At 48.6% G+C, this 281,357-nt stretch overlaps 10 protein-coding genes and 1 long non-coding RNA gene across 34 annotated transcripts; 4 read left to right on the forward strand and 7 right to left on the reverse strand.

The window, feature by feature from the left end:
* Nucleotides 1-268: 268 nt before the first annotated feature.
* On the reverse strand, nucleotides 269-44,426 carry AP3D1 (adaptor related protein complex 3 subunit delta 1). Of its 6 annotated transcripts, XM_030509207.1 has the most exons (32): nucleotides 44,109-44,421; nucleotides 29,148-29,243; nucleotides 28,382-28,462; nucleotides 27,565-27,645; nucleotides 25,686-25,793; nucleotides 25,197-25,326; nucleotides 23,713-23,852; nucleotides 23,367-23,440; nucleotides 21,516-21,565; nucleotides 19,843-19,892; nucleotides 19,376-19,424; nucleotides 18,448-18,593; nucleotides 17,902-18,050; nucleotides 17,578-17,808; nucleotides 16,435-16,666; nucleotides 15,772-15,917; nucleotides 15,493-15,634; nucleotides 14,477-14,548; nucleotides 13,463-13,538; nucleotides 12,450-12,649; nucleotides 11,552-11,625; nucleotides 9,220-9,424; nucleotides 8,425-8,487; nucleotides 7,732-7,830; nucleotides 7,092-7,241; nucleotides 6,909-6,956; nucleotides 6,364-6,553; nucleotides 5,182-5,270; nucleotides 4,083-4,168; nucleotides 3,526-3,647; nucleotides 2,700-2,779; nucleotides 269-2,333 (listed from the first exon to the last, which is right to left on the reverse strand). In XM_030509207.1, exons 1-32 carry the CDS (start codon nucleotides 44,202-44,204, stop codon nucleotides 2,238-2,240), a joined length of 3,651 nt encoding a protein of 1,216 aa, XP_030365067.1. In that variant the 5' UTR covers nucleotides 44,205-44,421; the 3' UTR covers nucleotides 269-2,237. The 6 variants fall into 6 exon arrangements, with proteins under 6 accessions (XP_030365067.1, XP_030365069.1, XP_030365071.1 ...); XM_030509209.1 differs by lacking the exons at nucleotides 269-2,333; nucleotides 2,700-2,779; nucleotides 3,526-3,647 and adding an exon at nucleotides 4,993-5,083 and having other exon boundaries at nucleotides 4,092-4,168; nucleotides 44,109-44,426; XM_030509211.1 differs by lacking the exons at nucleotides 269-2,333; nucleotides 2,700-2,779; nucleotides 3,526-3,647 and adding an exon at nucleotides 4,993-5,097 and having other exon boundaries at nucleotides 4,092-4,168; nucleotides 44,109-44,426.
* On the reverse strand, nucleotides 23,859-25,190 carry LOC115618066. Its single transcript, XR_003994717.1, has 3 exons — nucleotides 24,867-25,190; nucleotides 24,530-24,537; nucleotides 23,859-23,977 (listed from the first exon to the last, which is right to left on the reverse strand). It is a non-coding gene; the product is annotated as an uncharacterized LOC115618066 (long non-coding RNA).
* Nucleotides 44,427-55,729: 11,303 nt separating the features above from the next.
* Nucleotides 55,730-133,368, forward strand: DOT1L (DOT1 like histone lysine methyltransferase). 11 transcript variants are annotated; one of them, XR_003994719.2, is made up of 29 exons: nucleotides 55,730-55,901; nucleotides 72,697-72,740; nucleotides 75,229-75,303; nucleotides 77,402-77,465; nucleotides 79,334-79,562; nucleotides 82,691-82,785; nucleotides 85,623-85,685; nucleotides 94,501-94,556; nucleotides 97,704-97,783; nucleotides 99,456-99,524; nucleotides 102,264-102,370; nucleotides 103,327-103,368; nucleotides 104,822-104,905; nucleotides 105,627-105,861; nucleotides 106,306-106,419; nucleotides 107,842-107,933; nucleotides 111,072-111,173; nucleotides 111,767-111,904; nucleotides 112,533-112,658; nucleotides 113,365-113,846; nucleotides 114,099-114,222; nucleotides 115,005-115,151; nucleotides 116,478-116,604; nucleotides 117,985-118,598; nucleotides 119,296-119,501; nucleotides 120,278-120,342; nucleotides 121,117-123,005; nucleotides 123,213-123,828; nucleotides 126,080-133,366. XR_003994719.2 is itself a non-coding variant. In XM_030509215.1 (28 exons), exons 1-28 carry the CDS (start codon nucleotides 55,821-55,823, stop codon nucleotides 126,085-126,087), a joined length of 4,557 nt encoding a protein of 1,518 aa, XP_030365075.1. In that variant the 5' UTR covers nucleotides 55,730-55,820; the 3' UTR covers nucleotides 126,088-133,368. The 11 variants fall into 11 exon arrangements, 2 of the variants coding, with proteins under 2 accessions (XP_030365075.1, XP_030365074.1); XR_003994718.1 differs by lacking the exon at nucleotides 123,213-123,828; XR_003994721.1 differs by lacking the exon at nucleotides 123,213-123,828 and having other exon boundaries at nucleotides 119,380-119,501.
* Nucleotides 133,369-134,196: 828 nt separating this feature from the next.
* Nucleotides 134,197-142,227, reverse strand: PLEKHJ1 (pleckstrin homology domain containing J1). The gene is made up of 6 exons (XM_030509224.1): nucleotides 142,077-142,227; nucleotides 141,153-141,220; nucleotides 139,155-139,221; nucleotides 137,590-137,680; nucleotides 137,332-137,395; nucleotides 134,197-136,728 (listed from the first exon to the last, which is right to left on the reverse strand). The coding sequence occupies exons 1-6, from the start codon at nucleotides 142,168-142,170 to the stop codon at nucleotides 136,663-136,665; spliced, it is 450 nt and encodes a 149-aa protein (XP_030365084.1). The 5' UTR covers nucleotides 142,171-142,227; the 3' UTR covers nucleotides 134,197-136,662.
* A 5-nt stretch (nucleotides 142,228-142,232) lies between these two features.
* On the forward strand, nucleotides 142,233-148,957 carry SF3A2 (splicing factor 3a subunit 2). The gene is made up of 9 exons (XM_030509223.1): nucleotides 142,233-142,305; nucleotides 143,738-143,902; nucleotides 144,386-144,457; nucleotides 144,780-144,826; nucleotides 145,487-145,596; nucleotides 146,701-146,750; nucleotides 147,054-147,194; nucleotides 147,702-147,770; nucleotides 148,478-148,957. Exons 2-9 carry the CDS (start codon nucleotides 143,777-143,779, stop codon nucleotides 148,808-148,810), a joined length of 948 nt encoding a protein of 315 aa, XP_030365083.1. The 5' UTR covers nucleotides 142,233-142,305; nucleotides 143,738-143,776; the 3' UTR covers nucleotides 148,811-148,957.
* A 2,083-nt stretch (nucleotides 148,958-151,040) lies between these two features.
* AMH (anti-Mullerian hormone) lies at nucleotides 151,041-156,522 on the forward strand. Its single transcript, XM_030509225.1, has 5 exons — nucleotides 151,041-151,732; nucleotides 152,792-152,964; nucleotides 153,664-153,787; nucleotides 153,947-154,139; nucleotides 154,262-156,522. Exons 1-5 carry the CDS (start codon nucleotides 151,138-151,140, stop codon nucleotides 155,175-155,177), a joined length of 2,001 nt encoding a protein of 666 aa, XP_030365085.1. The 5' UTR covers nucleotides 151,041-151,137; the 3' UTR covers nucleotides 155,178-156,522.
* LOC115618068 (nucleolin-like) lies at nucleotides 155,488-188,306 on the reverse strand. 6 transcript variants are annotated; one of them, XM_030509221.1, is made up of 8 exons: nucleotides 188,194-188,290; nucleotides 186,733-186,786; nucleotides 159,660-159,706; nucleotides 159,132-159,279; nucleotides 158,035-158,187; nucleotides 157,889-157,951; nucleotides 157,598-157,731; nucleotides 155,488-157,452 (listed from the first exon to the last, which is right to left on the reverse strand). In XM_030509221.1, exons 4-8 carry the CDS (start codon nucleotides 159,211-159,213, stop codon nucleotides 156,919-156,921), a joined length of 966 nt encoding a protein of 321 aa, XP_030365081.1. In that variant the 5' UTR covers nucleotides 159,214-159,279; nucleotides 159,660-159,706; nucleotides 186,733-186,786; nucleotides 188,194-188,290; the 3' UTR covers nucleotides 155,488-156,918. The 6 variants fall into 6 exon arrangements, with proteins under 6 accessions (XP_030365081.1, XP_030365078.1, XP_030365077.1 ...); XM_030509218.1 differs by having other exon boundaries at nucleotides 159,132-159,237; nucleotides 186,733-186,932; XM_030509217.1 differs by having other exon boundaries at nucleotides 186,733-186,932.
* Nucleotides 188,307-188,575: 269 nt separating this feature from the next.
* OAZ1 (ornithine decarboxylase antizyme 1) lies at nucleotides 188,576-193,292 on the forward strand. Its single transcript, XM_030509232.1, is given in 6 exon segments — nucleotides 188,576-188,772; nucleotides 191,127-191,184; nucleotides 191,186-191,272; nucleotides 191,399-191,571; nucleotides 192,656-192,741; nucleotides 192,861-193,292. Coding segments are annotated over 6 exon segments (651 nt in total). The 5' UTR covers nucleotides 188,576-188,656; the 3' UTR covers nucleotides 192,992-193,292.
* Nucleotides 193,293-203,754: 10,462 nt separating this feature from the next.
* On the reverse strand, nucleotides 203,755-207,779 carry PEAK3 (PEAK family member 3). Its single transcript, XM_030509226.1, has 4 exons — nucleotides 207,641-207,779; nucleotides 206,763-206,893; nucleotides 205,840-206,498; nucleotides 203,755-205,336 (listed from the first exon to the last, which is right to left on the reverse strand). The coding sequence occupies exons 1-4, from the start codon at nucleotides 207,739-207,741 to the stop codon at nucleotides 204,335-204,337; spliced, it is 1,893 nt and encodes a 630-aa protein (XP_030365086.1). The 5' UTR covers nucleotides 207,742-207,779; the 3' UTR covers nucleotides 203,755-204,334.
* A 3,302-nt stretch (nucleotides 207,780-211,081) lies between these two features.
* Nucleotides 211,082-250,127, reverse strand: LINGO3 (leucine rich repeat and Ig domain containing 3). 4 transcript variants are annotated; one of them, XM_030509230.1, is made up of 4 exons: nucleotides 249,907-250,127; nucleotides 234,784-235,469; nucleotides 223,992-224,095; nucleotides 211,082-214,853 (listed from the first exon to the last, which is right to left on the reverse strand). In XM_030509230.1, the coding sequence occupies exon 4, from the start codon at nucleotides 214,817-214,819 to the stop codon at nucleotides 213,002-213,004; it is 1,818 nt and encodes a 605-aa protein (XP_030365090.1). In that variant the 5' UTR covers nucleotides 214,820-214,853; nucleotides 223,992-224,095; nucleotides 234,784-235,469; nucleotides 249,907-250,127; the 3' UTR covers nucleotides 211,082-213,001. The 4 variants fall into 4 exon arrangements, with proteins under 4 accessions (XP_030365090.1, XP_030365091.1, XP_030365089.1 ...); XM_030509231.1 differs by lacking the exon at nucleotides 234,784-235,469; XM_030509229.1 differs by lacking the exon at nucleotides 249,907-250,127 and having other exon boundaries at nucleotides 234,784-235,871.
* Nucleotides 250,128-250,837: 710 nt separating this feature from the next.
* On the reverse strand, nucleotides 250,838-254,965 carry LOC115618319. Its single transcript, XM_030509758.1, has 7 exons — nucleotides 254,954-254,965; nucleotides 254,745-254,831; nucleotides 254,105-254,324; nucleotides 253,780-253,922; nucleotides 253,304-253,420; nucleotides 252,891-253,121; nucleotides 250,838-250,921 (listed from the first exon to the last, which is right to left on the reverse strand). The coding sequence occupies exons 1-7, from the start codon at nucleotides 254,963-254,965 to the stop codon at nucleotides 250,838-250,840; spliced, it is 894 nt and encodes a 297-aa protein (XP_030365618.1).
* Nucleotides 254,966-281,357: the final 26,392 nt, after the last annotated feature.

Below are 281,357 nucleotides of genomic sequence, written 5' to 3' on the forward strand. Positions count from 1 at the left end.
CCCAGCTCTCTCAGCCTGGCTCCAGAGCAGAGCTGCTCCAGCCCTCGCAGCAGCTCCGGGGCCTCCTCTGCACTTAATTCAAGAGCTCCACATCCTTCTTACGTTGGAGACAGAACAGGGTTCTTACCCTCTCATGAGCTACTGGAGTGAGATTCCTCTGCCCTCCCTCCAGACAGGAGCATTCAGAGCTGGGATAAACTCATGTCGTGGTTTTGGGTCCATACGAATTGTGAGGTTCTTACAAAAGGACTAGTTAGCAAAAAAAAAATTGAACTTTGTTTTGAAAGTTTATTGGATCATCTCGACACAAAATCATTACAGCAGCTTGTGGTATGTTGGTTTCTTTTTCTTTTTTTTGTTGTTTTTAAGGGAATGTTGATAGCAAATCAATTTGTGAATGTAACACATCATACAGCTTCAAAAGTCTAGAATCACTGCACAGGATTCTGTAAGAGAAGACTCTACATGCTAAAGTGACAGTTTTCATCCATGAATTAAAAAAAACCCCAAACACTAATTGAGGAACATTATCCTTGAAGACAATTTTAATATGTTCAGTTTCTAATACACCAACGGGCTCACTAGGGGAGGTTGACCAACACTAAACCACCTCGCCAGCAGGGAAAACAAGCTCCTGCAGCATGGTCAGAACGTGAAGCTGGCCCTAGAAATAAACCAGAGCAGAGCCTTTGAACACCCTCATGTGGGAAGAGGGTGAAGAGCACAAGTACAGGACAATGACCCAGAGGAGATTATCAACACTTCATCCTGTGTCCTGCATGGGGTTTAGTTCGTGGTGGTGGTGCTGGAGAGGCACAGACCAACACAACCCTCTTTGGGGACCCTCCTGGTGACAGCAACCCACAGCTCTCGGCCCCGGGGCTCAAAGCAAAACGGTTCAAGTGTGTTCTCAGTTTGCTGGGTGTGGGGCAGCAAAAGTCAAAAAGTGGAGATGGGGAAGATAAAATGCAAAGCAAGATATTCTGGAGAAGGACATCACTTAAGCATCGCTGTAAAGGACACAGCGACATCCCCTTCCCGTCAGTGATTCCATAAGATTCCAAGAGTGCAGAATGGGCTTCGCTTTGTGGACCCTCCCTTTCTTCCCTCTGAAGGAACCTGCTACAGAGACAGGCCTGCAGCTCCTCACCAACACCTCCTCCTGCCCCCAGCAGGGACCCAGGTACACTTGTGCTGCTCAATCCACAGGCACTGCAAGGGCAGGGCTGTGGAATGCTGCAGGGATGAGGGGGGGAGCAGGGCTGTACCTCCAAACTGTTCAGAGCACGGAGGACTACACATGTGGGCACGTTTCTCCAAGCTGGCAGTGGTCAACCTCAGCTGGTGAGTGAAGTGATATAAAAGCAGGAACAGACCCCCTTGATTTCCAGTTTCTTGCTACACCCTAGGAATGTGAAATTGAAGTGGACTCATGAAACACATCAGCAGAGACTGCTCAAAGGGCAGAGGCATGAGAGACTCCATTTGCAGGGGTGGCCTACGGGAGCAGAGGACCAAACAGTGACACTTCCAGCCTCTCCATGCAGTCACCCTCTACTCTTTCAGCTGTCACTAAAAGAAGGTTAAGGCTCAAGGCAACTACTATAAACAGAAACTTAAACATCCCAGTTCTCACAGGGCTCATTTGGATTAGCTCAAGGAGATGGAGGATGTTTATATGCTGATCACAACAGATCTTGAGATAATAATAATAATAATAATAAATCATATATATATAAAAAAACAAAAGAGGCCTTCAGGTCCAGCACCAGCCTCTGCTAGAAATATACATCAACTACAGCAGCCCTGAAGACACATTCCATGGCGAAGTATCAAGTCAACCTCCCCTGGCAATAAGCACAAGCAACACTGTGCTACTGTTGATGAAATTCTGCTTAGCCCACTGTCCCACGCAGATGGCAAAGTTTATGGGATGGATCATCATGAGCTGCTGAATAAATAGCGCCCTTCCCTCCCTCCCTCCCTCCCTCCTCCAGTCATGTCACCAGGGTCTCTTTGGGCTAGAAAGGGTTAACACCACAGTTTGTAAAAAGTTTTGAAATAAAAAGGTAACATACAGCCTTAAAATGTCTAAACTGCAAACAATGGTGGAGTTAACTGAAAAGCACGTGCCCCAGGATAGTACATGCGTACGAGGGAGAAACTTAACGCTTGGGTCTGCTCATCTTTACACGTTAGGTGTGTTTCTTGCAGTTGGAGTATTTTGTAAGGAATATTCAGCACTTGGACAATGTCTCTTTCATCTCATCCAACAAGTTGCTAAGCAGGGTGGAATCACTACATTTCCCATCTACGGATACAGAGTTCTCTCCCTTGGAAACAAAAAAGAAAAAAGAAATCCATTAGTTCCTCTTTGAAGAGGGGATAATTTTATTTGCAGCCAAGCTCAGGGACTGGGATCACCCAGCGCAGCCTGCACAGGATCAGAGCAGGCTCAGCTCAGAGGACAGCTTGGGGACAGCTCGGGGAAGCCACCAGCGCTGCTACTGCCCACCAGGTACGTGCTGGGCAACAGAAAGACCGCAGGGAGCTACGAGCACGGTAGCAGCTCTGCACAAACTGCTCCATGGGCCACATGAATTCACCTGCCCGTGGTGTCCCCAGGGGGTTCAGACATGAGGATTTCCCTCTCTCTAAGCCAAGGAAGGCTGCAGCTTCTCTCAGGTCTTGTCTCTCACCTTTTTTACCAGTAGGCAGACGTGATGGCCTTGGATAGAACGACTGTACATGGATGCACACGAATCAACGCGTTCCACAACTATAAAGAGAAAAGGAATTTTCATTTAGTGGGACAACTTTTAATACAGGGTTTGCTTCCCACGGAGAGGAACTACTGCTTTGCCTGGCCTCAAGGAACAGCAGCTTCTACTGAGGGAGGGGAGGAGGAAGTCAGGGTTAAGGTGATGTATGTGCCTGGCTCCTCCTGGCTCCTATCTGGGGTATTTCACAATCATGAGGTTAGTCATTTAAGTAAGCTACAACTGTTTTGTGGCAAAAATGCTGATCAGAATGTAGATCTCTTCCCCAAAAATACTTTCAGCAAGGCAACATCTAAAGAGTTCACCAGAGCATGATGAAATAGCCATTTGTTTTGCTTCATCCAGTACTTGTGTTTTAATTATTAAGTCCAAAATGGAATAGTTTAAGCTCCCCTTTACTGAAACAAAGCACTGGGGAAGAGGCAGGCTGAAGCACTGGAGATGAAACACACCCTCCAGAGAACAGTTACAGCCCTGACTATAAGCAAGCTGCTCCCGTGGTACCTGGCACATGCCTTGCTGGGCTGGAGGAAAGCCACAGGGACAGAAGGAGTGTTCATTCTGAAGAACATTGCATGCTTTGATGTATTATAGAACTGGAAAAAAACTCCTCTCCCAAATTTCTTTAATCTGGCCATCACCTCCTCCTGTCACTGTTGAGGCCACAGAGTCTTGCACTGACCAAGCAAAGCAGAAATCTTAGAATATGGAATTTTGCAGAAGGTTTGTATCAAAAAAGACTCACCTGAAAAATGGTGATGAAAACAGATCTTTGCCAGTAGATGCTGGAAAGAAATGCTAATTCCATCTACTTTAATAGAGTTCATGTGCAGATCTCCAGACTCTAGGAGCTTGGCAAAAGCATCACTGCAAAACAGGAGGAAAAATAAACACTTCAACTAGAAGTTCAAGTGAAATCTGCCACATTAACCCCATGCAGACCTTGAGACATCTCAGGATGCAGAAGTCTAAGTACTACCAAGCTCTAGGAAAATGGGTTTACAGGAAATGTGGGAACCATACTCCAGATAGGAGTGACCTCAACTGAAACTACTTCCACAGGACCTCTGCCAGCCCTCAGGGCACATAGCTCCTTCTTCAGAATGAATAAGTTCATGAAGTAAGTTGCCAGACGTATTTTGACAGTCAAACATTACACAAGATAACCAAACTGTGACCAAAGCAATCACAAGCAGCCAAAGCCAAAAGCATGCTGTGTATCTTGCAGATGGCCTGCAGCCAAAGCTCAGCTTCACATGGGTGGCAAAAGCACCAGTGTTGTGCTCCCTAAGTGGCACTTACCTATAGCAAGGCGTCGTGATCAAGTATGAAGCGCAACTGAAGTGCAATTTGAAATCTAGTTTTTCATGGGTTGAACCTTCATCATTCTGCAACAGGTCAAAGGAAAGGAGATGAATGGGAGCCCTGAGGCAGCACGAGGAGGCACCACCCCCACCTACCAAACAGGCACCAAGGAAGACTTTAGGGCTCGATTCCCTTTGATAGACCCTGGCTGGGCCTGAAGGATCAGCCTGAGAACAAGCATCACCACTCAGAGCAAAGATTTGGGCAGCTGGGTTGATACATACACCTACAGCAGGTAAAGGACACAACTGGAGGGAGTGGGCTGCATTCTTGATTGCACTCTGCTGAAATATATTGAGCAGACTGAGTTTAACACTTGGAGATGTGGCTTTACAGCTCACCGTTTCTCAAGCAAAATAATAAATTAATCTCTCCCAGGTTCTCAGGTACTGAAAATAGGACTCAGATACTATTGTTAAGAAACCCTTAAAACAGAGAACATGGCTGACACAGAAGTAGCCACAACTGTCTCCATTCACTCCCTTCAAGCTGTTCATGCAGCTCCTTCATTAATAAATTTTACTGAAACCCACATAGTCTTGTACAGGTCAATACTCATTAAACACTGCCTTCAGCTAACCTCACTCTCGGGCTGGGTTTCCATCCTTATTAACTCTATCTAATTCTTACTATTTTTCCAGCCTTGTACCAGGTAGCAGTGTCCAACTGATCTTTGGACAGCTGAGATCAGAAGAAACAGACCCTGGGTTGTCTCTCTCACGAGCTGGTTGACCTCCTCTCCCCGGCAGATGCACCACTGCGGTGATTTTCTAGCTGACAATGTGGCATATGTTTCAGGCTGCATTGCTCACACGCTGCCAGGAATGACAATTTAGGACATGCTTACGCAGTATTCAGGACACTCTTTGCACGAGATGTCATGTAAAAATACTTCTCACATCACAGAATGGGCTGGTGCAGCAGAGATGAAATGATGCCTAAAAAAGAAGCTCTAAAGCAGTGCTTTCCACCCAAGTCAAGCTCCCTTATGCAGTTCCAAAGGAAGCAGAAGCACAGAGTTTAAAGCTGCACTTACTTTGACTATAAAGGACAGTGTTCCTTTTAACTTCTGAGCCATAACAATACTCTGAAGTGTAAACACAAACTGGGCTTCATTAGAGATTCCTAGCATGAAGAGAGGAGAAGGAGAAGTCAGGTCAGAAAATAGTTTCCATCTCTAAGTAATGGTTAGAATAAACCAATCAGTAGCAGCTAAGCTTTATGGACTGACTATTTTTGAACCAAAGTTTAAAGTTTTCCATGTAGCTGGAAGAGTTAGATGCACAAATCCTGTTGTGACTTAACTGTGTTTCAGCACTTAGCTCTTGGGTGTTGGAAAGCAGCAGTGATAGCTGGCATTTGGTAGAGGTTATTGAGTGCATGTCTGGGTAAAGTATGTCACAGCGGCAATAGATTTCAACTGTCTGTGGAAAAACATACAGCTTTCCAAGTATCTGTCAGAACTAAATTGAATTCTAATGTTTCTATGTTTTTCTATTAGTATATGTAGTCTGTATCAAGAACTGCCTTATATAGAATAAAAAAAGAATACCCCCCTGCTTTTCATGGGGGATCAAAATACACCCTGAAGCCACTAAATCCCAGATGACCTCTGTGAGCTGGGTTGGAATTCAAATTAACTCTTTGGTAAAGGAAGTGAAGTTCAAAGCAGTTCAGCGATTAGACTGTACTATGTACAAAGCCATTATCCTTCATCTATGCCTAATATTTCCTAAGGGCTCAGCTCCCCATCCAAATAAGCACAAAATTATCACAAACTTTCACTGCATATGGCCTCTGCCATTAAAACAGCAGAACAATAGCTTGAGAATAAATCCAGAGCAGGTTCTAATGGCTCATGAACCTATAAACTTCATTTCCTTTTAAATCTCATAGCAAACTCCTTCCAAATTTCAGATTCCTGGTGATGCTGGCATGTTCAAAAGGTGTGCCAGCCTGCAGACACCTGAAAAATAACTGAAGACATTCTGAGTCCCAGCCCTACCTTAGGCTTTGCTCTTGCTGTACAGAACCACCTGCATTTACAGCCATACTGTAAGGAGGTGTATCCTGTCCAGGGAACTGTGGGAAAGCCCGGGAACAGCCAGGCAGAGGGACATGGCTTTCTGGAAAACAGCAAGTGGCAGGAATAATTCTTTCCACAGGAGGGCAGTGCAGGACTAGACACACTCCAAGAACCCTGTGCAAAGCTGCATACCAGGGGGTAGCTGGAAGGGCACGGGTATCCCATCATGTACGGATGATCCTTCTGGTCGGAGCATTTTAGTGTTGAGAGAGTCCAGGACATTTAGTTCCATGCTCTTAAGGAAGCTAGTGCTTTTGTTCTCAAAGATAACAGAGACAGTAACTTGACTATCGTTCTGGAGGTTTCCTTGAATATCGTAAGTCTGCAAATGAAAAAAGTCACAGGAAAGATTCAGCAACGTCAAACAGAGCACAGCACCAAAGAAAACAAGCTTCATAAAGGTCATTTGGTACAGCTATAGGGTAATGGAAAGCACACTGGTGATGAGCTCCCCAGTGCTGCTAAGTAGTGAGAAAGTAACAACTTAAAAACTTGTTAAGTGGGACGTCCAGAGGAAGGGAAATGGAGCTTTGTTATACTTCTACCCCCTGGGATTTTAACAGTTCTTCAGTTAAATGTTGTCTACATAAAGCCCTATACTATCCCCAGGGCATCCTCTCTTTTCTTAGAGAGCACAAAAAGAGAAGACGTCTGGAAATGAACACCAAAACACTCACCATTTTAATGTATGGATTTTCAGCAAGAAGGCGGTAACTGGACATAGGCTGAAAAACAAGAAAGAAATAACAGCTGCAATGTAACTATTTGTTCTGAAAAGAACTGTCATTCCTCTTCCTCCCAAAGCAGTTTAGCTCCTGCCTTTTCCCCAAGGCAAGGGCTGCCAGTGCACAGGAACTCACCGGTAGTGGTTCATCATCTAGTGTTCCATTCTGCACTGACTCGGTTGTCTCCTCCTCGCTGTGATGACTCTTCTTTTTGGATTTCTTTTTATCCTTTGATTTCTCTTCTTTCTCCTTCTTGTGCTTTTTCTTCTTATGTTTGGAGGATTTCTATCAAGGAGAACAAGAAACTACAAGAAACCCTTGAAGAAACCCTGTATTTCTAGTGATTACATCATGACCTCTCTTACCAACCTTTCAACTCCAGACTCTCGCTCTTTGCAGCCTTCTACTACTGAAGAAACCCAAAAGAGAGTTTCCATTCCTTAAACCCCAACCGCCATTCTTTGTTGGCTCCCAGTGAACTTGCTCCCTTCTCAGATGACCATACCTTAACCCAAAGCAGCCTGCGATCAGCAGGCAGCCAAATCTCTTCAATTGTTTGGAAGCTCAGCTTTAAAACTGCGACCTGACCCTCAGCTCAAGGAACAGCCAAACCTCTTCCTATGAAGCATTTAAAGCTCCTCAAGGATGTAACATTCCACTGCTGCCCATCTGCAGGTGGTCATTATAATGAACATGATGCTGTTGGTAATTCGTGTGTGCTTCTTTTAACACTAGGAGAACATGGCTAAGGGTGTCAGCAACTTAAACCACTTACCTTTCCTTCATCATCCTCCTCTTCATCTTGCTCTTCCCTTTCTTCCTTTTTTATCTCTTGAGGTTCAGCCACAAGGGCAGCACCCACTTCAGGCTCACTCTGAGTAGATTAGCAGAAGGATTATGACACTAACGGAACAACTGAATCCTACACCAAAAGAACAGTGACACTCCCCCACATTGTTATTTCAAAAATTACATTAGACTAACATGGTATCAAGCCTTCATTTCATACCTCTGAAACCCAGCTAATATGATCACCTGAGGAGAAGATTAAAGAGACTTCCTCCAAGGAATCCATCCCCTTATATTCCCTGTCTCTAAAACATCACATCAAAATTCATGAAGCTTTTGCTTTCAGACTGTGTCTCTCCTGTCTATTAATATTGTGTCTAGCTCACACAAGGAAAACCATACAGTAATCTAACATTAAACCCCACCAATAATATTAAAATCCACCAAGCCTGTAACTGCATCTGCATTTTTATCCACTGATCTGCACAGCAGACGGAGCCTGAAACCTCCCATTATAGTGTCTGCAAATGAGGAAGTTAAAATGTCATTGCTTTGCAGCAGTAAGTTGAGGAGATGAAGCCCAGCTTTCCCTTCTCTCCCCTGGCATGACAGAGCACTCATATCCCAGCTAAGATGCAATCATAAGGAAAGGCTTCCTGTGATGTGGCAACATGTCTACCTGTGGCTGGGTACTGGAAGCAGGTGGTGGAGCAGTGGAAAGCCAGAAATCCAAGTCTTCCCCCTGAATTTCAAGAGAAAACAAACCCATTATGGTCATTTTGGTATCGTTCCTAAAAACAAAAAAAATCCAATTAAATTAAAGCCTTAAGTTTTCTTGGAAATGCATCACTCCAGAATGCTCACGTACAGATCTGCAATACATTCAGGAGCAAACAGTTCAAGAAGCTCAACTTCAGCTTTTGAGGACACTTCCAAACCTGGACATAGCTGAGAGTAACTGCAAATCACCTACAGGTCACAGTATCTACAGGCAATCAAAGCACGTTGGCTGCATCCTAGGGAAGTGCATCTCTGCAGAGCAGTTAACAAGAAGGACACTTCAAGTCTTCAGAGTAACTGACAACCATCAAGTTTTTATAACTGAAAGATTCTGGAGTATATGGGGGATAGGATGTAGAACAAAAGGGAGTTCCTGATATTTTGCTAAAGAGTTCCCCATTTTAAGACCAGACCAAATATCAGGAAACTCAGCTTCCAAATTAGATCTGGCAGATCTGCTGCGTAGGCTGCAGTAAGCTGAATTCTGCTAACTTATAAGGCTAAATAAATGTTATTTTTATTAACAGAAATCTTTAAATACCTGCTTTTACAGTTGTAAAAAATTAAGGAAAGGTTGAAAACATTCAGCTGTTTGAATTGTCAAATGTGACTGTTCCTAAGCAACAAAGAGAACACAGCAGTAAATATGGTCCATAACAGCACTTTTAAGACAATGCAAGTCTTGGCAAATTACCTTTTTTTCCTCTTCCTCCTCTACTACCTTTTTCTCTTTCTCTTTCTTCTTTCCTTTCTCTCTTTCCTTTTCTTTGTGTTTCTTTTCCTTCTTTTTGGGTTTCTTGCTTTTCTTCTCTACTAGGAGAGCTTCTGAATCTGGTGACTTCAGGGTCTCAACGTTCCTGTGTCTCTGCACTGGCAGCTTCTCACTGTCTGCTAAGGGTCTTAAAAATAAAGAGACCATTATCCTTTTGCAAACAGTCTCCCTTAGCTCAGATTATCTGCTGGGTGTCCAAGACAAGGCATGCTTTGTTTTTAGAGAGTTAGGCCCCAAAATCTTAAATGGGCACACAATTCTGTACCTGAAGTTTATTTATGTAACTACAGACACTGCCCTTATGGATTAGAAGTTCATAGAAACAATCTGAAGGTGACAGAGACAAGCTCTTGCTGACACCCTATCACTCCTAGAAGTTCTAACTACAGACTTGCAGGCTGAGTAACACCTACATACACATAGTGTTATGCTGTATTTCTGTGGGACCACTCTCAAAGAAAGAGTGAAGATGTGAAACAGTAGGAAACGTTTGCAACAGTGAGGAAATTCAAGCAGTGGAATGACAGTATGGCTCAAACAGGACACGTTGTTTGTTGCTATTGTTTTAAGTAAGAAATTGTTTGATTTTGGAAGCTAATGCTACGAATCTCTACCATTACAGTTTAAAAGTTGGGTTTAATTTCAGATACCCATTTCCATGAGCAGGAATTCAGATTTACACTGTGTCCCAAACCTGTTGCATGGGGGGAAAAACCACCACAGGAATTTCTCCATTCTTGTCAAACACTGTCCAGAAATCAATGAGAAGTTCACTCATTGCCTCTTCTTCTATTTCTACAGCTTTTACTTCACATTAATTTTCATGTTTGAGCAGCAAAAGCAGTTCAGGAATATTTCTAATGGCCTCATCTGCATTAATCTTTTGCTTATATTTCAAGAACCACCAGACCAAATGCATTTTTTACTTTGAAACAGACATTATAAGGACAAGATGAGCCCTGCCTGAACAGTAAACTGATCTCATCTTTAAGCTACCTCCCATACACCTGTACAGGAACAGGGATTGGTGCTGAAAGTCAATGATCTCACACAAATTTGAGGGCGATTTCAATAGTTTCACCTCCCTTCAAGTATTTCTGCTGTCCACTGAAATCAGCCAACCTGACAAAGAAGGTCAACCACTTATAGTGATGTGTTCTTACCTGGAAGGCTTCCCTGAAACCAGACTGCATGTGAGCGTGACACAGACATAGCAGTGCAAGCACAGAAAGAAAGAGAGAGGACAGAGACATGAGAAAACATGGCAGGAGAGCACACTGACTCTTACAAGGTGGAAGGAGAATGGATGGAAACAATACAAAAGTCCAAAGATGCCTCCTGGAGCCTAGTGTTCAGAAACTGCTCTGCTCAGTGTTTTCTACGCTGTTGAGGAGTAGAATTTGATTTGAGAACTGCAGAGAATGGTACAGACTTTAAAGTTAGCAGAGAGAGAGGTACTACACATGCACACACAGGCCTGCACAGGCCTCAGAACTTCACAGGAGGCATCCATGGACCATAAATCAGCAATTATTTTTAGCGTGGTGATTTTGTACAACAGCAACTAAAACCCCTCTATGTGCAATACTTAACAGCCCACTGCTAATCATCACATGGCACGCAGGGACCCAGAGTGTGCTGCACTGCAGCCTGGTGTGCTCATATGTGAACAACTGCCGCAGCTGAATGGGGACCAGACTCTGGTCAAAGTTATGATGGGCAGTTTATTCAATCAATCATATTAGAACAACATTTTCCAACAGTGGAACCACCCATTGTCCACAGGGCAATGGGGATGCTATGAACTGGCTGTTACTGGTCAAATGATCACAACGCAGAGCACACAGGCTTGCTGTGTGCACAGTGGATCGGAGATGAACAGAGATGAAAGCAGGTCACACCTAGTGCCAGTGAGGGCTAGATCAGAGATACCACGACCCCCAAAGCTCAGACTAACTCACATTTGATCCCAGCCACACTGCCTGGGCTTTCCAGCTCTATTCCAGTACACAAAATTATTCTCCTGCCCTTCCCAAGTCCCCTGCTACTGCAGCAGATTAGTTTTTAGCAGCTATGCTGCAGTGGGAACCCACACCTGGATGATCATCTGAGGTTACATCTAAGACATGGCAACATTAGTCTTCTCACCTAGTGGACTGTAGATACATAGTGCCTTTGCCTGTTGAGCCCCAGACCTGCCCTCATGCATTTTGGTTAGCAATTAAGTAAATTCACATACAAGACTGTCACTTACTTATCCAGATCTATATCAAGTGCCTTATACGGATCATTGGGATCTTTGTCATCTTCATCACTGGGCAAAGCATTCTGCAGGAGAGATAAAGAGATTATCCACTGCAGCAGCAAACCACAGGCAACTTCAGTACTAAAGCTTTACATCACAGAATGGTTTGGGTTGGAAGGGACCTTAAAGCTCATCCAGTTCCAACCCCCTGCCACGGGCAGGGACACCTTCCACTAGAGCAGGTTGCTCCAAGCCCCTGTGTCCAACCTGGGCTTGAACACTGCCAGGGATGGGGCATCACCCAAAGCAGTTTAAGATTAACCCTGGAACAGGCCAGCTTGCAGTCAGGCACAGTAAGTTATAGGAACAATGCACTGTAATGCAGCATCTGGTTACAAGATTAATTTAGAACAGAAAACTATTCTTCATAAACTGCAAGATTTGAATTGCTGCTGTTGGGTTTTGATTAAAGGAAATTTTAGGAACAAATACAGATGACATCATTAGCATGCACAATTAATTACAATCAGCTGCAAACCTGCTGACTAGACAGCAAGTTAATGTCAAAGTGAAGCAGCAGAGCATAACAAATGAAGTCACTATTTGGCCAGTGTTACTTTTATAGCAGAGATGCACATTGTTTTGTTGGGTTTGGAGTTTTTTGGTTGGTTTTTAAATAGCTTCAGTGGCAATTTTTGTCTTTTTGTGCACAAAGAGACAATCACTTCTGCTGCTGCAAAGGACAGCAGAGGACCATCTCAATCAGTCACTTCCTAAACAGCTTACAAGAAATCAGAGCTCTTGAACCGCAACAATACAGACTGGCTGGCAGCTCTGGGGGGAAGATCTCTCCAGAAGAGCACAGAGATAAACCCCACAGCTCTGCCCACCAACCAAAGCAACTGACCTCTGGCATCTCCTCCGTGATGATATCGACGTGGTGAGCTGGAGCAATGTCCTCCTCACTCTCCGTGTGCAGGGAGTTATGGCGATGATGTTTACCCCTCTTCTCCTTTTTCTGTTTTTTCTTTTTCTTGTCTTTCTCCAGTTTCTGTTTATGTCTTCGCTCTTCTTCCAGTTTCACATACTGGTCAGACATAGGCATTCCTGCAGAGGAAGCCAAACTGCTTTCAGGCTACAGTCCACATGGACACTGATCACTGAAACAATATGTCAGGAGTGAACCTCACTTATAGCTTCTCAGAATTAGAAGGATCATGCTCCCATATCATGCTTCCCTCTCATCTCACAGCCTCTCTAGCACCAGCTGTACTACCACACTCCATCTCTCCAGAAACAGGACAGAGCTCTACCCTGCTCCCTGACTCTTGCCCACATTAACTGGATTACAAATTGCATCTAAACAATGATCTTTTAAGTAGAATTGCTACCATTTCTGTACTAATACTGACAAGTTTCCACACTTTATTACATAAACCTTAAACAGTTGCACTTAGAACTCATTACTTGCGATGTACTGCACTTTATCAACAGCTTTTCAGTGCTATATCAAACTCATTATATACACAACTATCTTTTGACACTTGAAACAAGATATTAAAATAGTATCTCTACCATTAGACTCCACTTAATGTCTCCTGATCACCTTCATTAGCCCTTTAAGACATTCCAAAGGTGACTGTTATCTACACAGAACAGTGGTTGGTTCAGATATTACAGACTTGGCTGCGTAATATATTTAATCACAGAATTACTGCTAATACCGTTTTGAGAGGAACTGCACTTGGGCTGCAAAGTACTATTTTCAACACAGGTGAGTTTGGAGGACACGTTTAAGAGTTTAATGAAAGTATGCTTGCTCCTTGCCTTGAAACACCTAGGGAAGAATTCCTAAGAAGGAATTATCGCTTCTGCTTAACTGAATTTCAGTGATTAATTTTAAAGATTAGCTGCATTTACCTGGAACTTTTAAGGGGACAGAAAGGTCGATCTGGACCACAGGAATATGTTCCACACCTGGAGTGTCTTGGTATCGCTGGGAAAAGGAAAACCTGTTACATTCTGAGCACTGGCAGATACAAACCTATATAACAGATGCATTTCAAAACAGCAAGCAGTTTAATCCTTTAAGTGAACATTTTAAAAGATAGGAGTGAAATAGCTCAGTACTAAATCCTGTGTGGTAGCAGAGCGTATTTTAAAGCCAGCTGATAACCATCATAGAAGACCCCACTTTTACCTACAGTTTTTTAACCTGCTACTGCCCTGAAGTTGTAACTCTCTGAAGAGTTTTTGGTTTGTGTTTTATTTCTAACAACTTTGAAAAGGTAAATTTTCAAATTTGAGTTGAGGAAAATGGGCCAATCCATAGCATATACAGGGAATAAAGCAGGTTCTTTCCCCAAAAAAGATGTTAAGAAGAGACCACTGATCTATAACAACCTTCTGATCTATAAAACACACTGCATGTTCAAGAGGAGCATGTTTAAGGTTCAGTCTCTCTGCACTGCTCTTAATGAAGTGCCCAGCAACCTGAACCCAGTGTTGGGACAAATTACCTGCACAGGAATTTGTGACACAAGGGCACAGAGAAGTGGTTCTCTACAGCTTTTAGAGAGCCCTTGCTGAAATCTAAACTCCGTGCTTTCCATAACAAGTTAATTCAGACTGTTCAAACTACTGTATAATGGGAACTGGGACAATTACTACTTCCTTGTTCCTAAGCTGGAGGTCTCCCAGAGATTCCCAGAAAGCTGGCTGCTCTTGTGACATTAGGTCATTTGTGAGTTTCTTAACACAAACTCATTTATGAAAATAGTAGGAAGCCACTGCAGTGAGCACACTATTAAAAGTGATCAGAACTGTAGTGGGAATAATCAGACTGTCCCAGAGGGAAGCTGCAGCTCCAACATTCAATAAGCCTTCACACAATTCTATCAGGCCAGCAAGATACTTTAATTCAGACTCACGGACCTTCTGTGGGGAAGGGGAGCTTTTAATGTAAAACGGGTTGTTTGCCTGTTCTTGTTTCCGGGCTTCTCGACGCTGAAACAACAGAGGATTTGTAGTTAGAATGTCTGTTTGTAAGCAAGGAGAGAGAAAAGGCGTCAAAGTGCAAAATGCAATCTCCCTGAATTTTTGGAACAATACATAGCTACCTGCAGAAAGACTCCAGCATAGTGGCTTGTGTATGATAAACCAGTTTTGAGTTACAAGACATACTAGGATACAACTACAGGTACTTTTACTACTATAACTAACATTCTTTAGAACACCCTTTCTTTGCTTTTTAATAGTCGACTAGAGATAGTAGTTGCAAGATAGAGATAGTAACGCCCAAAGACCGGATTTTGATGGCAATTCAGATGTCTCCATTTTCATTTTTGCAAAGAGAGGAAGAAGTGAACCTCTTTATCAATAAAAAAAAAGTTTTCTCTATGAAAAGAAAAAGGTCAGAAGCGGGAAAGGTGGTATCACCACTGAACAGTCCCATTACAGGAATACATAGAAGCTGCTGAAGTTCACAAGCAAAGATGCTGCTGCTTCTGCTGCTGCTACAGAGCACACAGAACAGAAGTACACCAACGAAGGCAGGTAAAAAGCCATGTAGCTGCAGAGCCCAGCACAAGTGTCCATCCTCAAGGCCTTGTGCTTCAAATGAGCTGCACTAGACACCACAGTTCACAGGTCACATTTTTACAAGAGCTCAGAACTCCTCACAAGAGCCAAGCTTCTTTTAATATCTTGTTTCCATCCGGACAAGCTAGGCAAGCTGGACTGACAAGAGAACTCCATATCGGCTGTATTTCACAGTGCCTAAAAAAATACCTATATTCAAATACACGTATTTTGTTCACATCAGATCATCAGATTCCCTGAGCTGTAGAAAGCAGAATGGCTCTGTGTACACAGAGAATCTACGACAGCTCCAACTGCTTACAACATCACTACTGAATTATGTAGGGAAAAGCATTTTAACATTCACTCACTCTGGCCAGTTCCTCTTCATCTATTTCTGGCTGTCTGTGTCTGGAATGTCTTTGTTCCTCATCATGAAAAATTGTTTTGGGCTTTTCATCTTCAGACTCACTGTCTGATGGAGGTTCATTGATCCAGGCATCAAGGTCCAACCTGGTTAAGAATTGCAATAAACAAACAGCTTGACTCAGTACCCCTGAGTATTTCAGTGCTTCTCATTATATATTTAGCTTCATTATTTAAGAGTTTAAAGGTTTACATAAGGCTTTGGGAGAGAAAAGGAACCCTACCCCTCTGGAACTGGTACTTTCTTCTGTGCTTTAGGAGCCACAGGGTTCAGCTCACCAGCAAACAGCGCTATTACTTCCTCAGCTACTGGTACTTCTTTTACTTGTAGCTTCTGAATGTATTTTATTAGTTGCAAGATGCAAGAAGCCTAAAACCAAATGCAAAGTAATTTGAGAATTAACATCAACAAGCTGAACAAAAAACTAAAAAAAAAAACCAAACAAAAAAATTCAGCTGCAATGCAAGTCAGCAGAAGATAAACTGCTCTATTCCATTAAGGCAATTAAGAGCAGCAGCATAAACTGCAGGTTTAGGGCAAATGCAAAATATTCCATGTTAACCCCCTCATCTGGTTGGGCCCTTCCTGTGGCCTTAGGTGCTTGCATCATTTTAAATTTAAATTGCTTTGAGTGAAATGCTTGCAAGCAGTCTTCAGAGGTGGTATTGAACTGGAACAGAACCTGGGCTCTGACATGAAATGTCACCACCCTTCTCACTGCAGCTCTAGAGCTTCTCTTCACGCAGTTATGCAAGCACAGAATTAACGTGCCACGTCATCAATAACAGCTTATCTAGAACGTGCATGGCCACAGAACATTACACATCTGCTTCAGAGACATGAGAGACCTGGTATGATCAATTCCAAAGCCCTTTTGGTCTCTTACCCTCTCCTGAACTTCTAGATCTGCACTCTGTACAAACTGAGGCAACTTCTCAATCATCAGCTGCGTGATTTCCTGAGCTGCTTCCTTTTCCCCAGCTTGCTCTTTCTGCTGCAGGATGGATGCATAAAGCTTCACCATGTTCTGCACATAAACTGCCTGGATGTGGCCTGGGAGAGTTGTCACTTTAGGCCTCAACATTGCTTCTAAAGTTTGGTTTGCTTCCTCGAGGTGCCTATAAAGACAGAACGGACAGATGCAAGACAGCAACTGAGAAATTTCAACCTTTCAGTCTTCAGAAGACTGAAACATTTGAGAAGGTTTTTTCCATTTTGAAAATGTGATCAAACTGAAAACAGAGAGTATGTTCTCTTGCTTCTTAATCTACACTTTTCTTTGCAGGACTTCTTTAATTAGATCAAGATTTGAGCTGCATCAGTGTTCCCTAAAAAATACCACACTTACTATGTGAACTTAAACTGGAACCAGTGTTCAGAGTGGCAATTACAAGAAGAGACACCAAGCCAGATGATAAAGGGAGACTACAGTATATGCTCTGGCCAACTTACCAAAATGAGCATGTGTATCTGCACACACATCCAAGAGACAAAACCCATCTATTTAAGCTAAAAGACAATGTTGATATAAGAACAAGGAAAATTGTGCTACTGTGGGAACAGAGAAGTTTTGAGCAAAAAAAAAAAATGACTTCTAAATCTCAGGAAGATTAGGTTCTGCAAAAACCTTTCAGTAAGGGCAAAACAGGGAGGAGAGTAAAAACTGATTCAGTCAGAACATGATGACTGGACATCCTCCTTATGACACAAGCAGGATTAGACCTTAATGATTAAGGAGTTCCTTCAAAGTCTTAAGCCCTTGCAGCTTATACTCACAACTATGCCTTCCTGCATGAGTGGGCAGGACTACAGAGACAAGAAAAAAGACCAGATATTCACAGTGAAGTATCTGTCTTGGCTAGAAACAGCTGAGTGGTCTGTGGGCTAAAGGAGCAGGAAAGAAGCAATCATTTTGTTAGCTTCAGGGTGCATATTCTGAACTATCCTTCCCAAAAACACATTTCAGTGACCAGAATCTTTGCCTGAAAGAAGCCACTCAAAGCGTGTCAGGTTTTGTGTTTGCACTTACTCAGAGAACTCCCCACATATCCAAGCAGCAGCATAAAGCACCTCACAGATCCCATTTCTCTGGGTGTTGCTGGCTATGAGATGAGCATTGTCCAGAAGCATGGCCATTTGAGAAACTGCAAATTTACGAATAGCTTTAACTCTGATGGCTACATCTAACATCTGAGCTGCTATAAGGTGCCCATGCCGTGTGCCTTCCAGTCGGGTCAGCTCCACCAAGATGCTGATGTACCTACAAAAAGTGAAAGGGATGCAATTTGATCAGCAGACAATCAAGTGTTACCATTGCTGATGATCTCAAAAAATGACACATAAAACCACTGACCATTCAAAATTTGTGATATACTGATAATTGGACTGACTACAAATATCTATGATTTTGGTCAGCAGCTCATCCCGGTACGTCGTCCCTTCCGCTTTATCCACATGAATCATCAGTTTCTTCACTATCTCCATCAAGTTCTTCTTTGATACCTGTTAAAGAGTTGTTGAAGGGTTGAACTACAACAGCCATTTCCCATACTGTCAAGTCCTTCTAATTCCATTAAAGCACCTGCCAACTATTTGATGGGCCTGTGTCATGTGTTAACAAGGAATCAGAACCACCCCTCTACGCCCCAGCTTCAGTCACTCCAAAAAGGAACCTGTTAATCTCTTTTCGATGTTGTTATTAAAGAAGAGCCAGTACAAGCATGCAAAACCATGCTGTGTCAGATGTTTGACTTATCATAAGTGCCAGAAACAATCAGGGAGTTGTTATCACAAGACTACTGGGGAGAAGGGAAGAGGAAGTTGCATGGGTTTTTGTAAGCGTCAGCCTCCTAAAAGGTCATAGGGGTAGAGAGGAAAGGAAATACATGCAGCAACATACCATGCCATACAGGAGATCTAAAGCTCTAAGTCGGATAGACTCATCTTTGTCATCCAAACACTGGAGAATGAGATCCTTGTGAGACTGAACTGACTTCGGATGTGTTTTCAGGATTTTGGACATAGCTAACAGTCCCAGGTATTTCACTGTGAAAGACAAAATAAAACTTCTTTCCAAATATAGAAACACTGTTTTGTGTTGAGCATGAAATCTTGATACCACGTGCTTCTACTGAAAGCAACTTCAATACACTTGAATAAAAATCTATGATGAGAAAAAGCATTTTTGAGAAACAGTGCATCACAGAATACGGTCTTTAATTTCATAATCCCACATAAAGGCGCATAATTACATATATAATCTTATTCACAGTCATCTTGCATCTCAAGTTTTATCAGTGATTTAAAAATATGTATTTGATAGAAACTATAGGGCTTGAGTACAGGCATCCCAGAATGAACACAGCTTTAAAAGCACTGAAGATTGGTGTTTTAAGTAGGAGCCCTATTCTCAATGGAAAAAATTCAGACATCAGGAAGAAGGTTTGTACGAAAAAGGGTTTCACAGTGCTCTTTGTAGTCACTAAAATAAGTAAGCACTCACTTTTGCATTTTACTAGTATGCTTACACTGCCAAATACCCCTCGCTACTTTCCAAGCAGCAAGTTTACACAAAGGGAAAACCCCAAGCAGGGACAGAGAACTGGTTTACATTTACAAGACCACAAAGAGCAGTAACAATTAAATTTGTTTTTTAAAAAGCTCATTATAAAGAAGTGCTCACTATCAAAAATTATCTCCATGACATACCGGGCAGAACAACACTGAACAAGCTGTTTGGAGGAACAGCTCCTGCCTCTCCGACCACTGCAATTTCTCCCCAGTGGTTGGTTGCTAAAAGCTTCCATGAAGACATGCAACATACTTACAGTTCTGGTCAGAATCTTCTATCAATATCCTTAACTTCTGAACACAAAGCTGAAAAAAAAAAGACCACATCATGGTTATTCCAAGCCTTAAAAGTCTTAATTAAAAGACATTAATGTGTACTCAATACAGCAGGAAGCATTCTGACCAAGACCCAGGCCTCTAGGTAAGAGGGTCCTGTACATGAACAGATTTCGAAACAAAAGGAACCTCTGCATGATTGTATTGACAGCAGCAGCTGAATAAGGGTTAGGAAAACTAAACGAGAAGAATCTTTATTCTAGAGCAAAGGAAATTAGAGAATTTATATAGGAAATGCTTCAGTCTGTAGGACTCCACCTGAGCAAGAGTGCTTCAGGGAGCTACTGCTTTAACTTCTGGCAGAGGAACATAATCCAGCTTCCTCACGGCACTTGGTGTTACACAGTAGAGCAGAACAAACAGCCCCCACCAAACCCCAGTGCTGTACCTGGATGCTAGCACTGTGATTAGGCATCCCAGAGGACAGAGAGATCAAAACTGAAACACAAGCACACATTTCAGTTAGTATTCCTGTGTTCTGAATGAATGCAACACTATAAGTCAACAGCCAGCTCAGCTCACAAGGAAAGATGCCAGTTTATTTTGTGGTTTCTCTGTTTGCTTAGATTTTTGGGGGGAGAAAGTTGCGACACAAACTAGAGTTTCATATTCTTCAAGAGTAATAACAGTAGTGCAGAGAATAGCAGCGTGAAGGTACGAACTGCTGCAACAGCCAGGTCAAAGCTGCTTTTCATTACGTTTTGCTCTCATTAAGGTTTGGTTTACTGCTATCACGTAGCAGCCAAGACTCTAAACGTGTCATCAGCTACTGTATAGCTGAATTTTTTTACACATGCACCTTCCTAATGTAATGAGATGCACCAATGGATCCTGGAGTTTAATGTAATTAGATTTAATCAAGCCAGCAAGAGACTGGAGGCACAAATCAGGTCCCCTTGTTGATTCCATTGGATGTCTGTAAAGCTCTGGCAGCACATGGCCCTGCAGAAGAGGTGCTGTTACCCTGATAACTGCTGCTGTTAAACAGCACAGCCAAGCCAACACCAATGCTGAGCAAGCCACACAGGCTGACCTTGCTGACTAGTAAGTACAGTGGCATTTTGCTCTCTATAATGAGGGCTCCATTTCAGAGAAGGCAGGTTGGATGCCCTTGTTTCGGGTCATGAAGAGAGCTGGTAGGTGCAAGGTGCTGCTCTAATGCAGGCACACACAGCTTCTCATCTCATCTTCTGAATCTGAGCTTTGCATTACAGCCCCTGAGGTGTCCTGGGGGTGTGAATTTCCCTTTAATCCACAGAATCACCCTGCTCTATCTCAGGGAAGCACACACTGATCCACAACAGAATGAACCTCTATGGTAATTTTTCCCCCATTATAATGTCATCTCACATTTCCCTCCAGGAACGAACGATTGAGAAGTGAGTGACAGATCACCCTTTCCTCTTTGAACCGACCCAGTACAGCAAGTTCCTGCATCATTATCCAAACTACACACAAGAGACAGGCTTATGGCCCAACTGTGGATGTCAATAACCTTCCACTTCCACACTAAGACAGCAAAAGTGCCAAGTCTGAGCAGCAATACTGTGTTATCCCTTTCTGCCTTTGTTTCTGTCTCACTCCCTATTATGGAGTTTGCATCCCTTCTCCAGAAACTGAAACTGTTAATCAATGATTCCAATGACCTCCTTTAAGGAATTACATCAGGATTTTAAGCTGTGAAATCAGAAAATTAAAAAAAATAAGTCTGCTCCTTCATCACGTAAGAAAACTTGGTCAAAATCTCCATGAGGCATCAGTCTTTTTTAAACTCTGCTGCTGGTTTACTTCATAGTTCTAACAACATTTAGGATCTTGCACATAAATAATCACTCATTGTTCATATTTTCAGCCTTTAGTAAATACAATGTGGCTGTAGTAACTTAGCCTTCACTGATAACAGAGGATTTCAGTGACAGTTATGCAGTAACACATACCAACATTTGCCAGGTGACTTATTTCAGTTATAAAATACATTAAGTTAAAAAAGGTTTACAGATGGTGTTAATTGATGACAAAGTTCATCATGTTTTTTTCTAAGTTACAAATTTCAGTTCTCACCTGCTATTACTGTGTTCACACATTCATATAAGAGAGACATGGCTGAAGTGCTGAAACAGAAATCAAGTATTTTAAATAAGGAATAAAACTGGCACATTTTGAAGAGTTGTCAGCAGTATCTTGGAGCTAGTTAACACCTTTAGTTACACAAGAAGTTGGCAGTATTCTGCTCCATGTACCTTCAAACTAGATGAAATGATTCTCACTTAAAAACTGTTGAGGGAAGGAACAAACATTCATTTTAAACTGAATGTTTAGAAAACAATCTTGGAGAAGCAGCAAGTACCAGCACTGTAACACAAGGAACAGGGAAGGAAGTGGTTACTCCAAACCTCAGCACCAGCTACAGAGCACTGAAGCAATCTTGTCCAAGGATCAAATTAAATTCTCTGTCCAAGGTCAAAAATAAGGCAGCAGACGGAGAACTTCAAGTCTCCCTCCCAAAGGGAACAAGTCACACATAAGCAGCAGACTCCTCTGGTGTGCAGGTACACACTTGCTCCTCCCTATAAGTGAGCAACCCATTTTCAACATACGATTTGCCCCAAAAATTAAATTCAAGACAACTTTTGCCAGCTGAACACACACGCAGTGCAATTCTGAGGATTTCAGAGCCACTTACAAATCCTGATCTACACAAGAGGGAAACACAGTGAACCACACAAGTAACAAAGGAGCAGACTGCAGAAGCAATGAGCAAACAGCTCTGGAGGCAGACGTCAGCAGCGATACCGTGAAGGTCACTCAGCACACTGCATATCTGACTCCAGCACGTTCAAAGACCAACAGTTTTGTTCCCTGTGCACTTCATGAGGGTCAGGGGTGGCCTGGCTTGTGTTGAAGTGATACGAGATCCCCACTGACTGAATGGAGACCAAACTAAAAAGAGTTAAGTCCTCACAAACAATAAAATTAATGACTACTGTGGGAATTGGGGAGAGAAAGTAGAGGCAGGATTGGAGACATACAGTCCATCTTCCTGCTGTTTCTGGTGAATTTGTATCTACTTGTCACTGCTGAAAAACCCCTGTTTAGGTATTTGCATTCAAGGCTGCTGGATGGTCTGCTCTGAATCAGCCTTAAAGGTAAACGAGGAGGATAGACAGAAACTGTTTGGCTTGAGCTGCTCTCATGGCTACACAGATATCCATTTAAAATTCATTCATTCCCATCCATCTTCTTGCTCTGCGATGTGAAGAGAAATGAACCTTTTAACTAACTCCTCAAAAGGTCACACTTTGTTCTCATAACTGCAAAAATAGATGTATTCCCTCCAAGACATCTACTTTCTGGTTTCAGTTCAGAATTAAACCCTAAACAACACTACGAACCAGCTTTAACAAGGGACAAAGAAATAGCTTCAAATTTATCCAATCCGTATTTAGGACATATATTAAAAGGAACCTCTTCCAAAACATGTCTGTCAAAGGCATAAGCAAGAACTTCAATATACTCCTTGTCATGCTGCTTTGGTGGGTAAGGCACTCCCAAAAAAGTCAAGAACCAAATGTGTGGAGGTAAACAGAAGAGGCAAACATGCAGCTGAGCCTCTTTTAAGCCAGTGTTTTTATATAACTCCCATAGTCATCTCTGGCTTAAAATGAAGTGAAAGGAAAGCAAATTGCTCCAACTTTCATGTGTGCTTTGGAGAAAGTCATGCTGACACTCAAGACACCCAAAGACTTTCCTTTAGGGAGTTTTATCTCACTTGGGTTTTTCAGAAATAGTCCTGATGTGATTAACTTTTGATACTTGAAGCCAATATATTGACACTCAACAAGTGTTTGACAGACCTACCTAACAGGCACTTCACCAATCCTGAGTGAAGGAAGTGACATCTCTCATACATACCTATGGATGAGGTTGGTCAGAGGCTCAATCAACTTCTTCCCCAGCCTAGGTTCTAATGGAGTAAGAGCACCAAACTATTAAAAAAAGTGCAGACAAGAAAGTAATTTAATAGCTGTTTTCAAACAGTATAAAAACATTATTTCAATTGCAGCTCATTATATCTAAACCAAGCTATGTTGAAATCTTTTTCTCTCTTGGGTTATGTTCACAAACATTAGAAGATATCCCTGGTTTCTTTTTATTGGGATTTCATGGTAACTATACCTCCAAGCAAGAAATCTATTTTTGCACCCAAGGTGTTTCAACGAGAGCCCCAATCCTGCAAACACACATCCAGAATACTTGCCAGTTTTATAATTTTAATGAGAACCCAATTATTGGTAGAGGACGTCATCAGCTTGAAGAAGAGGGGAGCAAGGGAAAGGTAGTTCTTGGGATTGCGTCGAGCCAGCTCACAAATAACATTTACTGCAGCAGACTGCACACCTGGGAAAGAGAGGTGGGAAAAGCAGAAATCTCATCAACACCTTCATTGTAATTGAAGTTTCTAGTGCAGAACCCCCAGAATGAGAGCAGCTAAAGATCCAAAAGGAATGGATCAGCCTCATTAGCTCCCCCCGCCCCCCCAGGTGAGGCAGTGAGCTAAACACAAGAATGCAAAAACAAACTGAGAAAGTATTTTATTTATTTGGGCTATTTTCTAATACATCAGCAAACGGGGCATCTGCTTTGGGTCCAGTATTAGAAAGAACAGGACACTGCCAACCTCCTCTCCCCTTTACTGTGGATAGCTTGTTTGTGGGCACAGCCAACATTATAATCCTAGCCACCATGATGTTTCCCAAACACCCCTTCTTTCAAATATGCTATTCAGACATAAATACAACACACACAAAAAAGAATCTTTAAACAATCTGACTGGCCAAGTTCATTCCCTTCTAACTGCTCAGCCTCTAAATTGACTGTTCTCAATTTGGAATCTTTTCATGTAGATAGTCTGGGTTTTCTAGCAGAGAGCAGTCCTTTCTCCACAAAGCATCACAGGTATTTCCTTCCTCTTTGCAGGTAGAGGGGGTGTGTGCTTTGCTTTCTTTAAAAACATTGACCCCGGAAGATAACCCTCACATGCCCACACCAAATCAGTCCAGTACATGCAAGGAAACTTCTCCCTCTAAACACAAATGCAAATCAACTGGAGATCACTGAACTGCATCACACACCAAATTCTTGAACCAAGCGTGCAGTGTTTTGGTGCAGGGAGGGAAGACCAGCACCTTCAGGAAGGCGGAGAAGTGTGAGCATGATACGGAACAATTGCAAGTTCCCTGTGCTGGAGTGGAATTGCACCGACACAGTGCACTGAAGGGCCTAAAGAACAGTCTGGACTCAAAGTTCAAATCTGAAGTATGAGGAATAAACTCCAACTAAGTGACCTGAAGTAATTCTCAATGCATCCACTGCAAGCCAATAGCTGCAGCTTTGTAAAAGAGAACAGAAAACAACAAAACCCCAAACCCTGAAGTATTTTCAATAGCCAAGGTAAGTAACAAACAAACCATTAAGTAGCTTAGCCCCATGAAAAGTTAATCCACTGATACAGCTTCAACAGCTTCATGTTTGAAGTAATAATTTTAATGGCATTTTAAAGAATGGATTTTTAATATGGCAGCATCTGTCAAAACTCTTATGTGCTCATCTACCTACTAAACAGGCCAACCAGCACCCAAAAGATGATTACAGCATTTCCCATGTATTCTCCTCTCCACAAGTTCTAAAAGCAGATATACCTACATGCTTTGGAGCAGAAGTAATTCCCTAAAATCCACTCACCAGGATCTGGATCTTCAAGTTTCTCTTTAAGGCGAGGAAATGCGGGACGGAGGGACTCTGGGTATTTCAGAAACACTTTGTACATGATTAACACTGCCTTCTTCCTGATGTAAGGCTTTGTATGAGACATCTGTTCATGAAACAATTGCAGTCAGGCTCTTAGCAAATCTGTGTTTCCAGAGTTCTTCTCAAGGTCCTTATGTCCACTCTACTCTCTCAAAATTTCTTTCTGGGAGACTCAACTACTTTCTGAACACTCAGCTTTGAGGGGAGAGCAAAATAGTGTCAGTTATCACCAGAAATAACAGCAATAGTTGAGGTAATCCTCTTGAGCTAACTAAGGTCTGTAAAGGTTCCCCGAAAACCGCACAAGAACAAAGCATCAGTTTTCACATGGAATAGTTCTAAATTTAACAGCTATTTACCAGATTTGAACTATTTCACATTCTTTAATGACAGGAAAAAGTGATTTCAATCTCATCAACTCACCAGTGTCATGATGTCATTTGCCAAGTCCCTGGCAAGATCTGGAGTAACAAAACAGGACAAGCCAGTCAGTGCAACTCCAGTATCATACTGGTTAGGGCTACTGAGATCCTAGAAAAGGAAAAATGGGCTCAAAAATTTAAGATCACACAGGATGTTGAGCAACAATATTCTCAGACCAATGTTGTTCACTCAATACACATGAAGCAGAGCTCTACTTCACGGGAGGATTTGTCACCTCTTAACAGGAATGGCCTCCAACACCTGTAAAATGTAGCCAGCCTGGGCTTAATAATGGGCATAATTAATCCTAATTAAACAATAGCTGCACACTGCAGCATTAGAGCAATTAGAGACACCGTCCCCTGGTGGTATTTCAGGATGGGAAATAAGATTTTAAAACTCTTGACATAATCATGAACATCTCTAAAGTCCTAAAAACCTGGTATTAAATACTAGCCCTGCCAGGTCAAAGCCCAACTGTCATCAGCTTGTTGAATGCTTAACAGTGAGTGAATAGCTTCATCTATCAGAGAAATGAGATTACTTCCCTTCCAAGCTGTTGGCAGCACCATCCATAAAGATATAACACAAGCTGGGTGGGACATACATTTCATTGGTCAAGTCTCCTTGGGCTTATTTGTATCCTGCATAGTCCTACATTGTGTTTCAGGTATTTCTAAGCTTCAGACTCTTAACAATATTAATGTTCATATCTGACTGTGTTCAAGTATCCGCCCAGGTTCACGTGTACATGGAGGCTGCTTTAGGGGAGTTAAGCAGAGTCAGGCCTTCAGGGTTCTCTGCCATTTGCACCCTATTTTAAAACGTTTTGCAGGTGGTAGGAAATCAGATCCTACTTTGAGAATAATGAAATCGACTTCTTCAGGAGCAACAAAACTGCAGTTCATTCCAGCTTTAACAGATTTTTAGAACTGATAAACCCTTAAAATACAAAGTTGCTAGACCAATGAAACTTGAAAAGGCATAAAGATGCTTTAAGGTAAAAACCTCAAGGCACAATAGGAAGGGGTAGCCCAGTAAGTGACTGAAATTTAGTATAATAGTCTCCATAATAAAGAAAATGGTTGGACATTATTAAAGATATGCACTTTTCAGAGCAGAATAGTTTAAAAGATGAAGGGAAAAGCACCAGTTATTTAGGAAAGACACAGGATGACATCCCACTGATCTTTTTTAAGCAAGTATAAAATATTCTAACTACTTAGATGGTAAAAATACAGGCACACCTTTTATTGGATCAGTCAAGTTTTAAAGGGGTGATAATTTAAAAAATGAAACTTAAGAGCTTTGAAAATAGATCTGTAATCTGAAGAGTAGGAAAAAAGAATGCTGCAACCCAATAACTCAGGAAAAATTCAAGTCACAAAGCCCTATGAGAATGAATACAACACACTTTGGTACATGAATACAGAACACAACTTTACATACACTCTTCACCACTTCTACACACAATTACACCAAAAATGTAAAAAGCTTATTACCAGAAGAAAACGGACCCTCACAGACAGAAAATCTGTGGAGCCAGGTGACTGCTCATTTTACTTCAGGAATTGGGACATTTTTCTGATCCACTACATTATTTTAAGGGCTGCCTAAGAGCCTGGTAATAGTACCAAAGGTTCTCATTGTCACTGTGTTGAATGAACAGAGAGCTGGTGTGAGACAGCACAAGGAAAGTCTATGGACAGCTCTGAAGTGTTTCATTAATCCTTCAGCTTTTGGAATGAGAGCAGATTGTAAACCAAGTGAACAGAATCCTACTCAAACACCTTTATATTCCTAGAAATTACTTGATACAGGTCTGAAAATACAACCAGGGAGACAATGCAAGACAAAAAATAAGGACTGAAGAGTTCACCTTTCGGATCTGATTTGTAGTCAACATGATGACATCAGTCCCTTCATGAAAGCACTGAGAGGCCGCGAGGTAACCGATGCGCTGCAAAAGGCAAAGAGGAAAAGCAACATTTGTAAAGTCATTTTAGACAATGTTTAGATGAACAACAAATGGCAGCTTCAAAACCAGTATTAAAAAGATGAACAATTAACAGGAGGTTTGTATAACAGAAGAGGCATGACAAGGCTCTCTAGAAAAGAGGGTTTATATCAGGAAAGAATAATCTCAGAGAAGCAACATCTCTAGGGATAATACATCTTAAGGATAATAAAACTAGCTTCACCTTCTCTACTTTGTTAGAAGATAGAGATTCAGTGACCCCAAAGATGTAGAAATAAGGTAGGATTGTCAGTAGAAGGAATGGAGAACATTAGATTTATTTTGTCTGTGTTGACTCCTGACCTTCAGGTACTAAAGCCCAATTTGGAAAGTATTCCTTAAACAACAACATCCCACCCTGTTCAGTGAAAAAGGTCGGCAACACAAAGCATGAACAAAACTCTTAAAGAAACATCATAAAACTCTTCCAAAATACGCCTGCTACAAGGAATCTTAGGGGGCCTTCACATAAAAATACCCCGATTCTTCATGAAAGATACATAGGTATTGCCAAACATCTGGTAGAAAAAGGCTAGCTGAGCAGGCAAAGTATTACCCGTGTCTGAAACAATGACTAGTTGCTTCCCTTCTGTATTGAAGAAAGCAAACCAAAAGATGATGTCGCAATGCACTCAAACACAGCTTGGCTGGTACAGCTGTAGCTACACAGAGAACTCACTTTGAATGTAAACTTTGATGCACTCATGACTTCGATGATGTTGAAAGCAGCCCAACTGATGTCGTAGCCCAGCATCTGTAACTGTGAGCAGAGAAGCCAAGATAACAACCTTCTGAAACAAGAGACTCCAGAAAATAGGTCAAGGCTCCTCACAAAAGTGAAGATGTAACAAGAGGCCAAAAATAATACTACAAGATTTCTCAAGCGCATGAGGAATGTTACATTCTACACCACTCACAGTAAGGGAAACAAGCCTTGATGTTCCACCAGAAGCAAGATTTAAACAGTCTGCATTAATTGCAGGTAACACACAGTGATATGAACACTGGGGAAGGGGTGAGGTTCCTGGGGGTTTTTTGGGGGGGTTTTTTTTTGGTTTTTTTAATAAAACCCAGAACAGAAGCACTAAAGTAATTCTTTAACAGTATTCCCCTCCTCAACAAAGGACAGCATAAAGAGAAACAACCAGTTCCAAGGGCTCAGGCAACTATTTGATAAGAAACAACCCAGCTGAAAACAACTTTTTAAAATCGGGTTCATTTTAAATCAGAGCAGCATCTTGAGCTAACTCAACAAAATACAATTGCACCAATCCTAGTGCCAGCACAATGAACAGGATGGGAACGTGCAGCCTCTGCTCTCAGGCACACGTGGGAGCATCTTCACCTGCACCAGTCTGAGAAGAGCAAGCACCCAGATCAGAGATTGGCTCCCAGTCAGCAGTACAAACCCAAAGATGGGATTGCAGAGTAACCCAGGCACTTACGTATGTAAGTTTGCAGACTGCATTTGCCTTCACTGCAATGTTATCCTGCTTGAGCTCCTGCTTGATTTCATCAATGCACTGGGAGATGTATTTTGCCTGAGGAAAAAACAGACACAAATTAGTGCTCATTTACCAGTTCTGGAGATTTGCAGCATGTTAGTGGGGAGAAGCAGCAGAACTCATCACATGCAAGCACCGAATCTCACACACGCTATTTAGGTAAGCACTTGATTGATGAAACTACTCATTACCAAGAAACATCACAATTCTATTACAAACACAAAAGCACTCTGAGATATTTCTTCAGTGGTTTCCCTTCTCCCTCACAATTACACTCCTGAGTCCACAACTCGAGTTCCAAAGATTTGTTCCATCACGTACTATGGGGTCTGAACAAAACCCTGAGTTCCACCATCCCTGGAACACACACTGGTCACTCACCTCAATGGGAAGTCAGAGATGATTGCAAGTCTAGAAAAAACTATGTCAAACACTATTAATAGCCCACAAATTTAAAGTGACTGATGAAAACGCACTCTATGAGTTACTCTTTTTTTTTTGGGCACGCTGTATTTGGATGGCACTGCAAACAACACAACAGTCAAGACTCATAATGTGGTTTAGGTTGGAGAGGGCTTTAAAGCTCATCCAGTTCCAACCCCCTGCCATGGGCAGGGACACCTTCCACTAGAGCAGGTTGCTCCAAGCCCCTGTGTCCAACCTGGCCTTGAACACTGCCAGGGATGGGGCAGCCACAGCTTCTCTGGGCACCCTGTGCCAGCGCCTCAGCACCCTCACAGGGAAGAACTACTGTCTAAGAGCTCATCTCAGTCTCCCCTCTGGCAGGTTAAAGCCATTCCCCTTGTCCTGTCCCTGCAGGCCCTTGTCCAAAGCCCCTCTCCAGGTTTCCTGGAGCCCCTTTAGGCACTGGAGCTGCTCTAAGGTCTCCCCTTCAGGAGCCTTCTCTTCTCCAGGCTGCCCCAGCCCAGCTCTCTCAGCCTGGCTCCAGAGCAGAGCTGCTCCAGCCCTCACAGCACCTCCGTGGCCTCCTCTGGACTCGCTCTAACAGGTCCACATCCTCACACCTCAAGGGACACAGCACAGATCTCATGCAGAACATACAAACACCCAGCTATAACCCTTGGCATCTATCCCACCCAAGACAAGGACAACCCCCTCCCTGGTTCAGGACTGGGATGACTGATTGTGCCATTTACACATTTTGATAAGCAACAGTTATTTGTACGAATTCCCTGCGATTCAGAGAGCCAGATGTCACAGTATTTCCATTGAAATATTGGTCCTTCATTTCTTTCCAAACAATCACATGTGCTTGTGGGAGGGATGTGGCAAATGCATGATTTATAGAGTAAAATCTGTACAGGTATCTTCAAGTAGGGTTAGCTCAGGCAGAGATCCTTTCAGTTCACAGTTAGTTATGGTTTAAGTACTGAAGGTATCCACTACAGAAATCGTTAAATGCAGATAAATAATCTCTCTTTAGAAAGCCACACATGCACCAGGGCATTTCACATTCCATAGAACGCAATCAACTGCCAAAGGAACCAGGTCAGAAACAGATGACCTGGTTTCAAAATAAAAACCTGCCTGAATATCCTTACCTTCCACCAAAAGGATATTTTCAACACAGAAATCCACTGGCCTGTCTTTAATTAACATTTACACTCAACTTTGTGTATTATCCCAACCATTCTTTTGGGCTTTTACAAATGCCCTAGGGTGCTCCTCATGCTTCAAGCCCTAAAAGCTTGCTGCTAGAAGCAGAGAAAGTTCTTTTTACTGTCACCTGCTATTTATTAAAAAGAAATTGGACAAGGTCTGTAGTGCAGAGAGACACTGCAGTGAGTCAGGTGAGGAGAGGCAGCAACTGAATTTTAATGCAGGGACTTCATACTGCAAGCAGCAGTCATGTAATGACAATTTACGCTGCTATCATTCAGAGTTTAGTAAGCCCAGAGTTAAAATCCACCATGGGGGTGCATGGTGAACACAGAACTCAAAGGAGCAGCAGTTCCACTGGTTTAACAGCTTCTATAGAAGCAGAATAATGTACCTGCTTTTGTCTCATACCTTGACTTGCAGAGGGATAGGGCTGATGTAAGTGTGTAACCACGGCACAGGTCAGTGCCTCCATGGCACTGGTAAGCTCAAGTGGAACCACATTTGTCATCTTGAGATTTCTACTAATAGTCTTTTTTGCCCTTCACAGAGCTCCTGTGTGACCCATTTCCCTGCTCTCCAGTGTAACCCAACTCAGAAGGTCTGACAGAAGAAAGCAGGAAACGAATTTACTTGAAGAAATTTAAGATATTCCTAAATGCCTGTATTTGGGATAGAAATACTGTATTTGGAAAGGGAATTTTCATGTCAGGAGAGTGTGCTAAACACCAAACAAACCCTTCCTCTAAGGAGGTACCCACCTGTCCTCCTGGATATGGGCAAGTGAGTCATATCTGCCAAAACCAGAGATGGCCTTGCCCCAAAATGCTTAACAGCATAGAGTCCAGGTGACACCTCCCCGGAAGCAGATGATTTGGGATTCTAAACCCTTCACCTGAGTGTGATTCAGGTCCAGACAGCTCCCATGGGAAGTTTAAACTAAAAAACAACATCTGAGAGTAGAAGATCAAGACTTGATCCAAGACACTGAACAAACAATGTCTACAACATGCATCTGATCTACAAATACATTGTACCTCGCCTTGAATATTTTATGCCCAGAGGAGCACGCTGGAACAGTGTCACCAAATCCTTCCCCTGTGTATCTCATTGCCACATCTTGGTCAGCAAGGTCAGCACTGGTTCGCAGTGCCGAACACTAACACACAGGTTCTTTATGTCCATAACCAGAAAGCATTATCATCATTTCCCACAGTATCTATCCACAAACTATTTAAACATTAGCTTAAGTTCCCTGGCGACCCCTTGGAAGTTGAATGCAAACCACTGTGGACCAGGAAGGGAAAAAAAACCCCAAAACATAAAACCCCCAGAAAACAGAGAAGTTCAGTAACATCCAGTCCAGCACAGCCAAACACAGGCTCCGAGTCAGCAGCCACACTCGATGGCCCCAGCAGCCTGCAGGCAAACCCTTCCCTACCAGTGAGCCTGACACAGAATCCCAGCCTGGTTTGTGCTGGAAGGGACCTTAAAGCTCATCCAGTCCCAACCCCCTGCCATGGACAGGGACACCTTCCACTAGAGCAGGTTGCTCCAAGCCCCTGTGTCCAACCTGGCCTTGAACACTGCCAGGGATGGGGCAGCCACAGCTTCTCTGGGCACCCTGTGCCAGTGCCTCAGCACCCTCACAGGGAAGAACTTCTGCCTTATATCTAACCTGAACTTCCCCTGTTTCAGTTTAAACCGTCACTCCTTGTCCTGTCACTTCAGCCCCTGATGAAGAGTCCTTCTCCAGCATCCTTCAGATACTGGAAGCTGCACTGAGGTCTCCACGCAGCTTCTCTTCTCCAGGCTCAACAGCCCCAATGTTCTCAGCCTGGCTCCATACGGGAGGTGCTCCAGCCCCTGACCATCCTCATGGCCTCCTCTGGACTTGCTCCAACAGCTCCATCTCCTTCTTATGCTGAGGACATCAGAACCGCACACAGTGCTGCAAGTGGGGTCTCATGAGAGCAGAGCAGAGGGGCCGGATCACACCAAGACCTGCTGCTCACACTCTGGGGGTGCAGCACAGCACACGGGGGGTTTCTGGGCTGTGAGCGCACACTGAAGCCGGTTCATGTTCAGTTTCTCATCGACCAACACCCCCAAGTCTTTCTCCGCAGGGCTGCTCTGAATCACTTAATGAGCAACTGCTGGAAAAGTTTATCACAGAACTGAGAATCAGATCGGAAACTAAAATCATAGAATCACAGAATGGTTTGGGTTGAAAAGGACCTTAAGATCATGTAGTTCTGACCCCCCCGCCTTGGGCAGGGACACCATCCTCTAAACCAGGTTGCTCCAATCCCCATTCAACCTGGCCTTGAACACTGCCAGGGATGAAGCATTTACCACTTCTTTGGGCAACCTGTTCCAGGGATTTTGAAGAGCAGAAAGAAGTCCTTCCAAAACAGCTGTACTTCAAATCCTAAAAGGCTACAAGGAATGAAAGACTCTATATATAGAAAGCTTTAAAGGATCAGCAGGTATTAACTTTTTGTTAATCTCTCTGGAGTAGCACTGCCATGAATGAGCAATATGAAGAAAACTGATCTATTTAGTCTAACTCTGAAATCTGAAACCCAACCACCCCAACCAGATTCACTGCCACATTTACCATCTACATAAATACAAAGGAAACAAGTAGGTGTGTGTGGATCTTTGGTGAACTTTTCCCTGGGCTCTGGCCCGTGGCATCACTGACCTCTGCACAGCCCTGGACATGGGCTGCACTGAAGCATTTTCACCCCACGCTGCAGCCTGCAAGTTGCTCACCAGGGCCAGAGTGGACACGAAACGGAAGAACAACCACTTCACGTGATGAACAAGAAATGGCAGTCACTCAGCAAGGCCTCAGTATTTGGAGAAAAACCAAAACCATTTACATACTGAAAGCAAACAAAATGTGGGTATCTTGCCATTTCCCAGCATTGATTTACTAATAGTTTTTGCATAAATCCTCCAAATACAGCTATTTCTTAGTGTGGTAATTAAAAATAAATATTTCCTAGGATACAACTGGCTCAGTTTTTCCTTAAATGCTTTTGAGATCCCATGAAGAAAGGAATGCAAAAGGAAAATGCTTCACAGTTCATTTATGCTCACAGTATTCATTATAGAATCATAGAATTAACTGTGCTGCAAAAGACCATCAATATATTTCTTAACTACCAATTCCTCGCTAATTCTGTGCCAGTGTTATTTGAAGTCCTGCCAGGAGGCTACTCCATCGCTCCTACATTTTGGCCGGTCAGCTGAGGAGCACTTTTAAGTTACAATATTCACAGACCTCTGGACATCCCGGAGGCAAGCAAGGCCATCCTAAGGCAGCCTTTCACTCTTGGAGCAGCCAGAAGAAGCCGAGCCATTAAGGGGATGAACACCCTCCTCTGAACGACGGCAGCGGAGGCAAAGCTGTGAGACTGCAGTCAGAAGCTGAAGGGCAATACGATAACATGGGAAAAGAGCTGAGAGGAGCTCTTTTATTCCTGCGAGGCTGCCAAGTGGGAAAGGAGCCGTTCCCAACGCAGTGGAAAAGGCTCCTTAATGAAACACTACAGCAAGGACTCGGGTGGTTGTTTTCTCTTGCATATCCTGCAGAAGGAGGAAGGTGACAGGAACACACTCAGAGCAGTGCAGCTAAACCCATGCAGAGGTGAGCAGTGATTACCCAACAAACTGGGAATACAGCACAAAGTCAGAACTGTCATTTCTTAATGGTTCCACCAAGCAGATGAAGTAAGCATGTTATACCCATTAACAAAATACACAAATAAACCCAAATTCCTCAAGAATTCCAAGACCTCATCTAGAAACTATGTGCATTCAAGTGAGTGTGAGTAGCTGAAATAAGAATGAAGGTATCACAAACCAAAGCCGCAATCCTTTTGAAAGAGAGGAAGGGAAAAGTGGGTCACGGTGAGAAGTCAAGATGTCAGTTCATAGGATTTTTCATTTCCCAAGCCATGTTTTTTGAATTAACTTTGAAAAAGACTACAACTTTATTCCAAGCTCTGGCCAAGACAGAATTTGGGATTTGCTGATTTCAGAGATGTTCACAAAAAGCCCCAAGCAATACGTGAATGAAATCCAGCAAGCCAAACGCAGCAGAATCCTCCACCAAAGTCCTTGTCAGGACCCAGCCTCAATTTATGGGATGGGCTGCTGCTGATTTGAGAGTCAAACCTGTCACTTACTGCAACTGCAAAGAACTTTCCACCCAGATGAGACAGCAAAGTGCCAGTGAACATTAGTCCCTGTTTCTCTTGCACTTTCAGGGTTAAATATAGTGTATTAAGGAAAGGATGATCAACAGTGAACACCACAAGGAGCAAGATATGATCTGACATAAATGTGTAACTACCCCATTCTAAACCAGAAAAAGTTTGGAATAAGTAGAACATAAAAATAAATAACTGAAATAAACACAAAATATGACGTGTGTTTTAAGCAATGTAGGATTTATCATTTTTTGTAGGACTGAGACAAGCTCCATGAAATCATGTTGAGTGCAAGCACATGATGATCTCACATGGGTAAGATGTCACTGCTCCGAGTGAACAGTGCTCCAACAACTGCCCTTCCCTCTCTTCTTTTCCTTCTCTCTCTCCCCCCGCACCCCGCCAAAGAATCTCAAGAAATCCTCCCTATGGGACAGAAGCCATGGGACATGACCACGATGCTGAACACAAAAGGCAGTTACACCACAGACACCCTGTGGGGGTGAAGCAACTTTTGAGTTTGGGCTTCAAGCAGAAGATCCTGTTACAAGCGCAGCACAGATGAGCTGCCAGCTCCTACGCGGATGGAAAGAAATCCGTCTCTCTTGCAAGGCTTGTATCAACCCCCCCAAAAGCAGTACTTCTCATCAACAAATGCCACTGAAATAGTCCAATAGAATTTATACACCTACAGTACCTGGAGGACCAGCATCATGCCATGACAGCACATTGTAAATCAACTGAAGTAACAGCTAAGAGCATAAATGCACAAAACGTGCTGCTTTCCACTCCCTTGGACACAGCATCAGAGAAAAGCATAGTAGATGGTAACTTCTGTCATACATATCTAAAAATATTATTTAAATACCATAGAAAAGGCTATTTGAGGTAACAGGATCCTTTGTTAAGGGTACCCGATGGCTGGATAGAAAAAGAATTGCACAGCACACACTCCCACTCAGTAGCAATCTCCCAACCACCTTAACTAAAACTATAAAGCAAGTGAAGCAGGTAAGCACATAACAAAGTATAAGTAGTAACTGAGAAATTGCACAGCATTCATTTCAGCAGGTTTACAGCAGCCAAAATAAAATGGTGCAAAGGGTAGTCAGATACAATAAAGAACCCAGAAAACATGTTACAACTTGAAAAGCATTATGAAAAAGCCAACTCTATCTTTCACTCAGCTGTTGAGAAACAGCATTGCTATAGATGTTTCAACATGTCTTAGCTTGCCTTTGGTACCCAGCTTTCCAGGGATTTATTCATTCATCTTGTAAGTAGCCTTAAGATCTCAGACCAATGTATTGTTCTCATCAGTGATAAACACTGGAGGCATGAAGGTGAACCATTGCCACTTCATTTGCAGCTATATATATCTAAATATATATATAAATAATACAGTCTTCACCTGTATTATTTATCGGAACCATGATGCATGACCCACTGCCCCCTGTCCATTAGAACTGAAGTGAGGTAACAAGAATCCTTTGGCCAAATGACACTGCTGGAACAATGTGAAAAATCAATTTACACTTTTTTCTTTTCTGAATGTTTCCTGAAGTTACACATACCCACAGGAACTTAGTGTGATGAAGCCTATAAACCTATGAACCTCATTTTAACAATTCACAGAGATGCTGTGCAAGCAGTGTGCACCTTCCAGTTTCAGAGCAGACACTAAACAGCCCCAAACCAACCACCACAGCACCATAAGGCACTGTAGGAAACCCCACAGGACCCTGAACAGCTGAAATATTCACACAAAGAGCACCTACGCTGGAAGCCAGAGCACAGCTACGCAGCAACAAAGTGGGTATTAGATAGCAAAGCCCAAAGAGTCCAGCAGAAATCAGTAAGCAAGTATCATCAGCAAGGCTCTAAAGAAGGCCTTGAATATCTCCAGTCTGATCAGGCCCTGAATAGAAATACTCCAGTCTGATCACAGTATTTGTTAATTTAATTGCACAGCAATTAAACACTCCTCAGGGGCCTGTGCTACCTAAATCATCTCTGAGCAGACAACTTTTAAGACCAGAGAGATGCGTCAGATCCCTGCAAACACAAGATGTGCTCAAATTTATTTTACATTACTATGCAAAAAGCTTTGCAAGTACTTTTACAGTAGATTTAGGGTGATTTAGATTAGATCTTAGGCAGAAGCTCTTCCCTGTGAGGGTGCTGAGGCGCTGGCACAGGGTGCCCAGAGAAGCTGTGGCTGCCCCATCCCTGGCAGTGTTCAAGGCCAGGTTGGACACAGGGGCTTGGAGCAACCTGCTCTAGTGGAAGGTGTCCCTGCCCGTGGCAGGGGTTGGGGCTGGATGAGCTTTAAGGTCCCTTCAAACCCAAACCAGTCTGGGATTCTATGATTTTTCAATTTCTTAGTTCCAGGCATATTTCTGTGCACAGCCCCAGGCTTTGATAAAGGCAGACTCTGTTACAAGCACGCGGTTTGTTGTATGTGCAAGGAAATAGTCACGTTCTTCTAAGGAACTCAAGTAGCTGTTGTTTCCAAGACTCAGCTGACTGGAATCATAGTTCAGAGGGAAATATCCTAAAAGAAGATGCTTGACAATCTATTAATACCATATCAAAACATAACACTGAAAACATTTCAAAGATGTAACACTGATTTACACAAAGCTATGAGCTCTTTTCAGTTACGGAAAGGTAGGAAGGCCAATAAAGAGATGTTGTTCCATGGCCATCACGGACTTCTTAAATTCGGTACCAAATATTTGTGTAATTAAGATAAATTTGTTCACCTACTCCCTGCTGTACTGCCCACTAAACAAAGGTACATTTCTCAAGGCTGAAGCTTAGTCACACTGTGATAGCTGGAGGTGACCGAGCTTATGAATCCTGGATTTGCCACGAGGAATTGAGCCCACCAAAAGAAATCTTCAACATATCCACCATGATGCCTACTTCCCTTTATACACCTTCAACACACACATCTCTCAGCAAAAGCTGACAGGTTTGAACATCTACCTCATAAAAGAAATAATAATAAAAAAGAAACAGGTAATACGAGACCCAGCACTCAACTATGAGGTCTCAGACTCCATTTGATCAGCCCACGGCCAGTGACTGGGAAGGTACCTGGTATGAACCAAACATGTTTTCACACCCAGTTACATGCCAGGATTCCACAGGACTCAGAGGTATTTTGGGTGTTTTGAATGTCTGCTGCTTATTTCAGAGCACTCAACCACCTTTATGAGCTTCCAACACTACCACTAACCATGTTGTTTTCTGCGTCTTTTACTCAAGTATCTTCATATCTCCTGCCACCTGGATTTAAGCAGACTCCCTTTTAGGTAATGAAGCATTTTATTTTTCAGCATGAACGATCAGGCTTTCTAATAACCTAAGGAACACAAATGCTTCTTTGTAACTTGTCCTATGACTCGGTCTTTCTGATCTATGTCCTTCAATGCTTCCCTTGCTGCTCTTCACATTGCACCAGAAACGGGACACGCTACCAAAGAACACTTCTAAGTGAGAAACCTAAAGGTACTCTTTGTACACCAGACAATATTCACTAACCTACATTATAGAAGAAGAGGTTTTTCAGTCACTTTTGTGGACACTGACAACATTAGACGAAATCACACAAAACTCCATTTTATGTGCTTTGCACTGGGACAAAGATCTGCATCAAAAAGCATCAAACAACTCTCTGAAGATGGCCACAGTACAGAAATGTCCTTAGTATTTCTGTTCTACTTTGATTTTTCTGGCTGTTCTTCCACTAGCCTCACAAAAGGTGCAGTGAATGGGCACTCCATTTCTTAGGAGGAGGTACCAGAAAGCTCTTCCTCTCCCCTGGAGAAAGCAATCTGTCTGGAGCCCTTCAAAGCCTCAGAAGAGGCAGCTACAAAACAATCCAGACTGGGACCAAAGCATTAGCCCCACTTGTGACACAGCCAATTAAGTAATGTTTAACACAGGAGAAAGCAAGAAGCTAATGAAAGGCAGCACTAATGCAAAGCCGCAGCTGCAATCTGCTTGTAATCATACAAGAAAATGCCCACATCTTGGCTCTTGTTCATGGCTCCAGGGCCTTCATTTTCCATGACACAGCAGGTAAGGCAGGGACACTGTCACCCTGGGCCCTGCTACCTTGGAGGCCAGTACTATTCTGCTTTTCTACCCATTGGTGTGAGGTCCTTATCCAACCCTCCTTTGTGTATTGTTTCTATATCCGACTTTGTCTTTTACAGTGATTCACACGCTCAAAGAATTAACAATAGCAACTCCAGAGCCACTTGAAAGTGGGTGGAATAATGAGCTCCCTTCAAAGATATTAACACACATATGACAAGCAGTAACTGATCAAGCAGCAGCGCCTGAAGGAGCTGTCTGTCATCAACGAACTGCATGCTGCTTATCAGTTGGGCTGGATTTTCACTCTTGGGCACCAACAAGCTTTTTAGCATCCCTCAAAATTCCCTTATTACGTTCCATTCCATATCCTTTACCATTAGATACCAATACTGCAACAGTGACTAGAGGCCAAACCGTCGGAAGACCATGGCATTAGATGGTCTTTAGCCTCATTTCACAACAGGCTGTGACCAAAAGACTTTTGTGACCTTAAAAGATTTCTCAAAACTCCTTATGCCACCATTTCGTCTGAAAACAGCTCAGAGAAGCAGCTGGAATGTGCCGTGGAGCACAGCAGCCTTTTCTTTAGGGGAAAAGGGTTTTCAGCAATATGAGTGCACTGTCCTTACCTAACAGTTGCTAAGAAGTGAGGACAAGCTGCCAGTTTGGTAAGGCCAGGCTCTGGGCAGTGAAACACCTATGTCACAGCACGGACACACAACATGCCTCTCATTTAGCATGGTATTAGTACCTGAAAGTAATTCTTAGTTTTTCCAAATCAGAAACACCGATTGCTCCTTTCGTTATTCTAACTTGCTTCTGCATAAAGCAACTTCTTAAACGCAAAGCAGCTATGAGATACTTCTCACCAAACACTCCACACAAGAAGATGTGAACTTTTTAATACCCTTTTTCTTGAAAGTATTGATTAGCAAAAGCGTGAAGGGCTAACCCTGTGGCACACACCACCACATTCTCTGGCAGAAGAGGGAGGCAATTTTCTCAAGTTATGAGAGAAGTGCAGAGACATCTTGTACAGGATGTTATTTAACCCCTTCTCCCCCCTTAAGTGTCCTCCAGCAAATCAAAAACACTTGAAACACAGAGGATCTGAACAGGACAAAGCACCACTCATTTAACATCTCTGTTTCTGTATTTTATCATTTCAGTTTTCTGAAGGAACCTCTCACCACAGCAGCTGACAGTAGCTTCCTTGTTGGAAACAACAAACTTCTTAACTGCAAATGAAAGAGCCAAATAACATCAAAGGATTATCCCTTCCTTAACTTCACATTCAGGAGACCATCTCTGAACAGAAATCATTTCTCAGTTTGGAATATCTTGGAAAAAATCCATTATACTTCTAAGAGCCTATGGTACAAGCCATTCCCCTCCTGAGCGTGCCGTGTAGCACATCCATAAAAAGTAGCTCCAAAGTGGGAAAAGTTATGCCATAGAGTACAAACCCACCTCATAACAGGTGAAAGGCTTACCAGTTTCATTAGCAAAAGGATTCATGTTCTAATGAGAGAGAATGAGATATTAGAAGTGAAGGTCAGGGGAGAACCCAATAGGATCAAGTCTTCCTTGCAGGTTTGGCTTTCCCTTAAACTTCAAATTGGCACTGGGAAGCACCACAGGGATTAAAGCATTTGTACAGAGTGTTGGAAAGTAAACACAACACGTCAAAACAGGAAAAGATCTAATGCTGTTGTGCTACCTCATTCCTTCCACACTAGCATTTACTTCGCAGAAGGATGCAGCAGCTCCAATTTTCCCCAGAAGACTGGAAAATGGACGGAGTATGTCTGCACTGACAAGTGACTGTGTTAACCAACTCCTGTCCTTACCTCCCATCTTACAGAAGGCCTTCAGTTTCAGTATTTTAAACTCAAGTAAATGGGTCAGCTTCGGATACAGACCAGAAACTAAAATCCAAGTGGTCTCCAACAGGTAATTAAGCACTCTGCAAGAAGAATGTGAACTAAAGTGCCAGGCAGCCTCCCATAGCCCCTCAGTTCTCAGTGAGCTGAAGAGGACACTTAGAGGTGTGGTGCCCCAGTTACTTCACAACCAGCCATGGGGTGTGCACGTAAGAGTCCCAGCAATATGGGGTGAACACATACCCAGCAAGGGAGAATGCAGCAGGTCTGTCAAAAAGCTGTATTGAGAAACCCAGTGGTGACAACCATTTGGTGCATCCAGCACTACACACACATCCTTGATGTGTCAGTGAAATAGCAGCTACATTGGCTTGTGATGGTACCTGAGCAGGAACTGGGAAAGGAATAAATCTTACTATCTCCTATCTACCAGGAGAGACTGCCCAGAAAGATGAGGGAAAAAGTGATGGCAGAACATCCACATGATTAAATTCCAAATGAGAACCAACATATACAACAGAAATTAATCTCCTGTATAACTAAATCAGAAGTCAAAGCAATGATCATGCCTTCATTTCTTTCCATGTCATTTTAATAGCCTCCTTTCCAGAGACATCTCTTTCATACAGTGCCTCTGTTGAGCTGAGACCAACAGCCACAGCATGCTGCTGATTGCTTTAAACAAACTTGCTCTTCTGAACAGTACAGAGTGTCTGTCTTAAGCTTAAACGCTTACCCTGAGACCCACAAATGTTGAGCTACAGTATTGGAACAACATGTAATAGATACAACGAACAACTGAAGCACGGTAGGAAAAGAAGGAAGAATTTTTGCAGCTACTTCCTCTAGAACACCATTCTGATTTTATAAAGTCACTTGAAAAATCACTAAATGTCCATGACTGCTGACTGGGAAGCACTGAATCAACAGCCAGCATCTTAACAGCACAGGTTTAGAGCCCTCTTCAGCTAGCTGAGCTAGAAAAAGGAGCAGTCCTACGTTGTTTGCAGCCACTCTATGTGATTTAGCAAAATCTTTGAAGGATTCTAAAACAGACCATGCTACAAAAGACACACATTTCATCACTACAACATCTACGGATGAGCCTGAACGCATCCTGAAGTTCAGGTTTTAATTTTTGCTGAGCACACAAGGATATAAAAAGGAACTATCCCTACAGTTATCTGCTTTAAAATCTCACAGCTTCCATTTCAAACTAAAGAGCTTTAAAATACTGTCATGCTACAGTCCAACTACTGTAATTTACATCAGCCTCTTACAACAAGAGATAACACATTTGCTTTGCCCTCACTGAGTCCTAGGGAGGGTGCCTACCGGTATAACAACTTCCTTCAAATACACAGAGCTCTACTAAACAGTCTGAGAAGTATTTTTTCCTATCTCCAAAGGAGATCAAAGCCAGCACATTTGAACTATTTCTTGTCAGAAACTGAGAACAAACTTGGCATGGCTTATGCTGCACAGGAACTTGTTCATCCTGACTGGGTAACAGCACTTGTGCTCTTTCTGAAGTCCTGGAAAAGGAGCTATATGGAACAAAATTACATTAGAAAGGAGAACAGTACATTCAACTTTCCTCAAAGAGAAGCAGTGCCACAAAGGCCTGGACCTTCATCGGGGGGATGCTCAGAGGGCTCACAGCTGACAAAACATTTCCTGTCTTATGCACAAAAGAATAAAGCATATTTACTACAGCAGCATGACATATAAACTGGGCCTAAGCATGCTATGGGGAAGTGCTCCATAGAAATCCTGTTCACCTGGTCCAGCTTTGAGTCTAACACATTAAATGTCCACATGAACACGCAACTTCCACTTCCCCATGTAGTTTCCCACATTTTGCAGGGCACTTCATGTTTCACAGCAGCACTATCTTCCTCTGTCACCAAATCAATACCCAGGAATTTAAAGTAAGTTGAATATAATAAAATGTTTCCTACACACAGGACAAGGTGTTACTTATTAAAGAGGCCTAAAAACCACTTGAACATTCAAGTGGTTTTGGAAGTTGTGTTTTGTATTTCAGTCCAGTAGCATCAGTGACAGAGATCACAGTTTTCCAAATTAAGTATTTAATTTAGTTACATGTTTATAACTATTCTAGATACTTTTAACAGCTGATACCATTTGGGTATTGTACTTATATGAAGAGACATCATAGTCTACAAATGCTTTCAGGTTTTTAGCCTGTCACTACCTCCACAGCAACTCACTGATACTCCAGCAAAGCGTAACTGTTAGACCACTCGCAAGAAAGCTTCTAAGGCCATAAAGATGAACATAAATGATATCCTTAGTGCCCGTTACTTCCCAATTAACATGTGACACTTCAGTGTGGAAAGCCTCACATAACATGTTCTTAATGACTAATTATTTCACCTATACTAATTTCCTGGTCACACGCCTCTAATACAAGAGACAATAACAGACCAACACATCCAGTTGCTTTCTGCCTACAAAAGCTTTCAAAAAAGGAGAACACATTTTAGACACAAGGTATATAAGATGAATAATCTGAAAGCTGAATTATGACTGAACTCAGCTTTCCTGAATGAAGAATACAGTTGACTACAGTACCTGACTGTAGCGATATAGGAGCCCTCTGATATACATAGGTGTATCTCAGGGATCTTAATACCACAGTAACACACTAAATGGGAAAGGAGGTGCCAAGTGTGACCCTCCCTCACCGTCATTTTCAACTCCCTGCTTCCCTAACACTTTCTTTTCTACCACAGGCTCTCCCTCTTGGCCCACATCCCAGCGTCCTCTTCCTCCTTTTGATTCTTGCTTCCAGTTTCCCCAGAACATCCTCCCCTTTCCGGGGTGGCCGAGACACCGGCTGCTGCTGGGCCTGGCGCAGCCTCTTCTGCGGGGAGACCGGCTCCCACAAGGCCTAAAGCCCCCGAAGGGGCAGGACCCCACCGCCAGCGGCGGGCCAGCCCGGGCGGGAGGCCCAGGCCGGAGCTGAGGGGAGCCGGCCACGCCGGGACTCGCCGAGAGAAGGCGGCAGCCCCTCCGCGGCGGGAGTCGGGGCCGCTCACCTCGTCCTCCTTGTGATTGCGGATTCCTCGGACCAGGTCCTGCAGGTTCTTGTCAAACATGCGGTCGATGCTGCCCTTCACCATCTTCAGCGCCATGGCGGCGGCGGGGCCGGGCCGCGGGGCCTGCGCTCGGGAGCTGAGGGGCCGAGCCCAGCCGGGGATGGGAGCGAGGAGCCGCCGCGGCTCCTACTACAACGAGAGCCGGGTGAGACCAGCGGGCCCGGCCGTTCACATGCCGGGCGGGCAGGCGGGGGGCACGGACGGTGCTCGCCCCCGGCGCGGCGCTCCGCTCAGCCTCACAGCGCCTGACAAAATGGCGGCCGGTCAGCTGAGGGCTCGGCCACGCCCCCGGCGGCCGAGCCACGCCCCCCGCGCCCTCTCCAGCGAGCCCCCTCTCCGGCCACGCCCATTGCGTGTAGGCCCCGCCCATCCCGCGCCCGCCAATGACATTACGCCACTGTCACTAATCCCGCCCTCCCCCGGCGCCTGGCTCCTCCCTCTCCGGGCGCGCCCGCGGGTCCCACGTGGCGGGGGACGGAGCGGCCGGTCCCTCCCCCTGGCCCCGGTCTGGCGGCGGCTGCACAAGCGGGAGCGGCACGTTCCGGCCGTGTCCCCTTCGGCAACCACCCTGCGGGGAGCGAGCACTGAGCGCCGGGGCTGTGCGGGCACTGACACGTGTAGGGACTCGGGCAGCAGGTCGAGGGAGGGGATTCTCTTCTACTGCGCTTTGGGGAGACTCCCCCTGCGTCCAGCTCTGAGGCAACAGCACAAGAGGGACGTGGAGCTGCTGGAGCGAGTCCAGAGGCCACGGAGATGCTGCCACGGAGGGCTGGAGCAGCTCTGCTCTGGAGCCAGGCTGAAGGAGCTGGGCTGGGGCAGCCTGGAGAAGAGAAGGCTCCTGAAGGGGAGATCTTAGAGCTCCAGTGCCTAAAGGGGCTCCAGGAAACCTGGAGAGGGGCTTTGGACAAGGCCCTGTAGGGACAGGACAAGGGGAATGGCTTTAACCTGCCAGAGGGGAGATTGAGATGAGCTCTGAGGCAGAAGCTCTTCCCTGTGAGGGTGCTGAGGCGCTGGCACAGGGTGCCCAGAGAAGCTGTGGCTGCCCCATCCCTGGCAGTGTTCAAGGCCAGGTCGGACACAGGGGCTTGGAGCAACCTGCTCTAGTGGAAGGTGTCCCTGCCCGTGGCAGGGGGTTGGAACTGGATGAGCTTTAAGGTCTCTTCCAACCCAAATCAGTCTGGGATTCTGCAATGTTATCTGTGCCGTGAGGACCCCTATGAACATAATTGTAACTCTTTGACATTTTCCCTTAAAAAGGGAAACGCAATGCGTAGAGACTGATGTGTGTAGCTATTCCTGAACAAAACAAAAACAAACCCATGGGCTCCGTTCTTCTGCCAGGGTCCAACAAAAACAAACTGAAAGTCAGAATCTGAAGATGAGAACAAAGGGGAAAACCAACGGAAGCAAACAGAAATCCTTTTCCTTCCACCTGCTGTGCAGCGGCTCAAAGATCCCAAGGAGATCTTGGCAATGTCACGTCTCCTTTTTGTTTGCGAGCTCCTCTCCGTTTATTCGTCTGCTTTCCCAGATGCTGGAATCCAGCTCTGGAGACGAAGGTGGGGTGGGAAAGCAGCTCCTTGACATTTTCTTGTCTCCTTCCTGTTCCATGGAACCACCGACCTGCAGTGGGACACATCACCCCCTGGGCAGACACTGATCAGGCATCATGAGGGTGTTGGGTGCATGGGGAGAGGACGAGCCGCGGCTACCAGAAACCTTGTGAAAAGCCCTGGTTTAACCCAAACCACTTCAGCAGGTCCATTAGAGCCCAGGCCCACACACAGTGGCACCGTGACACCATCACACCATCACACTGTCACACCATTGCAGGACATCACACCAGCAGGGCCACATGTGGAAGCCCAGGCTGGGAGATGCAACACCACAATGAACTTACCACCACCAGCAGTAATAAGCCCCACACTGGTGCAGAGGGTGTAGAGGAGTGCAGCAGCACCCAGCACATGGGGAGAGTCTCCTACAGATGAATTTGGATCCAGACTTGATCCCTCCACACTGAGCATCCAAGGATTTCTCCTTCTGTGATGGCCTGACTTGCATCAGCCTTGGAAATCTGGGCCAGTAACAACTTTTTCACTCTTCAGTGTCTTAAATTCCCTTATGACCACCCTTAGTAAAGAGCATGGCTCTCAACGTAATCGTTGCCATGGGTAATATCTAAAGCCTTTCAAATTCCCAAGCTCTGCCTCTTCTGGCTGTTGCAGCTCAGATGTATTTGAATAACTAACGCCACCTCCTGGTTTTGCTGTTGTAAGTTTGCAGTTGGTTTTCCCGGGAAGGAAGTTTCCCACTCTCAGCTGCATCCCTAAGGGATGCTGTGCCATGGGATTGCTCATGATGGGCTGCTGATCCTCAGTGTTTGTCGGTGGGAGAACACAAGCCTGGTCATCATATCCCTGATGGGGCTGAGCTGCTCCTCCAGGGTTTGATCCTGGTTTTCCCCCACAGGCAGCACATCTATGAGTTTTCTTGCTGTCTTGCAGAGCTCTCCTGTCCCAGCACTTGGAGCGCTCCATGGGTTCTGCTGCCCACACTCCATCCCTATGAGGTTCAATGAGCTTTGGCTCTCATTACGTTAATAGCTATTTTGGGGTAAACTGAGCTGGGGGAAAGAAACGTGGAATTGGTGATATTCAGCCTCCAAAAGGGCAAAAGTAGGATTTTCGGCTGGGCTCAGCAACTGCTGCAGCATGGGGTGACCACAGGACCATGGTGCTGGACCAGTCCCAGGGCCATGTAGCTCCACATCCCCAAACCCAACCAAGAGGGGCAGACACAGGCAGGATTTGCTGGGTGCCCAGTCAAGGCTAGGGGCTACCCTGTAGCACATCCCTGCCCCTTGCTGCTGGTCCAGGTACAAGCAGGGCGATGGGTGCCTGAGCTGGGGTGATGGGTGCCCTTGGGGTGCTCGTGGTAGCGTGCTGTGCTAGTGTGACCATGCTGGGGTACCCTTATAGGGGTTGGGGTTGCCCATGATGAGATGGTCAGGACAGGATGCCTGTGTCAGTGTGTCTGTGTTCAGGCGAATTTACTGGGGTGCCCCATGTTAGGGTGCCCATATTGAGGTGCCCCATGTAGGGGTGTCCTTGGTGGGATGCCCATGATGGGGTGACTGTGCCAGCATGCCTATGTATCAGGGTGCCCTGTCCCCACGTGACCATTCTGGCGTGCCCATGTTGGGGTGCCCAGTGTTGAGGGCCCCCATGATAGGATGCCTGTGGCAGAGTGCCCATTTTGTGGTGCAGGGGTGCCCCATGTTGGGGTGTCCTTGACAGGATGCCCATGATGGGGTGACTGTGCCAGGGTGCTTATGTCGGGGTGCCCTGTCCCCAGATGACCATTCTGGGATGCCCCTGTCGGGGTGCCCGTCTTGCTCCGCCGGCTCCTTCCACCGGCCGGCGGCCACTGCCAGTCCCTGCCCGTCACTGCCCGCTCCTGCCCGTCCCTGCCCGCGAGATGGCGCCGGTGGCCAGGCAGAGCCGGCGGGATGCGGCGGGACCTGCGGGGGGGGACACGGACCCGCGTGAGGTGCCCCGTGTGGGGGACAGGGAGTGACCCGCGTTTGAGTGATGGGTGCCCCATGTTGGGGTGATGAGGTCCCCATATTTGGGCGAGGGGTGATGGGTGCCCCATGTTGAGGTGATGGGCACCCACGTTTGGGTGATGGGGGCCCCATATTTGGGTGAGGGGTGATGGGGGCCCCTTGTTGGGGTGAGGGGCGCCCCATGTCGCGGTGGGGGTGATGGGTGCCCACGTTTGGGTGATGGGTGCCCTGTGTTGGTGCCGGCTGAGCTGTGGCGCAGGGGCAGCCGGTGTCGCCGGGGGCCAGGCACGGAGCAGGCACGGGGCCAGCCAGTGCTGCGGGGACAAGGGACCATTCAGGCGCTGCGGGGGCCGCGGCTGCTTTCGGCTGCTCCGGCCCCGCGGTGGGTGACACGGGTCTGGCATCACGCTGGACATGCAGCTGGCATGGTCCCCTTGCCCCCAACCCTCCAGCGCCTTTGTCTCCCCACGGTCCCCTCTGAAATAGGGCTGCAGAGCTGGACACAGCGGGGATGGAGCCTGAGGATTAAACACTGCGGCCTCGTGCTCAGAAATGCCACATCTAATTCCTTGCTTGAAACTGGTGGCAAACGATGCCAGGCTGGCGCAGGCATGGCAGAGGTTCCCCTGTGGATCCCGGCAGCCTGGCATTTCCTAACAGACATCTGGGCCGTGGCACTGGGCGATCCAAGCTCCAGCAGAACCAAAAAGGTCAAATTTAGTGTTGTTTTCCTGTGGCAAAGCAGAGCTCTGACAGAAACCCCCTCAGGCTCAGTGGGAGTGAACCGGGATGGCATTCCCCAGCCCCAGCCTGCGCTGGAGTTCTGCAGCTCAGCAGCCCCTGAGGAAACCCTGGTCCTGCTCAGTGATGCCCGGTCGGCCTCGGCTGGGTTTTCCAGCAACAACTGAGTGAGCGTGGAGATGCCACTCCCCATATTCCAGGGGCTGCGTGTACCAGGGAGCCCCCATTCTGTGCCTGCAGTGATGGGAACCCCTTTGGGGTTTAACTCGAGCCCAGACAGGTTTGGGCTTTCCCAGGACACGTGGCTGTGCCGCTGCTGGGTTGATCCCCACCCATGCAGGGCCCCGGGGCCACAACCTGAGGACTGTGACCCTGCTGCCTGCTCAGCCCCACTGAGCCAGACCCAAACCCCACCAAAGTTAACAGGATGTTTCCACTGGAACAAGCCCAAACTGATCCCACCTCCAGCACGGCCAGTGCGCAGTGCCCTGCAGAGCTCTTCCCCTCATGCGATGGCTGCGTGTCCCTTGCAGGTTCCAGCACTTGTTCCTGGTGTCCCCACTGGTGGGCCATGGGGCACTCCTGCTGTGCCCATGGGTGCTGTGGCTGCCTTGGCACAGGGGTGCTCGGGGGGTGCAGGGAGTTGCAACCACAACCTGGCTCCTGGCCCGTCCCCGGTGCCACCGCACAGGGACTCACCGGCACACGGGCAGGCCCACACGGCCAGCAGCACATGGTTCGGAGGCATTTTCCTTGGGGAAGCATGGAGCCTGGAGGACATTCATGGGAGCAGGGGAAGTTTCCCTCTTCTGTGATCCCCCCTAAGGCAATGGAAAGGGGAATGCTTGGGGGGGCTCCTGCAGCCAAGGGGATGGGGACTGGGGGGATGGCTGGGGCATGGGGTTACCTTGCAACCAGGGTGGTGCATTGGGAAGGGCAGCAGGAGGGGACCGGCTCAGTGATGACCCGGTGCATGCACAGGACTGGCATAGGGGGGTCATGTCCAGTCAGCCCCAGTTCTTCCTCCAGCCTGTGCTGGCTCCCAGTGTGGGGCCTCCTCACTGGCCATGCAACCCTCTGCACCCCCCGAGCACCCCTTTGCCAAGGCAGCCGCAACACCCATGGGCACAGCAGTGGGTGCCCCATGGCCCAGCAGTGGGGACACCAGGAACAAGTGCTGGACCCTGCAAGGCACACGCAGCCACCGCATGAGGGGAAGAGCTCTGCAGGGCACTGCGCACCAGCCGTGCTGGAGGTGGGGTCAGTTTGGGCTTGTTCCAGTGGAAACATCCTGTTAGCTTAGGTGGGGTTTGGGTCTGGCTCAGTGGGGCTGAGCAGGCAGCAGGGTCACAGTCCCCCTGGCTTATTCCATCTTGTTCACTGGGGAATTTGGGTCTCTAGCTTCTCATGTACAGAGACAGTGCTCCCATCCCTGGGTGATGGTGGCTCCAGCAGTGGCAGCCATGTCTTGATGTGGGGAAAAGCCCCCAAACTGGGCCCAAACAGACCAGTTTCCAGGACCAGACTGGGGTCATTCACACCCACAAAGGGCTTTATCCTGCACCTCTTACCTGCCCCTGGTCCCTGGTGTTGATGTCAATGCTGCTTCTGAATCCTGAGAGGAAACTGTTGCAGCATTTTGTTGTTGTGGCAACTGCAGCCGGAGCATCCCTGGAGAGATTTGGCCCAAGGAGCTGCTGGGACAGATGGAAAGGACAGATGCTGCTCCATCATGTGGAAGGGAACTCCTGGGTGCGATGCAGGATTGACCCTGGGAAATTAAAATAGGGCTTGGAAAATTGCATGTGGGCCATTGTTCAAGGAGGGGAAGGGGAGCTCTGCAAGGCCAGGCTTGAGTTTGTGGTGCTCAATGTCTGCCTTGTTTCATCGGGGGGCTGAAGGACTGAGACCTGCAATTCCAGCTGGGGTTAAACGGTAACTGCTCCATGAAATGAGCTGTGCAATGGGAGCCATTTGCAGAGCCCGAGTTTTATTGGTCCTACCACGAAACAGTGAACAGAGCTTGGCCACGCTCCAGGCTTCAGGGGGAGAGAAGGAAAAACCACGTCCCACCAAGGGCACCAGCAACCCTGTCCCAGGAGAGCCCAAATGAGAAATAGACAGAAAGATGTAGGCACACAGAATGACAGGAGGCTTCTGCAGGGCTGCGGTGTCAGAGCAGAGAGCTGACCCCATCTCCTGGGGCTATGGACCACCAGCATCCTGCCCCACTGCTGTGGGGGCAAACGCACAGGGCTCCAGCTGGAGTATCTAATGTGAAGGGAACAGACTTGCATTAACCCATCGTGTGATCTGATCTGTTCTTGTCAACTCCATTGGGTCAATACTTGGGATGAGATGTCGCTGAAAAAGCAAGTTTCTGGAGCAGCCAATGTGCACCTTGACACTGGCCCCCATCCCATCAAGTACTCGCACTGTCGATCGCCCTCAAGCTTGTCAATGTACCACTGCAGGGATCCAATCCTACAGCTCCAAATGGAATAACAACAACATGGGAATGAGCTCAGGAGGTGCCTTTGCATGTGACTTGTGCAGGGCGAGCTCGGAGCATTGCTTGTGTAAGATGCCCTTGGTGCATCATTGCCTTCCCTGTGTCCCCCATACCCACAGGAGCCAGGATCCCCGTTCCACTTGCTGCCTGCCCCGGGGTCCCCAGGCTCTGTGGGAGCAGTGGTGGGATGCAGGAGGGGCTCTGAATTCAGCTCTGAATTGCTCCGACATGGAGCAGGAAGCTGCAGGCAGCGGGGATGCAGCAGGACCAGCAATTCTGGGAGGAAACAGACACCTCTCCCCCACCATCCTCCACACCAGCAAAACCCAAGAGCTGCTGATTCCAAAGCTGGTGTCGTGACTCTGGAGCAGGTGATGCTGCAGGTCACTGCTGCCCTGGAAAATCTCTAGCCCAGGAGCACCCAGTGCTGAGCTGAGAGCGTGCACGGGGTGAGCAGGCAGAGATGACCCCAAAAATGAGAACTTGAGAGCTGGGGGCAGAGCAGCCTCTGCCTCTCAGAGGGCTGCTCCCATCTCCTGGGGGCCACTTGAGCTCACTGAACCGGCAGGAAACAAGCCCTTGCCCTGCTCACTTCCCTCTCTTCTCCCAGATGGAAAACTCAAGAGAAATGAGTGAAAAAAGGATCTCCTGGCAAGGGCAGGACTTCCAAACCCGACCTGCTCTCCACTGCCTGCCAGAGGACATCAGTGCTGGCACCGATGCACACACTGCAGCCACATGGCCAGGCACGGGCTGGATCCATCCGGGAAACTCTTGCAGCTTCAATTGCTCGTTATTAGCAGCCCAGGATCCTGCTTGGGCCACACAAGGACTTTGACGACAAACTGATTAAAGACCAACCTAACGAACTCAAAGAGAATTCTTTAAACGGAGCCTGCTGTGCCTCGGAGAACTCCTGCCATGTCTATTTATTTAAATTTAATGGAATTTTTGTGGTAAGCTAATTAAAGATGAATTGATTATTTAAGAGGCCGTCAGAGCAGTTTAAGCGCTGCTGACTTGATGATTTTAGTGTTTTCTTTAGAAAAGCATTCCTAGTTATGGAGCTTTCTGCACGTATGGACATTAAAGGGGAGGAAAAAGGATACAAAGAGGAGAGTGGCTGAGTTTGGACCCAGACTTGGAAGCATTCTGCATGAGGGAGCCATGTGCCGTGGGGACAGGAGCAGGACATGTTGCAGGGCTCCAGCGAATGGCCCCGTGCCTCAGCTGGAGGCAGCGACCTGTCAGTCAATAGAGGTGTTAAATAATGCAGCAAACTCGCCTGGAAACCTTCCGCTCTGGCATGTGGCGGCGCCAGGATGCATTTCGGGCATGGTGCATCCCCCTGCCCTCCTGTCAGTTCTCAGCCCAAATATCGGTGTCTCTGTGTGCCACCGAGGTGGAGGGGGCAGGATCCCAAAGGACTTTGCAGATGCCTGGTCCTGGAGCCGCAGCCCAGTGCAGGAGGAGAGTGGATGCGGTCGCACCGAGGTATGGGCTGAAGCCCAGCTCTGGGGCAGGCAGCCCCCCAACCTCCCCAGTGTTTGCAGCTGACCCATGACCCCTCCAGCAGGATAACTGGAAGATGAAATTAATAAGCTGGGAGGCAACAGCCACAGGAGACAGATGGCAAAAGCATCCTGCCACCAGCCTTGTTTACCCATCTTTGGCTAAGAAAGTAAGAAACCAAGTGAGGTGTTAACAGCCCCTCACCTGCATCACAGGGCAGCAGCTCCTGGCACAACCTCTGCTCTGAGTTCCATCCTGGTTTTCATTCCAGGAGCCGTCGGGCTCCACTGCACCCAGCTGCAGGTCAGGCTGCACCACGGCCCTGGGATGACTAATGCCCTCAAACGGGAACCAGCCCCTGGCACAGTGTGGCCGTATCTTGGCCCCATCCGGGAGTGGGGTATGAACGGAGGGTGTGGATGCTGCGGAGGCACCGGCTGCTCTTCTCTCAGCCATCTGCTGCCAAGGTGGGGCCTGAGAGCCCCATGTGCTGGGTGTTGCAGCCTGATGGCATGCTGAAAGCCACTGCAGCCTCACATGCTTTGGAGGGTGACAGAGGAGCGAGTGGCTGCAGGGCTCCCAACCTGCAGGGATGCTGGTGCTTCACCTGTGAGAGCTCTGAGTGCTCCGACACCACCCAGCTGGTAACACTCCTGCCCTGGATCGAGGACCACGTCTGGCAGCTGAGACTGGCTGAACAGGTCTAGAGGAGGCCACGAGGATGATCAGGGCCTGGAGCACCTCCCGTATGGAGACAGGCTGAGGACACTGGGGCTGTTCAGCCTGGAAAAGAGAAGCTGCATGGAGACCTCAGAGCAGCTTCCAGTGTCTGAAGGGGGCTACAAGGATGCTGCAAAGGGACTCTTCATCAGGGGCTGTAGCGATAGGACACGGGGTGATGGGTTCAAACTGAAACAGGGGAAGTTCAGGTTAGATATAAGACCACCCTCTGTGAGGGTGCTGAGGCGCTGGCACAGGGTGCCCAGAGAAGCTGTGGCTGCCCCATCCCTGGCAGTGTTCAAGGCCAGGTTGGACACAGGGGCTTGGAGCAACCTGCTCTAGTGGAAGGTGTCCCTGCCCATGGCAGGGGGTTGGAACTGGATGAGCTTTAAGGTCCCTTCCAACCCAAACCATTCCATGATTCTATGATGCGGTGACCTCCAGTCCTTGGGTCCTGCTCCCGCCTTTGTCATAGCCCGGCCTTTTGGGGACGTGTATTTCTCAGGAGGGATCACACATGTGCACCCTACAGGAGCCCCCGGTGCTCTGTGGGCACATGCCGAGCCATCGCTGGGTGTTGGGGTGCACTCACTGTCCCTTTGCCAAGGTGACCCCTGTGTCACCAGTGGGCAGGACTCCCACATTGCCCACCATGGCTGCCCTGCAGGGCTTTGCAAGCCATAGCTTGTTTTGGGGACCCCCTGTGGGGCTGGGTCCCCACCATGCATGGGGACATGGGGATGGTGCTCCAGGGCTCCTCAAGCAGCAGGAGGGTGGCAGGGCCCGCATTCCAGGGCGGGGTGGCAGAGCCCTGAGGTCCCCAGATAAGGGAAATTAGCACAAAAAAAGCTTCAAGGGGACAAGCTCTGGCCTAATTTTATCACTGGGCTCCCATCTAGGCACCTAAAGACATGCAAAACAGAATCGCTTGCCCCAGGCCACTGCTTGGGCACCTATAGAGATGCAAAGTGATGGCATTCAGGACAGTGCAGAGATGCAAGATGTTGTCGCAGCTCCTGGCCACTGCACCCACCCCACCACCAAACCCATGCTGAGGTGCAGCATGTAGTGCTACTACCAGGTCACATCATATGGTAAGGTGTAGCTGCCACACAACAACTCCCTGCCCACCGCTGCTCCTCTTGCACCAGGGGAGTACTTGTACTGGTGCTTGCAGCTGATGGATGGTGCATGGGTGCACATGCAGGGTACACACGCAAGGGTGCTCCTCGGTGCAAGGCCATGGACTCACCATGCCCCATCCCAGTAAAGCTCCTCCTCGGGGTCGTGCAGAGCCCCTCACGCAGCCGGGCACGCTCACCCATGTGTAATGGGAAGCCCCTGGCCACATCACCCATGTGCAATACACATGCCTTGCCCTGTGACCTGGTGGCACGGTGCAAAGCTCACACTGTCACTTGTGTGCACACTTTGTACCAGCAGCCACGTGGCACGTGGGCTCGTTCCATTGTGTTAGTGAACTGTGCATATGCTGCGTTGTCACACAGAGGCTCCAGCCTCACACAGGCACATGAGCGCTGTGCACCAGCCTTGTGCTGTCACACAGGGCCTTGCATGGCCACACGAGTGAACCTTGCACGGACACACGAGTGCTGCATGCCAGCCTTGTACTGTCACATGGGACCTTGCATGGACACACGAGTGCTGATGCCAGCCTTGTACTGTCACATAGGGCCTTGCACAGACACACGAGTGCTGTGTGCTGTCACAGGGGGCCTTGCACGGACACACGAGCGCTGCGTGTCAGCCTTGTACTGTCACACGGGGCCTTGCATGAACACATGAGCGCTGCGTGTCAGCCTCGTGCTGTCACACGGGGCCTTGCATGGACACACTAGTGCTGTGCGCTGTCACACGGGGCCTTGCACGGACACACTAGTGCTGCGTGCTGTCACACAGGACCTTGCACGGACACACGAGCGCTGTGCGCTGTCACACGGGGCCTTGCACGGACACACGAGCGCTGTGCGCTGTCACACGGGACCTTGCACGAACACGCGAGTGCTGCGTGCTGTCACACGGGGCCTTGCACGGACACACGAGCGCTGTGCGCTGTCACACGGGGCCTTGCACGGACACACGAGTGCTGTGCGCTGTCACACGGGGCCTTGCACGGCCGCACGCGCGCTGTTCACCACCGTGTGTGTGTCACGCGCGGTCCCGCATCCCCCCCCCCCCGCCGTTTCCCCGCACACGGCGCGCGCGGGGAGGGCAGCTGAGGACAGGGGGAGGGAGCGCGAGGCCGCGCCCCCCGCCCCCCCCCCCCTCCGCGTCTGTCGCGTCCGTCGGGCCCGGCCCGGCCCCGGCGCCTTCATTGTGCTTCGCCTCACGCCGGCCCAAGATGGCGGCGGCGCCGGGGAGCCCCGCGAGCCGCCAACGACAATAGAGGGAGGCGAGGGCAGCGCGCGCCCCCGCCCGCACCGGCACCGGCCCTGCCCCCCCCACCCCCCCTCCCCTCACCACCGCCGCTCCCCGCACACGCCCCCGGCCGGGCCCGGCCGCCACACCCCACCCCGGCCGGCCCCTCTAGCATGGTGCGGGGCCGTCGCCGCCTCCTCCTTCTCCTCCGGCTGCCGACATGGGCGAGAGGCTGGAGCTCCGGCTGAAGTCGCCCGTGGGAGCCGAGCCCGCCGTCTACCCCTGGCCGTTGCCCGTCTACGTGAGTATGGCCCCGGCACCTGCCCCGCGCCCCTGTCAGCGCCGCGCTCCCCCGGGCCCGGACACCCGCGGCGGCCCCGCTGAGCCCCCGGGGCCCGGCCCCGGCCCCTTCTCCTTCCCCGCCGGCCCGCCGCGGCTGCCCGAGCGCTCCCTGTCACTCGCAGATCCATGCGTTAATCCTTCCTGCGAGCGGGAGGGATCCGCGTTATTTATCCGGTAGCGCTTCCCTGGCGGGAGCAGCCGCGGGCCGGAGGGTGAGGGGCTGCCGGGCTCCCGGCCCGGGGAGCTGCCGCTCGCCTGCAAGTCAAATCCCCAATTTCTTTTTATAATTGGTTGACTAAACTTAAGGGCGGGGAGGAGGAGGACTGGTTAATGAAAAGTTTTCGTGTTTTCCTGAGCTCGGCTCGTGTAACTGGTTAATAACCAGAGCTGCTGGAAATCGGAGGGCTCTCTGGCTGGCGAACAGAATTACCGGTGCCTTGGGGTGCTCGGGGGACCCCCCAGACCCAGTCCCCGGCGTGGCAGCGGGCAGAGGAGGAGCGTTAATTGTGGGTAGGGGAGCAGGGCTCTGCCGTTGGTGCGTTAGAGCGGTCGGTGCTGCTGCTTAACGCCTCCCTCCAGCGAGTGCCCTTGCAGCTCCTCTTGTATTCATGCTGAACAGAATTCCAGTCAGCCGTAATCCTCATGCTTCCAAATAAAATGTCACTTGTCCCTCTTCAGCTACGGAGCGGTGGTTTTTTCCTAACTTGCCTGACTTTTCCCTGCCTCTCCTGAGCCCCGGGTGGGAGATGCGTGACCTTGATAACAATGTCCGTGTTCAAATTAGTGAACATCTCACAGAGGTGAAAGGCTTGAGAGGTTGGGTTTTTTTGGTGTGTGTGTGTGTGTGTGTGTAGGGGTCGTGCCAATCCTTGAACAATTTTTTCACCCCGGCTGTTTGTAGCACCTCTGAGAGAACAGTTTGTGAAAGGAAAAATCTCTCAGTGTATATATTGCACTTGGCCTGCGTGCTGCTGATTGTTGTGTTCCAGGCTTTGCTCTCGTACGTGTGCTGCTTCACGGGGAGAACGTGCTGGGACACAGAGGCTGGGGCAGCCGATACTGCTGATCTTGGTGCTCGCTTGGCAATCGGAACGCGCTTGTGTGCCACTGATTACAAATATATGGCTTGTGGCAGGAGAGATGGCTGCGCGTTTGTATCTGCTGCCTGCCTCTTGGTGCTGTTGCTGTATCTGTGGTTTCCAAAACATCCTCCATGGACGCTGGTGTGCTATTTTCATCGGCTGCTCCCGATGGAGCCTCCAACACCACTGGTTAACGCAGCCTTTCCTGTTTGGGCAGCTCTGTCATTCGTGTGTGTGAGTTCGCGGGCGCGCGCTCTGCTTAAATTGACAGAAACTGAAAGTATAACGATGGCCAGTTCAGTTTTGCTTCATGTCGCCAAATATTAACTTGGTGTCTCCGAGCAGGTTGTGTGAGGTATAGGTTAAAGATGACATAGGTTAGGGATTGGTCTGGAAGGAATGGGTTTATGTATATTCATAAAACTTCCTACGGGCTTAAAAAAATAACCTAAACGAAACCAACCTCCACCCCTCCTTCAAATGTGCATTTTAATGCTGTTTGCAGCATGGGAAATAAGGATTTAGTTAATTCTGGGGAAACTTGAGCAGCCGGTTCTGAAGATGGCAGACTACATAGATTTCCTTTCACGAGAAATGCAGCGGGCAGGGGTGCTTTATCCACACGTGCTGCGTGCGTGTGTGAAGAAATACCACACACAACCCGAACATCCTGCCATGAAACCGGCCTCTCCGTGCTGTGAATTTTTCCACAGTAACACAGGAGGGGATGGTTCATCTGGAGCCGATCAATATTCCGTCCTGGCATTTTTGGGGAGAAGATCACGCTGCGCGTTAGAGAAGCGTGCGCTTGCGTGCATGGGCATGCATACAGACACACACACACACGTGTGCTGCTTGCAGCTCCGGCCTTTGGAGCAGCAGATGAACTCTGGAGTGTTAGGCACAGATCCTCCTCTTGGTGCACGGCAGCATTTGGCCTCCTGACATTGTGCTCCATTAACTGGAGACTTTCTTTCCCTCCTTGGCTCAGCTTTGAGCTGGCAGCAGGCGCTATGTACCGTTGTGGTTTGAGAGCTCAGCTCTGTTTGACGTAAGCAGAACATTTCTTAGTTTCACCACTCTGTCTGCTTCTGGCTTCCTAAGAAGCAAGGTGGGATACCTGGTGGGGGAAATCCACTTCAAGTAGTTTTATTTAGCATTTATTTATTTATTCTTGCTGCTTCCTGTTGTTTGCTACGAGGTACATTTTCCAGAGAGAGCTGGAGAGCAAGGGGAGGGGAAGCTCAGAGTCCTGGCTAATTATTTTTGGTGTGGGTGCCAGGAATGGCTGTGAATTATCTTTCCCAACATCAGAGGCTGAGTGGGGTTGTAGGCTGCTGCCTGATGAGCACCTCTGTGTGATGTAACCCTGCATTGAGTAACTTGGCTATTTTTATGCTCTTACTACATCTTAAATTAGCAGCGTTTGTATTGCTGCATAAAAGGCTGTGGGTCTGATCTCTTGTATTAATGGGTGCCTGGATTAATAACGTGTCTATTGCAGGACTGCTGCTTATTTCATGTATAATAGGAAAAGTGGGGTCTCTTCAGACTGCTGAGTTCGCATAATAGCTCTGCTGGCAAACTGGTGCTTGTTGGGATGCTAAAAGAGCCTGGGAGGCTGATGTGAAACATGTATTTCCCTACGAGTCTAATTAGGGCTGTGGGAGGAGAGAGCATTGGTGTTGCAGATCCAGCCTCCCACTGGCTTACATACAAAACTGAAAGTATGACTCTTTCCCCCGCCTTCTGCCTGTCTCAAAGGAAAGGCCACGGTTTCCTAATGAATACATGGTGAGCAGTTCTGTCCGTAGCACACTGTGATGAGTAAGTTGAATAGTGCATGGTGAGTAATCTCTCCTCATGACTCACAAAATATTTTCTGATGTTGACCTCTGTTTTTATGAGTGCCCTGCTTAATCAGAGCCGAAGTGAGTTTATTCCTTTGTGTGCTGTTTAACGCCTTGACTCCCACATACCTGCCCTGTCTTTTGCTTGTGTTGGGTTGTCAGAGACCACTGATACTGCGTTAAAAAATTGAATTTTGATATTTGGTGAGCTACCGGCCTGGATAAAGGAAGTATGTTATGTCCTCACATGGGTGAGCAAGCAGAGTTAATGGGTCTAGGTGGTCATAAATAAGCTAATGCCAATAGGGGATGGCATTTGTAGTCATGCTTCAAGTATTGATAGGCACGACTTGGTACTTACTCCTTAGATCTGATGGAAGTAGTTCTAAGCCTTGCAGATGTTTAGGTTTATTCCAGTGAATTGTCCTTAAGTGGTTCATTGTCTTGTCTCTGACTTTTTACTATAGTTAAACCTGAATATTTACTAGGTTTAAACATGGAGATTTTTCACACCATAAGTTCTGCCTAATCTGTGAGGAGTCTGAGGGTGTACTTTGAACTCGTGACAACAGTTCCTGCTGAAGGAGTCCCAGCCTACTGTGTGTGTGGGGAAACCACACACCTCTAGTGGAAGGTGTCCCTGCCCTTGGCAGGGGGTTGGAACTGAATGAGCCTTAAGGTCCCTTCCAACCCAAACTAGGCTGTGATTCTATGAAAAAGGTGTGTGTGTGGAGGTGGTTGTTTAGTGGTTTTGTTTGGGGTTTTTTGGGGTTCTTTTGTTTTTTAATCTGGATGAGTCCCAGTCTGGTGTGGCACAGTTCTGCTGCTAGACCCCTGGCACCAGTGAGGGCCTGCATGCACACAGACCTGAGCAACAGGAGGCTTCAGAGCTGTTGAGGCTGATGGTTGTCACCCAAATCGGTGTTTGCTAAACTGCGCCCTGTTGCGATGAGGAGTTTGTGAATGTGGAAAAGCCTGTTTTCTGGTAGCACGTGCATCGGTCAGAGGACACCGTGGTTCATGTACCACCTCCCCTTAGGGCTAGCACTGAAGGGGTGTGCAGAGTGATCAAAGGAAGTGTCAGCCCTGACTGACGGGGGACAAAGGGGAGGCACAGCCAGGTGATGAGAGGAGGGTGGCACTGGTGTTGGCTTTGAGTGGCCTATGCTGTTGTGGCACTGTGTCCTTCACCCCATGGATGGCTGTGCATGACTCGCTGCCTGTGATGTTAAATAGTGTGCAAGTCCTTTCAAGTTTCAGAATTAAACATCTGCCTGTCTTGCCTTGCTCTTTTTGCCTGGTAGGCATTCCCGTTGCTCGCCTGCTGAATAGCATTCCCCCCACAGATAACTGCAAACCTCTGTCTGTTGGGGTTTTGTGTGTGTGTTTCCCCCTCCCTGTTTGACTTGTAAGGGCTCAGTGTCTGCACTGTGATAATGACCAGGAGCTCCTCCTGTGCCTGGGCTGGTGATGGGCAAACCCCAGTGCATCCCTGTAGGGTTACACTGAGATGCCAGTTTTGTTCCCATCTTCCAGTCTGGACATCTGAGCATCTTGACTGTCCCAGGAGGGGACAGTCCTGGCTGTGCTGTTGTGCAGGTACCTCTGCTGTGAGCTGCTGAAGCTTAAGCCTCCAAATTAGCAACTGTGACAATAAGTCTGGCTTGAATAATTCATTGATTTGTCTGTGTTCCTCCTCTTGGCTGCTGACTCCCAACTCAGCTGTAATGGCAAAAAAATCCTCATTGGCTTATTGAGTGTTGTCAGAGCATTGCCCTCAGCTGTGGGAGAGGTGTACGTGTGCCTGCTGCTGAGTGATGGGCCACAGCCTGGGTAGTGCTGGACTTTGTACAGGTGGAAGGGTGCAGAGTGTGTGTGGTGTGGGGTTTTTCCTATCTCCGCGGTTGGTGATAGAGCTGATACCATTCTGTCACCAGAGGAATGTGCTGTGCACGAAGAGCTCAAGGGCAGGCAGTGATAATGAAAATCACAGCCCAGCAGGGAGTGTCACCTCTGAAATTAAAGATCAACGGTAGAGATGAATAACAAACCTTGTTTAAGAGTTTAATGCTTTTTGTGTGTTTGTCACTCAGCTTTACTGGGGATAGTTTTTTCTGCCAATGAGCTTTGACTTCTCAGACAGCGAGGTAGGTGTGGGAGCAGCTGCTGGAGTTAAGTGCCATAGCATGGTATGGTAAGATCAATTTAGGAAGGTCCTAAATTGGTCCCTTCAGTGTTGTACCAACCTGCTGGAGCCACAGGCTGCTGCTGGGGGTGGTCCTGTGCTGCCTTGCCCCAACCACTTGCTCTCCCTGTTTTCCCTGCGCAAATCCAGCCCTTCCTTACTACATACACCATTACACTCCGGTGGGATGAGCTGATGGAAAACAGTTTCACGTTTTGCACGTGCGTGTGGTTCTTCCCTCTGCTCAGTTTGTGCCGGAGGGAGAAGCTGGGGTGCCTGCAGCTCCTCAGTGTGGTGGCAGCCCCTCTGCTGAGAAGCTGTGTGTGGGGTGGCTCTGGGAACTGGATCGCTGGAAATATCTGGATTGGAAAGAAATGTTCCAGTGTTTTCAGAGCCGGCCCCCCCCCTCCGCCCTGCTCTGTAATCTGACTCATGCTGCCTTCCCAGGGCAGCGGTGCCGGTACAAAGAAGGGGGTGGTGAGCGGAGGAAACTGTTTGAGCTGACTTTGCCAGGCAAAACCTCCTCACACCCTGAGTAATTGCTCAGAAATTCTTCAGTGGTAGCAGAGGTTAGGGGATTTTCTCTGGTTTAATAGATGCTGTCAATGCAGCTTGTTGGGAAATGTTTGTGGGGATGACTAAGTACTTGTAGAAACTTCTCTAGTGACGAAAAAGGTTTGAGAACTTGAGGGGACTTCCGATTTCTCAACGCCCAGTTCTGAAAACCCAGGGAGTAGGAAGAGTGAATAGTGTAAAAGTGGGAAATAATTGACTCAGTCATTTCAGAAGTACTTGGGTTTTGCTGCTGCCCAACAAATAAACAGAAGCAAATGACAGAGCTGGCACAGTTGCATCATTTTTTCTATCCTTTTCTGCTCTCCTGCATGCCAAAGGGAACCCAGCAATGTGCTGCTGGGAGGTGAGGTGGCCTCGCAAGGTGAGGAAGACTGTAACCATACAGCATTTAATTGTGCAGCACGTGATAGTACAGAAGAGCAGTTTTCTTCTGGGCTTTACCCTTTGAAGTATAACTTGCCATGGTACTTGTGCAGTTTTCAGACTGGCTTTTGTTCAAAAGCCAGTCTGAAAACTGCACAAGTACCATGGCAAGTACTTTTGAACAAAGCTCTGGCCCATTGGATACAATATAGATCAGGAGTTCAGTTAACCTTTTTTTCCTGGTATTTCTGTACGAAAAGAAAAAGTTGTTCTCCTGTATTGCATCTTGGCACTCCAGTAGGCCTTATTTCTTCATATAACTGAATTACCTGAAAGGTAACTGCTGAAGGACAGAGGAGCTGTTCAAGATTGCTTTTTTGTTCTTCTTTTTTCTATCAGCAGATGAGTGAGGATTAATGTTTCTGTCCTGGCCAAAGTTCCAGCTCAGGCAATTCAAATTTATCTACCTAAAATTCACCCATCAGTTACAGGCAGACACAGTATTGAAAGCTTTTAGTGTGCCAAGGGAAATCCATGCCACCACATGCAACTCCAACTCTTGTCCTTCATGGCAGCCTTAATATATATGGAGATGATTATCCTTTCAAGTCTCAGATATGTGACTGAATTGTGTTTCTCCTGGGAATTTAGGCAAAATATCTTACCTCTTGGTATGTGAGATTTATGGGAAATTTAATCACCCTTTTCCCCAGACATCCATATGTCTACTTTTGTACTCTTCCTTCTTTCTTCTTCCCCTTTCATACTGCCTTGCTTTTTTTCTTCCTGCTTTGAGTTAACCTTTGGCTGCCTGATTAAAGCTTTTTACTGTAGTGATCAAGACAAGGAGCAGAGGTGGGGTGCTTTTCAGTCCCTTACAATGTATTTATCACATTGATGATCTTGAAGTTTCTCAAGATATTTAAGGTATTTTCACTTCATTTATTTTCTCCTTCCTAACAGAAGGATCCACAGAAGCAGAAGAAGTTCATATAAGGAATTGTGAACATAATATATTTACTTCTGTAGTAATTTTTAGAGAGAAGACAAAATGAACTCTGAAGAGAAACAAGAAATAAAGCGATATATGATGATATTGGCCACATGCTGCTATAGATATCGAATTGACTAGGTTGCTATTTTTAGAGCATAGGAAGAGGGTTGAGTATATTTTACAGCAGGAAACGATGGCTTCATAGATAGGAACAGATCTATGAATAACAGAAAAGTTCCTGTTCTGAGTATTTGGTTTTGTTTCATTTCATGAATGAACGAGAGTTTCCTAAAAGTCCACACTGACAGAACTGTTTAGTGTTAGATGGAAAATCTAAGGAATTATTGAAGACAGCTAAATGAAGCATTGGAAACTTCAAAAAGCCAAAGCACTACAGAAGGTTCTAAATAAATTTTAGTAAAAATTAGTGGATTTTAACATAGTTTTTGTGACTGAGAAACTTTCTGATATTTTCTGTGGAGTGTGAAGGGCAGTTTCCTGAGGCTTTGGCATTAATTTGTCATTTGCTTCTTAGAGCTCTGCAATATTATTAGTGTTTGACAATATATATTTCTGAAATTCTGAAAAGCTTGAGCTTTTAAGCCTGCTTTTTCATTCCTCACCTGGATCTCCATGGGGTTGCAGGTGATTCCCTCTCGTTGGCATATCTGTTGGGTGTTGGGAGATGAGGTGCTGGGCAGGGTGGCCCCTGACCCTCTGGAGCTGGGGCTGGGCTCCTGCATTGATCCCACCTTGGCTTCCCTCCCTGCTTATTAGAACCAACCGTCATTTGTAACATATGAGGAATACATTGTAATATTGCAGGGCAGTTTACAAACCTTTAAAATGGAAGCTTTTAGAAATGGTTGGCACTTGGAAGGTCATGTACGCTGCTCAGAATCTGCGCTGGATGTAGCTTGCATCAGTGCTCTGCAATGCAAGTTAAAGCTTATGGGGGGAAGGTTGTAACAATTCATATTTTTCTTTTGTACCTCACAAAACATCTTTAGGAGCTCAGTGAGCTTCAGAAAGAGTGCAGGGACTTCTGTTATGTAGAATATTTGTGTGTTAAGCAGGAGCTGCATTTCTGGGCTGGCCAAGACTGACTTATCTTTACAGGATGTAAAGTGGATGCTTAAGATGATATTGTCTTGCCAGTGGCCTGCGGGATGCTTCCCTTTGACCGGCCAGTTGTCCTTGCAGGAGGTGGGGATCAGCCATTCACAGAGCAAACGCTGACAGAAGAGTTTCATCCCAGCACTCACCAAGGAGTGGGAAGACTCCGGGCTCGGGAGAGATGGGAGCTGCTTTCGGCAGCAGCAGTTCTGGGACAGGGTATTAATTTCTACCAGCATCAACCCTTTGCTTAGGTTTCACATAAAAGTTTGTTTCTGGCATGTGTGTGGCTGTTTTCTGCTCCCCCATGTCTCCAATTATTGCTGCACGAGAGGGTTATTTCTTTATTAAGGTAGGTGGTGGTTCATGTTAGGTGAAACTCTGAAACTGGTACTTCTGTGAGTAGCAATGACTCTTACCATCTCTGTCCACTTCTGTTGAGTCTAAGCTGCCCTCAGCCTATAGTAGTGTATTTGTACCCTGGTGTGGGGTGAACTGAAAGGTAGCTAAGCCAAAACTCCAAAAAGGCTTAGTTTTAGCTTAAGCCTTTCCTGACTTTGCTGTGTGTGTGCACAGGCACTGCTGGCCCAGAGCAGGAGGTGGCTTTTAGGGGAGCAGGCGGCTGTGTTGGCTTGAACTGTGTGTGAAATGCTGGTTGAGTGAAGTGAAAGCCCAGCAGTCCGCCCTGTCCCAGAGCAAGCACACGCTGGAGTCCTTCATTTGGCACTTTTTGTGACTAGTCTGTCTTTTTGCGTAACAGAACTACTTCTTATGTCTGGGCTATGTCTGGTTTACACAGAGTGAAGCCAGTGGGTCATCCTGCTGTAACTGGCCCACGTGGATGTTGCCTTAGACACTCCTGCAGAGTGATTGCATGTTAATATGTTTACACAGCCCCTCCTACGCGCTATCATGGGAACTGTTCCCTCTTGCATTTGTGCAGTGTCCGTAGCAACAGTTGGAATTGCTGTGTGGAGAGGCAAAACGGTTTTATTGTGGTTTAGATATCCCAGTGAAAGTGTGAGTTTCTGTTGCAACCAAATCCGCAACTGTCTTGTCTACAAATGCTGTAGAAGGGTTTCTTGGAGCTGTTTAGATCTTCTTTTCTAATTCCTATTTCCTTTGTTAACACTTGCGGTATATTTTGGTTCTCAGGCCAAACCTGTTTTTCCTTTAAAAACCTGTATGTAGCCAGTAAGGAGGCCATAGGGCCCTCTGTGTTTTCCATCTAGATTTATGTGACAGTAAACTTGGGAAATACTGAAACTACATCCAACTTGTCAGCTCTTTTGGCTGTGCAGGAGGTGGGTTTCAAAATGCAGTTTGGTGGCTCTTGCTTCCCTTGCCACTTCAGAGGTTGGGAGGAAAAGAATGGACACAAGCTGTTCTCTGCAGAAGATCTCTTTTTATACATGCTAATATATATGTATACTTGTAAATGTCCTTGTACTTTCCTGATTAGGGAACAACAGTAATTGGGTGCTTCAAAGGAGACTTTTGGTCCTTGTCTCACTTGATAAGATAACTTGTGCTTCGGTTGTTGCTGTGCAAGCTGAATGACACAAGCTTGATTTGGGATAAAGTCTGATGATACTAAATGAAGTCTAGCTATGCAGTATGAAATATTGCACAGAGCACTTTCCCTTTTCCTTACTCAAAGTGTAACTAGCATTTGAGCACGAGGCAAAGACCCTAAAACGTAAAGTGACTTAAGGCAGGACTGCAGGGCTTGAGATCTCTCTCTTTGTTCAGCTGACCTGAAGGCAGCTCTTTGCTGCTATAGCAGCTGGAAGTACTTTGGTTTTGGCTTTCCATAGGCTTTTGTCAACCACTGTTTGCAAGTGTGTTGAATATGGGCACGCTCTGGATGTAGAAGCTGGTAGTGGGGAATCTTCCTAGACAAGGTGTAAATGAAGTGAAACCCTGGGGTAGGAGGAATGCAAACTTCTGACAGGCTGAAGGCAGCGGTTGTGAGAGGGCATCCGTGTGCCATGCAGGATGCTGCATGCTTCCCTGATTCCTGTGGGGAAGCTGCAGCAGCTCATGTTGCCTTTCTGGGTATCTAGAGAAATGCTTATCATCCTCCACAGATGGAGGAAACCGAGGGGACATTAAAGAGGCACTTGTCCCACTAGCCTTCTGCAAGATTGATTGGCTTTTCCTAATCCATCTTTTTGATCTCTGCTAACCATCTTGTCTCCAGCTGTAACATCCTCTCCTTTGGATTTATGGACCACTGCCTGGGGAGAGAGCTGCCATGACAGGCAACCAAGCTGTTCTTTAAAACCAGGGGCTAGTGTGTCTGACCTCTTTTGTTTTGTGAGTTAAATAGATTGGCAAATCAAAATGACTTCTGTTAATACTTGAGTGGATCTGTGCTTATACTTGGGAGCCAGTGCTACATGGTTGAAGTGTTGGAAGTAGAATAGTATCTAAAGGCAATCATTAAAAGGTACATGAATGTTGCCATTGATTTATTTGTAACTAGCTTCTTGTAGGTTTTGTTTTCTCGGAGTTGCTTGGATTCAGCTGGTGGCTGGTGGGAGATCTCTTCATCCTGCTTTGCAAACCCTTGGCCGCAGCTTGTCTGCACATTTCTGCTTCGGTCACCTGGCCTGATTTAGGGGAGGAAGTGTGGTCAAACACTCAACTGACCCTGCAAAGGGAAGAATTACTTTTGCTGTGGGACAGTTTAGTTGTGGGCAGTCAAAGCTACACACAAAAATGTTCCTATGTATGAAGAGTGGGTAAAGGGGTCTTAAAATTCTCTGTATGGTGCTGAGAGCTACTCACTGAAGGGGCATGAGCTGCATTTCTGTTTTACAAGATCTCATTCAGATTTTTAAACCCTTTGTTCTCCTCTCAGGTATGGGCTTTTTGCTGCCTGTATTCTGTAGATGGATCGGCTCTCACAAGGATTCCACTTTGCATGTAGGGAAATGAAGTTTAGAAAAATGCAGTGATCACCCCACAAGCTCCAAATGAAGCTTATCCCCAAGGATAAGCATGGTTTCATGAGAAAGACCTAAGTATAAAAAGATGTAAATGTGGAAGGGGCACTAGGGTGTTCTTCCTTGCTTCAGGCAATGACGGCTGCCCGGTTTAATTGAACATGTTCTTTGTGTTTGAGGAAGAAACACAATGTTTAAATCTGTTGCTTTAGGTTAGATTTGAATTGTTGCATTGTGGGATATCTAGTCCTGTACAAATACACCCGAGAGTCTAGGATACAGTACTGGAATACAAAATGATACCAAAATAACGATAACGATTGCATGAAAATACATATTTGGAAAGAGCTTTTGGTCACTGTCTTATTTGGCCTTTAAAACCACGTGTAGGATTTCTGATAGCTGCAAGATACAAAATGCCTCTAGTACAGAGAGCATGGGCTGACTCGAACATTGAAGCATGCAGAGAAGTTAATTACCCAGTTTTTGCTTCTCCCCCTTATCCCCCTGTAATCAGAGAGCTGAGAGTAAATTGCAGGAAAATGTCCTTACTGAGAACAGTCGGGATGGGAAACTTCTTCAGAAGAGGTGAAGGGAAAGACCAAACTCCTAAAAATTGGTCTCTGGCCTAATTTCCATGTCCTAAAGGGCCAAACTGCTAATGCAGCTCGTTGATCTCTGCAGGAGGACTCGCTCTGCTTGGCACGACGTGTACCAGGAGTCGTGCATGCTGGTAGGGCTTCTGGGCACTAGTGTACTGAAAGTAATAGCAGTGGGTGTGTTTCTGGCTTCAAACTCCTAACTCCTGTGATTAGAGTTGTAGTAACATGTGAACGGAGAAATCCGGTGTAAGAATCGGAACTGTGAAGCTGTTCAGTTGTTCTGGTTGACTCTTCTCCACTGTTTTCCATAGAAAATTGGATTCCCTTGTAAGTGACTTTTGGAAAAATATCTGCTTTCTTTCCATTATTTTCCCAAGGAGATGTCTTGGCAAAAACTATTGAACTTTCTCTGGGAGCTCACGTTTCAATTTTAAATTGAACTTTTAGGTTGAAAATAAAAGCTCCTTATTATAAAGTTCAGCTGGAGAGAACTGACTGCAAGAACTGGCTTTTAATGTGTGTTTAGCTTTTTCCTTTTTTTTTTTTCTTTAATAAATAAACTTGTTAGGAATAGCTTTGGGCATTCTCAATAATTACTATGGATTGCAACTTTTTACTTTAAATACTTAGCGCATAGATCACATTAAAGAGATATGGTCTTGTCTCATGAAATAGATTCCATTTATGTGGCCTAAAAGATTCCGAGGGCCTCTCAGACTACATAAATACAAGAACATTGTAGAAGTACAGCCAGGCCAGCAAGCAGCACGTAGTGTGCTTCACATCAGTGTGTAGGGGAGGAGGGAGAGAGAACAGCTTGGAGCAGAGTCGGAGGATGAATGGAGCTCCTCTTCCTGACACAGAGTACTGTGGCATCATCTCGTGACTGCAGACAGACTAGATATGCTCCTTGAGACTCATCCAAAAGGCTTCTGCACAGTTTTTCATGATTGATAGCCAGGCTGTTTGTAGGAGGCTCTTTACCAGGATATTTTACTGACAAAGCACTGTGAGTGCAGATGCAGTGTAAAGCTGCGCTCTCATGGGTCCCTGTTTGCCAAAGTATAACACAATGGGCTTGTATAACCTGCCCGCATTAGAGGTTGTAGCTGGCATGCTGGTGTTGGTCATGGGTCCCTGCAGCCTGAAAAAGGGAAAAAATCCCAACCCCCAAGCCCTCTAAACCCCAAAAGTGTGTCTGAATTTGAGAAGCTTCAGGCCAGCTTTATTAGATCTGAGGCAGAAGCTCTTCCCTGTGAGGGTGCTGAGGCGCTGGCACAGGGTGCCCAGAGAAGCTGTGGCTGCCCCATCCCTGGCAGTGTTGAAGGCCAGGTTGGACACAGGGGCTTGGAGCAACCTGCTCTAGTGGAAGGTGTCCCTGCCCATGGCAGGGGTTGGAGCTGGATGAGCTTTAAGGTCTATTCCAGCTCGTTGATTCTGCGGTCTCTGAGTGTGCTGGGCTGGCTGAGCCTGGCGTAGGTTTGTCAGACTGCTGTGGTTGCAGCAGAGCCATCAGGAATTGCCGCCAGTCCCTCCCAACCTGCTGGTTTCAGTGTTCACCCACGCGGCTGTGAAAGGCTCCGGGTTAAAGCTGCTGCACTGAGCTCAGTTGCGTGTCGGGCCAAACGCAGCGCATCTGCTTGAAAGGATGATGGGCAAAGGCTGATGCTGGTGGGAGCAGAGTCTGTGGTTTTGGTGAGGTTTCTATTCAGCTTGTGTTTTGAGTTGCTGAAGACTCTGTATCAGTGTCATAAACAATTACATGAATACAGATGTGATGACTGGTGCTGTTTAATGTCTTTTCTTATTAAATCTTACAACCATAATGTTGAAATGGGACTAAAAGTTTCTCTGAAGAAACTGCTCTGTGTTTCCTTTAGATCTCTTTCCCCCTCCATTTTCCATGGTTGCATCTGCTTTGAAGAAATGTTAGATCATCTCTGACTTGCATGAGATCTTGGGAGCCTGTCTACTAGGACAAAGTATGTTAGTTATAGAGTATTGTAAACTTGGTAAGTGTTTCAACATGAGAAGTTCAGCAGCAGTAAATGTGGAACTGTTTTCAACTTCATTATTCCTAGATAATGACACAAACTGAACTCAGAAAGGCCCCTTCTGGCTCGAATTTCCGCATGAGCTTGTGTTAGTAAATCCACTTGCTTAAATGGGATGATCTGTAGATGTGCATTGGGATTTATTCTTATTTTTAAAAATTTCCTTTTCACTTTTTACCCAAGACAAAGGAATCTGCTGATTAAGCAGCTTTGGACATTTATGGGGCGTTTTCATGAAGACCTATAGGACAAGGGATTTCTCCGTGTGTTCTGCTAGCACTGAAACTGTCCAATACCATCATTGAAGAATGTAACTTCTTCAGAGAAAACGGTTATGCCAGAATAAGCATGAATTCACTTTTCCGGTATAATGTGCTTATGTTGATAAAGCAAATTCTTACTATACAGGAACACAGTTTACTGGGAGAGCTGGATCAGCCCAAGGGGCTTCCACTGTGATAATTCTGTGTGTAGCGAAATGTGAAGATTTCTAGGGGATGTTTATGGATGAGCCACTGTCTTGGGGTATTTTTATACTTCACAGATAAGAAATGAAAAGAAAGAGAAGTCCTCTCTTGTCTGCTTTTTCTTCTAGATGTGCGCTGAGTCAGGAGCGGAGTTTAGCTCAGTTGCTCCCCTCTTTTCTAGGCCAAGATTTCTTGTTAGAATTACTTGCCTGACATTCTGAACTTCAGTTGGGTGAGTTTATTGGTGCTGTTGGTCTCTGTTGGCTTTGGGCTGTCCCAGCCTATGTCCTGAGTGAACACCAGAGGCTGGAGCAAGCACAGCCCCAGATGCGTTCTGCGTGGCTTGCGATGGGTGGCATCAGCATGTTGGTATGAAACAGGACCAAGGTAACAGCCAGCTTCTTGCATTCAATCCCAAGTGTCCTGACTACTTTTATGTTGGCTGTTTTCTCCTTTTGGATATAGTAACTGCAATGTTTTGGTTTTCTGGTCTAGTGGAAGGTGTTGGACCCCCTGTGGCAGGGCGTTGGAACCGGATGAGCTTTAAGGTCCTTTCCAACCCAAACTAGGCTGGGATTCTTTGATTCTTTGATTAGTCTCTCGTGTGACTCCTCGATACAGGGATTTTGCATTCTGAAAATAAAAGCTGTTCCTAATAGATTCCTTCCCACCTTTAATATGGCAGGCTTCAGAAATGTTTGCTTTTCTATCCCTCTCAGTCATGAGATTTTTAATCAGTTATCTAAAGGGCTGTGTTTCTCAGATTGAGAACTTCTAGAAGACTGGCTGATCCCAAGTATATAAACTGATTATACAAGGAGAAATCTGTTGCAAATATGAAAGCTGTGATACTGATGGAAAAGGCTTCAATTTGACTTTTATCATGTCCTCGTATGTCTTGAGGAGACAGATACTCCCAGCTGTTTTCTGTCACCAGCTCTGGAGTCCTCAGTACAGGAAGAACATGGACCTGTTGGAGCGGGTCCAGAGAAGGGCCACAAAAATGATATGATGGATGGAGCACCTCTCCTGTGAGGAAAGGCTGGAGAATTGGGGTTGCTCAGCCTGGAGAAGAGAAGACTCCAGGGACACTTTATTGCAGCCTTTCAGTTCTTAAAAGGAACCTGTGAGAAAGATGGGGAGAGACTTTCTAGCAGGCCTGTTGTGATAGGATGAGGGGTGATGGTTTTAAACTGAAAGAGGGAGATTCAGGCTGGATGTGAGGAAGAAATTCTTTACAATGAGGGTGGTAAAACACTGGCACAGGTTGCCCAGAGAGGTGGTGGATGCACCATCCCTGGAGACATTCAAGGCCAGGCTGGATGTGGTTCTGGGCAAACTGATCTAATTGAAGATGTCCCTGCTCATTGCAGGGGGGTTGGACTAGATGAGCTTTGAAGGTTCCTTCCAACCCAAACTATTGTATGATTCTATCTATCCATTAGTGTTTCTCTTTTCCATTCCTTTTCTTCCCCTGCTTTCTGTTGCCTGTTTCACCCTTTCCTATAGAATTCTCCCCAGTAACTCTGTAGAAATGACATTTCTGCAGCAGAAAACAAGGGAAGTTATTTGAGAATGATTGAGCCTTTACACTTCTAGCTCTGGAAGGTCCTTAGATACTGGATTCTAATTAGAAGGTCAAAGCCACTACAAGAAACAAGTGTCTTAAGTACAACCTCAGCTTTGTGCAGATGGACTCTGGTAACTGAGGCTTCACAGGCTGGATACAAGAATACATACAAGAACTCCTGTAACTTCCATTTTTTTTGTGGTATGGTGCATATCTTACATGCAGCTCCCAGGGCTTCATTAGCATGAGTTGGGAATGGCTTGTGCTAAACTTATTGTGCTTCTGTTGCTGCTGAGTAAACTCCCAAATGAAGGTCAACAAACATCTGTGCCTCACAGTCTAGTGTATACTTGTAATGCACAAGTTTGAATGTGACTTGTGCACGTGTGTTTTGGGTTTTAGGTCATGAAAAGGGCTGCATTATTCTGCATATTCGGGCCTCCTTTGTGTGTGTTAATGTGTGCTGTGAGGGTGTTTCTTCCTACACTGATATCCACTCCTACTATTCATTTGATGCTTTATTTTAGAAAGCCATTTGCTGTGCTAGAATCTTAGTGCCCATATGGAGATGGGAGCACGTACCAGATGCTAGGGCCATGAAATCAGCTGTTCTTTGTGGAACTTGCAGTCAAGTACCTATTGCATACTAAGGGTATCATCTACACGATTTGTGATTTCAGAAAGTGACAAAGAAATACGTAGAATGACAGTTCCTTCATGTAAATCTTCTGCTAGTCCATAGGAACTTGAGGAATGTATTTCATTAGGCCTTACATTTTTGTGAGAGGGTTTGTTTGATGGGTTTAATGGCCTGGGTGGCAATCAGAGCCTCCTTTGCTAGTATGCTCACCACCTGTATTCTTAAAAGGATTGTGATTCCTGTAATGTTGGGATAAACAGCACACCTGACGTCTCTTTGAAAACATCTTTTCTTTCTATTTCAGGACAAACACCATGATGCTGCTCACGAAATTATTGAGACAATTCGGTAAGTGTTCAAGGCAGATGTGGCTACAACCCTTCCCTCTGTCTCACTGCATCCCAGTGACTGCGTGTCTTGAGACAAGATATAAAGGAAGGCAGCAGTTATAATTGTAAATTAGCAGCTCCAAATTACTTTCTGAGCTGAATTAATATTGTTGCAATGCAAATCTCCCTGTCAAGTGGACTTTGTTTTAACTTGCCATATTCTATTCTCTTTTGAACAGGATTAAAAATGAGTAGTGATATTCAGCTTTGGTGCTTGTGGCAGTCTGTACTTGATCTTGAGAAAAGCAAGGTTAAGAAAACATCATTGGCATGATGTGTTAAGTTCTGGTCTTGCATATCCTCCTCCCAAGCCTCTCCCTCTCCCCTTGTTGCTGTGATGTCTCAGCATTGAGGAATTTGCATTATTTGGGAATGATGTCCTCTTCATTCTGCTGGTAGAGTTGGACCAGTGTGGGGAAAATGGGAGGATAAAGGTGAAAGACTAATATGAAGAGTAGGAAGTCTGAGCATTTCCCAGCACAGGCAGTGGTTCTGCCATGGCTTGCTGTTACTTCAGCAGGATAAGGAGGTGACTTGCTGTAGAAGACCTTTTATTAAATGCTAACACAAATCCCTCAAACACCTGAGAGATGTTGTCCACATTAGATTGTTTAAAAGCTGTTCTTGTTAACTGTTTTAGATCTTTACCATACAGGCTTCCCTTGTCTGAGGCTGTATCTACAGCAGGTTTTAGTGGCTGGATGGTGCAGGTACAGATAAGGTACAAAGAATGGTATTTTATCTGCAGAGCCACCAAGTTTGAAGTTTGGTCAGTCACATATGGCCTAGGGAAAGGTAGTGAGCCTTGTTTGCTCCTAGCACGAGTGTGAGAGCAAAGTGCTTGTGTGGTAGTGTTGATAATGTCACTTATACACACAAAATCAGTGTTTTTCCATGATCTGTGGTGGGAGAGGATGCGTAATGGGACTAGAGCTGAGAATTTTTCTTCTAAAGGAATTTGTTTTTCTAACTACAAAACCTTGACACAAGATGCATTGCCACTGCTACTTCCCGTTCCCTCGTACTGGTGTTGATCAGATTCTGTGCCTTGGGAACTTGTGGCATCATTTATCAGGGTGGTTATTGAGAAGACCCTTTCTGAAGGGATTTAAGACAAGATTCTGTTTGTGATTCTTCCTCCATTCTAAGAGTGAAGATCATTTCTGCAAGGTGCCATTGTCAGTGGTGCTGAAAGTGATTGCTGGAGTCATCGGTGGTTGTGCTTCCTGTGCTACAGTAGCTGGAGGCGAGGGGAACACGGTGTGTTAGAAAGCAGTTGGGCCAAAGGAACGTTTCACAACCGTGTTTTAAGCCTGATTGCAGTGCACGCTGTGTTAGAGGGCTTTCGTGCTGCCTTTGCCTGCCTTGTGCAAAGTAACTGCCATGTGGTTATGAAAGCGGTGGGTAAAAGAATGCAAAGAGGTATTTGCATTTATCTCTTCAAGCCAGTGGTAGGTGATGGGCTGTTGACTGCCCATTCCTGTAATTCAAGAGAAAAAAAACTTGCGGAGATCAAAGCCCTAACGTTTTTTTAGGAAGATCATAGAATCCTAGAGTACCAGGTTTGAAGGGACCTCAAGGATCCTCTGGTCCAACCTTTCTTGGCCAAACATGACCTGGGCTAGATGTCCCAGCACCTTGTCCAGCTGAATCTTAAATGCGTCCAACACTGGGGCATCCGCCACTTCCCTGGGAGATTATTCCAGTGGCTGGTTGTTCTCACTGGAGGTGGGAGATGTTAGTCAGAAGCCAGCCACAGATGTAAAGTTCTGGTTTTTACTCACCTATATGTTTATTTGATAATGTCAGTCAGCCAGTCTTCTGTGAGATGCCATTGTCAGATGCATTGCAAGTGGATGTGCACTATCCATTTCTAATGGCAACTCCGTACAGGGCTTTACACACTTGGTGTGTCAAAGGGATTTTTTAATCAAATTAACGTCTGAAAATCTGTTTTGGGTTGGGTTATTTAGGGTGTAAAAGTGGTTTAGAGCACTACACGGAGGAGAATAGCCTTACAATGACTGTTGGCATTCTTTTGGGGTGCTGCAGGGAGCATCTTCTCCAAATTCAGCTTTGTAAAAGCTTGTTCCAGCATCAGCATTCTTCTGCATTATGTTTTATGTTAGATTAGCATCAGCCATGCCTTTCAGTATTTTGACATGCATTTACTACATTTATCACCTTGTTTTGGAGTTGTGCCATTTCAAGAGCTTTATACTGGTGCCAATGTCTATGGGCACGTTACTGTTTATTCAACACAAATGCAAACTCCTGCAGCTTTCTGATCAGCAGGCTGTGATGTCTGCCTTACTCCTGACAATAGTGTGGTCTTTCAGCTCTGCTGCAATATTCTGTCTTAACATATAGCAATGCCAGTCTGGAATTGAGGCAGACTGCCTGGCTATACTTCATTGGAGATGTTGTTATTTCTTTTCTCATTTCAGGTGGGTCTGTGAAGAAATCCCAGATCTCAAGCTTGCTATGGAAAACTATGTTTTAATTGACTATGATACAAAAAGGTGAGAGGAATATTTTTTTTTTCCCACCAGGAGGACAGGTCAGCATGGTTTATAATGCATCATTTTGTAACTGGTTATTCTTAGACACTATGAACTGCAGTTTTCTTTCAGAACTGGCTTCAGACTCTGCAGAGTTATTTTGGTAGGAAATGTGTAACAGCAATATTGGCAAAGGCTGTTGGATTAAGGACATAATTGGAAACTCCACACAGTAGAGAGTTGAGCTCTGGTGTACGTTGGAATTACTCACTCAGAAACAATGATCGGTATCTGCGCTGTTGGACTGTGTCCAGTGTTAGGAATCTGAATGGCACTGAGGTTTCTACTTTTGTAGTAACTCAGAATTCCTGTTTAGAAAATGGCACTGTCAGTCAGCGTCGTGCCTGTGGGAGGATAACCTTCCCCATCCCTCCTCTGGACTCAGTGCAGCGGGATGCTGTTTGGGTGAGGGGCTAAATTAAAAAGCAAACTATTCATACTGGTCTTCGGACATTGAGAAGTGATTTTAAGATGCTTGTAGTTACACTTCAATACCTACTTCACAAACAGCTGAAAATGAATGTAAAGTATGTGGCATTTGCCTTGAGGCTGGAAGGGGCAGAGTCTGACCTGAGGTATATCTGTGGAGAGGTCTGAGATTCTGTGTGTTGACTTGGCTGTACTGAGACTGCAGAAAGAGATGACCCTCAAGCTGCAGCTTACAAAAACCTCCTTCATGTTTTCATGGGAAAGACTGAATTTCTTCAAGTCCACAGCATGACTGAACTTACAGAATGAGGTTTACAGATGAAACTGCATCGCTGTCATTAATCACTGGCTCTTGCTCTGAGCACCAGACTTGTATCATGACCTGTTTAATGTATTGCTTCCTCCTCTCTTAATTATATTTTAATTGTTTCATTGTAAGACTTGTTAGTCCCTCTCTTCCTCCTGAAAAATTCAAAAGGAGAAATCGGGGTCAAGCATCCCTTGTCATCAAATCCATTGATTGGGATTTGTGGATTACTCACAGTGACTGCAATGCTGTAACTTCTGTAGTTCTGGCGTCCTCACTGGGCATGTTTAATTAGGTAGCACCAGTGTAGTTGGCAACAGTGGAAGAGAAACCCATCTGTTCCCAGAAGTCACACCCTGCTCACCTTTCTGCAGCTTTTCAAGGAAGTCATAAACCTGTAACTTGGTAAATGGCTTTAGTCTTTTTACTTCCTTTGAAAAAAATCATCAGAAAAATTACTCGTAGCAGATAAACTGCCACATGGATGCGAATGAAATGCACGTGCTGTGCAGACAAAAACCCATTTCAGCCTCTTGCTTTGTCTTAACATGGAAATAAGCAGGGGCAGTTGAAAGCTTGAAGTGGAAGTCAGCAGTTCTCCTCGTAGAGGAGTGTAACAGTAATGAGGATCACAAGAGACTGAAGAGCCACTTCCTTGAGATGTCCCCTGGCCCCCTGCCCCTTTCTGGATTTGGGGATGGCCATGATTTAATTATCTTCCTCCTGTAACTCCTTGTATTGTTTTTTTGCTGCCGCTTTGTGGGTCTGATTACTTAACAGATGATGTTCCTAGTAATATCTTTTCTTCCCTGGCCTGAGATGAATTTATTTAATCCTCTCAGCTTCTGTCATTAAGGCATCTGCCTGAATTGACTGTAATCCCAAGCAGCCTGTGAAGCAATCAGCATGCTTTCCTGATGGGTGACATTTTAGATTGTGCCCTGGGTCTGTCTGCAGCTTCAGTTCCAGAGTTAATTTCTAGGACTGGTTATCCCGGAGAGACGATGGAACAAAGGAGAAGAATTTACAGGTGTCTTAAGATTCTGTGCAGCTGAGAGTATGGAAAAGAAATAATGGTCTGTGAGGATACAAAACTTTCTAATTAATCATACTCGGAGTTCAGTTTTTTTCCCATTAATTAAGGAAACTAATATGAATTTATCCTGTTCTCCTGGACTACTGGGGAATTTTTTTTAAAGGAAACTGTATACAAAGTCCTAAAGCTGTGTATGTAATTGCACCTTCTGCAAGAGACAAACCCTAAATAACCACCTGCTTACAGCTCTGTTTTTAACTGACCCTATGTTCTTTCTCCCCCGGTAGCTTTGAGAGCATGCAGAGGCTTTGTGACAAGTACAACCGAGCCATCGATAGTATTCACCAGTTGGTATGTATTTACTTTTGTTACACACCATCACGTTTATCCAGCTGGTTGGAATTCACATGCAGTGAATAATACCCAGAAAGCAGTGACTTAGCGCTGGATTGTGTGTGTTAGTCAGTTGCAACATCAGTATTCAGCACTTCCATTCTTTTGGGGGCTTAGTAAGTCTGGTATTAAACCTTATTTTCTTGATCACACCTGGGCATTTGAGCAGTTAGTGCTGGAGGGGTATTCTTATAGGAAGAAAAGAAAAAAATAACAATTTTCCCCCCCAGAGTGCAGATTTTAAGCTATTGCTCCTTAGTGCTTGCTTCCAGCACCATTATTTTGAACTTTGAAGTAGCAGTTACCTTCAGGGGGAACAAAAGCTTTCTCTGCATTTGATGTCTAGATGTTTCACAGGAATTTATCATATAGATTTTCTTTTACACGGGGAAATCAGTGCCTTATAGGTACTTCAATTAGCCATGTGAACTCTCTTGTGTACTGTGGATGTGGTCAATGGCTTAGGAATTTCCTTGCTTGCCACTCAGTTCAGCTACTCTGTTCTATGGGATCACTGGCCAAACTAGAATGTACTCTCTTTTCAGACCAATTTAATAAGCTTTTAGGTTTTCTTACTCCTATAAAAGGTTGAACTGGAGGAAGCAAAACACGAGCAGTGAATGAATGTTACTATTCTGTTTGATTTTTGGAAACATATGTGGCTTTATTTCTCTGCTGTGCTTGTGGGAATTATTTGAAGTGTGCAGTATTATGGGTACAAGACTTTTTTAGCCAGGCTTTCCTTTGCTTTGTGGGCCTACAACTACCTAAAATTTCTGCTTGTTTGGATTCAGCGCCTTCATGTGTATAATGCTTAGTAGCTAAAAATTGGAAGCTATTCAGCATTTGCAATTGCTGACTGAAATCACAAACCCGATGGGTTTCATTTTGGCTTTGCCATCTGAATGTCAAGCAGGGGAGTGTTTAGGTGGGATCCTGGAGTTGTCCCTTTTTTGTTTGTTTTTCCTTAGCAAAGGGATAATTTTAAAAACAACTTTTATGGTTAGGACAGGGGTTTTTCTGGCAAAGAAAGGAAGCTTGATTTCCATCTCTTTCCTGCCACTCCCTGTTTGAGTACATAGATCCCTCCCATCCTACAGTTCCTGAAAGAAGCAGAAACTGTTCTTACGTGGACAGTGCAGTCAACATCAGTTCAGTGGTGGTCAGTACATAAAGAGATGAGTGAACAAACTTTTACACCTACTCTAGCTATAGTCGGTATTAAGCTTTACATTACACTGCCTATTGATTTTTATATCTCTTTAATTTCTCCTTTCCCACCAATTTCCAGCAGGTATATTTAAAATCACCTACTATTTGAGGTGAGCCAAAGTACAGAGCAGTCTGCATTGTGTGATTTCTTTAGTGGTGTTCACTGGTTTTGTCTTTGCAGAGCACCTGCAGACCAGCTTGTGAGGGAGGGAATGGGAGGGAATTGTAGAATCATAGAATGGTTTGGGTGGAACCGTCAAAGCTCATCTAGTCCAAACCCCTGCAATGAGCAGGGACATCTCCAAGTAGATCAGGTTGCCCAAAACCACATCCAGCCTGGCCTTGGATGTCTCCAGGGATGGTGCATCCACCACCTCTCTGGGCAACCTGTGCCAGTGTTTTACCACCCTCATTGTAAAGAATTTCTTCCTCACACCCAGCCTGAATCTCCCTCTTTCAGTTTAAAACCATCACCCCTTGTCCTGTCGCGACAGGCCCTGCTAAAAAGTCTTTCCTCAGCCTCTATTCTGCATTATGCCAGTGCAGCCTTGTTGTGGTGATGTTTCCTTGTCCTCACCTTGTGTTCATATCTTCTTCCTGCTCTTTCCCTTTAGTGGAAGGGAACCACCCAACCGATGAAACTGAACACTCGTCCCTCCAACGGGCTCCTCCGGCACATCCTGCAGCAGGTTTATAACCACTCGGTGACTGATCCTGAGAAACTGAACAATTATGAGCCTTTTTCCCCAGAGGTTTACGGAGAAACTTCCTTTGACTTAGTGGCCCAAATGATAGATGAAATAAAAATGACAGAGGATGATTTGTTTGTTGACTTGGGCAGTGGTAAGTGACCAACAACTGAAGTGGTTTTTCTTTTTCTCTTTTGCTTACTGTTTTTTCCTTTTTTTTTTTTTAAAGAAAAAAAAGATGAAATTCATCTTTGGAAAGTAAACCAGGACTAAGGATTGTGTTACAGGATAAGCACCTTTTCTAGATAATCCCCAATGATGCTCCTGCTTTTTATGACAGGATTAAGTAGACCAAATAGACATCCCAGGCACTCTTCCCTGTAGCGATAGGGAAATGTGGGCCTGCCAATGCAAGAAACCCTTGTTACAGAAAACTCTTGGTTTCTGCTGCTATTGGCAGATACACAATATTAAAAATGATGCTTGAAAGATAATAGCAGTTCCATTTCTAAGGATCCATCTCTTTTCACGTTATGCCTTTCATATCTGAAAATGGGACTTCTTGACCCTTCCCATGCCAGTGTGAAACTCTTGGTGTAGAATCTGAAAATGAGGTGGTTTTTTTCCCTCTGATGTACTTTTCAGTGTGTGAAAAGCCTTTATAGTTGGCTTTAACAGCTGCCTTGTGAGACCCCACAAGATCTAGCTTACTGTCTCCAACTGCATCTTGTGAGCAGGTTAGTGTTTTAAAAGGAAATAGATACTTCAGTTGGTAGAGAAACCAGATATGACTCAAACACATGTGGAAGAGTTATACTGAGTAATATGATGATGTTGTTCGTTGCTAAAATCTGGTTCAGAGCAGGAAAGGAGTAATAAGAATTTCCCCTTTCACTGGATGGGTTGTAAAGTTTTAAATGAAGTATGTTTTGGTTTTGTTGCTGGTATGATACAGGGCTTTGGGGAAAAATATTTTAAAATACATCCAGTTGTTTAAAACCAAATATATTTTACATACAGCAGGACTGCCATTCCCCCCTAAAACTGAATACATCTCCAGTCAGAGATCTTCAGTAACTTTTCTCATTTTATTTTTTTTTTACCCTCTACTTCCTCCCTCAGTGGGACTTAGGTCTGAAATTTCCTGTTTCAGTGACTTATGTCCAGATGAGACATTTAGAAAGGCATCAGGCCTGACAAATTATTTTCCATCTGGAAGAAAATGTAGATGCTCACAATTGTTTGTTCAGGAAGGTTAAAGAAGATCGTATCTGAAGTCCTGTAGTGCTGTTGATTAACAAGCTCAAATGTTAGATGCTTTTACCTGCTATCATCAGAAATAAAATCAAGTATTTATTGCAAACCTCCCTACTGTCATCTTGGAGGTTGAGCAACCGTATAAAAATTCACAGTCTAAAAAGCCTGTATGAAAGGAATGGTTTAAATTCAGAAGCCTTGGGCTTACAATGTTTGGGTTAAATTAAAGCCCAGAGAAATAGTTGTTGAGTTTGTACTGAAGGAGTGAACTTCCTGTAAATTGTGATCTATGCAGCACTGAGTGCAGTGTAAATGAAAACACTGTCATAGCATATTATTTCTATCAGTAAATTTAATGCCATTCCAATAACTCCATGTGTGCAGCAGTGGCTGAACCGCAGGGCTAAACCCTGCCAGGATGCTGTGGCTGTGCTTGTTAGTGTTGTGGGTGATGCCAGGAGGAACTCCTGGAGGTATGGATCATCATTAGGCAAACTGAAATAACAATCGAGTTGAGCTCTTGTAAAAAGAGAAGCCAAAGAAAGAGAAGATTAATAACTTCTTGACCAAAACCAGGGCACTTCTCATGCTGTATCATGTGATGTCTAAAGATGCAGCATGTTCTTGATCCTCCCTTTAGTCTTTGTCCTCCTTGCTCTTTGTAAATAAGAAACAGTGAAACAGTTCTGCCTCAGATCTTTTGATTGCTCATGTTCTCCCCCCTGCAGAAATGTGCACATCTATATTTGCATGTGAATCAAATCTGCATGCATATGCAAAATGGGAATTGGCAAAAAAAACCAACCCAAAAACCACCAGAAACCCCCATCATCAAACCTCCCTGTCAGCACTACAGTTCTCATTGTGCCAGACAACATTATAGTGGTAATGGTTTACATGCAGGAGTTCCACCCATTCCATTACCAGTGCCACTTCCTGCCTGGATGGACACCAGCAGTCTGTTTCCACGCAACTGGGCCATCCTCTTCGGCTCACTCTCCTTTCCCATGTGGTCATCTGCAGAATGATGGAGTGTACTGGTGAGACAAGAACAGGGGTTGTGTGTTAGTCAGAGACAAAAAGGGATGCATCAGCCTACTATTGATGAATACTGGATGGTTTAAGAATGAAAATCTTAAGTGACTGCTTTAACAGATGTGGAGTGACATTGCTCTAGTGTGTGCAAAATGTGGGTCACTTGTACAAGTCATACTTAGTCTTGCCAGTGTAGTGGTTGCTCCTGAAATTTTGAGTGTGGAACCCTATAATATTTTCTAAAGTAGTATTCTACAGTAGCTCAGACATAAAAATGCTTTACATGTAGCAGACTTTGAGCTGCATTTCATGGTGAAACTGAGTATAAATATTGCTAGACTTGACAAACCCTTTTAACCAATCTTTAGTGGCATAGGTACATGAGCAACAAGTATTTGCTTTGGGTTTATCCAGCTGCTTGTTCAATTACTTAATTAAATGGTGAATTACAGTGTAAAACCTGTAGATTTGGTAAAATGCGTATCAAATTTGTGGACAAAACCTATGTGAATTTGTAAAACTGAGCCTGTAATAGTTAATAAAACTAGTCATTCATAATTATGCAGACAGTGCTGTAAATGCTGTAGCCTGATGCTGTTATCACAAGAAGTACTCAATATATTGAAAAACGTAAACCTCAGAGCTACAATACTAGAAATTCCTTTCTGTAAGAGCAGTGTAATTGCTCTGATTGCTTTCTAGTTAGAATTTAAACCCTTTTTACTGAAAACCAGCTTCTTAGTATTTCACATCTTGTAGGGAAGTAGGACTGGCTTTTATAATGGATGGTGCCTCGAATCTGCTTTTCACTTGAGAGTTCAGTTCATGTGGGAACTGAGACACAACTGGGATCTGAAATCGCACCCTGAAGTCCAGTCCCACATAACCTGCTTTTTTTCCTGTTGCCTTTTCCAGTAAAAGCTCTCCCTCCCCTTGCAGTGGTTTTCTACTGAAACTTGTTCTCAGGTTTGGTGTGGTTTTTCCCTGCAGGTGTGGGTCAGGTGGTGCTTCAAGTGGCTGCAGCCACCAACTGCAAACATCACTACGGTGTGGAGAAAGCTGATATTCCAGCCAAATATGCTGAGGTGAGGTTGTTTTTGAAGTGAGTTGTGTGTATATGTCTCATTTGAAGGCTCACTCAGTGGTTCTGGATTACTTTTAAGTGCTGTGCAGGAAGAAAAGCAGAGTTTCATTCCTAGTTTATTTTGCTTCTTGGATCCAGGAGCTGTTCAAAAGGAAGTGCAGTGTAAGCTTAATATAAACCTGCACTCATTTTGTGTCTGAAGTGACTCTAACAGAGGGCTTCCAGAGACCACAGCATTAAGCAAATCTAGGAATGAATTCACCCAACAAATAGTTCTTAAAGGTTTTAAAGGCTGTGTTTCTGCTTACAACAGTGATGCCCCTTTTTTCTTTGGTGTCCTAAAGCCAAAGCTCAGCTTAGTTATTAAACTGTTGTAGGCAATTGCTGAGACCTCTGGTTACAGGATATCTGGTTAATAACTGCTCAGTAGGCCCCAAAATAAAGTCTTACTATAAGAAAACCAGAATGTTTAGTCAGACAAACAGTTTTCTTCACACTTCTTCTAATTCTGTGCCAATGGGGGGGACACCAAGATAATCAGTTCCAAGGCAAACCTGGAAGACAAATGAGCTACAAGCAAACAGTAAAGGTTAGTCATGCCTTACCATAAGAAGTTTACTTTCTTCAGTAGACTGAACAGAAACATATGCCTCCGTATTGTTAAAACAAGCTGACTCAGTCTGTACAGGCTAGAAAATTATACCTTCTGAAGGGAGGGGAAAAGAAAGAAATCCTTGATCCCCTTTTTCAGTGGTGTAGGCAAAAATGCATGAACACAGTGGTAAAGAGGATCAGACAAGGATCTAAAACTCCATTTTGTTTGCCCTGCAACGATCCAGTGGAAATTTCCAACTGGAGCACTGCATAAGCGTCCTGGTTTCATTAGGGAGTCACTTGCAAGGCCTGGACTCCTGTCCGTGTTTAATAGTAAATGTAAAGATTAGTGTTAAAGAGGGAAAGTTAAATCCTCACTTGCACTAATACCCCTTTATGTCATTGTGCAAAAAAGGCTTTAAGTGAAAATGGGTAGCGAGCAAAAAAACTGCCCACAAATTGAGTGTTAAGAGTGTTAACTCCTGGAGTACCTTCAGCTTCAGAAGTATACCAGGATTTCATAAGATTATGGGATGAACAAAATACTCTGCGTTATTCTGGTTACAGACACTGTCCTGTCAGATTTAACAACTGCACAGCTGCTGCAGTGTCAGAACGTGTGAAGCTGCCTGTGTTCAGCTCATCTGCCTTGTGCTGTGTGTCACGCACCAGTTTTCCTCCCCACCTCTGACAAACATTTGTGGAGGGGATTGGATTAAGTTTCTAGTTAAGATTGGCTGAGAGGCCGCACATCTCTGGTTACAATGCTAATGAATGCAGATGACTTTGAAAAGCTTCAGCTACAGAGAAAGTGTGTTATGGATTTGTTTTAGTGAAGTTGTCTTAAATAACCCAGTAAAATGTAAGCTCATACAGCATATGAAAATATGGAAGATTTCTCTGATTCATCCTGCTAAGCTTTGGAGTGTTTTTGAAACATAAAGAATCTTAAAACACAGCTGTCAACACTGGTTTATTGGCCTGCTGATGGAGGTCTCCACCATCTCCAAGGTGCAAAGCCAGAATTCCTGCTCTGCTTCTCTCCCTTACCTCCTTTCCCTGCTATCTCCAGATTTGGGCCCTTCTATCTGTGGAGTCAAATCCTAAAAATCCAGAGGTTTTTCAGTCTTCCAGGATACTTGAGTTTCATTTTCAAATGTGTTGTATAGGTGGAGCTGGACCCTCAGTGCCACTCTAAAGCAAAGACTGTGTAGTGTCACTTTATAGGGAATGGGACGACATTTTGTAAATGTGAAGATGCACTGAGCTATCTTGATGTCTGGGGTTTTTGGTTCCTTTCTCCTGTATTTGGGCAATGGAAAACTGGTGCCAGCTACCTGGCTGGGTAGTAGCAGTCTTCCATCCTCTGCAGCCTTTCTCTGTTTAGATGTAGTTTCATAGAGAATCCCAGGCTGGTTTGGGTTGGAAGGGCCCTTAAAGCTCATCTAGTTCCAGCCCCCTGCCACAGGGACACCTTCCACTAGAGCAGGTTGCTCCAAGCCCCTGTGTCCAACCTGGCCTTGAACACTGCCAGGGATGGGGCAGCCACAGCTTCTCTGGGCACCCTGTGCCAGCGCCTCAGCACCCTCACAGGGAAGAACTTCTGCCTCAGAGCTCATCTCAATCTCCCCTCTGTCAGGTTAAAGCCATTCCCCCTTGTCCAAAGCCCCTCTCTGGGTTTCTTGTAGCCCCTTTAGGCACCGTAAGCTGCTTGTAGTTTGAAGCATTCTTCCTGGTTGCTCCAGCAAGTGTAGTGCTCCTTCCGTTTGCTGTTGCAATGCTTTGCATGCTGGTTTCTGCTTTCTCATTCACCCCAACAAACCTGTCTTTATCCTGTTTGTTCCTTCGCTATCTGGACTTAGGCTGGGCTGCATTCAGTGCCTCCTACTCGCTGTGGATTATGTACCACAACATGGGAGCTACTTAAGGTTGGGCCATTTTTAATGCTGAGCAGTGTTAACTCAGTTTGCCTTGTTTTTAACGTGTAACTTTGATGAAAAGGGGGGAGAGAAGATGCCAGCTTTGACTTGGCCCTGATGAAGCAAAGGTTTTGAGGAAAATATACTACAGTAGTTGTCTGACTGCCTATCCTTTGAGTGTTAATGGCAAAAAAACCCCAAACCAACCAAAGTAAAAGTCTTGAGGGTTTATGAACACTGTCAGAGCTGCATCTCCTTTTACTGTGATGTGAATGGTAACACGAGATGTCCTAATAGGTGGTTTTGTTTTTCCTTCCTCTTCTAGACGATGGACAGAGAGTTCAGAAAGTGGATGAAATGGTATGGGAAAAAACATGCAGAATACACAGTGAGTGAAATTCAGCTGAAAAACTTTGTGATCCATGCTGATGTACAGAATTTGTAAAGTCCTCTTCAGCCTTTCACCAGCCAGGCAGCAGTATGAGTCAGATCTGCTTCCTGGCTTTTATCTTGACCCTCAGGCTGGTGTTCTGCAAGACACCCTCCCAGGCCCCTCTCTTTGTCTTGCCTGACATGTGGTATGGTGTGATTGGGAACACATTCAGGTCTTCTCAGAAGCTCTTGGAAGATTTATTATTCTAAAACGTTATCGTTTTAACTGGGGCTGCCATGTGTCTTTGGTTTGTATTAAATATCCTTTCACTTCCCCTCCCTGCTCTCCCCATGGTGTGGAGGTTCTGCTGGGCAGACTATTGAAAGTGGCAGCTCCTCCTTGGCTTTCTGAGATCTCCTGCTAGAAACAAAAGGGGAAGATGTGGTCACCTGGTGGTGGAGGGGATGGGGAGGGCAGCGTTTTCAGTCTTGGGGAGCATGGGGTTGAGTTCTGGATGAATCCCAGCACCCTGAGATTAGAGCAGAGAACTCCAGGACCAGTTACAGATAGATGGTTTGCAAATGGGGATAAGGGATGGGTTGTGGGATCTGGAGGGATGAAGGGTGGTTGATTCTGATCTGGAAAGGGTGGGAGTTGGGTGCTCTGAAGGTGGGGCTAGAGCAGGGAGGAGTAAATGGTTCATCACAGGGCATCTCTCTAGTTGGGGCTGGGGACACATGCTGAAATAGCTTTCCTCTTCCTCCAAATGTTACTTAATCTCTGTGGATGTGTTTTCTACACCGTAATGATAGTGTGAAGCATGTGCAGAGCTTTGTGTCATTCCTTCCCCTTTTCCTTTTCTCCCCCTTCTTAAATGTCATTAAGAAAATCTGCTCCCTAGTTAATCATTTCCCAATGAGGAAATTGTACGTAGTCATAGTACAATAGGAACCCACTTCCCAGTAGTCAAGGAAGAGGCTGGATGGATCAGGGTTGTTCCTTAATTGCCCGGAGAAGTTGGGTCACTCTTTCCTGCTCTGAGTTGCAGCTAGCAATGAGTACTGCAGCTCAAGTGTGAGCAAGTGCTTGGGGAACTGCTGCTTCATTTTCCTTTTATACAGAGCCATTACTGCTCTGTTACCGGGATGGTTTGAACCACATGGCGTTTCAGCAGTGTGGGATCAAATGGCCAGCCTTTATTTCCCAGTTTTCTGTGTCTGCTGGGATCCCTGGTGCTCTTTAGAGGGCTTATCTTGTAAGGAAGGTTGCTACGACTCTCCCATCAGGAAGCAGGCTGGAGAAGGTGATGGTGCCACCTGCCTCTCTGCACTTTCTTCCTGAAATGCCTTTACTGGAGAGCGTGATTCTCTTCAGAGGGATGCTGGGCCTGCTGTGGGACTAGTTTGTAGCAGGATTGATATTGGGCTGCTAACTCTTTCCTGCTGTGGAAACACTGTGAGTGCTTTACTTTTCATGAAGTGGCCATATGGCATTTTTCCATTGTGTCACCCAGCTGGCATTACATGAAAGGAATTATTCCTGAAGATACTCAGCTTATGAGCTGTGTAATTTAAAGAGTAGGATAGGAACTTGGACTAAAATATTGAAAGCATATTGATTGCCGTAGGCAGCGAGCATTTCCATATTGTGCATTCCAAGTGACAGAGTCTGGTACTATAGTGAAACAAAGCTATTTATTTTTTGCTAGGTTCTTTGGCTTTTATAATTCTGTTTTCTGAAAAGGGTTTAGACTAAAATTTCTGTTTTCTGCTTTTCTGGGAAGAGTTGAACCCTTGGAGCACTTCTTGTTTTAAGGAAAGTTGTTTCCAGCACCATGTTGTAGTGATGCTTGAAATAGGTCTTGGTTTCTCACATGTAGACACACAGGGCAGATTTTACTTAGTTTTTATTGATTCATCAAACATCCAAGGCTTTTGCCAAGCAGTTTATTTTCTTCAGTAACTCTTCAGACAACATCTTCTATGTGTGACTATGGTTAAACAGAGAGCAAACATCTCATAATGCAGCTAGGAGACACTGGAAGGCACGGAATTGAAAACTTGATGTCTTCATCTTTCTGGAAAACAACTTTGTTCCTTCATAATGCTTAGTGAGGTCCCAAAATTCCAAATGTTGAAGACCAAATAAGCACAAATTGAGATAGTCTGTCACCAGAAGAGCTTAACTTGTGAATTCCACTCCAATGTTTTAGGCAGCCAAAGAATCATAGAATGATTTGGGTTGGAAGGGATCTTACGATCATCTAGTTCCAACCCCCTGCCATGGGCAGGGACACCACACACTAAACCATGTCACCCAAGACTCCGTCCAACCTGGCCTTGAACACTGCCACGAATGGAGCATTTATCACTTCTTTGGGCAATCCGAATGAAGTGTTGGAGGAGGAAAGCTTGGCAGATGTTCTGTGGCAAGAAGTCTTAGAACCCACCTGCAGCTTTGACTGAGTAATGAGGATGGTGGTTTTGACTTCAGCATGTAACAGCTGCCTTGCTGGAAAAGTTGTGGTATGTAAGGCAGCAATAAATCCTGCTTTGGGTTGGGTTTTTTTTTAACAGCCAAGAGCCTTGTACAGTTACAGGTTTCCAATACAAACGGATTTTTGACTTCTCACAGAAAAGGGACCAGCTGCTTGTCTAAAGTCTTGTCTTTCAGCTGGCACTGTTTTGGTGAGGCAGCAGTTGGTTGCCCTTACCAGCTCTGCAACCATCAGATTCACTTCCTTGCCTTCCCTACCAGAATATGCTGGAAGTTCTGAGCTTGGACATGTGAATTCTGATGAGCAAGGTCCAGTGACAACATTTAAAATAAACCCTCCAGGTGCATTTCCATTCTACTTTGTCCACAGTCATAAAAAAACACTCTCTTTTGGGAAGTGGTTCCATACAAAATATGCACTGTCACATACATGCAGATGTCTTCAGTAAAACAAATCATCACTGAGAGTCACTTTCAAATGATAACTGCACGTTAAACTTCTCCAGTAGCTTCTAGCAGAGTGTCCCTACGCAGCTTGGATTCCTGAGGCTTCTGCAGAGCTACAGCTGCTGGTGAGGGGTCATCATGGCAGCTTTGGAGTGAGAAGATCTATTTGGGGCATGACAGGAGTGTGAGGAAGGTTGCTCATCATACGTTGGCCTGTGAGTCTCCTGACCTCCAGCTATTGGAGGTAACCGTATCTCATAATCCTGTTAAATGAACTGAGTTTCATTTTAAACGATGAGCTGTTGAGTCTCATGATTCTAATTGGAAAAAACCCCAAACCAGGAGAGTAATGCTCTCTGATAAGAATCTTTCTCAGGTTTTATATTCAATGATAATGTTTCAACTTGCTGTAAATATTTACATCCCTGTGCTATGGTCATGTGGTTGTTGATGTCTAATTCCTGATGGGTTAGGGATAATCATATTCTTTGCTAGTCTTCTGCATTCAGAGGGAATGCAGTATACTTCTAGGGCTTTTTCCATCATCATCATCATCATCTGCTTCAGCTTTTTGGACTAGAATGTTCCACTTCCAGCACACGTCACTTTATTTCAACTCCTTTTACCTTTTTGTCTCTCTTCCCATGGAACTGAGAAGTTTCCAAGATTAGCCTTACCCCATACTTTTCAAGAAAACTGTTGTCTGAAGGAAACAGGAGACTTCTCAAAGGTTATTAGACCTACATGATTAGAGAGGCTTTCTTGGGGAATTGCTGCACATGTGTAGTCATCCAATTATAAAGCGGTATCACAATTAAGAGGCAGATGGATTTTCATGGTTTCTAACTGTAAATATCCTCATGTGGCCTCAAAATCAGAGCCATCTCCAGGTATCTAGGGCACAGTGCTGATTGCCGTGGAGCAGAAAGTGCTTAAGTGTTCTTCTGGGGGTACCCTTGATGAAAGTTCTCAGTGTGCCCTCAGTGCCTATGGCCTGTTATGTTCTTCTGCTGGGATTCTTCCAGTTGTAGGTTAGAGTAGGTCTCTACAAGTGGTGGTAGCTGCAGTCACATGTTGGACTGCTGAAGACAAGGGTTTGCTTTGGTTTTGTTTACTCAGGTTATAACAGAATACCTTCCCCTGTTCCATAAAAGCTTGTTTGAGCAGTAGGTGGAAATCATCTGCACATCTACAGGTCTTCAAAAGAAGTGCAGGAAACCCCAGGTCAGCGTTGCTAAAGGCTGGGATTCCTGCTGGCTGGACACCTCTGACACACATGCTGCCTGCTCAGAGGAAACCCCAGTAGCTTCTAATGGCTGCAGATGTTCCATGGGTCAGCCCCATGGATTAGGGGTGGGTTTTTTTGTGCATCAATCAGCAGAAGCCTGGCATCTGTAAGCTTGCAGCCTTGTCTCTGACTGAGTTTGGGGTGCCCTGTCTGCCTTGTTTTCCTGGAAACCAACATTCTGAGCAAAAGCAGTGATTTGGGCAGAAGTTCTCTCTTGTTGCCTGGTGCCAGCTGCTGCTTTGTGGGGAATACTGGCATTACCTGTACTTAAAAACTACCATTGCTCACCACTGCACTGCAGCTGAGGAAAGGGCAGGAGAACTGTTTGTCCCAGATAGTTTTGAATGCCCTATTTCAGCGGGAAAGTCGATGTTTTGGTATTTGAAAAGCCCTCCAAATGTCCCCTGTGGCTTTGAAATGATGCCACATTTTGGAGGTTTGGATTCATGCCTCCAGTTATTTTTGAAAAGAACAGGAACCTAAAAATAACCCTGTGTACTTTTCCAGGCAGAAATGAGTGGGTTTTGTGAGCCAAGTGTTTGCATGGAGGCTGCTGGAATGAGACATTCTGCGTGTGAATTTATGGCTTTGTGTAGCTGGTCAGACAGAGCCGTTACCAGAGAGATCCCAGTGCAGTGCTGGGCTGGGAGTGGAGCTCTCCTCCATGCCACTGGGGCTTGACCTTCAGGAACCGTTGCTCTGCTACGTGCTGAATGCACACACGCTGGAGTGTACCTCTTGTTGCTTCCCCCGGGCTCTGACCTGCCAGTTTTCTTCGAGTTACAGGAAGAGCCACAGATGCCGCTGAGCGTATTTCTGCACTCTCTGTAGAGCACATTTATCTGTTAGAAGAACCTGAAGAAAAACCTGTTTTGGTTTCTAAGTTTAGAACTAATGCAGGCTGGCAGCTCTGTGGAGCGGATTGCACTGAGCTAATTATCCTTTTAGATAAAGCACGACTCCTGCATTGTCTAATCAGATGAAAATATCTGCATTACAGATGGTCCCTTCCATTCATTATTCACTAAGGAGATTAAGTTTCACAGCAAGAGGAGGAACAGGATGGGGGTGGGAACACTGGTGGGAAGAGATTGAGTGTGTCCCTGTGACTGTCACCTCTGCTTTGCACTGGCATGCCACCTTCTCCATCCATGACCATAAGGGACCATGTTCTTCTACTGATTTAGCTGCTGCAGCCCTTGGCCTTGGAGGTTCCTTACCGGTTTTTGTTTTGCTCTCATAATTACTGTAAAGCACACAGTTGACTGGGATTTGGGGCGAATTTTGTTGGATTCCCATTGTCAGTTGATGGGGAAGGTCCTATTTTCCTCCTTTTACTCCGTCATCTATTGATCACTGCTCCCTAAGTACAATAAGTGAAGAAACTGGTCGTCAGGAGTAGTCAATCAGGTAGCTCTTGTGCTCTGGTTTGAGTGTAGCAAAGCACTGATCCAGGAATCGCTGTCTTGCTTCCAGAGGGGAGAAAATAACCAATTTTCTCTCAACCACAGTTGACCATCTGGTTATTTCTGTACTCCAGTATTTTTCCTGGTGAGATTTTCCCTTCAACTATTGGCTAAGTATGAGCTAGGGTAGTGTTCCAATACAAAAATAGATGGGTTGAAACAGGGCTGTGGTTCATTTAAATTGCAAAATGCTGTATCTTGCAAAAGGAGACAGAGGAAAAAGTGTTCAGCTTCCATGTGTTTTATTGGGTTAAAGCACAGAGATTTTGGTTATAACCATGCTCTTAACCACATTGGCAGGGCAAACATATAGTGTGACTGGATCCAAATAAAGCATAACAGCCATTTAGGTTAGATTTCAAGACCTTTATATGAAGCTTATTATTTCCAAACAGTTTCAGGTTACGCTGGTTCTTTGTTCTCTTGCTGAACTATGGCTTTATAATCACACTTCCTTCTTATTTTTCAATTTCTTTTCTTTCTTCTGTTGGTGTTTGAAAGCCTTGTGTAGACATTAGAAACCAGTGGTGGGGAGGACTGCAGTATAGCAGCTGACTTGGCAAAAATGGTTATAAAATAAATGTAGTTGCCTTACATGTGGGTTTTCTTCTACTGTCTTGATTACTCAGCCATGAAACTATTTACTACAAGAGCAGATAAGACTTTGAGACAAAGTTATCTCATAAATGATCTCGAGATGGTATTCATTCACAAGTAGGGCATCTAGAGCTCCAGAAAAAATGTTTCTCTATATAAGGTGAGAAAAACTCAGTATTCTTTAGAACCGTTCTGATGTTGCATTGAGTTTCCCCTTTAGATTTTGAAAATACCTAGTAGGACGTTGTTAGGTTGGATCTCTGTGAGTTCAGTCTCCGACATATGCTTTGGTTTTACTGTAACAGGGATATCAAAGCATGCATCCCCTGCCAGCAGGTGAGAGAACACAGGTAGTAATTCTGGTTTAAAATCTTATTTCAGCCTACCTGTTTGGCAGAACAGATAATTCTGAGTAACTTTAGTTATTCTGGCCTGCTGTTTTCAGCATGCTTAGTTTCTAACACTTAAGGCTCTTTGCAGAGTTCTTGATCTCTTGCCCGAGAACCCTCGATACTTTCCTTAATCATAAAGTCATGAAATGGTTTGGTCTGGAAGGGACCTTCAAGCTCATCCAGCTCCAACCCCCTGCCATGGGCAGGGACACCTTCCACTAGAGCAGGTTGCTCCAAGCCCCTGTGTCCAACCTGGCCTTGAACACTGCCAGGGATGGGGCAGCCACAGCTTCTCTGGGCACCCTGTGCCAGCGCCTCAGCACCCTCACAGGGAAGAGCTTCTGCCTCAGAGCTCATCTCAGTCTCCCCTCTGGCAGGTTAAAGCCACTTCCCTTGTCCTGTCCCTACAGGCCCTTGTCCAAAGCCCCTCTCCAGGTTTCCTGTAGCCCCTTTAGGCACTGGAGCTGCTCTAAGGTCTCCCCTTCAGGAGCCTTCTCTTCTCCAGGCTGCCCCAGCCCAGCTCTCTCAGCCTGGCTCCAGAGCAGAGCTGCTCCAGCCCTCGCAGCAGCTCCGTGGCCTCCTCTGGCCTCGCTCCAGCAGCTCCATGTCCCTCTTGTGCTGTTGCCCCAGCGCTGGATCAGGACTGCAGGGGGGGTCTCCCCAGAGCGCAGCAGAGGGGCAGGATCCCCTCCCTGACCTGCTGCTCACGCTCTGGGGGTGCAGCCCAGTACACCGGGGGTTCTGGCCTGGGTCATGGGGACGTCATCACCCAGCACCCCAGAGTCCTTTCTTCCTCAGCCCTCTTGTGCAGTGTGTAGCAGCAGGGCATTTCGACTTCTCTTTTGGTTTTTTTCCCTCCTTTCTTCTGAGAAGCAGACCGGCTCCTGTTGGCATCTGTGGCTTTGTCCTTCACAAGGACTCAGACACGTTTATCTCCGTTTGTCCTTCCTTCTGTGGCTCTGAGTGGCATCAGGCTGCTCTGCTGGGAAGAGGAGGCTACAATGGAAGAAACCAGGCTCTTATGCTTCTCTGGGACAGGTATCCTGGCTCACCCAGCAGGGTTTAGAAGTTATTGGAGCATGTCTGCATTGCAGTTCTGTTTGAGTTGTCACTGAACAAGACTAAGTGCTGGCATGTGAAATGCTCCCTTCTTTCCATACTAAGCAATATATGCAGAAAAGCGATACTAAAGCAGTCACTATGTTGTCATTTTGATGTTCCTGAGGTTCTGATATAAGCCATCATCTTACCTGCCCCTTCAAAATGTGTCATCATCATTAATTATACAGTTGCATATTGTTTTTTCTCTTCTCCTCTTATCTTCCTCCTCCAACCTTTCTCCTACTTTACTTGTGGCACAACAAAACAGCCCATAGATTCCTCTGTCATTTCAAAAGCATGACTGAATGGTGGAAAGGCTATGGAGTTGTGGGTATTAACCTGGGACTTGATGGGGTTTCATCAGAAAGGTACTGAAGTCATAACTAGAATTATTTTTAAATAAGGCCTTTATGTTACTTGATTTCCAGCTTGAAAGCATGCGAGATTTAGATTTAGTACCACAGAAAAATCAGATGTTGCCTGAGTGTTGCAACAAGAGCCTGAATTATGAGCCAGGGTTTGCAGCAGGCACCATGCCATGGCTCTGTGCTCTGGTTCCCACTCTGAGGGGTCTGCCTGAACCACAGGGCTCAGCAGGGACTTGAGGAGGTTCTGGTTTCTGCTATGGGTGCTGTATGGTGTTGCTGGTTTCTGCTATGGGTGCTGTATGGTGTTGCTGGTTTCTGCTGTGGGTGCTGTATGGTATTGCTGGTTTCTGCTATGGGTGCTGTATGGTATTGCTGGCTTCTTCATGGAGCACAGTCCTTGTAGGGCATCGGTGATACCTGAAGACCTTTCCCTGTTCATCCCACGGCAGGAGAGCAGATGAGGGTGGGAGCGGAATGGGAGGCACCTCCAAGACCTGAGGAATGGGCAGAGCCAATGGCTGAGCTCTGGGTGCTTCATCTCCGGGGTATTTCCTAAAGCCTTCGTTTGGCCTTACTTCAGTAGTACCCCTGAGTTAGTACAACATGTTTGGCTATGGAGCAGAAAGGAACAATGTTAACTCGTGTGTGTGTGGTTTTGTGTTGTCTTTTTTTAAGCTGGAAAGAGGTGACTTCCTCTCAGAAGAATGGAGAGAGAGAATTGCAAACACAAGGTACGGTACAGCAGTTGAATGCTGCTTTATGAACTGAATGTCTGGGAGTTTGTATAATGGAAATTGGGAGGCTGGCCAGCTTTTTATATAGAATTTCCATAGCAAATACTAGAAGTGTATCTGCCAACTTTTATACGGGCCTCTTTAGATCCTGTTTTCTGACTAGAAGAATGGGTTTAAATGTCTGTCCCATGATATTACATACAAGGGTGTATCCAAGATAAATTCTGGTTCTACAGAGAAGTATCAGCCTCTTGTTTGTTTTGCATATCCTTGTAGTTCATGTCAGTGATTCTGGCAAAACACTGGTTATTTTGGCTATTGGTGCATACAGTGAGGCTCACTTTCCATTAACAAAAGGCAAAACACCCAAGTGAGCATGTTCTAACTTAAATTGGGAATTCATTTGAGCTGATAGTATTGAAGATTTGTTTCTGCGAAGATCTGTACAGAGGATTTGACTCCTTTTTGATGGTAGCAAAAAGGGAGTAAATTGGTTAAAGCAATAACATACTCTGCATTTTTTAAAGGCTTTGCATTTTCAGCCTTATGGACAGGAGAAAAAAAAGTCTCTGTATGATCTTCTTGGCCACCCTGTTATGTGGGGGAATGAAGACTGTTGTCCAAGAGGGCTCTCTTGAAGTCCTCAGCATTGTGGCAATTTATGGTTTGCTTCCAAGACCCTGCTTTAGGAGTACCACATCACGCAGGCGTCTGCCTGGCTGATGAGTTCTGCATTACTCTGTACCTCAGTTAAACTTCTGGAGGTGCCTTTTAATTTGTGGACAGGCTTGGCCCAGCTTTGTGGCATAGTGGGGTTTTGCTTTGTTGCTTGTGATTCCAAATCCACACTCCTCTGCTGTCTGCGCAGCTTTCCTTGGAGCAAATGGAATTTGTTTTATTTATTTTTAGTTGAAGTACTAACTAACTGCATGCAGAAATGCTGGTAGATGTTGATTTTGTATGGTGCGTAGCTAATGGCGTGCCTGCTGATCCACACTCACTTTGCTCTGTGATGTAGAAGTTTAAAAAGCAGATTATTGCTCACAACTGTTAGGTGTTGGTGTTTGTTACGAGTGTGCCAACTGCTCAGCATCTGCTCCATCTGATGAGATGCAGGTTGTCTGATGAGTTCACCCTGGAGCCACCCAATCATAGAATCCCAGTCTGGTTTGGGTTGGAAGGACCTTAAAGCTCATCCAGTTCCAACCCCTGCCACGGGCAGGGACACCTTCCACTAGAGCAGGTTGCTCCAAGCCCCTGTGTCCAACCTGGCCTTGAACACTGCCAGGGATGGGGCAGCCACAGCTTCTCTGGGCACCCTGTGCCAGCGCCTCAGCACCCTCACAGGGAAGAGCTTCTGCCTCAGAGCTCATCTCAGTCTCAGTAAGGCAAGAGCCACCCTTCCCGTCAGTGTGCACCGGTGGCCAGGCTCGAAGGACAGGCTGGGATTGTACCAGGACAGGGCTGTACGTGCTTGAACGCTGCCATGGAAGCTGTGCAGCGTGCAGGATTCCTGCAGGAACTGTGCCTGTGGCTTAGCAATACGTGCAGAAACAAGGGCTGAAGGCGAGGTGGACGGGGGTCCCCTGTACTTCTGTCCTGTGCATACAAGTGTTGTGCCAGAATTAACACTAAAAAAATGGATCTGGCAAGCTGTATCTTTTTCCCTTCCTTCCCTGGATGTTTTCTAGTCCCATTAATATGCTTGGCTCTTTTGCAAGGCCTCGTTTTTGGCACAGGGTGGGAAGGAGGAGGAAGAAACCCCTGCTAGCCTTACTTGCCAGGCAGGGTTTCCCAAATTTCAAGAGCAAGGCAGAGCAAGAATAACATTTTCTTTTTTTCCCTTAGTGTAGAAACATACTCTTTATTTTTTTTTTTATCTGTGGTTTTTAATAGCTTTGGCTGCCACTCTTAAACTCAGTGTCCTTGTTGAACATGTTTCATGCATGGAGGCACAAGGAGGGGAGTTTTCAGACAGACCTCTTGCAAAGAAATCAGTTCTTCATGTTGAAACAATATGCCAGAATGGCTTTGGTGCTTTGCACATGCACGATGCTCCACAGCTTCCAAGAGATGTGGAGGGCTCTTGTTGCAAGCTGGTGGCGGTAGGACAAGGGGTAATGGGTTTAAGCTTAAACAGGGGAAGTTCAGGTTAGTTATAAGGCAGAAGCTCTTCCCTGTGAGGGTGCTGAGGCGCTGGCACAGGGTGCCCAGAGAAGCTGTGGCTGCCCCATCCCTGGCAGTGTTCAAGGCCAGGTTGGACAGAACCTTGGGCGACATGGTCTAGTGTGAGGTGTTTCTGCCCATGGCAGAAGGGGTGGGAACCAATGATCTTAAGGTCCTTTCCAACCCTAACTGTTCTATGATTCTATGGCAGCAAATGGGCACCAGGGACAATTAGAGTAGGCCCAGGCTGTTAAAAATAAAAGGATATTTCTTTTTTAATATGCGATGCATTCTGTTTCTTCACCAACCATTTTATCATTTGTGTGATTTGCCTGTGGGCACGTTTCTTTGTTGCCAGATGACTTTTTTTTCAGGAACAAATCCCCTTCACTGACTTTCCTAACCCAAAAAGATGCAACTCCTCCATTGTGGGTTAGGGTGAAGTGCTGAGTTTAGGATAGGGAAAATGATGCTGAGAGATGTCTTTTTCCATTATGGGTAAATTTATAGCTAGAAGAGAAAATATATTTTGATATTTTGCTGTAATAGTTTAAATGCACGTGAAGAGGCAATAGGATGAAACGTGTCTGTTGTGTTGCAGCATTGCTTTTCATGTGTGAATTAACTACCGTAAGAGTGTGGTGTTTGATCTCACCATGACAGAGGGGTGAAAACATTTTGCACGTTGTTTTTATGCTGAAACTTCTGGTGCAAAACTCAGCTGTGTGCTGAGAGGAACACAGAGCAGGATGCCTTTAACATCTTTTCCAAGTGAATGCTAAAGGTCAGGTACTATATGCAAGAAGAAAGCATTTTATTAGATGGAAGTGGCGGTATAGAGGGACAAGCAGCACTTTTCAGTTCCAGAAGAGGCTGTAAAGGCTTTAAGTGACTGTAACCTGTGGTTGTGGGGGCAGGTAAGGGTATACTTGTGCCATTTGCCTGTCCCTCTTCATTAATTGTACCATTATCTTGCAGTGTTATTTTTGTGAATAATTTTGCCTTTGGTCCTGAGGTGGATCACCAACTGAAGGAGCGGTTTGCGAACATGAAGGAAGGTAACAAAGAACCTCAAACCTTTTTCCATTGCTTTCCTGCTTGCTATGGGAGCTGGTGGTGGTGAGGGCTTAGTTAGAGAAGCCAGGTTGGTGGGTGGTGGTCTGTGCCTTGCAGCAAGCATCTCCACCCCAGGGTTATTTCTTGGGTTTTTTACTTCCCGTTTTAATATCTACTCTAACGTCCCTAATTGCTTGGAGGAAGCTCTGTGTGTGAAGGCTCTGCAGAGCTCTGTGGGGTGGGAGGAACTGCTGGTCCTATCTTACCTGTTACAGGAGCTGACAAAACATGCAGCGGCCAAGACTGCAAAGCCCTTGTGCTATTGCTACAGTCTCTGATGGAGAGTCCCTCTTCAGCATCCTTGTAGCCCCCTTCAGACACTGGAAGCTTCTCTGAGGTCTCCACGCAGCTTCTCTTCTCCAGGCTGAACAGCCCCAATGTTCTCAGCCTGTCTCCATACGGGAGGTGCTCCAGCCCCTGATCATCCTCGTGGCCTCCTCTGGACTTGCTCCAACAGCTCCATGTCCTTCTTATGTTGAGGACACCAGAACTGCACACAGTGCTGCAAGTGGGGTCTCACCAGAGCAGAGCAGAGGGGCAGGATCACCTCCTTTGGCCTGCTGCTCACGCTTCTTTTGATGCAGGCCAGGATACAGTTGGCTTTCTGTATCTAATACAATATAATATTTCTGTATATCCAGTTTCTGTGGCTGCGTACTGAATGCAGTTCTTGGGTTATCCTATTTAAAGTTGTCACATTGAGTACTGGATATTCACTCATCAGTATTAAAATGGGAGCACCATCACTGGATGTCTTGTGTGTCTTTTGAGAAGTCTCATTGCAGACACTAGTGACCCGGGATGCCCAGTAACCCCACTGTGACCCTTAGATTGCCTGAGGTGTCTTTTTTTTCTTTCCTCTTAACCACTTGGATAAGTAACAATTTTATTTGGTTATGGCAGAAATAACAAAAATTAGTATTTCTGAGAAGAAAACTGTGGCATGAACAAAGAAGCTGTGGCTTCCCCTGGTACAGCTTTGTGCTGAAGTGAAGAATGTGACTTTTGGGCTCTGTTGCAAACTGTAAAACCCCCAAACTTGAGCTATCTTCTATAATTTTAGTGGGTGATCTTTGTTTTATTTTATCTGCTGTTTAGTGGTGGCTGAGGGAAGTGGCAAGGTGGGGAAGGCTTTTTACCCAGTGAAGAAACCTCAGTTCTCTTCCCAGAAGGTGCTGGGGCTCTGTGCTCTGGGCTGAGTGACCCCAGATAGCTGTGAAATGGAGATGAGCAGCCTTTTGAGTAAGAGGACTTTGGGGACTTGTGTATAAAAGACACTAACTAGGAATGAGATCGTGGTGTTCCTAATTGAAATTTCCATAGATTGCCACTGAGAATTAACGTGCTCTTTTTTTGGAAGTGTTTTAGGATGTGTCATTTTATAGTGATCCTTGAAGTGTCACCTCCCAGCTACCCAGCAGGACTAAGAGATTGACTTTCTTGCATGCTATCAGAATGAGCATTAAGTAATTTTCTTTTGGTGATGATATACAAGTGGTAGTTTGATTAGGGCTGCTCTTTAGGGCTCTGTGCTGGGCTGGATTTAATAAGTAGTTATTTCTAGAAGAAACAGTAGCTAACTTTGCTCTCTTTTTTTTATCTCCTTTTTTCCAGGTGGAAGAATTGTGTCCTCAAAACCTTTTGCACCTCTGAATTTTAGAATTAACAGTCGAAACTTGAGTGGTATGATTGCCCTTTTTGTTGTTACATTACAATTATGGTGTATTCGTTATCTGAACATGTCTGTAGTGGGGTTGTGTTGTGTTTTAAAGAGTTGTGTAAGTAGAAAAATGCTGTCGTGTTGTGATAGCACACATACCAAAGTGACGTGTATTTAAAATCAAACAAACTCTCCACCCAACAGTGGAACAAACCACCACTCTTCTATGGGGTTCCTCCTGCTGTCTTTAGATGTGTGTAATGACAGTGTTTCCCTGGCTGGGCATCTTTTACAGTTGAAGAGGTTGAAAATAAGTGTTGAAATAAGGATTTTCAGGAACGTGATTAATGTCTTTAACTACAAAGAGCTGCAGTGACGAACTTGCATGTGAGTTCTTTATACTGTAGCTGTCTGAATTTGGACAGGTAAATCCCACCAGTCATAATTTGTGAGGCTTAGAAGCTGAAATGTTCAAAGTTGAATGCCTTGTCTTCTGTGCTGTAAATCCATCAGACCTAGCCCGTAAACGCCCTTTTGCTGTGTCTGGTTTATTGCCAGCAAAAGTTTTTCTTCCCTTCTGAATCTAGTAGACTTGATATTTGCCAGCGTTGTCCTTTGCAAGCATGGGAACTGCAGTTCAATGAGGTTTGGGATTACCAGCACTCTGTGATGGTGGTTTTGCTTCTGACCTTTTTCAGTTTTTATTGTTGAATTTTGCCAAGGAAAACAATGATCCAAGCTGGGTTTTACACATTTACTGTGTCCAGTGCAAAACATTCCCTAAATTCAAAACCAGCCTTACTCCCCTCCTTATGAAAACATGGCAAGTAACACACTGAGTTACAAATCTCAAGCTGTGTTTTCTGTGCTTGGCCTAACACTCAAGGTAAACTGCTTTTCAAGAACAGTAATTTGAAGACTGTCATTAAGGCATTTCACTGAAGTAGCCCCATTGTGAGTTATTTTTATGAAGCTTGAGTTGCTGTGAATGTCCTGTGCATCAGACGCCCAAACCTGCCCTTTTCCTTCCTGTTTGATACTTTTCTCTCTGGCGTTTGATTGTTTGGAACCTCATTAACCATTGGGTCCTGCCTTGGCAATCCTTTGTAGGCATGGACTTGAAAATAAAACGAGTTAAAAAGGCGGAATGGTAATCCTGGAAACCCTCAAACCTCCAGGGAGCTGAGATCAACCTGTCAGTTTGCTAACAAGACAAAGAGCGCTTAAGTAAAGCTTCCTACCTCTTGTACAGCACGCTAGAACTAGATGAAATTCAAGAAGGCACTTCTGAGGTTTCATTTAGGAGACCTGCCTATGTAAATAAGGGGTTTTGGCCTCTCAAGCCTTTTCTTCCCTGGCTCGTGACCATTTTGCTATCTCTCTCTGCTAGGTGGGGAGGCAAAGGGGCCAATGTGTGCTACTTCTCACCTAACAAAAGCCCTGATTATGATGATCAGTTGAGCCAGTTCTTTATCCTATTTGAGATTTCACCCCGGTGTCGATTGACTGGGAATGTTTTCTAGAATGCTGAGGTTTTATGTATCAATGTATTACATGTTATTTAATGCTTAATGGAAATGTTGATGTTAAAATTATATAGAGATAGCTAATAAAGATCTGAGTGAAGGAGGTTGCTTAGCATAAGAGTAGATAATAGCTTCCGCTAACAGGAAACTCTTCCAGGGATTCAGATAAGAGGTCCTGAAAAGAAATTACCTTTCTATGCTACAAGTAATGAGAGGATGTTATTGGAATAAATTTTAGGTCTTAATCCCATTCTGTGACCATGCTGTATTTGGGATGTGCCAATATCAAATGAACATGCATGGGATGTGTTAGGCCTGGGAGCTGTTCTGGTCTTAGTGGCCTCTTCTAAGTGACACTTCAGGGAATGTCATCCACTTAGAGCTGTGGATCCAGTATCTTCACATGCAGAGAAGTGATTTCACTCTCCTGTGCCAGCTTTATGCTGCTGCCCTATGAGGGTTTTAAGAATAGTTTTATTCAGTGGGGGGAGTTTTGTGCCCAAGTATGATTTGAGTCTCGTGGTTTGCCTGTCTATCTAATGTTTGATCTTAAGTCTGAACAGTTAAATCATTTCTAAAATGTAGTGGAAAATAGAAAACTTTAAGAAGCAGACAACCTTTTTTCTGAATACCATTTTTGTCCTTAGTTAGTCCCATCTGGAAGAAGAAATGGAAATGTAGAAAGAGCTGGGACAAACCAAAACAAGTATTAAAATGTGGTTAAAATAGTGGTGGAAGTTGCTGAATCCTAAACCTTGTGTTTTGACTCTTCTGGGTAATTTTCTATTTAGTTAGAAGTGTGCCGTGACTTCTTCTACAGCCATGCCACTCAGTGTTCAGTGGTTATGGAAATGCTTAGGCACATCCCATACATATTAATTCTAGGGAACAAAACAAATAGAGGCAAGAAAACAAATATAAACCATATTTGTCCCCAGTCCAAATATAGTACAGTTACAGTTTACACGGGTTGGATCTAATGATGTTCTGTTGCTGGTTCTATCCAATTAAATCCTGTCTGTTAGCACAGATGTCTTGTTGCTGGGTTCCTCGTAAAAGTTGTCTCTGAGACACAGGGAAGTTCTGTTTGTTAAAAGCTTGCAGAATTTTACTCTAGCATGGCTGGTGGTCTCTGAAGAAACATACCTTACTGGTGCATGGCATAGCTTCAGCTGGGTAGAACTGTGTGGCAAACTGAGCGAGCTTTGCTTCCCTAACGTGACTTTCTTCCTGCAGATATTGGCACTATAATGAGAGTTGTGGAGCTATCACCACTGAAAGGGTCTGTGTCATGGACCGGGAAACCAGTTTCTTACTACCTGCATACTATTGACCGAACCATAGTGAGTATAAATACAGGCTGGTGAGACTCTGGCTGCTTTACCTGCTCTGGAGTCAACATGCCAACTTCAGTTCCTTGTTCCTGGGAATTGTTTTCATAGTTTTTTGCATATTTAGACCTTTAGCACACCTCATTAAGAGCCTTTGGCTGCTTCAGTGCAGCATTTTGCACAAGCAGTGTAGTGATGGCCAGCGCTTTGGCAGTCTGGTAATTTGTTGAAGGTATACTTGGAGATTTACAAGTATAATTCCTTCTCATGCTCCAGAATACACAACTATGCAGAATCATGGTCTTGTGCTATAGCTTCCACCCTGAGTAAAGACTCTGTGGGTCTTTAATTCCTCAGTTTGCTTTGTGGTGTACAGAGCATTTCATTTGATCATATTCAAGCAGTAAATCTCAATTTTAGTTAAACTGTCAGTTGCTGTAGAACCAGCCAAAGCTCCGTAATAATACTGATGCATTCACTGGGTTTTGGGTTGGTTTTTTCCTTTTCAGTTAAAGAAAACAGAAACAACTCTATAGAAATGCCAGCTTTTGTGGGGAAATAATTTATTCCCACACTGAGTTTTTTGCAATGTTTTTCTAAGTCTGCTGTAGTCTAATAATGCTTTTGTTAAAAGAATATCCTAAAGTGCAGATGAATATTTTGGTGAAGTATAAGAGTGAAGTAGCTTCATTGAAAATAACCTTCTGCTGAGTGGACATACATGACACAAAGCTTTAAAACAAGAATAGGCAGCCGTGAAGATGGTAAAACCTTGTCAAGGCATGGATTATGTCCTGCCACACAACGTGTCAGGGTCATTTAAAAGAATGAATGTAAATGGCTTCTTGCTGTAGCTTATCAGAAGAAAACCAGTTAGAATTTCTGCAGTTCTGCATTTGTTTTATGCTAATAGTTTGTATTTATCTCTTGTGACTTTGAAAATTACTATCTTATCTTTTTATTTCCAGCTTGAAAACTATTTTTCTAGTCTCAAAAATCCAAAACTCAGGGTAAGTTTCAGTTATTTTTTTGGTAGAAAACTCAGAACAAGCAGAGCAGCCACTATGGGGAATTTAGTCGCTTGTTAAAGGTGTACAGGATTGATAGAAAATCAGATTTTCTTGACAAGCAAGCAACATGGGCATGGATATAATTGAAGTGGAGCATCATATGCCATCAAGCACTAACTGAATCATGTTCAAGAACTTTCTAATAAAGAATTAATGGGACAACCACAGGTTTTCTTACCTTGCATTGGAGGTCTATAAAGAGCTGTTTGTTCATTAAAGAACTGAAGTTAAAGAAAGGATAGTTTCAATCTGTCCCGGTGTTCAGCTGCATGAAAGTGAAGCTGAAGAGTGCGCCGAGATGTTACTTTTGGGGCACACTATTTGAGGCATGAAATGTATTGTCAGTTGCTGCAGTCTGTGCTGTTAAGTGTGGAATTAAAATGCCAGAGGATTTTTGAGACTGTGCTGGGCTTTATTAGTCTGAACTAACTGATGGGGCTGGTATTCCCAGTTAGAGAATTAAGTGAAGCCACTTAATTTAAAACTTGAGGTGAACGTTTGTCTTCCAACTGACTTGGTCAGGAAGTGTTGAAAACAGGTTAATGGGAGCTTTGAGATGGGGTTAGTTCAGGCTGCTGAATTCAAAGTTCGGAGAAAAAAGACTTCTCGGGTGGCATCCATGTACTTTGGAACTTCCCTGCTTTTAATGGAGAAGCTATTTAAATCTGCCATTTCTACCTCTTCACCTGAAGAGGTGATGGAATTACCAGAATTGTTACGCAAATGAAACCTCACCTGCAAGGTATGAAAAGGCTTTAAATGAGCTCTTTGAAATATCCTGTCCCTACTGGTAACCGAAAATTAAGCTTAAAAGTTGCTGCTTTAGTTTTTTTTAGTCTCCTCTACAGACTTGGCTAAAGTTGAATTAGATGATGTTTAATGGCTTTGCCGTTTCAAGTCATGTTAGATTTTTAAAGTGATGTAGCAACACATGGAATGCTGGGGATGTAGGTAAAGCTATTGAAATATTTAATAATGTAAAAAAACCCCAAACCCAACAAAACACCACCCCCCCTCCCCTCCGAACCAAACCCTCTAACACCAGTGTGTGATCTGGGGAATGGGATTGGGAGGAGAAGAGGTTTGGGCTTAATCTCCTCTGTCCTGTGGCTGCATGTTTGAAACCCATTATAGAGGGTAATGCAGTACAAAGGAGTGACTTGCTCTTATCTTCCCTTTCCCACTGAGTGTTGCCTGAGGCAGGGTAAGTTTTTTTTGTCTTGCTGGTAAGAAAAGTTTGGGGTGTTTTTAATTGGGATTGTGTGCCAAGAGCATTTACACCTGGCTTTTGGGGAAGGCTAAGCTGGGAAACACAGTGGTCTGTGTTAAAAAGGGAGAAACATAGGAGCAAATGATTATTCTTTTAATACTTCATTTGAAAACTTCTCTCCAGGAGGAACAAGAGGCAGCTAGACGTCGTCAACAAAGAGAAAACAAGAGCAACACAACTACTCCAACGAAGGTTCAAGAAAATAAGGTGAACATCCTGCATTTTCATAGAGGAGAATGTGTTTTCTCCTAAGCTGTGCATGAATTCATAACTGTGTCAGGAAAAAACCTGATTCTGTGGGAAGACCGACAGTGCGTGTTCTGAATGTGTAAACTGGTATAGCTGTTGCTGTGGACAGAAATATGATGGAGTGACTTAATAAAAGCTGCACTTGGGTATTGTACCAGTAATTCTGGAGAAAAGGTGTTGCAGGATGAATAGAACAGTTGGTGTCCACCCGCTTACCTTCAGCAGCAGCTTGCAGAGCTCTCCCTGAGTCATACCCGTTGAATGGACTTCAAAGTGTGCTGAGTCTCTCCTGCAAAGACTCATTTCCTTTCTCATTCCATTGCATAATACTGCAATGTTAGAAATGCACTGACTGTTCATGCACAAAAATATATTGAGATTTTAATGAAATTTACTTGAAGAATATGATCAATACAGGGGGGATATCAGCTTTTCTTAAACAACAGTTACAGATTTCCTTTTTTGTTATGAGTAAGTCCAGAAGAGAATGAGTACAACTCCTTGGGTGTTAAGGACAGCTCTTATGCCAACCAAATCTACTTCACTGGCCAGTTATTTAACTACAGTGCATCAGTTTCCTTTCATAAAATTATTAAAGTTATCAATGCTTGCTTAAAAGGAGTGCTGCATATGTAGGTAGAAATGGCTCACAAGCTTTTGGCTTTCAAATATCTTTTAGGATTCTGGTGCTGAAGAAGAAAAGGCTGCAGCAAATTCTGTTAAAAAGCCATCTCCCTCCAAAGCCCGGAAGAAAAAGCTGAGTAAAAAAGGAAGGAAAATGGCAGGCAGGAAACGGGGACGTCCCAAGAAAATGAACACTGCAAACACAGAGCGCAAGACCAAGAAGAACCAAACTGCACTAGAACTTCTGCACGCTCAAACTGTTTCACAGACATCTTCATCCTCTCCTCAGGGTGAGTTCAAGCTTGGCAGTGGAAGAAGCCAACCTTCTGCCACATGAGCCTAGAGAAGGATCTGAGGCTCTGAATGCAGGCTTGGAGGTTATTCTTCCTTTATTGCTAGGTGTAGTTTGATTTTGTGTCGTAACTTCTCTCTTGCCACCAAAACAAAGCTCCCTGTGAGATGGTGGTATGCTTCTGGGAGAAGATGATGATTGAATCTGTCTGTAGGTACTTGGCCAGAAGCTGTTGCTGGGCTGTGACTGATGGCTTGTCTCTGCTGCTAATGTTCTAAGGATAAATTGTAGATGTGCTTCTAAACAATCTGTTGCAGTATGGTGATCTAGCTAAGTTACTGCATCTTGCATTGTAAATGAGGGGCTCTCCAGTGCTAAAGCTACAGTACTTGCCACACTTGACTTTCATAATCTGAAAGGTTATCTTTGTTTCTCTCTTTAGATGCATACAAGTCACCTCATAGTCCATATTACCAACTACCTCCTAAAGTGCAACGGCATTCGTCTAACCAGCTACTGGTGACACCTACCCCACCTGCACTACAGAAGCTGCTAGGTGAGACTGCAATGTTGTTACTTGTTTGGCATGGGAACCTCTACTTTGAGGTTTCTAAACATGAACATCAAAGGGCTTCTAATAGACAGCCACTGTGGAAAGCTGTATATTGAACAGGAGAGCGGGTTAGCTTCTTCCCCTTTTTGACATCACCACAGGGCCTCTTCTCTTGCTTGCTGCTGAAGCTGGTGTCTTGGTCTGTATTTGTTTTTTGGCATTGTTTCAACTCTCATTTGGCACAAAAGGAAATAAGCTTGGGTTTAGCAAGAATTAAAAATAACTTTAAATGGAAATGTCTAGTCAGAAGTAACTATTTTAAATGAAACCATTCTCTTATTCTTAAATCTTGGGGAACACCACGCCATTTTCTCTGCACAACTTGGAGCAAAGTATATGAGATACTGCCTGAGTTTGAGGTCAGAAAGGTGGTGTGGTTGGAAAATACATTCCATGTGCGAGAGCTGATTTGAGGAAAAACTTGGAGGGTGGTTTTTTGGGACTCCTGGTGTTGTATGTTCCTCTCCATTTCTGAGCATTGAGCATTATCCAGTCTAGGATCACTTCAGAACCTGATGTAATGTTCCTGTCTATGTAGAGACCAAGGACATCAGTGATGTCCTAAACTCCTCTCTTGCTGTGGTGTGTTACAGTTATGACTGAGTTCTTGCTGTAGAGAAAAAGAGTGGTTTAGGGGGACATTTTATGTTGGTGTGTCTGTGGGGGAGCAGGGAGATGGACACTTGCCTGAGTAAACCTTGCTGCAAAGGTCTCTCTACTATCCATTACCTGTTTTGTCTGCCTGTGATTGCAGCAGCTTGGACTTAATCATGTGGTTGGCTTTATGATGAAAAGGGCCCTAATGGTGAGGGCTGGGGAGAAGGGGGGTTCGTTGTTTAATAGGAGACTGGAGATAGGATAGTGATAAGCAAATGCTCCTTGGAGGGTAGAGTGAATGTGGGTGTAGAGCTTGTTGTCTGTGTGTATGGAGGTAGGAGGAGTACAGCAAGCCCTGTCCTTATGAAGCTGGGAGAATGAGCCCTCTGAGCTGTGGGCTGGTTTCCGCTCTTCCAGCTAATCTCTTTTAATGCACTGTAAGTAGAAATAATGAAAGCTGTTCAGCTTCTCTTTCATCATGCAAACACACCATTAGCACCCATCATCTTCCTCTGGTTTCTGAACGTATTGTCATGACTTCTATTGGGATACCTATTAGAAGGAGCTAATGGATCCCAGAGTTCAGCTGGCATGAGAGGATGGATTTTCAGCGTGCTCTAAATTGATCTTTAATGGCTTGGTCAGACTTACAGACCAGATAAAAGGCAAGAGAGGGCAAAATGGGGAGAGGTGTCAAGGGAGCAAATGGGTAAATAGGAGCATTGCACTTACTCTTGCTTGTAATGTATCATCTTATTTATTTTGCAGACTCTTTTAAGATCCAGTACATGCAGTTCATGGCATATATGAAAACTCCTCAGTATAAAGCAAGTCTGCAACAGTTACTGGAGCAGGAAAAGGTCAGTCTCATTTTTAACATTTCTAAACAAAATTGCCAGATTACCAGATGCCTTAAATGGGGATGGAAAGTGCTGGGGATTGGAATTGTGTGCAAGTAACACCAGTTCTAAGGACTCTACCAGAGTAATGCTTAGACTGAACCTGGGGAGTTTATTGCTAACTCAGCCAGTCTTTGTGTGCTTAAATTTCCCATCTGCAAAGTGGGAGAGATGTACCTCCCCTCTTCCCTCTGCCCCTCTACCTAATAAAACTTACTTCAGTATTTCTGGTTTTTCCTCTTATTTTGACATGAAGCATGTGTTCCTGTGCAGGAAGCTGGTGTCTTCAACCCTGTCCTTTTGTCCCACTTGGGTTTGGCATCTGCTTTTCTTCTCTAAATGTTTCAGGGGAGCAAGAGCAAATGTCTCTCACCTCCCCAGCACTATGTGCTGCCTGAACTGGTCCCTGCCCTCCACTTTGAGGGGCTTCCCTGCATGCTGCACCCTGCGAGTCAAACTGCTCTTAGATAATTAAATTGGGCTTAATCTAGCTAAAATTGTGGCAACTTTGAATGAGGACTGTCTTGAAAAACACATAGATACCAATTCCTTGGAGCTGAATTTTCTGCTTTTTGACATCTATTCTTTTCCCACTGTAGAAAAGCCTAAATGAGTTGAGTACTGCAGCATCAGGATGGCTCATTAAACTTGTAACAAATTGAATTATGGGATTAAAAAAGCCCCAAACTGTCATCACTGACTTAAGAGATTTAATGAAGCATCCTTAGTATTGAGAATCTTAATGTGTTAAGATTGCAGCGGTGGGCAAAGTGTAAATTTACCAAGTCGTGGGCTGAAATACATGGAGAGGCAAAGAAACTCCTGCAGCTGTGAAGTGTGTTTGGCTCTGCTATGGAGCCATCTCCCCAGCAGAGGGAGAAGATTTCCAGCCAAACCCCTTTTCTTCTTGTGTTGCTTTACCTCAGTTCTGAATAATTTAATCGCTTTATAAATTAGCCCTGATGAGAGAGACTCGGCTGCTACTTCTGTGGAGGAACCTTTCCCTGTAAAACTCAACAATGTTTGATGGAGTTTTCCATAAGGGGAACTCTTTTTTTTCCAGATGAGATAAGCTAATTTGTGCCACCCTGTTCATTACTGACAGTTGGTTGATGCTGATGTGGTGTTTATGTAGACTTTTTCTATGGTGGTTTCCATTTGTTTTCACTGTCTAACAGCACTTTGAATTTTCAACTTTTTCCTTAAGCAGTTTATTTTTCTTCTGCTTCGTTACTGGTCAGGAAAGTCAGCATGAAGTTAACTTATCTCCTTGCCCAGAAAATAGCCTGAGAAATGATAGTGTGCTAGTACTGTGCCATACACTGAAAGTGTAAATTGAGTGTGGAAAAGTAATCACTTCACGTTGGTGTCTGCGAGTTGTTGCATACTTGAAGACATTAAAATGAGGAATTAAGCATGGGAATTATGGCAAGTTAAACTTCACAAAGGCAAAAGCAGAACTTTGCTGGATGAGATGCTCTTCTATAGCCTGTTTAATGACTCTCTATTACATAAAGGTTTTTCAAGTACAAGAAAAATATTTCTGTAATACACAATAAAATACACAAGATGGATCATAGAATCATAGAATGGTTTGGGTTGGAAAGGACCTTAAGATCATCTAGTTCCAACCCTCCTGCCATGGGCAGGGACACCTTGCACTAAACCATGTCACCCAAGACTCCATCCAACCTGGCCTTGAACACTGCCAGGGTTGGAGCATTCACAACTTCCTTGGGCAACCCATTCCAGTGCCTCACCACCCTCACAATAAAGAACTTCTTCCTTATATATAACCTGAACTTCCCCTGTTTAAGTTTGAACCCATTACCCTTGTCCAGTGTTCAAGGCCAGGTTGGACACAGGGGCTTGGAGCAACCTGCTCTAGTGGAAGGTGTCTCTGCCCATGGCTGGAGGTTGGGACTGGATGAGCTTTAAGGCCCCTTCCAACCCAAATCAGTCAGTGATTTGAACATGCTGTGAGATGCTAGTTCACCAGATTACCCTTAGATGGAGCTGTCAGCTCCTGCTGCTTATAAAGGCTGGATGAGATAACTGCTGTTGAAAGTCTAAAGGCTTTTTTCAGCATCACCTATGGCAGGCTGTTTAGCATTGCAGTGACTCAGCTGCCTTCCCAAATCCTTGGAGTGAGAGGCAACAAGAGCTGTATGCCAGGTCCTGTGTTTCCTCACACAGGTGGAACTTGCCAGCACTGCTCCTTCCCTGCTTGGAAGATCCAGGTGCTTTTTGCCCTGGTCCTCCATGTTTTCTGCAGTGATGGCTCAGTTTCTGCACGATTCTTGTTTAGCCTCAGCAGCAGAAGTTGGAGAAAAGTGTCAGTCTTCAGAGCTTGCTGCTCTTGCTGCATTGATCTTTCAACTGGGAATGGAATAAATGAGACTCTTTAGAAAAGTCCTGTCCTTGCCCTTTGCTGCTCACATACTGCACGGCCATGAAATGAGTAAGGAAGTATCTAGTTAAGGGATGTTATAGGCAGGAAACATTCTGTGAGTGGAAGGGTCATGTGGCCCACTGGAGTAATTCTGGCATTGGAAATACAACTGGTTTGGCTTATTTATGACTTTCTTCCTATCTCCCCCCACAGTGTATTTTAATTTACTGCATGTCTTCCATGTGCATTGTGTAGGAAAACCCTGAACTGGGACTCTGGATATTTAGATTTTGTTCCCAGTTTAGTGACAGGTTTCATACAGATAATATTTTCCAGTTCCATTCCTGCTTGGTAGGATGTGATTATTACTACTGCTACACAATGTACTTGGAGGATAAAAATGATTTTTAACACTGTCCTGATTATATTTTACCATATTGCAGAAAAAACTACTTAATCATAGAATCATAGAATGATCAGGGTTGGAGAGGACCTTAAGATCATCTTGCTTAACTTCAAGTGTTGAACACTAACCAGTACAGGCTCATAGATACCTGAGGCAGAGCTGGATTAGTTCGTACACTTCCCCTCTGAGCTGAGCTTCACTCCCAACTTGCTACAGAAACTAGATGTTTCTAGTTTTATTAAGAGGGACTGTGCTGCAGCTGGTGCTACAAAGTGTATTTTCTCACTCTTCTCTCTTCCAGGAAAAGAATGCTCAGTTGCTGGGGACAGCACAGCAGTTATTCACCCACTGCCAGGCACAGAAAGAGGAAATCAAACGTCTTTTTCAGCAGAAACTTGATGAGGTAGCCCTAATCTGGTGGAAGTGGATGCTTGTTAGTCATCTCCATGCAAAAAAGTTTGATTAAAATTAAACCAGAGTAGTCTCCGGTCTTCAGCCCCTGTTTTGCAGCAGATCATGCTAAATAATGTGAAATCTGTATCACTCTTTGGTTGTGTTTTATCTTCATTGTTGAAATTGTGGTGTTGCCACTCTATGTTCAAGGGCAGGGGGTGACAGACCATGGGCACTGTGGTGTTTTAGCGAAGGATGTATTCCCTGCTGGTGGAACAAACTCTGTGTTGCCAACGCAAGTTCAGAAGCAGAGAAGGAAATGTGGTGGCTCTCTGCAAAACCAGTGTTCTTTTGGCTGGCAAGAAACTAAAGGCCAGTTTTCAAGTTGAATTACTGAAACAGCAGCTCCAAGCGAGTTACTTTTGTCCTTCCTTGTTATCTCCTAGCAATGACAAAGTGCCTTGGAGAATGCTGGGGGAGTTCCTGTAAGCCACATAAGTTCTGCAGGTCTCCTCCATGTCACTTTTGAATGTGACAGTCATCTGGAATAAGTCAAGACCTTACTGAATGATATCTTTCTCCTTCTCACTCTTCGTTTTGTAGTTGGGAGTTAAAGCTCTAACATACAATGACCTGATTCAGGCTCAGAAGGAGATCTCTGCTCACAATCAGCAACTGAAAGAACAGACGAAACAGCTGGAGAAGGATAACAGTGAACTCAGGAACCAGAGCTTACAGCTGGTGTGTACAACACGTGTGTCTGAGTAGCAGGGTGATGCTGCCATTTATATAAGGAGGACAGGTCAGGAGCCCAGGGCTGTCCCTGTCTTCAAGGGATCTTAAAATTGATAAATAATCCAGCTGCCATAGCCCCTCTGTTAGAGGGAAGAATGATGGGGGAAAGAATGTAGATGGTCCTTTTTTGATTCCCCTCTGACCAAATGCTGAGGTAACGGTTGGCTCTGGCCTCAGCTCTGTCCTGTAAACAGCTTTGCCCCTTTATATGTTCTTGCCACTGAATCTGGATCTCTCTGGTCAAGAGGTTTGTCCAGTGCTTGCTTTGTGGCAGCTGTAACTCTTGTACTGTTCATCCTGGTAACTCAAACTGTTCAGGTAGGTGAGGGGGAAATCTGGATGTGGAACTGCTTAGGCAGGGTGGGTGGTAACACTGTTTTTAGAAGTAACCAGGCCACATCCTGCCACATTATCTGGGGAGCACAGGTGGTGTCTGGCTTAAGCTGAGAGGAGTTTTCAGTGGGCTAAGAAGCTTCTTGCTTACATCCAGTTGGAAGGTGCATGGCTTTCAGCTTGTGCCTTGGGTGGTGTGGAGAAAGTTGTCTTTTGATCTGTTTATCCTGTGTCTTTGCAGCTTAAGGCACGGTGTGAAGAACTGAAGCTGGATTGGTCAACCTTGTCACTGGAGAACTTGCTGAAAGAGAAGCAGGCATTGAAGAATCAGATTTCTGAGAAACAAAAGCACTGTTTGGAATTGCAGGTAGAGAGGAAGAAACAAATCTAGAGCCACCAACTTGGGGTAGCTCTTGAGCAATGGGCCAGTTAAGGGATGTGACTAAATATGATGTTAAAGGAGAAGATAGGTGGTTTCCTCCCTCCCCAGATTAATCTTTCTATTAGAGTATTTTAGTCAACTTGAAAAATAAGGATGTGGATAACTTTTAAAGGAAGTAGATGCTATGACCTGATTCCTTGGTAATGCTGTGGAAGAAGGAATCATGGTTTACCATGAGATATAATTTAAAAGCAGGTCCTGCTTGTTTGCGTGTGTGCTCTGATGTCTGGATGCAGCAATCAGTTCCCACAGAATGTCAGTTCCCATAGTGAAAAGAAATTACATGCCTCTGTCTAAGAACTTTTCTTTTGCTGTGAGGTACCTTGACATGGAGTGACTGTTTCCTTCAATGACTGGCAATACTGAGTTACTCCATACTCTGTCTATAGTTGGAGATATGTTTGCTTTTAAGATCTGAAAAGTGTTTTCTAAGAAGCTCTGAGCCCTTCCTTACCTGTGCCTTTTGGTCACAAGCTCAGAGCAGCATCTTGAAATCTGTTTCTCAAATTTTTGGTCTGTTGTTCTCAGAAATGGGGCTGCTTTTCCTGAGAAGCATATGGAGGCAAAAGTCCATAATGTGCTAGAATTGTTAAGTGTGGTCTTTAATCATTGTTTTGTTCTTCATTTAAAGATCAGCATTGTGGAACTTGAGAAGAGTCAAAGACAGCAGGAGCTTATGCAGCTGAAATCATACACGCCGTCTGACGAGTCCCTGTCAGTACAGCTACACAACAAAACCCATTTGAGCCGTGATCCTGAGGCTGATCACGGCAGGTTCCAACTGGAGCTGGAATGCTCCAAGTTTCCTATGCCCCACATCAATGGCATGAGCCCTGAACTGTCCATGAACGGCCATGCTACTCCCTATGAAATTCACAACGCCTTTAGCAGGCCCTCTTCCAAGCAGAACACCCCTCAGTACACAACCTCTCACCTGGACCAAGAAATAGTTCCATGTACCCCAAACCACAGCAGCAGACAGAAGGCAGACAAGATGACAAGCTTGTCCTTACCTGACTATACCAGGTTTTCCCCAGCTAAAATAGCACTAAGGAGACACTTGAATCAAGACCATGGAGTCAATGGAAAAGCAACAGCTAATGAGATACAGAGGTGAGAGTGATCACTTCCCAGGTTGGGAAAGAAGGGGTAGTTGCTTGTTTTAATTACAGTGATTTACTGGGATTGTGGAAAAATATGTTTAAAAGTGAAGATTTATAAGCTATTAAAAGTTTTGTTTCCTGAAACCCAGCTGATGGGGGAAATAAGGTGGTACTGACAGTGCCTGGAGTTTGGTACAGGAATTCCTTACAAAAGAGAAGTCATTCACTTTTGTAGTCTAATGTTCCTACGTCTGTGTTCCAGAGCTGATCATGTCAAAGAGAATGGCCTTACATACCCAAGCCCTGGTATTTCAAATGGCATAAAGCTGAGTCCTCAGGAAACTCGGCCCTCTTCCCCAGCGGCCTTACCAGTTGCAGGCGAGAAGGTAAGACAGCTGCCTGTGCTCAAGTGCAGAGATGTTACACCTGGTTCAACAAGGAAGAAGTTGGCCAAATTAGGGAATGCAGGCACCCTCCTTTCTGTGCTCTGCTTGGCATGGAAAATAATGCAAAATACAGTAGGTGTGATACACCAAAAAATTGCTGGCTAGAGGAAGAGAATAGTGTCCTCATGAAAGATGTGCTTACTTCTGAGCTCCTGGTTTGTAGATGAACTGCACCAGTAATGCAGTGGGACCTCTTTTTAATCTTTTGTATCTCTACTTGAACTTGAAAAGTAGTTTCTTTCATAGTTAAAAAAACCAGAAAAACCAAAAAATTGTCCACGTAATTGCTCCAGCCATGAATCATATTGGTGCTTACTTCAGAGCAAGCAGGTACCCTCTAATAGGAGGATACCATGGAAATATTTTTGGCTACTACATTTTCTGTGTACGGAGGGCCTCAAGATATGAATTCTGCTTTTCACAGAGCTCTAACAACAACGAGAAACGAGCTTGCCTAAGGCATCCTTTTCCTTATGTTTGGGGCCAGCAGTAGCTTGAATTTACATACTTCTGTGCTGTTGGATATTGGTGTCTCGGTAGACTGGTGTTGGTAACAAAGCTGCTCCATGCATGCCCTGTCTTTGCTATATAGTCATTGCTCTTCATCCTGTAATTCTTTAAAAAGGAGGAGGGATATAAATGAGCAGGTTACAGGTAGTTTAAAAAGTCTTTTTAGTAATAGCATGTAGTTAGGAATGTTACTTTCTCTTTTGCATTTACAGGTTTTGAGAGAGAGAACCTCTGTGAGTAATGGAGAAACTATCACCAGCCTACCTATCAGTATTCCTCTCAGCACAGTGCAGCCCAATAAACTCCCTGTTAGTATCCCTCTGGCCAGCGTAGTCCTACCTAGCCGTGTTGAGAAGGTGGTGAGTAAGGGATTGTCAACACTTTCCATCCCTAACTAAAATCACAGTGGGGAGTAATGGGGTGCTGTGCACCAGAATCCTTAGTGGGCTGCTAATCTTGACTGTCTGATGCTTTGGGGGAGGCTGCTGTTGGGATGCATCCTCCTGGCTCTTGGTCATTCTGTAGGTTTTTCCTCTCATATGTCTGTGGGGTGGTGGTGTTTGTGCCAGGAAGGAAAGTAAAGTACCTGCCACAAGTGATCCTAGTCTTAAATGTCCAGCTGGGTGGAAGAGGCACAGAATCTGGGAGTTTGTGGCAGTGAAAGCAGAGAATCACACATGTCAGTTTGTTCTTAGCCCCTGCCTTCTTGCATGGCCCTGGGAGACAAATTCTTCTGCCTCAGTTTGGTCATCTCAAAGCTGTCTATAGCAGGATGAACTCAAATAGCACCTTGACGGTGCAATACCTAATGTGTGAGTGACAGCTCTGTAGCAGCAGAGAAGCAGTTAGAGAACTTCTGGGGCATCTCTTTTTGAAATCCTGCTAAGTCTGTATCACTCAGTGGCAGAGGAGTTTAAAAAAGCCTGGTCCAGTTTCTTCCAGATGTTTGTCACTAAAGTGTTACAGCAGAGAACTGAGAAGTGTCTGCTGCTTTCACGTGAGAGCTGTGGAGCTAGAATCCATCCACAGACGCTTGCCGTATAATCCCATGTTTGGAAAGCTGGAGTTGCTTCATAGTGTTGAATCCATTATCTCTTTCCAGCTGAAGGCTTCTAGTTGGAGCAGAACTAGAGTCTGCCTGGCTGTGAACAGAAGTTGTGTGTCCTCAGAGACAATGTTAGCTCTGGGTGGCATCTTTCACTTCAGCACATTGTTTATTCAGGCAACCATGTCACAGTTGTTTTGCCTGCTTTAGGAAAACACTGCTTGTGTACCAGAGAACACAGCCTGATGCATTCCATGTTCACTTTGGGGTTGTTTTGGGGAACTTTGTGTGCACTGGCGTGAAGACATGGTACAACCGTTTGTTTCCTTTTTGGCTGCCTGTGAAGCAGTGGACTCTGATTGCAGTGCTGTCCTGAGTCTAAACTTCCTGGGATGATGAGCCTGTGCTCCCTGTATCTGCATGGTATCTGCTGTGTGCTAGATACTATTGCAGTATAACTAACCCCAGTATTTGTTTTTGTCCCATAATATGCTGACTGATGCTTTTCTCAAAATAAGCAAAATCTGGGACATTTAGGAAGTAGAAGCACTTGGTCAACCTACTAATGCATGTGAATTTGGTTTAAACTGTTGACTTTTGAGTATACTTCCTGTACTAAAACGCCTGTTTCTCTCCCCAGAGAAGCACACCTAGCCCAGTTCATCAGAGTAGAGACTCATCGACACTTGAAAAGCAGATTGGTGCTAGTTCTCATAATGGCGTAAGCAATGCTGCTGGAAACAAGCCACTGGCTTTGGCTACCTCAGGTAACAGCCTCATCTACACGCAGGTGCCCTGTCTGTGGGGACAGCACCCCCAAGCGTTTCTTGTCAGGTCACTCTGTGCTAGAGAAATGTGGGTTTTGTAATGAGACCAATGAGTCATGGGTGATGATGTTTTGAGACAGCATGTGCCTACAGCTTAGATGCATTCTGGCATAAAGGATTGGTCTGACGTGCCTTTATCTGAGCTGCGGCATCTTGCAGTGTACATAAATAATTGCTTTTGGCAAATTTTTCTATGTGGATTAAGAGATTCCTACCTTTACGATGTGGCAAACCAGTAAAGTGTTATGTAGCTCTGCTATGAGCTGATGATCTGGCTTTAGAAGTTTTATTTTACAGAGTGAGGTTTTAATATCAAAATTAATTTCTTGATGCAGGTCACACTGGTGCGTCATGAGCAGTTGTAAAGGCACAAGTATCTGGGTAGGAAGAAAGGTTGAATGGGGGAGGATAGAGATACCTTAAGTGCAGACACTGCTTGTGAACTTGCTCCTCTGATGAAATTGTGACCTTTAGCTATTCAGGATATGGAAATGTCGTGGACCAGGATAAGTAAGCTCTCGCATCCAGAAGTTATTGTACAGCTGATCCCTCGTCAGAAAGTGCATGTGTTACTGATGTTTACCACCTCAAGAGGCTCGTGTTGTTTCTAGCATCTGTTTTGCAAAGGGGGGCTTGGCTGCAGTTTTCTGTACAACCAGTGAAATACTTAAAAACCCCTTTGTTGTAAACCAACACCATGTTCCCTTCTGCCCCTTCCATTTGATCAGCCCAGAGACAAGGCCTTAGTAGAGCACTGAACCCATTTATGATACACCACGACAAATACTTCGTTCCCTTTCCAACCTTCCTCTCATGTGGCATTCTTCTGCCACAGTGTCTCTGAAGATCCCCTGTCACTTCCTAAGCCACAGCCTTTTGTTTAATTTTGAGAAGGAGGCGAGCTGTATGGATGACCAAGTCCCTTCTTTTTTGGGGAAGGGAACAGGCTGAATTTGGCCATCTATTTCCTTGACGACAGGAAGGAGTTGAGAGTAGAGGAGCCCTGATTTCAAGAGGTGTAATAGTTCACCTTACACTTGAATTGCCTTTTAAAAACCAGGTAGAGCATAGGATATCTTTATATATCACATGAATTTTCCTGAACTGGCCAAAGAGTAGAGCAAATCATTAATCCCTAACTGAAGCCACCAGCCCACAGAGCCACGTTCTCAACTGCGCTGTGTAAAAAGCAGCTTTGAGTTTCCTGTATCTGCTGATCTCCTGGAGGTAGAGCTGAAACCACTCCCAGTCATCCCAGAAATCTAGCACTGTGAACTGTCGCTCAGCAGAAGCAATGATGTATACTTTCCCTTCCAACAGGTTTTTCTTACTCTTCTGGCTCCGTGGCAGTCAATGGAAATCTTACAAACAGCCCAGCCCATCTTAACCATAGTGTTGATCAGGCAGCTCTGGACGACTCTGGGAGTCTGTTTAACTCAGTAGGGTCTCGGAGTTCCACTCCACAACATCCTTTGCTAATGATGCAGTCAAGGAACTCTGGGCAAAACTCCCCTGCTCACCAGCACTCAACAAGCCCCAGGTTAAATGGCACATCCCAGAGCCTGGTAGGGGTATTGCAATATGCAGATGCTCAGAAGATGTTTGCCGAAGGAACAAAGGGGGATCTTCAGTCTGATGCAGCGTTTTCAGATCCTGAGAACGAGGCCAAGAGAAGAATCATCTTTACAATCTCTCCTAATACAGGACATGTAAAACAATCCCCTTCCAACAAGCACAGTCCTCTGCCCATGAGCGCTCGGCTGGACTGTGGCCAAGCACACGCGCAGGATGGGAAGAAGCGAGGCCGGCGGAAGAGATCCTCCACTGGGAATCTCAGCGGGAACTCCGGGGTCTCCCCTAAACGCAAATCCTTACCTACTGTGTCTGGACTCTTTACGCAACCGTCGGGTTCACCGCTCAATATCAACTCCATGGTAAGGGCAGAAAGGAAGAGCAAGAGAGAAGGGCTTGGGAAAGCTCTTGGAATTGGAAATAAGCTTCAGCTATTCTCTGGTGTACTCCTAGGCTGTCACAGTAGCTAGACCTGGTGTGAAGGTCCTGTGTGAAAATGGCCCCTCTGAGAGACCAGGAAATTGCTGAAGAGTTGGGGAGCTATTTCTGTATAAGTAGAACATCTTCAAGGAGTTCTTTGCTGTCAGAGCATTGAAAATTAAAAGTAATATCTTCCCTTATGACACAGACCTTGTTTCTGCAGTGAAGTTGATTTTTAGGCTCTAGGTTAAATATTTTGAAAATAGTTTAAACTAAACTGACTAAATAGCTTACGAGTGCCAGAAGCATATGGCATTCTTGCATAATTAAGCTAGCTATACAACTTGTGTTCATCTGGTCCTGCAGTGGTAGTTTGAGAAGAAATGTGATTATCCCGTGTTTTCATTTCTGTGTTAAAACACAAAAACCAAAGAATGAAAATCAGCTGGTTTTCTGCTATATTTAAGCTTTCATCCCAGGTTCTAATACAGGATGGTGAACAGCAGCAGTGCTGAACAAGCAGCTGTTGCCATATCCTAAAGCTGGCCAAGTTAAGCCTGGTTTTAATACCCTTAGTAAGATGCTTTGTTTTTAAAGGGATACTCTCGTCTGTAACTGCTTTCTTTCCTTCTTGCCCAGGTCAATAACATTAACCAGCCTTTAGAAATAACAGCCATTTCCTCTCCTGAAAACTCCCTGAAGAACTCTCCTGTTCCTTACCAGGACAACGACCAGCCCCCGGTACTGAAAAAGGAAAAGCCCCTGCTTCAGACCAACGGTGTTCATTACTCCCCTCTAACGTCAGATGAAGAGCAGGGATCTGAAGATGAGCACAACAGCAGCAGGTGAATACCCAGGGGAAGGTTTCAGGATGAGATTTCTCTGGGAGCTGATAATGGTGCTCTAAACGGAGAGGTGTGCTAAGCCCCCTTTGTTCCCCTTGCTTGGAGGCTGATTGCGTTATGCCAAGCCTCTTATGTGGCTGAAATTGTGAATAGGGAAGGTATTTAGGAAGTAGTGCTTGAATGTGGGAACTGTTGCTGTGTTTGCAAGGCTGGCAGCCTGGCCTCTGAAAGAATTAGAAAAGTAGAAATGCTTTTTTACTACACTACTTTGTGGCAGTACTGAGGCTGTGTGTGTAATCTTTAACTATGAGTCTGTATCCTGCTTAGTCACAGTTTCAGCTTGATTCCAAATTCTTCACTTCCTGCCCCAAACGGTTGGTTGATACATTGCTCTGCAAATTGATTATTCACCACCTTTTGCCTGCCTGTGGGGTGCAATTTTTTCCTTGTTTAAGGTACTGGAAAAGTAACCACTTTTATAGAAAAAGGAGCAACAGTCTGCTTTTGTTGTGAAAGAAAAGCAACAATGAAGTGCTCTGAACGTGCACTCATCTTGGCAAAGAGCAATAATTCTATAATAGCTTCTACTTAAAGTTTGTGATGGATTTTTTTTAATGCTTTTAAGCTCCTTTAGTAACACGGAGCTATCTGTCTGACTTGGCTTTTTATACTCTAATCGACTGTTAAGTCATGAACATGAGGAAGACACGTTATTAGGGTAGATGTGCAACAAAAGGTCTGCAGTGAGTGCTATAATCTTTTTCTTTTCCCACTAGAATTGAGAGGAAAATTGCAACAATCTCATTGGAAAGCAAATCTCCACAGAAGACTGTTGAAAATGGTAGGTGTGAGGAATATTAGTTGTTGTAGTGGATGGGCTTGGGCATGGGTGTCTGCCTCTGACTGAAGTTGTCAGTAGCAGGAGTTTCTCTGCTCTGTGCTGCAGAGCAGAGTGCAGTTCTGCCAGGGCAGACAAGTGGCTGCTAATTACAGATTTGGGGTTAGTTCTTCCTGTAATCCCAAGTTCCCAAAGCTCTGACCAGTGTTTTTCACTGACTGAGGGTTTGGGTGGGGATCTGTAGTACAAAGATGGAGGAAGAAGTAGCTCAGCATCCCATGTGGAATCAAGTTTGGTGAGTAGACATGGGTACAGATTTGGGACATGATTTCCCTTGGCTGGGGCCAATCAAAGATTTAATGGCTTTAACCTGCCAGAGGGGAGATTGAGATGAGCTCTGAGGGAGAAGTTCTTCCCTGTGAGGGTGCTGAGGCGCTGGCACAGCGTGCCCAGAGAAGCTGTGGCTGCCCCATCCCTGGCAGTGTTCAAGGCCAGGTTGGACACAGGGGCTTGGAGCAACTTGCTCTAGTGGAAGGTGTCCCTGCCCATGGCAGGGGGTTGGAACTGGATGAGCTTTAAGGTCTGTGATTCTCAAACCTCTTCAGAGCATTAAGGTAAATTTTAACAACTTTGAGGTGACTTCACAAATATTTCTGCCTTTGGATCACAAGTAGAATTACAGACTGATAGAATGTGTGTTTGAAAAATTAAAACCCTGTTCTTAATGAGCAGATTCAATGAATGCTGTTCTTTGACACAACTTTTCTAACAAACTAGGTGGCAGCTTAGCTGGGAGGAAACAAGCACAAAGCAACGAGAACATGAATAGCAGTAAATGGAAATCTACTTTTTCACCAATATCTGACATCAACCTGACCAAAACTACAGATAGTCCATTGCAGTCGGTTTCATCTCTGAGCCAGAATTCGCTGTTTGCCTTCAGGCCCTCCACTGAGGATAGCTTTGCCATGGATGCCAAGATCACGGCACACCCCAGGAAAAACATTGCCATGCCCTCCTCCGGGGCGGACGGGCTCAGCCCCAGTACAAACTCCACTAATGGATTTCCGTACAATGGTGGACTGTCAAGTGATATGGGTTTACACAGCTTTATCGATGGTGCTTCTCTTCCACATAAGGCTTCAGACGTGACGACTTCCAACTGCTCCCTGGGTTTCCAGTCGCAGCGAAGCAAAGATGTGGGGGTATCGGAAACGAATCCTTTCTTGAACAAGAGGCAACTCGAAGGCCTCAACGGCACGAAAGGAGAAGACTTAAATCGGGCAGGGGTCAAAGGCAAAGAGATCAGCGAGATCAGCATCCGCACTGGGGGTTCTTCAGACAAAAACTCTTTGCAGCATAACGGAAAGGTTGGCAAAGGACGGGACCGAGATGTGGAGTTTAAAAACGGCCACAACCTTTTCATTTCTGCTGCTGTTTCCTCTGGTGGCCTTCTGAATGGTAAAAGCCTTTCTACTGCTGTTTCTTCAGCAGGCAACCCAGCATCTTCTGTTCAGACACACCATCCTTTCCTAAACACTTTGACCACTGGATCGCAGTTCCCCCTCGGCCCCATGGCCTTGCAAGCAAACCTCAACTCGGTGACAAATTCCTCAGTATTGCAGTCCTTATTTAATTCAATGCCAGCTGCTGCCAGTCTGGTCCACGTGTCATCAGCTGCAACCAGACTGACTAATTCTCACACTATGGGGAACTTCTCTCCTGGGGTTACAGGTGGAACAGTTGGAGGTAGGCAGAACTCTTTCTCTGGTATAAGACAGGGCCTAAAGGAAAGTCTGACACTGCCTCTCCAGGGGTGAAACCCTTTCATTTCTGCAGGATGTGAAGCAGATCTGTCCCACATAACCAGTCTCCTCTATCTCTCGGAAATGCTAGGATGAGTTCAGTTCCCCACAGTGAAATCTCATGAGCTTTGTCTACTAGATGAGCTTGTTGTATCACCTTTAATGAAACAATACACCCAGACTTTGTGATTTCATAATGTGTGCTTGTTCAGATGTTGCTGTGTTGGAACCAGCTTGGGTCCGCCTGCAGGTAAAAGATTTAACTTGTCCTGGTACCAAGTTGAGGATCTCTAACTTTGACAACTTGAGTAAAGGTTGAGATTAGGCCTTGAATGGAATTAGCATGATCCAGGAAGAGCAAAACATCAGTGCCTCTTCAGAGGAGATGGTGTTGGGGAATTGCGTAGCATTCTGGCTCTTGAATGGACATGAAGAGCATTTCTTTGCCAGGAAGGGCAATGCCATATGCACCTTGCACTTCTGGGATTCTGCACAGGCTTGGCTTCTGTGGCCCAAACCGGAGACAAGCTGGCAGGACTAGAAGATAGTCTGAACCTGCCGTTACTAAGTGTCCAAGGCAGTTTTTCTTACCTGTCCATAATCATTCAGGCACCATGTCGGGAAATCCTAACTCTTACATCTCTCAGCACATAGATTTGCTGGAAATACAATCTCCCCTCTGCTGCCCTGTAAGTGGGAAAGCAGGAGGGTGGGGAGGGAAGAGCAGCAATTTGAGTCTCCAGCTAAACAACTCTAAAGACCACGTAATCTCATCAAAAGTCTACCCGTGTGGTATAGAACTGACAGTTCTTGGGTCTGACCATTTTTCCTCGTGGCATTTAGAGGTTGGCAGTAGGAAAGGTAAGTGAAATCTTTTGTACCTCCTGGCCTGCACCATTATCTCTCATTGCTTGCTACCTTCTCATGCTGCATATTTTTGTATGGGGCTGTAACTATTTTAATTTTGCTTTTTTTCTTTTTATTTTTCCTTTTGGTTTTGTTTCTCTTGTCACTTGAGACTGTACAAAGCCCATCTGTTGAAGCTGAGTTTTTCTCTCCTGTTTGCAGGTATTTTTAACCATGCGGTGCCTTCTGCCTCCTCTCCTCATCAATTTGGAGCCAGTTTCAGCAGCAGTGCTGTCTCTAGCAGCACAGTGCTAAGCTTAAACCCTCTGCAGGCTGTTGCCAGCACCTCATCCTCATCCTTCCCACCCCCTTCCTCTAATTTAGTAACATCTAGTGAGACTAGATCTGCTCAGCACCTCAACAGAGCGCCAGTGCAATCTGTTTTCCATCCCCCTCCTAACGTTTCATTGCCCCCACCTCCTCCATTGCTCGCTTCTAACTCCGAGCCTGCGCTTCTGCAGAACCTGCCATCCATCCCACCTGGTGAAGCCTTTTTGCCACCCTCTTCTGCTGCTTCTGTCCAACCTGCTAACGCTTCTTTGTCTATTAAGCTAGCTTCTCTCCAGCACAAAACCTCCCGCCCCTCCTTTACAGTCCATCACCCGCCTCTGCCCCGTTTGGCGCTGGCACAGTCCGCGCCCATGATCACGCAGTCCAACGCTGCTGGCACGGCCGCTCTGTGGGTCACACTTGGCATGCAGCCTCCTTATGCTTCGCACCTTTCTGGGGTTAAGCCACGATAAAGAGCTTGCTTAGCTAACAGTTCTTATTTTGTAAGGTAAGGCTAGATCAAAGAAAAGAGGAGTTTTGTACAAGATGCTGAATGATGCTTCTTCCTTTTCAGAGAGAGTTGGGGATGGGCTCTGGGAAAGAAAAACCTCTCAAATGTGGGAAGCAAACGATCTGATGGCAGAGGATGGAGAGTCTTAATGCTCTCTGTTCTGGGAGTCAGGATTTCTCGACAAGGGCTGCTCACAATAGTAACTCTGGTCTGTCTCGTCTGACATGAGGATTATGTTCAGGTTGAGATCACTTCATGAAAATGTTTATTTTGAAGATCAGGAATCAAGAGGAAATGTCTATTTTTAAGTACGGTTTTATACAGTTTTTGGAAGTGGTTGTTGCCTATTCCCCCCTCCCCTCTTCTTGCCTTCTGACACAGACTGTTGCATCTCCCCGAGTCCACGTCCGCATAGCGTTAGGCTGCCTGGTGGTGCTGCTTTGTGACTCTCTGTGGCAATGTGGTGGACTTGGTTTTACTGCCACTCAATAACAGCTGCTCTAAATAATCACAGAGCTAAAAATCTCTAGTTTACGAGCTGCAGCTTTGTCTTGGAGAGCAAATGCACTGGTCTCGCATCGCACTTAATGTGCCTCCTGCATCAATGGCAAACACAACCACAGGTAGCAAAGGGTTGTGATTTATCTGTGTGCTACTGCTTCATTGGACTTGCCTGCAAGGGCTGAGAGTCACCAACTCACCAGATGCTCTATTTATCCTCATTTGGCAATCACTGGCTTACTGAGTAGACTGTGAATGAGAACACAGGGAATGTGCAGGGTTAACTGTGCTCCGTGCTTCATAAAGGCTGGGGCCGCAGAAGAGAGGAGGGGTTCTGGAGACTCTGTGCATTTTTACTGAAGCAGGTATTTAAATGTCTTTAGAGCAACTCCAGAATAAAGTGCACCACTACAGAGTTGGGTACTGTTGTTAATGGAAATACTCTGTGGCATCCTGATGTAACAACTTGTGCTTGCAAAGTGAAATCAGTCTGTTAGGCCCCAGAGCTTGCTCCGTGCTTTTCTTCTAGGTCTTTTTATGTTGTTGCTGTTCTCTGATACCAAAGCTACATAAAATTTATGGTTGAATACTCTTTGCCACTTATAAAGCATATGACTCAATTACAATATATACCTGAGAGATTCTTTTGACTGTGCCTTGTGTATAGTGTCTTCATCATCAAATTGCTCCACAGACACAAACAAATCCTCATTAGGCTTTTGTAAGACATGTAAGTATTAACTCCTCCTTCCATACAAGGAAGTGAGGCTGAGGAAGAGTTTTGAGTAACGTGGTCCCTGCGTGCCAGCAGAGACCAACAGTGTGATGTGGAAGGGGCTTGAAAGACCCTGAATAGAAAAGAGATGGGGGAGAAGGGGCAAGGAGGGGTTTGTATATGTAAGACTCACGTGAGAACAGCGTGAAAGCCTTGTGCTGAAGCGGTCGCCTTACCTGGAACTGAGGTTATACTGGGCTAGACTCTGCCATCTGTGTCATGGGCCCTGTCACAAAATGGTTCTGAGCAAAATAAGCAAGGCACAAAAGTGACGTACGGAGCAAAGTAGCTGGATGACAAAGCTGGCCTGTGGAGCGAAACAACAGAAATAATGCTACCAGGAGATGCTGTATGACAGACATACCGTAGTTGTGGTCCTGCTCTGTGTGACTCTTGAACATAGGTCAAATACTTGAGCAGTTCATTGACTTTGGTGTGATCGCTGTGCTCAGAGTCCTTGATGAACCAAGGTTGAACTCTGGAATTGGGGGCTAAACTGCTTTGCTTCTCAAAATGTTTCTCTCCCAGGGTAATAAAAAATGAAAAGCAGATTAGTGTGTGCTAGGAAAAGGTGAAGTACAGAGGGGGAGAACACTTATTTTCCCCGCCTTGAGGTCAGTCATGGGAGGACAGAGTTCAATGTGCTTACACTGTTCAAGGCCAGGTTGGATGGGGCTTGGAGCAACCTGCTCTAGTGGAAGGTGTCCCTGCCCATGGCAGGGGGTTGGAACTGGGTGAGCTTTAAGGTCCCTTCCAACCCAAACCATTCTGTGAAAGCTTTAAAATCTGCCATGGGCTGTGTATTGCTCCTGGAGGCATCCTTTCTGTCTAACTGCAGTTGGGACAAGAGCTGCTCCTCCTTTGCTGGCTAGCAAGGTCTTGGAGCAATGTAAAAATGATTGACACATCTAACACATGATAGAGTTTTGTCTTTTATTTAGATGAGTCTCTTCCTCTCCTCCTGTTGTGCAGGTAACTAGGATTTCTACCTCAACCCATTGTGACCTATGCAAGGACAACGTGGACCAACTTCACTCGGCTTCCACTGAAAGGTGCTCACCTGGCCTGTGCAGGGGTTTCTACTCTCTTACTACTGGACAAAATAAAAACATAAAAAGACCTAAACGACAGAGAAAAGATTTACTGTGAATCTGAGTTAAAACAAAAAAAAAAAAAAAAGGGAAAAAAAGGAAAAAAAAAAAAAAAGAGCAAAAGAAATGCTTAAAGCTCCAGTTTGTATTGTTGATAGTTTAGATAAAGTATTTATCTTTTTTTTAAAGTGAAAACGATTTTGACTTATTTTATTCCACCTAGAATCATAAACACAACTTATTATTAAATTTTCTGATTAATAAAGGACTGGCACACCAGCAGAGATGTAAAGAGCCTCCTCTCGGTGCTATTTCATCCGTCAGAACTGTGCCTCTAGTTTGAATCCTTGGTGCTGAACTTGGAGGGTTGAGCAATGCCAAACCCAGTTCTCAGAAGGGTCTGCAGTTTATTTATTCACCTTGCTCTGTTCATATACCAAAAGCCATTTGGTTTGCAGCAGTAGGAGCTACAGAGAAAGGCAGGCTTCTAATTAAAGCTTTGTTTTAATTGGAACTCTTTTAACTGAGGGGATTTAACTGTGTTCATTGCCAACCAGAACTCGGATTCCCCTCTGGGGTGGCAGCTAAGAGTCCCTGGGGTGGCCCAGGCGAGCTCCACCAGCGCAGGCACCTTTGAAAGAAGAAATTCCAAGTCCTGCCCCATTCAAACTACTTCACTGGGCCATTTGCCGTTGCTGGTGGCACTCAAGTCACTGTGAATTTTGGTAGTTAGTCTGGTACCTTGTTTTGGGATATCATTGGCATATGAACAGGGTGTGTGATCACTGGTATTGGTCAGGCCCTTGCTACAACGTTGGGAAGACTGAACACAGGGCTTCTGTCCTGGTGCAGGTAGCAGATTTTCTCAGCTTGCTGGTTTTTGTTCCAAGTATAATGTATTTTGTTAATAGGGTTTTGATACTTGAGTCAGAAATGGATTAACTGTGTACATTGATGGACAAAGTGCATTTTGCTTTTGTATTTCCTTGCTTTAAGTAGGTCTAAATGGTAGTTCACAAAAACACCCTGATCTCGCCTACGTGCTGCCACACAATCCGACTGGTGCAGTTCTTGTTTTGTGACTTGGTGTTCTGTGTACAGAAAGGGCTGCTCCGAGCAGCAGCTGTATTTTATAGAGATGTGATGAGAAAAATATAAATTTCATATACTTTTATTTCATTTATTTTTAGATTGTACAATGCACAGTAAACTTGTAAAAACTTATTTATTCGAGTGCACAAAGGGAGGAGGAGGATGACCCATTAAGTAGAGATCACGCTGGGCTGTGCTTCAGACTGGCCCAGATACCAGTAAAGGAAACTACAATCAAAGAAGGGGAATTGCAACAGCAAAATGATGTTTAAGCTTTGGGGAACATCTGCTTGCCAGCCCTGTGCTCCAAGGGGCAGCACTGACTGCTCTGCATTGGAGTGCTTGCTGTCCTGGAATCCCATCCAGGTTGGTAGTGCTCCCCGTGGAGTCTCCCACCTCCAGCAGTCGGGCATTCCCCTCGGCCTTGAGCACCCCATGGTCACAAAGAGCTGGGCTGAACACGTGCATTAGCTGCTTAACTTCTGCCTCAGGGTTTGAAGTCAGCATGAGACCTCTGCCCAGTGCGCTCCCTCGTGCGCTCACTCCTGCTCCCTGGCTCCAGGAGGAATGGCTGTGAGCGCTGTGCTGGTGTGTTCAAGAGTGGTCCTTGAACTCTACCGGCTCCTACAGATTTCAGTGAGGCCCTTTTCTCTGTACCTCATCCCTGGCAATCTTAGTAGAGATCTAGGACAAAGTGCAGTTATTCTCTTCATTCCCAAGCGTGTCTTCCATAGGCAGCCTTTGTGCGTGGAAACTGTTGATCTGAGTGTGCCGCCTTACTCGCTGGAAAGGGAAGGGGTTGATAGCCCTGGAAATTAGGGACATTTTGGAATCGTTTTCTGCTTTGCGTGTGGGAGAGGATTTGACAGCGGTGCGCCCTGCTGAGTTACTAACAGCAAGATGGAAACCTGGAAAAGGGCAAATATGCTCAGAGGGTGAGAGCTGAGAAACATCCAGTAGCTTCTAGTAGAAGCCATACACAGTTTATGTCCTGGAATCCAGGAAGACAATGTAACCCAGATGTTTTGCAGCTGGGAGTTGGGCAGTTCCAGCTTCTTCCAGCTCCTTGGGTGACTGGAAGTTGCAGAGCTGCCTTAGCATCCTTCCCAGCAGGCGGCAGAGTGCTCAGTCTCTGAAGGCTTTAACTTGTAGGCTGTACCAGAGCAATTGCTGGAGGGCGGAATTGCAGCGGCCTTAATTCTGTCTCCCCCCTATCATTTGTATCCCTGATGAGAAAGATGAGGACATCCAAGTAGAAGCTTTTAATCACTGCTTTTATCAGGTCCTTTTCTGAAAAGGGACCAAGATTCGGTGTTCGTTGGACCTTTCACGTTCCCCTTCATCCCAAACCACAAAAGACATCCAGGAAGAGAACTCATCCATTGTCACTTGTTCTGTATGGGGAGGGTTCACTTGTGCTCATAGCCAAGGTGTGCGCAGGACAGCAGCAGATGCCTGTTTGGAGAAGGACCTGACGCAAGGGCTCCGTTGAACCCGCTGTGCTCTCCAACGCCTGCTCAATGCCTGTATCAGCCAGCGCTCCTCAGCTGGAGAGGAGGGCCAGCTCCTTGTGATGGGAATCACTTGCTTTGCCCTGAGCTTCACAGCAATTCAGCAATCAGTGTCTGGGGAGCAAGATGGAACTGTCAGTCATAGTTTGGTGGTGGACTTGGCATCTGCCTCGTCATCACCTCAGTGCTGCCATTCCCATGACATAAGGGGTAGATTGAGATGAGCTCTGAGGCAGAAGCTCTTCCCTGTGAGGGTGCTGAGGCGCTGGCACAGGGTGCCCAGAGAAGCTGTGGCTGCCCCATCCCTGGCAGTGTTCAAAGCCAGGCTGGACACAGGGGCTTGGAGCAACCTGCTCTAGTGGAAGGTGTCCCTGCCTGTGGCAGGGGGTTGGAGCTGGATGAGCTTTAAAGTCTATTCCAACCCAAACCAGTCTGGGATTTCATGACCTGATGTTTCCGTCTTGGCAGCCCACACTGCAGGAGTCTGGAGCTGCTCTGGCCATGCCGGTGTCTTCCACCCATGCCTGGCACTGTTGATACCTTCCCCTTGTGATGCACTGTGTAATTGCATTGTGTGGCAGCTACAATCTAAATCCTTGTAGTAATTCCTCACTGGGGTGTGCTTCCAGGAAGGTGCCTGATGAGGTAACGCTTGTGGGGAGCAGGGCTGAGATGGGAACCAGGAGAGTGCAGGTTCTGGGACTGGTGTCTTAGTGTTGTATTATCTGAGAGATGTTGCCAAGAGATTTGCATTGTCGTCTTCCCCACTCCCTGATCTTCTCTCGCTTTGCCATAATCTTGGCCAAATTCAACTTGTTTCTTCTCTGTTTGCAAAAGGGGAGAGCATTTACCTTGCTGTGGGGCTGCTGAAGGAATAGCTTTGAGCTGTTAAGATCTCATCCAGATGGCTACAAGAATAAGACCCTCATGACCCTGCTGTAGGAGTGCTGTGCCAGAGGTCTGGAACCTGTTTTCAGTAACTGGAGATGCTTGTGAGTAGTCAAAGCCAAACAGCCAGTTCCAAAAAGGAATTCATTCTGTGTTACCACATCCTGCTGGGTCCAGTCGTTCCATGGCTGTCACACATGTTCCTTCTCCTCTGTGCTGCTGCTGCTGCCAGGGACTTGTCAGGAAGCTCAAATACATCTTGGAGCACTTGCATTGCCAAAAGGAAAGAAGGAACTTCCTGAGTGTTGTGGTGAGCAAAACCTGTGCCCGCTGCTGACTGTCAGGAACCAGCCCTGCTCTCATCTGGGGATTTGCTGCCTCTGGCTTGTACTCACCCGGCTCAGTCCACCAAGACCCACCAGGCTCGGAGGCTCCAGATCTCAACGTGTTCTTTGCTGTGGATTCATCACTCAGCAGCGATTCCTCCATTAGCCAGGGGATGAGGGGCACCAGCAGTCTCATTGCTCTGCTTTTCATGTAGATGAAGGAGAAGGTGGGAAGATGTTGCTGGAGGACTTAGAGGCTGGGGCTGTTGAGACCGCGGTGGTGTGCAGGAGGATGGTGACATCGAGCTGTCTCTGCATCGTCTCTTGGTTTGGTGCAAGTGAGGCTGTTTCCTTTAGGAAGGTGTGGATCAGTCTAGACAACCATATTGATCGGAAGCATCTTCACCTCTTAGTTCAGATTGAGGATGCAATGGGAAAGGTGAAGGGGAAAGTGCCAACATCAGGGAATGCAGCACATCCTGGATGTACATGGCACCATCCCCAACTAGTTTCTCCCAATAGCAGGGACTCATGTCTCCTTGACCAGAGAAACAGAGAAATACTTTCTTGTGCTTCCACCTCATTTCCTTCCTTCCTAATGGCAACAGCCACTTTACCTTCTAGTGCCTGGTTTGTGCTCACCCTGCCGCTGGCTGGGGTTGGGGTGAAGCTGAATTCCCCTGTCCCAGGACTGGCTGGTGGGGTGTGCATGTGGGGATGAAGGTCAGCTTGTAGGGACTGAACTTGTGGTTGCACCTACAGTCGCTGAAGCACCCAGGCAGGGAGGTTGCATCACTTGAACGTGAAGGGAGCCAGCGGTCACTGGTTTTGTGAGTCAAGAGCTTTCAAATCCCCAGGGCTTGACACTCCTCAGTCTGAAGCTCACCCAGCCCAGTTACTTAATCTCGGTGTTGAGTAGCTTTCTTCTTTCTTTAGTCCAGCTTAATACTTGAGCAAGTAACTTCTCTATTTGAAATCTGCTGAGCAAAGAGGTTTCAGGCTTGGTGAGCTCTTCCCTTGCATCTGAATCACATTTCAAAATGCTTCAGTATCACTTGGCCGTCGGGGCCGCTGTGTGTAGGTGCCTTCGCCCCGCTGTGGGCAAGAGGTTCCTTCTGAGAGGTTTGGTGACACTTCTTCATCCTCCTTCTTCAGGGGTTGGGTGAGGTGACCTTTAAAGGTCCCTTCCAACCCAAACTACTCTCTGATTCTCTGTAGAGATGTATGTGGAATGCTCGATGGAGTCTGAGGGCTATGGACAGGCAGCTCAGGCTCACCTCCAGGGACCTGTGTGGTTTGATTCTGCGAGGATTGTGGATTTAGAAAGCAGCATCTGCTCCCCTGACCTGTTATGTTTTCTACTTGGAAGAGTGTCCCAGCAGAGGAGAGCCTGCAGGGCTGCATGGCAGGGGGAGCATCCGTGGGTGCGGAGGTGGCATCTGCCGTGGGGTAGGTGATGGTTTTGGTGGGACACCGTGGCTGTGCAGTTCATCTCCTCCGAGGCTCTCCAGAGCGCCCACTCTTTGTGACCCTGTGGGGATATTGGCACGAGGCCCTGCAGGACCTGCGCCCTCACTCAGCCGGCGGCTCCCTGCCCCGCTCCAGGAGCTGCTGGAAGAGGAGACTCCAGCGCCAGGAGCTTGTTCTTGGGCTGCTGATTGTGACTCCCCTCCAGACTCAGCCCCCTCCATGGTCCTTCCTTCCTCGGCCGGTCTGGAGCTGGTGCTGATCACCTTCAGGCACAGTAACAAAGATGCTTCCCCAGCCCAGGGTCCCTTTCCCTTGCTGCGGCAGAAGATGCTCCTTAGGACTGATGTGATGTGATGTGAGGAGGCTTTGGTGGATCGAGTCCTAGGTACAGCCCCTTTCTGTATTGAATTCAGTCTTTCAATACAGGGTATGGAAACCTGAACATTATGGTTGTGTTTATTTCTTGGAGAGAGTTATCCCAACTCACCCAGCTCTTGACAAATTCTGCTTTCCTTGTTTTGCCTGAGCCAAAAGCATAAAGAGGATTAAGCGGTGGGAGCTCCAAATAATGATTCCTTTGGGTAAGGTGTGGATGTTGTGCAGTGGACTGCAAACCAGCAAGAATGTGTTTTAAAATCAATCACAGTTTGGGGAGAAGAAAAACTGTTCAGTGTTTTAGTGTTTTTGTGAACTATCCTTGCAGCACTGAGGAGACATCACAGGAATGGGTTGGGAAGCTCAGCTCTGCGCTCCCTGTGTGAGTTTTTCACCTTTTACGGCTGTTACAGAGGTTTTTCCTCCTTTTTTTTTGCTCCAACATTTCCATAGCTTGCATGTCAGGTTTTCACTGGAAGATGGATTACCAGTTTTAAAGGTGGTGTTGTGCCATGTTTTATTTATCCTTATGCATTATAAATATATAAATATCTATTTAGACTGAGTATTGCAAGAAAAGATGCCGTTACTGGGAACTTCAGGGTTTAAACCCAGGACAAAAGAAAGGGAAACACTTCTCCAGTGTATTTGCTGTTTGTGACCCTGTTTCTGAAGAGGTTTCTGAAGTTTTTCTTGTTCAAAAACAAAATCACATCTTAAAATGCTGAGTTTTTGTGATGTGAATCCTGAAGTTCTCATGTTTGCGACCCCTTGGTTTGCTCAAGGTACACCCGGTCACGTTTCTGGTGCCGTCACATCACTTTGGAAGGTTTTGTTTCTGGAGCTGAGGAGGAGGAGGCGGAAGGGGCTGATCCATCCTGCTTGGCTTTTGTAACCTGTTAATGTTTTGCAGCGATCAGTCTCAAATGAAATCCCAACTTTTTAGGTCTCTGTTCTACTTCGAGGTTTCAGGAGGGAGAGCCTGCCCCCGCCGAGTGGGCCCTGGATAGAGAAAGCAGTAGATGAGGAGGTTGCTGTTGCTCAGGAATTGATTAGTAAACTTTTAACTACTAATAAAAATCCATTTTTCAGTGGATTTTTTAAAAAACCCCATTTTCTTAGGGCAGTGATATGGGATGTTTCCTAGTGAATAGGAATTAGTTTATATAATTTTAGCCTATTAAATTGAATTATTTAAAATTCAAACTTCCCCTAATTTATCTTTTTTTTTTTTGGTTGTTGTTGTTGGATTTTTGTTTTATACTGGTAAGTTGTCCTGTCATTCCTTTCATTCTTCCATAGAAGTAGAGTGAATTCTTCTGCTGTGTATATATGTATGTATAATATATATATTTCCACCCTGCCTTTCTAATTCTCCCCAATGTAAGAGTTAGGGGTTTTTCTTTTCTCCCCTCCCTCCACTTAATTTCTTGTGTCTTTACCTTGATTTGTAATTGAAACAATGCTTTGAAGTTTGGTCTTTATATTAAAGTGTCTGTATTTTAATACACCGTATTGTTGTGGCGTTTCACTGCTTCAGCAGGGCCGGTGCCAGCATCCAGCGAGGAAATGAAATGGGGGCTCTGGACATGGCTTTATCTGGTGGCAGCAGCCATGTCCTCCCCCACATCCCCCCCCATCCTGAATTAGTGCCTTTAGCTCTGCGGAAAACAAGGACAGCCCATCTCGTGGGGTTTAACGTGCTGGTGACACAACAGACCCACCTGGGTGCCCTTTTCCTGGGAACCCTTTTAGCCACTGATTTCACCAGTGTAAGGAAATGGATGTGTTTAAATGCTTTTGAAGGGAAATGGCTGGAGGAGCCTTAAAACGAGCTGCAGGGCCTGTGTCACCCAGTGCTCACACAGCTCCTGGCCCCAGATGGGGTTTTAGGTGCTGTGAACAGGCGGCAGCAGCCGGACCCAGCCCCGTCTGCCTGAGCCTGTTTGTCACCTCAGCTACAGCTGAGCGCTGGGCTCTGGTACAAAAACCTCCAACCATCACAGGCTGGAGCATCTGCAGCTGGGTCCTGAGCAGGGCCCCTGCCTCCAGCTACCACCATGCTCCTCCTCGAGGGGCTGAGGGCATCGTCTCTCCATAGAATCAAGTTGTGTTGGAAAAGACCATCAAGTTCACCCATTCCCCAGCACTGCCAAGGCCACCACTAACCCGTGTCACCAAGGGACTTGTCTACACGGTGTGTGAACACTTGCAGGGACGGTGACTCCAGCCCTGCCCTGGGCAGCCTGCTCCGATGCCCCGAGGTGCAGTGCTGAGGCCAGAGCTCGCTCCAGCCACCCCTCCCCAGGGAAGGTTTTGGTTTCTCAGACAACCACCAAGATTAAAACGAGTGTTTATTGGAAATGTCGCTGTACAACAGATAAATGGCTTCAGGACACCATAGGGAGCCTGTACACAGCACTGAAATACAAAAAGCATAGTGACCAGAGTAGGAAAAATGACCAATTGTCTATAAATCACCAGCAGTTGATTTGGATCTCAAAGTGTCTGGCAGTACCATCCTCCCAAAAGCTCACCCAGTGTCCTACACTAGTCTAGAAGTTGATTTAAGTTACTTACTGGGCCGGCCATTGGCCCATGTAAGGCTTCACAGCATTTGTCTTACATTCAGGTCAGAAATGTCATTAACCTCTTAAATAGGGGTTGCGATTATCTCCTGCTCACCTGTTTCCCATAACATAAAATGCCCATTTTTAGGTACAGTGAAGGTCGTGGGTGGCAGCTTTGCCAGGAGCTGAAAGGCACATGCTTGAGAAGGGGCTGCTCCTGAGGGCGGCAGGACACGAGCTGCTGCTGCGCCGGCAGCTTGTTGGCAGGAAATGATTGAATGTGACAGAATTCCTGGGGTTTATGTATGGATTGACTTTGTGTATTGATGAATTCACGGATGCTGAACCCCAGGGAGCTGAGTTTGGATGTTCTGCCCCTAAAGCGGCGCTGCAGCAGCATTCCTGGCTGGCAAACCAACGCTGAAGCTGGAGCTGCATCTGTCTGTCTGTCCTCACAAGCAACCAGACAGACCAGTCTCTGTCACAGTAACTAAAACCGCTGCGCACCCACCAGCATGTCAGGAACATGCCCCTGCTCTGAGGTAAAGCAGAAGTGGCTTGTGAGGATTAAACTGCACTTTAAAAGTCAGCTGAGGACACTAATTCCCTAAAGCACAAGCTTTGTGTTCCTGCCTTTAATCCCTCACTGCTGCTTCCACTAGAGCTGCCATCTGTCTTCAAAACCGCCCTGGGTTCTGCTTCCACCCCATCATGCCCTCAGCTTATTGTGCAGGCCAGCTGCCCCGCGGCTTATTTTGGCAATTTCTGGAGCGAGCACCTGGAATGATTGAAGGGAAAGGGAGTATCTGGGGAGGGGAAGGAGAAACCTTGGCTTTGAGATTGAAACTAAAGCATCAGCGACATCTGCCACTCTCCCGGTGCCCAGCAGCATGAGATGAGGGCAGGCCAGGTCACTGAGGCTTGCAATACAGGCTCTTGTTTCAGCATCAATTCCCAGCCAGAGGAAGAGACTCAGAACTTCCCTTCAAGCCCAGCTCACAGCACAGGCTGCCCCTCGCTTACCATGTGCTGTTTGCTGCAGCAGCGTTCCTGCTACCCAGCTGAACCTCCAAAGCTCATCTTGTGCTGCATCTGCCTAACCAGTATGCAGATGTCGAGTCCCTTCTGTCATCAAGTGCCTGATCGTACCTGGGACCTTCTCAGGGGCTTCCCGGAGGTTTTCCTGGTCTAGTTCCAGGGCAGATGCTGCCGCCGGCTGCATCCTCTGCTGCTGTGGGCATCAGGAATCCGGGCCTCCTGCAGCCCCGGGTGCGGGTCCTTCCTTCCCTCATCCCTGGGCAGTTTTCCTTTGTGCAGCCAGAGCCTGGCTGAAGGCGCAGAGCCTCGAGGAGGGATGTTCCAACACTTACCCCTCACTGCAGGAGCCCCAGGGATGGCAGCCCTTGTTCCCTGGCAGCTCATCATGACTGTGGCACAGTGTCCTGGTCTTCCAGTGTCCCAGTCTCTCTTCAGATGCTCACAAAGGGGAGGAATGCTGCAGCAACTCAGGGAATGAAGGGTTACTGCCCAGCTCGCACATGCTCCCCAACATTAACTTCTGCAGGGCCTGATGCTACAACCTCCAGCCAAAGTGGAGCAGTTCCCATCTTTCCAAACCTCCACATGGCTTCCTGCTCTGGGAAGCCCAGGCAGGATCTCCCCACGGGTCTCAGCCCGCTCTCTGCTCATTGTGCTTTCAGCTTTGCTTTCAAATGCATTTGTGGAGTGTTCTAGTAGGCTGCAGCGTGGGCTCCACCAGCCTCTAGGAACTGGAACAACCTGCCCAGAGGAGGCAGAAAGAAGAAAACCACCGCAGAGACAGGCTGCCTTGCTGAACAACCCTTGGAGACTGCAAGAAGATCCTGAGCCAGAAAAGCTGAGTAGCTCCCTGCAGGAGAAGGAGGGGAGGAAGAGGAAGGGTGAAACTGGCTCAGGGCCTGCCCCAGCAGCAGAGGACAGCGGGTGCTGCAGCTCTGTTCGGATCCTGCTGCCTCTGCTCTCATCCCACTGGTGCAGCAGTTAAGCCTGGCTGCCTCCAGAGCTGGGGCAAGTGGGAATGTGCAACGAATTCCCCTTTTAAAAAAATCATACAAAATTATTTGACTAATAAATTAAAAAGTCCCTTGGTCACTGCTGCAGGGAACTGCTGCTGCTGTTCCTGGGGAGGGGAGCTGGGGGTGACCCTCCAGGGTGAGCCTGGCGCCAGGCACCAGTTCAGCTCCAGAGAGGGGATTACTGCCTGCGTGTTCCCAGCTGGAAGCGGGCTTCCTCCGAGATCCCATACTGCTCCAGGGGGTCCTGCAGCAAAAGCAGAGGGAAGGCACCAGTGAGACACAGACAAGGGGGAGGCCAGGACTGTCCCTCAGCCATTCCGCAGGGCTGGATGTACCCCAGCCCAGCCCTGGCTGCTGTTTCTGGTGCAGAAAGCCAAGCAGCCCTCAGGGAGGACACAGGGAACAATCACACATGGTTCAAGGCCACGCTGGTGCAGGAGCACACAGGTGAGCTGCAGCCACCTCCATCACCTCGAGCAGGGATGCTCTGAGGAGCCTGGCACGGGTGTCAGAGCATCTTGACCCACACAGGCTGGGACTCCCACCAGCTCTTTGGAAGAGTTCACAGGCCAGACCTGGTCAGCTACAAACCTCAGGCCACTCCACCACTGGAAGAGTCAGAGGGTCAGAGCTGAGACCAACGCAGGCTGCTCAGGGGAGGAAGACTCAGGTCTGGCTGTTGAGACCATGGCTTCAGGCTCTGGCTTACTCCAGGATCTCTTTCATACCCGTGGCAGCAAAGAGCACTGTGCAGGACAGCTGCCAGCAACACCAGAGACTGCCGGCCCTCCTCCGGTCCAAACCCACCATCACCACCTGACAAGCCAACTTCAAGGGACTCACTCACCTTCCCTGTCATTTTCTGGATCTCATTCCGGTAGAAGATCAAGCTCCTCCTCATGAACTCATAGCTGTAAGACAGGAACAGACCATGGGCAGGCTGAGCACGACAGGATGTGAAGTTTCAGCTGCTATTTAGAGCCAGAGGGAAGCTGGCTTGAGAGGAGACAACCACTTTTCCTCCTTGGGTTCACCACAAACCCATCCCAGCAAACAAACAGCACAGAGCACACAAGGCAGCCCTGGCACTGGTGGCTCTGCCTACCTGGCTCGCTTGAGTGCCTCAATCCACTCCTGACACTGCTCCTCACTGTCACATTCGAAGCAGTATTTCCTCTCGGGCTCCTCAATGAAACCTGCCAGGGACAAGGAAAAGGCTTCAGGGAGGTCCTGGCAGCACTGCCTGTGCTCCACTGCCTCCCTCACAGCAACAGCCAGGCTGCAGTTCATGTCTCTGTTCAACCAAGATGATCTGTGACCGAGCTGGTAGCACAGGCCTCTGGCCCCTCTCCCTTACCCTGAGTGGCTCCCGACTGGCCTCGAGCCTCTGCCACAGCCTGTCAGCAGCCAAAAACTTGGGAGACAAAAGAGCAGCTTCTCACAGTGAGAGCAACAGCTCAGAACTGAACCAGACCAACATGGCCAGAGCTGACTGCAGCTCCCTGAGCCTCCTTGCAAACAGTCCCCACTGATTTAGTAATCCAAGCGGAAAATGGCCCCGAGGAAGCAATTTTGATCTATGCAGAGGGCAGCCATCTGAAGAGTTAAATGCACTCAGAGAAGGCACTGACCTCTCTTTGCTCGAGGCTTTTGGGAATTTGGTACTAAGCACAGCAGAAAGCAAGTCCCTGTGCAACTCCTCTTCTTTACCAAGACAGAATCAGGACATCTAATTAATTACGTTGTCCTCAGAGCTCTGCTCTTTAGTACAGAGTCCACAGAGATCCAGGCTGCTGCTGAGAAATGACTGGGTCAGACTGCACCAGACCCCTCAGGGCTGCCGTGCAGGGACACAACCCAACCCCGACTGCATTCGGTTCTAACACTTTTCCAGGACCCCTCATTCACCAGCTGCCAACAAACCTAAGGGAATTCAGAGCTGGTGTTTAGAGCACGTTCACGCTGTTGGAGGATGCTTTGCAGACAGCAAGAACATCACCTCTCCCAGCGGAAAGGGGAGACAAGGCTCTGCACAGAGAAGCAGCTGTGCCTGACAACCAGGCCAAAAGATATGGGGATGGCCTTGGAGAAACATCCTGTTATTTCTGCCACATACCTCTCACACAATGATTAGTTGTTGGATGAAAGACTGCTTACAAAGGACGACACACCACGGGCCAGCTGGAGCCATGGCTATCAACACAAGGACAAACAGCGTGGCGGGAGGACTGGTGCTAGATTAGCCCAGCAGATGGTTTATCTGAGGCTGGCTTTTGTTTTGATAAATGCAGTAGCACAGAAGCAGCAATCTGTCAGGACCAAACCCTCCTAGAGAGGGATTTCCACAAGCACTAAGCCATGGTCTGTCTGTTTTGTTACTGCTTCTCTCCTCACAAGCAGCTGTGCAAGTCACACAAACACTCACTGTTTCAGCCAGCACCAAAATACTAATGGGGGATGGCAATGCCAGAGTAGTAACTGGCAGCTGAGGAGGAGGAGGGCTGAGGGGCACTGACCCCACTGAGGACGAGGAAAAGGCTGAGGAGCGCTGGCCCTGCTGTCACCACAGAAAGAGAGGGAAAAGCAGGAACTAAGCAGCAAAACCTTTCCTTTTACGTAGCATTATTTGCCATAAATGAAACACAAAGGAGCTGCATAGACAGAACTCACTGATAGAGAAGACGTTCTCCTCCTCTTTGGTGATCCTGCAGTGCTCCAGCAGCAGAGCTCCAATGGGCTGGAAAAGACCCGGAGAGAGGGATTAAGCCACGCTGTCCACCAGCACAACAGTGGTCTGAACCCAGAGAGTTTGCCAAGTGCCATTTAAGTGTGTTTCATAACCTGATGCTACTTTTAAAGTAATTCACTCCAATTACATGGACGTTCCATGTTTTTTAATCAACCTTTTGGTGTTTGCAGACATGCTTCGCTGTGCTAGTCCTACCTGGAACACTTTGTGGACATTAATGAGGTATTAAACATTTCTACTTGCTCAGATTCAACCCGGGCTTTAGCATTGTTTCTGTGATGTGAAGAGAGTGAAGATTTACTTCCTTGCTCAGTAAATCAAACAAAGATGAAATATTTAACATGACACACAGAACAACTCATACTGTACTTGGTAAGGGCAGTCCTGGAGCCTTGCAGGGGGTTGAGAACAGCGTGGTGATGAACTAGAACAGCTCAGGATAAACAGACAAAGGGGAGGTGCTATTTGCTCGCTAGTGCACAGAGCAAGGACATGGGAACCAAAGGGTGATACAAGCCACAAAGCCAACCCACAAAAAGCAAATTCTTTTGTCCAAGCTAAACAAACTGTGAGAGGCAAACAAGGCAGCAGGAAAGATACTGAAAAACCTGGTTTATTCTCTATCTCTGGCACATTGGTTTTACATTAGCACCCTCCACCTATCTGCTGAGCTCTTTTTGATCCATTCAAGAACATCCTCTCCCCTCCACCAGAGCACACACGTGCCTACAAATCGCCACCAGGAAGGAGAGCAGAGCAGCACTGGTGGCAGTGGAGGAGATGGGCCCTGTCCTCACAGCCTCATCCTGCACCAGTGCAGGAGCCAGACCTGAGCCTGCACAGGAACATGTGCCAGAGGCTGCTCAGCTGCAGCGCCAGTGAAGCAGTGGTTGTGCTTGGGCAGAGAGGAGGAAAGGGTAGTGCTGGAAACAGGAGCTCAGCCCTTATCAGGCTGAAAGAGTCCTAACGGACTAAGTCTAAAAACACCACTAAAAGCTTTCCAGTTCCTGTCTGCAGCACCAGCATGCACACAGCACTTTTCTTCACGCACATCATTACACCACTTTTATATTCATTTTCCAACAAAAGAATCTTTAGCAACAGTTATCAAAGGATTCACTAAAAATCACCAGATCTCAGAAGTGGCAAAGCTGGAAACAGAACCCAAAGGTCACATCCCTCAGTTCTATTTTTTTCTAGACCCAAGCGAGGCTTCTGCATGCCCAGAAGACCGGTATTGACAGGGTATGGCCACCAGAGTATCCCAGTAACAGTAACCACTGCGTGCATGTAAAATTCCTGCATAAAAAAGGAAAAAACAATGCTAATGCTTTTCCCAGGAGAGCAAAATATGAGCTTTCCCCACAGTTTCGCACGACAGGGCAAAGTCCTACAAACAAACATAACAAACTCCACTTTTTGCAGTTTTGGGGCAACAGTTATGTTTAAAAGATTCATTTCAAACTCAAAGGAGAAGCACCTGGGTGTGCTGAGATAGCAGTTCTGCTCCTCACCCCTATGAGTTTTCACTGAGTTGATGGAAGAGGAAATGTGGGTGCTCTGTCCTGGTTCTGGCAGCTCCTTATTGTACCATTGTACAAAGTTCATGCAATCAATTCACGGAGACAGAGGGAGGAGCCTTTATAGGGTAGATTAAGATTACTTATAAGGCAGAAGCTCTTCCCTGTGAGGGTGCTGAGGCGCTGGCACAGGGTGCCCAGAGAAGCTGTGGCTGCCCCATCCCTGGCAGTGTTCAAGGCCAGGTTGGACACAGGGGCTTGGAGCAACCTGCTCTAGTGGAAGGTGCCCCTGCCCGTGGCAGGGGGTTTTGGAACTGGATGAGCTTGAAGGTCCCTTCCAACCCAAACCAGGCTGGGATTCTGTGAAAACAAACAAGAACAACACAGCAGATTCCATACCTCTGCTTCGTCTGTCCGGAAGTAGAAGAGAAAGTTGACAACAAGCTTCACGAGGCGTTTCTTTAACACTGCAAAGAAAAAGTGTTGCGGTGGGCAGAAGGGGCGAGTGGTCAGCACGGAGGGCAGAGAGAAGCCCCTTCCACTCCTGCCAGTGCCCAGCACGGTGCCGATCCCACCAAACCCCTGGGGAAGCTCCGGTACAGTCCGGACTTTTGCTCCTAGAGGAGCTCACAACACCCAACCGGCAGGGAAAGGGTCCCTCTGCACCCACCCCCCGAGGCTGAACTGCAGCCGCAGGGTGACGGAGTCACTCTGCAGCTTCTCAAGTGGTTTCTGTGCAAGCAGAGCGCACAGCATCGTGTCACTGACAGACACAGGATGCAGCTGGCAGCACCTCAGCCCCAAATCCAGCGGGAGCCCCTGCCTGGGGCTGTCAGCACTGATGTCACCTCAGGGACAAAGTCCACCAGAACGCTGCAGGTCCCCAGGGGGAGGACAACCCGCGACAATGGAGCGAGTCTCCTTAACGCTCCAGTGCTGGTTTGCAAGGAAATTTGCTGGGAGATTCCAGGGAAGAGCCTCTTCCTCCCATCCCCTTGCCGCTCATAGTCCCTACCAGCCGTGATGTCCCGAAGCCCCCCAACCCAGCGCACCCTGTACAGGATGGCACCACTCGTGCTCCCCAGTCCCACACACCAGTCCTACCCCCAAATACCCCCAGTCCTACCCCCAAATACCCCCAGCCCCAGTCTTACCCCGTCAATACACCCGCACCCCCCCCGCTCCCAGTGCTCCCAGTCCTACCCTGGTCCTACCCACAGCTTCCCGGTCCTGCCCCCCCCGGGAGCCCAGTCCCCTCTATCCCTGTCCCCAGCAATTCCGGCCCCCCCCCCTTACACCGCCTCCCCTCAGCCGGCTTCTCACCGCTCCCCTTCTTGGGCACCCGCATCAAGATCTCGGCCGCCTTCTCCGCGGGCTGCCGGGCCAGGGACAGCAGCTCCCGCTCGTTGTACCTCATGGCGAGCCCCTTCCCCGCTCACCGCGGCCCCATCGCCGCCCCGGATCCGCTCCCGCCCGCCCCGGAACCGTTCGCGCCGGAAGCCGGAGCGGGCATCGCTCATGCGCGGAGCGGGAGCGGGAGCGGAGGGAGCCGGTACGGGCCGGGGGGGGGACACGACACGAAGGGAATGGGGGGGCTTTGGGCGTCAGTGGGGGGCGTTGGGGGGGTTTGGCTCCTTGTTGAGGTGTGGGGAGGCGCTGGGGGGGGGGCTTTGGCCTGGGGATGGTTGGGGGGGGCTGGTCCTCGCTGAGGGTCTGGGGCTGTTTGGGGGGCTTTGACCCCTTGCTGTGGTGTGGGGGGGGATTTGGTTTGGAGCTGGGGAGGTTTGGGGGTGACTGTGATCTTTGCTGAAGGGCTGGGGAGTGTTTGGGGCGCTTAGACCTTTGCTGAGGGGCTGGGGGTAATCGGGGGGGGGGGAGGAGACACGGGACTCTGACCCTTGTCAAGGGGTTGGAGGGTATTTGTGGGGGGCTTTGACACTCACTGGGGAGCGTTTGAGAGGAGCTTTAACCCTTGCTGAGGGCTTGGGGGGAGTTTGAGAGGGGTTGACCCTTGCTGGGGGGTGTTTAGGGGTGACTTTTACTCCTGCTGAGGGGCTGGGGGGTCTCTATGGCCTTCCTGCAAAGGTCTTACCAGTGTCGGGGGATTAATCTGTGAGGGCAGTGACATGACAGGGGGGGCTCTGGGACCCCATGTGGGCATTTGGGATAGCATGCTGAGGCCCTGGCCTTGCTGGGGGGGTTTGGAGGCCTTGGGGCTGCATAAGAGTGGCTCTGGGGCCTTGGGGGGTGGTGGGGCAGGTTCTGGGGCTGTTCCCTGTCAAAGTAGGGGGTTGGAGGTTCCCGTTTTGGGGGGCTGGAGAGAGTTGCTGGTGGGGCTGCAGAGCCTCGTTGGGCCCAGCTGAGCTTGGGGACGAGTATGTCTGTGTAGAAGCAGTGGCTGAGAAGATACAACAGTCTCTGGAGGCTTGTTCGTAGAGTCCTAGAATGGTTTGGGTTGGAAGGGAGCTTAAAGCTCACCCAGTTCCAACCCCCTGCCATGGACAGGGACACCTTCCAACACTAGAGCAGGTTGCTCCAAGCCCCTGTGTCCAACCTGGCCTTGAACACTGCCAGGGATGGGGCAGCCACAGCTTCTCTGGGCACCCTGTGCCAGCGCCTCAGCACCCTCACAGGGAAGAACTTCTGCCTCAGAGCTCATCTCAATCTCTCCTGTCAGATTAAAGTCATTCCCCATTGTCCTGTTGCTATTTACCCTTGTCCAAAGCCCCTCTCCAGCTTTCTTGTAGGCCCCCTTTAATATTTAACCAGTATTATATTGTTATTCTGGATCATTTTACTTCCCCACTTACTGAGCCAGTGGTACAAGACCTCCTGGCGTTGACACAGTGTCAGGTGGCAAGTGTCCAGGGCACAGTTTGTTGTGCTCATCTTCCATCCTTGCTGACAGGTCTAAATAGTGGGGGGACCTCCAGGTTGGGAAAAGCATTAGTTGTCACTCACGTTGCTTTTCCTCATCTTTCCAGCCTTTTTCCATAAGTAGCTGAAGCACAAAAGTCCCCATCATGGATTTTCAGCATCGTCCTGGAGGCAAAACGGGCAGTGGAGGCGTAGCCTCTGCCTCAGAAAGTAACCGAGACCGCAGGGAAAGGCTCCGGCAGTTGGCTTTGGAAACCATCGACATCAACAAGGTGAGCCTTGGCCTTTGTGTGTGTAGGAAAGAAAAGACACGGGGCTCCTGTCCTGCAGACTGCTGTGGGGAAACATTTAGGGCTTTGCCTGAGTGAAACAGCTTGGAGGGTTTGAGGTTTAGTGGAGGGTTATGGATTGGAATGAAGTACTTCTGTTTCTGGTAATACGGGAGTTGAATGAGAAACACTTGTGATGGGGCTGATCACAGAGGTGCCAGCATGTGTGTGTTCAAGCTGCTGCTGTTATATTATGTTCAATCTTCTCAGGACTGGTTGGTATTCTGCCGTTTCCTTCCTGCAGTTAGGTATGCTGTCACCAGTTAACAACTCTTTCTGTTTTCATAGTCCTAAAGCAGTATTGTGGTGCTAATTTAAACCTATGAACCCAGTTCTTCCAGTGCAGGAAAAGTTTGTCAATATTTTGGTTATGCTGTTGTTTTGCCATGTATTTTGCTTGTAACTTTTGAACAATTCTCTTCTTAGGACCCTTATTTTATGAAAAATCACTTGGGCTCTTATGAATGCAAGCTCTGCCTAACGCTGCACAACAATGAGGTGAGCTGAGAGGCTGTCTGTCTGCGTCTTGGCAGCAGGGATTTTAGAATAATATAGCTTCAAGTGCAAGAACCTGGGACGTGCCTGATGACTGAATGCTGAGGAGATGCTGGGGGGTGGTGGCTTGTGTGTGCTAAGCCTGACTGTTCATGACAGTTCAGCAATTGAGAGCAATCTAATTTTCGAGTAAGATTCCTTTCTGCTAAGGATTAAAATACCCTTGTCAACGTGTGATGCTGTCTCTCCTCTGTGACAAGTATCTCTCAGTGCAGGAACAGTCCTGCTTTCGTTTAGCTTTCTTATGCCTTGTTTTTTATTGCAGGGAAGTTACTTAGCCCATACCCAGGGGAAGAAGCATCAGACCAATCTGTAAGTCGTTCTCCACTGTAGCTTTATTCTCCATTACTGAAGCACTTTAAAACTTAAGTGGTGCACATCTAGAAATCTTCAACTCCATTATACAGTAGCACACTGTGCCTGAATGTTCTTTCACTGTGTTTGTTTCCTAGGGAACAGCCTGGCATTAGCCAGGGGGGACAGCCTAGATCTGTTCTAAAGAATGACAAGCTCCATTTTGAGCTCAATTTCAAAGCCAGTTGTGGGATTTCTGAAGGAAGGGGGAGAAAGAGTTTTAAAAGCAAATTGAGTCTAGTTAGAAGGATATAGTTTTGTGAATACAGGCTGGGAGAAGTTTGTAAGCTTTATTTGAAGAAATCAGGTTTGCTTTGGTTTGGATGAGTAGCTTGTGTGGTTTTCTTCTTTTTCGTTTCAAGAAGTAAGTCTTCTCAAATCCAAGGTCAGCTTGGGGGAGCATAAGATAAATGAGGTGACAGCCTTTAGGCAGGGGAGGGCATGGATACAACTGGCCTGTAGTGGTGCATGTGGAAGAGAAATAGCAGGTTTTCCTGGCCTGTTTTCTGTGAAGCACTGAATCTTCCATGGGAAGGAGTTCAAGCTGCTCCTAGTGCATCCTTTAGAAACAAGTGGGGCTAACCTTTTCAATTTGGCTCATGTCACATCACTCTGCAGGGCCCGTCGAGCTGCCAAGGAGGCCAAGGAGGCCCCTGCCCAGCCCGCACCGGAAAAGGTCAAAGTGGAAGTGAAGAAATTTGTGAAAATTGGAAGACCAGGTTATAAAGGTTTGTCAGGGGGGTCTGTTGTTGGAGGTACCCAATGTCTGTCCAAGCTGGGGATGAAGTGCAGTGCTGGGGATGTGAATTATTCATTAGTTTTTTGAGCAGATCTGGCTATGAATAAGATACGGGCTTATCTCCTGATGTCCGTTGTTGTTGAAATTGCCATGGAACATCTCTTTATTGCTGATGGTCAAGTGAGAACCATTTTAATATTAGATTGATATGTCTCAGTCAGCTCTTAGTAGAAATCATGCAGGAGATAATGATGTTTCAGTCTCTCTTCTCATTTTCCTGTGCTGTACTATCATTCACTAATGCTCATAAATCACTCATTACATGTTGCTCAAGTGTTTTCTCTGAACTCCTCATTGTTTTGGTTTGGCCTTCAGTACGAAACTTGGCTTTACCTCCCAGCTTTGTTCTGCAGTGCACAGTGTTTGCCCTACAGCAGCTGAATTTCAGTAGAGATCCTTAGTAGAATCACAGAATCATTAAGGTTGGAAAAGACCGTTAACCTAACACTGCCAGGGCCACCACTAAACCATGTCCCTAAGTGCCACATCTACACGTCTTTTAAACAGCTCCAGGGACAGTGACTCCACCACTTCCCTGGGCAGCCTGTTCCAGTGCTTGACAGCCCTTTCAGTGAAGAAATTGCTCCTAATACCCAGTCTAAACCTCCCCTGGCACAGCTTGAGGCCATTTCTTCTTGTCCTATCACTTGTCACTTGGGAGAAAAGACTGACTCCACCTCACTATAACCTCCTTTCATGTAGTTGTAGAGAGCGAGAAGGTCTCGCCTGAGCCTCCTTTTCTCCAGGATGAACAAACCCAGTTCCTTGGCTGTTCCTCATCAGACTTGTGCTCCAGACACTTCAGCTTTGTTGGACCTGCTCCAGCAGCTCAGTGTCTTTTTCTTGTGATGAGAGGCCTAAAACTGAACACAGTAGTAACTTTCATTAAAGACAATGTGGCATTCTGTTTGATAAATGGGAGGAAAATGTTGTAATCTTTTGTTGCTGAAAGCTTTGCATGTTTCCTAGGGCAGAAATAATGTTGCTCTAACCCTGCTTTGTAATGCACTGAGCTTTCTTCTTCTCTTCACAGTGACCAAACAGAGAGATCCAGAAACAGGCCAGCAGAGCCTTCTCTTCCAGGTAAGGGCACTGTTAAATTCTTGGTGTCAGGGTTATCTGTGTAAAAGTGCTGCTGAACAAGCAGTTCTTTGCAAGATTCATAAAATTAATAATAATTAAAAAAAAGGCCTTATCTGCCTGATCCTCTGCTGCTGATTGTGTCAGGGAAATCCACGTTGTAGCTGTTAGGCTGTTTCCTTTGCTGGCATCTGATCTCTCAATATGCTTCATAGTTGAGGGATTTGTTTTGTACAAAGGCGGGGTGCAAAGGGGGTCTTCTCCTGTCCTGGATGTCTCCTCAATGCTGCAACAACACCCCAACAGATTGATTATCCAGAGATTGCAGAAAGTATCATGCCTCGTCACCGCTTCATGTCAGCCTATGAGCAGAGGATTGAGCCCCCTGATAGACGCTGGCAATACCTTTTGATGGCAGCAGAGCCCTATGAAACCATAGCCTTCAAGGTAAGATTTGGGATAACTGATTGTTGGGGAGGTTCCCTTCCCATCTTTTTCAAGGCATTAATTCCTAGTGACCATGATTGTAGACTTCTGTTCTAGCCCCCAGGGGGTTAATGGAATGGAGAGGGGGGTCAAGAAGACATGACTGGAAGTCATTAAACCCTACTGAGAATTGGTGGAGGACTCTGGCATGAAAACTAGACTGTGTGCTGAGCTCTTGGGAGCTGTTGGATTCTCAATGTCTGGCACAGAAGGGAACCGCCTGGGCTTTGCTCCTCAGTCTTTGTGCAGATGTTGAGAGAGGGGTTTTTGCCAACACACTTGTCCTTGACCGATAGGGAAGTAACTTAATTCTTTCCTGCCTCCATCTCTATCTAATAACATCCGAGACTAGCACATCTCACAAAGGCCTGGAATAACAGTGCTTATCTTGCAGGCTCTGGGGCTAAAAAGGGCCATTGAGCTAATCTGGTGGTGCTAATAATAGCTGCTTGTTCTTTTTTGCTGCAGGTGCCAAGCAGAGAAATTGACAAAGCAGAAGGAAAGTTTTGGACTCACTGGAACAGAGAAACCAAACAGGTAGCTGGAGCACTGCAAAAAGGTTGATGAGAGAAGGCAGAGCAGCTTTGGGGGAAAGGTGATGCAGGAAGAGTGTGCATCAATTATATCTGGGCTGGCTTTGATGCTTAAATTGTCATTCCTTCTAGGCCAGGTTGGACAGGGCTTGCAGCAGCCTGGTCTAGTGGAAGGTGTCCCTGCCTGTGGCAGGGGGTTGGAACTGGATGAGCTATAAGGTCCTTTCCAACCCAAACCATTCTCTGATTGTATGAATGCAGCTGTGCAGTGACTTCTCCTGACAGAAAGATCTTCCTGTGTGAGATCTTTGTGAGAATTGAACCAGGGAGGCAGATCCTTGGTTGCTGCCAGCAGCAGCAAAGGGTGCATAAACATGCAACACTGTGCAACACAGTGTGGCTCCTGGCTGCACGTCTGTGGTGAGCCTGTGGTGTGGCTGTACTCACAGGGACCAGATGCAGAGTGGGGGATCTGACCCATCACAGAGAGCTTAGTGCTGAGAACATGTTTCAGAGGAGTAAAGTACTAGACAAGACCAGTGCTTGTCAGGAACGCTGCCAGGGTAGAACAGTGACTGTGGTCTGTGCAGCTACCGGGCCAGGAGACACCCGAGCTGTGTTCCTGGAGACTGAGAGCAGCTGTCTTGTGTGATGGCACAAAGCTTTCCTGAGGATTAATTGTTCCCTTCTCTGCTTTTCTCCCCTCCCCAGTTCTTCCTTCAATTCCACTTCAAGATGGAGAAGCCCCCGGCTCCACCAAACCTCCCTCCAGGGCCTCCGACTGTGAAGCGGCCTCCTCCACCTCCACTGATGAACGGCTTGCCCCCACGGCCACCGCTGCCCGACTCCATGCCACCACCTCCTCCAGGAGGCATGACCCTGCCTCCTATGCCTCCCTCTGGACCGGTGCCACCGCCTCCAGTGCCACCACAGTTGCCACCAGCCCCCGGTGTACCCCCTCCTGCTCCTCTGCCACCCATGATGAGGCCACCGCTCCCCACGGAGGGGCCGGGCACTATCCCCCCTCCGCCTCCCTCCAACTAAAGCCCCTCCTGGACTCAGTCCCGCTGGACTCCTCCAGCTCCTCTCTTTTTATACGCAGATCATGACTGATTGAGAGAACTATTTCGGGTTTGTACGCCTGCAAATTTGACTAAATCCTGTAGGTTCATTAAAAGGTTTTCAATTTTCCTTTCTGTTTTCCCGTGTTTTGGTTAAAATATTGCCGTGTGTTCACTTCCTTTAGCGCTTAGGTAGGTCAGACATTCCCAGTCTGGTTACATGTTGGAAATTCTCCAAAGAGGAGATAAAGGATTGGAAATCTCGAGGCGCTTTGCCTCCTAACTGAATAGCTACATCAACCTCAGCTCAGCTGCGGCTGGATGTGTATCCCAGAAATTCCCAGCCAGTGAATCAGTTGAAATCCTTTATTGAGCTGCTTCTTCAGTGATGGGGAGACTTGTTACAGGCAGATGGGCAGGATTCTGTTACTGGGTCACCACTGATCACAGTGGTGGGCTGAGTGGCAGAATTTTCTACATCTAGTTCTGTTTTCCTGTGGGATTCTGGTTCCAGTTGGAAGAGCACTGCTCCTGCTGCCTTTGGAAATGGCCTTTCTCCTGCTGGTGCCAGAGTGCTCAGGTGCTGCCAGCTAAAAGCTGGAAACCTCTCCACCGAGGCAGTCAGTTTGGATTGCTTCTCGGGAGTCCTTGAAAAGCACCGGACAAGATTTCAATTGAAGCCAGATTCCTCCCTTCCGGAATGCAGCTGTCCCGCTCCCACCTGCAGCTTGCTGGAGGGGTCACACCAAACATGGCTTCACAAAGTGTCATTGCTCTGGTTTGTGGTGATGGTGGTGATCTCTGGGAATGTTTAGTCAAAGAAATGCAGTGATATTAAATCTTAGTTTATGATTGTAATTCATTAAGTGTACTGCTATGAAGCACCTGCTGCCACGTGTGGTTTTTACTGTACATGTAAAATCTCCCACTGGCAGACTGGTTTCGACAAGTTTTTTGCTCTCTGGTTTTATTTATTCTTGATATTTCCTTCAAACAACCATTTAGTTGCCATTTGAAAGTGGAAGTTCTGAGGTTTTTCCTCTCTGTCTCTTCTAGGATCCACTTCACTCAAGTGGGGTGTCACACCGCTGGACCTGGGTGCTCAGTGGGGAGCAGCAGCGCTGGGGACTGGGCTGCTTGGCCTGGCTGTGCCCTTGGCCAGTGCCTGGCTCGAGTCACAGGCCATGAGGGGCCTGAGCTTGCCAAAGCCCTACTACCATACGCCCCTTTGATGGGAAATCAAAGTCTTCACCTCTTCTGCTGGCCTGACACAGGTTCTGCTCAGTCCCACCAAGTGTGCCCAGCCCTTGCTGGCTTCACCACTGTGCTGGAAGCTCTTTGGAGCAGAGCTGGCCTGATGTTTGAATGGGCTTGTGCAGGTCCCCTTTTGCCAGGCATGTGTCCCCTGTCACAGGTCCTGTAGAGGAGAGGGCTGCTGTCTCCAGCCTTGTGGTGGGTGCCCTTTGTCCCTCTCTGGTTCAGCTGTGTGGTCTGCTTATGATGTGCTGAGCTTTGAACTGCGAAGTCTTGGGAAGGGTCTGAATGTGTGTTGGAACTTTCTGGCAGGTACATTTCCTCCTGCTCTCAGCTGACAAAAAAGCAGGTACCTTGGGGGGATGTGTTTCACTGGGGTGGGTTAGGTAGGTGGTGTGGGTAACCCCGACTGTTAAGGTGAGCATTGGCATCTCACAGAGGGAAAAGTCCTTATAAGAGGTGTGTTGTGAGACATTCTAAGTCAACTCTTAAGTGTTCAAAGTCATCAGGGTGCTGCTGCACCCTGTGAGATTCTCCTTCAGAGGCTGAAGCAGCCTGGGCAAGCCTCTAACCTGCAGCATGTGAGGTACCAGTGAAGAGAGGAGAACACTTTCCATGCATGCACTTAGTTTCTGCCTGTTCTCTGCCTCTACCTCCCTCCTCCTGGTTAATTCTTCCCTTCTGGTGTTTCACTGCTAATGGGAATAGTGTGTGCCAGTCCCCATGAAGATCCAGGCCTAGACATCCATCCTCCTAGAAAACATCTGAAGTCAAGGACGTGCATCCCTACAAGTAAGAGAAACAGCTTTACTTTTTTTTTCCTTACATTTCCAATACTGGATGCAAACCCAAAAATAGAACAAAAAAGTTTCTTTGAAGCATCCCTCCCTCCTCTCCAGCACAACAGCCTTTGAGTTTCTCAAGGGAGGTGTGTTGTGTATTGTCAACTCAAGGCCACTGGTTTTTAAAAGGGAGACGCTGTCCTCCCCTCCTGCCCCAGTGTCCTGGATGCGTGTGAGCGGCTCCGACTGTGCTGGGAGTAGCTAAAGCAGGACCATGAAGGCTGCTCTGAGAGTGCTTTGGCTGTGCCTGGTGCTGTTGCTTCCCTCTGCAGCACTTCCAAGAAAGGGGAGCACGGGAGAAAGGATTTCCCCAGTTGACCAAATGGAGCTGAGTCTGCCGGAGGAGCTGGGACTCGGAGCAGAGGAGAGAAAGAGAGAAAATGCAAGTTTCCAGGAAAGAGTGAGACCCAGCTCGCTGGGGAGACCAAGGCTGGCTGCTGCTGCTCGCCCCTTTTCAAAGCCTGACCCAGGAACAAAATGCCTCCAGGGGGTGGCTGAGGACGGGGGCACCAGCTCCAGCCTGCACCCATGGCCACTTGGGGGACTGGAGGGGCCTGTGTGCAGGGTGACAATGGACCAGGACGGGCTGACCCCGGGACACCTGGAAGTGGTGGGGGTTCTCACCCACTATGAAAGCAGCTTCATCAAGCTCCTGAGACAACGCACCAGCTGGGACCAAAGCTCTCTGGAGACCTTTGGGCTGTGCCCCGGAGGGGAGGCGGGTGCTGCTCTCCATCCCCTGAAGCACATCCATGCGCACTTGCTGGAGCCGGGGCAGGACCGCTTCCTCGTGCTGCATCTGGAGGAAGGTTGGTGGGAGATCCCTGCACTGAGGCTGAGCACGGGGCTCGGGGAGGCTGATGCTGTTTTCTCGCCCAAAATCAGGGATTTAAACACCAAATTAAATGTGCAGGGTTGGGTTCCTTTTAAAAGTAGTGAATACAGTAATATGTCTAGTGGAAGCTATCCCTGCTTGTGATGGGGGGTGTGGTGGAACTAGATGATCCTTAAGGTCCTTTCTAACCCAAACCATTCTGTGATTCTATGTCTTCCTGGGTCCCTTTTTAAGAAGCTGTAGTAGTGATGATGGCTTCTGTCCCTGCCTGTCACTAATGACCAGGGGCCATAGTCTTGGTGACTTCTATGCTTTCAGGATGACAGGCGTTTCTCATGTGGGTTAGGACCCCATGCTGACTCTGTCTGATTGGGAAAAGAGAGGAGAGATTTGGACACATGGCCCTGGCTGCTCCTGCTGTGGTGTGTCCCCAGCTGATCTCTCATGCTGGGTGTTGCAGAGGGGCCTTGGGCTGGCTCGTGTAGCTTCAGCCTTATGCCAAAACCAGGCACATTCCTCTGTCCTGCCTCAGAGGTAAGTGCTGTGCTGAGGGAAAGCACAGCCTCGGGTTTAATCCAGCCTCCTGTGTAGCGAAAGTATCACACTGGTTTCTCTCTTCTTGAAATCTCCTCCTCCCCTCCCCGATTTTGGATTTTTGGCTGAACTTGCCAGTGCCTGGCAACTGGGAAGTGGCTCTTCCCCAGGCAGTGCTGCTGGCCACCAATGGCCACAATGTCCCCAAGCAACCAGGGATGTCACAGGAGAAGAGATTTCCATGGGGATCTGCCCATGAAAATCTGCCAGAGCCACTCTGGGAGCGAGGCAGCCCTTGCTGACATGTCCTGAAACTGGGAACCGCGGTTTCATAGAAACATAGAGTCACAGAACGGATTGCTATGTCCCGCCATCCCATCAGCTCCTGTCTCAGATGCTACGGCCACCACAAGGGCTGGCTCTTGGTCCCAAAGCCCCTTCCCCACCCCTCAGCCCCGGAGCCGCACAGGGGTTTCACCCCGCTGATTCTCCCTTGCAGTGCAGTGGGAAGCCCCGGCGCAGCTCTGGTTCAAGCTGGTTTTCCAGGCGGAGGTGGGCCGGTCGCTGGGAACGCTGCGCTTCGCCGTCCTGCTCTTCTACCTGGGCCCCCGGCCGCGCCCGGGGCACCGCCAGCAGCTGCTGGCCACGGGCACCGGGCTGGCGCGGGAGCAGGTGGGTGCCGGGGGCTCCGGCTGGGAGAAGGGAAGGGAAGGGAGAGGGGACTCGGCTCTGCTGGGCCAGCACTTTCACCATCCCCTCCCACTCCCTTTGCCATTCCCTCACCGTCCCTTTGCCATTCCCTCACCGTCCCTTTGCCACCTCTTCCCAGTCCCTTTGCCATTCTGTCCCAGTCGCTTTGCCACCCCCTTCCACTTCTTTTCCATTCCCTCCTCCTGCCTCCCTTTGCCATTCCACTCCAGTCCCTTTTCCATCCCCTCCCAGTCTGTTTGTCATCCCCTCCCGGTTACTTTTCCCAGTTCTTTTGCCATCCCCTCACTGTCCCTTTTCCATCCTCCCCCCCTCCTTCCCCCCCCCCCCGCCCCTTTTCCACCCTCTCCCAGCCTCTTTGCTATCCCCTCCGAGTCCCTTTTCCACCTCTCCCCATTTTGCCACCCCTCCCAGCATCGCTCTCTCCCTCTGGGACCGAGCCGTGCCTGCAGATGGAGCTGTTCCCCCGGCGTGTCCCGCGTCTCAGCCCGTCCCGTCCCTGGTCTCCGCAGCCCGGCCGGGGCAGCAGCTCTCCCCGGGGCTCCATCCTGGGGGTCCCGACCGACCCCTTCCGCCGCTCCCGGGGCCACCAGCGGGGAGGCGGGGAAGCTCCTCGGGTGCCCCCCGCGATGTCTCACCTCTGCGCCTTCCGCCGCCGCGCAGAGCCTCTGCCTCGGCGGGGACACCCGGTACCTGGCCCTGGGAGCCGCCGTGGCATCGGTCACCCGCACCAGCGAGCAGCTCCGCTTCAAGGCTTCCCTGGCCCTCCGGCAGCACGGAGCGGGAGGTAGGGACACGGGACCCCCATAGTGGGGGGGACAGCGGGGCCCGTGCCCTCTGTGTCCTGACCTGGGCATCTGGGATGTGCCCACGCCTGTCTAACGAGGGGCTGTGGGACATGTGGGGGATCCTGGACCACCGTCCTCACCGCTTCTCTCCCCACCAGGTGCCCCCCTGCCTCCCACAGAGGCCCAGCAGCTCCTTTTCGGCTCTGATGACAAGTGCTTCACCAGGATGACCCCTGTGCTGCTCCTGCTCGCCAAGTCACGGCAGGAGGAGGAGGAGGAGGTGGCTTTGGCTCCTTCTTCCTACCTCTCTGCAGATGGGGTAGTGGATGTGGCTCCATACCCGCAGCTCAGGTCCGTGACCCTCACTGCAGCCATGGGATTGGGAGCCGGGGGGGAGTGGGGCAGCGCCAGCCCCTCTGCCATGGGGCAGGGCCTGGCAGGACGCTGTGACCCTCTCTGTGTTCTCCTCACAGCCCACCCCAGGCCGGGACCGAGGAGCTGCCATCCCCCACCGCACTGAGCCAAGCCAACACTTCATCCTCGGCGCCCGGAGGCAGCAGTCAGTTCCTGGGAATTCTGACCCGGTTCATCCACCAGGTCCTGAGCCTGTCCAGCGAGCCGCCTGCCCAGCCCAGCTCCCACCACTGGCTGGACTTCCAAGTGATGGAGACCCTCCCTCACCAGCTGCTCAACCTGTCAGAGGAGGCAGCGCTGGAGCGCCTGGTGCAGTCGGAGGAGCCCTCGGTGCTGCTTTTCCCCCAGGACAGTGGAGCTGTGCTGGAGCAGCACTTGGGGGACTGGCAGCCGGAGGGGACCGTGCTGCAGCTGCTGATGGGCAAGCTGGAAGCGCTGATCCAGGAGCTGAAGGACATCCCAGCTTTCCAAGCTAACATGGGCCTTTTCCAGCACCTCCTGAGCTTCTGCTACTACCCACCGGGGCCGGGTGAGGGTCCAGGCAAGGAGCAGCTGCCCGGCTCGGGGAAGCTGCATGCGCTGCTGCTGCTGAAGGCGCTGCAGACGGTGCGGGTGCGCTGGCAGGAGCGCAGGCGGGTGCTGCGGCAGAACCGCAGCGCACGGCACCAGGCCCACTGCCGCCTGCAGGAGCTGACCATCGACCTTCACGACCGCAAGTTCATCGTCATGCCCACCGTCTATGCGGCCAACAACTGCGAGGGTCCCTGCAGGCTGCCCCTCTCCACCCGCGTCCCCAGCTACTACTCGCACACGGTGCTGCTGCTGGGCATGCAGGAGCGGGGCTCGCCCCTCCAGCGCCCTCCCTGCTGTGTGCCCGTCCGCTACTCGGACCAGCTCATCATCAGCCTCTCTGCGGAGGGGCTGGAGGTCCGCAAGTTCCCCAACATGGTGGCAGAGGAGTGTGGCTGTCGGTAGAGGCACCCACCCCCTCAGCCCGTTCCCCCCTCCCCATTTGCCCTCGCAGCTCAGGAGCTGGTGCTTCTCAACAAGACGGGAGCTCCCCGTGTGTCCTTTCCCCATGGTTTGTCTCTTTAGTGTTGCTCTGGTTGTGGGTTTCAGCTGTGGCTGTGCTGGTCCCTGGGGGCTGCTCTGCAGCCTGGCATGTCGTGTGCCTGATCCTGATGCCAGGGATGCCCCAGGTGCTGTGCTGCAGTGTGGTTCTGACTCCATAGTGGGGTTTGGGCTGAATACAGGTCATCAGGGGAGGGCAAAGCTTGGCAGAGCCAGCCAGGATTATGCTTATTTATCCGCTGCCTTGTGTTCCTGTAGCAGCTGGGAAGGGCAGTTGTTGCTTCCTCGAAGCCCCCATCACCTTGCAGCATCCTCTGGCCCATCACTAAGCCCCTGCTGGCACACAGCTCCACCTGCGAAAGCAGAACAAGAGGCAAAATCCCCTCACAGGGACCAGCCTTTACCTGGGATCCGTCCCCATGTGCGATGGGGCCATGGAGAGGCGCTGGCAGAGGCTCAGGGCTCCTGGCTGGGTCCCGTCTGCGTCACCCTGCACTGACCCCACTCTGGGGCAAGGGAGGGAGCGATCCCGTTACTCCTCCTGCCTGCTCACACCATTAATGGGAGCGGGCACAAGCGGCTGCCAAAGCACCTGCTCCACGTCCCCGCCAGCGTCAGCACCGAGAGCCCGGCTGCTCCCAGATCATCTTCCCAGCTCAGCCCGGCCAGGGCTGTCCAAGGGTCCAAACCCCCCGAAAGCAGCTCCTGGGTTCACCCTGGCTGCAGCCCCTCCAGTGCTGTCACTGGCCCCATCCCACAGCCCATGCAGGGACCCGAGTTAGCCCTGTGCCCCTGTACATCGGGGATGGGGGTCACAGAAATCACACAAACATAACCAGGGACAAGAGCTTTTCTTGTTTGTTTTTTTCTTTTTTTTTCTAAACACCATACCTTATTAAAAATGAAAATAGTTTATTTTAATCTGCATTGATTTAGCACATACTTAAACCTGCCGTGGGTTGGGGCTGTGAACGTCTCCTGTAGTTGCTACAGCGCTGCGTGATATTGCACTTGTGTTTCGTTCCTAAAAGTGACTCTGTGAAGGCAAAGCCCAAAGGGATCCCCGGTGATGGGCTCTCCAGCCCTGGTTTTTACCAGCAAAGCTTCATGCCACCCTGCAGCAACAGCACCGGGGCCCAGCAAGGTCAGGGTGGTTGTTCCTCTGACACCTCTCTGAGGATGGCTTCCTTCACCCAGAATGTACTTTCTCTCTCAATTTGCTTTGAATAAAACCATTAACTAAGAGCTACACAGTCTGGAGACAATCTCTGTTCACTGGGATCCCTGTGCCCACTGTGCTGTCCCGATGCCTCAGGACCACAAGGGAAAATGGGCTGCAAGAGAGATTCTGGGTGGGGATGGAGAAACTGCACCAAGGCCGGGTGGAGAGAATCTCCGTCCCCTGGTCCTTTTGGGTTGCCTTTGTGCATCTAATCCAGGGGGGCCCAAAGTCCCCAGGAGGGTGGTGCCAGGCTCCCAGGCTGCTCTGCTGCTGCTGGGTGATCCTGGAGCTGCTGCCGGTGCTGCTGGCCTGGGGGTGTCTCTGGAGAGCAGGCAGGGATCAGCAGAGTGCCCTTGTTGGGGGCACTGCCGGGGTTGGATCCCACTGGGTTCAGCATCACCGAGCCCCTTGGTTGCCCCGGCCTCAGTCGCGCCTCTTGCCCTCCTTGGGCCGGGCTGGGCCGTCTTCCCAGGACTTCCTGCCCTTCTGCTGCCGCCAGTCCCGCTTTGGGCTCTCCCGGCCATCATCAGCCCTGCCGGGACGTCCCTTCCACCCCTCCCTCCTGGGCTCGTCCCGCTGCCGCCGGCTCTCCTTTCCCTCCCGGCCCCGCTTCTTCTGGGGCTGCTGCTCCGGCTCCCGGGGGGCCCTGGGGGCTCTGCTGGGCTTGTCCCCTTGTGCCCTGTCTTTGGCTCGTGCCTCCCTCCAGCTGCTCCGCTCCGCCCGGGCAGCACGTGCCTCCCGGGCCTTCTCCTCCTTCTTCTCCAGCTTCTTCTCCCGTCTCTTCTTCACCTCTGTCACAGCTGGTGTCACCTCAGGGACATCTGTGGGTTCTTCTGTGGGCTCTTCATCCTCATCCTCATTCTCATCCTTATTCTCATCCTCATCCTCATTCTCATCCTCATCCTCATCCTCTGGTACTGAGCGGCCAAACCACTTCTTGAAGATCCAGGGCTCTGCCTGGGGTGGAACAGAGAGGGCCAGGCACTGGTGAAGCAGCCCAAGGGACATGGACCCCTCTCCATGGCTCCCCATGGGGATGAGATGCTCCCTCCCCTCCCTGGGAGGTGTTTGAAGATGCTCACCCCCCAACCCAGACCCGTACCAGGTTGCTGTCGGCATCACTGTCATCATCACCGTCATCGTCACCATCATCATCCTCAAACATGCTGCTCTCTGGCTGGATAGGTTGGGCAGTCACCACTTCCTGGACCTCCTCCTCCTTGGTGCTGACCACCTCTGCAAGTGGAGGGGGACAGACCACCGTCAGCAGGGGATGGGGCTGTTTGGGTGTCATGTCCCAGACACGTGGTCCCAGGGCCACCCCACCCTGGGACATGGCCCCATCTCAGGCTGGATCCAGGGGACCAGGGCAGCACAGAGCATCTGGACCCACCGTGAAGGGGAGGTGGTGGCGGGTCCTGCCTGCCGCGGCTGACTCCCTCCCTGGAGCATGGAGCTGGAAAACAGGAAGGGAGAGGAGGCAGAAGGTGGCAGCAGGGTCTGACCCCTCCGTCCCCCTCCATCCAACTCCTGGCTCACCTTGGAGCACCTGGAAGGTGACGCTGAGCAGGGCAACGATGGAGGCCACGAGGATGCACTTGTTGAGGGTGAGCCCTTCCCAGAGGAGCGGCTCCTCCGCGGGGTCCAGGCTGGGGGGCTCCACCTTCCTCTGCACGGGGAGGCTCTTGGGGACTGGGGACCACAAGGAAAACAGCGTTACTGGGGGAGCTGGGAAGCAGCAAAGGGCTCTAAGGTGCGTGGTGGTAAGGGCTCTTAACATGCTCCTGCACAGCCCATCCAGGGCAGGCACAGGAGCAGGAGCTGCAGAGACCAGCAGAGAAAGGTGTTTACACTGCAGAGGTGGGCAAAAAAGGGCCATGGGGGCTGAATTCACAGTGTTTGGGTCCTGACAGTGTTACAGCATCCTGGGGCTCAAGCGGGAATACCTCTGCCCATGCTCCTGGCTCTGCTGCTCCCCCCACCAGCAGCAGATTTGGGCAGGGCAGAGAGGAGGAGGAAGAGCAGGATTTGGCAGGTGGATAAGAAGCTCCACTCTGTATCACTGAGTTCCCAAGGGACTGTGGGGAGCAGAGCTCAGCCCATCACTGCTCTGTGGGCAGAGAGTGCTCCCGGGCTCTCCAGGGGTGCAGGACAGGGTCATAGAATCACAGAATCATAGAATCATAGAGTCTGGTTTGTGTTGGAACTGGTTTGTGTTGGAAAGGACCTTAAAACTCACCCAGTTCCAACCCTCCGCCACGGGCAGGGACACCTTCCACTAGAGCAGGTTGCTCCAAGCCCCTGTGTCCAACCTGGCCTTGAACACTGCCAGGGATGGGGCAGCCACAGCTTCTCTGGGCACCCTCTGCCAGCGACTCAGCACCCTCACAGGGAAGAACTTCTGCCTCAGACTTAAGCTGAACTTCCGTGTTTCAGTTTGAACCCATCACCCCTTGTCCTATCACTACAGTCCCTGATGAAGAGTCCCTCTCCAGCATCCTTGTAGCCTCCTTCATACACCGAAAGGCTGCTCTGAGGTCTCTGTGCAGCTTCTCTTCTCCAGGGTTGATACCTCTGTGGCCACGGGGGCCAGGCTGACCATTTTGGGGCAGAGAAGGGCTTTCCTGCACACCTACCTGGAGGGCTGGTAGCACTGCCTTTGGCTCCCACCTTCTCCGCCCGCTTCTTGTCCACGCCGAGCGGCGCTGGCTCGGGCATGCTCAGCTCAGGCTCGTCCAGATCCTGCTCAGAGACACCAAGCCGGGTCCTTGCCTCCTCTAGCCCCTGCGGGGAGGGGTGTGAGCGTGGCTGGCAGTGTCAGAGCACCACAGGGCCCCATGGGGAAAGCAAGCAGCATGGCTGGGCGGGATGGGGGACACGGTGCACGTCTTTGCCAGGAGAACAGGGAGCACATGATGAGCTGGGGTCTGGACTTGGTGCTGCTTGGGGACCGGGGCTTTGGTGGCCAGGCTGGCTGCTGGCTGGTGTCATCGGTGCCATAAGGGAGAGCTGGCACCAGCATGGATCAGTGCAAGTGACAACTGAAGGATGCAGCCTTCGGAGACACCGGGATGGCTGCGCTGCCACATGGCTGCAGAGCCCTCCTGGATGGTGCTGTGGGACAGTCCCCCCCAGCCGCCAGCCCCGGGACAGTGTGCACTTACATGGGCTTTGCTGCTCTCCCCGTCACTGCTCACCAGCACGTCAGCATCTGTGAACGACAAGCACAGTGTGGTTCATTAGGTAGTGGGTTAGGGGAGGTGGGAATGGCCAGGGGCTGGGGGTGTGTGGTCTTCCTGCTGCGACCCACTGGCCCACAGAGCGGGGGCATCATGGCCATGATTAGACAGGTCACCCATAGAGAGAGGTTTCAGAAGACAGGCAAAAAGCCCCTCGGCCATCATGGCAGCAGCTGGCACGGTTGGGGTGTAAGAGGAGCACTGGCCAGGTCTGTGGCTGCTGAGCCCAAAACGTCACCGTCCTGGATATCCCAGGGGAGCTGCAGCCAAAGGGGGTGGTGACATCCCTGCCAAGGCACACAGTGGGAACAAACATCCCAGGGTGTGCACAGACACCCTGAAAACACGTGGCTGGAGGCTGGAGGCAGCTCAGGCCATAGCCTAGAGAGCAGGAAAAGCTCCAGGTACCATGGAGTAACCAGACCTCAAAGAAGACCTCAAGTCACCCAAGAGGACCACAGAGCTCAGGGATGACTCTTGGGGCTTTTCCTAGATGTGAAGTGGGAGAGAAAACCAGAGTATCCCCAGGACTCTGCAGTGGTTCGACGCAATGAAGAGTTGGGAACGTGCTGGGATCCTCGGGCTCCCCGTGGGCTTCTCTGCCCCTGGATCTGGGCTGAGCTACGGGGTGAGGATGAACCAACAAGGTCCCAGCACCAAGTGGCCTCACTCCTTGGCATTTCCGAGAGCAGCCCTCTCTCTGCTGGGATCTGGCTGCTATACCCTTGCAAGTCCTCACCAGAAGGAGGAAGTTTTTGTCCCCCTTTGAGCCAGATTCAGTTTATTTTCTCCCAGTGGAAGAATGAACATGGAGAAAAGATACCAGTTCCCAAGATGAAATCTCAGACACAATATTGGAAGCAAAACAAAGGAATAAGAGGAAACTTTTTGGCTGGGGAATCATGGTCTGAAAGGTCTTTGCTGGTCCTTTCTCTGCTGGGAAGCAAAGGAGCTGCCCCAGCACTCCTGTGTTGGCTCGGAGGGTTCCCAGCCCCAAGGAAAGCACAAAGACAGAGAATTTTTCCTTAAAGAGTTTTTTCACCCAAGTGCTTGATGTGTTTTTGACCTACTCAGCAATTCACAAAGATGAATGCAAGGAAGATGAAGGAGGGCACGAGCCTCTGTGCTCTTCACCCTGGCTACTGCTGATGTCCCTGCAGGGTCAGCACCATGCAGGTGCCGCTCGATGCCCAACATTGCCCCAAGAGTTGATGGTGCCACAAAGAGCCACCTCTGCCAGGCTGAGCCCCCCAGAAGGCACCTCCTGGTCACTGGCCTGCAGTGAGGACAAGGTACCTTTGCTCCTGTCCTTCCTCTGAGTGCTCCCCGCCTGCCCGGGCAGCTCGTCAGTGGCCTCAGGGCATTCCAAGTCTTTCTCCTCACCGGGACCTGCTGCCATGTCACTAAACCAAGAGGGATAAAACAAACACCGGGTGGTCAGTGGGCAGGAGCCCTGGCGCTGGGCGGCAGCGTCCCAGAGCACACAGCATCCTGCCACATCCTTGCTGTGGTCCCCAATCCTCAGCGGAGCTCAGCTCCCATCGTGGGGTGCTGGGCAGTTTCCACGCCTCCATCCCTTGGGCATCACCTGAGTGGAGGAGCCCAAACCACCTCCAGCCCCAGGGCACATTCACAGGCTCTGCTGCGATGGCTGCAGGGCTCTGTGACAGCGACAGCCACGCTGTGCCTGGGCAGGCAGCCATCCACCCCCTGCCAAGCACCCCACAGACATTAACTCAGTCCCAGAGCTGACCAGCTCCATGTCTGGGTCTGTCCCGCTCCTGATGGGAGATGGGGGTCCATGCCCTGGCAGGAGATGGATGCATTTTGGGGGTCTACAGCCCACATGGGATCCTCATACCCAGCCAGCATGTCACTTGCAGGAACAGGCTTCCTATCGGACCAGCCCCAGCACCAGTGTTCCCAGCACACTGCCACTGCCTATGCCAAGCAGGGCAGGGAATGCCTCCGATGCCAGGGACATTTTGCCCATGGCAGGGCTGGTCACCCACAGCCCCAGAGCCCAGCTCCAGCCCTTGGCTCACACTGACATCCCATACAACAGCTCAACCCACCCATCCCTTTCCTGGCTCTGCCTGTGCTCCCGCTTCCCCGGACACATGCTCCACATGCTAAATCCTCTCTTAAATGTACAAAATTGCAGATACTCAATGAATAATCAGCTCTGCTCCGCTGTCACTGGGACTTTTCTTGTACAAGCTCCTAAGGTTGCTTCAAGCGCTGACTCACATCAAAGAAACTTCCAAAAATAGTCCCCTCACCCGCCCTGCTCTCCCTGTGCACGCTGGAATGGCAGCACCAGGACAAGCTGAGGGGCCCTGGATCCACTGGGCTGAGCGCTGCTTCACGGGCTGTGCCCATGGGCTGCCCCACGTCCCACCAAAAGGGTTAAAAGCCACCAAAAGTCCTACCTGGGGCTTGACACCACCGCTGCTCTGCCTCCAACCCCGGCTGGCCCCGGCTCTCTGGGGTAATATACAGCAACAGCTGCCCAACGGTGCCGGAGCAAAATAGCACCCAATCACCGGGAGCCCGAGCACCCACCCTGCTGCAGCCCCACAAAAGGCAGTTTAGCCCCAGGCACCGAGAGCAGGGGCTGCCTAGCGAGGCTGGAGGGGGATGCAGCTCTCAAAGGCATTTGGGACATGGCTTGTCCCTCTGTGAGCCCCCCCTGGAGAGCACAAAGAGGGGAGAAGGGGCTGTTTGCTCCACAACCTGGGTTAGAGCCAGCTGGGGATGGACATGGGTGCTGCGGACGCAGAGGCTGAGCAGAAACCTGCCTGGCACGGTTAAGAAGGTGCAGCAGAGGAGGAGCAATCCCCTGGGACCAGCAGTGTTGGTGAAAACTGCCTTTTGACAGTGGGTTTTTGCTCTCCGATTCCTCTGATTTCCCTGGGCTACCTGTTCCTACAGCCAAGGCCCAGGAGCCCTGTCAAAGCCATAGGCACCTCCTGGGGAGGCAGGGAGGGATGTGGTCCTCACTGCAGCTTCCCTCTCATGGGAGGTAGTGAGGAGGTGAAGCACCTCTCTTTTGGGGAGCTGAAAATGACCATTGGGTGCAAGATTACCCAACTGGTCCTTAGCTCAGCATGGGCAGGTACAGCCTTGGGCAGAAGCATCTGTCCCTGGGGATGTGGTGCAGCCATGGCCAGTACCAGCCTGGCGCATCTTGGAGGCATCCTGCTTTGAGGACATCTCTCCTATGGAGAGCCACTTCTGAAAGGCTTCAGGTTTAAAAAAACCCCTGAAATTGTGACACTTCATGCCTGCAGTATTGCCATTTTAATTCAGCAGAGGTGTGAAAGGTCTTTGATTGTAAGATCTAAAGGAGCAATAAACTGGGCACTGGCATTCCTGAGGGGATGCAGCCTTTTTCCGGGGCTCTAGACAGCCGGTGGGACTGTGCCGTGGTCCTGCTTTAAGACCATGCAGCAAATGAACTTGGGAGCAATTGTCTGATTTCCAGGGCAGGGATTTCCCCCCTTTGGCAGAGGCAGGACCCGGCATGCCATGAACCCTGCTGCAGTATAAATAAAGTGCTGCAGAAGCTGAGTGCAGATGGAGGGAGAGATGGAGCTGTAACCATGGCCCCCCTGCCCCGCAATGCCAGGGCTGTGGACATACATGCCAAGGGGAGTTTTCCCAGGTTTATTCCCACTCCAGTAAGGCCAGGGCTGCTAACTGGCAAGGCATGCTTGCTTTATAGGGATGCAATGAAAGCAGAAAATCATTAACAGGCCAAATAAAAATCCCTTCTTCTCCCAGTTAATCATGTTTCCCATGAGCTTGCAGGCTCATAAGCCTTCTCCTGCCTCCTGTGGGTGAGCTGATCCTCCCAGGAGAGAACCTGGGTTTGAATGGAAAACGTCTGCATGCACAGGGCTCAGGGAAAATGTCCTCTCACTTGGTCCCTTCATGGGGCCATAGGACAGGGAGCACTCCTCACCCTTTCCAGGACCTTTCACCATGCAGTTCCTGCAGCGGGGAAGGGCCAGAGGGCTTTTTGCCTGCAAATGTTTAACTCTGAGCAGCTCCCCACCAAGCTGCAAAGCCTCCGTCGGCCAATTTATCCCAGGCAGATGGAGGAAAGAGATTCCCAGAGGCAAATTCTTTCCTAATTCCTTCAACCCCCTCCCAGATCCCGGCTTCTCCCTTGCCCTGAGACTGATAAAAGTGTCTCTGGGATGGGGTTGGCTCAGAGAGGGGGAAACACGATCCGCTGTGAGACCAGGAGGGCAGAAAGCTGCTGGTGACGGATGGAGGCCCGGCTGCACATGGGCTGTGCTCTGTGTCCAGGCTAAATATTGACTCTCTGGCTTTGGCTTGATAACACAAATCTCTCTTTCCTGACTTTCCAGGCTGACAGCTCGCCTTGGATTCACAGGGATGTGTCTGTCCACAGCGCACCGGCCATCCCTGAGGCTCTGCCATGGCTTTGTGGTTTGTGGTCCACACAGATCGAACTGTGCTGCAGCATCCCCTCATCCCCTCGCTTCTATGGCAACGCTCATTTATCCTCCCACCACGACATAATCTTCTTTCTCCCTGTCTTTAATAACTTGCAGTTAAAAGGCAATCATAAAGACATAAAATTAGTCACTGATTATTTTTGGCACAGGTTAGTTCTGGGGATGAATTTCCCTTTTCCCTGTGCAATTCCCAATCTCCCCAGAGCCCTTACTGCTATGGCAGCCCCAGCTTGACTCTGTCTCCTCCTGCCCCAGGTACAGGGGGAGGCAGAAGCTTAAGCTGGTTGCGCAGGTGTGTTTCCCACTGTCCTGGCTCTCAGCTCAAACCCACTGGCTCCCTGGGCTGGCTGTGGGTCTGCCCCCTGGATTTCATCCCTGGCTCCACCAGACCCACCCACCCAGATTCCCAAAGCCTGGTAATCAAAACCATGCTTCCAGGCCTTGAAGCTTTCATCCTCCAACCCCTCATGTGGGCAGGGTTGGGCTCTAGACCTGATTTTAAAGATGAGAATTTGGATGTTGTTTGCAAAGCGCAGGTTCTCTGGGCAAAGCACCAATCTGTAGGTTGATCCCTGCTCCAGCAAGAGCCCCATCACCTCCACGCTGGCATCGTCCCTTCACACTGCTGCTGATGGCAGCGGGCACCAGCTCATCCAGGTCTACACAGGTGAGTTCCCCCCTTTTCCTGCTGCCACAACGTGCTGCCTGGCAATGTTGGCACCAAACGAATACTGGAGATGCCCGTGGCGCTCAGGCCAGGCATTGCACAGGCTTGTTGTAGGTGCTTCATGTCTTGGAGCACTCCACCCTTCTCTTAGATGTGGTTGGAGGTTGCCACTGGGCTGAGATGCGATTGGAGCGGGGAGCAGGGCTGGCGGCTGGAAGAGAGGATCACAGAAACACCATTTTTCAGGGAAATGGGGTGAAAGAGCATCCAGACTCCTTGCAGGATCAAAACCTGAAAGGCACAAGTGTCCCCATAGCAACCTGGCCATGTCCCAGCACTGACAACAATAATCTGCTGACCCAAATTTCCTCTTTCAATTGGATCCAGCATACATCAGCTCTTCCCATCCTGAATGGTTGTGCAATGGTTGTGTGCTGAAACACAGCTGCTGCCTCCTTACCTCGAGGTAGCAGCACATCAGCGTCAGCCAGAGAGATCATTTCTCCATGTGATTGCAAGAAACCACAGAGCTTTATGGGCACGGGCACTATTAAGAAGTGATTGGGAAGTTACAGGAAGCGATGTCTTCTCTCTGCCAGCTGTGCTTCTCCTGTCAAATTATGATCTATCATCACAGGAAATGTTAGATACGTTGAGCTGAGCAATCTCCTTGTGGAGGTGCAGCTAATTGAAAGCCTGGAGCATTTTGGAAGCTGGATGTTCCTGTAGCTTCACACCACCAGGCTTTGCAGTGGGGTTGGGTAGTGCTGCCTGTGCCAGAGGGAGAGATGGAGCACCCTCTGCACAAGCTGATGCCCACAGCTGTTACCTGGATGGGCTCCACTGCCTTGGTACAATGCCCTGGCTGGCTGCTGGCAGGTCACAGCCCTGCTCTGTTCAGCTAATGGGAAGCATCTGACAGCAGAGAACTGCTGCAAGAATTCAGACCTGCGCCCTTCCTAGCAGCTTCAGTGGTTTGGTTAGCCAGGAAAATGTAGCTGAGGGTGTCTTCTGCCTCCTCTCCTAGGGTGAGAGTTTGACATGGTGTGGAACTGGAGCTCTGCAGGACAGGTACCATCTCAGATCAGACCCTGGTTTAATGAATCACAGTTTGTAGCATCTTTGAAGACCTTCTTCTTTCTCTTACCCCAAGCTTTTAGCTGTGGGTGAGCCTAGCGGGGCAGCAAGCCAGAAACATGTTGGGTCTTTGTGGACATCCTGCCTATGGACCAGGCTGGGAGGACACACCACCATGGGGTCTTCAGGAGCATGATGCCGCAGACCAAGCACCAGCTTAACACTTGGCCAGCCGAGGACAGCAAAGGCGATCTCATGTGTGAGAGAAACACTCTCCCTGGCACCTCTGGCTTTCCAGCCCTGAGCTAAAGCTGGCCAGCCGTCCATCCAGGTACAGAGCAGTGGCAACAGTGTCCTGATCATGCGCAGGGTCTGGGTTGTCCCATCATTGCTCCGAGTGATGGAGGAATTGTGCTGGGGAGAGGCCTCAGCTTGGCAGAGCTGAGCAGGACAAGGAGCGGCCGTGGTCCTGCCCTCAGATCCTGGTCCCTGAAGGCCACCATAGTCCAGTTACAGACCTCAGCCCCAAGACTGGCTGGAGCTTGGGTCACTCAGCACTGTGACATGAGATCAGGCTGGCAGAGGCAGAAAACACCACACAGAACACATCTGTAACTGGTCGAGAGCTGTGCAGATGTGCTCTTAAATGAAACGAAAGGTTGGACGGGTGTTGGGTGACATGGTCTAGTGTGAGGTGTTGTTGCTCATGGCAGAGGGATTGGAACTGGATGATCTTAAGGTCCTTTCCAACCCAAACAATCTGTGATTCTATGAAATAAGCTTCACAAAGAGCAGAAGAGGAAACAAATGGTGTGGGAAGCCTCTTCTCCCCCATACCTCCTCCCTTGCTGTGACATCCATGTGTGAGCTGGGATGAGCACAGCACAGGGATGTGCTCCAGGCAGTCATCCCCCCGTGGGGAAGGCTCCAGCCCATGGCTCTCAGTGCAGCAGCTGGGACCACACATGGGTGAGTAACACCCACAACCCACCACAGAACCCCAGCACCTTGCTGAGTCGTTCGAAGCACTGATCCCTCTGTGATCTGTAGGTATTCACAGCAGCTCTACATTAAAGCCAATCTGATCACACTTTAATCCACGTGTGACCTAAATACTTGGAGTTACAAATCTCGGAGGTTTTCGCTCCCTTTGCCTGGCAGAAGGAGCAGCATTCAGGTCAGTGGGAACAGAAGATGCTGGATCCCATTAAATGCTACTTTTAGTCTCGGCTGCTTTCAGTAATTGTTCCATGATCCATTTTCTCACAGCCCAGCACTGCTTGGGGCTAATCATTATTCTCTTTGAAGTTTTACAGCTGTTGGTACCTCCGAGGAGAATACAAGTACTTGACTGTGTTTGAACGTGACATTTCAAGTGAACTGTCCTTGGAAGTGCTATTTGGGAATGGTGAAATGTTTGTCCCTCAAAGGGCCACTGTTGGGGGTTGTTGCTCTATGAGTCCTAAACAGCCACATGAGGGGAAACTGAGGCAAAAGGAGCTTAAGGGGGAAGCAAAGCTTTGGGTAAGGAAGGTGTTGGAACAGCCTGGGAATAATATCACAATGGTCACAATCTTTCCCTTTCTGGTTTTCCTGCAGGAGGGCAGTGGCTGGTTCATTAGTGCCTTTATCCATCTTGTCTGAGATGTTTTGTTGCAGGCCAGGAGGAGTGTTGCTGGTGTAAATCCAAGGCAGCTTCTCTGAACCCATGGGGTTATGCTAGATTGATGAGGAAATTACGGAGCTGTGGCTCTTTGACATCAAAAAGGCCTGTCTTTAGGACTGATGCTCATTCACAGCTCCCTACCATTGCCAGAAGAAAGCAAATGTCCTGGAAAAGCCAGGCTGCAATCACCAACTTGCCAGGATTAATACAAGCTTAAGCAGAATTTCTGAATGAATGACAGCGCAGAAGATTCAAGAAGGAGCCTTGAATGAAGATGGGCTCCTGCCCACTTGGCTGGGGAAAGGTCTTTGAAGGGACTTGGACAAGTACCTTCACCCGGGTGGCTCCCGAGTTAAGCAATCATTCAGCCTGCAGCACTGCCCTGGTTTTTATGCTGTTTTCTCAGCAATACCACATGGTGATGTGAGTACTGAGGCTTGTCCCAACTCTTTTTCCTCCCGAAGAAACCAAACCACCTCATTCTCCCTCCGGTTTCAGCAGCCCGTGCCATATTTTGGGCCGGGACGTAGCCCTCCATAATCATGCCTTGGATCACAGCAGCGGAGTTTGGCACAGGCTGAATTAGTTCCCATGATCGTCTACGCCACCAGTCTGGTATTTCTTGGCAAAAAGGCACAAAGGAATGAAATGGGGCAGGTAGGTGCAGAGACACGCACGGGAAATGGCAGCGTGCCGATGTTTGCTTGCGTGCGCAGCCAGCGAGGACTGAGGCAGGAGCCTGCAGGCTCTGGTAGTAACAGCTATTTAAAGTGATGATGGAATTCTTAAAGAATGGCAACACTGGTGCTTGAGTGGGCAGAAGCGCAGGAGATGAGCTGCTCCACAGCCTTCTCCCAGCAGCAAGGTGCTCAGTGTCCCCGCCAGCCGAGCTGTGCCCTTGCACCTCTTGTTTAGGGGCTCCTCCAGCGACCGCTGAAGATGGTGTGACTTTGGTTGTACATCTCAACTAAAGGACCAGGGACTCGGATCCAGATGTAGGCTCCATCCTGGGAAGAAACCCCAGGCATAGCAGCTGGCAGGGTGCTGGGCAGGAATTGCCTTGTCCTTTCCCAGATCTGGGGCAGGGATTTGACTTTGAAGCGCGGCTGCCCTCGAGTGGTGTCTCAGGGGCAGGAGTGAAGCTCATTAAAGGGATGCAAACACTTGGGAGACAGCTCCAAGACAAATGTTTAAACACGACTACCCACAGTTTCACCAGTTCTCCTCCCTCCTCGCCCCACATGTGCCCAGCCTGACTCTCGTTGGGAGGTAGGAAAGCAAAGCCAGCTGAATCCTTCTGCTCTGGGGGTTTTTTGTTCCAGTGAAATGCAAACAACAGCCTGAAAGAATTTCCTCCTCAAGCCCCAAGTCAGGCCCCAAATTAGCCATTCAAAACCACGAGGGTTTTCTTTCCATAGGAAATGCTGCAGGAGTCTCAGGCACCAGCAGCCCCTATCTCCAAACACAACATTTGCTATGCTCAGGCCTCTGCATCTCAGGAAGGAGCCAGGTCTCATCACAACAGAGCACGATGTTCAGGTCAGCCTCAGCACTCTGCAGTGATGCAGCTGATTCCATGTTCTGGACATGCAGGGATTTTACCAGCAAAAGCAAGGAGAGCACAAGACACCTTCCCTTCAGCTACCTCTGCCCCTCCACAGATGTGGGGTAGAAGAGCCATCTCCATCCCCACTGGCCTCTTGCAGTGTTGGATGGACCCCACACACCACTGGAAACTAGGTAGCATACACACCTCGAACAACCCACTGATATTTTCCAACCCTACACATTGCCAGGGGGGTGCTACAGAAATGCTGGTGGGGGGAAAGAGGGTATTCCATGCCTACAGAAGCTACCCCCAGCTGGGGGACCAACCACCCCCAAAGTGCTCTACAGTCACCACTGGGCTCTTCTCTCCTACAGTGACCAGGACCAGAGACAGAAGCAGGTGATGAGCAAGAGAATGATGAAGAACCTGGAGAAACCAATCAGCCTGCGCCAGAGTCCCATTTGGAGCATTTTGCTCCTGTACTTGGAGGTGAATGATCTCATTGGAGAAGCATCAAAGACAGCAAACCATCTCTGCAGGTGAATGAACAACAGAGCCAGGCTGAGAACTGCGGGACAAGCCGAGGCAGGTCGCGGCACAAGGCAGAGCCGGGGTTTGGTTTGAAGCTCTGGGCTGCCTCGTGGGAATTTCTTTTAAAGTCAGGCTGGGGAGGAGCTTTGGTGAGTAATTGCTCTATGGCAGGTCCAAGAAGTGAATAATTTTCCAAGAATAAAGGTTAAAAGCCTAGAGACTCCAATGAAAGGTGCTCTATAAATAGGACTAAGTAGGCAGAGCAGTGGGAATAACAGGCAAAAAAAAAAAAGATGTGGAAAAGGGATGGAAATGATCTGACACCCACGTTGGGATTGGACGTGTGTGGTTGTCCCTGCCAAGCAGATGCTTTACATAAGCTAACACTGCAAAGAGCTTTGGTTTGGTTTTGTTTTTTAAAACAACTTTTAGACACCCCCCTGAGAGCATGTCTGAAACCCTCCCACCCCAGTGATACACACTTGACTTGTCCCTGGACCACAGCATCGTGCTGGTGCATGGCACAAGGCACCAGGAGAGCAGCTGAAATTTGGTGTTGCCCAAACCATCCGATGGGATGACATCTGCTGTGCCCAAGGAACTGGAGGAGCTTTCCTAGCAATTTCTGTCCTTTATTCCCCATCCCACTACCCCTCACGTTTTCGTTGGGGACAAGCAGGGTGCCCTGGGCAGGGTACAGTCAGGAGAGATGGAGCCTCGCTGCTGACATGGGCATTGCATGGTGGAGTTCCGCCTGCCTGTGCAGGTGTGTGGACCTGCATCTCCCTCTTCCACTCAAACACTGAAAACATCCATCCCAGGGACATTGATCCTTCCTTCCAGTTTACCTGTTGCTGGTCAGTGCTCTCTGTGGTTGTTAGTAAGAGGGGTGGGGTGCCAGACAGCATGATCATGTACACACTGGTTCTTTAAAAAGCAAAAACCCATTGCAATAAGAGGCAGTAAATGAATCATAGAATCCCAGACTGGTTTCGGTTGTAAAGGATCTTAAAATTCATCCAGTTCCAACCCCCTGCCATGGACAGGGACACCTTCCAACACTACAGCAGGTTGCTCCAAGCCCCTGTGTCCAACCTGGCCTTGAACACTGCCAGGGATGGGGCAGCCACAGCTTCTCTGGGCACCCTGTGACAGCCCCTCAGCACCCTCACAGGGAAGAGCTTCTGCCTCAGAGCTCATCTCAGTCTCCCCTCTGGCAGGTTAAAGCCATTCCCCTTGGCCTGTCCCTACAGGCCCTTGCCCAAAGCCCCTCTCCAGGTTTCCTGGAGCCCCTTTAGGCACTGGAGCTGCTCTAAGGTCTCCCCTTCAGGAGCCTTCTCTTCTCCAGGCTGCCCCGGCCCAGCTCTCTCAGCCTGGCTCCAGAGCAGAGCTGCTCCAACCCTCGCAGCATCTCTGTGGCCTCCTCTGGCCTTGCTCTAATGAGCTAACACTGCTCTTTTAGAGTCTCTTAGAGTCTCTGTGGATATAACTGTGCAAATGTCAGCTCAGGGTTTACAACAGCAAAAAGGCATCTTAGGGAGCTGCTGTGACTGGTGCAGAGGTGATGCTAGAAAAACCCATCCTGTGCACCAGCATCCTGACCGCTGACAGCAGCTCAGGTCACCTCTGAAAAGACATAGGTATGTGAGACAAAGGGCTGGGTGTGGAGGCAAACAGTGCAAATGGCAGAGCTTCCACATGAGGAAAGATGGAAGAGAGGAAAATGTCAGCTTGGAAGAGAGAAAGAAACCTGAGAGAGCTCCAGAGAGAGAGAGCAGTTACTCTCCAATTTACACAGCACAAAAACTGGGGTCCCAGATGTAACTAGCAAGTGACAGGTTGAAACCAGCAAAGGTCTTTTGCCAAGACACATAAGGGAGTCGTGGATCTCACTGCCATGGGATACAGTAGGAGACAAGTGACGTACTTTGGGAAAGGGTTTAAAACCTGCCTGGAGGAAGGGTCCATGCTGTTAGACTCAGGAGCAGTGGTGCTGCCTGCTCAGCCTGGCTGCACTCGCTGACTTGCAGTTGCAGGGAAGATGCAAATCCAGTAAAGTCAGATGATTTACAGGAGCTCTGCAATTGCGTCCAAGGTTAGAAGCGGGGCCCAGATCTGCACATCAAAACAGATTTGCCATTAATTACTATGGTAAGGCTTTTCATAAAAGCATGAGGATTCATGAGGAACCTGCAATGTTTAATTAAAGGGGAGAAACTGATCCTGCTGGGAAAAACTTCCAGATCTCATGCCAAGCTCATCATTGACTTAATTTACGGGACAGAAGCAGGCCAGAAAAAGGCATAAGCAGTAAAGTCATGGAACTTCTGCCAATTTGGGATACAATGGCTGTGCAAAGGGTGATTTACAAACGAAATGAGATGAAGGCAGAGGTGTAGCAAGGAAACAGTGACAGAACTCCCAGCAGCGCAGGACGGGAGAATCTAACCTATACTCTGCTCCAGCTGCTCTTCTTGCTACTGCCCTGGTTCCTGCCTCCTGGCATGAAGGTCACTGGTCTCATACAGCCATGAAATTTCCCATTAGCTTAAATTACAAGCGTCCTTCGGGCTCCTAACCCAGGATGTCAAACTGTCAAGGCTGCCATGTCAGTGACATGGACAAAACTTCTGGTCTAACTCCAGCAAAACTGATAGAATTACTTTGGATTGATACCAGTGGCACCCCCCTGCTCCCACCCACTGCCAGGGAATGTTTCTCCAGTTTCCCTGGGGCTCCAGCTTTCTTGCCCTGTGCAAGCCTCTCGGTGTAACCATGCCCGTGGCGAGATGCAATGTGTGCCCAAAAAGGGATTCTTGGTATTATTCATATGGAAAAAATGCTGTGGGATTGCTTCCCTTCATGTAACTAACTGGTCCCATGACCTCAGTTTCATGACTCTTGATTTCTGAGTGAAATCATTTCCAATGCCAAGAAGGGAGAGGCTGCCGGCTTTGTGGGGAAGGCAGCGGGGAGGCGAGTGAGCAATTGCTTGCAAAAGAGACTGGCTTGGGAGCCACACCTAAGACGAGCTTGGCTCCAGCCCTGCCTCCCCACACCAGCTTTCTGGTGCCTTCTTAGCAACCATGAGCAAACCAGTGAGTTGGGACCCTGAGCAATATTTACGAGCCACAGAAACCAGTTGCTGGAGACGCCTTTGATGGGGTGTCCATCAATTCCCAAATATTGCAGCTCTCCACTTATGTGGAAAAGAGGGAGGGGAGGAATTCAGAGCTAAGAAGGGAGAGGAGGTCACTGCAGAGCTACTTGAGTTCAGCTGCAGTTTCACAAATGCTTTAAATGTTGTTCCTTGCTGTCCTGTCCAGCCCTGAGAACTGTAGAGAAAGCTGAAAGCTCAAAGTATTGGGGGAAAAAAGGGAACAAATAGAGGGGAATGACAGGAGCAGCTCCCTGATTGTACAAGGAGATGCATCCCTCCCTTCCTTCTCTCAGTCACTGGAAGAACCAGGATTTTGCAACAAACCTGAATTTGAGTACTAGAGAGTGAAAGGAACTGCAATGGCATCAGGTGGCTCATGTCACATCCCTGAAGCATCTCACAGGCAGCCCCAGGCTGCAGTGCCACAGCTAAGTACCTGGGATGAAGCTTCTCCTATGGAGACAGGTTGAGAGCTGGGCTGGTTCAGCCTGGAGAAGAGAAGCTCCTGAAGGGGAGACCTTAGAGCAGCTCCAGTGCCTAAAGGGGCTCCAGGAAACCTGGAGAGGGGCTTTGGACAAGGGATGTAGGGACAGGACAAGGGGAATGGCTTTAACCTGCCAGAGGGGAGACTGAGATGAGCTCTGAGGCAGAAGTTCTTCCCTGTGAGGGTGCTGAGGCGCTGGCACAGGGTGCCCAGAGAAGCTGTGGCTGCCCCATCCCTGGCAGTGTTCAAGGCCAGGTTGGACACAGGGGCTTGGAGCAACCTGCTCTAGTGCAAGGTGTCCCTGCCAGTGGCAGGGGGTTGGAATTGGATGAACTTCAAGATTCCTTCCAACCCAAACCATTCCATGATTCTGTGAAAACCAGCCTGCCTCCTGTTCCTCCCCCCTTGGGAAAAAGGCTCTCACCATGTTTCAGTAAGACACCAGGTGCACAAGAGGGATTTCAAAGCAGAAGAAAACAAATTGAAAAGGCAAAAACATATGCAAAAAAGCCCAGCCCAAGACTCTTGGGTGCAAAAAGTGTTGCCGATGCCAGGAATACCTATGCAAGGGGGATGTTTGAAGATAAGCACCAGCTCACACTACAGATGAGAGAAGATCAGCCTGTCAGGGCAGCCCTTTGCATTCCTGCAAGAGGATGAGGCTGAAGTGTACAGGCTGGAGAAAATCGTGCAGGGGGATCTGGTGCTGAGCCACAGGCTGAGCGAGGCCGAGAACCGAGCCTGGACATGCTGTGGGCTCTGACCACAGGGGCAATCCTGTTGCCTCGCAGTGTTGCAGCTTCCCTTTCTGTCAACAGAGGGAATAATATTTGCAGTGCACATAAAAAGAAATGTAATTAATTCAATAAGCCAGGTTGTAGAAGGTCCTAGGTGAGTTTTCTGGAGAACTTTACATTTTTGTCACAAGGTTTAACCCTAAATCCACCATCTGCAACCATACAACAGTATCTTCCAGAACTGTGTTCAGTTCAGCTTCCAAACAACAGGTTTTTCTGTTCCTTCTCTCAAGATATGATCCACTGTTTGCTACATCCCTCAACCAGAAATCCTCCCCGACACCCAGCCTAGAATTTTCATTTATTTAGCTTAATCCCCTTCAGAATACATCATCCATGCTGCTGCCTTCCTCCTTTGGGCGCTCACCACTTGCAACTGGCTAAAACAGCAATTTCTCAGTTGACCTACAGCATCTGCTCCCATCTTCCCTGATTTTTGGGGTCAAATCCAGCGCAGAGCCAGGTCCTGTGAAGGTTTCTTCCCTTAGCTTTCCCATCTCTGTCCCCACAGTGTAGAGAACTGGAGGCAGCTGGTGGGGCTGGTGCATGTCTCACAGCACAGGGATCAGCTGGAGAAGGGAGCACAGAGGTAATGCAGAGCAGTGAGGGAAGGCAGGGTTTGCACAGGGAATTAAAACAGTCAGCCCAGGCAGTCCTGACTGCCAGTGAAAGCCTTTTCTTACACCTGAGAACATTGTTACCTCAAAGAAAACACAATGAGAATGAGAGCAGGAGCTAACGAGAGAACCTGGGCAGCACTGGGAGTGGAGGGAGGAGGGAAATATAAAAAGGAAAAGGAAATGAATCAAGGATATAAGTGAGCAAACGAGCCAGAAATTCGAGTTAAAAAAAGGCAGGATCTAAAAAAGGCAAAGAAAGAAAGAAAAATGGAGCACTATGGCAAAGCAAATCCACGGGGAAAAGGCAGGAGGAGAGCACCCGGTCAGCCCCGGCAGACAAGAGCTGTGGAGGGGATGGATGGATGGATGGATGGATGGATGGATGGATGGATGGATGGATGGATGGACCCACAGAGCTCCTGGGGCAGGTTCACGGGATGATGACTGGCACCAAAGTGGTGCCCATGGCCAGTGTGTCACCCTGTGCCTGAGCATGTGCCCCATGTCCCTGCCCATGTCCCTGCCCAGGGAAATGCCCCTGCTGCAGCGGAGCTCACACCCAACGGGTGCTCAGGGCTGGACCACAGCCCTCATGGGCAGTGGGACCAGCACCCTCTGCCACGGCCAACTCTCCCATCTGCTTTTGCTTGTGCCAGATGGGAAGGGGAGGGAGGGAGGGATGGGGGATGGGGCTGCATCGCTGGGATGTCGGGGATTCATTTCTGTTCTTTTCCCAGTGACATCTAAATGGCTGGCCCCAAAACGCTTGCTGATTGCTGTGTGTTTTTCCCAATGACACAAAGGCGAGAGGCTTTTGGAATAAATCATGTAGAGGCAGGGGAAAAAAATATGTATGTAAAGCAGCAGATCTGACCCCAAAGGCACATTCACCTCCCTCTTCCTCTCCCTCCCCTATAAGCGTGTTTTAGAGCTGCTCAAGTAAAAGAGGAGAGTGAGCACGAGTAATTTTCCACGGATGCAGGGAACAATTGAGCCCCGCATGGTTTTCATCGTTAAAATGCTTCCCTCCAGCAGTTTATGTTCATCCCCACCAGACAAAGGCGATGTGCATGCAGAGACCAGTTTAGTCTTGCTCCACCCGCTGGTAGTGAGGAGCCGAGGTGCGGGGTGACAGGGAGGAGGAGTGGGGGATGAGATGCTAACACCACGAGGTGGGACCCACTCCAGCTCCTCTCCCTGCGCGGGCAGGGGATGGCTGAACTCGGCTCTGAGTCACCCTTACTCAGCCCCGGCGCAGCCTCACCCCTGCCCAGGTACATGGGCTGGTTTGGGGAGGTAAGAGGGGCACAGAGAAAACAAGCACGAGGGTTTAGGGGGAAGCACCCAATGCTGCTGGTGTGGCACCATCATCTCTGCATGTGGACAGGAGGATGGGGGAGAAAGGAGGCCACGCTGCTTTGCAGCAGTGCTTCCTTCAGCCTTGTGCTGCCAGCCTGGCTTCTTCTGGGATCCAGCCCCTCCACTCACACAGCAGCTCCAACCACCCTACAGACATGGGAGATCACCTTCTCCATCCATCCATCCTATCCATCCATCCATCCATCCATCCATCCATCTATCCATCCCTCCCTCCCTCCATCCTCTGTGCAAACACCAGTCAGGAGTGGGACTGCACCCTGCAAGAGAGCCGAGGATGAATGCTGGTACCACGTTCATGCTGAGAGGCTTCAGAGGAAAGCAAGGGGACGTGGGCATCCTCAGCACTGTCTCCCCGACAGCACAGCTGAACATGTCTGAACATGCCTGAACATGTCTGGAGGCATGAGACTGGGGAGTGGAGTCCGAGCCCTGAAGCACAGCAAGGTGATCCCCAAGTCAAGCAAAGCCTCACCATGATCCTTCTTCCTCTTTGTCCTCAATTCCTTTCCCATCCCCACTCCTTTCAGATGGAAGAACATCCTTCAGTCACTGGCAAGGAGCTCCCTGGCTCTGAGCATCACCTGCAGCCCCCCTGGGAGGAAGGAGGACAGGGTGTGAGCCCCAGATGTCCTGTACCCCAGTGTCAAACTTACTCACAGCTATGAAAAGAAGAACTTGATTTTTATAGCACCGATCTGCCCAAAATAAGAGCTCCAGGCTTTTGCAGCTACAAGAGCTTTTAAACGTCCACCTCTGGGACCTGCAGGACAGCAGGGTGCAAGTTTGTGTCTGGCAGCTTTGCTGCTCTTGCACCTCAAGTCACAGCATCATGTCTGAGCCCCTTTGGCACCTCTTCCCTGTGGGGTGCTTACCAAACCCACCATCCTCACAAACCTGCTGCTTACTGGGTGATGCAGGGCTGAAGGGGCAATACCACCAGTTTCATGGCAACCATGTCAAGAGGACTCTAGCTCTGAGTGTGAAGAAAGACTTAAAGTGACCAGTTTTCACCCCTCCAAAAAAATTTCTTAGTTCCTCACCACAGATCAGCACATAGAAGCTAAACTCGGGCCCAGACTCCTGGTGGGAGATCTCTTAAGCAACATTTTTGTGGTGCAGAGTAAGGTTTTGCCAAACTCCTTCCACCTACATACTACTGAGCGAGTGGTTCAGACCAGTGCTGGTTTGCAGCGCTTTGCCAGACCACTGAAGGCGGCTTTCAACAGAACACCAAAACACAGACCCAAATGAATCACAGGATCCAGTGGTGATGCTCCAACAGCCCTTTTGTGAAGGCCTAAGCCCAAACCTTCCACATCAAATTACAACCCCCCAGGTAGATGTGCCAAGCTTTTTGCTCCCTGTTCTCCTTGGATGCATGTGCTTTTTAAGCTCCTTTCCAACATCCAGCAAATGCATTTATAAATAGATGGGTTTTACCTAAGAGGTGATGGCACTTACGTGGTCATGGAGAGATGCTTTACACATATAGCTTGTGTGGGAAAGATTTTGGATGGCTCCTTGACAAGAAGCATAACAAGGAGAAAGGCAGCTTCTACAGAAGATGATCACAGTGAGCTTAGCCAAACAAAACAAAGGCCAGAAGGGGAAGGATTGCTACACATAAAAACACCCAAGAGAGAGCTGAGATGCCTATTTAAGCAGTAAGGACAATGCTGGCATGAAACCAATTGGGAAAAAATTGGCTATGAGTAAATATAACTGGGATTAAAAAGGAGCTTCATAACTCTTAGAGCACTCAGCATGGGGGATGGCCTTGCAAGGGACACACTGGAGGCTGTGAGGGTAGAGCGCTGTACCTTTACAAACAGGATCCTAGGACCACGTGTGGACAGCAGGTCTGGATTTGACTCAGAAGGTCTCTCCTGGCCCTATGCCTCCATCCGTAAAGACATCCTACAAGTCTCTGAAATTGGGAAGCTAAACCTTGCAACCTGGAGAAGTCCCAGCACTCCATGTGCCCACAAAGCTGCGTCAAGGGCTCTTGCAATCTTCCCAGATGAAAAGTCAATCCAAGAAGATATGTGAGCTGACTTCTCTTGGATTGTGTGTGCCTTGAGATTGGTACTTTTCAAAGAGCTATAATGAGCATGGATCTTGGAGAGCTACAACAATAGCTTATTTTCAAGGAAAATTAAGAACAGCTTGTTTTTTCTAATCTTACAGTTTCCTCCAAACAAATGCGTCACAGCTGTTATACCTGGAGGTCATGGAAAAAAGGTCTCATTGGAACTGCTGTGAGAAATGTTTTGGCTGAAAAGTTTGAATGTGTCCTGTATTAATACAATGAGAGACTGAAGAGAAACTGTTGTCTTGCCCATGGAGACAGAATGATGAATAGCAGTCATAAATTTAAGGGGAAAAAGCACAAATACTTTGTAGTAGCAATGACAGAAGAGTATTGGAAGAGACTGTCCAGGGAAATGTTGGCCTCCCTGCCACTGAAGGGTTAGGGTTTTATGAATGGCTTAAACACATCTGTCAGGAATGATTCCTGAAAAGCTGATCCTTTTCTGGGGCAGCAACATGGGTTATATGGTTCTGCAATGGTAATTAATATTAGCTGTAATACAAAGCTCAGCACCAAGATGAAGATGACAGAGACTTCTTGACGGCTTATGTTCAAGGCTGGACACAGAACTGCTGCTAGCTGCCAGCAGGAGCCCAGCAGGCCCCCCACATCTCCACATGGAGACACCAGTCCTAAAGCAGTCCTGAACGCCCCAGGCCTGGCCTGTGATGTCACAGCCTGAACTGGAACAGTAAAGGCATAATCAAGCCTTATATATTATTAAACTTTATTTGCATTGCTTTACATGTGAGGCTCAGGAAAGGCCTGTCCTTAAAATGTAGAGTTTTAGAAGTCCCAGGGACACAGAGTGGTGATGCAGATGATCAGAGTTTCCATGCCATCACATTGGTGTTGCTGGACAAAGACCCAAGCTGCAGTGATGATGGTCAGAGCTGCGCAGAGGCCCAGGGTGGGGTCATGTCAGTCGATGTCATCATGAGAATGATGAAATTAAAAAAAATACAGCTTTGTATAAATTCATATCTTGTGGCCACCTCCAAAACAGTTCATGGGGAAAAGTATCCAGTTACCACAAGCAAGCGTTTTTCTGAACCCATTTAAAATCTTAAAACCACAATACATAAACCTAACAATAGCAAATGGCAAGACATCAGAAACCCATTGAAAGAAAAGCCCAGTATAATAGAAAAGAGAATTAAACATGACTATCGCTGCCAAAGGATAATATCCCATAAATATTTTTAAAGGCAAACAAGAGGATTATCAATGAGAGTTAAGACAGGATAAGGGCAGACAATTTAGGCTCAAAAGAACATATTTGGTATTTCAAAGGTACATTGAGGAGACTTTTAAAAGTGACCTAACCCCCCCAATCTATTTTCCATAGGACTCGAGGTCAGAGAAGGCACCTGAAGGGAGCAGAGGCGAGAGACCTCTTCAGCTCCCATCCCACCTCTGCCTCTGTACAGCCTGAGGCCGGTCCTTTCTCCCGCCTCAGCTTCCCAATCCACAAGTGACACAAGCGCAGTAAGTTACAGCCTCCAAAGGGAGCATGAGGGCTGCAAGGACTGAGAGGTGGCATTGGAAGCTTAAACATGTGAAACACAGCTCCTATTTTCCCTGTCTAGCAAATACAGGTGGTCACAGGGATGGTGCAGGATCTGCAGGCGCGCTCTGGTCTCCGCAGGGACCAGTTTCAATGTAGCCCATTAAGCTTGTGAGTTGATTTAGCAGAACTCCAGAGCTGCCGTACTGTGCACATTGTTCTGACAGCTGTTAAGGACTGACCTGCTGACTCTCACTGCTTCCTGCCACATCCTGTTCCTTGAAGGACAGCTGATTACCTTTTCCTCCCTAATGAGTTCAATGAGTCTAAAGACAGGCTGAGGCTGCCCACTTGCATAGTACATGATCTTTGGCTTCCTCCGCTGCCTGATCTCTGCCGGCAGTCAGAGATTGAGGATATGACTGTGTGTGAAGCCAAACATGGAAACGTCACAGGGAACGAGGAACTGTGATCTAAGAAATTAATGTGCTGTAGGACAAAAGTTCAGGGAAGCACCAGGAAGGCAGAGCACCACTAGAATCTGTACCGCAATTTGAAAGGACATACCCACTAGACAATCTGAACTGGGAACTCTCTGACCCAAGGAAGGGCAAACATTTATATGGGGAGCAGATGTCTGGAGGAACAAAATAGTAGCTAAAATACTCAATGTCCTCCTCTCCCCCCCCAGTATTTCAGAACTAGTTCTTAACTCCTGCCCAGCCAGTTTATTTCCTGTAATCACAACTGCTCCCTTTCTTTGCGCACACCTCTGAAGCAGGTTTCCAGATCGTCACCTGAAGTACTTGGTAGAAGTCATTGTAAGCAGGAAATCAAACTAACTAGGTCATCAGTCCAATCCTCAACCGTAATTTCAAGGTTTCTTGCCCTCTTTACACCACCTCTTTATCTTCTAGCATCTCAGAAAATCTACTGGTCTTATTAAGAGTTATGAACACACACTCAGCTCTGCGTGGAAGCGTGCCCTTGTACTCCCCAAAGATTAGGCTACCCTGCCTCTGCAGTGGGAAGCTCTGTGGGTCGAGTTTGGGTAGCTGTGTGGGATTGCTGGGCTTACACACAGCAGGACATGCGGGAATCGACAGCTCTCCTAAAGCCTGGTTACTTTGGTGACATTGGGACAGGCATTGAGATGTCCTCGGGAGCACGGCTGTAGAAGTGGTGCTGCTTTGCACTGGCTCACACCTTTCCAGCAGGGTAAGCAATGAACCCTTCAAATCTCAGCTTCTTCTGGAGTTAATAACAAACAGGAGACAGGGTAAGTTAATATGTACCCAAAGCAGCTGTAGGAAAACTGGAAAATTCTAGTAATGAAATAGAGCTGCCTTCATTTTAAAGCCTCCACTCCTAACTGTGTTGGCAGCTTGGTGGCTTATTTGACAGCAGTTTGCTGTCAATCCCTTCTAGACATCACGATAGCACTGGTTGTCTTTGGGGAGATGCCAAAGCCTGCACAGCTCACAGGTCCTCTCCCCATCCCAGGGCTCCTTCTGGCTGAAGAGGTGCAGTGGGTGAGCAGGTCAGAGTGGATGTGCTGCAGGAGAAGCTTCTGCTGCCATTGCTCTACCTGCTCTGTGGGTAAAGGCTCCCCAGAGCTGTCAAGCTGCCACCTTTCACCAGCCTGAAATTAAAGAGTATTATTTAAGTAAACAACCCGAGCTGCTAAGCTCGGTCTCATGGCCAGGACCAGCTCCACTCTCACTTGGAGGGATTGCTGATTATCTCAGCACACAGAGCCATGAGTAAATATTGGTTCAAACACAGATAACTCGTGGGCAAAAGCACAAGGCTGCATGCAGCTCAAATAAACAACCTGCAAAAGCAATGGCTGCCAGGCCTGGACCTCCCCTGTCCCTCTTGCACACCCCGAGGGCTGCCCTGGCTGTTAGCACAGCTCCGCGTGAGCTCTGCCAGGGACTGTGCTAAGCACTGAATCCATAGGGATTATACCCAAAATAAAGCAGTGTGCAGCACAAACATACAGCTGGAAGAAACCCCACTTTGCCCATTCTGCTGGTCAGAGGCCATTCTCGGGCTTGTTCTCAGCTACAGCAAAGGGGTGAACTGGTTCCCTTATTCCCTGAAGGACGAGTGTGGGATTTAAGTTATTGCAGGCTAAATAACCTTCCCTGCCCTCAAGGCTTGTTCATTTTATTTATGGGAAAATATGCTTGTTAATGCTTTTATCACAGGAATGATCTAATCTGGGGCGGGGGGGGAGTCTCCTTTGAATATATCCATTTTAATGAGCTGCTGGGCGAAATGTTTAGGCAGGCAAAACTGACTCTGAATTCGTTTCTGACAGAGCAGATTCTGCACAGGTCTTAAGGTTCGTCCTGCTGACATCTGTTTGTTTTGATAACATTTCCAAACGAAATGAGGAGTTACAAAAGCTGAGCTGTACTGTGCACTTCCTCGTCCCTAAGGTTGACTGATCCAAGCACAATAGGAACTGGGGGAAAATAAGCCACGCCATCCAGCTGCCTTCCTGACACGGAGGCTGTGAAAGTGGCCCATCCTGCAAAGAAACATCAGATTGTGCTGAACGATTCTGTAGGAAAAAAGGGAAGCTAAGCAAAAAATATATAAATCTACCACACAAAGGCTCCAGCAAGCAAGGGAAAGGGGTCAGCAGAGAAAGAAAATGTTCATGAAAGAACTCCAGAAAGTTGCTGCACACCAAAATGCCGACCATAAGGTGACCACAGAGGGGCTTGCTTTCTCAGGACCTGGCTCTGTGAGGTGCTGTGCACCCCACTGCTCCCACCCAGTGCTCAATCTCCTCTTGATGGCACTGAACCCTTTGCAATAGCCTCCATCACCTCTTGTCAACTTGGGGAGGGAAGCGGAGGGAGAGAAGGGGATGGAGATGTGAGCTGCATCAGGCCCAACATAAACGAAACAGAAAATGGTCTGTGGAACGGAGGATGTTGCAATGTCTCCCACTATTGTTTTGTAACAACTACTGGTTTCCTCGTGACGATTTGTTCGTAACCCAGAGAAAAATCAATACAAAACCTAAGCTTGTGGAACATTATTCTTAAGCTACAGAACCGTAACAACAAACTGCTCAAGCACACTTCTTTCCCCAGAACTCTCAAAGTGCCATCCTCTGACCACATCTTGGGCCTCCTGCTGTTGGCTAACCCACTGCCTACCTGACTATATTTCCTGTTCTGACTTTTGCCTTCTCCCCCGCATTATTTCTATATGGAAAGTGAACAGCAAAAACTGATGAGTTTGATCCTCCAAATGTAAAGAAAACAACTCAGCACTTATCGGGTGATGAGCATGATGTTGGATTACACCCTTGAATCAGATAACGAGACTTTAAATCATTTTAAGCATCTGTTATCTCATCTACATTCAATATATAGTCCTCTTCATGACAGCTGGTTTTAAGTAAGAGAGCAGAGATCCAAAGTTTCTTTGGTAAGAAGTACAGACATTTGTTGGCCTGATGAACTAGTGACTGCTTTCTTCTAGCTCAGTATCTCACAGAGATCTTGGAAAAGAAATTCTTCCCTGTGCTGGTAAACATCTAAGAATTCTGGCTTAACTTGGCAGTGGCACACAGGATCTCCTTCTAGCACAAGTGGGTCTGCAGAAAACCTGACCTTCAAATCAGATCATTCTCACTTGGGTGACAATGGAAACGAGGAGAGTTTTCCAGCTAGAAAAAGTGTTCTAATTACATGTCCCACAAAGATCAGAATAGATTCTAACACACCAAATAGCATTTTTTTTGGAGGGGGAGTATTTAAAATTAGATAACCGGTAGTTAACTGTTACCTGCAAGGAAAGGAACCAGAAGCTCTATGGAGATGAATTCACATAAGAGCCCCGCTTTGCAATGCTTGTGAACTACAGGTCTTACAAAGTTTAGAAGTAACATTGCCCAGTGTTTTGATAAAGACCTCACAAGCTTTTCCTGTACTTCATCTCCACACAGAGCTGACAAAGATGAACATTTAAATTATTCCAGGACTAAAAGTAGCTGAATTACAGGATGGGGAAGTCATCATACACAGTGATTTCTGTGGAAACACATCACAACGGACATCTCTGCCTCGGTTTCTGTCTGGTTTTGGTGCATGGCTGCATCTCTAGATAACTCTTAAAACTGCAAGAACAAGTAGAGTCTTTCTGGAGTGGAAATAGAGAGAAGGGCCATGAGGATGATCAGGGGCTGGAGCACCTCCCATATGAAGACAGGTTAAGAAAGTTGGGGCTGTTCAGCCTGGAGAAGACAAGCTCCATGGAGACCTCAGAGCAGCCTTCCAGTATCTGAAGTATCTGAAGGGGGACTACAAAGATGCTGTAGAGGGACTCTTCATCAGGGACTGTGTAGTGAGTGATAGGACAAGAGGTAATGGGTTCAAACTTAAACAGCTGAAGTTCAGGTTAGATATAAGAAAGAAGTTCTTTACTGTGAGGGTGGTGAGGCACTGACACAGGTTGCCCAAAGAAGTGGTAAATGCTCCATCCCTGGCAGTGTTCAACGCCAGGCTGGACAGAGCCTTGGGCGACATGGTTTAGTGCGAGGTGTCCCTGCCCATGGCAGGGGCTTGGAACTGGATGATCTTAAGGTCCTTTCCAACCCTAACTATTCTATGATTCTATAAAAGGCAATCGGAACAACTCGATTGTCTGGCTCAATTGATTTTTTATTATTATTTTTTACCATTTTTGGGGAGTTACTCAGTGTGTAATGGTATGTAAGGACTGTACATACTTTAAAAGAGAGCTCATGTTTTTCTTTCTGTTGTACTTCCCTCGTCAGCACCTCAGAGACAGATTAATTCCCATGATACTGCTAAATGCCATAAACACCTATTTCCACATTCAAGAAGAGCTATGACAGCATGATCCAGCCAAGCAGAAAATATACGGGGGGTTCTGCTACATGTCAAATATCTTTTTTTTCCCATTCACCTTCACTGGAGCTTTGTTCCTCCTCTAGAACATGGACACGTGAGCTGCTTCATTGACACCTTCAGCAGCCCCCTCTTCAATCACCTCCTCAGTGGCAGAAAAACACACAGAAGCACCAGTATTTGCAGACGTGTCATTTAGTTATGTTTTAATCAGCTAAACAACAGAACAGTTTATCTTTCCTTCTCAAAATAAAAGATGTGATACAACCACGGTATCAATGTGCAGGACTTCAGAACTGGCAAGTCTTACGAGTGTTTCAGGTCCTCTACATCTTTCTAAGCACTAGTTTCGTGTTATCTGATCACAAACACTTGCAAACCTGGAAACACACAATGAAGAGGAAGGACATTCAGTTTCATTAACCTGCCCATTTCTTGCTCTAACATCTGTTTGCATCAGCCATCAGTTTTGAATTTGACTTCAACTTCCTCCTGTACCACCATAAACTCTTCTTCCGATCTTTCACAAAATAAAAACATTAAAAACTTGACAGAGAATCATCAACTGATTTTGACTAATGTTTGAGACCTCTTTTGTTAAAAGACGCTGAAAGGCATGCTGAAACAAGCTAAAAAAGGAATTTCTAGAAAATTAAACTCCTTGGTTTTCCTTAACCCGAAACAGTCTCAACTTAGATTCCCAACATGGAGTTTAGTTGTGTTGCTTCTTCTGTACACTTTCTCCAGTAACGGGTCTGGTTACTGAGTAACTTGGGCTGTACAAGATATTTTCCCAGGTTGTTTCATTCAGCCTAATTGCTATGACCTGCTTGTGTAAGAACACTGAACAACTGGGACTCACTGCCTGTCTCCTCTGAGGAGTTCAGTAAGCAGTTCAAGAGAGAACTGCTGTAAGCTCCCTGCTGCATCTCCCATCTTTGGGGACTATGGTGGTCCTTTGAAACATCTAATTTTTGGAGATTGTTGTTGATTGATTGTTGTGTTGAAAGCTGCTATGCCACAACTGGATGCCCACACATCAGCTGTTAGGGTTCACTGCCCAGTGTGAACCAAGCATTCACTCAGCCCACGGACTGAGATGGGTTTAGACTATGATCACAGAATGGTTTGGGTTGGAAGGGACCTTAAAGCTCATCTAGTTTCAAGCCCCCTGCCACGGGCACAGACACCTTCCACTAGCCCAGGCTGCTCAAACCCCTGTCCAACCTGGCCTTAAAGGTCAAACTAGGGATGCAGCTGGGGTAACTAAGACACTGACGCACAGTTACTCCTGCCTACTGCCATGGATAGGGGAAACATGGCAAACCAGAGGTAAAAAACCAGCTGGAGATGGCAACATCTCAAACTGCCTCAGCTGGTAATCCTGAAATTGTGAGTCAGAGGCTTCTCTGCGAGGATTTATGAATCACTGTCACTGCTAAACTGGAAGTCAGGCTATCTCAGCAAAACCACAGCTGGAACTAATCCCACACCACATTTAACACACAAAAGCAAAATGGGTCGATTGGGCTTTTTGCAGACTACAGAGCACCACAGCATCAGCTGGATCACTCACTGTAAAATGGAATGATGGCCCATGGAGAGGACAGGTATCCAAAGAGCAAAGCTGTTCCCAGTGCCACAGTAAAGAGGAAAGCAGCTGCAAGGGTGATCTCTAACACAGTTCCATTACAAGGAATTATAGCCAGATTACTACATGAATAATAAATGCCGTTATTAGAAATAATGAAACAAAATGCTCAGGCAGTCCTTCCACTAACACATTCATTCCCCCATCAGGAAAACCTTTCTAACACAACACACAAACCATGAATTGCTAAATCTTCTCCGATGTGCTCCATTTGGTCCGGATATTCCTGAATTGCAGCTCTCCCATTGTTTCAAATCGGTCTCTGGGTAATGCACTAAATGGCAGCCAGCTTCCCCTCCGTAAATCAACCACCAAATCTAGAGCGCGAGGTGAAAGCAAGCACTAATATCTCACTTATGTTGTGTTCTGGGAGCTAAGTGCATATACCTGCAGCAGGAAAGGGATTTTTCTCTCATACCTCTTACTTACCACAACTCCCAGACTAGTCACTGGCTGCTGGCCAGGCTCAGCTTCTCATTTAAGCTGTAGGAGAACAGAGAGTGTTTTCTTTCAGCAATACACTTTGTTCCATCATAGTCAATGAGAGCAGTTTCAGGACACAGAAGGTGGGTTGGGATTTAGAGATTTATCCTTGTGCAAAGTGGAACCAACCAATGGGCTCAGAGCTCCTGGATGGGAATATTTTAAAGCAAATACAAATAAGCAAGATAGTAAAAAACCCTAAAATATAAAAAATGCCCAAATGCAGCTATCGTATCTGAAGGCAATAAAACAGGCATGTCCAGCCCAGGTTGAATAAAGAAAAAAGAAACACAGCCATCTACATTTATTTTTTCTTTTTTATAAAACCACTATTTTGAAAATCACTGTAATGTTTCTTTAGCAGTGTTCTTTGGCTCTACAAACACCTTTTCCCACTTGATTTACAAGGCATACCTGACCACAAACTCAATTCACTATCATTTAAACCACTATTTTGAGCTTTCTTTCCATATAGGATAAGCTGCACTGTTTACGATATGCCCTGACTTCTGTGATGTGCTTCTGACTTGGTGTTCAGGCTGAAATGTTCAGACATGGTGGTGTCAAAGCTCTCCTGTCATGGAAATTATAACCTATTATAGCCTATTTACCTTTTGCACACATCTGCTGCTTTTAAGATGAATTTTGAAGATTGACCCCCAGCCCAAAAAGGATGAATCTGTGTTTTCATCACTATTGTCCAAAAGAGAAGTGGAGCATTCAATTTCCAAATTCACATCCTTTCCTCCAGACTTTGTTCTTGCCATGGGGCTGTGGAAAGACCCAACCGTGTCCCCAAGCCTTGGATTTGCCAAATCCTTGCAGGAGATGAAAAGCAGAGCGCTATGTTACATTACAGACCAACTTCTGCTCTGTAAATAACCGGGATTTACTCGCTTCCTCGTGAAGGTGCAGCACAAAGCCTTTCTCCATTCCAAAGGCAACCACCAACCATTCCCCAGGCAACCAAAGCTCTGAAGTACTGCCCCAGCCAGCACAACACACAGGCTGGAGGGAAACTGCCCATTGCGAGTGGGGGAACGGACACAACCCAAACCACGCACCCCAAACCCCGTCACAACTTGGGTCCCTCCTTTTAGAGATCCTCTCCAGTATTTGGGGGATTCTCTTGTTATGTTTTTAGTCAAAGTTTCTCTCATCATCGAGCCCACAACTGCTCTGAGTGGGAGCTGGGAGGGCGGCGATGCCCCCTGCTCCCTACAGGAGGCCCCCGCTGCCGCCCCTCTGCTGCCTCCGCCGCTGTGAGGCGCGGCCGCCCCGAGGCGATCCGCACACCCCGGCCCCTCTCGGGCCCTCGCGCCCCGCTGCTCCGTGGCCGGCTTCCCCATGCCTGCCCTCCGCGCATGCGCGAGGCCGGCCCAGCCCCTCCCTTCCCCCGCAGTTTACCTCAGCCGGGCGGGGGCGCGGACACGGGACTCGAACCGGCGGCTCTGAGGGGAAGTGAAAGCTGCGAGACCGCGCCAAAGCCTCCCGGCCGAACCCCTCCAGGCCTCGCCCATCCACAGCGGGCGTAGCCAATCAGAGATTGCCATTTCCCCCCCTCCTCTCCGCCCCGAGCCCTTCGAACCAATGCTGAACCCCCTCACGCTGCCAGCCCATAGAGAAAGAGCTCGCAGTTTCGCTCCGCCTCCGAGCTCCCAACAGCCAATGGAAAGCGAGACTTTCCGAAGGGCGTTTTCACCGCATTGGAGACTTTTCGCAGTCGGGGGCGGAGCCACGGCGAGAGGCGTGGCCTGCAGGGGCTATATAAGGACCCGCTGGGGGTGCGGTGCCATTTTGTGTACGAGTGCCTGGGGAGGGGCCGGAGGGAGGCAGCGGAGGGTTTCGGGGTTCGGACCAGAGCGGCCGGATGGTGAAATCCTCCCTGCAGCGGATACTCAACAGTCACTGCTTCGCTAGAGAGAAAGAGGGGAATAAAAGCACCATCATGCCCGCTGTGTTGAGCCTCAGTACCGGACAGAGCAGGTGAGGGGCCGGGGCCTCCCTCAGCCTTCGCACCGCTGGGCGCTCGCCGCCTTCTCCTTCCCCCTCAGGGCCCACCCTCCTCCTCGTCCCGCAAGCGCCGGTCGCCTCCCCCGTGGCCGGGGGGGGAGGGGTGCTGTGTGGCGGCAGGGGGAGGGGCGGCCCTTGCCGCCTCAGTGCTGGGCGCTGCGGCCTGGCCCCCTTCCCTCCTTCCCCCTCCCCCAGAAAAAGGAGGGAGGGGAGGGGGGGAAAAAAGGTAAAAAAAGGATTTTTTTTTAACGGCCAAGGCGGCCGCAGCGCCGCGTGCACCCAGCTTCGGTGCGGTGTCACCCGCCGCTGTGCTGGGCGACACGTCCTCCCCTCCCGGGGGGTGCCTGCGGCTGCCTCCCGCCCTGTGCCACGTTAGCTGCCTGCGGGAGAGCTCCCTGGAGCTGTCACAGCCACGGGAGGAAGCCTTGGAACCACCTCGTCGCCTCTGTAAGCGGCTCCCGAGCAAGCCAACGGGCCGAAGGGAGCCTGGAGACAAAGCCGGGCCGGAGGCAGGGCCTGGAGGTGCCTTCTAACCCCTGGGGGGGGGAAAGAACAACAATTAGGCAAAGATATCAAAGGATTTAAGGCTGTTATCCCCTTATGTAATCGTAGATATTCTTGAAATCTAATCGAGGGTACTGAGCCTAGAGTAGAATGTAAGAGCGTTAGGAGAGCTGCTAGTTTAAAACTGAACCGAAAGATTAAACAATCCCGACAGATGCTGGGGTGGAACTACCTGGATCGGGGTGACCGATCTGGTGTGATGGACACTTGGGACATCAGTCTGCCTCGTATGAGGGGAGCTGGGATTAGACCTTGTATGTGGACTATGAAATGAGTTCTAGCATTATTTTTAGAGGGCCATTTTTATAATTCACTGCTGTTTACAGCTTATTTTTCCTCCAAGAGGTGTAGGTGCACACAAAGATCACTCTAAAATACATTATTGATTGCAGAGTGTAGGCAGCCTTCATTATGCACCACCCTTCATTGGGGGAAAGGGGAAATTCTCAAGGGTTGCCACTGCACAGTTCTGAACTGGGTGCTGAAAGGTTTATTTGTAAGGTAATTGGGAATGCATGGCTCTGCAGTCATTGTGAGAGAAAACAAGTACGTAATGCTAGCACTAAGAGGAAGTGTCTTTTGACCCTTTCAAAGAGCCTAAAATAATGGATTGAATGCTCCTTTTATAGTGTAATTTTATTTTTTTTAAATAAAACTTTGCAGTCGCTGTGTTGACTAATGTCTTCCAGCATATAATATTTGACCTATATCGACAGTGCCTTTCTAATACAGATTATTCATCCCAAATTTGCAGCTCATGGAAAAAAAAGAGGGAACTTGTGTGAACTGTGCAAAATGGTGGATTATTTGGTACATGTTTATTCTGATTTGCAAATGGCTGCTGGCACTCACAGACAGGATGATTGTGAAAATTTCCCTAAGGGCCTCGATTGCTGCATCTGCTGAGATGACGCAACTCAAGAGTGAGCCTGCAGGGTGAAGGATGGTGCAGAGGGAGGGGCTAGGCACCATGGCTCTTGCTACAGTAGAAGGTTTATTCGGTTAAGCAGGCTTATGTGGATGGTGTGAAACTTAGCGTGCATACAAGAAATAACGCTTCGTATCTTAAGAGGATAACATTCTTAACCTGAAGGACTGAAGCAGTGTAAAATTGCTCTGAGGAATTCAGTAGGAAGGTTTGTAGGTTTGCCAGATACTCAGGTATGGTCTCAAAGTGAAAATTGGTGATTTTGCTTCTGAGCATGGTGAAAGCATTTGAGGTAGTGATATCTGTGAGCCTATTTCATGTAGTTTGCTGAACCTCGGGCTGAGAGTGCTGGTGCCACGGTCAGAGGTGATTAGGGATATGCATCACAGGGAAAAATGACCCCTGGCTTGCTGGGGGCACTATACTTGTAACTCCGAGAACAAGGTGGGGGAGAAAATGGCATCTTGTGTATGTGACAGTAGAATGGTTCCTCTCAAGTTTAGGTCAAGCATTCTGCTGCCTTGGTATCGAGATACACCCTGCTCACTTCAAGCTGAGAGTATTTTCATCTCCAAGTGAGTCTTTCCTTCAAAATACTGCAGTAGCAGCTTTCTGACCCTGTGGGTCTGGGTGCAAGGCAGCAGCGTTCTGTCCCTGGTCTGGAGGTTCCTTTGTCTTGCCACTTGCTTAGGTCGCAGTGGGAGGAGTTCCCTTGCCCTAGGTTGGGTTTTATTTTCTAAATCTTGCCATCTGATCACTGTTTAAAGCATCTAATTCCTGTAATCCCTTTGTCTAACACTCTCTTTTTGCACCTCTAACTGTGCTCCCTTTCTAGTTCCAGGGTTCCCTTCAATTGCTGTAGTAACCTGGGTCCGGGGCCTCGGTGGTGCTCCTGATGTCCCTCACCCACCCCTGAAGATCCCAGGTGGGCGAGGGAATAGTCAGAGGGATCACAATCTTTCAGCTAATTTATTTTATTCGGTGAGTATCGATAATAAACAGCTTGCTGTGGTGAGCTTGAATGCATTTCTTGCCTCAAGCCTATCAATGGGATTACCCCTTCTCCGAACTGAACTGGAAATAACCTTGCACATCTCACTGCTGCAGGATAATCGGCTGAATGTAACAGAAGAACTAACATCTAATAACAGGACAAGAATTCTGAATGTCCAGTCAAGGCTTACAGATGCCAAACACATTAGTTGGAGAGCAGTGCTGAACAACAACAACCTCTACATAGAAATTCCCAGTGGTGCTCTGCCTGAAGGGAGCAAAGACAGGTGGGTTGGCTAAAATGCAGCTCTGGTTTAACTTGCCTCTGTCTCAAAGGCCTGTCAGTAGGGTGGAATAGCACTTCACTGTTGTTGGTTTGCCCCCATTGTTGTGAAGTTTGAAGCCTTAATTATGGTGCTAAACAGCAAATGGTTTGGGCTGGAAGGGACCTTAAAGCCCATCCAGTTCCAACCCCCTGCCATGGGCAGGGACACCTTCCACTAGAGCGGGTTGCTCCAAGCCCCTGTGTCCAACCTGGCCTTGAACACTGCCAGGGATGGGGCAGCCACAGCTTCTCTGGGCACCCTGTGCCAGCGCCTCAGCACCCTCACAGGGAAGAACTTCTGCCTAAGAGCTCATCTCAGTCTCCCCTCTGGCAGGTTAAAGCCATTCCCCTTGTCCTGTCCCTACAGGCCCTTGTCCAAAGCCCCTCTCCAGGTTTCCTGTAGCCCCTTTAGGCACTGGAGCTGCTCTAAGATCTCCCCTTCAGGAGCCTTCTCTTCTCCAGGCTGACCCAGCCCAGCTCTCAGCCTGTCTCCAGAGCAGAGCTGCTCCAGCCCTTGCAGCACCTCTGTGGCCTCCTGGCCTCACTCCACCAGCTCCACATCCCTCTTGTGGTGTTGCCCCAGAGCTGGACACAGAACTGCAGGGGGAGTCTCCCGAGAGCGCAGTAGAAGGGGGAGAATGTCCTCTACTGGTGTTGATGCTCTTGTGTAAGAGGCTGCAGCTTAAGTGATCCTGCTTTGAGGGACTCTCTTCTGTCAGGCAGAACCACCCAAAAGGTCTATGATTTCAAGCTGTGCTCCCAGATATTGGGTGGACAGCTATCTATCCCCTGAGAACACCAGCCTGGTTCTGAGCCTGTCACTGCAGTTCTCCCTTCAGCTGCCACAGCAAAGTGTGTTTTCTGTGTTACTGAAGATTTCTGCCCTGGAGTTAGACCTGGGGCTTGGGGATCTCCTGTGGGTATGAGTCTCCACCCCAGCCTCTTCCTCAGGCCTGTGAGTTCATGTGCATATGTCAACAGGGTCTGACTGTCCCTAAAGTAGGTGCTTGGTCGTGTGTGCTGACCATGTTGTATTTGTCTTGCAGTTTTGCAGTTCTTCTGGAGTTTGCTGAGGAACAGCTTCGAGTTGATCATGTGTTCATTTGTTTCCACAAGAACAGAGATGATAGAGGTAGGTGTTAACTCACCGCACTATCTCCAGCGATGGGAACACTGAAGCTGGGTTTGGTGCACGATTTTAACTGTTGTACAGCCTGAGTGGATGAAATGTTTTCTGCTTTTTTTTCCTAGCTGCATTGCTCCGGACTTTCAGCTTTTTGGGCTTTGAGATTGTGAGACCAGGGCATCCCCTTGTCCCCAAGAGACCAGATGCTTGCTTCATGGCCTACACGTTTGAGAGAGGCTCATCAGAAGAAGACTAGATTGCAATGTTTGCCTCTTAGAGCTTTCTTGTTGTCTATAAAGATGATTCTGTAGAAATTTTGTCAACATCTATTACAGTACATATATAACTCTGTATGAAATGTTGTGACCAACTGCTCTGGTGGTGAGATGTTGAAAATTTCAGACTCCACATCTTTCTCTGGATTTGTGCGCATGTTGTGGTTGTGCAAATAAATGCTCCCTCCAAATTAGCAGTATATTTCTTGAAGTTTAATATTGTGTTTGTGATACTGAAGTATTTGCTTTAATTCTAAATAAAAATTTATATTTTACTTTTTATTGCTGGTTTAAGCTGTTTAAGACTCACACTCGAGGAGGTGACTCTGGAACTGCCCCCACCATTAAAGTTGCAGGTATGGAAAGGTGTTGGTCATTCTTTGCTTGGCTGGAGCTCATGGCTGTGATCTGCCAGGGCTTGAAGGAGTTCAGCAATCCTCTAAAAGCCCTGCTTTGGGTGAAATAATTGTCCACTTCCACTGGTATTTTGGGACACTGCATCTGTGCTCTGTCACTGTTTCACAGGATACTTCAGGGCATGTGTTAGGAGGGAAGGCACAAGAGATGCTGGGAAGCATGCTCGTGGTGGCCTTTACCTTCCAGAGTGTTTAAGTATCAAATGCAGTTTTGATACCTGATGTCTTGGTGTTACAGAAGCAGTGGAGTCTTAAAGCAGTGTGTATTGGGTGGCCTGATGAGGTCTTTGGCTGCAATTGAGGAAGACTGGTGGCACTTCTTAGAGCCAAACACTGTCATCGAGGCTGGGCAGCCTCCAGTGCTGCCTGCGGGGTAGGTCATGATTAGGAGGATGGGCTGTTGTCCAGTGGTGCCTGTTCTTTGGCTCCACAGGCACTTGGTGGTGGTCCAATGTTCTGGATACTGAGTGGAAGGGAAAAGGGCTGCTTGTGTAGTGCTGGAACTAACAACTTGTGCTGGAGTTACTAGAGAGACATCTCCTAAAGGGTTGGGCTTTAAAGCATTGTATTCCCATTTTTTAATTTTTCTTTTTCCCTAGCATTTGCAGCTTTGGAGGCTTGTTTGGCACCGTTTGAACTGATTAAACTTTCCTCTACAAAACCTTGGAGCGAAATCCCTGTGATGGGTTATTTTGCCAGGCTGTGAGTCAGTGTAAATAAAAGAGCCTGATGGTGAGTGTGTGCTTTGCCAGGGGCCTGGCATCCACTGAGCCTGGCTTTAGGAGCTCTGTACGCTCTGAGAGGGTGTCAGGATCACCCTCAGCTCAGCCCTGGCACCATAATGCGATCCCTGAAACTCCCTTCTTGGAGATGTGTGGAAGATTATTTAGTGCAAAATGGACACATGAATGATCCAGGACTCATGTCAATAGCAAGAGTTTGAGTTAGGCATTGCGGCCTAACGACAAGGTTACAAAAGGACATTTCGAAGTAACCAAAGGAAGAAGTTGGCTCAAGAAAAACAACTCCCGGATGTGGAATACGGAACTTGGCAAACTTAAGGACTTATAAGGCCTTCGTGTGAGCTGAAAGCTTTAACCAATCATGAGCTGTAGCTATGCGCGTGTGTTGGTAAACTCAACCAATCAGGATTGTATAAAGCTCTCGTGAACACTCAGAATATATAAACAGTTATTCGGGCTCAATAAACGTCAGCATTTAATCATATTGGTTGTTATGCTGTCCGTTTATCTCCCGCAAATGGTGCCCGAACAGGGACCCTCTTGCTGTCGCTTTGACTGAGCGATGAAGACAGCTGAATAGGAGGGTGAGCGGGAAAGCCGACTGGAGTAGTTGCTGTCCTGGCAACTGTTTGAAAGAGTGTACTCTGTGAGCCACGCCGTGAAGGATGTGAAGCCGCTAGAAGAGCGAAGCCGCCAGGAAGACGAAGCCGTGACTGCAGTCGCGAAGACTACAGAGGGTACTTGCCTGAAGCAGGTGAGCGGTCGGGGAGGAGATGGGAGTCTCACTGTCCAAAGAAGAAGCAGCAGTAATAAAGCTCCTCCAACATATCCTTTCTAAGAGAGGGTTAACGTATGATGATGGTGCCCTAAAAGCCCTGTTGAAATGGGCTCGGGACAGAAATTTAATACCCGGAGTGGGTGCAGCTTTCGAACTGTCCACCTGGGAACATGTTGGAACCACCCTTTGAGAAGAGATAAGCAAAGGGTGGAAAGAAGCTAACAAGCTGGCAACCTTGTGGCGACTTATTAAAGAAACTTTAGCAGAAATGAAAAGTGAACGAACGGCTGCAGCCTCAGCCTTTGCTGCTTTAGCCCCAGCGACTAGTTCCGCCTCTAGTGAATTATTTTTGTCCTTTTCGGTACCGGGACCAGCACCAGTTGATCCTCAACTTAATCAGCTTCGGCCACCTCCACCTCCGAACGTAAAGTCATCCCAAGAAAAAGAATCAGAGGAGCGGAGAAAAAGGAAAAATGAAAAGGAGGGATTGAAGTCAGTATCCGATTCGGATGATGAAGACGAGAAGGATCTAGATAAAGGAGAGGAAACAGATGACATACAAGATTCCAGACACACCAACCTATATCCCCCGTTACTGCCGTCAACACCAGGAAGCATGCCAGGAACGCCACTAGAAACTGAAATACTCCCCCCCACTGAGACCCTTGCTGGACAAGGCGACAGAAAACTCCAGGAACTACTGAAGAAATTAGAGGAACTCGAAGTCAATCGAGCAGATAAACCACCGTCGGTTTATAATTCTAACCCCTTCCTACCTTCAGGGCCCCGTCAACCATTGATTTATCCTACTGCGCCGCCTAGTGGACTGCTGGCACCATGGCCGACGATGCCACCCGTCCCATCGGGATCAGGGGGAGGAATGGGTGGTGCAGGCAGCGGGCGCAATGATCCAGCTGTTCGCTGGAGGGAAATTATCCGAGATGCGGTAGTAGATGGGCACCTCCTCCCCTCAGCGTTCCCTGTTATAACGGGGTCAGGGGGAGGAAGAGGTCAATGGGTCGCTTTAGATTGGAAAATCTTAAAAGAAGCAAAATCCGCTGTCGCTCAATATGGGTTGCGATCGCAATTTACGGCCTCCCTTTTACAACATATTTTTACTGCTAATTTGCTAACGCCCTATGATAGTCGTATGGTAGTACAGACTCTCCTACCACCGTCAGCACAATTACATTTTTATCATAAATGGCAACTTCTTTGTGAAGAAGCTGCAGCAGCCCCTAGACAACCACAAGATCCTATATATGGGGTTCAAGCACAAATGTTAATGGGGAATGGGCCATTTGTACGAGCAGAATTTCAGACACAGTTTCAAACAGAAGTCTTACAATTATCTCAGCAATTAGCATCTCAAGCTTTGCAAAGTGTACACTTGCCAGGACAAGGTATGCCACCTTTTAGTAATATCAAACAGGGAAACACAAAACCATATGGCAAATTTATTGATCGATTACATGAAGCAATTATGAATCACCCTGATTTGGGACCAGAATTAAAGGGACAATTATTTGATACATTAGCATATGAGAATGCTAATGAAAAAACCAAAAGAGCACTGGGAATGCTACCACGAGGGGCAAGTGCTGCAGAAATGCTGGAAGCAGCCAAAATAATGTTAGAGGCTGATAAAGCGGCGTATGTAGCTGCTGCTGTTGGAGCAGCAGTTCGACCAATGTTACAAAGACAAAAAGCAGGATTTAAAAAGCAAGATAAGAAGTGTTATAATTGTGGAAAATTAGGTCATTTTAAAAAGCAATGCAAAGATCCAATGGTAAATAGGCCAGATCAGAAACCATTAGCAAAGTGGTGTGAAAATTGTAAAAAATCAAGTCATAACACAAATGAATGTAGGCGTAAGGGAAACTGGAAACCCAGCGCACAACCCCCGCGTGTGACAACACAAGTACAGGGTGCTTGGACCGCCGCCGCACCGCACTTCAGGAAGTGCCGGAGTGGACGTGGCAATAGCAGTAGATGTCACACTTATCACACAAGAAGTGAAATTGGTTGATTCAAACTTGAGGGGTCCTTTAGGTCACGGATTAAGCGCTTTGTTGTTAGGAAGATCTTCAACAACTAGACAAGGAATTTTTCTTTTACCAAGAGTCATAGATGCAGACTATAAGGGAATTATTAAGATCATGATATATACATTGACACCTCCAATATCTATTCCTGCTGGAAGCAAAATCACTCAGTTAGTACCATTTTACTCACAAATACCACATGCCGACCTCCGCAACCGCGGAGAAGGAGGGTTTGGATCTACTGGACAACCTCAGGTTTTGTTTGCACTTGATATCCGAAGGGGTAAACCTGGGGAATCACTAGAACTCAAACATCCTTATGGAAAAACAATAACCCTCAGGATGATAATAGACACTGGAGCAGACGTCACCATTGTACCAATTAGCAGATGGCCAAAAGAATGGCCTCTAATAAATTCGAACGCGGGGTATTTGGTATTGGAGGTGTCCAAGCCACATTTATAAGTCAAGAAGTGATATTATTTTGCTTTCAGGATGGTGCTGTAGTATCTACAAGACCCTATGTATTGAACATACCAATTGCCTTGATAGGAAGGGACGTATTGTCTCAATTAAAGGCCAAACTGATCACTTCCCCTTTTTAGGTGCGGCCATTGATCAAAAGCAGCCGATGGTAAAAATTTCTTAGAAAACTGATAAACCAATTTGGGTAGATCAGTGGCCGCTAAAGTCAGAACGGCTGCAAAAAATCCAAGAACTTGTTCAGAACAGTTAGATGCCGGACACATTGTAAATTCGACTAGCCCTTGGAACACACCTATCTTTACCATACCGAAGAAAAGCAGAAAATGGCGTTTATTGCATGACTTGAGAGCAGTAAATGCAGTCATGCATGACATAGGAGCCCTTCAACTGGGGTTACCCTCACCGGTAATGCTACCCCAAAACTGGGAACTCTTAATGATTGACTTAAAGGACTGTTTTTTCACGATCCCTCTGCACCCAAAGGATGCAGAGCGGTTTGCCTTTACCGTTCCTTCTATTGACAAAGCTGAACCTGCAAAAAGATATCACTGGATTGTGTTACCACAAGGCATGAAAAATTCTCCAACAATGTATCAAATGTTTGTTGCCTGGGCATTGGAACCTGTGAGAAAGATGTTTAATACCTTGATGATATATCATTATATGGATGATATATTGATTGCTGGAAAGAATTTGAACAAAGAAAAAGTGTTGCAAGGCATCACAAATATCTTAGAGTCAGGAGGACTAAAGTTAGCCCCGGAAAAGATCCAGTATCGACCACCTTGGCAATATCTTGGATGGATAATTAAAGACAGCACAATTAAACCACAGAAATTAAGCCTAAAGACGGTTCTAAGAACATTGACTGATGCACAAAAATTAGTAGGAGCTATTCAATGCGTTAGAAGTATATGTGGAATTACAAATGATGACTTAAAACCACTCATAAAATTGGTAGGAACTCCAACCCAAGCGAATGAGTTCTGCCAGCTAAACAATGAACAAAAGTCAAGTTTAGAAAAAATCTCACAAAAAATTGTACATAGTCATGCCCATAGACTGGTGTATGGACAACCAATAATATTAATGATAATCAATTCAACAAAGAAGCGCTCGTATCCATTTGCATTGATAATGCAGTGGATTGAACAACGTTGTAACCCATTAATCATTTTAGAATGGATCTTTTTGTCCATACAGCCAAAAAAGACAGTTCTAACAAAACCAGAGACCTTTAGTCAACTCATTATAAAAGGTCGAACCAGGATTATTGAGATGTCTGGTCAAGAACCGAACGTTATATTTGTACCAGTAGTACAAGAATATCTGGAATGGATGATACATGTTTCACAGGAAGTGCAGATAGCTATCGCAGGATTTTATGGATCAATCACTAACAAATATCCATCACATAAAATGATTACAATTTGGCAAGATCAAAAATTTGAAGAAATAAGTTCTAATTCCGAAACCCCTGTAGAAGGAATAACAATATTTACAGATGAAGGAAAACGCTCAAAGCAAGCTGCTGTAATGTGGCAAGAATCAGGGGTCTGGACAGACCATGTTTTACAAGGGGAAAACAATGACTCTTTACAAACACTTGAATTATCCGCTGTGATATGGGCTTTTCAGAATTGGCCCAGTGTGTCAATCAATATAGTATCTGATTCATTATATGCAGTTGGAATTGTGAAACGATTAAAAAAGTCTATGTTAAGAGAAGTAACAAATAAGAGACTGTATACATTATTATTAACCCTTTTACAACTGCTGAATAGTCGAAAACAACCTTATTTCATAACTCACATTCGTAGTCATCAAAATATAGGTGGACTAGCTGAAGGAAATAGTCGGGCAGATCAGCTTGTTGCTTCTGCATGGACAGGACCTCCAGTTAGCAGTTTTGAACAAGCACGATTATCACACGAGTTTTTTCACCAAGGTGCGAAAATGTTAAGATGACAATTCCACCTAACTCAAGCCGATGCACAAGGAATTGTGAACTCATGCCCTGCTTGCCAGAAAGTAGGCTTCGGACTTGGCTTGGGAGTTAACCCTTGAGGATTAAAACCACTACAGCGATGGCAAATGGATGTCACATGCATCCCGGAATTTGGTAGACTGAAATATGTCCATGTAACGGTAGACACCTTTTCAATGGTAATTTGGGCAACGGCTCAAACAGGGGAAACTGCTCAACACGTAATGAAACGTCTTTATGTTTGTTTTGCTGTTATGGGTGTACCATCATCAATCAAAACAGATAATGGTCCTGCATGTGTTTCCCGAACATTCCAACGCTTTTGCCAACTATGGGGTATATCACATATTACAGGTATCCCCCATTCTCCCACAGGACAAGTTATTGTAGAAAGAGCACACCAAACTTTAAAGAATCAGCTCTTCAAACAAAAAATGGGGGAAAATGGTATGGGACCAGCTGAACGTATAGCTAAAGCATTGTATGTATTAAATTACTTGCATTTAGCAGGTGATCATGACGAACCTCCGATGATCATTCACAGTAGTGTGTTAAAATATGGCTTAGAAAAGAAAGAAAAAATTTTGGTTCAATATAAAGACTTAAAGACAGGACAATGGAAGGGACCTGTTGAAGTACAAATGACCAGTAGAGGATATATGTGCCTGCTTACAGGTGAAGGACTCCGTTGGATCCCAGCACGATGGGTGAAACCTTGGAGGGAATTCAACAAATCCTGCCAGGATTGAGTGTTATCATTGTTTTAGGAATAGGATGTAGTCACGGCATTCACAGAATAAGCCCCCGAGAAAATATGTGGGTGACATGGGCAAACAGCACAAATCAATCATCATTTTGTTTGTCTATGTCCAGACCCGAAGACCCTTTACGAACATGTTTGATAGGGGTCCCTTATCTACTTTTGGCAGATTGCAAGGGATGGGTGAGTAATGACACCATACTAAACGAATCACAAATTAATGCCACATGCTACGAGCAGTTTAAATGTACGTTACCTCCTCTACCCCAGTGTTGTAAGGGAGGAAAAAACCTCACAGGAATAGCTGCGAGCATAATCATAAATCACTTGAATAAAACCATGCCCTGGGACCCCCAAGAATTAGGTATGTTAGGCTCTACTCCAGGGAACGCGTCTTTTTATTTTGGAGGACCTGCCCTTACTGGAACAAATTATTATAGATCATTCAGTTGGAGCCAATGGACCAACGTAACTAGCAAGGAAAGCATTTATGACTATAAAGACCAAGATGGCTATTGCCAAGGTGCTGTGGGTGCGGAAACATTACAAAGTAAAGTGCCAATTTGGAACAACAAACAGCTAAGCAATTACCGGAAGGTTATTTTTTAATTTGTGGAGATAGAGCATGGCAAGGTATTCCAAAAAATGTAATTGGAGGACTGTGTTATATCGGAAAATTGACCATGTTTGTACCTAGCATGAGACAACTGTTGGGTAACCGAACACTGTCCACCCGTGCCTGGCAATCAATCACTCAATTAGGTCCAACATGTGATGATAATATACAATTAATAGACAACCCAACAAAAGTTCTTTTAGCAATTCTGGTACCAGGAGCAACTGCAGGAAAGGCTCTCAAAACTATTGATCGATTAGCTTGTTGGACGGCCAAACAATTAAATATTACATCAGACGTATTATCAGAATTAACAGAAGATATAGATAGTATTAGGCATGCAGTTTTACAAAATCGTGCAGCTATTGATTTTTTGCTATTAGCTCAAGGCCGTGGATGTGAAGACTTTGAAGGAATGTGTCGTATGAGCTTATCTGACCATTCACATTCCATTCACAAGCAGTTGTAACAACTGAGAGACAACATGAAAAAATTGACCGTTATACACGGTATTGATGAATAGTTAGGAAAATTGGGTATTGAAGGATGGCTGAGAGACTTATTTAAAGCTGGCTTAATTATGATAATTCCAATAGTGATTTTTATTGTATTAGCTTGTATATTGTGGTGATGTTTAATGGCCTTTATATCAAAATCAATTAAAAATGTGTGAATCACTCAAAGAAAAGAAGGGAGAATTGTGGAAGATTATTTAGTGCAAAATGGACACATGAGCGATCCAGGACTCATGTCAACAACAAGAGTTTGAATTAGGCATTGCGGCCTAACAACAAGGTTACAAAAGGACATTTCGAAGTAACCGAAGTAAGAAGTTGGCTCAAGAAAAACAACTCCCGGATGTGGAATACGGAACTTGGCAAATTTAAGGACTTATAAGGCCTTCGTGTGAACTGAAAGCTTTAACCAATCATGAGCTGTAGCTATGCGCGTGTGTTGGTAAACTCAACCAATCAGGATTGTATAAAGCTCTCGTGAACACTCAGAAAGAATATATAAACAGTTATTCTGGCTCAATAAACGTCAGCATTTGATCATATTGGTTGTTATGCTGTCCGTTTATCTCCCGCAGAGGTGCAGCAGAGAGCAGATTCCATATTGTGGCTGTACAATTGTGCTCTTCCTGTGGGTGTTTTCGGCAAGCTGTGAAGTTGTTGTTGTGCCAATGGCCAGTGTGAAGAGGAGGTGGGCATGTTCCTCCTTTACTTGACAGGCTGCAAAGGTCTGAAGTGCATAATCATACTGGTTTGGGTTGGAAGGGACCTTAAAGCTCATCCAGTTCCAACCCCCTGCCACAGGCAGGGACACCTTCCACTAGAGCAGGTTGCTCCAAGCCCCTGTGTCCAACCTGACCTTGAACACTGCCAGGAATGGGGCAGCCACAGCTTCTCTGGGCACCCTGTGCCAGCGCCTCAGCACCCTCACAGGGAAGAGCTTCTGCCTCAGAGCTCATCTCAATCTCCCCTCTGGCAGGTTAAAGCCATTCCCCCTTGTCCTGTCCCTACAGGCCCTTGTCCAAAGCCCCTCTCCAGGTTTCCTGGAGCCCCTTTAGGCACTGGAGCTGCTCTAAGATCTCCCCTTCAGGAGCCTTCTCTTCTCCAGGCTGACCCAGCCCAGGTCTCTCAGCCTGGCTCCAGAGCAGAGCTGCTCCAGCCCTCGCAGCATCTCTGTGGCCTCCTCTGGCCTCGCTCCATGTACCTCCTGTGTTGTTGCCCCAGAGCTGGACACAGGACTGCTCCAAGCTGCTCCTGGCACAAGGGGAGGGGGTCACCCAAGGTGGGAACCAGAAGCGGGGGTGCAGGGGGTACTCGGAGGTGCTGACGTGGGCTGGGCAAGTTTTGTCTTTGTTTTCCAGGATCAGCTACCCAAGGTGGCTTTGGGCAGGTCCCAGCCGTGCCATGGGCTTTACTGCCATCTTGTAGCCATACAAGATACTACAGGAGAAGCGGTGGGGATAGGGCTGGGGCTCACCCGGGACAACCCCTCCTGCATGTTTTTGGCCCCAAAGCCCATATTGAAATTAGAACATTTATGTGGCCCGGCTGTGCTCGGGTTGTGAACCACGTCAGGGTCTGTGTGCCCAAGGAGCTTGTTTGGTCCCCCCTTGGAGGCTGCGCTGCTGGGTTTGGGTGCTGCTCTGGGAGGGAACAGTCCCCCCAAGTCTTGAAGAGATGTGCTGTGGTCTTGGCTGGATCTTCAGCCCCAGATGATGGGGCTGCTGCCTGCCCATGCTCCATGGGCAGGGCCAGAGGCAGAAACCCATCAAATGATGGAGCAGGGAGCATCCTGCTCTGTGGTTTCACCTTGGGGGCGCCTGTGTCACAGCTCTGTTTTACTTGGGTTTTGGGGGTTGTTTTGAGCTCAGGGACTCCTAGGAGGAATCCTCCCCAATTCAGCCATGCCACAGGCTCTGGTGACTGCCTTATGTGCTGCTGCCCATGTCCATGGGCATGCTGGGGCTGGCCCAGCAGTAGCTGTGGGGAAGGCCGGGATGGTCCATCCTGCTGTGTGCACAGCCCATGGAGGCTGCTCTTGGGTAGATTAATAATTAATTAATAATAATTGACATGACCTGAACAGGGCCTTGCATGGCGCTTCACTGTGACAGTCACCCGGCATCCGCATGGGTTCAGGGACCAGGGTGCGGATCCCACGTGGTGCTGCATGTTTCATAGCAAGCATCAGATGCCACGGACCTGCCTTGGTGCAGCCAGAGACCAATCCTACAGCCTGGTCCCTGGTGAACCACTCATAAACTGACCTGAGCTATTTATTAGACACCATCGAGGCCATTCTGGCTGATCACTGCTGGGTAAGGAAGTTTGGCTTTGTGTTTCTCTGTGGGTACTTCGCTGGGCTGTGTAATGCCGTCAAAGAAGCAATAAAGGACCAGTATTTAAGAGGCTCAGCTCTGGATTTTATTGAAGATCTGTGGCTGCTGGATTTCCCCCTTTAAAATGTCATTTATATTTGTGGCTGTGCCACAAATTGTTTCTAAAGAGAGCTGGTTGTACGAGGTATTTATTGTATTTCTCCTTTGCTAATGGTGCATTCAGGTGAGCTGTAACGTGTGGCTTTGAAACAATGAAAGCCTCGTGGCCACAGGAGGGGTCTGAGAGGACTTTGTGCAAAGTCTAAGCCCCATAAATTCTGCTTGGGATAATCAGCCACTAAACTGGCGCTTGATGCTGTGGCTTCTATTCAGTCATCTTTCCTGAGATGCTCCGGTAAACTGGACTCACAGTATCAAACAAAAACTGGTTGAGGGTGTAAAAACAGACCCTGCGTTGTAGGAGCCACAGGTGGGAGTTTGGTCCCAGTTTCACCATTCTTGCGCTGTGGGGAAAGTGGGTTTGGAAACAGACTTTACCCAGCCAGGACCAGCTCGGGTTCCTTGTGAGCTGGTAGATTTGGCCAGGTCCTCATGGGCTTTTGGCTTTGAGACCTTGTGGATGAGCTGAACTTCAGCTTGCCTTTAAGGAGTGTAGAGAGCCTGGGTCACTTGGTAGAGTGTATGTTCGGTGACCTCCTTGAAGTACTGGCAACAGAGCCACTCCTCGAGGCCAGGGCTCCCCACTGCCCCAGCTGAGTTCTCCACAAACCTGAGGAGCAGCAGTGCCCTCTTCACCTCCACCCAGCTCCGGAGCAGGATGAGGGTCTTCTTTGTCCTGGCAAAGAGCTCCTGGCGAGGCCCCCAGAGCAGGACCTGCAGGATGCTCCTTGCCTGCTCAACAGAGACCCTCTTGCAAGGATCTCTGTGGAGGAGCAGCATGGCCAGACGCTTGAGTCCCGTGGAGTAGATGGACAGGGAGGGGATTTCAGGAAGTCTATTGCTTCTGAACCCCAAGGCGCTCTCCAGAGAGATGTCCACATGCAAAAGCTGATAGATCAGCATGCCTACACTCAGCTCATCTGCCACCAGGGAGGGTGGTGCAGCAAGACCCTCTGTCCAGTCCTGCTCTTGGCTAGTAGAATAAGGTCTTTGCTTATCTTTAACCTTGAAGAAGCTGCTGATGAGCAGCCTTGGAAGGGAAAGCCCTAGGGATGCCTCCTTGCCTTGCTGGCTCTGGGGAGGACACGGGCACCGCACCAGCAGCAGGTTCTCGGGGCAGAGATCCCCTTGCTCCACGTTCTGCACTCGGAGATGCTCCAGCCCCATGCACACCTGCAGGAGGAGGAGGCAAGCCAGGCGTTCATAGTGCCCAGGGCAGGTCCTGTGCAAACCATGGGATCCCTTCACGAAGTCTGCCAGAGTCTGGTAGGGAACCTCAGGGGAGATAAGGACCTGCAGGACAGGATGGGTGGCAGGACAGGCTTGCTCCTCTCCTGACGGGGACCGACTCTGCTCCCCAGGGCTTCCAGGGAGCACCAGCTCCCAAGGGAGGCAGTCGGTGAAGCGGCCGATCACGCGCTGGATGCTGCAGTGTACCCCAAGGGAGCTCTGCATCCCCAGGCTGTTGCAGCATGGCTTGGGGACCTTCGAGGAGAGACAAGACATGGTCAGCTGCAAGGATGGAGCCACAGGATGCCTCATCCACCACCTCAGCTCAGGGCCTTCACACATGGTGCTGGGCTCCCCTGTGCCCTCCAAACCCACTGGCACCCACCAGAATGGCTTTGAGCAAGAAATGGGGAACGAGGTGGCTGTAACCCCCAGGTGAGCTGCAAAGCTGCTTCAATGGGTCTCATCCTGCACTGCCTGAGGAGCCAGCTCTGCTCCATCTTTTCCTCTGTGTACGCTGGCCCCTCAAGACCTTGTACCAGGGAATCACCCCCAGTGCTACATTTTCCTTGACGTGTCCTTTGGGAGCTGTCACCCTCCCTGCCTGCGTTGGCAGCACCATCTCATTTAGCAAATGCAGAAGTAGGTGCAAAAAGGGGAAGCATGAGCATGGAACAGCCAATGCTCCTGGTTCACACTTGTCTACGGCACCGCACCCTCTGCTCCACCCGGACCATTTTCCCTCTGTCCCTGCTTACCTTGGCTGCACACACCAGCTGGGTTTGCTCGAAAGTGAAGCCCACAGGGAAGTACCAGGCGTCCCGGCTCTCGCAGCACGGCACCCGCTCCAGGATGCTGAGTGCTGCCCAGCTCTTCCCTGCTAGCCCTGCCTGCAGCCGCTGCTGCCGCTCCTCCGGCCCCACCAGCTCCTCCTGGATGCGCGCCGAGAGCCGGGCCAGGGAAGCCTCCTGGCACCCCAACACCACCCTGCACACCCTGTCTGGGCTGTCCAGGAGCTGCAGGAGCTTCCCCAGCTCCCCGTCTGCCATCCCAAACGTCAGCTCCGCTGGGCTGGGTGATGGGGATTTTTGCAGGCTGCTCCAGGCCACCGGTTCCCCCAGACTTTGGGACTTGGTCAAGCGCTTCTTGTGTGCCCAGGAGGGTCTGTCCGATGAGGGGATGGAGCTGGGAGCCCCCTCCTCCCACTGCAGATGGGGCGGTGGGATGCTGCCACCCCATGTTGTGGGGTCACTCCGACAGTGCTGGGATGGCCCCTGCTCTGGAAGGGATTCTGCTCGCTGGAGCTGCTTTTTGGGCAGTGGGGGAGGCAAGGGGGTCCCGTCGGGATGGGGGGGGGTTCTCCCAGCTCCTTCCCCTCGGCAGGCCTTGCGGGGGGTGAGGTGGGCCCGTAGCTCTCCTGGGGAGGGAGGAATAGACACAGTGGGTCTGAGACCTTCCCAGCAAGGGGGGAAGAGGGGGGAAAATATGACATGGCATGGGGCGGGAGTACAGACATCTTGTTATCTGCCCCACTGCACATTTCCAGCCCCAAAGTGATGCCCAACGCCAGCCAGAGGGGTGATGGCTGGGTACCGCTGGAGGAGGATGGGGATAGCAGTGGGGATCACCCCAGCTGAGACGTTGGGGGGCAGGAGGACAGCGGGTTTGGGGCATCACTCACCCACGTTGCTGTAGATGAGGGCTGAGTTGGGGGGCCGGGGTGGGCGGTCCCCCGGGGTGTCCAGCATGGGGGTACCCAGGTCCAGGCTGCCACTGCGGGTGCGCACACTGCCCTGTGCCTGCATGACGGCCCTGCACAGAGCCTGGAGTCAGCAATCACCCCCTCTGGCTCCTTCCTGTGCCGGCTCAGGGGAAGAATAAGGAGAAAAGGGGAAGCAGTGGCCTGGGGAGCCCTGGCTGCATGGTTTGGGGGCAAAAGCCAGCATGTCTGGTGGCCCAAGGACTCCGGGTCCTGCAGTAGGGGGTCCTGGGGGTGCTCCAGAGGGTTGGGGGCTGCCCTGGGGGCTTCACATGCTAGTTCAGACCCATGTGTGTATGTACACGGAGGTTCATGTCTGCCCTGTGGTCCCTGTTGCGTGGCCACGAGGAGGACATGATGGTGGGAGAGGTGTGGGTCAAAAGCGAGAAAAGCCTTTGCACCCCCATCCCGGGTGTGTGGGGTAGGATGGGAGCCTGTGTGCGGGGCAGGAAAAGCAGGAGCCCGTGAGGAGGAGCGCAGGGGGAAGGAGCCGTCTGCAGCCCCACTGGGGTTTCGCTTCTCTGCTCCCAGGCTCAGTGCAAACCTGCAGCTCTGACCCTGCTGCCACCACCAGCGGTACCGAAACCACAGTGGATTTCTTTAAGAACTCCCTTTCTTGCTGCAGGCACTGTGCACCTCCAGGCTTTGTCCCTCTTTGACCCAGCTCAGCCCCTGTTACCCGTTGTGGAACTGAGCTTGTCACACTGCCTCTGGCATGGTGCAAAGCGTTGGGCTGAAGCAGCCCTGCTGGGTGCTGCGGGAAGCTCCTTTTTGGCCCCATTTGCAGAGCAGTTTGTTACCTCTGAGTTTTCCCCGGCAGCGGCGGGGGCCTGCGTGGCTCCATCTCCCGGCTCCGCAGCAGCTCCTGCTTCCCATTCCAGGCTCCCCCAGCACCAGCCATGGCACCGCCAGGAATCTCCTTGCACCACTCACTGCAACCCTGCTTGCAGGAGGATGTTCTTTCAAAACCTGCTTCTTGTAAGGCTAAAGGAAGCCGGAGGCTTGGCCTTCGGCGCAACCTGCTGCAATGGGTTTGTGTCCCCCCCCAGCTGCTCACGGAGGCTTCGCCCTTCTCCAGGGCTGCTTTCCGCATGGCATCTACATTGAAAGGGGGATTTCCACAGTAAAACCCCCCAAACTATGTAGTTAATTCCCAGCTCTCCGGGTTGTGATGGGTTGGTGAGGTGGGATTTTTCTGTTTTCTTCATTGGTTTTGCTGGGGTTTCCTGCAGCCGTTGCATGAGAGGAGCACAGTTGTTAGAAACCACTTTTGTTTTCATCCCAAGGCTTTACGGGTGCTGAGGGAGCACAAAGTGACATAACTCAACTGCTGATCGCCCCCCCCCCATCTGTGTATGTCCCCTCTAGGATAAAGGCACTCTTTTAACACTTTGAAACACCCCAAAATATTTCAATACCTCCCTCCCTTCTATTCAGCCTTTGAACTAATCAGCAAATAGGTCATGGCACTGGTTAGCAATGAGCCTGGGTGGGTGGCTGAGACCCTCTGCGGGAAGCCATCTTCAGGGATTTCTCCTGGGGATGAGCAGGCTTTGGGGGACGTGGATTTGCATGAAGAAGGTGGAAACATCCACTGTATTCTCACCATTTGAGCTGGACTATGCAATGCCTGTGGGACCAGGCACCTCTCCAGGGCTTTAGGGGGCTGGTTTGGGGCTCAGTGGGTGCCTGTGAGTCTGAAGCCATCCCCTGAGAGGAGACCACCCTTCTCCACAGCTTCCTGGCTGTGTATTTTGCAATCTGTGTTTCCTAGCCAGCCCCAAGCAAGCTGGTAGGTTTGTGTCTGTTGGGCCAAGGTGTTTGCTGGGGGCTGTTTCTGCGGTGCTGAGGCCGTGTGCTAGAGCTGATAAAAATATGTGTTGGGGCTGAGTCATGTTTGAATCTGGCACCAGCTCAGGGAGGATGTGCAAGGCTTTGGGAGATGACACCCTGCACTGGTCCTTCCCATGCTGCTGCCTGGCCCATCACTGCCCAGCTTTGTGTTGATCCCTCAACATGTCACCTAGGGATGGCTTTAACCTGCCAGAGGGGAGACTGAGATGAGCTCTTAGGCAGAAGCTCTTCCCTGTGAGGGTGCTGAGGCAGAGGGTTGGAACTGGATGAGCTTTAAGGTACAGTCCAACACAAACCAGTTTGTGATTCTATGAATATAAATGGAGCATTTAAGATTCAGCAGGATCCTGGGCTTATTGATGGTGCTCAGCAATGGGGTCAGTGTATGTTTATCCCTCATCCCAGTAAGTCATTTATGTTAATGGCTGTACTACAAACTGCTTTAAGCAACAGTAAATCGTTAGAAGAATCAATATTTTTCCCTAATGAGTAATGTTACCTTCAAGATCTACCAGAGACCCTTAGGAATAAAACTGCAGAATTAATGCAATGAATGTGACCCTACCAATCTAGAGAGAGGGGGCATGAGCCCCCAGGAGCTCTGCAGTGGGCAAGCAGGAATTGCCTTTTGCAGGAATATTAGCTGCAAATTTCCTGATGCCTCTTAATAGAATAAAGGAGACAATGCCAAGTTTAAAAGCACCCCAAGCCCTTAAAAAGGACTGTGATTTTACACTGCTAAGCCCTGCAGAACTGGTAAGCAAATGCTGATTTTCTCCTCCAAGCATCAGGGCACCCCTGAATCCATGGGTGGGTTCCTTGTCCTGTCCAGGGGGATAAAGCAGCAGCAGGACAGTGATGGCAACTGCAGTCTGTGGTCCAGGGGTTGTCAAGCCCATTGCCCTGCCCTGAGCTGCACAGGGTGGGATTTGGAGAACTGATGCAGGGGAGTTTTATTTAGCTGAAATCTTTTTAATTTGTAAGGAAATTAGTTTCTCTTCCCAGTGGGAGATATGCTCTTTAAATGCACCCACTGGAAAATTGCTTTTTTTTCTAATTGTCTCTATTTTTTGGTGTTTTCTTCCCCCTCCAACATTATTCTCAGTGTGTGGCTGCTGCAGGGATGCTCGTGCCTGGCTCCAGGTAGGTCAGGGTGATATCTGTGGCATTGCTGGGCCTGTGTGGGCACAAAGGACACCGAAACCACCTGAGCTGGTTCCTCAGCATCTTCGGTCCTGGCAACTCTCATCCCTCAGATGCTGCTGAGGGAGCGGGTGGGCTCAGCCCTGGCTCCTATGGGTGTCCCCGAGGCCACAGTGCACCCAGACTCTTCAGCACTGGTGTAATCTGTAACCCCAACCCTTCACCTCCTGGGTGCTCTTGTGCCATGTGGTATTTTTTCATGCAGGAAATGAGAAAAAACCCCAATTTCCTCTTTTACTCCTATGACAGCTCTTGCCATGGTGGCTGCAGGAGGTGCAGGGCACTGGCAGCACCCAGTCATTTTGCAACCACCCTCTGTTGTACTGGTGAGGCAGGTGCTGGAGTCTCCCTGGTCCATGGGGAGCAGTGGGGTGTGGAGTTTTGGGATGAAGAAACTGGGAACTGGCCCAGGGTCCCTTTCTCCTACAGATTGAAGTGTTTCTTTGCTTCCAACCACCCCTCAGTCTCCCAGTCCTCAGCCCAGTCCCATGCTGGGAAAGCTGGGATTGGGGTTGGTATGGGGCAGGCCAGGCACGGAGGGAAATTTGGGAGTTGGGGAGGCGTAGCCCTGTTTTCCAGTCTCATCAGAGGGGTTTGGCTCTGTGAGTGTGTGTGTGTGTACATGTGTGTGTGTGTACATGTGTGTGTGTACATGCCTGTGTGTGCACAATCCTTTGTGTACGTGAATCCTTGTAACCCTCCAACCCCAATTTCTCTGCAAGCAGGAGGGGAGGTGCTCGCTTTGCACCCTCCAGCTTAAGTGCATCCTTATAAACACCCTATTAATAATTAATAATAGATTAATAGCAGCAGCATTTTGTTAACATATGCACATTAATCATTTACTAGTTATTAATAGGGACTTCAGGACCCTCTGAAAGCTGGTTTATTAAGGGGTTTGTGGAGCTGATGGTGGTGATGACCAGCTGATGGGCTGCACATCCCAGCAGAACTCCAGGGCTTTAACGTCTGCCTGAATCCTGGGACTCCCTTGGCTTGCACAGGGCAGGAGAGCACAAAAGCACGAATCCTGCATGTGGTGCAAGTGACTCCAACTGCCCTTTCCAGGTTCTGCCCAGCTCCACGCTTGCTCTCAGCCCTGCTCGGGCTTTGTCTGCTCGTTTTGGCTTTTCTTACTTGAGGCACATGGAGAACAAATGTGGGGAAAAAACCAAACAAGCCACAAAAGTCCCCTTTTCTTTTTTCTCTTTTCCCCGCAAATACAATTCACATGCTCGGTACATATAAAACGGTGCCAGGTCTGCACTGCCCAAACCTGCCTCTGCTCCTGGACACAAGGGTCCATCCCTGACCCCCTTCCCACCCCCAAACCTCCCCAGCTAAAAAACCCCAGACACCAAACAAGGGCACGCGGGTGGGACCGTGGTGGGACATGGCATGCACGGCTCAGGGAGCGGGGAGCACCGGGCATGCGAAGGGAGAGATGGGAAGCATCCCTCCCAGTTTGAGGCTGGATCCTGGGAGCGACCAGCGGGAGCACCTTGGAGAGGAGGGTGGGTGCTGAGCCCATTGGCTCCATCACCCCTCTCCCCACTGGGGCTCCCATGGGTGCAACAGGGGATCATCTGAGCAGCTACTTCTGCAGCAAAGCCCTGACCCCTTGGGAGCTCCTGCCTCCAGTGCAGCCCGCAAGGCCCAGGGATGCCCAGCAGAAGATGGGCAACTGCCTTCTCCAGCTCCCAGAGCCCTGCATCAGGTAGGTAGACATGCCCACAGGAATGGGGCCAGAGGTGAGATCTGCAGCAGCTCCCATGGGTGCACATGGGAGGAGAAGAAAGAGGAAGAGGAGGAAGTGATAGGCTCCTTGACCTGTCTAGGTCCCATCCAGGCTCTTCTTTTCTATCTATCTGTGCCAGCTCTGCTCCTTCTCCCACCCAAAATGCTATCCCTGAGCCAAAGCCAGTGTTGCCCTGGGCAGGGGTGGAATGGGAAGTCAGGAACAATCCCCTTGGCAGCAGGGAGTGGAGCCCAGGGACACCGACCTGTGGTCCTCAGCAATGGAGGGTGCAGGATCTGGGCGGACACGATGGAAGTGCCAGCCGGGACCTTCTCCTGGTATTTGCTTTTGTTGTTGGTTCCTGAGCTGCTCATTCCAAGCCTTTCTCTCTTCTTTCCTGGGCTGTACGGTCCCTCCTGCACAGGACGAGCCAGCTCCTGCTCTGCTGCAGACTTTGCAAGACATGGAAAATGGACCTAAAAGTGCCTTTTGCACTGCAGGAATCCTGACTCCCCACCCTGCTGCTCCCATGGCAGCTTGGGCGGATGCAAAGACAGGGCCTTGCACCACCCTGAGGCTGCTCCTCCTGATTTAATGACCTTGGCCTCATTTTGCCTTTTTTTCCCCTTTTTTTCTTGCTGTTGCCTCTTCAGAGCCCAGCCTTGGGTGGGTTATTATTGCTTGTGCAGGAGCATCCCTGGGTACCCACGTTTGCAGATGCCATGTCTTTAATCTGCCAATGGGAAGGTCTCCAGGCATGAATGTGCCTTTGGGGATCCAGCTTTGCCAAGGGGCTGGGGGACACCCCAACTCAGCACAACCTGCCCCAGTGCCTCTCCCAGTCCCGCATCGCCACGGAAGACTTTTCTCTTGGAAATTCATTAAAAAAAAAAAAATAAATCATTGGACCAAAAAAACCCCCAAACCCAACAACAAGAAAAGAGAAGAACCATAAACAACCACCAGGAAAGTTTTTCAGAGTCTCTTAAAAAAAAAAAGGGAAAGGGGGAGAAAAAGGGAATCAGTTTCTTTTCCCAGGTCCAAATGCTGCTGATCTGTTGGCTGGAGAAATGCATAGTTGGTAGCAAAGATGTTGGCTACATTGGGAGCCCCTGGGGCCGGGATGGCCCCTGAGCCATTGTGCCCTGAGGGCTCACCATAGGGCTGGGGTCATTGCTCTCCAACCCTGAGGTCCATGTGGTTCTGACTCTCTGGCCTGCAGTGTCTCCGGCATGTCTCTGGCCATGTCCCAGCACAGCGACGTCCCATCGCCAGCCCTGGGACATCACCAGTGCTCCCACATACCCCGGCCCCATCCTGCTGCCCATGGGCACGCAGCAGACAACAGTTCTCCACCAGGACAGGCTCAGATCATCTTCATGTTGAACTTCCTGGCTCCTCCTTGGCCGGTGGTGGTGGTGGGACCATCCACCTTGCGGAAGGAGTACTCCACTGAGAAGTTGTTCTTGTGCTGCCCCCGGCCCCGGCTCCAGACAAAGAGGAGGAGGAAGCAGAAGAGCACCACGCCAAGGAAAGTGATGCAGCCCATGGCCGTGGAGACCAGGATGGTCTTGAGGTCCAACGTAAACTTCAAGAAGACTTGCGTGTCATTGTGAGAGGTGTCGTTGAACTCGCTGAGGTACAAAGTCCGGTTGGCATAGTGCGAGCCGTCATTCAGGCGCCCCTTCACCGTCAGGGTGGCAAAGTAGGTGTCATTGCCACCGGCGTTGCTGGCGATGCAAATGTAGGTGCCACTGTCCTGCATCTGGGCAAAGCGGATCTCCAAGGTGCCCCCAGGCAGCACGGTCACCCGCCCTGTGCTGCGGGTGGTGATCATGCGGTGCTGGGGGGACACCCAGGCAATGGAGGGGTCTGGCTCCCCATCCGCCCGGCAAAGGAAGGACACGGACTGTCCTTCCCGGGCCGTCACATGCTGCAGCTTCCGATCCTTTATCTTGGGCTTCTGGCAGGTGAAGTACTCAAAGAGCACGGAGTCCGGGAAGTCACGCAGGGCATTGCCCTGGATTTCGGGTGGTGAGGAGCACATGGGCTGCTGCCCGTCGAAGTTGAGCGTCTTTCGCCGTTGCAGAATCCAAAGGAGGCGGCAGTCGCAGGCCAGCGGGTTCCTGTCCACCCGCAGCGTCTCCAGCGTGTTGACAGAGTGGAAGGTGCTCTCCTCCAGTGTGGAGAGAAAGTTGCTGGAGAGGTTGAGCAGCCGGATTTGTCTCAGGCCAGAGAAAGCCTGTGGTTCCACAGACACCAGGAGAGCACCCACGATGTGGAGCTCCTGGAGCCGGATGAGGTCTTTAAAGGAGCCCTTCAGCACAGTGCTAATGGGGTTGTAGGACAGGTTCAGGTACCGGAGGTACACCAGGCTCCTCAAGGCAGTGGCGGGCACGGCTGTGATATTAGTGTAGGTGATGGAAAGAGAGGTGAGGTTCAGGCCCTGAAAGCTGGTAGGGGATATGTCTTCCAGCAGTGGCCAGTTGTCGATCTCCAGCTGCAGGAGGTTGTAGAGCTTCTTGAAGTTTTGGTCCTCCAGTGCAGAGATGCTGAGGTGCCGGAGCCGCAGCACCTCCAGGTTCTGGAGGTAGGAGAGTGACTCGGCTGAGATGGAGGTTAGATTGCACTTCTCGATGGTCAACTGCTCCAGGCCAAGCAGCCCCGAGAAGGCCCGTTGGGAGATGTACACCAAGTCATTATCACCCACCTCCAGGCTCTTCAGGTTTCGCAGGTCCTGGAACATGTAGTCCAGCAGGATGACGAGTTTGTTCTCACTGATGTCCAGGAGGGTGAGGTTGGTCAGTTTGGTGAAGACCCCCGGAGGGATGAGCTTGAGCTGGTTCCCCCGCAGCCGCAGGGTCTGCAGGTTGAACAGGTTGCTGAAGGCGCCTGGCTCCACATTGGAAATGATGTTCTCGCTAAAATCCAGCTCCTCCAGCAGTGGGTATGGGGAGAGGTCCCCCGGGTTCAGGCAGCGGATGCGGTTCTTGTTGAGCTCCAGGATCTTGGTTTCGGTGGGGATGCCCTCGGGGATGGAGGTGAGCCGCTTGCGGTGACACACCACCGACTTGATCTGCGGGGCGCACTCGCAGCGGGCAGGGCAGGCGGCTGCCCGCCGGGGGCTCAGCGGGACAAGGTGGAGGACCAGAACCAGGAGCCAACATCTCATTGTGTAGAGCATGGTCTTATGGGCTCACGACCATTCTCCCATGTGCCTGGAAGAGAGAGAGATGCAGAGTCAGCAGTGAGCCTGCAGGAGGGCAACAAAGTCCTGCCCAGCCCTAGAACACCCATGTGGGCTGAGATTGGAAAACTTCTCCCAGACCACTGCCCATGGTAACGATAAAGTCCCAGTCCCCACCAAGAAACCCTCCACGACCCTCAGCACCTAATGTGTGACCAATGGATTGTGCCCTGTGCAAAGCTGGGCTAAACGAGCCTCATTGCCTGCACGTGCTGTTAGGAGAGCAGGGAAACTGAGGCAGGGGGAGAGACCTGCAAGAGGAGACACAGAAGCAGACTCACATCTCAGCCTCTGCCCCCTGCCTGGCTCACGCCTGCTGTGCACTACTGACAGTGCACACACAGGCATGGGGACCGTGAGTGCCCCGGGATAACAGGGGACACAGACCCTCCAGGGCAGTGTAGGAGCAAAGAGATGCAGCCAGAGGCCTTGCAAACTCATGACATGGGTGGGACACCACATTCCCTCCGCTCCCTTCCAGGTCTCATCCAGTGGCACAGATCCTTCCCAGGCTCCGAGAGATCCCGCAGGACAAGGGGATGCTCAGCACTGCACGTTAAGGACCTGTCCTGTCCCTGTCCCCAGTGTTGCCCTCTTGGAGTGGAGATTAAGTCGTCCGCAGGCACAATCTTCCCAGATGAGGGATTAGCAGTGACCCTGTGTGGAGCCTGGCTGCCCTCCTTTCCAGGGATTAGCACTTCACTGCTGCTTTCCCTTTTCTCTGCTTCCCTGTTTCCTGTGCCCCAAATCTGCTGGGCTGCCTGGCAACACACCTCCCAGGGCCTGCAAAGTCCTTAGCTGCCTTTCCATAATGAAGCACTGTCATTAACCTAATTAAGTGGCAGAGCTGCTTGACTGGGGCAGTGCAGGGTGTTTCTGAGCCCAACAAAGGCAATTTGGGGGGTACATAGGGCAGAGGCAGCCCCTCCAGCCACCCATGCGAAGGTGATTGTCCTCACTGCCCAAAAGCTTCTAGAAAGGCCAAATGTAAGGTGGTTGGTGCTTGTTTTAGGGGGTGATGGAGGGATAAAGGAGGAGCTGCTGCTCATCACCAGGAGACATGGTAGGAACTGCTGGTGCAGGATCTCAGCGGGAACAGGATAAGCCACCACTTCCACCTGAATGCCCCATCCTTGTCCCAGTGCTAAGGTACTATGGAGGAGGGAGCACACAGGGCCACGGGGGTGGTGGGGCAAGACACATTCCTCTTTCTCTTCCAACAAACCAAACCAAGAGGGAGGTGCTACCATTTTTCACACAACCACAGGGAGGGGGTTTGCAGCTGGGTGGATGCAGCATCGTCCTTCCTTGCTGTGGGACAGCAGTGTGGGACCAGAGACCCCACTGCTGCTCCTGTCACGCATCCCAGCCCCTTCTTCCCTCCTCACCAGCCATGCAACCCTCTCTCCAGCGCTGCTCAGGCTTCACCCCTTGCACCCAAACCCCCATGTCCAGCAATTGGGGGTCCCCAAATGCCACCTGAGGACCAGAGACCCATGCTCTGCAGCTGCTTGGCAGCCTCTGCCTTCGACAAGGCTGCTCACAGACATGCCAATTTTGCAAGTGGCTCTGCCTGTCTGGTGGCCTTGGGAACCTGAGCTGGCTCTGGGGTGAGGCTTCGCTTGGTCCCCTCAGTTCAGAAGCCTCCACTCCTGCCCTGCCACAGGGCTGGATGGGAAGGATGTGCCCACGCACGACCTGCAAATTCACAGGGAAAAAACTCTCCCAGCTTCTCATAACACTTCTTATTTAGTGTCTCTACACTAAACAAATATGCCCAGGCACCACTGCCAGGCTAATGGTCTCCGATGCTTGGCTGCATCCTGTGCCCACATGGCGTCCCCGCCAGGGCTGGGGGGCTCTGTCCCTTTCACCTCCGTGCTCCTGGCAGCCCGGAGCACGGCAGCTCTGTGCTGTGTTCATTATGAATGAGCCCGGGGTAACCCTACTCTACTTTTGGTTACTACTTTGGCCACCTGATCCTCTAAGCAAAGGTCCGAACCCACTGGCGTTGTTTTACCCAGCAGATGGGGAGCGGGAGCCGCAGCCCCAGGCTCTCCTTCCCGCTCTGCAGCTGGAGCAGAGCATCGGCCACCCCGGCTGCCCCACAGCCCGCACCCATGGGTGCTCCGGTGGAGCCAGGCACAGCCCTGACACCCTCGGCAAACCTCATGGTGGGAATAACAGCCACTGCATGAGCCCCCTCCCAACAAACCCAGGCGGATACGAGCTCTCATGAGCCAAGATGCCTGATTCCCGCTCTGACCTTGTGGGTCTCTGCCAGCTCCAGGACACCCCACAGAAACTACCCCAACAGCAGAGACCCCATGCCCCCTGCAGTGACAACCAGGGGGATGTGATCCCCATCCAGCCCAGGCAGAGTGGAGCTCAGAGCTGTTTATTAATAGCTCATTACCCCAGTAGTGCAGCTTGGTCCCTTGGGAGTGAGGCCAATTAAGCCTCTAGTTGAAGGCTCAGATTGAGGCTCTTCTCGCATTTAATTCAGTTTTAAAAATAACACGCTTGCTGCATGCAGGGCTGGGGAACGGAGCCGGGAAAACCCGAGGGGCTGTGGCATGGCAGGGGGGAAGCAGAGCAGACCACCTCTGACCACTTCTGAGCTCCTGGGAGCAGCCCCTTCCTCCCCTCCCTCCCCAGCAGGGCATGTGGCCACGGAGCCCAGTTTGTCCCAGCCACCGGCAGCATGGTGCTTCCCAGCAGGCAGAGGTCAGAGCATGCAGGAACCGGTGCTCTTCAATCACCCGGCTCTCGGATCTTCAGCCACCAGCTGACCCAGCGTGCAGGTGGGGTTTTGCTCCCTTGCACCACCATGTTGTAGAGAAAAGGAGAGAGCAAGTTCTCTTCCACCCCACTCCTGCTTTGGTGCACACACTTGGCACAATCAGCTCCTTTAAGAACAATTGCTCCTCAGCTGCCATTTTCTCCCATTTTCTGAATAAAGACCAGAAAATAAGCCAAGGTTGACATTTCCAGGTTCCCCTGTTTTGACATTGTGCAAGTACAAATACTTCAGTCAAAGCAATGTCTTGTTTTATTCTGTTGACTTGCAGGATGCAAAATGGTCCTGATGAGACCTTCTTCAACAACCCACTGCTGCTGCTCCAGGCCAAGCCCCTGTCACCCCTCCTTCATGGGCTCTGCCTGGGGAGGCCAGGAGCACCCAGGGGATGCACTTGGGATACAGGATGGTGCTCCATCTTTCCAGGGGTGCATGGGACCCCAGGGGAGGGTGGAAGCCCCCAGGTAGGGAGGGAGCAAATGATGCAAAGAGTGATCCTGGGACCCCCATGCCTTTTGGAAAGGCTCATCCTCAAAATACTGATGGAGGGATAATATCGGTGCCCTGATGCACAGGTCACAGGGAGGTGGCAGTGCCAGCATGTCCCAAACTTGGCATGTCCTACAAACACCAACGGCAGCCAAATGCTGCTGGAAACACCCTGAGTGAGGCCCGTTTGCTGCTCAGCCCTGCCCTGGCAGTCAAGTGTCCCACTCACTGCCTGCGCCAGGCTCAGTGCCAGCAGCTCAGCAGAGGCAGCAGCAATCACAGCTCTGCCACGCAGACGGTGGCACCTCTGTGTTCACTGGGGCTGTGCCGGCATCACCACAGGCACCAGCGCTCCATCAGCCCCTGTGCTGTCGCTGGGCTGTGTTTTGGAGGCGGATGGAGTGGCCGAGCATCCTCTGTGCTTCCCCTGGCTCACAGAATCATAGAATCATTCTGGTTGGAAAAGACCTTTATGATCATCAAGTCCAACCTGTACCCCAGCACTGCCAAGGCCACCACTAAACCATGTCACTAAGAGTCTTGTCTACACATACGTGTACAGCTCAGCAGGATTGCTCTGGGGAAAGTTTCGGACTCACCATCAGCACAAGCTCTGTGTGGTCCCCGATCCTGGGGTATCAACTAGACGAGATCTTGATCACCAGGAATGGGGATACTGTATCAAGTATGCTCCATGGCTCTTCTGGGACTCAAGTCACCCAGAGCTGTTGGAATGGGCTTAGGGTGGAGGACAGGCACCCTGAACGCACCCTGAACATCCCAAAAGTGACCTGTGCTGCATCTCTGGGGTTTTTTGTATCATCGCCCAAAAATAAACCTGTGGCTCCTGCACCTTTATTTTATCTGTTGTCTTGAGTCTGCAAAACCAGCAGGTTTGTGGCCACACTGAGCTTGGAAAAGCCCTGGAAAAGACCGGGGTGCACGGAGAGGTTGGACATGACATGGAGGAGGGGAAGGGGCATCTCTAGGACCTTCCCTGGGTCCAGGGGTTACATCAGCATGTTTCTCCCTCTTGGAAGACACAACCCATCTTATGCTGGGTAGTGGAGGGGATTAAATCAGAGCTGAGGCATAAAAAAAAAGGCAGAAAACTTGGAGGGTCAGAGGAGGCCAGTGATGTGCCTGTGCCTAGTTCCGATGAGGCTCTAGAGATTGGGCAATTAGCAAGCCAAGCATAAGAATAATCCAGCTGAAACAGGGAGAGGAGGAGAGAGCTGGGGCTAAGAAGAAAGAAAATCAATCACCAGACCTAATGTAGAATTATCTAGCAGAGAGTTATTCCTAATCCCATCAGAGTCTAGCTGGGAAACAAATTCCCTGGCTCTGCTGCTCTAGGTGCACCCAGAGCACATTCTTCTGGGTCAGTTCATTGCCCTGCAAAACTGGACTGGGGCAGGAGGAGCACGGGAGAGAACCGAGCAGCTGGGTTGGTGGTGGAACACCCATGGTGGCAGGAGGACAGTCGGCAGGCTCCGGATGGTGGGTCCCAAGTTCATGCCTGGAGAATTCCCTGACTCAGCAGCTCCCCGGGGCACCATCAGTCAAGTGACTGCACCCAACAGCCATGGAAGCAGGGCTGGGACCTGTGGCGACTGTGCTCCTGACAGACACCTTTGTGTCCCTCTTGAGGCTGCTCAAACAGAAACAGATTTTCCTGACAACTTGCAGAAATAGAGAGAGAAAGCCTGAAAGGAGAGATGACTGTGTGAGAAGACAAGCTCCTGCTGGGTCACTGCAGAAAGTGTCCCGAAGCATGACTGAAAGGGATTGCTTGAAAAACATGAAAACCTTCTCTAGAAGGGAGTTATTTTGGTGACTGGCAGCTGCTACATCTCACGCATCAACCCCTGCTCAACAGCCCCAGGTCTCAGGGCCAGCCGAGACGATGCTGGAGCAGGAAGACTGTGTGAGCTTTCAGCAGAGGGAGGATTTACCCTTTCTACCCAGCAAAAACCATGACTGACGTCTTCATGGAGCTGTCTTCCCACCCCATCCTGAGTCCTCAACAGCCACGACCACTTTCCTTCCATGTGGAAATTCCCAGCCCTCACAAATACTGTGAAAACCCAGAAACGAGGATTCCCTAATGAGCTCAGATGCCAAGGAGACAACTCAAAAGAAGCCACTGCTTATTTTTAGAGACAACCTTATGATTCTTCAGCACATGGCCCAGGCAATACTGTGCAGGCAGCCACAGATTGGCCGCAATCTGCTTTTCTTCTTGATAGACATCATGTCTGAATCTCTATCTCCACAAGATGCTCCCAGGAGAGAAGACATTTAGATACGACCACAACGTTCAACATTTCTAAAAGGTCACGGCATGTACTAGGGAACGAGGTGCAGAAGCCACTCATCAGCAACAGGGGCTTTGGGGAGGTAATTAATATTCCATGAGCATCTTTATTTCTCTACCAAGGAGAATAACTCCTATAAAACCAGGGAAGGGGGAGCAGGCCAAGTGGGTGCTCTACTCTTATTTTGACCCAACCAGTTGGACTGAACCACCAGCCAGATTTCAATCCTGAGTGCTACTAGGAAATGTTGGCTGAAAGCAAACCTGACCTTGATCTCAGCAACTTCGGTATCTGCTGGACCACATGGGAGCTAAGGCTGAGCTTAACTCCCTGTCTTCAGCTGCACCCAAACCACTTTGTTGCCAGTGAGCTACTAGCACCTATCAAAACACTTGAGTTGAACTTGGCTCTAGGCAGTGGCACTGGTCCCCATATGGGCACTGAGAGGTTTTTTTTTGAGGATTCCCAGCAAATTCTGATGCACAGTGAGAACTTTTAATCTGCAGAAGCCCATTAACATCATGGGCAGGACGATGAGGGTCTGGAAGGGAAATGCAGGCTGACAGCCCACATCCTCAGGACTTCCCCCTGATGTTTTGCCATCACTGGCTGTCACCAGGACCAGCTGCTGGCCACAACCCTCTTGCTATCCTTGTCCATTAGCACCCACCCAGCTAAGAGAGCACCCAACAACGAGCCCAGAGGCAGCCTGGAGAGACTACTCCTGTAAAACCACCTTCCTCCTTTCCCACCAAAGGGCAGGAGACAGCCCAGGGGCTCTGGTCTTTGCAAAGCTCCCCATTTGAACCAAAGCTCCCCATTTGAACCAAAGCTCCCCATCTGAACCAACCTGGGGCCCAAGGTTTGCCTGTACTCAGGTTTCTGCACTAGGAGCAGGGACAGCGAATCTGAGCCCCTGGGAAGTGTCCTCCTGGCATCTGTCTGTTTTAAAGCCTACACCACGACGTTGCTGAGAGATTTACAGAACATGAGCCCATAACAGCCCCGGCCAGTGCAGACGTGACCGTCAGGCACGCACGTATCCTGGCTACAAGCAGAGCATCTTGGAAAACAGGGCTATGCTCCTGGCAAGGGCTCCTTCCCCCACGGAGACACAAATAAAGATCATTAAATGAGAGAGGGGAATTTGCTCCTTCTCCTGCAGCTGCTTCCCCCTCCTGCCTCCCGCGGCGTGTGGCCGATTTACGAGCTCATCACTTAACACAGCCTGGGAGCAAAACCTCGGCAGAGGAGAGCAGCAGAGCCAACCATGTCTGGGCTGGAGCCATGGGGAAGGGGACGGAGGGAGCTCGCTGGAGTCTGGCCAAGGAGGACAGCCCCAGGCAGAGCGCTGGGGCTGCTGGGGGGGACACCCTACGCTGTCCCCCCATGCGGAGAGCACCCATGTCCTGCAGAAGCCAAAGGCGCAAAGCCCCAAAAGGGCTCCTAAGCAGCAGGAAGAACATGCCACCTCAGCACATGAAGGAACCCTGTGCCCACGCTCCTCTGACACAGGCAGCTCTGTAATAAATGAAGTACAGGAGCAGGATGATTAATAATCATAACAGAAAAGCATACGCTGTAATTAGCCACCTTTCAGAAAGCTGACTGATGACGCTGCTCGGGGCCATGCCAAGCACTTGGGCTGGCACATGGGCAGCAGCCCCCTGGTCCTGGCCTGGTTGAGCCCCCCCATACTGCTGGCGGAGCTCTCATGCTGCAGACTGAGAGCCAGATGCTTCCCGCAGGCTCTGCCCCAGCAAACGACCTCATTTGTCCCCCCGGTCCAGTGTGCCAGCCCTCGTTACATTAGGTTGTTCATTAAGCTCAGCGTCTCGGTGATGCTCGCCTAAGCTCCTCGGGGGCTGGCACATAAATCACACCATGATCGATGCCTGTGGCTGCCAGTGCTGGACCTTGGATGGCAAAGTCTACTCTTCATCCTTTACCTGAACCATGGTGGCACCCGCTGTGCTGCCAGGAGCTGGGTAAAATGAAGTCAAGGCAGTCCCAGACACCTCTCTGAGGCTCACAGGTAAAACAACAGCCATTTCCAGGATTGGAATCTATGGGATGCCTTCACCCACCACAGAGGTGCAGGGGTGCTCGGCATGCCCAGCTTCCCTCCAGAGAGGGAGCCCAGAGCAACACACCTCGGGAGGGCAATGCATCCTTTGGAGGCTTTAATTCAACCAGATGGCTGGACTTGTGGGCAGGATGGACAAACTGACAGACAGATGTCTGCTCCGAGGACAGTGCGGGAGAGGCAGCCATGGGCGGAAAACCACCTGGTTCTGACAGGATTGCTTGGCTCTCTGGAGGGAAAACAAGCTCGTAGCTCTGTGAGCAAACCTCTGCACGTGCAGAAGGGTGAGAGGTGCAGATGTGGAGGCTCCGAGCTGCTGGAAACCCTGCTCGGAGCAGGAATCCCACAAGGGGAGTGCGGAGCCACAGCCTTCGCTCTTCCTTTCAGCTCTGCTCAGCATCAGTCCTGGGCTGGATGCATTTTTTAAGACCTGCCTACAGCTGCTGCATTGGGAATTTTATTGCCAGCCCAATTATGATCATGGGAGCAGCGAACAAGGAAAGCAAAATGCCATTACAGAGTGGAATAACGTTTCACACTGCAAATCTATACCTTGTCCTGCAGGTGGGAGTGAGACCAACCCCAGAAGGCAGGGGAACAGGGGCTCATTTGAGCCCTGCCCAAACCCTGTGCAAAGCAGATTCCTCCCAGCCTCACCGCTCAGATTTTGGAGAGGGCCAGCCAAGCCTCGGGGGGGGGTTCAGCTGCAACCCCCCCCCATCTCCTCCAGGCTGGAGATTGCAGCAAACAGTGACATTTGGAGCGAGACGCGCTGGCATTGGTGCCCACATCTACAGCTTCGGGGCATCAGCTGTGGCTGTGGAACCAGGAGAGCATCTCCATTCCCATACGCAGTCCCGAAGAGGTTCCCAAAAGTTGTAAGTCTCTGTGGTGGGAGGGTAAAGGGATGGCAGGGCTGGATCTCTTAACTCCCTGACTGGCATCCTGACAGCAGAGCAAGGGCAAGGTTTCCAGAGCCCCTCTCCCAGGATGGAGCTGGATTCCCATGTCCAAACCCTGAATCGTAGCTCTTCAAATGGATGCTGTGCATGCATCCCGGTTCGGCCAAGGCTGGGTCCCCACTGCTGTCTGCCAGCAACCTCAGAGCAAGCACCAGAGCTTAATGCCCCTGAGCCTCACATCACGTCCCCACTTGAGTTACTCCTTGTTCATTTTGAGGTCATGACAACAGGCAGGATATTTCTCAGCTGTTACGTGGGATAAACCTCTGGCTTGATGGTACCACGCTACAAAAGGAAGGTGGGCACAAGGAGGGAGCTAATGCCACCAAGCAGGGATGGCCATGAGCTAAAAATGAGCTGAATTTAAGCATCCCAGTGTACAAACCTCACGTGGTGCAACGGCAGTGATGAAGCTGACCCTGCCTCACCCCACTCAAGCCCAGGGAGGACTCACCGTTCTGCAGGTCCAGGGCTGCACCGACATCTGGGTCTGTTGTGGCATCCAAGACCAGGAATGTTTAAGTAGCAAAGCATCCAGCACAGCCAACCTCAGCTCCTCTGGGCAAAACAGCACAAGGAGACAACTGTAAATCACCTCTCCACAGTGTCCAGCACAGAAATTCCAAATAAATGCTCCCAAAGCCCAAGGACATGGCACACAAGCACCTCCCAGAGAGGGGAAGCATCCTCAGTGTTGCTCCAGCCTGATGTGTGACTGGACCACTGCAGCTTGCTTGGTTATATGTATATAAAATTATACAAGCACTTTGTATCCTGAAGGATCCTCTTACAAACAGGAGAGTGTCCAAGCCCACACTGCCATGGACAGCTTTGGGTGGAGCAAGGGCAGAGCTGGCATCACTTCCTGGCAATCATGTGCAGGGATTTCAGGAGGAGACAGCACCCATGCAGCGGGTGCCCATGGCTAGCTCTCCAGGAGTCCTCTCATTCAGGCAGATTTGACCCAAACTTGGGAGCAGAAGTGCCACTGGCCAGAATCCCTGTCTTGTGTCCCTCCCCTGGGCACTCTGTAGGGTCGAGAGGGTCTGCAGGACATCAATCTGCAAGGGAATGATTTGCGACAGTTTTGTTGAAGTGTTTTGAGCTCTCTGGATCAAGTTTAATTTGCCTACAACAAAGGAAGAGGGAATTTAAATAGCTCCTTTTTCAGGGGAAAACCAGCGTGTCCTGGTTAACAGACCACAGATGGTCCAAGACTCAGGTCCTGTTCAGCTACACCCGCACAGAGATGCTGCTGCTGCATCTCAGCAGCTGCTCTAACCTCTCTGGGTTGGCCTAAGGCTGTGTCAGGGCTTGGACAACAGGCGCAGGGAATGCTCCGGGGCTGGCAGCAGGATGGAAAAAGCCCAGTGCGGATCCCAGGCAGGATCACGTCTCCTCAGTCAGGGAATGGGACCCTGCAGCATGGGTGGCTGATGTACGTACATGTGCAGAAGTGACTCGGACCCAATACTTAAAGGCGAGAGCAACCCAAGCCAAGCCATGCTATGGGGAAATGACCCAGAAACACCTCATCCTGCCCTCAGTACCCACGGGGAAAGTTTGAGGCAGCTACAATGTGGTGCAATTCATCAGGGATTTTGTCTAGACTCAGTCCAGTGTATGTGCTTTGAGGAATCACACACTTCATGGTGTCAACAAAAATAGAACCTTGGAACGGTTTGTGTTGGAAGGGACCTTAAAGCTCACCCAGTTCCAATCCCCTGCCATGGGCAGGGACACCTTCCACTAGAGCAGGTTGCTCCAAGCCCCTGTGTCCAACCTGGCCTTGAACACTGCCAGGGATGGGGCAGCCACAGCTTCTCTGGGCACCCTGTGCCAGCGCCTCAGCACTCTCACAGGGAAGAGCTTCTGCCTAAGAGCTCATCTCAATCTCCCCTCTGGCAGGTTAAAGCCATTCCCCTTGTCCTGTCCCTACAGACCCCTGTGCAAAGCCCCTCTCCAGGTTTCCTGTAGCCCCTTTAGGCACTGGAGCTGCTCTACGGTCTCCCCTTAAGAAGCCTTCTCTTCTCCAGGCTGAACAAGCCCAGCTCTCTCAGCCTGGCTCCATAGGAGACAGTTTCTGTTTCAGTTCCAGGGTGCTGGCAGCTGCAGGGCCGGAGGGGCTCCTCTAATGCCCAAGTGATGTGATCACTGGGAGGGAAGCAGATTTGCTCTGCGCTGCAGTGATGGGTGCGGGATCTCACATGCTCCAGCCCCTCCGTGCGTTTCGGTGCTGCAGGCACCAACAGTTAAGTACAACTGTGACAGAGCAGCTCAGGTTCTGCTCCTGAAGGCCAGGTTTTGGTTACTGGGGGTGGATAGAGCAAAATTTAACACAAGTTCCAGCAAGTTGGACATGCCAACGTATTTACCGCAAACCTGCTGAAACCAACTTGCAGTAAACCAAATCCTGCTCAGCACCCTACTCTCACCAGCCCCTCTCCTGCTCTCTCTGAAGCAAAGCACAGAGCAGCTTTACCTCCAGACGTGCCTGTGTGGTGTGAATGCGGTGTTTAAACTTGCTTTAGAGATTGCCTGGGCTTGGCTTATCAAAGCCCCAAATGTTAGGTGAGCCCATCATTTCTATCCTTCTGAACAATGCGGGTCTCAGCTGATGGTCTTGGCAATTGTTTTTGGCAGCTCCTGCATCACTCAGCAACCTCTGTGTCACGTTAATTCTTTTTTTTTGTCTGCAAATACATTTTAATCCCCGTGAAATGGGACCCACCAGCAAGTGGGTGAAGTGGCCTAAAATCCTCCTCCGGTCTCATGTGCTGCTGCCAGCACAACTCCCTGGCTCTCCATGTGTTTGTACCTCCAGAGCACTTGCCACTTTCTAGCTCCTGTGCCTTGTATTTTAAGGCAAATACACTTAAAACTTGTATTTTAACCTTTTTCTAGAGGAACTTGGTGGAGGAGCTGGGGGATGAGTCTGCTCTCCCCAGGTACACATGGGACCTGCCTCTCTGTCAAGGAGGCTCCAGTGCTAGTTCTGTGCATGGGAGCCTCCTGAAAAAGAAACTCAGCAGCAAAGCCAAATGGGATCTGGGGGGTCCTGTAGAATCAGAAGAGACACTCATCCCTCCAGAGCACCAGACCAGGACGCCCAAGTCAAGCTCCTCTGGGGCAGGGGTATCCCTTGGGATGCGCACACCGACTCACTCAGCCAGAGCCTGTGGATGTGCATGACAGCTCATCCCAGACAAGACGAGATCTGGACCCCAGGAGCCCCTCAACAACAACCCAACAGTGTTCAGGGTCTGGGCAGCCAGTGTTGCACTGCCTGGCATCTAGGAGAGTGTAGCATGGAGCAGTAAGCCAGAGACTTTTGCTCATTAGTGTAATTACCATCAGACTTCCAGCTGGCCGGGCTTGCGCTTGACCTTTAACTATTGAAATATGAACAATAAAAATGACACATTCTTGTGGAGGGGGTGTCATGTGCTGTTCATTTGAAATCCTCGGTGAAATCCTCTCTATTAGTGACATGCCCTCAAACAGCATCTTTCTGCAAAAGTAAAAGGAGAAAAGACCTGTTTCTCCAGAGTCTTGGGAAAGTGGAAAGTCACTGAACTGGACCCCAGCAGCACAGCATCCAGCCAGCATCAATAGGTCCCAGTCCAGCATCAAGTGATCCCCACACTGGTGACTCCGCCTATGCCCTGGTGTGAACCATAACTCACAGGCCAGCAACAGCCAGGACCCAGGGAGAACCCTAGGGCAAATCCATGGGAAAATAACCTGGCAGCTGTGACAGGAGCATGTCTCGTGATGGACGAGACTGATCCATCAGATCACAACCCCATTTGCCACTGCAAGAGCAAGAAACCTGAATTTCCAGAGGTTGCCAGATGTTGGTGCAGGGCTGAGCAAGGCAGGGGAAAGGCTGTGGTGCCGAACCCCAGCAGGGCATTCCTTAAGCTGGAAATTCCACTGCCACAAGGCTGGTGCTTGATGCAAAAAAGTGATCCTGAAGGAAAGAATAGAAACTGCCCCTTGGAGTGATAATGGACCACCTTGCAGCAGTCCAGCCTCCAAACTAACTCCTGGAGCAACATGCTGCTGGGGCATCGGACATGGAGGGATGTCACATCTGCACTTCCCTGGGAGCAGAACAAAGGCTCCAGCTCCACGTCAGCCCTGAGCACAAGGACTAATGAAGGCAGGAACATTCCGCCCCCCAATTTGTCACACCTAGTTAATACTCCTGCTTACGGAAAAAGGTCACAATTTAGATCTCATTTATGTCACTTCCATCTTTCGTTTGCAATTGCAGGGTCCTGCTCCTTTTCCATCCCCAACTAGCATCCAGTTATGGGGGCCCTGCTCCACCCCACCTTGTTGCTGTTGTAGAAAGGAGAAGAGATGGAGGTCCTGGCCATACAGCCCCCATCTGTGTCTCCAGAGAGGAGACGCCCCAAAAAAGCTGACCCGAGAGCAGCCTTTTTCCTCTGGCAGCACGAAGTAAACCAGATGGACTTTCCTTCGAATGAGATTTAAATGGAAAAATACAAAATAGCTCATTCTGCCAATATTGAGGAGTTGGTGCCCAGCTGTCCCACACAGGGGGAAGGTCAGACCAGGTGACCCTCTAGAAAAGAGGCCAGAAGCATTAACCACCCTCATGGTTTGCTCCTCTGGCTGCACCACTGAGACAGGGTCCAGAATGGCAGCCAGGGCATGGCTCTGGGCACAGAACTCAGTGCTCCCCATCCCCATAAAGGGAAATATAACTACCCACCTAATTTGAGGTATTAGAGTATCCATGAACCAGAGTCACCATGGAGACTTGGCTGATGGAGTTTGGATGGGATGGTCAACCAGAGCTGCTTTAGTTACCCTGCTTGGTGCTGCGGGATGGTGCTCTGCAAACCTCTGATGGTCACTGACCTGCAAGAAGCATCGTAGGGACCATGCTCATGAGGCCTTCTGAAGATGGAAAAAACATTCCCAAGCCCACCTGGGTCCTACTCAGTCCAGCCATGCTCCATCCCCACTGGCAGCATGCTGATGTTCCTCTGACTTTCATCATTTTACAGCTGATCTGGCTGCCCAACAGCTCCACGTTGCAGCCAAAGCTCCTAGTGTCACAGGGCCAGGTGAGCTGGTCCCACAGCGTGCAGCCCGTCTAAGTCTGAAAACAAACCTTCTCATCTGCCCAGACAGAAACAGCATCCAAATTGAGCAGGGAAAGCGAGCGAGGCCTCAGGGAGACTTTCTGGAGATGCCAAAGATGGGAGATGATTTGGAGGTCAGGCACATCCCCCTGCCCTGCTGCAGGTCCACGATACCTCTGCTTCTTCCCTCCCACATCCGCTTGCATTTGCTGCAGAAAACAACCACGATGTCCCCATGCTGCTGGATCTGAAGCCAGCGGGGGCTTTTCCACCTCCATGGTGATGGGTTCCACAGCCCCAGGCAGAGGCAGGACCCCAGGCTCACCCCAGATCCCACAAGACCTCCTCAAGTCTGTTGGCAGCACTTGGGCTTAAACATGCCCATGGCAATGAGAGGGGCAATATTTGTTTCAAACGTTTCTTCTCTTCCTTTCCTATCAAATATTTTCCATCCTCCTTTCTAAGATCATCCTTCATTTCTTTCTGCCTCCTTCTAGCAACAGTATCTGGGAGAAATAATGAATTTTTAATAAGAGGGGGCGGTGGAAAGAGGGAGACCCTAAGGCAAAGAGATAAAACATTGATCTATTAAATAACCCTCATCATCACTAAACCACATTTCAGGGAGAGGTAACCGCATGAGGGACCCCACAGCACTGGGCAGGGACTGAGGGGTGTGAGCATCAGCTCACGCTTGGGGTTGCGGCCCCCCCTTTTTCTCCTAACCCAGTGGCAGGATGGATGCTGCACACAAGCAGGTTGCAGACAGAGTGAATCCTACTTGGAGGGACGTTCCCAGCCAGGCAACATGCACTTGGTGGGGCAGTGTGTGCAATACCCCAAGCCAGCTCTCCTCCCCTGCAGCACCATAGCTCGAACCTCTGCAGCATCTCAGAGCCCAGCCATTCCCAGCTCCTGGTCCCTGCATCCCCCCCATATCCTCCCCAGGCTCTGCAGGGACAGGGCTCACCTCCCGTGGTGCGTGGCCCTGCTGCTCCAGCACACGGCTGAACCTAAATATAGTCCCTGGTTCTCTTTCCTTGTAGACACAACCGGTGCTCTGGGTGAAAGTCCTTTCCCATGAACTCACTGTTGCTTAATAAAGCACAAACCCTCAGAGACCTTGATGCTGGGACCTGTCATTTTAATTTTCGGTGACACTTGTTCCTCTCCTCTACAGTATATGGCCACTGCTATTTTGGCTGTCACACTGGGAGCTGAACGAGGAGCCCTGGTGCTCCAGGTCCAAGCTGTTAAGAGCTGAGACGCAGCTTTAAAAAACAAGCCCCTATGATGGATGGGGCTGCAAACTGCAGTGAAGCTCATGGTGGCATGAAAAATTCAGGGGGAGGAAAGCAGGAAAGCAAGGAAAGAGCTGGGCTGAACCAGATGATGCAGGAAGGAGGAGGGCATGTGTTGGGGCTGTGGCTGGCTTCACCGCTTGGGACAAGCACAATTTCCCCGCTTTGCCATCAACACCAGCCATGGCCTCATGTCCTGCCAAGCTTCAGCCCGCACCTCCAACACCCTGCAGACTCCGGGCATCCCCAGGCCAGCACAGGAACCCGGCTACAGCCTCAAAGCATCATGACTTAAAGCAAAAGGATCAAAAGGAGGACAAACAAGCACATGCCATTGCCAATGGCAGACCAGTGCACGCTGCCAACGCTGAGTGATGCTGTGGTCCAGCCCCGCTTTGTCCCGCATCCCTGGTCCTGCATGCCCCAGGCCAACCCTCATGGAAGCATTTGCTTTGTTTTTCAAGGTAAACCCTACATAAACCTCAAAAATAGCCTCCCAGAAAAGTCAACTGATAATGCCCAAAGCACAGTCAATTTCCCTACCACAGCAGCGAGCCAGAGTGGCTCTCAGCATCCTTTCCAAACACTCTCGCAGGTTTTATTGCTTTCCTTCATCTCCTCTCAAATCTCTGCTCTGAACATTTCTGCCCTCGCCTGTTCATTTTGGTGTTTTTCCAGGTCACACAAAATGGCCCTTTGGGCTCCAGCAGCACCTCCATTGGCAGCACCTTCTGCTCTCATGCTGCAGCCCCTGCCTGGGGACTGGAGAGATGCTGCAGGATGATCCCTGGACCCTTCTCAGGCAATTCAATCATTGCTTTACAGCTCAGACACAGACTAACAGCAGGAGTTTGGCTGACTGAGCGAGTGCATCAACCTACAAAGCCAAGCCTGCGGACTACATCCATTTACAGACAGGGAAACTGAGGTATGGGATGCATGCTGGGGTTTTTTACAGCCACCTGGTGAGTCGGGATGCCCAGGAACAAGCTCAGAGACAGCCTTGCTTGGCCCTGGGGTCCCTTAGCTCTGAGATGTGGGATTTGGCACTTGGGGAGATGCTGCTGGCAATGCGTCCCACCCAGGCTGCCCACACAAAATGCTCCCATCCATATTCTTCACATTCCTGATGTTATTTCTAGGGCTACAGCAACAGCTTGTGCCTGTCCCAGGGATGTGAACGCAGTAGCGACATGGCTTATATCTGCCGGAATAGCCCAGCTCCTCTGCCACTGACTGCTCCTCCTGCCTTATGGCAACTTCGGGTCCCACCAAGGGGCCACCTGCTCCCTGGTGGGGTGCTCGGGGGTGAGACAGCAGCGAAATAACAACCAGGAGCTGAAAAAAATTGATTCCAACAACATCAATTTAAAGCCTCTAAACGCCGAGTGCTCTTGTCCATCTGTACCATCAGGCTTCAAATTCAATGTTTAATTCAGGCCCGTGCTGCTGCTCGGAGGGTAAGCGCAGTGATTAGGTTTGGGCCTTGGAGCGAGGGATGCGTTATCTTGTGATGCAGGATTAACGCAGCTAATAAAAACAGACATTCCTGAGCTCAAAACACTAGAAAAAAACATAGGAATAAAGCCCCTGGCCCTGCTATCTTCAGCGAGGGATGGGCACAAGCGCATCCCCTGGGAAGGACCGAGGCTGGCAGCAGCGGGAGGAGGCGCAGGATACGGCCATGCCTGGGAGATGCCCCAGCTCTGCCACTGTGATGAGTCCCTTGCTCAGCCGCTTCGATGCCAAGGCGCAGCTCGGAAGGGCAGCCCAAGAGGGGTGAAACATAACCCAGTCCCGGTTTCTCTGCTCCTCCAGCTCCCTCCTCCCAACAGGGCAGGACAAAAGCAAAATCTACTGATTTTTAAGCCCAAACCCCACAACTCTTTCACGAAGCTGCTTCCCCAAGCCGTTGGCAATGTGCTCCCTGCTCTCGGGGTGCTGTTTTCCAGACCGAGCATTGCCATGTTTGAGAGCATCTTCCCTCCAGTTGTAGCTCAGCTGAGGACCAAGGGCTTTGGGAAAGTTTGCAGATCTACAAGTGGGTTTTTATAACCTCTGAAAAATGGGTTTTTTTGCAAACCATGAGAAATGTTGAGGGGATCAGAAGCCATGTCTCCCAGCTGCTCTGGCCAAAACTCACCTGGCACTGCCAGTCCTCCAGCAGCAAGAGGCAGCAACTCTGCTCCCTCCCCTCCGCTGTAACGAGTGCCACAGAAACGCTGATGATACAGACATTAGCTCAAATTAAACCGGATCAATCACAGGCTGTCAAACTGGCAGCTCCCCAACACATCTTGAATTATTCTCTTGTTCAGAGGACATGCACCACATTTCTTGCTGTGCCCCAGGGTGCGGGGACCTTATCCCATCTCCATCCTGCAGCATAAGGGATGACAAAGCAGTGGCGAAGGGCAGAGCTTTGGGGTGCAAAGCCTCAAGGTTCCCCCCCAGCCTTTACCAAACGATATTGTGAGGTCCACAAACTGCAATTCTGCGTTTTTAGGCCAACAACAGAATCTGGCCCCAGCTTTAAAGACACACATGGATATATCGCACTGAGCAGCTGCTGGGCTTGCTGGGAGCTGCTGGGCAACTCTGCTTTTTCAGGGTGTTTTAATTCCTGTGATTTGATTGAGAGGGATTGTTTGTAGGAACTTTCTGTCTCTGGATGTGGCTTTTCTCCTGGTGTCTTCCCAGCAACGGGGCTGGACCTGGGTAAACCAGCTTGGCCAGGGCAGCCTGCTCCAGGCAGGACAGCCTCCTGCCCTTAGGCAATGCATCCCCAGGGTGAGAGCAGGCAGCACCACGCTGGTAGCCAAGACCAAGCCATGGTCTTGGGAGCTCTTTGTAAGTGGGAGCTCTTTGAAAGGCCCAGGCTGGTCCTCTTCATGCCCCTGAGTGTCCCCAACCCCGCTCTGTCCTCGGAGTCGAGCCTCTCTGGACACTCTTCACTCTGAAGGGCTGGCGCCCTGGGTGCTGCCAGGCTGTGGACCCACACACCAGTCTGCTCTCCACCTATTTTGCAGGCGCTTTGCCTGCTTCTGTTACCCTCTCTCTTCCTGTTTCCTCATTTCTCCTTCCCCAAAATCTCATCTCAGGGTAAGGCTGGGCACGGATTTAAAGAGCAGCTGCTCTTCTGCAATCGCTCCCTTGTGCGAACGCTGCGGGAATTAGAGCACCTTTTGGTAGGTTTTAGCTCAATCCGCTTTGCAAGTGGATTAAGAAACTGGCACAAAACTACTCTGGATCTGGAGTAGGAAGAGGCAAGCTGCTCTTCCAGAACAGCGGCGATAGGAGCTGCGATTGCTGCGATTGCTGCCTGCTCCATTTCCCGGAGAAACACAATCCCGATAACATTTGCATTTAAACCAGCCCTGGGATTTTTGACAGGTGAATCCACATAGCCCTAAAATCAAGGATGCTGAGAGCAGGGGGCAGGCAGGGCCCTGGGGTGGCAAGGAGCGATAACCTGCAGGACTCGGGGAGAAACAGCAGCAACACGACATGGGGGGAAGACCCTTCCTGACGTCTGGTGATGCTCAGACCTCAGATGCTCACTCGGGTCCGCAGGGAAAGGCTCCGAGCAGCGGCCCCAGCCCTGACTGCGGGTACCAGACCCCCGGGGTGCCGGGGCCAAGCGGCACAGGATGGAGCCGGGCACGTCCGCGCTGGACCCGCGGGCAGCTCTCCGCTTGCTTGAGGCCATTTAAAGCCTCGGTGCCAACCCAGCACAGGGGACAACAGCCCTGCCCTCCACCGCCGCCTTCGCCAAGCCCCTCGGCCGGAGCTGAGCCTCTCTCCCCGGGCACCACCGGTGGCTGCGTGGAGCGGAGGGGCCTTGCAGCCCCGGGCGGCGGGCAGCGGCCCCGGGGAGACGGTTTCAGAGGGTGGCCCCAGGGGTGCGGGGCCACCCGTACCCACGTGTGCGCCCCGCCGGGCTCTGGCTTCCCCGGCCCGGCGGGTCCGGTCCAGCCCGGTACAAAACGGCACGACCCGACTCGGTGCCATCCTGCCCTCCCTTCCGGGACCCCGCACTCACCGCTTGGCTCCGGCTCCGGCTCCAGCTCCCGCTGCCGGGCTGCCCATGGCGCGGCGGCGGCGCGGGCAGAGCCGCAGCCCCGGGGGCGGCGCGGCGACAGCTCCGGACGGACCCCGGCCCGGCGCCGGCCCGTCCCCGGGGGCGGTGCCTCTCCCCGCCGTGCCCGGCCGTGCGGAGCGGAGCGGGCGTGGAGCCGCCCCCCGCCCAGGAGCGCGGCGGGGAACCGGGACTGGGGTGATGCGCGGCCCCTGCTGCGGGCGGCGTAAATGGCAGAGCCCGCGGCCACACGCGGGAATGGGCGCGGGGGTCCCGGCTCCGCTGTGCTAGCAGGGGGAAGGGTCCCCCCGGACGGCTTGCGGCCCCCCAGCCCCGGCTGCCCGCCTGCGGCCCCGACCCCACGCCAGCATAACCGCATCCACCCTCCCCGACCCTGCCTGGGCTCCCCCAGCCCCACACCAGCCCCTGTCACCCTCCCCACCTGCCCTGGGACAGGGCCCCGGTGCCCGGCACCTCACCTCACCTCACCCCCTGGGGGGGTCACCCCATAAAGGTGATTATGGGCCATCACGGCCAGTTCCCCCCATCCAGCAGAGAAACTGGGACAAACAGCCCCGCACAGGCCCCAACACTGCGTTCATGCCCCCCACAGCGGGCTCAGTTGTCCCTCACAGCAGTGCCAAGCTCACATGCAGCCACAGTAGGGCCGGAAAGTTGCCAAGCTCACAGGGCAATAACACAGTGAGCCCCACCAGCACCCACATCCCATGTGGAGACTGTGCTCACCGTCAGCCATTCCTTCTCTCTTCTTGCCCCTCTCTGCTCCTGCTGAAGCCTCCCACAAATACAGATGATTTGGTTCATTAGGTTTTGAGGCTGAGAGAGGCCAGTTCCCCCGTTAGGGCTGAAATCCTTCCAGGGCGGGAATGTTGCTCTTCTCTATTCATCACGTCTTGGTCCATGCTGGCATTAGCCTTGTGGGTCACAGGACTCAGGGGACACGGGCTGCCCTTGATCTGTTGTGTCGGACACAACAGCCGACGAGCATCACCTGAACAATTCAGTTACATCTTCTGCATCCGACAGTGGTTTTCAAGCAGGGGTTGGCAGCATGTCCTCCATTTTACAGATGGGGAAACTGAGGGAAGGAATCAGGGGTAAGGAGCAGGGCACAGCACTGAATCCCGGGCTGATTTAGTGCCATGGGCTCCCCTATTCGATGTTCTTGCCCGAACTGGCTCCGTTTGTGCAGGATGTTGTCAGGAAAAATGCCAACAGTCCTCCCGGCTCGGGTGCCTTTTCGGTTCCACTTGCAACTTCCATCCCTTGCTGCAGCCCAGCGCTTCTGCTGATGGAGATTTCTGGCTGCCTCCTACTGCTCATTTGCTCTGGGATGTGGATTTATAATTTCATTGCAGGCACAAGCATTCAGGCTTTCCCATTCGAGATTCCTCCCAGCCTCATCCCTGGGTCTGCAGTTAAAACCAGGAGATTTACATGGCTGTGAAGGAATTTCATGGCTGTTTTAACAGCAACAACTTATCTGCTTAATAAAAAGATGAAAAAAAAAAATAATAATCCGAGCATGAGAAATGCAACTGGTTTATTGGAGATGCATTTTTAAAGAGGCTGCTGTGGGGGGAGGGCATGCCGGAGCAATTCACATTTCCTTTAAATTCCCCGGGATGGAAAGGTGATTCTGGCTAATTTGAACCTAGTTATTAAGCTGCTGTTTCAAAACCAGAGTCAATTAAGCAGCGTGGCCCTCGTTCAGCAGATCTGCCTTGTTATTAATCAAAGGACAGGGGGAATTGCTTCCTCCATGTGGCTCGTACTTCTGTCGCTGGGAGCCAAGTGCTGATCTGATTTGATCTGATGGAAGATGCTCTCCTGCCTGCTGGCCAGGGTTAGAGTTGATTGGGGGGGGGCAGAGTGCTGGAAGTGCAGCAGGAGAGCCCAGGTTGGATGGGGCCACCTCATCCTTGTCCTCTCCTGAGCCCCTCACCTGAAAAACATGTTATTTATGTCTCACTGCACCCCCTTCACACCAGTATTTTACTTTGGGAGAAACCAAGGCACAGACCAGTGATTTGCCCAGGTTAAGGCAAGTTGTGACTGAAGCCCATAACGTGGATTTTAGCTCAGCCCCACTCCCCCTTTCGGTGCACTCGGTTGTCACCTCCTCCCATTAGTTTTGATGCCTCTTTAGCATCACTTTGGGCTTTAATGAAAGAACAGGACAAAGATGGCGAGAAAAGGCACAAGGCTGAGGTTAACAGCTCTGCTTCCCTGAGCTGGACATCAGAGAAGCCCATGGGGCCATCTGGGGCCATCTAGAACCAGAACTAGATCTGGTTCTCCAGTTAATTCAGATTGGATTTAATCAAAAAGGACCTCATGCCAGGAGACAGGGGACAGGTTGGGCCAGGGACCCCCTGCCTTCTGCACACCCAGAACCTGCTCCCTGCTGGGGGCAGTGACATTTGGGGTGCTGATATGGGACCTGATCCCCTCCTTAGGTCCTCTGGACTTCACCCCAACCTGTCACCCCCATCCCAAGCCTGGATCTGTGAAAATAGTGCGTGTATATCCCCAAATGAGGACGGGGACCCATAAACTCTGCCTCTTGCCCAGCATCCCCATGGAGTGGGGCCACCTGGGTCACAGCTGTACCCTGTGAACAGAGGGGAACACAAATGTCATCTCCTGTCGAGGTGTTCCTGTCCCCACAGCTTGGAGGGGAAAAGCACAGAAGTGGCAGGGCCCTGGGGCTGAGGTTGTTCCATGTGATGCTCCGGGAAGGGTCTCTGCCTTTGGAGGTGCTGTTCCGTGCGATCCAGTGCTGGAAGCATCTTGACAAGTTTTAGTGCTTTCTGGGGCATTTTCACACAGACTCAGCAAAATGATTAAAAAAAAAAAAAAAAGCGAGAGAGAAATAAAAAAATCACAGCTGCTCTGGCACACGCTCAAAATCCCGGTTTTGGGCTGAAATGTGCTAAGGGAGAAAAATATATATCCAATAAACAGGGAGGTAAATTCCCTTTTACCCCCAGTTTCCCTCTCATTGAGGACTGCGGGAGCTCCCCTGCTGAGCCCAGGGGCCGGGGTCTCTCCCCGCCTGCTCAGGGCCCTGCCAGCCCCAGCACTGCCGGACACGCTGGTTCCCTGCCAGCTCCAATGCAGCACTCCAGCGCTGCCAGCTCTGGTGACAGCCAGTGGTTTCCACCCCCCCCTCCTAAGGATGCAGCAATGGAAGCCATGTGATGACTACAGGCTCTTGGTGGCCATTTATTTTGACTAATGGAAACCTCGATTAACTCCTAGAAGGAGCCAGTGGGTGGCTTACGAGCTACATGGTGGATGCAGAAGGAGCCAGCGTTTGACCCTGTGGAAATTGGGTGGCTGGGAGCTCCCTAAGCACCCTTTCAGCACTGGACTGATGCCGTGAATGCTTGGGGATGCCAGGGTCTTTGCTTGGTGAGTACCGTCTCCAGGGCAGGGCTGGAGGGCAGTTCAGACCCCCCTCATCCCCAATGCCCATGCACCAGAGCCAGGCAAACCAGAGGGATTGGAGACAGCATGGTCCCCAGGACTCATCCCCCCAGGGTGGAACTGAGCCCTTGCCTGGGATGTACCATGGTGATTCTTCTCTGGGTACTTGATGGATCCTGAGGCACATGGAGGGGATTATTTCACTCACCCCCCACTCCCCACCCCCCCCAAAATGTGCTGGTTGGAGGCTTTGCAGAGACCCAAACCTGAGTAGAGAATGACTCTGCATGGCCTGTGGTAGCAATGCCTCAGGGACACCAATCCACACTGGCGTCTCCTCAGGCAGGAGGAGCCTTGAATCCATCCACAGCTTCCCAGCCTGGAGCAACCCTCTCTCAGGGACTTGCCAGACTGGGACCCTGCACTGCCTGGCTGCGAGACCCCATGGACCTGCTCTGGCCAGGTCCCCTATCAGCAACCCAAAACGCAGCCTGCCTAACCCATGTCCCTTGGGCATGACTCCAGCACACAGATGGAGGGACATGACCCACTGCCCCTGCTGCTGGGGTTTGGGGAGCACAGGGCAGGGTCGCTGCCACAGTGCAAGCAGCGTGTGACCTGCTCTGCACGGAGCCAGTGTTGTTCCCCCTACAAAGCCCGTTTCCTCCAGCTCACTCTGCCCTGACCCCGATGTTCCTGTGTCTGCACCTTTGATCTGCTTCAGAGCATGAACCCCTGAGGGAAGACATCTCACCTTGTATTTACCTACAAAGCACTGGGCACACGTACCTGTCCTGCAAACACAGCCTGAGCTGATGACTAATCCTAGTTACTTTTAATAACTATTTGGTAACTACAATGAAAGTTTCTTTGGCCAAGTACCTGCTGTTCTGAGCTGTCCCCAGCAGAAACACCATCAGGCAAAAGCTTTTAATCGGAGCAGGAAGGAGAGAGACCTTTTCCCCTGTCTGACTGCCAGGGCTTCAAGTGGCGGCAGAGAGGAGGTGGGAGCCGGAGCTTGGCTCCTCACCCTCCCTTGTTAGCAGCTGCCTTTAGCAAGCCCTAAGAGAACCCTTCTGCCATGTCTGGGTCAAGGTGTCCCTTCTGGCACTGAAGTCGGCCCAAGGTGACAAACTCCCATAGAAGGAGGATTTGCCTTCCTTTTGTAAGGTCTGGGGCTCAGTTTTGCAGAGCCACTGAACACCAGCACCAGTTGGCTTTGGCAGGAGCTTTGCATGCTCAACAGCCCTCAAAACCAGCACATGTATTACCCTACAAAAAGAAGGTGAGGCAAATAATCTCCTTTTTTCCCACTGCCACATGATGCTCATGGTGGGGCTTAGCCCACCCTGAGTCCCCTTTGCAAGGCCACCACCTCTGCTCTGCTGTGCTGGGGGCAGAGGTGCTGGCACAGCACCCAGGTCCCAGCTCCTGCCTGTGTTCTTGCAGTTGATCGCTGCCCGGCATAGTGTGCTCTGGGTGCTCCATGCTCACCTTTGGGTGCTGCTCTCCCCCAGTACTTGGCTCTTGGCTCCGCTGCAGCCGGCAGCAGAGTGTGGAGCTGCCGCACTCTGATGATCTGCTGATGATTTATTCCCCTCCCACTGCCCAGCTCCTTGTCTCATCCTGGCAGCTGCCAGGTTTCTGTTTGCCCTGCTAATCCAGGGAGGTGCTCCAGGTATCAGGATACATTCACAGAGGAATTGCTGCCAGCAGATGCGCCCTGCTTCCTCCTTCACATTGTGATCCTCAGCTCCAGAGTGGGGTTTGCTGCTGCTGCTCAGCCTGGCACGATTGCAGAGCAATGTGTCCCCAAGGGCCCCCAGCCACTGGCGAGGCAGGGAGCAGCCTGGTGTGCTGGGATTGGTGCAGTGACACTGTGGGGTTGAGGGGGAACTGGCATGTGAGTCCCATTCATCCCTAACAAACAGCCTCATGCTGGGAGCCCTGCTTGACCCCAAAGCAGTGGAGACCAGGAAATTTCAGGCTCTGAGTGCAGGTGCCCACAGTAGCAGCGCATCCACGGGCTGCCTGTAGCTCAGGGTGTTTGAGGAGGTGGTGGCTGGACTGTGGGGAGAGGGCTGGCAATGAGCTGGGCATGGCCACTGCAAATGCTTCGCCCAACCACCCCGCTCTGCCAACAAACCCAAACCACGCTTCTATAGCATCTGGGCCCTCAGGGGTGCCCCAAGGGTTGGGCACACATGGAAGTCAGCACTGCAGTCACTGCACCAGAGTGAATGTCCCTTCCCAAAGACTCTCTAATGGCAGGGAACTATGCGTGCTGTCCACTTGGAGGTGGCAGATGCCATCCTTGCTCAAGGAGCAAATTTGGCAGCTGCCCATGTGGTGATTTTCTTCCCATTCCTTGTCCTGGTTCATGGCCTTGTGTGCCACTGCATGTCCACCCAGCATGACCATGTAGGGCCCAGGTCTGATGATGGTCCCCATACCATGGGGCCACTGCTCCATCCAGTGCTGAGCTGAGTGGGTGCAGGGAATCTGGCAGCACCGATGTGACCACTGCCAGCAGAACTGGCCAAAACATGGGCTGGGGTATGCTTGGGCACTGTCACAGAGCAGCGTGGCCATCGTGATGCAGACAGGCAGAAGGGGTGATGAGCAGTGCCAGCACAGCTGTGTTTTGCCAGATGCTGCCTGTTTCACCTCCTCTCTTGTTTGTGTGGCAGAGGTACCATTGGCTGCTGGAAGGGTCCGAGGTCACCTCTCCATCCCTGGACAAGTGCAGGGGTTCATGTCAGAGCTGTGCCCAGCAGGATACCAGTAGTCCCTGCTGCCAGAGAACTGGGGGCGGCCGCTCACTGCCTGCTTTCCACCCCCCTGCTAGGAAATTGCTCCTGGTGAAATTCAGCCCACGTTTCCCTTCACTTGGCTGCATCGTGTGAAACGTGCTCCCCACCCCCGTCTCCTCACCCTCCCTCTGTGCGTGCCTCCTGCCTGCCTTTATCTCAGTGTGGCATCGAATCCCTCCTGGCATCTCCGAGCTCATTTTCAAATATCATTAGAGCTGCTTTGCAGGTGATCAGGATTCCAGGCACTGCGGATGGCAAACACAGCATTTGCACCTGCTAGATGGAAACATCCCTGGTGCCTTCTCTGCCCCGTGTCCCTGACAAGCGTCTTGATGCTTAATGCCAATAGACCAGTTTCTCCTCTCCCTAATTCATCAGCTCAAGTTGCTGGTTGCTTCTGCTTACAGCTCTGGGAGCTGATTGTTCCCATTCGGAGATGGGGCCATGGCAGAGGAATCGCAGCAGTCTTGTCCCCAGCCAATCTGAACAGAACTGCATGAGTGGAGCACACAGCATGATGGCAATAAACCCCCCAAAGTGATAGAAACACAGAACCAACTGGGTTAGAAAAGACCTTTCAGATCATCAAGTCTCTTGTAGTGATAAGACAGGATGTAATGGGTTCAAACTTAAACAGTGGAAGTTCAGTTTAGTTATAAGGAAGAAGCTCTTTACTGGGAGGGTGCTGAGGCGCTGGCACAGGTTGCCCAGAGAAGTGGTAAATGCTCCATCCCTGGCAGCGTTCAAGGCCAGGTTGGACAGAACCTTGGGCCACATGATCTAGTGTGAGATGCCCCTGCCCATGGCAGGGATCATCACTAGATGATCTTAAAATCCTTTCCAACCCTAACTATTCTATGATTCTATAACCATTCCCTCAACACTGCCAAGGCCACCACTAGCCCATGTCACTGAGGGCCTCGTCTACACGGTTTTTGAACACTTGCAGGGACAGTGACTGCAGCACTGCCCTGGGCAGCCTATTCCAATGCCTGAACACCCTCTGGGGAAGGAATTGTTCCTAATCTCCAGCCTAAACCTCCCCTGGTGCAGCTTGAGGCCGTTTCCTCGTGTCCTATCGCTCACTTGTTCCTTGGGAGAAGAGACCAGCCACCTCCCGGCTCCACTCTCCTTTCAGGTAGTTGTAGAGAATGTGCCCATCTCTGCTGTGGGATGGCCCTCACCATGGTTCTTGCACAGGGATGTTGCAGGTACACAACAGGCTCATGGAACACGGATGCAGCACAGGCAGGAGGGAGCTCATGGCCCAGGCTGGGGACCCAGGGTGCTGCTGGGGCCATTGGCCAGGAGACATCCTCCCTCACCCACTTCCAATGGCTCACTCTTGATTAGGCAGCATTTCTGATCCACTGGTGACTCCACAAGACACTGTATTGGGAGAAAAGCTGCAAGGTGGTATAAATGGTACAGCGACATGTCCCCTGCCCCCAACAGGCTTTTCCCCTTGTTTGGAAGAAATTAACTCAAACCACTGGTCACACAGAGGAGACCACCCGCACCCTGGCTTGGGCTTGGTAACCTCCTCCCTCCCCACTGGCAGTTGCCCAGCCCCTCTGCTGCTCTGCTGTGTCCAGTGGTGACAAATTGCTCCTCTGGCTCTTTTCTGCTTGGAGGCTTTCAATGTTTTCTTCACGCTGCTGTGCTCTGCTCAGCTGGATGTGCCCTTTTCAGTCCCTTTCATGGTTCAGGGTCATGCCTGTCCTCAGCGACTTTCTCCATCTTCCCTGTCCTCACATATACCATGTCCAGAATAAGAACTCAGTGAAGAAACTCCCCCAGGCCCTGTCTTTTACTGCTCTGCTGAGCCCAGCACATGGGATCTTGCTTTTTTTGGCTGCTTACTTTTGCTCTACGTCCTCTGAGTGGGATGGGAACTGTTCTGTTGAAAGGGAAGATAAATTATGCTGATATGCAGTGATGGTAGAGCTGATTCATAAGACGGGTGGGTCTACAAGGTCTAATTTGGGATGGAAGATAGCTGATGAATTCTTTAGTAACCAGGAAGACTTGGGAAACTAACATTTCTTTGACAAGCACATTATTACCTACCAGCTGAATGCTGTTGAACTGTCCATCCAAGCACTTGGCTTCTGCAGGACAGAGAAGTGTCATGGTTAGGAAACAGGTTTTAAAGAGGAAATACTTTAATAGGAAATGGCTTAAAATTTCATAGAATCCCAGACTGGTTTGGGCTGGAAGGGACCTTAAAGCTCATCCAGTTCCAATCCCCTGCCACAGGTAGGGACACCTTCCACTAGAGCAGGTTGCTCCAAGCCCCTGTGTCCAACCTGGCCTTGAACACTGCCAGGGATGTGGCAGCCACAGCTTCTCTGGGCACCCTGTGCCAGCGCCTCAGCACCCTCACAGGGAAGAACTTCTGCCTCAGAGCTCATCTCAGTCTCCCCTCTGTCAAGTTAAAGCCATTCCCCTCGTCCTGTCCCTACAGGCCCTTGTCCAAAGCCCCTCTCCAGGTTTCTTGTAGCCCCTTTAGGCACTGGGAGCTGCTCTAAGGCCTCCCCTTAAGGAGCTTTCTTTTTTCCAGGCTGAACTGCTAGGAGTATCACACCCATCTATGTGTTGGTCTCCAGGGGCATTGGCCAACACCAGTTGGAAGATGGAAGTTTCTCCCCAGGAGAATGCAGCTGTTTCCATTTCCAGCTGTTGAGAGTCTCTTATGGCCCATGCATGAAGCTCTGCAGCAGCAGCCGTGTTCCACCAGCCAGAACAACCCTCATCCCTTCCACCTGCTGCAGGGACCAGGAGCTCGTGCCAGGGTGCTCTGGCTGCCCCGATGCTGAGTGATGCTTTAGGGCTGAAAGCTCTGGGGCTTGAAGCTTCACACTGTGGTAAATGGCTTCATTGCTAAAGGCTGTCTGCAGCCAGGCAGGTAATTACAGCCCTGCTGGCAGCCTAGTCCAGATGTGGGTGCTCGGAATCTGGAGGAGAAAGACTCTCCTTTGGCTGATGATAACTCAAGACTGGGGTCTGTGCAGTCAGGGCTGCTCTCATGCACTCACTGGAGCTGTGAGCTAAGGGAACAGCATGGACTGGAGCTACGGAGCTGGAGGTGACAACTGGCATCCGGACAGTATTATTAGTGTCTCACTTTTGCAGGCAACAAATCCACCCACATCCTTGATGGAAGGAAAAACTGTTTGGAAACAAGACCTCTACCTGTCACACGGATCCAGAGACATTTGTCACCCTGTGCCTCCCTGCCCCAAGGCGTCTCGCTCCGCAGCACCCAGCTCCCTGCACTCTGTGCCACAGCATCAGCAGGAGAGGGGCAGCTGTGCCTAAGGGACCACAGTTCCACCAGGATCATCCCCACCATCCTGTCCCCCTTCCCTGCTCGTTACACCAGGAACAGCTCTCTACATCTTGCAGCACTTAGTATCTGAGAGGAGGCGAAGACTGCTGCACCCTGCCTCACACGATGAATTATTAATCCAGCATTAGACAGGTTGGATGGTTAAATCTCCCTCACCAGCAATCCCCAGCTGTCACCCAGCATGCAGGGACACCAGGGCCAGGTCGTTCAGATTCTGCTGGGGAAGCTGGTTAGACACTGAGTGACCCAGGCCAAGTGCAGTCCAGCCAGTCCACAGACTGTGTCCCTTCCCTTGCTCCACCACTGCGTCACAAGGAATTCCAGGCTGCTCTCACCTCTTGCCCTGCACCCAGCTCCTGGCATGGGGGGCCATGCCAATCCAGCCTCCTTGGTGGGGAGATAATCAGGGCTAAGGCAAAGAGAAGCCATTGTCTCTGTCTCTTCTAAGAAGATTAAACTTGGATCCAGGAAGCAGAAAGGAGACCACAGGGTTTCTCTGAGTCTGGGAAGCAGGAAGACATTTTTTATGAGGGTGCTGAGGCACTGGCACAGGGTGCCCAGGGAAGCTGTGGCTGCCCCATCCCTGGCAGTGTTCAAGGCCAGGTTGGATGGGGCTTGGAGTAACCTGGTCTAGTGGAAGGTGTCCCTGCCCATTGCAGGGGGTTGGAACTGGATGAGGTTTAAGGCCCCTTACCAGCACAAACCATTCCATGATTAGTGACAACCTGATCCTTTGCTCAGAAAGACCCAGATGTAAAGATGCTGCTGCTGGAGCTGTGTATCAGGGGCTGCTGCACCCACCCAGCGGGCTGTGAAGGGACGTACTTGGTAGGGAACAGCATCTCTGCTCAGATCACGTGAGCCTTGGGGACACATCCACATTGGCCAGTGGCTAGTGACACTGAGCCAAGCTGTCCCTGCTCCACCTCAGTAGCTCTCCATTGGGAACACCACTTCACTCAGCCCTGTCCCTTCCCATAATGAATCTCACAGAAGCTTCATGCAATCAAGCCCTTGCATTTGCTGGAAGACCGCAAGTGCATCTCATCAGTGCAAATGAGAGAAAGAGGGTGGGATGAAGCAGCATCAGAGGTAGATTACAGCTTAAGCAAACACCCAAGGAAGTGTTGTCTTATTGCTCTCCACATCTGACAAAAACTACTGAAGCTTTATTAAACTTTAGGAGTAACAATAACCCATCACACCACTGCTATCGTTAATCCTTGGTAATTGTTTCTATAATTAAAAGCCACATTGTCTCTTGTCTCTCTAATATGATTTATCAGATTGGGAGCACTCTTGCATGAATGATGCACGGCTAGTGGGAGGGCATCTGCCTCGGGGATGTTTCATCTAAGAGAAATGCCTGGTGCCTGCCTCCAACGTCTGCTGTTCCCTCCCTATCCCTTGTGCGCCTCAGGCTGTTCAACCCTGGGATGAAATCCCCATCCTCAAGACACCCCTTTGCTGCCTGGGCATCAGGAACCAGGTTGTTTTGATCCTTTGTGCAAAGCTCCTGGCCTCTGATCTGCAAGCGAGCTACAGCCAAGAACAAAACTAGCCCATGAGCAAGAACAACAAAAGGAAAGCCACCTACTTCCCTGGAAAGGCAGGAGGGCTGGGTTTGGTGTCAGCAGGTCAGGCTCCTGCCTCTGATGTGAGCTGCATTACAAACTTAAAACAAGGCAGGAGGACCTGCTCTTTGATGGCGATAAACTAGGCGGTCTTTGGAGTCCTCCGTTCTGTTAGAGACCCTGGAGCTGATGAGGGGACTGGCTGGAACATGTAGTAGAAGATGCAATCCAGGATGTTTCCTTAGCTGTACAGAGCTGTTCCGGACATCAAGGTCCCTTGACTGTAGGCTCCTCCTGAGAAAACATTTTGGTGATCAGGCCAGGAGCTGCTAAGGAGGCTGGAAGAGTCATTGAGGTCCCAGAAGACTGCTCACCTCCTCCATGCTCTGCAAGAACATCAGCCTGGGGCAGGTACCTGCAGCCCCTGGCAGCAGCAAGGGGGGGCACAACCAGGATGAGACAAAGCGGAGCAGAAAGTCCACTGGGAACACATCAAGAGGACAAGTCATCCACTGTGGACACAGAAGCACCCACAGCTACTGATGACGTCCCTGGGGAGAAGGGGAGGTCAGAGCAAGGAGGGGATGGTGGTGGTCTATGCTCTGACCCTGCTGGCACCCAGAACTGAAGCTTCAAGTGCCTCTTCCCATGCAGACAGACCCAGGGCACTCTGGAAAAGAAACTCAATGCAATCCTTGGGTCCCCCCTGAACTCATACCCAGAGCCACCTCTAGAGCACAGGCACCAGGAGATCAGCTCGCTGGCAGACCTCACCCTTCCTTACCTCCATGGGGATGGGATGGGAGCTGTCCTTGGCTCTCATCCTTCCTTGTCACCTCCTGTTTTCCTAAGCCAGTATCTGGCAGCATCTTAAATGAAATACAAATAAATACAGCGAGTTTTGGGGAGTGCATGGATGAAGCTAATTGGACCTGAAAATTACTCTCCTTTCTTGTGTGAGTCACACACCTAATGTATGTGCATATTAATGCCCGCAGCACACTCTCCTTCCCAGCTTTGTTTTCAGGAGCTTTCACTGGGGATTTAGCTAGAAAGACGCAAAGCAGGGCTGCAGCAGGAGAGGTGCAGCTCATTTCCCAGCTCAGCTGAACACAGCCATTAGGAGGGGGAGGCCTGGCCTACTAGATCTCATGATTTTTCCATCACTTTACTCACTGTGACATGCAACAAGAGTCCAGGCCTCAGTTCTCCATCTCCCAGCTGGTTGTCAGCCCAATTGTGGCATCTGGTAAAGCACCAGTTTCTCCAGCACCACCCAACTGTGACCAGCAGCTTGGCTCCAGCTCAAGAGACTGCAATAAAGGCAGCAGCACAAAAATTGGCTCAAGGCCTTTGGAAAACTTCAACATTCAGACTACAAATGAGCCAAAAATATCTGGCCTGGAAATTGTGCACCTCCTCAGCGCTGGCCAGGAGTGCTCTGTCACTGGGGTGATCAGCTGCTCCCAGTTACACACTTGGATGCAGCCCCCCTCACAACATGAGGTCTGTGTGCCCAGCTCACGGCTTAAACATTGCTTAGCTGGTCTGAGGCATCCTTGGATCCAAATAAGCCACCAGAAGCAGAGGCCAGCCCTCATGAAAAGCGCTTACTGGCAACTACAAAACCCCCAAAGGGCAACTCGAGGCAGCCTGGCTGAGTTTTGCTGAGCACATCCCTAAGCAAAGCAGAGCACACCACCAGCCCTGCCTCCAAACCACTGTGTCCTCAGAAAAATCACAAATTAATTCCCCAATCACCCAGGACCAGGCACTTTATCCTGCAACGATGATAGCCAGAGCTTTGTGAGGTAATGGCTGGACTTGATGATCTAAAAGGTCTTTTTCCAACCTAGCTGATTTAATGATAAGCAGATATAGGGACAGTTGTTCGTCTCATGACCACGCAGATGCACAGCTCCAACAGCAGCTGTAAAACCCACCGGATTTAGGGCAGCTACAGCACTTCAACCCTGGCTGCCTGCATCGGAGAAGAGAGCCAGATACTCAACACAGGCCATTGGCACTGCCTGGAGCTTGTACTGAGTTCCCCAGGGACACATCAGAAAGTCTCCCTCACTCTTGCTGCTGTCACAGCATGAAGATAAAGCCAGGATTATTGCTGTGAGCTGCTAACAGTTGCAGGCAGGAGTCTCACATGGATGACAGCACCAAGCAGGCATCTGCCTGCACGTCTGAGGGTTTGCATCTCCTGTGGACACAGTAGGAGGCTGAGCAAGATGGGCAGGAGCACCCCAAATTCCCCCTCTGTCTGTGAGGAAGGAGGCTGCTAGGTCATGAGAGCTCCTGATGCTTTTTGGGAACTGCCTGCTTCTCCCAGTGGAAAGGATACTGGTTTTGCTGGGACAGAGGTGGGACCACACCAGGCAGAGCACTGCAGCCCAGCACCTCCAGGGGTTCACAAGCTCATGTTTTGCTGTTCACACAGTGGGGTCCCTTAGACAAGTTGTTGCTGGACTGGAAAAGGCTGGGGATTAGGTTGAGGTGGTGCTCAGTGCCTGCCCCTTGCTGCCGGACTTGTGTGAATAACCAGTTCTAGAGGGTCAGGAGACTGAACAGGAAAGAGAAGCCCAATGAGAAGAGGTGCAGTTTCATGTGTTCCTGAGAGAGGGGAGAAAATTTTGTAACAAAAATTATGACCCATAAAGATAATTTTGCTGGAAATAAACGTTTTAAGTCTGTGGCAGTTGGGTGTGTGCGTATATGAATGCCTCCTGTCATTTTCAAAGTTACACTTCACATTTAACTTCATCATTCCCGGATGCCAGGGCAGAGGCACCACAGCCCAGCACGTTCCCCCTTCACAGCCCCCAGGCTTGCGAGGAACAAGGCAGTCACCCCTAAAGGACAAACAGGACAATTTTCCTTCTGCTCTTTGGAGGAAAGAGCAAAATGCTCCTTCCAGCCCTGGAGCAAGGTTGGAATAGGGTTTCTGACCCTCTCGATTACTAGCTTTGAACAGCTGACAGCAACAGCATTTGTTGGGAAGCTGCTCTGCAGGAAGCAATTGCTGCTCTGCCCATCAGCCCCCTCACCCCTGGCAATTCCATTTCTCCATCCTAATTAGGCTCCATCCAGGGCACAGAGCCAGCAGCCCGAGGAGGAGCAGATGCTAATGAGTGCCAGTCCCAGGGGAGCACCCACCACCCCCTTTCCCTGCCTGTCCTGCACCACCCAGTGCCCATGCTCCCAATGACAGACCCAAGGTAACCTGCCCGGGGCTCCTAATTGGATTTGCTCATGCTAATTATGATCATTTTTGCCTCAATTAAGCCATTTGTTTCCCACGCAATGCCCTCGTCATAGATCTAGTGTAGAGCCTTTTGCAGGCTGCTTGGTCCACATGTGCTCTGGGGACCCCAACCTTGGGGGTCACCTTCATTTACCCCTTCAGGCTCCCTTCAGGGCCACACTTGTGTATTCACCCCCCACCGCTGCTTTAACCCCTCAATTTCTCTTCTTCTCCCCATTTCTCTCCTTCTCATCCTCTACTGTCACAGCACCTGGCTTGCTCTTTGGTGCCCCTTGCTCAGGAGATGGGGCTGGCCCTGCTGTCACCTACTAAGCCACAGAGACTAAATTGACCCCAGGGCTATGGGAGGCGCAGACCTCTGCTCAGGGGCACACAGCTCACATGGTTCCCATCACCCCAACCCCTCTGGTCTGCAGGAGGAGGCAGGTTCATGGCTTGGAAAAGCAGTGACTGGATATTTCCAGGGTGTGCAAGAGTGGAGGGGGGAAACCTGCTCCTCACTACAACCCTCCACTACAGCTCAGCGCCTGCTCCTCACCATGGCCACCCCTCTGTCTGGCTCCTGGCACTGAGGAGAAGGGTAAGGGGGGAGCACACAAAAAGCTGGGCTTGGACAGTGCACAGTGTTGTGCCCAATCTCAGCAGAGGCTCAGCTGGGCACATCCCCTCTTGGGCCCTTTCCCAAGGAGGATGACAGGGAGAATTCAGTGCATCTCCCTCTGACCAGAGTTCCATCACCTGCATCACCAAGCTGCTCCTTGCATTGTCCAGCCCCAAACCAAGCTGGGCTGCAATCACCTTGCGTGGCCAATACATGTCCCTGCAGTTCATCTCCCCACATGGGTGGGAAAAAAATGGGGAGGGGAAAAAAAAAAAAAACCAACAAAAACCAACCAAACAAGAAAACCCACCACAATAGACCAGAACAGGGAAGAAGAGGGACAATGGAGAGGAAAGGAAGAGATGCTCAGGAGTCCCTAGCAGATTCTTGCCTTTTGGCAGAAGGACAGATGCTCTCATCCCTCCCCCCAGATGTAAAGAAGGACCAAGTCCTCAAAAAGCGTCAGGTTCTGTAATACCACATCCTGGTGAACACTCTGGCTGCTGTACCACTGAACCACCCAAGTAGCCTTTTAGCCACAAACCTGCATCTCTGGGATGTACAAGCCTTATCATACTGCAACTAGACAAAACCTACGTGCAAGCAGGTATTTCATGCAGCTCACTCACAGCCCTGCAGCATCCACTACCCAGCAGTGGGGACACCCACCAGGCCACCAGCAGCCATTGTCACATTCAGGCACCTTTCACAGCCACCTCTCTCTGGTCTGAGCCTTCACACATGGCCAGCAGCTCCTTCCTCTTCACCCCACCTCCCCAACAATACAAACACGCACCACTTACTTGGGCTGGATGCAGGATGATGACCTTGGGACAAAGCAGCTCTGCAGCTAGTTCTTACTCTACCAAGCCATTTACTTCTCCCATGACTCATCTTGAGGAGGTCTCTTCTTCCTAAATTAGGGCTTAAGGTCTGGGAAGCTTTGGGCATGCCCCTCATTGCAGCCAGGTGTGCACAGAATTCATTTGCAGGTGAGCTCAGAGCACTAGATTTAGTGCTAGTTGCTTCCTCACTGTATTTTAAGGCACAATCACTCTGCAGCCTGCCACCCAGACAATGAACAAAAGCCTCCTCTTTATCTCCATATCCAGTGCTACTAAAGCTCAGGAGCAAGCAGGAAAAGCCTGCATGGATTTCAGAAAAAGCCCTTACCTAGCTATGTGCCACTAAAGGATGTTTTATTAATCTCTGCTTTACAAAGTGCTGGCTGCAGAGAACAAGAGAGCTATCAAACACAAATAAGGAGCAACTGAACTGATGCAGAGCCCAATATAATACCCAGGAGCTGCAATATCAGCTCCTTTATCAATCTTCAGAAAAAAACCTTGCTATTATTCAGCAGTAATGACACCAGTGCTATTGTGGCTGCAGATAATACCAGGTAAGAGGCATACCTGCATTTAAAGAGACACTGCCATGGGGAAGGATGTTGAGCACCTTTACGACTATGTGAGCTTCACGATTAAGGACTGTTCTGTACATCAATGGTGCACAAGTAACTGGTGTAACCTGGGAGAAAAATGCCTCTGCCTAGCCAAAGGCACCTTCCACTGAGGTAGAGGTGCAAGGAGCCAGCACCACTTCTCTGGCCAGACCTATATGGGGAAAGTCAACTTTAGAGTGCCAGGGAAGGGTTTAAGGGCTGCAGTTGGAGGAGATGGGTGTTGACCCAGCCACTTGTTTAGGGTACAAGTATCTCTTCCTTTAAATGGTTCACTGCTGGCCAGAGGAGCCCTTCACACAATCACTGCAGCCCAGCAGGAAGAGCTGCACAGAGCGCAATGTGCCCCAGAGCTGCTGTTAACAGAAGAAACAATCTTTAATTAGAAAGACATTAGCATCTCTGATCACAGCAGGGCCTGGGAGAGAGGACACCTCCATCCTCATTACTGCCCTGCCTTTGAACTCCTGGGGATTTATGTTTTTTAACTCCCACTCTTTCTTGCAGCCCATATGTATTGGGAAATACAAGAACAAAACCTCAGGGCAACTCAACACCTCCTTCCTTTCAGAACTTGGAAGGGTTTAAACTTCCTTAGAGGCTTTGCCCATGGCAGGGGACATGCACAGACATTACTAAGCTGGCAGACAGTGGTGGCTATCCACTGCCATGCTCAGAGCAGAGCTGGCCTGGCCCAGCCAGATTAAACCTGCCCAAAAGCTCAGCTTGTTCAGTACATCCCTGCTGCAGGATGCCACAGTTATTTTTAACACTTAGAGAATCATTAGTGCAAGTTGATACACACACACTCATACAGCTCAAGGCAGTTGTGTGTCAGCCACAGCCTCCAGGCATGCCCCAAGCAACAGCACCAAACATTCCCATTTTTGCACTCACATTTGGAGGAGTTCCTGCTCTTTGCAGCTTCAGATACTGTGACTTGTTCCAGGCAACATATCAAGTGCTGGTGAAGCTCAAGTCACCCCAGGTTGTATTCACGCACTTTCCGATCTGAACCTGACTTTCCAGACAACAAATCACTCTTTGCTCAAGCCTGTAGGCCTCTGTAGGACCCACAGAGGGAGAATACTCTATGGAGAAACACCCAGCCAGAGAGCCTCTAAGTGCTCACTGGGCAGCATGGACTCCTCATGAAATCATTTGCCCCAAGGGTACAGACCTGCTACCCCTGTATTCCTTGGGGATGTCACACATGCAGAGAGAGGTTCTTCTGAGACAACCATTCCATGCCTCTGCAGCCAGCCCAGGGCCATATGGGGACCAGTCAGTGTGGCCATCCATGCTCAGGTACATGGACACCCAGCTCCACTCAGCCTGAGCCTCACCTCCACACCCTGCGCCTCTCTCCTTCCCATCACCCATTTCAGCATTCCTAAATTATCACCCTCCCAGGAGCCACAAAGAGCCTCTCCACAGGAGGAATCAGAAAGAAAGGTCCTGCTGGCAGCTCCATACCCTGGGCTCCTAGCAGCAGTATGTCCATGCCATCTGGCACACAGGCAGAACCTGCCAGCTCCAGACACTGACAGCCAATTGCATCCCAATTAGCATGAAAAATAAGGTAATTTTATTATAAAGTTCAAAAAAAATATCAACATAACATTTAACAATCTTACTTAAGGACACAGCTGCCCCAGAGAACCAGGCACTTCCAGCCAGAGCAGAAGTCCAGGTCCATGGATCAGTTTTCCTGCTTACCCTGGAAAACACAACAGATTTCACCCATCACACTGGCAAGTCACCACTGACAGAGTACAAATCAACCCACTGAATAAATCTCCTCACCCTCCATTTCCCTGCAAGCCAGGCAGCTGAGCACCATCTTCATAGGAGTTAGGAGGGTATCCAGATGGGTCTTGAGCAGTAAAGGACCCCCTGTGAAGTTACTAATGATGAAGATTCTCCCACAGATCCTCCCCATTTTAAACTGCAAGATGTCGTCTGTGCCAGTGAGTCATGAAAGGCTCATGGTGACCTGCTGGTAGTAGCTGCAGTTCAGAACTGGCCACCCTGGGTCCCAGCACAAGATGCTCAACTAGCATTTGGCAATCCTGCCACACAGGGGTGGGTGAAGATGCCCGCAGCATTGCACACACCCAGCACCATCTCGACAATATATGGGGATTCTCTTCTACAACCCTTTCCTACCTCACTTGGCAGCAAAGGGAACAGAGAACTATTTTACAAAGGCTCAGAGCCTAGGGACATCCTTCCAGGCTGAAACATTTCTGAGCTCATGTCCTCCCCTGCTGCACACTAGAAGATGATGGGTGGGATTATGGCTCAGCACAGAGGAATCCTTACCCCATACTGTGACAAACTGCTGCTGTCATCACAGTCTGCATCAGCTTCCTGCCCACTGCCATCCCCACTGCTCACATCTGCTTGTGGCTTCTGGGTATCACCATCACCGCTGTCAACATTTGGAGCATCTTCCTCACTGCTCGACACAGCTGGAGCCTCTGGTCTCTGCTCTGTGTTTGCAGCCAGCAGCTCTGGAGTATCATTAACCTCAGCAGGTTTTATGTCCTCCACCTGCAGAAACAGGGGCATGCTCATGCTGAAGCTCTGCAGAAGGGCAGCACAAAACTCATGAAATTCAGATTAGTCTGAGTAACCCCAGACACCTTCTCCTTCTGCAGCCAAGGGAGCAAGGACTGAAGTACATCCTTAAAGCCCAGTATTAGAATCTACAGACATGGAGTGGGCACACTCACCTGGAGATCCAACGACTCCTTCAGCATAACAATCCCATCCTGCTCTTCAAGCTCCAGGTCTGCCTCAGTGTCATTCTGGGACTCATACTCCTCACTATCTGTTTCTATATCTGAGGGCTGGGGAGGAAAGAAATAGCCTGAGGAAGGACACACTGGCCCCATTCCAAATAGTGCTGGGACCCACAGCCAAATAGCCAAGGGTGACAGAGACGCTGCTTTGCAGGGACATAAACCGAAGGTCTATGGGAGGAGTGGGGCACCCACACCTTTCACACACCGATGATGTTCCAGTGTTCTTTGGACACCTACAGCCCTCAAAGGATGTACAGTAAAGGAAACCTTTTTAGAGCTCCCTGCACAGGATCCCCTGCAGACCTCTGCAGCAACACTCCCAGTCTACGAGGAACTAAACACAATCATCTCCAAATTGTTCAGCCCCTGAGGAACAAACCTGCTCAGCAGCCAGAAACTCTTACCTTGTATGTGAGATCTTCAGAGTCATCTTCTAACAAGTCCCTTTCCAGTTCCACCAACAAGGACTCCTCCTCCTCCTGATCTATGTCATCCCACTTCCTCTTGTTTGGTTTGTTAGACGAGTTGATCAGGCCTTCTTGGATCTCTGCAGGGATTCATAGGTGGCACAGTCATAACATACATAGAGAACAAACATACATCTGCATGCTTCCCAGCTTTCTACCCAGCACAGATGCCCCAGCCCTAGTGGGCTTTCACAGCACACGTGGTGCTCTGTGCTTCTTAACTGCAAAGCCTTCAGGTGCTCCAGGAGGTCACAGCTCTTACCGTTGAGCACATTGCTCTGGCTCCAGTTTGCTGGCTGGTAGCCCAGGATGTTCTGGATCCTGGCGGGGATGACAGAGAGGACAAAGCACGTTAGTCTCCCCCCGTGCTTCTTGGCAAGTCGTCTGGGCCTGGGAGACTGCATAGGGTAGACTTTGCCGATAATGGTCTCCATAGGGACCACAAATCCAAACCAGGCTGATGCTTTCCGAAGGATCTTCAGCTGCAAACAAGAGGTACATTAAGTCATGAGACCTTACAGCTATTTGAAGTCCTGAGTAAAACTCTTAAACCCTGCTTTGCCCAAGTGTGGAACCAAGCCAGGACCAGCTTCAGCCAAGTAAAACAGGATCAGTTAGATTATACCTTGTCTCCTCAAAGACCTCCCACCTCTCCTGGCCCAGAGAAAGAGAGAAATGTGAATTCTGCAACAATCATTAGCAGAAGGGGAGCAAGGCAAGACCAAACCAGGCAGAGGGCAAAAGCTGGGATGGGGGGGAAAGCAGAGGACAAGCACACACTGATCACAGGAAAAGATTGAAAGAAGAGAAAATATCTAGCAGAGAGACCAAAGGAATTGCCAGTCTCAAAGTTTTATCGCCCCTCGGCCCCAAACTCCTCCAGCAGGAGGAGCATCACCCACCAGGTACTTGACAGAACTCAGCTGAAGGATGTGGTGCAGGAACCTGCTGGAGAAGGAGCGAGGCTCACTGCAGGCAACTGGCCTCCCCTAAACAGAGAGAGAGAAAGGTCAGGCATACTCCACACCAGCTCTGGCAGGGGACCCAGCAGAAACAACCCCTTTAGTGCCTGGAGGATCTCTACCTGCTCTAGGCTGGTACATGGCCTTACTTGCTGATCCATGAAGCCCAAGAGTCTAGACTAGACAAGGAACCTGGGTTAGCCCAGGTTGTAGCCCTCAAGCTATTTGTAGCTACTGGCCCAGCTGCTTCTCATTGCACTGATGAGCTGCCAGCCTCCCTAATCAGTGGGGCAGTTCCACACACTCTTGTAGGGGTTCCTCTGCTATGAGCACTGGTCCTGGTGCCTGGGTGATGGCCCTCAATTAGGGGTTTATTGTCACTCAATTTGGGGTGCCTGTCTCCTCTTGGGGATTGTAGCTTGGCAAGACTCTGATTTGGGATCTCTCCTCTCATTCTGTGCTGATGCAAATAGCTGAAGGCAGAGGGTGACGAGATGCCAGAAATCCTGCCCTCTGAGTCCCCCAGTGATGGGAGAAGGTGGATCCAGGTCCCCCAGCATCCCTCCTGGTCTGTGCCCTCCCCTTGCTCCCACACTGGGGGGAAGCTAGGGCTGGGATTTGTTTTAGTCAATAAAGATGAAAGGAAGCCTGGTTCTTTGAAGGCACAGCCTGATCTATTTGCCAGCAGTTCTCCGTGCACATCAACACGCACACCACCCTTTGTAGAACAGGCTTAGCTGAGCCCCTAGAAGCGCCTTCCAGAAGCTACTTCACAGCAGATCCTCTCAGCCCCTGCTCTGGGCACTCTTATGAGGTTTTAACTTTGTGCAGACCATGCACCCAAAAGCTGTGCTGGGCATCATGTGGACAATGGATCTGCTGATCCCTGTGTGGAGCTCAGGGTCGATCCGTCCCCTTGCTCGGCACTGTGACATGCAGACAGGCTGGGATTATGCCTCTGACCAATTCAGACCTCGATTAGGAGAGATTTTCAGCTGTTGTTTCTTCCAAGCAAGTGGTTTTGGTGTGGGAAAGGCATCGAATGTTTGGGTGTCACTTTACCCCGTTGCAAGGTAACAGACACCCCACTGCAGACTCCCTGGCCTGGGGAGCAGGTACAGCACAAGGGCATTGCCCTTGGCATGAAGGGCAGTGTTGGGATAACTGGGCACCCACCTCCCTGCTCGATCCAGCTGAACAGGGCATTGTGGCAGAGGTGACCCTGCAGAGATGGGGACCTGTATCCAGCATCTGCAGATCTTGCTGGTAGCCCTGCCACTGGCCACACATTTCAGGGCCAGACATGAGCCCCTCTGGAGGTGGGATGTTTGCATGTGTCAGTGTCCCTTTCCCAGCCTGTCCATTGCAGGCAGGACCTTTGCTTTCAGGACACAGCAGCTTTCCTGAAATAGTTACTCCACAGGGTACATTTGCCAACCGCTCTTAACCAGCTGTGATAAAGCCAGTTCCACTTTATTGACTGTGCTCTCATAAATTGCTTTATGCTTTTATTGAGAAGCAGAACGTGCAATGCCAGAATTGAAGCGTTCATGGTCAGCAATCTTCTGGGGCTCATGAAGCAGAGCCTTCTGGGTCAGCAGCGTTGGGCTGCTGTCACGTTCACTCTCACAGCTCTTAATTCGCAATGAGGATCAATCCCCAAGAGGTGGAACTGAGAGGGCTGGTCCCAGTCCAGGCAGGCAGCTGGAGTGCAGCCAGTGAAGGAGGGGGTCAGTGAGGTCCCTGCAATGAGACCACATGGAGCATGCAGCAATCAGGTTTCGCATCAGGGCCATTAAACAGGGAGTTTATTAACTCAGTTTGATTCCCATCCCCGCCGGGCTGGATGTGTGGCCTGTGCCATGTCCTGCTCCGGTGTGGGGGCTTGGTTTCCCCCAGCTCTTCAGTCTAGTTCAACCATAAGCTCTTTGCTGGAACTGCCACTCACGAGGGGGCTTTGCTCAGTGTGTCTGAACACCTCTCAGCAACAAGGGTGAGCAAGAAGCAAGACAAGGGGCCCCAGAGTCCCTGCTCTCCTCCAGTGATGCTGCATGAAAGCACCGGTACCCAGAGGACTTCAGCGTTGGCGTGAAAGGGGGGTGGGAGCTTTTTATAGTGCAAATTCCAGACTTCTCCAGGCATAAACGTGCCCTCCTGCAGAGCTCATGGCATGGATATTCACAACTCTTTCTCCAGCACAGGAGGATGTGGCAGCCAGAGCTTCTAGAAAGGGAGCTGGGATCTGTTTCTTATGTGACAGAAAATCAGCCCAACAGTTATTACAGGGAGTGCTGGCACTAAGGAGTGAGTCAGGGACTAAGGCTTCTGACAAGTTAAATTGATCTCCAGCTCCTGAGGGCATCATCTCTGTTCAGCACTTAGGGCTGAGAGGGCAGATTGAATTACCAGAGATTAATAAATGAGCAGTTATCAGTTACTTGACTTGTGATATCTGAACATGCGCATGGTCCAAGCTGACAGGCAAATGTGCATTAAGACATACTTCTGTAAATCTCCCTTCTTTCTCTTTTGATGCTTAAGATACTACATGGCTCTGTCTAACAGCCTCATCGTCTTCCAAGGAACGCATGAGGACAAATCCTCAATGGCAGCTGACTGAAATGGTGAGTCTGCTGTGTTTAGCAATTAAACCTGCAGGTTGGGAGCTAGAACTCTTGGGTTTTATTCTCTGCTTGGTGACCTTCCTGAGCTCCTGGGAACCTTTTTGTGCCCCTTACTTTGTCTACAAAATAGGCAGAAATAAGTTTTGCTTCACAGGGGGATTGCAGAACTTTGTTCATCCTTGTTCACAAGACATTTCCGATGCCCTTGGCAGGATTTCCAAGGGAAGAAACATTATATGTTATTACAGCCTGCCACGGTAGAAGACTCCTTTCCTCTGGATGTGCCAGCTTGGGGATTATCAGCCTGGACAGAATCACAGATTAAAGGTTTATTTAAAATGGTTGTGGTGGGAATCGCTATGTGACTGAGCTAGGAAAGAAACATCAATTCCCTGGCACACAGCAAAGGTGCTGTGTGGTGAAACTTTGTCCCTCTGCCATATTTCTGCCAGCTGCCAGGTTACAGCTCAAGGCATCTCCCCAGCCTGTGAAGTGAGAAGGACAGTATTTCCCACTGGAGCAACGTGCCTCTGAGTTTTACAGAACGTCCTTTCCCTGCAAACCCCATGACAGGCACCAAGTATGGTACAATGGGAGATATCACTGATGTGGCAAGATAAAATAGTCATTACCAACAACTGATTATTCTGCTCAGGCCTGGTACGTTTTCTAAATGCTGTTTTTGTCTGACTCAGAGTTCTGTTCCAGCCTCCTGCAGGTACAGACAGCGGAAAAGCTCAGGGCTAATTACCCACTCCTAATCCCACGTACAGCGGGTTCAGCAGCACTAACCACGCTTGGCTCTGAGGAGGTGGAATCAAAAAAGTAACCAGCTCAAACCTCCTGGGCATGAAAGGCTGCATGGGGACAGCTCTAAACACTCAGATACCAACAGCTTCCCTGGCACCTTCTGCAGGTCTCTGCTGCCACAGCCAGGGAGCCTGGTGCTCCCACCACACCACACCATGGCCTCCCTCGTTGAGATGCTCTCCTGTGATACTGAAACCCTTTTTCCCTCTGTGCTGACTCTTCTGAAAGATCAGATGCTCCAGATGCCGGTTTATTTGAAAGAAACCCAGCCAAACTGGGCAGATACCAAGAGCATTTCCCAATGCCTCATTCCTGTAAAGTCTGTATCAAGAAAAATAAACAGACATTCCCTTTGATCTCAATGGATCTAGTATACCTCTCACGGTCTCTCTGATGGTGTTATCTCCTCTGTTCTCCAGCATTTCCACTGCAACCTATGGAAATCAGCATATATCCCTTTTCATACATCCTAGCTTACAAGGGCAGAGCAGAGACTCCCCAAGGGGTGCCAGTCTCTCACTGTTGACAACCTCAGGTGCCACAAATATCACCTATTGCATGATGAGGGCTCTTCACCATGCTGGGCACGGAGAGGTGTTGGTCTCACAGACACTGGGCCTTATGCAGCAGCAGGAGCCAGATGGGAGCAAATGAACATTTCTCTGTGTGATTTTTATGCATTGGAGCACTCAGCCTTCCAGAGATCAATACCGAGCTGCTGCGTTTGCCAAGAGTTTTATAGGCAGTGTCCATGCCTGCTGGGTGAGATAAACCCCCTCATGTGCTCATTAGCTGCACGGCTCCTCTCCCAGCTAATTGGTGCTGGAAAGGTCAAGCTCTGGCCATGAGACAGTCTGCTGCAGTCAGGAGTCCCAGCTTGGGAAGCAGGGAGGCTCATGGGGCCAGAGACAGGGATGTTCTTCCACTGATTCCGTTGGAGTTGGAGATGCAGTTTCCCAAGTGAGAGGAACCCTGTGTGTTTCCCCAGCCCAGCCCTCCTGCCCTCCACCCTGCTCACTCCTTCCAAAACACCGTCTGCTGCCCTCCAGCAGCACGTGTGCTTTCACCACCCTGCTCCATGCTCATCTCTGGGCTTCGTTGGTGGCTGGATGCTTTGAAGATAACAGCTCATCGGGTTCCATTTCACCTCCTCAGCTGGCAGTGTGTTTGGGACCAGGTAGCGACTGCCTCTGATTTAGCTGTTCTTCTCATTTGTTCCAGGAATGTGTTGGTTTCCATTACTGCAAGCATCTGACAGCCAAGCTGTGCTCATTCCCTGTGTGTGGCACAGGGAAAAGGCTCAGCATTCCTGCTGGGCAGAGCCATGTGAGCCTCTGCAAGGCACATGGCAGCAGCTGCTCCCTGCTCAGCTGTGCTTGAACAGAGAAACCACTTTTCCACCCTGGCTCAGCAGCAGGACCTCTGTCCCCTGTCGCGGTTTGCAGAGGCACAGCTGTGTGAGTGCATCCAGGTCCTTGCTTCTCCCTTCAGGCGCTCCTGGAGAGCCAACTGTGGTGAGATTTATCCACTTGTGAGGAGGAGAAATACTGGCTTCCAGCCTCCATGATGTGAAAGTCCTCCAGGCTGCAAGGGATGTGGGCTACCCCCAGTGCCCATGAGGTACAGAGCACAACGATGCTGCAGCCCTATGGCTGTGCCCGAGGCTCCTCTGTGCACATACTGTGTAGCCCTGCACACCACCTTGGTGCTGGAGACCCACCCTCAGCAAGCCCAGGAGGACCAGGACTGGTGGTGGTGCACCTCGAGCAATCTCCTTCCCCTGCATCTTCCTGTCATTTGCTGTCACTTCTTCCCCTCCAGAGCAGGGACAGTTGTGCTGAGATGGAGCAACAGAGACAGAACATGACCTGCTATGAGAGATTCTGCAGTTGTTATGATGCTGAACCCCAGCTGGGGGGAGGAGTTGGGGGGATCCCTCCAGGGCATCTGCACTGGACCCTAGGCCTGTGGTTTCTGGTTCCCAGCCAAGGAGATGCCAAATTTACGGAGCTGGAGATTTTCACTGGATGCAGTTGTATCCCGGGGTGCTGAAGGGTGACCGAAGACCTGTGGCAGCAAGACAATGGTCAGGAAAGCTACGTGGGCATTCATAAGGAGTTGCCCAATATTTTTTCCACCCACAGTTTGTCTGACCATGGTTTGCTTGGACTTGCTCCTGGATAATGTCACTCACCCATGGTTTAGTGTAGCTTTTAGGCCGCACACCACAAATACTTGGCTCAGCCTCCTCTTCAGTGCCAGCAGCGGGAACATGGTAGGCAAGGTGGTGACAAGCTCAGCACGAGGCAGTCCTGGTGGTGCTAAGTGACTACCCATCTCCTTTAACAGTCCCCCAAAGCTGCACCTCCAGAGACCAGCAGGATGGAGAGTGGTGAAGCTGGAGGTGATTTCCCATCAGAAACAGCAGTCCTGCAGATCTCTGACTCTCGTTTGGAGCTTCCCAGGGTAACTGCAGAAGGTCTCCAGCCATAAGATATGGCCTGAGAGACACAGGTGATGCTGTTGCTGATGGTAGCACATTGTAAAGGTGCCTCTGTGACAGCATGGCTCTGCATGAAGAGACCTCAGTGCCACACAGGCTTCATTACAACAGCATGATGGAGAGCACGGTCAGTGGCGAGGTCCCTCTCTGGGGCTGCTTTCCCACCCACCATGAAGATGCAGCAAAGAGTCCCGCTGGCAGGACTCATCCGAGCTGCAACAAAGCTGCTCCCTCTGCTGCGGGCTGGAGTCGGCCCAAACGAGACTGCCAGCTCAATTAGAGGGAACACATGGAAGCATCTGCAGGGAAAGCTCCAGTTTTCGGCACAGGGCAGAGCCAGGGAGCAATATTTTCATCTTGTTTCTGTTAATTATCCATGTAGATACAACAAGCTGTTAAAGTTGGAAACCAAAATAATTTCCACCCCCTGCCTTCGCACCTCCCAGGATTTGGCCCTACTGAGGAGCTGAGAGCTGTTTTGTTCATTTGTGAGGATTTTACTTCCTCCTGGCACCTCTTCCAATGAGCTTGCCTAGACATGGCAGATTCACAAGCCAAAGCCTATTGCTGTGCCCACCCTTGGGAAAACCAGCATTTGCAAGAAATAGTTTTCTCAGGCTTGGAGTTGTTTCTTACCCAGTGTGGAAATGCTTCCAGGCTCAGGCCAGACGCAGCCATGCTGGAAAAGCCTCTCCCTGTGCTAGTCCAGCAGGTCCTGCAGCACCATGAAGGCCCACGAAGCTGTGTGTTGTGCATCATGGGGTGGGAGGTCTTGCCAGGACTGCCTTCACCACACCACATCTGGCTTCCTATGGATAGAGAGAACAGATGTGCATTACTCAGAGCCAGCTGCTGTTCTTCTTGTGTCTGACAAATCAACAAACTGGCTGAAAATGAAATTGGTGCTTGTCTTGCCTCCTTTCATGTTCCTACTTAGCAAGGAGCTTGAAATGCCAAAGGAAGGGGAAGCTGATTGCTTCAGATTCCAGCCCAGTTCAGCTGCAGAGATCAGCTGGAGCGTGACAGGGCTGCAGACCCGGCAAGGGCACACAGGGCTCCTCTCTGGGAACAGGAACCTGCCCCAAGCAGAGCAGCAGCAGTGAGGAAAGTCAGAGCAAACCTGAAGCAGAGAGAGGAGGCGAACTCTGTGTACCTGGTACTCGATGGAATGAGAATGGAAACACGGCAAATCAGTTTTCTTGGTGAACAGATAAACCTACAGAGCAGCTTTGTTATTTACACCAGGGACTTCAGCGTAAACGCAAGCAGCAGAGCTGTGGTTGCTGCACAGCCCCTCTGTGTGTGGTGCTGGATAAACACAGAGACAGCCTGAACTTCACTGTGATCAGCATCCCGCATGGTCATGAGCTATGAGACTATTACCAGATAACTCCAGTAACCACTGGGTAATTGGGCCTGCAAAGCAGGAACAGCTAGAGAGCTGAAGGAAGGGGAAGGGAGACCAAGGCACCATCTTCTTATCATATCACAGAATCCCAGACTGGCTTGTATTGGAAGGTACCGTAAAGCTCACTCAGTTCCAACCCCTGCCACGGGCAGGGACACCTTCCACTAGAGCAGGTTGTTCCAAGCCCCTGTGTCCAACCTGGCCTTGAACACTGCCAGGGATGGAGCAGCCACAGCTTCTCTGGGCACCCTGTGCCAGCGCCTCAGCACCCTCACAGGGAAGAACTGCTGTCTAAGAGCTCATCTCAATCTTCCCTCTGGCAGGTTAAAGCAATTCCCCCTTGTCCTGTCCCTACAGGCCCTTGTCCAAAGCCCCTTCCCAGGTTTCTTGTAGGCCCCCTACGAGATATTTCCCAGCCTGGAGGCTGAAAAGTTAAAGGCACCTGGTTTGCAGCTCTGGAGCCTTTCTCTGAGTTATCTCCAGCCTCCAGACACCTCCTGGTTCAATGACCCTCAGCTGACACTCTCCACAGCTGCCGTCTCCTCCCTTGCTGCGTGAGCCCATGTGAACCTTTGGCCCCTGCTCTCAACAGCCCTTGACACATTTTTGTGTGATGGCAGCCAGCAAGTAAATTTAGATGGTCAGCAAACATGAGAGTTGTGAATCTCTTCATCAGAAAGGCTGAATAATGCTCGCCCAGATGCCATGTTCTTGTCTTCTACCTTAACCCCTTCTTCACCTGGGCAACTGCATGTGAAAGTGCTACTGGAGACTTACAAACCAATATTGCTTTCCCCATCAAAAGCCATGAGACGTACTTTTTAAAAGCTACGAGGTTCACCTTTGTATGTGACTAAGTGAGGTCTTGTGAGACCTCACTTGGAGTATTGTGTACAGTTCTGGTGTCCTTAACATGAAAAGGACATGGAGCTGTTGGAGCAAGTCCAGAGGAGGGCCACGAGTGTGATAAGAGGGCTAGAGCACCTCTTGTATGAAGACAGGCTGAGAAAGTTGGGGCTGTTCAGCCTGGAGAAGAGAAGGCTGCGTGGTGACCTCATAGCAGCCTTCCAGTATCTGAAGAGGGCCTATAAGGATGCTGGAGAGGGACTCTTCATTAGGAACTGTAGTGGTAGGACAAGGGGTAATGGCTTCAAACTTAAACAGGGGAAGTTTAGATTAGGTATATGGAAGAAGTTCTTTACAGTGAGGGTGATGAGGCACTGCAATGGGTTGCCCAAGGAAGTTGTGAATGCTCCATCCCTGGCGGTGTTCAAGGCCAGGTTGGACAGAGCCTTGGGTGACATGGTTTAGTGCGAGGTGTCCCTGCGCATGGCAGGGGTGTTGGAACTAGATGATCTTAAGGTCCTTTCCAACCCTAACTATTCTATGATTCTATGATTCTATGATTCTCTGTTCTTTGAGCTAATTGCTTTAAAAAATAAGAAGCAGGATTCATTATGTTTATTTAATTGCCCTCAGGGCTGGCTGTGCTGTGAGGGCAAATTTGATTTAGCAAGTAGATGATTTTCATTAGGGGGTAAAGAAGATGAGAGAACAAGTGTGTGTGCTGTTCTGTCCCTTAACAGAACTATACTTTGTGAAAGCTCTTGAGAGTGTGAGGCTGGGCTGCCTTCACTTGCAGTTACTGTACCCACTGCCCCAGATTGCTCTAGGGATGGAAAGGATATCAGTGGAATAGGAGTGGACAGTGCAGAGTGTGAAGCACCTTTGTGCTGAGCTGCAGATGTCACCTGCTCTCCAAACAGGTCTTACAAAGGAGCATCATGTCCTTCTGTCCCAGCAAGACTTCACCTGCAGAGCTCCTCAGCTGGGCAGGGAGAGCTCGACCTGGCCTCCACCTGCCTGACTGCAGAGACATTTAACATCTCAGGGAAACTGAGGCACAGAAGGTTACCATACTCACCCAAAGCTGCCCACAGGGAAGAACTTCTTGCCTAACATCTCATCTCAATCTCTCCTCTAGCAGGTTAAAGCCATTCCCCCTTGTCCTATCCCTACAGGCCGTTGTCCAAAGGCCCTCTCCAGGTTTCTTATTGGCCTTCTTTTTTCCTCCTCTTTTTTCTCATTCTTAGTCAAAACACAGCACTGCACCAGCTACTAAGAAGGAGAAAAATGACTGCTATAGCTGAACCCAGGACACTCCCTTGGGAGCTAATTTTCTAAATTATACTGGGCTATGTGCTGCTGACAGTTTGGCTTTGCTCTGAAGGAAAACCCACCCTTGGAGCTGGACTGGTGGACTCTAGTTCACCTCTGAATCGCCCATGCCCATGGCAGAGCAGCCATCCTTCCCATGGGGCAGCTGCCTGAATGGACCATCATTTGCAGGAGCAAGAAAATAGCTGTTCTTCACTGCTGCTTATCAGAGTGTGTCCATGCTGGGCTTGTTACCTGCAAGAACAGCAGAGGTGTGTAGCTCTGTGTGCCACCGAGGGGGCTTTGAGGTAGAAAAAAAAGCCCAACAGAGAAGTATAAGGATGGGCTGAGGATTGCAGAGCCTGTGGACATGTGGCCCTCTGAGCTAAATGGCAAAAGCTATATGTTTGCTAAGTGGAAGCTCTTGGCAAAAACCTGTGGGAACATGGTTGCACAAGTGCTAGCGTCAGAAATACTGATGTTTTTGAAAGCTTGACAAGGAGGAGCCCAGGAAGGAGAAAGTATACATTGGGATTTGTGTGACCGGCACAACAGAAGAAGATGTCAAAAGTGACACTTGTCACCAATGGGTGAGTGGAGCCAGATACAGATCTTGGGGTGGAAGAAGCATGTGCTGTTGTGGGGGTTTTGGATGGTAACTTTGGAGCTATGGGTACACTGACCCGGTTCGGTTCATCTTCACCAACTTCCCTAGCAGCTGGCTCGGCAAATGTCTGGTGGGATCGGACATGCTGATGTGAAGACTTCAAGTTAATAAAATGCTTCTTTGTTTTGGAAAGATAAATCTGCAGTGTGCTTCCATTCCTTGACTGGATGTGGGTCTTTCAAGGGCAAGCACTGAGCTAGCTGAGCTGGCACATGGGGAGGATGCCTTGACCCATGGCTCAGCTCTGGTACGGGTGTATGAAGATGAGCGGGGTATGCAGACGCATCAGGGAAATGCTGGGGTCCTGGGCAAACCTGTAAGACCACAAAAGCCCCTATGAACAAACCTAATCCACTGCAGGAGAAATGTCCAGGTACAGCCATTTGGAGGCTGCATCCTGTTTCTGTGCTCAGAAAGCACATCCCAGTTCCTGTGACTGAACACTGGGATGAGTCTATGAGCCCAGCAATATGACCCTCTAAAGAACATGTGTGGATGTTTACACAGCTATTCGTAGCCACCCTTCAACAACAGAGCATCACACCCATCCCCTGCTTTTCCATTCCTTAGAAAAACCTGTGACTCTTTGCTCCATCCAAAGCTTAGCATATTTCTAACCCCCTGGAAGTTTGACAGGAAGTTTTTACCCTGCCCAGAGATGTCTCTTGTCATCATACCAAGTATTTTAGTCTCCATATTAATGCTGTTCAGCCTGTCCAGGGTCGCTCTGCCCTGCAAGTCCTCCCTTTCCCCCCACACACTTGGCACACTTCATGGATCCAGATCCATTGATATTTTCCCTCCCCTTGGCAGGTATCTCAGCCACTGGCCTGCGAAAGGGCAGGAGGAAGGAAGAGGTTGCTGCCATGTTGCTGCTCCATAGACTAGCTCAAGGAAGAAAATCTGTGCATGGCGACGGAGGAGGGAGGAACAAGGGGGCTGCTGTGTATCTCTGCCTTCAGAAGTGAACGTTTTTCAGGATAGAGCTGTCAGGGAGATCTCTTTTCTTCTCCTTCTCTTTCTCCCTTCCTTCTTTCTTTTCTTTGCTCTGCCACCTTACAGCTCTATTCCACTGCATGTAACCTTTCAGACACACACTTTCCTGCAGTCCCAGCAGATTCTCTAAACTTGACAGCACAGTGAGAAACCGCTGGAGGCAACTAAACTCCCAATCTTCTTTGAGGATTACACTCTGTAGGAGAGCTCCTCTTGCTCTCCTCTTCTGCGAGAAGTTGCAGTCTGCCTCACAGCCTCCTGCCAATAAGGGTGATATGTAGAAAAAAAGATTACTTTAGCCAACATTGCTTATACTTTTGGAGTTGACATATTATTAAAAAATGGTTCAATCAAGCTTTTTATTATAGAAGGAGAGTGATGAGAATGCAGAAGTAGATGCTAGATCTACCCAATTAATGAGATCAGTCCTATTGATTTGATGAGGGTGATTCACTGGCTTGAGATAAAACAGCAGCTTATTTATCTCCTGGATCATGGCCAGAGGATGCAGTATCTTATAGAATCTGCCCCTTAAATATCACAACTAGCTACATTCAGTGCAGGAATCCAGTCCTTTTAGTAGTCCTAGTCTTGAGACTACATTGGGGGTTTTATTGCTGTTATTTTAGGCAGAGTGCCCAAGAGGGAATCAGGATGATTAATATTCAGGGAACAAATCCAGAGGTAATGTTCCCCCTGAGCCCGGGGACAGGGATGCTGACAGCTCAGTTTTCTGGGTAGCTGGGTAGAACCGCTGATTTCCTAGCTGTGCTTTGGATACGCTGCCAGCAACAGTTAGGGATGGATGGATAGGCCTAGAAATAAAACCTGTGTACCCACACAGCTCACCATCTCTGCTGAAAGGGACCATTAGCCCTGGCTCTATAGGCTCAGTGCTGTCTCTGGGGTACCATCTACCACAGGATGTGCAGGTGGGATCTCCCTGCTTGAATGCCCCCTCTACCTGTGTCCAGGCAGGAGCCTGTTTGCATATGAACACCTCTCCTATGAGGAAAGGCTGAGAGAGCTGGGGTTGTTCAGCCTGGAGAAGACTCCAGGGAGACCTTATTGTGGCCTTGCAGTGCTTAAAAGGGGCCTATAAGAAAGATGGTAGAGACTTTCTAGCTGGGCCTGTTGCGATAGGATGAGGGGTGATGGTTTTAAACCAAAAGAGGGATATTAGGGCTGGATGCGAGGAAGAAATTCTTTACAATGACGGTGGTAAAACACTGGCAGAGGTTGCCCATAGAGGTGGTGGATGCACCATCCCTGGAGACATCCAAGGCCAGGCTGGATGTGGTTCTGGGAAAACTGATCTAGATGAAGATGTCCCTGCTCATTGCAGGGTGTTTGGACTAGAACATGCACCAGCTACTAAGAAGGAGAAAAATGACTGCTATAGCTGAACCCAGAACAGGTTCCTTCCAACCCAAACCATTCGATGATTCTATGTGCTTTTAGCGCAAGCCTGAATTCAGGTGCCCTTACATCAGCAAGCATCAGTCCTCCCAGGTCCACAGACACATCCAGCGTGGCTCACCACGTTGTCCCCAGCTGGGATAGCTGGACATGGAGCCAGACACCTCCAGGACTCCCAGCAGTGGAGCAGCGTGCGGCAGCCCGGTGATGGGTGCAAGCTCAAGGTGCTGAGCTCCAACACCTATATCCTCACTGGCCTCGGCTGCGAGGGATGTGGCAGCACCTCGGCTGCTGTTGTGCAGCATCTGGTGCCCTCCCCTGGCTCTCTGCCGCACTGCTCACGCCTGATGCCAACCTCCAGCTAACTGTCCGGTGCTCACAGGTTTTCAGCACAGGCAAGAAAGTTGCTCTTTGTCCTACATTTCAAACGCCTGTGGGTTTGTCATCTTTGTGAACAGCTCAGGACCTTTAAGAGCCCCTCTCTAGGTTACATTTCAAAGAATCATAGAACGGTTTGGCACAATAAATGCTGATGCAGCTGAATCCAAACACATTCATTGCTTGTTCAGGAGTCAGGGAGAGCACCAACATTTCTGAGAACAGCATTCGGTTTCCTCCAGCACCAGTGCCAGGACTGACACTGAACACTGGGCAGAATGGATCCCCTTCCCTCAGGAACAGCTCACGATCCTCGGTGCTTCTCTGCAAATGTGATGCTATCTGTTAGCGAGTAGCTGACAGGGAGACTGGGGCCTTACTGCTGCTCCCAGGCAGCGCCTGTAGGAGGGGTGTTATGAGGTTGTTTCTTAAAAAAACCCCTAATCTTACCCTTAGCTAAATGAGGATGGGTTTAAACCAAGACACAGAGGGGAAACGAGAAGAAGAAAGGTAAGCTAATGGTAAAAGAAGAAATTAAATATACTAAGACAGAAAGTTGGAGGAGAGAAATCCCCATCCCTGGCAGTGTTCAAGGCCAGGTTGAACGGGGCTTGGAGCAACCCACTCTGGTGGAAGGCGAACCTGCCCATTGCAGGGGGTTGGAACTGGATGAGCTTTAAAGTCCCTTCCAACCAAAACCATTTCATGATTCTATGATTTCCTACAGTCACTCAAGATGGTGCTTCTGTTCCATCTCCTGTAGCCAGTTGCTGCTGCCCATCACAAAAGGCAGAACACTGGTTTTAGAGGGACGACAGTTTCCAAATTTGTTTTTAACTAAACTAACATGTCTCTCAATTTGTTTGTAGTTTTCAGTACTTTGTGGTTGGTTCATTGTGGGAATGCAGGGACCTGGAACAGACAGTCGTTCTCATATAGCCACCAAATACTTCATGTTCCCATGGTGAGGGCAAAAAACAAGCCCTCCTAAGCTAAGTGTCCTGCAGAGAGTTTGTTGGTCCTCAGTACTTTGCTAAAAAACCATTCAGATGTTGCCTGAAAGGAAGTGTGCAGAAATGCCGGGCTCTGAACAGGAGCCACTTTGGGACTGTTGGAGGTGCAGACCCATATGACAAGGTGTACATCACTTTGTCAGCACACGCAGCGCTCTGCCCTATTTCAGCTGAACATGCTCCTCCTGAGACTTGTCAAAGCTTTCACAATGGAAAAAAGACAGCTTCCACTCGCAGGCATGCAGCTCCCAATAGAGTCAGCTCCCATGGGAATACAATCAATCCTTCATGGGCAGGAGTTCAGAAAGTGAGAGCAAAGTTTTGGTGTTTTCTTTGAGCACAATATGACAACGTGATCTTACATTATTCATTGGACACTCCTGACAGTGCACACCACACAGGAGAGTAGTCTCTCCTATGCTTTAAATTCTGAGTCTGCCTATGCAAGGGGAATAATAATTAGACTCTTGTAAATGTTAAAAAAGAAATATCTTAACACTAACTAAACTTCTTTCTCTTTCACAGTTAGAGCGGTTAACATCCCAATAAAAGGTATCACAGGAAAACAGTATGTTTATTCATCAAATGATTTTCCTGAATGTAAGGGCCTCTCCTTTACAAATTACATGATGAAAGAGCAGATGGCATGCGAAGACGCAAAAAAGCCTGACTGTTGCCTTGTGTGTGATCTCAGAAGTGAGGTAGCTCAACTGAACATCATCATTAATATTTAAGGGAAGAGCAAGACTTCATCAGGATCCAGAGCTGCCTGCTACACATGGATAGTGTAAGGACAGTCCATTCCAGCAGGACACTGTGGTCCTTTGGGCTGGAGGATACCTGGCCCACTAAACAGGAGTCTTCTGTCCATCACCAAGCTGAGCATCAAAAACCTTGTGACACCTGGTGATTGGAAAGGACCAAAGCCCTTCACTAATGGGTGGTTGTGGTACCCAGCCTTTCCAGCGATGACAGTGACCTCACAAACTGGAGGTCAGTGATGAACGGAGTTCAAGGTCTGCCTGAGTCTGCTGCTCAACTCCTGCCCATGATCATGCTGACTGGTGCTGCAGAGCCAGCAAAGGCTATGTCCTCTGTGGTGTCTCAGCAGGACAGCCAGCCCCACACTAGCTGGACAGTCAAGCAACAGCCAAAAGGTGAGAAGATGCAAGAATCACCTACATGAACCTACTGTGCTGGGTCGCTGCCACTACAGCTGAGCAGTCATGGCAGTGTGAAAGGAGCTTGCCCCATGTGTAAAGATGTCCAAAGCCATGGGACCTGGCATGGGAACTGCAGGAGCAACTGCTCCAACCCAGCCAGGCTGTGGAGCACAGCACAAAGAGGTCAGATGTTCATGTCCAGGCAACATGGTGCTCAGCGCCTTTTGAGCACAGGAAAGCTCTCTAGCAAACTCTCCTCCTAGCTCTCAAAGTCCAGGTATCGGAGGCTGTTAGCCTTATTGCACGTCTTTCCAAGGACATGGAACCAACAACATCTGACTTCAAGAACCTGGAGCAGAGGTGACCTCCACTGACAAAAGTGCTGACTGAAGCAGGACTGTGGCTGCATGCTGCTTGCATTGTCACCTTTGTCATGCTGCATCCCTAAATGAAAGCTCAAAGAGCCCAGGGGAAGGCCAGGCAAGAGACAAAGTCAGCAAATGAAATGTCTCCACTCAGCCTTTTTATCAAGGACACAAGTCTTTGAGAGATGAAAGGTGCTGCATGCAGTGGCAACTTCCAGATGATAGACATGGCCTGGAGGAGATTGGCTGTTTGCTGCAATGTTCCTGCTGACCTGGGTAGGAGAGTTGGTCAGGGGGGAAAAGGAGGAGATAAAAGGCAGAGCCTAGGAGCAGGAAAGAGCTGCAGTGTCTCTGGAGGAGCAGAGACGTGAAGGAATGAGAGAGGAGGAAGTCATGTAAGTATGGAGAGCTGGATATTAAAGAGCCTGAACGTCTGTGTACAAGAGGATGAACACAGGACAGGCTTGACATGCAAAAAGCTTTGGGAAGTTCAGTCTCAGTGAAACAGTGAATAAAAGCCAGTCTGGAGGCATCCTGAGGGATGAGAAAGGACAGGAACGCAGGCAGTGCCTGATTATTATTTTTAGGTAAGAGGAGTTAGGAGAGCATCTGGTCATCAGTGGACTGAGACCATGCTCATGAAACTCTGGGCACACTGGCACTCTAGCTCAGACTAAGGACTGTCAGAAGAGAAAACTAAAGGGACTAAACGTGCTGCATTTACACCCATCTCCTGTTGTAGATGCGAACAAAGTGGTTTGACGTGTTTCCCTTACCCAGCCTGTGCTGGGAGGTTGCACCGAGGCCATCCCTGTAGGTACACAGAAATGTCCTTTCAATCATCTGAGCCCCTGTACCAGTTAGTCTGCAAAAACCTGAACTGCCTTGTAAAGATTGAGTGTCCTCTGCACACATGAAAACAAATGGCTGTAAAATGAGGAACTTACTATGTTCAGAGAACATAAATTTATCTGCTTTTATTTATTCAGGGTGTTGATCTTTAAGTCTCAAGATTCACACTGGCTTCTTACCATCAAGTTGCGAATCATTATGGAGTGCCTGGGAATGACATGTCTTTACTAGTGTGATACCAGAGTATAATTTTAACAGAAATGTAATGCAAGTTTTGTGATTTCTTCTACACAAGCTGAGAAGATCCACCTTTCCCATCCAGACTTTTTTCCTAAAGGAAAATAACTACATTTACTTCAGAGTGTCACTTTCTGAAGAAGGGTTTTGTCATTTTCTATGCCATTAAACTCCACACTGCTCTAGTATCACATTCTTGTGGTGAGATTATAACCATGACAAACTACAATAGCTATCAAGGCCATTGTCAAAATCTGTCTGGACTTTTTGCACTTAAATTAAGTGTTCTGAATACTAATTTTGTTCCTAGAAAGAAAACTTCTTGGCCTTTTACATTGAAGAAACACGATAGGAAATGGATCCTGTCTTGAGTATGTTGTTACTATAAATAAGAGGTGTGGACATTTAAAAAATTCCAGCTGAATCTCATGCTTCAAAGGCCACGTGGCTCTTTTTTTTAGGTCAGGAGAGGATTCCTCCCCTCCTCGATGCACCACCACATTTTCAAGGGTTGTAGCAGATGTTTTCAAGAATTCTGTGGGCCTGATCCTTGTCTTGGCTGGTTCCAGATGCCAGACTGCAGGATGCTACAACTGAGAAAGCACAAGAAGGAAAGGTCTGGCAGCAGTGACATTTCCTGAACATTTGCTTTCATTAGAGCAGTCTTTACATTCTGGCCAGGCTGCAGTTTGGCTTAGTTTGCAGCAGACAAATGTGTAGTTACAATGAGAGCTGGGCAGATGAAAACAGGCTTGTGCGTGGTACCCAGCAATAGCATCAGCGGAAGAAGCAGCAGCTGCTCTTTTCCCCACTACTGAAGCTACATATGGCTTGCAGCATCTACCAGCAGAGATTTGGGTGGCCAAGAGGGATGGTGTCCATCAGCTTGGCAGGGCAGTGTACGTGGTGGAGAAGAAACCTCTGACCCTGCTCTCACATGCACTAGGTTCCCGTGCCTGTAAATATCCTGCTTTCAAAAGCAATTGATGACACAAAGTTCATCCAAGCACAAACACTAGTTACCGCAGGATTTCCCAAGCCTTCCGCTCCACACTATGATACTCCAGGCTGAACAAACTTCCTATCTGCTGTAATTGTTTTGACACTTTCAGTTCTGCCTGGGGACAAAGTTCAGGTGGAGGCAGCTGAACCTGGCACCTTGTCCTTTCTGCAGACCAAGACGCTCTTGCAAGTGGAATAAGCTCATAAGCACATCTGCCTTCTCGCTGCTGGCCTTGCTCTTGCCTCTACTCCACCCTATGTTCAAGACCAGAAAAAGGTCAAGAAAGTGAGTGAAAAGGGGTCTGACATTGTAGGGCTGATGTTTAGCTCACAATGTACTTGGGCTTAGAAGCTCATCCCTTGGGATAATGGAAACCAGCTCGGGACCCATAAAGGCCAAAGGCAGCTTCCCTCTATTAGCTATTCAGACTGCCCAGGAAACAAGCTGATTAGTAATATTTGAGCAACCTGGTCTAGTGGAAGTTGTCCCTGCCCGTGGCAGGGGGTTGGAACTGGATGAGCTTTAAGGTCCCTTCCAACACAAACCAGTCTATGATTATATGACTCCGCTAGCAGGGGAGAAACTGAGATGAACCTTTGATAATTGATGTAAAAATTCCTTGATGACCTCTTGTTATGATTAGATTCATTACGGAAATCACATAGAGAAGATGAAACGTTGTCTGTATCTGCACCCTCATCTGCTTGGCTCAGTACAAACATAGAATTCGACAGCCGTACTGAGAAAATCTTTTAGAAACTCACATAATTCAATTAGACTATCAGAAAGTTGATCTAATCATGTCAGTTCAATTATTCAGACTAGGGCAAGCTAAAATCTTTCATGTTACTTAAACTGGAAGCCTTCTGCTGTGCCAGTCCTCTGGTAGCAATCCACTCATCTAAGGAAGAGATTAATTCAGACTTTATTCTTGCTTTTCAGTGCAAATAGTGGGTCTTTTTGGATAAGCCTGATATTAATCAGAAGGAACAACGTATCCTGGGCACCACAGACTATATTCTGCAGTGTAGGAACAGATGCAGTGTGGGCTGGGATTCCTGCAGGTGGGGATACACACAACCACATTTAACATTGGGTCTGGTCACAGAAGCTGTGCCTGCCTCCCATGGAGGTGTATTTTGTCACAGGCCCCCTTGTCCACTTCAGCTTGGCATCATGAGATTTCATAATGATGATGCTTACATGTTCCCTTTTCTTGCTGTTCTTGTTCATTTTAATCTTTTCCATCCTCACTGCATTCTGCTCATGTCCTTTCACATGTTCCCCACAAACCCAAATGCAAGATGACAAGGTTTCCCACTATTTGACACACTGAAGGGAAGGGATGCCATCCAGAGGGACCTTGACAGGCTGGAGAGGTGGGACTGTGCAAGCCTCATGGAGTTCAACAAGGCCAAGTCCAAGGTGCTGCCCCTGGGTCAGGGCAATCCCCAGCACAAACACAGGCTGGGGGAGACTGGATGGAGCAGCCCTGAGGAGAAGGACTTGGGAGTGTTGGGTGAGGAGAAGGTCCCCATGACCTGGCTTCAGTGTGCGCTTGAGTCCAGAACCCCCCTGTGTGCTGGGCTGCACCCCCAGAGCCTAAGCAGCAGGTGAAGGGAGGGGATTCTCCCCCTCTGCTGCGCCCTGGGTAGAACCGCCCTACAGTCCTGATTCAGCTCTGGGGCAACAACACAAGAGGGATGTGGAGCTGTTGGAGCGAGTCCAGAGGAGGCCATGGAGATGCTGCGAGGGCTGGAGCAGCTCTGCTCTGGAGCCAGGCTGAGAGAGCTGGGCTGGGGCAGCCTGGAGAAGAGAAGGCTCCTGAAGGGGAGACCTTAGAGCAGCTCCAGTGCCTAAAGGGGCTCCAGGAAACCTGGAGAGGGGCTTTGGACAAGGGCCTGTAGGGACAGGACAAGGGGAATGGCTTTAATCTGCCAGAGGGGAGATTGAGATGAGCTCTTAGGCAGAAGCTCTTCCCTGTAAGGGTGCTGAGGCGCTGGCACAGGGTGCCCAGAGAAGCTGTGGCTGCCCCATTCCTGGCAGTGTTCAAGGCCAGGTTGGACACAGGGGCTTGGAGCAACCTGCTTTAGTGGAAGGTTTCCCTGCACAGGCTTGAAAGCCCCTTCCAACCTAAACCAGTCTCTGAGCTTATGGTTTGCTTGTCTGGCAGAACTTTCACTGGGGTCACTGGGACATCAGCTGTCTGTGCACATTCTAAATCTTCCTGTGTTCTCCGAAAGGGCCCAAGATCTGACCTTCAGCAAACCCTTTTCTCCCAGCCCTACTGTACCTTATTCCTGACTCTTAGCCTACACCCATATACTTGGTATCCCATCAATCACCTATGTTTCTTTGTGGTTAAGGTGCTCTGCTAACACCCTGACTCTTATCAAATCCTTGGTTTATAGAGACAAAATGCTCTTAACACTAAGCAATGTGGCACTACTGTTCCTTTTGAAGCTGCCCTGTGGTTAACACATCCTCCTTGAGAACAAAAACATTGGAACAAGTGGATGAAAGGTAAACAGATGAGCCTTTCAGCCTGAAGCCTCACCCCTGAAGGCACTCCAAAGATATAGGGAATTTAGCCTTGATCAAACAGAGCTATGAGCACACTGCTTGCGCTGCACTCGGCTATTGTTTTTGGGCAAGTCCCAGCTAGCAGCAGTGATGGCCAGATCTGAGGAGGAGAAGGAGGAAGAGGAGGGGGGAGCATCCGAGAGCCAGCTGGCAGGAGCACTGTTTATGCTCCTGTTTGCTCACTTTGTCTCAGAGACTTCGAAAAGCCTCTCACTCCCAGGAAAACAAATAAATCACAAGCTGCTGAAGGAATCCTGAAGAACACAGTAAGCATGGCAACAGCAAGCTGAGTTCTCTGCAGAGGGATGTAAATATGCTCTATCTGCATGGATCTACAACACTACGTGGGCATTTTTGCTACCCCTGTTTTATTCTAGGGACCAGTGGTGAAGAGATGGAGGCTCAAAGCTGCTCAGATAAGAGCAATATGGTGCTGTCCAAGTTGTGTGGTTAAGTAGCTCCACAGTGAAAAGCTCTCTCATTGATTAGAAATTAGTTAAGAGATAAAAAAACCAACAACAAAATATAGAATTAAGAGGCAAACTTTCAGCAAGGGAGGAGATTATCAGCTCTATATCCTAAAAATTTCTGCAAGACACAGGATTGCTGCCTATATTTAGTGAACAATGGATGTAAAAAAATTATAGCTTACAGAAAATTATTTAGAGGTGAGAGAATTTTGAATTGTCCCAGATATGAAAGGAGAGGAAAAAAGATCAGCTGGGCAATGGGATGGCAGATTAAAGTCCCTGAAATGTGATGCATATGGGAAGAAAGAGTTTGAAGTATTCCTGGTCTTCATGCATTGTAAATCAACCAAAAGGCCTTGGTGCTACTTTAAAAAGCTCATTAAGAAGCACATGCTCAGCAAAGTGTTCTAACCAGAAAAGCAGTAAGACATTAGGATATTTAAATATAGGTTTTATGTAATGATGAAAATATTATAGTGCCATATATTACGTTAGTGATGATGCCTCCTCATCCTTAACAGTGTGTTCAATCCAGTTTTGTTCCCCTCATTTGGAAAATATAAATCAAGTTCAAAGAGTGCGAGAAGAAATGCTAAAGACTTGGTAGATTTCCATATGAAAAGAGACTGCTTGGCCTACTCTGACTTCAGATGAGAAATTAGTAATGGAAAAAATCGAATTTCATTCACTAATAAGTGATATGGGAAAAGAAAAAAGAATGATATTCCAAAATACTTTGTGTTGTACTGTTACCGGAATAAGAATGAGGCAATGCTATAAATTCAAACAACCCTTTTATGTCAAGCACCATTAAAACTCAGACAAAGTACTTTTGACCTGGAAACTCCTTAGTACAATACAGTAATTTGTGTCCAAGAATTTAGTGAGATTCCAAAAAGTTACCCCCTCTTCCCACAAACACTTGCATGCAGACAATGCTAATTCTCACAAATTCTTACTCAATTCTCAGTGCTCTGGGAGACTCCAAGAGCCAGAGCTCACACTTCTAATATACCACTGAAACTGGGATTTTAGACGACCCACTTGCCAAGACATTTTCTCCAGGAAACATCCAGAAATGCTTCTGTAATTTCAAACCTAGTAAATCTAGGCTGATGTTATCCACTTGTCAGTTTAGCTACCGATGTAATGATTAAGGTGTGTGAAGTTCAATTCACATGCACATCCTTATTTCAAGCAATTTTAGGTAACTCCCTGACCTCCAACTGCCGGTTTTAAAGCCTCAAACAAAACAAAACCAAAAAACCCAAACCAACCAACCAAACAAACAAAAAAAAAATCCATCACATTCCAACTCCAGATGCAATTCTGTGCCTGGGGGTAGAGCCAGCCACATGCCTGGGTAACTTTAACAGCACTTTGTGGGAAGTCCAGTGGTCACTGCAGGTTCTGCGGGGGACACCTTCATTGCATTGCAAGTGGCCTCAAGGCCAGTCTCACAGTGAAGTTCACCCTCAAGTCTAGTTGTTGGTTCTTAAGAGTGAGCTTAGGGCCAGATTCAGGGCAAATTACTACACTTGAGAGCTACCCCTGCATTTAAAGGGTGCTCCAGGTAATACCAGCTGCACCAGCAGCCGACTCATGCATGACTAAGCTGTAGGCACACATGAGTGTTTAGTCAGACAAAGATGGCCTCAAGTGCTGCCTGGAAATTTTCATTCCTCCCTGCTGTGAAGGCAGAACAAATCCACAGCAGGTTGAAGTTCAGCTCCCATCCACAGCCATGTGGCCTGGAGCTGGACCCCAGGAGAGCTCTGAAACTTGGGTGTTCCCAAAACCAGCCAGCTCAGGTAGAGCATTAAACAGCAACAAAAGTCCTCTTCTCTCCTTGTGGGTGGGACTGCTCCAGAGCTCCAAAGTAATGGTTAAATGCTGGGACAGAGGCAGTGGGGGTGACACAAGAAAGTCTCAATTTACAATTTGGACCAAAACTTTTAAACCCTTACAAGAATCCTCTTTTTTTTTTTTTTTTTCCCCCCTTTCAAATCTGCCCATGTTGTTTCTAGACAATCCTCAAATATTAGTACTGGAGATTTTAATTCTCAAAGAGAAATCCATACCTCGCAGGACCAGAAAGCTACACTGACAACACATATCAAACTCAGTTTTAATCCCTGCCAATCCACTGGCTACAAAAGGCATTCTCAGGTTAGATATAAAGAAGTTCTTCCCTGTGAGGGTGGTGAAGGTTCTGGCACAGGCTTCCCAGAGAAGCTGTGGCTGCCCCATCCCTGGCAGCGTTCAAGACCAGGCTGAACAGAGCTTGGGCGACATGGTCTAGTGTGAGGCGTCCCTGCCTGTTGCAGGGGTTTGGAACTGGATGAGCTTTAGGTTCTTTCCAACCCAAACCAGTCTGTGATTCTATGATTCTCTTTCCCAGAGAGTACTCCCAACCTCTTCTGATGAGTAAGGTTTTCTTTGTCTTGGGTTTTTAGCTTCATTTTTTTGTTTGCAGGATACCCCCTCATTTCAAGACACTGAACACATATCTCAACAATGCAATTTTGGTATTTCAATTTAAAGCAAGAGGATCATCTCAGAAAAGCTCACCATGTGATGTCCTGAGTGCCTGTAGGAGGCTGGCACATGGGGTTCCTACTGACCTTATATCTGCAATGTGGCTGTGGAGAAGAAATCTTGTGTCTCATCCAGCTTTGAGTCCCCGACAAATATTCCTAGAGATAGTAAAACAAACTGTGAAACATTTAGAAACCTTTACAGACCTTTCATGCTGCAATATTGTAAGTGGATACAGTTTCCATGTGTTTATACATTTTTAGAAATGTAGGGAAGAAGCCATCTTCTGTTACTAATATGAAAAGAAATTATCATGAAGGATTAAAATGCAAATTAAAATACGGTCTTTGTAGGTAAGCCCGCAGGGGCAATACTGGTTAGGAATGTATGGCAGGAAGGCCAAGAAGAGCAAAAAGAAGGAAAGGGCAGAAACCAGCCAGGCTGTGGTGCTCTGCCCGCCTCTATCTTCAATTTGATAAATGTTTCCCCCCGACCATTATAGAGCTCAGACATTTTGGGCATCACTATCTCTGACCTCTGCTTCCTCCCAGCACAAGAAGCAGCACAAGGAAAAAAGGGTGTGAAGAAGATGCTGGCCAAATGCCCTGAAGACATCTCTCTGAAGGGAGAACAGAACTGTGCCGTGCACCAAGCTAGCTGAGCTTGACATCGTGCTGCTTCCGGCTGGGCATTACTGGAAACCGATCTTGAATAGGAGGCACTCCCTTTGCCTTTTACTAAAGCAGTGTGGCAATACTAATCCACCTTGCCTTTAACAGATGTAGTCATGAGTTTAGATCTTATCATCTAAGCTTAAATACTTTGAACTAAAGGTTCACTCCAAGTGAAACTGAGTTTCACTGCCAGATCTGCAGGGAGCAAGGGAAAGGAAACCAATAATCTCAGATTAGAACTGTCCTTGGGGACTTCTGCTGGGGACTTCTGCTAGGGAGTTGAAACACTTCTACCGTAATATCGCATTTTCTCTTTTAATGCATAAAGTTTACAAAGCTTTAGAAACAACACTGATAAAATATCTGTAAAACATCTCTATCCTATACTTTATCCATGATACCTTACAGATTTCAGAAATTGGTTTTGAATACTTGGCACTACCCAATCAAAGATTGGGGTTTGAAATGTTTAGCGCATTAAGACTGCACCTACGTGGAAACTGAAATGTCTGTTTCCTTGGAAATTCTGTAATTTCAAACTCAATTTTCATTCCAGTGTGGAGTGAAATGTCATATTTAGAAATTCAGCACAAAAATGAGATGTTTAAAAAGTTCTTAAAAGTCACTTGAAATACTCTGTTGTCATTTTGACAGGCTTCTTTCATATTCTTATTGTAATTTATTACATCAAGTACTAATTTTCATAGCGAAATTTATTTTGAAAGGAAAAATGCAAATGTGAAGTTCTTGTCATTTTAAAATGGAATATTTCAGCCTTATTTGCATGTTTGACTTTGCATTCAGACTATAATGGGCAAAATCCAGCACAATTCTGGTGAAAGCTTAGATTTCAATAAGGCCTCATTTTCTAAGAGGAATATGCATGGGAATGATGCCCAGCTCCAGCATGACTCTGTACTGACTAATTCCTAGTCTGATCCCACCTGGTCACTCCTGGAATCGTTTGCCTTAGCTTTGATGTTACTTCAGTGAAGGTACAGGGTAGACAAGCACTCCTTGGAGTTAGGTGGGTATGTTCGTCTCAAATCTTACATACACTAAGTAATCACCAATGGAGATCACAAGGTTTTGATCACCTCAGAGAAGCTCTGAGCTGGGTAGAGCTGGGGAATGAAACATCTCTCTCGCTTAGCTGAATAGTTTGAGATGCCCTCGGGAGTGGGGTGGAGGATTTGAATCTGCTTATATTAGGGCTGGCTTACACTTGGATGAATCCTTGCTAGAAGAAAACCTAAAAAGACCACTTTAATATTATACATTTCCACTATCAACTATTGTTTTTTCTCATTTAGACATCTTGGGTGTGATAGAAAGCTGTTTCTTCAGGCTTGTTCTAGTTAGTCCAAGTTCTCTCTTTAAGAGCAACAACTCATGTTATCATAATTAAACAGGGAGAAAATAGATGTGCATGCCAAGAAGATCCTTAGAATTATTGACATTTTTACCTTACTTTAGTTAATGAAAGGTACTGTCAGTGTTACAGCTTCACTGGACCATACTGTTTGAAACTCATACTTGTTTGCATTATAGTGGCAAACCAGCCACACAGCTTACTTCCACATAAACTGTGTATCTTGACGTTGCATGCTCCAAACCTGGTGTGAGTTTGCTAAATCCTTTTGAGAAGCTCATTCCCACAAGTATCTGCCTGCAGCAATCCCCCAAAAGATGCCTTCTGCTCCTGCTGCTAAATGAGCAAGGTCACAGGAAAGGAGAATGACTCAAGTCCTCTCCAGATGAGGTCTCCCAGCACCGAAGCATCTATCAGCAGAGAACCACTGCTCTTCTGTGTGCAGCTCCTTGAAGGTGAAGAAATTCATGGCCCAGGTGACCAGTTTGGTGAAGAGGAAGGTAAGCAACTCACCCATGATCTTTTCAGCCAGGGAAGTAAGAGGTGAACAGAAGATGCTAAGTGAGGACTCCCAAGCTCCCTCTCCACAGCATGTTTCTGCACCTGTGTTGTCCTGAAAAAGATTTTTTTTCCCTTTCTATTCCTCTACATCTGGAATAAAAAAAAGAGAAAGAAAAAAAAGTTAACTTTTTAACTTTTACAGGAATTTGGGTTGAAGATGATATATATTAACATTACATCACATGCAGGGTCATTTAGGCAGAAATTTCTGTGCTGGAAAGAGAGAGGTGGGTGGTAGCACACCACAGTGATCAGACTGCTCCAGAGATGTCTGCAAGGAGATGCAAGAGCCTAAAGCCAGGCCATAAACTATACAGACCATAAACTACAAAGGCAGTGACGCTAATACAGTGATGTTAGTACTGTTACCTCCCTGCTGCTTGGAGCATCTCCAGTGAAATTTGGAGCCATTCCTAGTGACAGAAAGCAAAAGGGATGACAGGTTTTGCTCTCTCTGAAGGCAAAAACCCCTGCTGCAGTGGGTAAGAGCTGGGTGCAGGAAGGGGAATCTGCTCTGCCCAGTTTTTTAAGCTGACGCAGGATGGCTGCACCTTCATTCCACGCAGCCACAGCCTCCCTGTGTGCATTGAATAAGCCAGGCACCTGCAAAGCAGCAGGGCCTGCTAGCACACTTTCACTTTAGGTAAAGGTGTGCTAAGGGGTCCCTGTACTGCTTTAAAGGAGGTTCCCAACAAGAAATCCCACAGGTTCCTAACAAGAAATCCCACAGGTTCCTGTAATAAGAAAGCACACCTACCTG

This window comes from Strigops habroptila, chromosome 20 (assembly GCF_004027225.2).
Source record: "Strigops habroptila isolate Jane chromosome 20, bStrHab1.2.pri, whole genome shotgun sequence".
NCBI lineage: Eukaryota > Metazoa > Chordata > Aves > Psittaciformes > Psittacidae > Strigops > Strigops habroptila.

Coding starts and splice junctions, on each gene's coding strand:
- AP3D1 (XM_030509207.1), bottom strand. CDS start 44,204: ATGGCGCTGAAGATGGTGAAGGGCAGCATCGACCGCATGTTTGACAAG. Junction 23,441..23,712: donor TCATTAAAATTATAAAACTG/GCAAGTATTCTG, acceptor TTTTTTTAATAG/TTTGGTGCTCTTACTCCATT. Junction 8,488..9,219: donor AGGAGGAAGAGGAAAAAAAG/GTAATTTGCCAA, acceptor CTTGAAATTCAG/GGGGAAGACTTGGATTTCTG.
- DOT1L (XM_030509214.2), top strand. CDS start 55,821: ATGGGCGAGAGGCTGGAGCTCCGGCTGAAGTCGCCCGTGGGAGCCGAG. Junction 77,466..79,333: donor TCGATAGTATTCACCAGTTG/GTATGTATTTAC, acceptor CTTTCCCTTTAG/TGGAAGGGAACCACCCAACC. Junction 120,343..121,116: donor ACAGAAGACTGTTGAAAATG/GTAGGTGTGAGG, acceptor CTAACAAACTAG/GTGGCAGCTTAGCTGGGAGG.
- PLEKHJ1 (XM_030509224.1), bottom strand. CDS start 142,170: ATGAGGTACAACGAGCGGGAGCTGCTGTCCCTGGCCCGGCAGCCCGCG. Junction 137,396..137,589: donor GAGGCACTCAAGCGAGCCAG/GTAGGCAGAGCC, acceptor CCTGTCTTACAG/CTATGAGTTCATGAGGAGGA. Junction 136,729..137,331: donor TCCAGAAAATGACAGGGAAG/GTGAGTGAGTCC, acceptor CTTTTGCTGCAG/GACCCCCTGGAGCAGTATGG.
- SF3A2 (XM_030509223.1), top strand. CDS start 143,777: ATGGATTTTCAGCATCGTCCTGGAGGCAAAACGGGCAGTGGAGGCGTA. Junction 143,903..144,385: donor AAACCATCGACATCAACAAG/GTGAGCCTTGGC, acceptor TTCTCTTCTTAG/GACCCTTATTTTATGAAAAA. Junction 145,597..146,700: donor TGGAAGACCAGGTTATAAAG/GTTTGTCAGGGG, acceptor TTCTCTTCACAG/TGACCAAACAGAGAGATCCA.
- AMH (XM_030509225.1), top strand. CDS start 151,138: ATGAAGGCTGCTCTGAGAGTGCTTTGGCTGTGCCTGGTGCTGTTGCTT. Junction 151,733..152,791: donor CGTGCTGCATCTGGAGGAAG/GTTGGTGGGAGA, acceptor TCTCCCTTGCAG/TGCAGTGGGAAGCCCCGGCG. Junction 154,140..154,261: donor GCTCCATACCCGCAGCTCAG/GTCCGTGACCCT, acceptor TTCTCCTCACAG/CCCACCCCAGGCCGGGACCG.
- LOC115618068 (XM_030509216.1), bottom strand. CDS start 161,133: ATGGCAGCAGGTCCCGGTGAGGAGAAAGACTTGGAATGCCCTGAGGCC. Junction 158,188..159,131: donor CAGTGCTACCAGCCCTCCAG/GTAGGTGTGCAG, acceptor TGTGGTCCCCAG/TCCCCAAGAGCCTCCCCGTG. Junction 157,732..157,888: donor GCCACCACCTCCCCTTCACG/GTGGGTCCAGAT, acceptor CTCCACTTGCAG/AGGTGGTCAGCACCAAGGAG.
- PEAK3 (XM_030509226.1), bottom strand. CDS start 207,741: ATGGCTGGTGCTGGGGGAGCCTGGAATGGGAAGCAGGAGCTGCTGCGG. Junction 206,499..206,762: donor CCTCATCTACAGCAACGTGG/GTGAGTGATGCC, acceptor CTCCCTCCCCAG/GAGAGCTACGGGCCCACCTC. Junction 205,337..205,839: donor AGCTGGTGTGTGCAGCCAAG/GTAAGCAGGGAC, acceptor CTCTCCTCGAAG/GTCCCCAAGCCATGCTGCAA.
- LINGO3 (XM_030509231.1), bottom strand. CDS start 214,819: ATGCTCTACACAATGAGATGTTGGCTCCTGGTTCTGGTCCTCCACCTT.
- LOC115618319 (XM_030509758.1), bottom strand. Junction 253,421..253,779: donor CTGAAGATCTCACATACAAG/GTAAGAGTTTCT, acceptor TTTCCTCCCCAG/CCCTCAGATATAGAAACAGA. Junction 250,922..252,890: donor GCAGTTTGTCACAGTATGGG/GTAAGGATTCCT, acceptor TTCTGTTAACAG/CAGCTCTGGGGCACATTGCG.